This window comes from Stegodyphus dumicola, chromosome 7, assembly GCF_044657685.1.
Source record: "Stegodyphus dumicola isolate Sdum_Otavi_A_Nest chromosome 7, ASM4465768v1".
Lineage (NCBI taxonomy): Eukaryota > Metazoa > Arthropoda > Arachnida > Araneae > Eresidae > Stegodyphus > Stegodyphus dumicola.
This window is the reverse complement of record NC_140774.1, coordinates 48,177,892-48,452,443: the sequence shown is the minus strand read 5'-3', so window position 1 is coordinate 48,452,443 and position 274,552 is coordinate 48,177,892. Positions and strand designations below refer to the sequence as shown.

The following is a 274,552-nucleotide window of genomic DNA, read 5'->3' as shown; positions in this document are numbered from 1 at the left end:
CGCGCTGGAGATAAAAATGTTTTTTCTGCACAACGTTGCCATTGCTCGCTTTGAAATCCTTGAGTTTGTTAATCAAAAATTCATCAAAGTTTTAAAAAATAGGAAATCGATCATAAAACAAATTTCAAATTTCAAATTTGGTCTTCCACATGCTCATATTCGTTGGAGGATTACGTTATTCAAAATTCGATGACTCTATGTACCGTTGTTTTATCACAATACGAGAAATATACATACATTTATGCAGATTTTTCATTATTTAATTTCTTCAAATATAATGCAGGACTCTAACATTTTGTGGCAACAGTTTGAAAAGTGAACCGACATTTATGAGTCCGACGCAAAATGCCAAAACGAAACTAATAGTCCTTCGGGATTCAAATCCCTTTGGACTAAAAAAAACTCCCAGGCGCTAAATTTACCTTATTTATGACATATTTTGTTCATTTGAATAGAAAATGGAGTCATTTTTTTAATTCATACTCAAAGGGTTAAGCATCCACTATCTCTGATTGATTTAACTTTTTTTTAACCATATTATGTTACTTAATTCTTTAAGAAATTCTAAATTTAAATAAGCACTGCTTTATCTCCCGGGAGTAAATATGTTTGAGATGTTCGAATTTTAATTGGAAAGCCACAACAAAAATAAATAACTTTGATGTAAATCAGTTGTTATTGTTTGATTCCTCCAACACTCTCGCTAACCAGGGTTGTTACCCTCTTGTATAATTGAATTTTCGCAGTGGTTTAATTGGTACATTTTCATTAAATTAAATAGATGTTTTGAAGGGTTTCAAGAACCACTGCAAAACAAGTGGGACCCTCACTACAAAACACAGGTAATTAGCTCGAAATATGGCGAGTATAAACAACGCTCTCCACAACGTTTTTCTGAAGTTTTTCAATAACAAAGGCTAGGGCAAATAATTTCCTAAGACTTGCTGAACAGTCTATAACTCAGTCTGTAAGCAAAGGTGTAGGTTGGCTTGATATAAATTTAACTTTAAAACTCATACATGTCGTATAGTTGTGCAAAATATTCTTAATTGTTTTCTTAGCTGTAATTATCCAAACTCATAGACGACCTGGCAGTGAACTGCTAAAATCTAAAAGCAATCTAAAAACAAAACATTGAGCAGTCAAAGTCTTGACAGGATCTCTTTAATAACCACAGGTCACAAATACCTATCTTCCGAAGTAACTTTATAAATTCAGCTACAAATTTATTTAATTTTTAATTAAATTTTAATATTCTATAGAGATTTTTGGCTAGGCTTAGCGATAATAGAATGCTCCACCAATTGAGTACAAATTCTGATAGTCATATAACAGGCGGTACAGCAACGCAGCTGATGGTAAGTAAGTAAGTAAACTCCTTTTTGTAATGCGACTCACATTATTTGAATTCCAGCATGATAATTAATTTTTTATATATATAAACTTGATGAATAGCCTAGTAAACTCACAATTATCTTGCAACAATATTGGATATAAGAAGGATTCTTCATCATCTCGATGAGTTAGCTTAGTTCTTATCTTTAAAATATTATTTTTATCTTTAAACGTGACAAAATTAAAATAATTTACATCATGTAAATAATATCTTTGAACTAAAGGAATCAAACACATTTCAGAATTTTCAGTTTCAGAAAAAGAACGTTCCTGGTTTTTACATTTGACACGACTTCGCCGACAAATATTAATAAAACCCAAGCAAACATTTTAATTATTTTATCATAATTTAATCTTTTGCCAAATCAGTAGTCATTAATTTTATCTTTTTTCTCTCAACGTCTACTACTTCAAGTTGACTGTCAATTTCGCCTACCGGTCAGCAATCAGCAGTAATGATTAATTAAACAAAGGCGAAAGCAGCATACGCCCCTTTGCTAATATTAACAAAAACATACAATTCAGAAAACGAATCAATTGCTATGCAACAAGGCAAAGTTACATTTTTTAGTTCATGTGCATTTTTATAGCAATTTGACTATTTATTCACAAATTATCCGGTGGTAATTCACAATGCCAAGTTCTTTTTTACTTCCACAGATCTTGTATCAGTTAACATAATCTTAACAAGCCAAGGGAATCGTAAATCTTTTGTAATATTGACAAAAATAATCTCTTGGTTATTTTCATTTCACATGCCAATGGCTCTAACTTAGTACATCTCAAAGTGACATTATTTAAGTCCCAGATTATTCCTAAAACGAAGTTTCTCCGTAATGCTCGTTAACTTTTTTTTTTTTTTTTTTTTTTTCAAAACTACGCAAATTAAAACATCCTCTCGAGAGGATTAACTTTGCCTGTTCTATAAAGTGAACTTGTTCTTTAATATTAAAAACTTCAGTTATACAATTGTCGACACAGAATGAGTTTTTCAGTTTTTGAACAGTTTCATCATTTGGTGCAGGGCATTTTTCTAAACTATTAACTCCTTTAAATGAACGATCGTTTAAAGAGCATTTCCCTCTCCGACAGCTAGAAAAGGCGGGCACAATTTTTTAGTTTTATAATCTAATTTAATAACGGGCCTGTGAGGCAAATAGTGACATTCGAGTATTATTGAACGCGTACCTGAAATTGAATTGAATAAAAATTCAAAGTACACATTTAATGATACTCATTTTTCCCATTTCTAGACTAATTTTTGATAATCATATAAAAGTTTGCCATATTTTAACTTATTAATCACTATTTTACGCCTCATCCAAGTTATAAAGCATTCCTCCCACCTTCTTGGCATGCCTGCGTGGTGTGGTTGTCTGAACGCTGTGCGCGTATTCCAGAGGTCCGCGATTCGATTCCCGGCGAAGGCGTTGCTAATTTTTCATCTTGCCTGCTTCCAGAAAAAAATCCTAATGTCCGTACAAAATTAGATCTTTATTATAAGATAAATGTGCCGAATTGCATTTCCATGGCAATTCTAGCTCTTACTCCATGAGAAAGAATTTTAATTTTTTTCTTCAAAATCAGTTAAGTTTCAAAATCAGTTTAATCACTTAACATTTTGGGATGAATCAGCCATTCCTAAATTTTGAAGTTACTATAATGCGCTGAAAGGAATATTCTTCAGACAAAGTAGTCAAAATACCATTACCTGCATATGAATTCTATTTTCTAGTTACCGTCCTCCCAAATTTAGTTTTCATAGCTGTTAAACCTGAATCTAACTCAACTAAGTTCTCAGTCGGCACATTTCCCAAAGCATCAACACCAGTCAAAAAGTCAATCTCTCTTTACTCACATAAAGAATCTGTTAAATATATTTTATTTCGTTGCAAGTCCTTTAAAACTCTACAGTATATATTCATATTTGGAATATATCTTCATATTCGGAATAAATCTGCACATCTTATCCTCCGAAAGAGCTTAAAACTAGAAGCTATAACTTTCTTAACTCTTTCGCATCAAGAGACGACCAAATCTGTTTTCAACAAACATCGAAAACGCCCTTGGAATAGTTTGTCTTGGAATAGTTTTCCTTTCCCCCTTACTGCTCTTGGAGGTTTTTCTGCGGTTTCTTCCATTGTGTGCAGTTTCACCTTAGGGCCGGATTGCACCTGCGAACGTCATTGCACCTGCGAACGTCAATAGCTTTCCGTATTTCTCCTTTATTTGCTTCAAAAGAATGATTGACATGTCTTTTAACAACTCGCGAAACCAATGAGCCATACACTAACGTGGAGGGGAAAGAACTAGGTAGAAAATAAACGAGGCGTTGGGGCGGTTTGCCGTTGCCTGAATGAACGGGCGTTACGGGCGACTTCGATGCGAAAGAGTTAAACACTGATTTCGATAGAAAATATTTTATCCTCCTTCGGCTTTGTTTCAACCCCATCAAACAGCGCGTGTATTACGTTTTCTTCCCTAAGTGGAGGAACATTCAATAACGTCTTAATTTTTTCGTTTATGTAACTATTTTGACTAGCCGAATGATACAAAACGCGAATCTTTCATTCTTGACCTTGAGCCCGAATGACTACTCAAAGAGTTTGCAGGTAGACAGTTTGGCTTCTACTGCAATTTAAGAGAGAATTCTGTGTTGTGCGTACTTCTTTTTTTCCTTGTTTAGGACACATAATATCAAAATGAGAATTGTTGCACTGCGAAAAGTTCAATTGACATTACAAAGTATACTTAAATGTCCTGCTTTTTAAGATATAAAAAACATGCACCTTTCTTTAATCACAGCTGTTTTTTATCATTATTCATTCATTATCATTTAATTCACAATTTCTTTATCATTTAAGTTTATTTTCTTGCTATAAAACGTTTTTTACTGCGTGGAACTTATCCTAAAAAATACAATTTAGTCGCTTACGATTTAAATTGCATTTATATTGTAATTCTATTTACTTATTAAAATTTGTATTGTTATCAAAGCTTATCAATGCAGAGGTCGTCGCAAGTTCAATTCGCCTCCTTTTTTTTTAAAGGAACAGAACTCTTCTTTTTAAAGTTAAGGGAAGAACCAAACCTAGTTCTTGCTAATGACACAGTTAGTTCGTCTTGAATTTCTTGGAGAAGAAAATTCACCAGCTGTTCGAAAGTACGGGAACTCTTAGAATCACTTGAGAAGTAATTTCTCCTTTCTTCTCGCGTGAGCAGAACTGTTTCTTGAATGCAGCTTTCTACTTATGGAATTAGAAAATCCCCAAACTTTTCTCGAGTTTTTTAAACTGTCTAACACTCTCAGTTTAGATTCTATCTCGTCATATAAAGCTTCCAAATCGGCCTTGGTTCGTCCAATCATGGCGTTCTTTACAGCGTCAGGGTGTTCATGCTTACAATTCAATGCTTCACGACAGTAAATTTGGACAAGAAAAATCGTTCTTTCACTGGTTCAACGACCTTTGGATAGTTCTCCACTGTTGCTGGAAAGATCTGAATGTGTGGAAATTATTTTGATTAATTGATAGATGGCGCTAGCGTTGCATGTGAACACGACGCGGCGTGCCTTCTGAATTTCTATAGACGCTCCACCGGCAGTTCGATAGATGGATGTTTGATGCTTCTCACACTATTTTATTAGGAACACTTCGGTTCCTATTTAAAAGATTTCGATTTTCGATTATGAAAGAATATAGATTTGTTTGTCAACTGAACCACCATGTTTGATTAATGATCTGTAAATAATGTACGTATTAAAGGTTACATTTTAAAGTGATTGATGTCGATTTATAGATCTTAGAATATTTTGAAACAACTGGTGCATAAGGCCGTAAAGAATTGGATTTAGCACATTGCAAGTGTGCGAAGTCAGCAAAAGATAAGACTAAATTTTCTAATTTGTAGAGTAACTACGGCGGAAGAGTCTGTTGCTAAATTAAAATCGAAAAGAAAAGTTATCAGGACCACCGTGTCCAAGATTCTAAAAAAAAAAATCGAATCGGAATTGAATAAAGAAGAAATTGATTCAAGTACATTAGAAGAAAATTAGACCAATTAATCACGAAATCGAAAACTCTGAGTGAATTAGATGCACAGATCGTGACTTGAAATCAGAGGCCGAAGAGTTTGAAACAGAAATTCTATCTTGTATCGAATACATAGAGAAAATTCAGTTATGGCAATTCAGAGCAAATAAAAAATTGAAAGAATTAAATAAAGTAACAAATTCGGATAATAAAAACTTTCTTAACGAAACTAATTCTAAAATCGAAAGCAATAAATGTACGCGTCTGCCAAAATTCATCATCGCTAAATTCTATGGAGATTATACCCAGTGGACAAGTTTTTGGAACTCTTTCAAGGTAGCAATCCACGATAATGAATCTTTAACAAAGATCGAAAAATTTAATTATTTAAAATCGTAGTTATGCGGCAACGCTGCAAACGCGACAGAAGGTTTTTGCATTTCGGAACCAAATTACGATGAAGTTGTCGAAATACTTAAAAACAGTTTTGGCCAGGAAACATATAATTATAAACTCACATATGCAAAAACTCCTGAATCTTACCCCAGTAACCAAATCCAGTGACACTGTAAAACTTCGCAAACTTTGTGACACTATAGAAACTCAAATACGCAGCTTGAAATCATTAGAAGTAACACCGGATAAATACAGTTATATCTTGATTCCAGCCATAATGAAAACTCTGCCGTCTGATATAACTTTAGAATTCAATCGTAAAACGGATTCGTCATCCTTTTTTAATGTTGACGAATTATTGCAATTTGTTCGTTCAGAACTGGAAAGTGGCGAGAGAAGCCATCTTTTGCTCTCCACTCATAAATCAGAAAACACTTTCTGTGTTTATAAAGAGAAGGAAGGGAAGGGGAGTATCGCCCATTCCACTTACCAGCTCTTGGCGCCGGTTAAAAAAAAAAAAAAACTACTAATTGGTGACTGTTTTGTAATACATTCAAACATGTTACTGAAGACTGTGAATCACTGACAGTTGATGAGAAGAGAAATTTATTACGTAAACATGCCAAATGTTACCTTTGTCTGAAATCAAACCACCGCGTAAAGCAATGTCGAAGCGATCTCGTCTGCTCCAAGTGCAAAGGTCGACATAACCGTTCAATATGCTTTCGCGCTGAGAAAGAACTAAATGAAAAAAATAAAAGTATAGAAGATTCGCATGTTCTTTCAGCGTTCTCACGCAGCAATATTAAAACTATTTCACTTAAAACGTGTTGCGATAACACTTCGAACGAATACGCAGTCGGTTTTAATTAGAGCTCTACTGGATTCAGGTAGTATGCGTTCCTTCCTAAGCAAAGAAATCGCGGATAAATGGAAGTTTCCTGTTATTCGAACAGAGACTCTTTCGGTATTTACGTTTGGAAATAAAACACCCATTAGAAAAACATTTGACGTTGTTAAGATAAAATTACAGAACAAGGAAACACCGAATTTGAAAATCGAAATTCAAGCTCTCGTGACTGAACAAATTTCAAGTTCTGATTTACCACCTCCTAATCTTGATAGACACATTTTAGGCAAACAGAAGGTTTACAACTCGCAGATTCTTGGGATTGCAAAGAAAAAATTACTCTTTTGATAGGAGCTGATCATTATTATGATGTGGTAACTGGGAAACTTAAGCGTTTAAACAAACATTTAGTAGCTGCTGAAACGTTATTCGGTTGGTCTCTGCTAGGTTACACCAAAGGTACAACGTATAATACCACAGCCTTTAATATCGTAGTTGAGGAAGATATAATATCTGATCAGATAAAGAAATTTTGGGAGCTTGAAAGTTTAGGTATAAAACCTGAAAATGAATCATCCGACCCATTAGACAATACCATAATGGAAAAAGTCGAATCGGAAATTTTATAGAAAAATTCTCGTTACAAGGTTAGGCTGCCATGGAAGTCTGATAGACAATATGAGTTACATGACAATAAAGCGATTGCGCTGAAACGATTTGAGAAACTTGTAAAGCGATTTCAGAATAACCCTGAACTCTTTTATTCGTACCAAACAGTTCTACAAGATTATTTAGAACAAAACAGCATTGAACCAGTTCCAGACACTGTTGGTAGTGAATCTCAAATCACATTTTATTTGCCTCACAGAGAAATCGTTCGTAGTGATCGAACTACTAGTAAACTACGTATCGTATTCGAAGCGTCTTCACATGGACCTGGTGAAATCTCGTTAAATGACTGCTTGCATATTGGTCCAAATTTGTATCCTGACATTTTTGAACTTCTGTTGGCCTTCAGGCTTCATCCTGTAGCATTTACAAGGGACTTAAAGCAGGCTTTTCTTCAGATAGAAGTAGATGAGAAGGACAGAGATGTAACGCGTTTTCTGTTTACTAAAAACAAATTCGATGATCCACAAAATTTTATAACTTATCGGTTCACACGTGTGTTAGTTGGCGTAAATAGCAGTCCGTTTTTACTAGCTGCAACCATTAAACACCATTTGAAACAATATGAGAAAACCTACCCTGCCACTTGCGAATTTTTAAATGATCACATTTATGTAGATGACATCATTGGAGGACACCAAAACGTTGAACTTGCTTTCAATACCAGTTTAGAATGCGTCAGCATTTTTAGAGATTATGATTCTACATAAATGGCACACCAATTCTCAAGAACTGCGTGAATTATGGATTAAAGAAGGTATTGAATCCGAGGAATCTAGTCATGTTTCGGAAGCTAGAAATCCTCCATTGAAAGTGTTAGGAGTCGCTTGGGACAACCAAAGTGACATAATTTACTTTGATGTAAAAAATTTGATAAAATTTCTATCAAAACAAGTTAATACTAAACGTTTTCTCCTACAAGCAATAGGACGAATTTTTGATCCTGTAGGTCTATTATCACCGTTTGTACTTAGAGTCAAAATCATATTGCAGCAAATTTGGACACTTGCTTTAGATTGGGATGATGAACTACCAGAAAATTTATGTTCTGTATGGAAAACATGGTGCAAAGAAGTTTCCAATTTGGACGAAATCGGTATTCCACGATATTATTTTTCTGCAATCGGTAATAGTGATGTGGAAAGGATTGAACTGCACTGTTTTTCTGACGCTAGCAAAAAGGCGTATGGTACAGTAGCGTATCTGCGTATAATTTCTAGCAATGGACAAATATTTACGGTTTTTGTTGCTTCAAAGACTGGAGTAGCGCCTTTAAAATCGCTCACCTTACCTAGGTTTGAACTAATGGGAGCTCTTTTGTCAGCCAAATTAGGCACTAGCATCTCTAAAGTTTTGAAGTTACAACTTTCTTCTTTTTTTTGGACTGATTCGAAAATCCCACTTTTCTGGATAAAAGACTGCACAAAGAAATTTAAGCTTTTCGTTAAAAATCGTATTCAGGAAATACAAAATTTAACATCCCTAGAAAATTGGCATTATTGCCCCGGTAAATGTAATCCCGCTGATTTGGCTTCGAGAGGAGCTAAACTTCATGAGTTGAAAAACAATCCTGTCTGGTTTCAAGGACCAAAATGGCTTAGAATGTCATTTGAATTGTGGCCTCGACAGAATGAAGAGAAACCTGTCACTGAAGAAGAATTAGAATACCTCAAGAATATTAATGATATTTATGAATTTGTTTGCATGGCAGTTGAAGAAAGGGTAATAGACATCTCAAAATATAGTAATTTAAGAAAATTATTGAGAATAACTGGTTGGATAAAGAGATTCATCAGTAAAATTAGGAAAACAAACCATGTGACAGGTCCATTAACGACTGAAGAAATAGTAGATGCCGAAAATTATTGGATTCGATCTGAACAAAAACGTTTTTATCCGAAAGAAATTGAGTCTCTGAAGAAAGCGAATAAAGTCGAAAAGAAATCAGCTTTGTATCTTTTAAACCCATTTTTAGACCAGAACGGGATACTGAGAGCAGGTGGAAGATTAGAACATTCTAGTTTGTCACATGATGAAAAACATCCGGCAATTCTTTCAAGAGACTCCTGGCTAACGAATTTGATAGTAGAAAGTGCACATGTTAAAATGGTGCATGGAGGAGTAGCAACGGCCTTAGCTGAAATTCCAAATCGCTTTTGGATTCCAAAAGGACGTCAATTTATCAAGAAAATAATAAGCAAGTGTCTTATTTGTAAAAGATATTCATTGAAATCTGCTGACCAGACCACTTCTCAACTTCCAGAGGACAGAATCAATGAGACACCACCATTCTACGTGTCTGGCATCGATTTTGCTGGACCGATTTACGTAAAAAACATCGAAGGAAGTCAAAAAGCCTATGTAACATTATTTACATGCGCTATCACTAGAGCCATACATCTGGAACTTGTACCAAATCTCTCTACAGATTCTTTCTTGATGGCATTCAAAGGATTCACATCTAGGAGAGGCAATTGTCGAGTAATTTATTCGGAGAACGCGAAAACTTTTAAAAAGGAAAAAAAGGAACTCGAATATTTCTCTAAACTATTGTCGAATGAGAAATTCCAAGGTTTTCTGTCGAATGAAAGAATCAGTTGGAAGTTTATAATAGAACGAGGGGCTTGGTGGGGAGGCTTCTACGAGAGATTAGTAAAATCAGTGAAAGAGTGCTTAAGAAAAATTCTCGGTAAAGCTTTACTAACGTTTGAAGAATTGTCAACGGTTTTAGCACAAGTGGAAGCTGTTTTGAATTCTCGTCCTTTGACATATGTGTACAGTGACCACGTTGCCACTGAAGCCAGACAATTTTTTGATTTTTGGAAACAAAGATTCTACATTACCTATCAACTTTAATTCCATTGTTAAAGATTTCTCTACCAAGTCCTCTCTGACTAAAAGAAAGATTTACCAAGATTTATTGGTTAGGCAATTGTGGACTAAATGGAAAAAACAATATTTGATGGATCTTCGAACAGCTCATCAATTAAAAAATCCTAACGTTTATGATGATCTAAAAGTTGATGATCTTGTATTAATTGAAGGCAACAACAAGTGCTAAGTTTTGTGGAATTGTGGTAGAGTGATAAACGTTTTTCGTGGTCGTGATAACAAAGTTCGTTCTTGTGAACTAAAAACTGCTGATGGAACAATAATAAAACGACCAGTTCAATTATTATATCCTTTAGAACTTTAAAAACATTTTTATCGTTTAATAATATGAATATGATTGAATATGTTTTTTATGCAATTGTTTATTTTGCTAATTTAGTTTCATATGATTAGATTAAAAATAGTTTAGATTTACTGAAGTAGTGTCAAATTACATTTGATGATAACATACCTTTTTTAGAATTTAGTATAGTGATTATAATTTGAATATATTTTCTATTCATTTAATATACTTAGCAATTGTTTTATAATTATATATTAAAATATTTATTGATATAAATTTGATTGTTGTTAGATTAATGTGAACTCTTGACAGAGTTCAGGTGGGGAGTGTGTGGAAATTATTTTGATTAATTGATAGATGGCGCTAGCGTTGCGTGTGAACGCGACGCGGCGTGCCTTCTGAATTTCTATAGACGCTCCACCGGCAGTTCGATAGATGGATGTTTGATGCTTCTCACACTATTTTATTAGGAACACTTCGTTTCCTATTTAAAAGATTTCGATTTTCGATTATGAAAGAATATAGATTTGTTTGTCAACTGAACCACCATGTTTGATTAATGATCTGTAAATATTGTACATATTAAAGGTTACATTTTAAAGTGATTGATGTCGATTTATAGATCTTAGAATATTTTGAAACAGAATGACACCGTCAGCTTTTGATTTTGGCTCCACAGACTGCACTAGATACTACATCTTATCTCCATGGATCTTCTGAAATAGATTCCAGAAGGATAAGTAATGCTCTGAGTCACCTGAAACAAATTCAGATCAGTTTCCAGTAATTTAAATTTTCTTTTTTTTTATGTCTAACTGAAGTTTTTTGCAGCCACTTTTCCAGTTTAGCGCAAGTTTCTATATGCTTACCTCTACATGTTTCAGCTTCTTCAAATTCATCGGTGTGTAGTTTCTAACCAGCTTCAGTTTTCAGCAAACTTTCAGCAGTTACTAACTAAAAACCTTCAACTCTCTGGAACTTATCAATAAGTTGCAGCTTTAAAAATCGAGAGCAATGACGTTCTCAGGTCCTTCTGTTGTGCCTTTAACGCAGTCATATCCGTCTCCAGTGAATAATTCAAACTTCCAAAGTTCTAGATTTAAGAATACCCATCTCATCGAGGGTACCACGTTTTTATGTTGTGAACGAAAAATCGAAACTTAATTCATGGGTTCGCATCTACCCGATGCAGCGTGTTTTGGAAAGTCAAGGAAGAAAAAAGTCTTTCGAAAAACATGAAAACACTTTATTTATTGAAGCACATGAAACACACAGAAAGACAGACACAACAAAAACGTTCTTTCGTGTTCCAAACTAAAGATTAACTTTGATTTTCGTACATTCTCAAAAGCTGACGTCACTCTACCCCAGCTTCGATTCACTTCAGTTTGCAACAGAAAGGTATAATTAATGTTTCACACCATTAGTGAGGGAAATTATGATGAAGATTCATTTTTAGATTATGTGTCAATTTACTAGATTATTGAGAAATCATGTGTAAAAGCTGACTATTACAAAAAGCATTAGAAGAGCTGCAGAAAACGACGGTTGAAAGTAACATATGCGAACATTTAATCAACTTTAGAAAAGCTCCTCAAATTCTAAGAAAAACTCTTGAACTAAAAAGGGCTAATAAAAAAAAACTATCAGCAGTTCTATGAAATTGAGAATACAATTGAAAAGTCTTGATGAAAAATACGAAACAAACATGCCTAGAACAAAGATTTCATCAAGTACATAATTATAAAAGTATTTTTATAAATAAATTTAAAATATTCAGAAATGTAATAGTTTAAGTTTAGCATTACTTTTAATTATTATTTTAGGATTCATTGTAAGTTATTATTTTTTGGAGATATTTTCATAAGAGCATAAAGGGAAAATACCTTTTACCAAATGCGAACAAATCATTCCAGTATTGCTTTAGATTTCAGTCAGTTGCATTTGCATTACAACATATCGAAATAAAAAAACATATTTAAAAACAACTTAATTTTTACTTTGAATGAAATCCAAAAATCTCTCTATGTTCTTGCCTTTCAATCAAATTAGGCTTTTTCGGTCAATTCGGAATGATACACAACTTTAATCACAATCAGCTGTTTTTAAAAGCGAGTGAAGAAAGAAACCAGCAGGTACAGGACACCAGAATGTCACCATTGGTCGTACAGATACAGTTCTGCCGACTAGCTGTTAAACTCCGGCCCAGTGTTGATAAAGAGCAGCCTGGTAGGAAAGTCTTCCATCTCTCTTCTCCTGCCACTAAACCGCTCGAGAAAAAATTCAGTTTCGTATGTGAGTGCTTCATGCCATACAGACTCTATGCGCTTAAAAACAACCGTGCCTTCAGCGGGATTCGAACACAAAACCATAGATACAGCAATCAATAGGGGGAAAATCACCGACAGAACAAAATAATTGATAAAGAAAGTTTACAAATATAGCGAATCCTCACATACAGACCCTTTCCCTAGAATCCTAAAATTTCAAATTCAATATAATAAAGGTACTAGAGAAAAACACCAGAAATCAGTAAAGAGGCTATTTAAGCACATTAAACGAACACAAAATGTATGTTTAATGTATATCTTCGACTATGGAAAATTAAATGCTACTTGAAATGCGAGCTGGTGTGTCATTGGCGCTATGCACAACGAATTCGTGGGATAATTTAACAAATTAAAAGATAATTCTGAAATGGATTAAGCACATTTTAATTCACAATAGTAAAGAAAAACGTTTAGAATTAGAAACATCAAGCAGCAAACTTTTCATTGTTAGCTATTCTTGTTGCCATTCTAGACAGACTAAACTTCGTGACAACAAAGATAATATTATACATAGAGAGAGCTGCTACAGGTGTACTACTGAAGATGAAAAATTATTTGGAGGTTATTTTGCTAAATTAGGTAAAATTTCATAAACTGGAAATGCAAAATACAAAAGATAGTTGCTCTGTCTATAACGGAAGGTCAGCTTTTTGCTTTCTGCGAATATGTATGTGAAATAAAAAGGTACACTGCGGGGGGGGGGATGGAGCAGTTCTATATCTCCCGTTCTACTGGGCAGATCGACAAAATTCAAATTGCGTTTTTTATGTCTCAAAAGCCCGACTTCTAAACGATATATATTAGATTTATATATAGCATTGTTGTAACATAGGTATTTTGACAAACAATCAGACTTTTTCTGAAATAACATACTAATTTTTTTTCCATATTTCGTTTCTAGGACTCAAATTATGCCTAGATATTAAATTTTGAAAAATTTGGTGCGAAATTTAGGGAGAAATTCAAACATTTATCTTGGCGAAAGTTTTTTAGTTTGGCCAAGAATAATTCACTTGGCTAACTTCTTAATATACGGTAACCAATTTTCCTTTCCCTTCCATTATGCCGGAGCAGAAAAAAAGACTCCTCGTTCCTGCCTTTTTACAATGTGTACGAGTGGGAAAAAAGTCGCATCGTTTCTACTTCCAAATAATTTTAGCAAAGTGTTTAAACCACCACATCTGATTTTTTACCGCTTTCAACAAATATGCCAAATTTCAAAACTCGCCAATATATAAATTCACGTATATCTTCGGAAATGTTGAATAAAAAATTGTAATTTTTTGCAGGTACGCTTAGAAATACGTCTACATTAATATGATGGTAAAATTTTTATAGATTATAATTCAAAACGGTTTTTGAAAAATTTGTAAAAATTATTTAAAAATATAAATTTAAAAATAAATCATATTTTTTTTTTTTTTTTAATGAACCTGAATTTCGAAATGTGAAAAGAAGGACCAAATAAGCTTAATAAAAAGAGAGATTAATATATATATACCAAACTCAATTAACATTGAGGAGCTAAAATAGCTAATTTTAGTAGCTATTTTAGCTCCTCAGTAATTTTAGTAGTTTAGTAAAATAGCTTTTGAGAGCTAATTTTTTAAAAACTGCTCCCGCAATTTGGATGTCAATCTTTTTCATCCAGCGAGTAACCTCCTGGAACTGAAGTTCGGTTTGAACGAACAATTTCAAATAAGGTCCAGTGAGCTTGCTTTGAATATTGGGGATAATCTCACGCAAAAAATTCAATTGCGTCTTCCACTGCTTGTTAGATTTTACGTGTATCGCCGGAATAGATGGTTACTGCGGAGGGAGGAGGGACGCTTCTCACATGGTGGCTATTAGAACTTGTTTCTCATCTGTTTACCTCTTGGTTGATAGGAGAAACCGAAACTGAAGAGGGAGAATTCTGCTCATTGTCTGCATGTAACAAAGACTCTTTGATAGCCTCATACTTGTTCTTACAATGGGTGACCTTTGACATTTTACTGTTGTTAGGAGCAGGGTTCATCTTTGACCTTTGCATGGCTGCCATATTGGATGCATTTGTGATATCAGTACATAGATTTACATTTTTAGATTTTTTAACATTAGAATTAGGATCTGAATCATTATCAGAGTCAATATCAATTAAATTGCCTTGCTTTCTAGAAGAAGATGTAATAAAGCCTTCTGCATCAATATTTTGCCCCTTGCGTTTTTTCGCAGAAGGCTTTCCTACGGAAATTGATTGCTTAACTCGCGAAGACGAGCGCTACTTTTAGCTACGCGATGACGCGCGTCGGGCTTCGTAGGCCCGAAGCGTTTTTCTCAACAAAACAAAAATAAAATTGCTTGTGTAATTGAAGAACAACATCTAAATAATAAAAACAGAGTGTATAAAATATAAAAATATACATTTAATTTAATAAGTCTAATAAAATTGTATTTTAAGACTGAAATTATTTATCATTAACAACAAAAATTAAACTGATTTCTTTCTGAGCGCAAATGAAATTTATTACTAATTTATGCAATATTAAATTTTTACAGCAATAATTTCCAAATAAAAGTTTCATTTCACTTTTTTTTTTTTTTTTTTCAAAATAATCGTGCTGTGTTTACCGCAAATATTTTTCTCGCACATAGCGCAGCAAATTTGTGATTGTCGGTCCGTTACGCCAAGACTGTAAACTTTTTTGCAATTTTCAATGAACTTTTCAAAGGCATATCTTATCGGAGCCAGTTTATTTATTTCCCTTCTAGAAAAGCGATCTCTTATATCATCAAATCTCAAACATCTCATTATAAATAAAAAAAACTTTGTTAGACATCGTTCGATGAAAAATGTCAAGCATTGTTCCGTCAGTCACCCCAAAGGTCGAGAACATTTACGTGAGAAGCCTTGTGGTGTCCTCCAAAATAAAGAAGACCGATAAATGTTCTGTTTTCTGTGTAATATTTGTGGGTCGAGCATCTCTCTATCTTCCAAATTTGACGGCAGTGGATTCGATATAAATTTTTGCACAATCTACTAGAATTTTTTCATCCATAAGTAGTTGCCAAGAATTCATAGGGGAGGACACAAATTTTGTTTCACAAACATTTCCGAGCAATTTTCTCACAATGTTGTGAGCAAGAGTTCTCACAGCAATTTTTTATATTCCATTTTTGTCACATTATATTTGCCAAGATAACAATTCGCTGACGGACACAAAATTACTTAATTCATTACTAGATTCATCGCTTGAGTATAATGCCTCTTCAGAATTCGATTGGTGATCACTAAACTGTTCTTCACCAACTATTTCTTTGTCCTCTTCATTAATTGTATCTTTATCGGTCGACACTTCGGTTAATAGTTTCTGTAGTCTTTTCATTCCGTCGTCATAACTCAAATAGCAAGACATTTTTGCAAATGCCTTATCTCTTTCACATTTTTCACAATTTTAAACGACAATGCGAGCGCGCGCCTCGGGCCTGGGAAGCCCGGTTACTCAGTTTCTGAGAAAAGATGAAGAGTTAAATTCCGGAAATGCTTGTGAATGACAAGTACATGACCTTAAACGCAACTACTGAGAAGGTCGAAAAATTTCACCAATAGGAGAAATTTTTGTATTACGTTTTTGTAACGACCGGGCCTCGCAGGCTCGACGCGCGTTCTCGTGGGTTAATTCGTTTTAAACGAATTGCTTCTTTTTCTTTTAAATCAGTTTCTTTAGCTATACGTTCATTTTCAATCGTTTTTAAGAAATAGTGCCTTGTCGGTTGCAGGTGGAAAATTTGTACATCCAAGCAATTAGCTGGTTGTAGCTGGCGGCATCTAGAGGCGTCGATACCCGCTTAATGAAGACCTTCTGCCGTTGAATCGCCTGGAACAGTTGTTTTAGATCGTAGAACTTGATAATCGATGTTAATCTCTCATCAGATTGCGCAGGGGGTCGTTCATTCACAATATCCTGATTGCTTACATCCTCATTATTCGATGTATCCATAATATTGTCACAAATTACGTTAAGTTCCGTCGAATTTGGCTGAGTTGGCGGGAGCACGTGAAACGTGCGACCTTCCTCCTCGGCTTCCATGCTGAGAAAAAAAGAGAGGACTTTCCGCTCGCCGCATATTTAGAATGCCACCATGTCGCACCGATCATGGAGGTAAAAAAAAAAGATGAAGTAGCCCTGAAGAGCCGTTCCCAGTGGGGTTCATCTGAGGCAACTAACGTAGCCGACCCATCTCCAAAACTAGTTTTTTTTTTTTTTTTTTTTTTTCCTCAGAGGGCAGCAAGTTGAAAAATCTGAACCGTAGGCATAGCGGAGCTAGTCGACATATGGAATTGAGTCCGTTAGCTCAGAAAAACCCCAGTGGGAACGGCCCTTACACGGTTTTCCCCATACACTGCTTTGAAGCACTGGCGATCCCTTCGTAGTGACCAAAACATTGCGTCATTTACCATTAAGGTTCAATGGGTTTTGACACGATCCAATGTAAATATTTTGTAATTACGTCCTAAATATACATATAAATGCATATATTTTCTTTTCTACAATATTTCAGAGTTCTAAGTATATGAAAAGAATACATTTTTAAACAACAATTCATTCTGAACGGAATTAAATGCTATAATTTTCACAGAACAGTTTGCTGAGAACGGTTTAATTGGAATAAAATATTTTCACAAGTATTCCTTAATTACATTAGAAAAAAATTGTAAAGTAAATCGATTTTATTCGGTTAAGGATTACAAAAATTAAGATCAAAGTTTATTGCATTATTAATATTAAAATTATGCATTATTTCTTTTCTATTTATAGAGCTTCTTCCTAAAATACTTTCTCAAATATGACATGATTTTTTTAGCTTCTGAGGCATCTTAATCGAATAATCTAAGTCAATTTATAATTAATGCTCTCTTCGGTCCATTTCAAATTAAAGCACCTTTTATTTTAATAGCGAAATACGCTAAATAGTACTTAACTTTCTCTCAATATTTCTGAAAGTAATTTTAAAAACGGATTTATTTTTTAATATTAATTTGAAACTTGTAACTGAGTTATAAAACGCAAGGGGAATAATTCTTTTAATTATCAGATTTTTTTAGCTTTAATTTCAACAATACATATTCTAAAACTCTTCTTTATTACTTTCTTAAGTACGCATCTTAATTTGCTTTACAATACCTTTAACAGATTGGTTTCCAGTACGAACAATCAATAAGAGGACCATTCATAATCGGACCTCCTTTGGCAGGATACACAAATCACCTCTGTCGATTTTCAAACACTTAATAAGCTGTCTTGATGATGTGGCACGTTCATGTGGTCACATCATCTTGACCGCACTTGGTACTTCCGCCGAATTCCCAAATGTATCCATCCGTCTTCTGTTCCATACATTTGTGTAAAACTGTACATAATTTTACACAAATGTATGGTTACAAATCAAGGAAAAGTTAACTTATTGGTATATCTGTGTGTATATTTATTAATTTGGAAGAGGATTGCAGCATTTGGTGGTAATTTTATTATTTAATTAACCCAAATAAGAAAACAATATAAACCCGAAGTGATTATTTTTAAGTTATATAAAAATAAAATGATAAGTTTAAAAGGAGCAACTATAAACCCTCTCCTCTAAAAAGTTTTAAAAAGTGCATGTCACAATAATATGTGGATGGAAAAAAAAAATATATTTTATTTAAAACATTTTGGCGTCTGAAACATAAAATAAAAGTAGTGAATACTCTATCAAGAGTATCGAAAGACGTGTACAATTTTAAAGGTACCGTAAGGTAGTTTTCATTCTTTAAGCATAACATTTTCGCTAAAATCTATATTTTTTTAGTTCAAAAGCTTAGAATTTTATAAAACAAATTCATGATCAAAATCGCTGTTGTTAGTTATCAAAAAATAACCAAGATGTGATTTTTACATAAATGTCACTAAGCTACTATACAAATTGCCATCATCCATCACACAATGAATGTTTCTTTTATGAGGAAAGGTCCCGTTTTCCGATTTGTATGGAACTGTCGTGTGTCAAATTACTATCGAAGGGCTGTCAAGGAAGCTTCTGTAAACAAAAAACACCCCATCTGGAGACCGAAGCTTCGTAGCAGTGCTTCACTCTTAGTGCCGAGCTGGCCACTCCTTCCTTTCTTATCTCCATAACACCGACATTATACGTTTACTAACATCTATGTCTTCTCGGGATAAGCTTCCCTAACCACTATACCGTCTGGCCGACATATTAGCGTTTAATCAGTAGAACATCATATTGGATTTTTGGATTATTCAGTAATGGCAAAGCACACGAGGGCTATCTGCCTAAAGGGAGGGATGCCTTTCGTGGAGGACTTTCTAAGGGAAACTGGCTCGTATACACGTTACACATGGGGAAAACCACGAAAACGCCCATGCAGCCAGCCCGTTCACGGGATTCGAACCTCAGACCGAACTACCAGCGTTCAGCGTCTTTACTGCTCGGCCGCTGGTGGGCGAACATCATATTGAAACACTTATTTCTGAAGGCATTAATTTATTTAAGAGTATATTTCACGTTATATTAGAATTCATCTTTGACGTATTAATGAATCAAAACTCTATTTATGTTACGAACTTAATCTTTCATTCACCGTACTAAAGAAAAAAACGGCTACTTATTCTAATTCTCTGTAATATTAACTTTAAAATTTAGAATGAGGAGAATTATAATTTTTTAATAAAATTAGCAAAACTACAAGCAGTTACGAAGAAATTCGTTGAATTAAACTCGTCTATAAAAATTAAACAGATGCTACTAAAATACTGGAAATAACTTGTGATTCTGATCCAGGTATTCTCTTATTCCATTGTCTTTTTACAACCATTGCTATTTCATCTTCTACTGAAGCTGAGGAAACTGGCTGACTGAAGCCAACTGAAAATAAAAAATATCCCATTAGAAACCTGTTCCAATCAAGAATAAAAATAAAAATTTCAATCAATTTGTCTCTTCTGCAGGCAAAAGTGCATCTAAATATCGTTAAGTTTTCCTAATGATTAGCAGTATAGAATTTGAGGAAGCTTTCTTAATGTTGGTTTATTTTATACAAAATTAGATTTCAGTAAATATACCGCACTTTCGATAAATTACGTTGCGCTTCTGTGGGTATTTAATATCAATATATACCTTTCTAATATTAATATATTATAATGAGTATTTAATAAAATAATTTTATTGAAAAGCTCCTCTGGATATTTAATTTCAATTTTTCCGATAAAATCAACATGAATCTGCTGACTTAGAAATACATAAGCGCAAAAATGTATTTGTTAATATTCTTCAAAAAAGAGTTAAATTTCAAAAAATAGCTAGATCTGGAGACTTTAGATTCTGATAATGCAATTTCACGAGTCTCGTAGCTGACCAATTCATGCAATGACAGTATAGAATAAAAAATGAATAGACAAAAAGAAAAAATGTATATTTTGGATCTTAATACACAGTAAGTAAAATGAAAGGTTAAATATAACTATGAAAGTTTAATTTTGAAAAATGTGGCCAGAATGCAAGAAACTTGCTCTAGTTGTCTTAGACTGCAATCATGTTTCCGTAATTCAAATAGTATGCACTTCATGCAATAATAAATACGCTAACTATGGATTGCATGTAGAGACCAGACGAGGTGCGATGAAAAAAAAATATTAAAACAGCAGTTCTTTTGCGGCACCTGCATTCATCGAACTGAATCTGAATACAAGTTTCATAATTGCAAATAAATGAAGCTTGTTTAGAAACGCAAATTCAACAGGATTTTCGAACAACACGGAAGTACTTTATAAGCATGCATACTAGAAATATTTTCACATGTAGAATGGTGATGATAATTATTCCGCGTAATAGCCTATTATTTGAGGCGCTGTTATGAAAAAATGCATTACGTGTGAACGTACGTAGGCTGACCTCACGCATACTTTGTAACATGAGTGCATTATAAAATAACTAACTGCGTCGCGGTTTTCGATACAAATGAATGACCCGCTTTTGCGCCGTGTAGCAGTCAAACGGTTAAAACAGTCTCCAAAACAATATTCCAAATATTTTAACTCTACTCTAATTTTTCCTTCTCTGTTAAGTATTTGTTGTTGTATGAGAAGTCTTCCAAGCTGCAAATCAATGGAAAAGCATCTAAGACTTAAAAATGAGTATTTTAATACTGTACTAGAACAGAGCAGTTCGAGTAATGACAGCATTCGAGAATGTCATCAATGATTTCACGAACAGAAAAGCAAGCAAAATAGCACTTTTAAAATGCTGTCTTATTTCAAAAATTAGTCCAGAGCTTTCATTTATTTTTCTACATGTCATTTTGACCTTTAATTTTTTTGTGTGCAGTTAGAAGAGTGCCAAATGCTCTAGCTATGCCACTGTTTGCTTTCATACCTTAAGTCTCTTTTTAAATTCTCTTTACTACACTCATGTTATTTCTTGAATTTTCTCTGTTCTCATTTGTAAACCTTTAACCAGCTTTTTCTTTTTTTCATTGGTGTGTTGATACTATTATTTTTTGAGGAAGCGCCTATTTTTATTTTATCTACAGTCAATTTTAACTTGCAGCTTCCTTTTCAAATGAGTAGAATCAACAGCATCTCCCTTTCTATACATAAATTTAAAATTCAAGTAAGTGCTAATAGTGTAGTCATTGAAAAGCAAGAAAATGTTTCATAAAACTAAATTACAAAACTTCAAATATCTTTGCTCAATTAGATGTACATAGGGAATTGAGACTATATAAATTCCACAATACAATTGAATTCAAGCTATTTTCCAAAATTCTACCAAATCTCACCAGAGTTTGCCAACGCAGATCAAAAGCTCCACGTCTAATAATTGTTTTCTGCTTAACTATAAAATAGCATTAATTGTTTATTAATACTGCAGCTAATATTAATTGACATCGCTCTTTTGGACGCATAGAATCAATTATACTTTTGGCAAAAGCAGTCTGGAGTTCAAGGCTGGCAGACTTTCCTATTCAGCAAAAATTACAACAGTGAACAAACCATAATTACTTATTAATAAATAAAGATTTCTTTCAATTAAACTGTTTTATTCTGTATAATTGTTTCATAAAGGAAAATTAAATAATGCAACTTATTTTTTTTAATTTTTATTTCTTTACAAAAACTCCTACAAAACATACAAAATACAAAACACATACATATGAATATTTTTTTAATTTACAATGGGAATATTTACACAGTATTATGACTGAGTAATTTACAAATAAAATAATTCATTTTAAATTGTACAATACTTTTAAATATACAGAATAAAAGTGGCTTATAGTTCTTATATCACTTTTCTCTCAAAAGAAGAATATTTATACAATAGCCAGAAGAGAATTGAGTAATTACAGTATTAATTATAATCGAATCCTTTAGAATGAAAGAAAGTGGCACATAAGCATAACACAATGGCTCCAGATGAAAGGAAATGTATGTAACATTGGCCTAACAGACATCACATATTGTTTTGAGACAAGCATATTAAATATTGATGTAAATGGTATAAGATGTTTAAAAAGGTCAAAGAATTAAATATATTTTTAATGTTTTAATTTATGTTTCCACTTTTAAGATAAGCTTTAAGAACCATAACTTTGATTACATAAAAAAATCTGAAAAATTAAAATTTTTTATAATGTCCAACAGAAAGAAAAGTTTAAATATTTTGTCGGACCTACAATCCAGTCATTCAAGAACTTATTTATATAATATTTCAATACATTTCAATTGAAAATGCATTAGGCTTTGAAAGCTGTGTATAATACTCCCTACATGTTCTTTAAAATGATTACTATAGCAAATACAAGTTTATTAAAAATTATTATTATAGTAAACTTGTATTGCAGTTAAATCATTAAATACAGTAAAACTAAAAACTCGTATAATTAAACAAAATTAATATGATTGAAAGGTTTTAGAAAACACAGTCATCAAAAACTTTAAATATTGACAAAATACAATTTCAGAAAGAATTCTGTATGAAAATTTTGGATTATGATTTAATATTTAAAAGCAATTAAAAGTTCTGAACTATTAATTTTAAAATACTTTAAAATCAATATGCAAAAATATTTGCACAGATTTTATAAAAACCAAGCTATCGAAAGAAATTTTTTTTTTCTTCTTTCAAGTTAAGATGAAACAATAAGATGCACACTTAGTCTTTCAATGGCAATATGTTAAAGCATTATGCAAATACCAACAACACCAGCACATTTCCAAATGACAACTATTTGGTTTACTCAATGCCAGATATTGATACACAGTTTGGAGATAAGGATTTTTTGGATGGCTTACTATTTCCAGAATACTTTAAAAGCTATCTTTTTAAATTTTTATAAAAACCAGGTTTAAAAAATTTAATACGATTTGGCACCGGTGAATTTTAACATTACCAATACATAACTAATGCTGCATCTTCACTAGGTAATTTCCTAATGATGCATTATACACCATCAGTATCAAATACTGTTAAAATTCAAATCAAATTTATTATCACAGATTTCACAGGAGCTATTTGACATCAACTATAAATGGCAAATAAGCTTTACAAGTGCAGATGAAAAAGTACAGTTGAAAAAAAAAAAAAAAAAAAAAACTATTACTGCTTTACAATCTCAATAAAACAATTTTCCAAAAATGATTCCAAAAAATAACAACTATTTTGGAGCTGAACATTTTAGGTGCTTGCAAAAGTCTTGCGATGCAGTAAGTGAAAAGATACTGCTAAAAATTTGTCATAATACTGATTTTTTCCACTTTTGAACAATGCAGAAATGGAATCTTCATAGCGTGTTGTTCCATTATAATGATGTTGGTACTTTTATAATGACAAAATTGTGGACACTCTTATGCACTGGCCCCTTACAAATACCTGATATTCTCTGCATAATTATCACAGTTTGTGTCTGCAACAGTACTTTTTGGTTCAAACAAGTAACTAAGTAAACTAAATGTTCAAACAAGTGTCTAGAGTAAACTAAATGTTGAAACAAGTGTCATATGTTCAAACAAACATATACGACAGCATAAATCCAAGATTGGTTAGGTTTAATTTTTTACCTATAATAAAATAAGATGAGATTATTGCTAAAGATCCATAGATATCAAGCTTGTCAGTAAGTATATTACTTACAGGCTTATTCTTATTTCACCAGCCTTTTTCTGCTCATCACAACATCGTATGATTTATTCATAGGATGTTGTGACGAGCAGAAGAAGGCTGGTGAAATAAGAATAAGCCTGTCACAGATACAAAACAGACCAAGTATGAAAATTATGATGGAAATACATGTTTGTAAGAGATCAAAGCATAACAATGTTTACCTTAACAGCACCAATATCACTATAAAGCACCACTAAAAAGATATCCCATTTTGGGGTTGTTCAAAAAATTCAAAAGTAACAAAATGAGAATTAACGAGAAATTGTATTTAATACATAAAATTATTTAAAACAGTGAATTGCAAGAAATTTCTAATTCACATGCAGCTCACACAGTGAAGAGTTGTTAAACTATTCATTAAATCAATATATTTAAAAAAATATGATGAACTTTAGCAAGCATCTAATAAAATGTTGTCAGGAACATAACATGCAGTTTTAGCTCTAAGTTTGTCAAATCATTAAGATAAGCATGGAATGTGAAGATGTGGATCAAGAAGATGCAGTAAACCCTGAACTGCCTCCCTTTCCCTAGTAGAAATTAAAGAGAGTCTTTTTTGTACTTCCAAATCATCTTCATGTTTTGCATTCTGCTTCACTTTTTTTGGCATCCTTGAATCATTTTCATTTGTTTCAATCCTCTGACGCTTAAGATTTTGAAGAGCTTGTCGTCTGTTTTCCTTGTATCTGAGAAAAGATTAAAAAATTTCATAAATTTGTTAAATAAGAGAAAGGAATTAAGAATTTCACTAATTTCAACTAAGAATTCCCAAGAATATTTATTATATTTAATGCATGATTTAGAATAGGTAGGCTGAGACATCAGCTCTTAAATGCAGCTCATATTATAAAAAATACTAATTTGTTATTGTGTTAAGACAAATGCATGTCACAATTAATTTGAATTTAATTGGGGGGATATCACCCATATGGACTGACCAGCATTCTCACCAGACTTGAATCCAGTAGAGCACGTGTGGGACATGCTTGACCAACGAGTTGCAGCACGTCAACCTCCTCCTACATGTCTACCGGAACTTCGGAGAGCATTGCCTTTTTGAGTGGTGTAATATCCCCCAAGATAAGATTGATAATTTGATACTCAGCATGCCTAGGCGTTGTACGGACTGTATTGCGTCGTCTGGGAGACATACAATGTATTAACAATCATTGCAACCATGTAATATTGGTTTTTTGTAAAAAAAGTTTTTTTTTTTTTTTTTTTTTTTTTTAATTTGGTCTAGGGAGAAAAACCTCTATTTTTTTAATAATATCGAACATATAGCATCTCTTTTTGCTCTTTACCTTTTCTTTAATAAATAAGCTTTACAAATAAGTCAAATTTGTTTTGCTTCTAACTCTTCCTTTGCCTGATTTTGCATTATCCTTAATTTATGGACATGAGTGTAGTTACGATAAAATTTTATGGAAGATTACAAACATTTTTGTATTTCTTTTACTTTACACTCATTTTATTTACATGTTATCCCCCCACACACACTTTGGCATTTTTCGTTTCATACTATTTCAGATTTCTAAAAGTAATGCATAAACAATTATCGAAACTTAAAATTAATATTCTACCTGAAATGTGTTTTATTATTTAACAAACTGTATAATTCAGCCTGGAAAGATTTATTTGCAAGATAAAAAATGTTAACACTGTTTTCAAAGTACTAATAGATAATATTTATGATCATCAAAAGTAGGCATTTATGCAAAACAAAATACAAAAAATTTTCTTATTATTGTTACTGGGTTAGAATTACTATCAACAGGCATAGTTTCAGAGAGAAACTTATGTTAAGAAAATATACATAACTTGAAAGCAATTAACAATAATGCAAAAAAACTATCAAATTAAAAACTCACTTATTCAACCACTGCATCTGTTCTTTAGTCAGTTCTGCAGCATTTGGACCCTCTAGTCCTTTGCCATCTCGAATTAAAGGACTTCTTGGATGTCCACGACAGAATCTGCTGGAGTGTTTGTAACGAGTTCCGCATCCTATAAAAGGTAAGTGTGAAACATATATAACAGGTGTAGAAAGCAATGTGCAGCATTCATTATCCAAATTAGCATGGAACTATCAAGTTCAGATAATTGGACAGACAATGCAAAATTTATGTCATTTAAAAGGAAGTCACAAGAATAATATTAAAAATCATGTCTATGATTGATATCATTGGTATTCAAGGTATATATTTTGAGATATCACCATGACATTAACACGCCTGCAGCATCTGTAAAAATATAGAAAACATTTCAATGAACTATGAGCATCTTTGGAACAAAACACTAAGTGAAAGCAGTTAAATGTTAAGGTTTTTGCTGGTTAGCCAACATTAAGCGTGCCTCTTGGATTATTGCCAAATTGTTGTTCCATTTATGATAACCTGAGCAGTTGAATGTTATGAAAACCCTATTATAACATGATTGGTTATATGATTGTGGTGAATTTGACTGATGGGAAAATATTTGTAAGGAATATTGACATTCTGCAGTGGATGCCAGTTAGGAAGTACGCTGCGTATTAATGGCTGCCAGAGGTAAATTGGGTGTTTGGTGGTATAGAACGAAAGAGCAGAAGTTGTTTTAAGTGTTTGAGGACAGAAGAAAAGAAACTTTGTTGGATGTACTTCAATGGAATAATAAGTGTCCTGTTTGTAAGAAGGAAATGCATATGGTCGAACGCATTTCCTTCTTACAAACAGCTTGTACAGATGACTCTGAATGGGTTTGCCACAAGAAAGATTCAAATGCCCATCATATAAAGCATTCCATTAGAAAGGGACTATGGTCTGAGGAAAGTTTTTGGATGCTGTTAAGGAATTTTTAGTGCCACAGACTGAAGACACAGAAATTTCTAAATAAGGTAAGTGAATATTTCCTTTGTATAGTGTGTAGATGCGATAAGATGCATTTCCTTTTATATGCTATTTCACTGTTTGATTTAAAATGCAATTTATCGAAATTATATATTTTTTGTTTGATTCTAGTGTAGAATTGGGTGCTCCTTCTATTTTTAAGGGAAAACAGATCGATGTGTACATAGACAGTCAGTGTGCAATGCTGAGTTTGTGCAATTCTTCAATAGATCGATATGTACAAGGACACCAAGTTTGTGCAATTCTTTGACTTGTTACTTTGGTTTTGCATAGCAGCCATCTTGAAACTGTACCTTGCTGGTCAATCATCAAAGATCGCCAATTTTCTCCCAACACGCACCCTTTAGTATATTTTTACCTTTTTGTTTAATAAAGTAGCAAAACCAATACAGATTTATCATTACATGAGCATTCAATGCAGTGACAAGTGCCAGTCATAGATAAGTATATGAATAGACAAAGATAAATTTCTTAACATGGAGGATTCTCCTTCTTTGGATGTCACTTAAAACAGCACTGGTCCAACTGTCACAGAAGACAGCACTGCTGCCATGCAGAATGTGATACAGAATTAAATGTACCACAACTAATACAACAATATTACTATTGAGCACTAATTGGATCTGGCTATTACATCCTGCGTGATAAGAAGAAGTTCTATTTGATAGTGAAGCTTTTATGCAACATGCCATGGCTGCAGATATAGCCTTCCGAGTTGAATGGAAGTTCTATAATTATAATGAGGTTCAGTCAGAGGTGCATAGATAGCAATACACTGATCAAAAATATTTTTTCCTGCTACATCCATATACTTACAACTGCAGCATTAAGAGCAATGAACTGGACAGAGCCCATGCTGAACTTAAATCTATTAATCAATGCTATTTCATTGTTTGTTATAAATTTTCATAAAAGTTAATACGTTCACGATACAGTACAAAGCCCTTAATCCGGACGTCCATAATCCGGAATGATCTATAATCAGAACCTCAAAGCTACAAACTTTATGTGCATGTGTAAACGCATTATGCAGTTATGCATGCGCATTTAATGCGTGCATCCGCTACTCATGCACGTAAAGAGAAGAGATACTTTTTATAGAAGAGAGATGTTTTAAAGGAATATACTAAATTTATTACATATTAAGTGTTTCCATCGTTAAATTAAGAACTTTTAATGAACAATACTGATTTCGATCAACCAGGTGCCTTCTCAAGATCACATGACTTCTCCTCTGACTGCCTCTACGCCAGCCTAGCACAAGACGAAGAACACCTTTCATTCTTATTTTACATACTCATGAACTCGCATTTTGAACTTTTGCCTCGTGCGACGATGTGCTAGAAGTACACCTTTGATTTCTTTTAAAACCAAGCAAATGTTTAAATGGTTATAATTTTCAGGATACTGGTTAGAACTCTTTGTAGTTAATGCCAGCTGTAAAGATAAGATCGAAGATCCATAGAAGAGAGAATTAAAAACTAAACAACTTACATTAAAAGAAATGTTTAATAAAGTAAACAAATATTAAGCTTTTTTTTTTTATAAATTTTGATACCCTTTAGATCATAATTCCTTTTTATTTCATAAATTACAGTTTCATATTTTTAATTATATAATTTCTGCATGGCATCTTACCAGATTTAAATTGATGATCTATAATCCAGAAAGTCCCGACGAATCTGGATTATGGACTTTGTACTGTATAATACGACATTTTTACCTCATCAAAAAGAATTTATTTCACACAGTATTATATACATATCAAGTGCAGCCATAAGTACATTTGAATTAGATAGTTATTATGCTGAACAATGATACTGCATTTTCCCATTTTTTCCAATATCTTGGAAACGGAAAAATTCTGTTTTACACTGTGCATTAAATGACATTTTTAAAAACCTGGGTCTTAATTATCAGTAAAAAATTATTATCCCCCCCCCCCAGTTTGCTTGCTGGCTTTCGTTCCAAAGAAATTCTTTTATGTGCAGCTAAAAGAAATTTCCTTTTTGCATGATTGTAATTTCACTTCAGAGTTGTTACTAAACACTCACAGATGTTTAGCTTACAGCATCATATCCCAATAATGTAGCACACATCATGTAAAGTTGGTAACATACCTACATATGTGATATATAATAGAGAAATCTTTCTAGAAATGCATTCTCCCAGAACTAATTTGAAATCAAATTTCTAGCAACAATATTTTATGATGGCGTAAAAGTTCTCACTGTTTCACCAATTCTGTTTTTAATTCTGCTGATCAACTAATACAAGCTTATATATATATATTTTTAACTTTCTTGTACTTACTTTTATGTAAATGTCACCTATTAAGATACAAGTTCATTAAGATACAAGTTTATGAAAATAAAGACTAAAGTAATTATACAAATTTAGCTAATAAATGCATTTAAATATATTTCTTTGTGACAGATCCAAAAATTCATGCTGGTCAGAGGATTAACTATGCAGAATTCTTTGAAAAGTTTCATTTGACAGGATGTTAGCAGAAATTTTCTTTGGTCTCGCAACAGTTTAACTAGAAAACGAGTCAAAGGGCAAATGTATCATGACATATGAAGACTGAGAAAATGAAAACTGAATTATTTTAGTAATACCACTTTTTACTTAAAGGAACTGAACATATCTTTTTCCTCAGTTACACTACAGCCTATCACAGGGCAAAGCCATCTCGACAAGCTTCTCAAACAGATCTGATTAATCACTACAGTCCACCAACGATTGATTTTTAGAGTCCCGAGAATTGCCTCCACACAGTCTATCCATCTTTCCTTGATACCTTCTACATTTCTTTACCTTCTACATTTGCAAAGGTCAACTTTTTAAGAGGGTTCAAGTGGTCACATCTAAAAATATGTTCAAGCCACCTGATACAATAAGATCTGACAATATTAGGTTGTTTGTTTCTTCTATATATTTCATGGTTAAACAAAATTCTCCATCTCTTATTTTCTCTAATTAGGACATATTTTCTGCAGTTCCCCCCCCAAAAAAATTAGAAGACTTCCTTTATCCATTTTTGTTAATGGTCAGCACTCACTATCATACAACATGATAGGGCAACATGAGTTTTATAAAGATTTATTTTTGTCTTGAAGTTTAATTTAGACACTGAAAAATTTGTTAAAACCATGATAACATCTATTAGCTCTAAATAATCTATTGTCAATTTCAAGTTTAATATTATACGCAAACTGAGAAATGGCCTCAAAAGTATAAGACTCTATTTGAAATTCAAAAATCTCCACAACCGCCTGTTTACTTCTGTCAATAATGTTAATGTCAACTGAACATATCACTATGTCTAAAAGCAAATAATCAAGGATATTTAAAAAACTGGCAGCATTCAAAATTAAACTTTAATTACAAGAATCTCAGTTTTACAGTATCAGTGTAATTTAATATTGTTATAAAATGTCCAGCCGCCATAAGACAGCTTCCCCTCAAAGCAGGTTAAAGGATTGCCAGAAAATGAAAGGGAAGGCGGGATTGCCACATTTGGGAAGAAATTGCCAATTTGGTGACAAAATTGGCGATATGCCATACACAGATTTAGACATGGAGAACTTTCTGGAACGATTCTTCCCAGTTTAGCTCAGAATGTTCTCGAACACTAGCCCAAAGCTATATAAACCATGCTGGTATGTGGTGTCTCGTCTAGCGAGTCCTTTGCGAGTCAGAATGCCTACTCAAGTCAAAGAGTCTCATTGTCAGTCAGTGAGCGAGTGTCTCATAATCTAGTGCCGAGCTGGTCGTCGAGTGCATCGAGAGAGCCTTAGTGTATCGCGAGTTAGTGCATTGTCGAGTTTTAAAGTGAGTTGAGCTCCGAGAATTATTGAACCAAGTCGGGAGCTGTACTCTAGTGTATCGTCAAGTGTAGCACAAGTTGTAGAGTTCCGAGAATGAACACGCAGAATCGGGAGCTGTACTCTAGTGTATCGTCAAGTGTAGCACAAGTTGTAGAGTTCCGAGAATGAACACGCAGAATCGGGAGCTGTACTCTGGTGCTTTGCCGTAAAGCTGTCTTCACCGTTATAGCTTGATAGTCAGAAGGCTGGGTCGCCGATTGTTTCAGCGTGTTTATAGTAGTTTTCAACGACTGTAAATGTGATTTTGGAACAGTCTTGAATAATACTGGCTAATAAATTGTATTTTGATACTTCATCAAGTATTGTCACTATTCACTCCAAATCCACAAACCTGTACGTAAAGAAAAACGTAACAATACTAACACAGAACTGGTTATAATTAAATCTTTCTCATTTAAATTTTCTCCAACAACCAAATTGTTTAAAAACTTAATTATGCTAGAGTGTCTTTCCTATAATAATATACATCTTTCGCTCTTATTTTTTTCTGATTTATTTTGATTTATATTTGACCTGAAAATCTGAGTGTTCAAATAATAAAAGCATTATTTCATAACTAAAAGATATCCAGTTTTAAGATTTACTTTAATAATTACACCTGCATTTTATTCCAAATATAACAGTCTGCACTTACCTGGATATGTACAGACAAATGGCATGTCATTAGCATGCGTTCGCAAGTGTGACTTCAGCTGTCCACTTTGAGTAAAAATCTTGTTACACTCCGGATAATCACAGGCATAAGGTTTCTCACCTGCAATAATTTTTTTTTAATAGTAGACATTTAAATTTTCAAATATCAAATTTAAAAACATAAATGAATTTCCATTTTAAATTAACATTAACAATGAGATAGCATTATTACAAAGCTTTTATTTGACCGATCATACCAAAAGATTACGTATTAATAGCACTTTTGTGCTAAACAGATTCAACCAAAATTTACACATGGCTGGCCAAAACTGATCTTCTGTCATCAAATAAGTTGCTAAAAAATTTATAAACAATGTTTGCCGATTTCACCTCACGTAAAGATTTCCAGTTCCGATTTCGGATCCGGTGTTAAAATCACTGTTGCTATAAAATTTCAACAGCTTTTCTTTATTGTTCCGTATATCATGCATAGTCCCTGTGGCAATTCCATACGATTCTGCTATAAACCGAGCAGTAGCACCTGCCTCCATCTTTAGCAGAATTTCCACTTTTTTCATTACTGTCAATGCAACGTGGCTTACGTTTTCCAACATTGCAAGCAGTAAAATCACGAGTGCGTTTCTTATCTGTCATTGTATTAAAAAGGGCTGAAATTTAAAATATACTTAATATATCCACAAAATATCTGGATTGGAAAAACTGTATTTAACCACCAATACGAAAAAATAAGTATGCTATAGTGTGTGTATGATTATGGCAAAGCCTCGAGGGCTATCTGCCTAAGGGAAGGGATGCCTTCATGAAGGACTTTCTAAGGGAAACTGGCTCGTATACACATTGCACATAGGGGAAAAGTATGCTATAGAATTTCAAGTTATAGACCTAGCAAATTCTAGACCAAGTCCAAAATCATGCCTGCAACTAGCTTTGATACAAAAAGATCTGTTTATGCAGGAGAGTTACTGAAGAAATACAAAGACATATTTGAAGGATTAAAGGGAGAATATAAAAATCCAGTTAAGAGGTAACACCTGCAATTCATCCTCCAAGGAAAATGCCCATAGCTATATGAGAAAGTGAAGAAAGAGCTATAAAGAATGGAATATTTAAATTAAATTGAGAAAGTAAGAGAACTAAATGAATGGGTAAATTCAATTACCACTATTCTCAACCTAACAAAATATGTTTAAAAGCTACAGATTTAAAGAAATAAAACAAAAAATTTACGTAAAGTGACACAATCATACGTTAACTATAGATGAAGTTGTTATTAGAATGTCCAAAGCAAAAATATTTTCTGTTTTAGATGCTAATAGTGCTTTGGCAAATAAAGCTTGGTGAAAAAAAGCAATAACTTGTGTATATTCAGTGCATCTTTTAGTAGAGAGAAATTTTAATGATTACCATTCATACATATTTTGATATGAGGATCTAGTGAAAAGGAACATAACCTGGGACAAAGAATATCCCAGACAGCATAAAAAAATAATCTTAAGTTCAATAAGGAATAATGTAAGATAAAAGTTAAAATTATGAAATAAAAAGGATATGAATTAAGTGAAGAAGGGTTAAGGCTTAATCTAGCTAAAGTGGAAGTAGTTGATAAAATGCCACAATCCCAAGATAAGTCTTCTCTAGAAAGAATTTTAATGATTAAATTTTACCCAAATTTATTTCTAAATTAACTGCTACCAGAACACTATACGTATGATACACTTCAATTTCCGTCCATGGACCCACTCTACCAAATAAGATAGAGCGATATGTTACCATCGCCTAACCATATCATATTTGACACACTGAAATGAAACATTTTATTTAACATTTCAGATGAGCATGAATACTAACAGAATACCATGAAATTTAATTAAATGGAATGTGTTGATTACTAATCACACTGTTATAAGTATTATTTACTATTTTATTCTATGAATATAAAACAAGTACGCTTACAGTGCCCACTGCAAGTTTGAAAATGTGAAACATTTCCAAGTAGTACACTATAGTACAGGTGGCTTAAAATTTTATATTTTTGGAACTTTGAATGGTAACTGAACAAGAAATTAAGTCTATCTATGAAATTAAATAAGAAGTATTAAAAAAAATTAAACAGCTTAAAAAACTTGCACTGAAAGAAATGTTCTCTACTGTAGAATTGGGTGCTCCTTCAATTAGAGAATTTTTTTTTTTTTTAATTTTGGCAATGAAACCTCATTTCTGGTTACTATGGTAGTTTTAACTCTGTTTTAGCTTCCTGATTTTTTTAAAATGAAAATAGATGTGTACATGGATAAATTTAAGACAGTGCGCAATGCCTAGTTGTGCAATTCTGGCATGTTTTTTTAACCCTTAGCCTGTCGAGTGATTTTCTGCGGATTCCTTTAAAACTGTCGCTAGTTTTAGACCGAACTTCCCGTAAAACGTTGCGAAGATAACCCTAAACCTCTGAAAATTGTCAAGCAGTTCTTTTGTTATTTCCCATCCCTCCCAGAATTTTACTTCAATGATTCCGCTAAGTGAGATTGATTACACTAGATATTGTTCGGTAGATGTGAACTCTCAAGAGAATTGCAAAAGGCTAGACTCTCCGTGATGACTGTCTTAAGGGTCAGGGTACAGCTGCGAAACTTAAAGTTTCCTTCCCTTAAACAATCTTATCTCTACATATCTTCTCTACATATAATAAAAGAAAGAGTCTGTCTGTGTGTGTGCCTTTCGTTCGCGCTGCGCGTAAGCTAATAGACCCACGGCTATGAAATTTGGTACATAGGTACATCTACACAAGAGCCAGTGCACTTCGAAACGATTTTTTCGAAATTCGAATTCGAATTTTTTTTATTTCATGTTTTGTGACGAAATCGTGTCATTTTGAAACATAATGGGCTATAGGAAAGCGAGATTTTACTCTACACACTCCATTTTTACATCGTCATGAAACGTAGGCACTTAGCTATTTTACGAACTTAAAATAAATTTCGTGTTTCAATAAATCGATTAAACACAAATTTATTTAACAAAGGGAGCTTAACACTTTTTCAATGGGATTTTTTCTAAAAAAGTTTATTTTTAAAAATGTACAGTTTATTTTTCTTTGATTTTTGGACACGTTAAACTTTCATCCTTGCGAATGCTTTTACAAAAAGAATTTTGGAAAAATGATAATATTTTGTATTTTTAAAAGATTTTTTAAATGAAGCTTCCGAGTACACTTCTCACATCTCACATCTTTAAAAATGTGATTTTGGCAACAATTTTCCTGTCTTATTGTTGTTGATACATTTTTGATGAAATCGCATCATTTTGAATAGTTTCATTCTTTTAGAAATATGGGTTTGGCAACAATTTTTCATCGTATTTCTTATGTCACTGTTTTTAAGAGATTGGTATATTTCATTTTCATTTTTATATAAATATAATATATTTTTATTGATTTTTTTTGATAAAGTTGTTCTGTGGAGTAAAATTCTGCACGGAATTTTATGTTTTTTGAGTTGCTTTCACGTTATTTTTTGCTTATTTCCCTGTTTATAAGATATTGAAAAGTTTTGCATGATTTTTAGTTCTATGGAAAGTTGGTTAATTTTTTAATTAGGAAAATTAATATTTGTATTAGGAGATATAGCTTATTTCATTGTAATTTTTTCCCTTGAAAACATAAGACAAAATATCATTAATTATACTTTGATTTCAGAATTTTTTGTTTTTTGCATTCCTTTATTTTATTTATTGCTCATTTCACTGTTTTTAAGATATTGAAAAGTTTTGACTGATTTTTTTAGGAAATAAAGTTCTTAACCTCCTTTATACCATTTGAGTTCTTAAGATTTTGCAAATGGAATTTGGTTAATTTATTTATTAGGATAATTAATATTTGTATTAAGGGATATTGCTTATTTCATTGTAATTTTGTTATACGTAATAACTTTTTTATGAAGTTGTTCTGCAGTAGTGCCTACGCAGTTTTTAAATTTAACGTTTGGAGTTCCCTTCAGCCATTTTTCCGGTACATTTAAAAGCCAGACGAAGGCTCGCAGCGAAGCTGCTAGTTTTCAAATAAATTGGTTTTAAAATTTACCCGGTTATATTTTAAATTATTACGCATTTTTAACAACCTAAGTAACCTAAATCTGTATGTCACTGATTATCACCGGAATTTCAATGCAACCTGATTAAACTGCTATCACTAAAATTATATTCTGACAAATATCTGGTGCAACTTTCATTCCTTCTGAGATATTGCTGAAACATTTCGTATTATTTCCGATTTTCTGTATTTTTGTCATTAATTAAAAATCTTTAAAACCTTGAGCATTTTCCTATATTCTTCAACTGCATGCAACTAATAATTATTTTAAATAATTTCATTTTTCCTTAATTATTACGTAGTTTTAAGAGAGTAATAAGCAAAACATTTTGGTGTTTTTTAAGGGTGATAATATTAATATTAAATTTGCATTTTACTTTTTCATATACATTCAAGATATTCAGAAAAGGAATTATAACTTGAAACTGTTTTCAGTGTATCATAAATTTATTGATTCAAAATAAAAATTCTTGCTTTCCTGTCCAAGAAACACTAGTAAATTTTATCTGAAATAGGAAAGATGAGACATATTAATAACAAACAAAGCAATTAATTTGGAAGTCAAAGAACAAAAATCAGCGTTATATTTTCAAATTTTCACAGGACTAAATTCGATGGTTTTACCGAACCATCATCTTCAGCTGCAAAAGCGCAAATGAACGAGATAAGATATAATGAAAATTAGATTGTGAAAATTTGAAAATATAACGCTGATTTTTGTTGTTTGACTTCCAATTTAATGTTTGTTCGGCTTGTTATTGTATCTTAATTAAACAAAGCAATGTTGTTACTTATTAGCTTACAATATAATTTATTCCATATGGTATTTTTGTAAAGAAAGAGTGTTGCTGTACATTCGGTAAAGTAAAAATAAGCATTTCATTTAATAATTTTAAAAGTTATTAATTATTTAATAATTAATCATAAGAATATGAATAATTAAATATTTTTTCGGAGATATATTTTCTGGCGATATTTTTTTTCTAAGGATCCCAGCATACATTTTTGAAGCATTATGCTCTAAATAAATGTCTTGTTTGAACATAGCATTTATTGTTGACAAATCTCCAACCAAAGGAAATACCTTACTAGGGAGGATATTCAAACAAAAATTTTTATTAGAATAAATATTTTCGTTATTTTAATACTACTAATAATATACAAACATTATATTATTTAAGTTCTAAATAATATTAATAATATTATTTAAGTTCACTATAGTTGAGTGAATAAGATTGCTGGATGTTGGTAGTTTGTTGTTGGCAACCGAACAGTTTAGCTGCTTGTGGTCTTTATGATTTTCCCGATGCGTAATGTGAATTCAAGCTAATTTTATTTAGAAAATTGCCCACGAAGGTGTTCTCTTAAAGCAGATAACCCATGACTTCTTAAAAACTGTAAAATATAATTTGTGGATATTTTCCGTTATACGATAACACGAAGAAAATGATTTCCTATATGAAACACATGATCAGCACTGTTCTTGCCCGCCGTTTAATTAAATGTATCCATTTTATTCCTTACAATTAATTTTCCTTTTTCAAAGAAAGTTTGATTTCAGTAAAATGTACTATTTACAACGTGTCATTTTATTTTGCTCTATGCAAATATTCAAATTCAGATAGATATTGCGTAAGTTCAGAAAGCCAACTAGTCTCCAAGCGGTAAGATAGCTGAGCACTGGTAAATTCTAGCGGCTGCACGGGAGGCTTAGGGGTTTTTCATAAGTACAATTGATTGTGAATTAACAGTTTGTTTCCCACAAAAAAAAAAATCTACCCTGAAGACTTCCTTTCCCTTAGACAAATAGGTCCTGTGTGCTTTATCATAATCCAAAATCTTAAGCGTATAAATATTTTATCATAGCCGATGATGACGATAAAATATTTTCTATCTGATGTGTCAAGTTAGCATAATTGTATATTTCCAACGAAAATTGTTTGGCTCATGTTACCCTATAATGAAAAAAAGATTTAAATCGGTTTTTAACTTAAACAGTATTTTCAGTATTAATTATATCACGAATTTTATCAATAGTATTCTTAGTATTAATTGCAGGCATGTATTCAAGAATATAATATACACAAAGCTGTGTCTAATGATTACGGCTAATTTTTATATGAAATTTTATAGTATAAAAATTTAGGTCAGCCATATTTGAAAGAGTACTTGTGTATTATAAGAAAAGAGAGAGAGAAATTTAAGAATCAAAAAATTTACCACGAAGTAATATAAAAATGCAATAGAATACAAAAGAGTACAATACTATTTCATGTTTTGTGGATATACTTGAAGACAGAAACATGTTTCAGCTGTATTCGTTCATCAGAGAAAAACTTTTCATATGAAGCTATTTTTTTCAAATCTTTCACTATACAAGTAATACAAAAGCAGTATAGGAATTTCTTTTCTTAATACCCAACCAAAGATGTCAAACCATCTTTAGAAAATATATGTCCTATATATTTCACTTCATTCAGCCCAAATTTACATTTATTTAAATTAAATTTAACATTCTTTTCTATGGCTCTGTCCAACAACTTCTTTAATCTTGAATCATGTTCTTTTTTATCTTTACCCCAAACTAATAAGTCATCTATATATATTTGAACTCCTTCTAAATCACTAAAAATTTCAGAAAAACTTCTGTGGAAAACTTCTGGTGATGAACTCAGTCCATATGGCAACCTCAAAAAACAATATCTACCAAACGGAGTGTTAAATGTAGTAAATTCACAACTTGAATCTGACAGTTTAATTTGCCAAAATGCTTTGTTTGCATCTAAAATACTAAAGACCTTTGCATTTGTCATTTGAGATGAAATTTCTTCAAAGGTTGGTATGTGATAATGTTTTCTCAGTATATTTTGGTTAAGGTGCTGAGGATCTAAACACACTCTTAAATTTCCATCCTTTTTCCTTACTACCACTAATGAATTCACGAATTCTGTTGGTTGGTTAACTTTCTTTATAATACCATCTTTTTCCATTCTTGCTAATTCCTTTTTTAATGGATTTAATAAGCTAAGTGGAATTTTCCTACAGGGTTCTATTTTACCAACAGCTCCTGGTTTAAATTTAATATGATATGTATATCCAGTTAAATTCCCAGTACCTTTAAACAAATCTTGATATCCTTTTAAAAGTTCTGGTAACTTTTCATTAGAATCAGGATTTACTGTACAAATCCTTTGTATTAGGTTTAATTTTTGCAATGTAGGTAAACCTAAAATAGCTGGAACAGTTTTATCACATGCTACAACTTGAAATTCTATTTCATCCTTGTCCCCTTTCCATGTTTCACATAATAATTTACATTTTCCAACTACATCAATTGTAGACCATTGTAATTATTTAAAGTGACTTTTGATTTAGTCAAACATTTCTCTCCTAAATTTAACTGTTTAAATTTAGGCAATGGTAGCACATTACACTGAGCTCCAGTATCCAACTTAACAAATAAATATTTAGATATGTTTACTTTTAGTTTTTCAAACCATTCGGTTTTATTTTTAGAAAATGGATTTATATCTTCTACTGACCCTAAAATATATTCATTACCATTATCATGTAACTCATGCTCTAAATTATTCTGTACAACATTAACATTTTTAAAAGTGCACATTTTAGAAAAGTGATTTTTCTTTTTACAGTACAAGCAAATCTTATTACAAGCAGGACAGTTGTATAACTTATGAAAAGTTCCACATTTTCTACATGGTTTTGGATTATTGTACTTATTTCCTTGATAGTTTGAAGAAGATTTAGTACTTTGTTGCTTTTGTTTTACATGAAAGTCTTTCTTACAAGGCTGACTTTTTTCCTCTGAAGGTCGAAATTTATTACGTTTGATAGCTTCTATTTTATTTTCTTCAGTTAAAGTTTTCAGCTGAAGTTCTGCTAATTCAGAAGCTTTACACATTTTAATACATTTCTCCAATGTTAACTGATCTATCTTTGATCTATCTTAATAATCTATCTTTGAGATTTTTATTTAGAATTCCACTTACTATTCTATCCCTTATTAAATTATCTTTTAATTCTGCAAATCCACAGTTGCTACTTAATTTCTTTAAATCAGTTAAGAAATCATCAAACGATTCACCTACATGTTGTGTTCGACAGAAAAATATATGTCTATCAACACTTTCGTTTGCCTTCGGTATGCAAAAATTTTCGAAAGCTTCAATTACTTTGTCAACATCCTTCTTATCTTCTTCACTTATTAAAAGTATTAAATTTTTTAAGTGCTTCTTCACCAATTATATGCAATAAAATATCTACTTTAATTTCAGGTGATTTAGTAATACCACCAGACGCTAAGGTATAAATTTGGAATTTTTGTTTCCATTTCTTCCAATTTTCGCTTAAATTTCCTTCGAAACTTAGATTACTTGGTGGCTTTAATCCATCCATATTTAATTTAGGACTTTAAATAGTTTATATATACGTATTTTTAGCCACTTCCAATAAAAATAAACAACTCGATTTCACAGTAAACAACTTCCCATGATGATTTTGTTTAGAACATCTTTACCCAGGCTGCATGGTTCTTCAAAAAAGATTTTCTTTTTTAATCTACCTACCAGCTGTGCCATGTGTTGTATTTTATATGTGTTGGGTACGTGCTCAGTGATGATTACAAGATGTACACAAACATCATTTATTCTACATTACTCATCTGCTATTCTATATTACAGTTATGGTTAAAGAAAATAATAGATACAGTTACAGTTACATATATAACAGCGTCCTCCGTTACAATTCTTATTTTTTCTTTTTTCTACTAAAATTCGGCAATGTACTATAACAACGTCGAATCCTGTTTGACTTTCATTTGTATAAAGTACCACAAGGCAAATAGTTGTAAAACGATTTATCTTCTTTCGCAAACTTTTAGTCAGCACACAGATAATACATACCTGCTGTCTGACAAAGATACTTCACTCTAAGGACTTTTTCCTAAAGTGCTTTTTTCAAAGAGACTTCACACCCTATTAAGACCTTTGTGTCAACCGACAGCAGCCTGCAGAAAGGTAGGGGAAGGAAGACCAGATCGCGTCATCTAAACACGTCTTAAGCAATCTTCGCGAAATTCGGGCTTCATGTATACACGTCTTAAGCATTTTTCGTGCGATTTGAAATTTGTGTAAAGACGTCTTAAGCATTTTTAAAGAAATTCCAAAAACGTTTAAACACGTCTTAAGCAGTTAAAGTGTTAAGTGAAAACAGATCGATGGACACAGAGTTTGTGCAATTCTTTGACTTTTTAACTTTGGTTTTGTGTAGCGGCCATCTTGAAATTATGCCTTCCTGGCGCTGATCTTGGGTCAATAAAGAATTGCCAAAAAAATAAGGGGCACCGGTTGATCTTTACATTATGGTAACTTGGCGTTTTTTTGGCGAAAATTTGGCGACCAACTCTCCTACAGCAACCCTCTATTTTTTTTTTCCCGCCGCCATTTTGTCTTCACGAAGTAAAGACATGTTTCTTTTCTTTTTATCTACTGAACACTTCTTCCAACAATCTACTAGCCGAATTACACTTATGCTAGAAATTTTATCTAACAAAACTGCTTAATCATGACAAATATTCACTGCAAAATTGGGAAAAAGTGCACAATACCATACTCCTTACGCATTTTTCAAAATAACACATACACATAAACCATGTACACGCCGACTTATTTTTACTTAAAAAAACATCCCAGAATTGCACAAAAATGGCATTGCGCACACTCTTCACTATATCCATGTACACTGCTTTTTTCTCATAAATTACAAAAATTTCACAAAAATACATGACAATTTTCTCAATCTTTAAACCCTGTAAAAAGAACATATATGAAATTACCTGATCGCGAAAAAGTATTTACCCTTTCCAAATATGAACATTTCCACATATAAAATAAATAAAATATCCAAAAACTTTTACCTCTAAATCATCTATTACCGTTATACACATCACCAACGAATTCATACCGCAACCATTACAAATACTTAGTGTCAGATATTTAAATTATTTCAATGCACGTTTACTTCAACTAAAACATATACCAAATTCCTACAAACATAAAATTCACAAAATAACTATAATTTAATTAAAATATAATTAAATTCAAAAACACTACTTAAAATATAAATGAGCACATACATTAAATTAATACATACATAAATACCCATTTCGAATTCACTTTAGTTACGGCCATGGGATCCAAAAATTCACGAACACTGTTTCACACAACACAGAATAAAGCCAAATACAAAATTTCCAGATTTTTTCCCGATTTCCCCCCTTTTCTGATTAAAGAACCGTAATTCGTCCATTAATATTACATGACATATCCCATGATCTCTCATTTCCCTCACACAAAATAATGCGTAATCGGAACTGAGTACTGCTCACATTATTAACAAAGTCCCAGGTAGTAACCTTTATCGCCTCCAAAATGTCGCCAAACTACCAGTTACCATATTGTAAAGATCAACCGGGGCACCCAATTGTAAACTTTTACCGAAATGTTTAATAAAATAAATAAATTTCTACTTTTCATCTTAACAGAGTTCAAATGAAATAAAATCCAGAACCATCATTACAATTCCAGATCTCAAACTGTAAACTGTATTGGGTTTTGTTTCAGTAAATACAGAAAATAGTTTTATTATTTAATTCCTTCTATTCTTTAGCAGAAAACCCTAAGTACATGCATGTAAACAAAAAAAAAAAAAAAGTATTACTGACCTACTATAAATAGTTCAGAGATAAAAAAATTTTAAATATTTATAGTTATTTATATCTGAAATTTATAAAAATTAGGTCACTTATAAAATAATTTTTTTTTAAAAATCTGCCACATTAATTCACATTCCCTCTTTTTTACTATTTATACCTTATATTGAAAGAAAAAATTAGGCAGTATACATCTTTTCTGAGGGAAAAAAAATTTGGCTAATCTTTGGAATATGGTAACAGGTAGTTTGGCAACATTTTGGTAAGGCAATAATGGTTACTAGCTAGGACTTTAGCAGTGTACATGGATAAAGTCAAGAGTGTGCGTAATGCCATTTTTGCGCAATTCTGGGACGTTTTTTTAAGTGAAAATCGGTCGACGTGTACATGGATGATACCGTGTATGTGCAATTCTTAAAAACGCGGCAAGCAGTGGGCGATTCTGCACTTTCTTCCAATTTCGCACCTAATCTTCGTCATGATTTTTTTTGTTCCATAAAAGTTCTAGCATAAGCGTAATTCGGCTAGCAGATTGTTGGAAAAAATAATGTTGAGTAAAAAAAAAAAAACGCCTTTCACTTCATGAAAATAAATTGGCATCCAAGAAAAAAACTAGCAGGTTGCTGTAGCAGGGTTGGTCGCCAAATGTTTGCGAAAAAAATCGCCAAGTTACCATAATCCAAAGATTAACCAAAAATTTAATTCTACAATTATTGAGAAACTTTTAATGTTGATATAAATTAGGCAGCACTGGAAAACAATCATTATGTTAATTAATAATATCAGAAAAATGGCTTCCAATCATTTTCATACAAAAAAATAATTGGTCATACTGAAAGGTATTGTGAAGAAAATTAGGATTACTATCTTAATTTTAAAATACAATAAGTTGGATATTAGCTTGTATCTAGAAATTTTAAGATAGATAAGAGATGTCATTCTTTGTAAAATTAGTTTACTATACAGACTAATGGGTATTGAGAAAAGCCAACATTACAGGTATTATGGTAATTTGTTCCCCTTTCCATTTTCCACTAAATTTTTTTAATACTTTTCATCCAGAAATGTAATTTTTCTTTAATTTCTGCAATTATGTTTATTGCAGAAACGTCGAAAGGTTTTTCCTCCCTTTTTTCAAAATTTACTAAGAAAGGATTAAGGTTTAAAACTAGGCAAGCCTGCAACCTTATTTTGGTGTAGATTTTAAATTTTGTTCATTAGTTTAAATACAACTATCGATTTCGAGGATGATGAGATATAGGTTCCTCTTCTTTAGAAGGAAAAAGATTCAGAACTGAAAATACTTGATCACAGAGTACACTTTGAATAATAGAAGTTTAGTATTATTACATCTGCAACAACATGCGAAATGCAGAAACAAATTTTCAAGTTTATCCTTGAATCTTGAGCAAGGTCTTAGTCAGCCAATGTAAACGTTCCATAATTAAAATATATATGGATTTATCAATGGCCACTGATGATGATATTTCAGACAAATGATTTTGTTTTCTTTGGTAAACCATCACTGCAGCATTTTTTCTTCACAGATTATAGGGAGTCAAGTATCCAACAATCTTGATTTCAATGTTTTATTCTACATTTATATTTAAATAGAAGGTATTTGTTCATTAGCTGAGCACAAAATGTTGTGATAGTCAAGTGTAAAAAATATGACACATTCCCAAATACTGTGCTCTTTTTAAATCACATAAAAATGCTATATTTGGCCAGCAGTTGGTTTCTGAGATCAATAAAATTGCATTAGTGGAAGATTTCCAAGTTTTCAAACAAGTTTTCTAACTGTAACTGAAATGTAAAATTTCAAAATCTGATTTACCCATGTAATTCATGCAGTCTATTACAATTTGACATGTTCCATTTTAATAACTTCTGATCTTGTGCCAATAGTAAATGATGCAAATACAAACCATTTGTGTCAGGCTAATGAACAAGTACAAATATATAAAAGCCAAAAATTTATTAATAAAACTTATATATTATTATTAATACTATTAAACTTATTATTAAATTATAAAAATTGAGAGCACTTGCATTTCTGAGGAAGATAAATTAGTTATAAAATACAAAAATAAAAAAATTCTGTGACAATAAATCAATATTTAAGAATATACTTGACTGCCTATTATATTTCATAATTTTCCTTTTCAGTTCATTTATTACATAACACGAGACCATATTACATAAAATTATTTCCTGTACTATTATATAATATGAACTTTCTGTAGTTTTATTACATACAAATTTCATGCACAACAAAATGCATAAGCAGATAAAAATCACATGCTAACACTATTTCGCCGAGTACCACGTGCGTGTTTTTAATTTACAAAAGCCATAATTACAACATTTAATAAAACTTATTTATTCTCTAAAACGCAATTTAATTAAACATAAAACATCCATCACTTGAATTTAAAGATACAGCAGCCATGTAATAGTTTTAATATTTAAATAAACATTGTTTTCCAAGCCATGTGGCTTTAATCCTCGACCCTTTAATTCTTATCAGCCTAATTACAGCTTTAAACGTTGCAAAAATACCAGGTGCATATTGTATAAAAATATCGTTACTATGTAAATTGCACTATGTAATATGCACTTTCTGAAGTATATTGTATAAAAATTTCATGCACAACAAAATGCACAAGCATATAAGAATCACATGCTAACACTATTTCGTCAAGCACCACGTGCGTCTTTTTAATCCTTATAAACCATTTTAATAAACATTTTGGATTCCAAGCCATGTGAATTTAACCCTCGACTCTTTAAGCTTTATTTGCTGCAATCACGGCTTTAAACATAAACTAATCTGCTACAATTACGGCTTTAAACATCACATAACACTTTTCTAAACATCAACACCAATGGTATTATTTCAAACTACTGACATTATGTGAACTCATTCACAAAAAAACTATAATGTTGCTTTAATACTATTATCTACACAACAAGAAAATTACATTGCGCAAATTAAATGACACCAGCTCTTAAGAATCAAAATGGAGAACTTACCAGTATGAGTTCGCATGTGCGCAGATAATGACTTTGTTCTAGGGAATACTCGTTGACAAATACTGCATTTTATGTTGCTTTGGGATGCAGCACCTTCCTCCATCAAAGAAGTTATAATTTCTGATCTGGGTCTTCCTCGACGAACACTATAATTAGAGTTTTTACATTTACGATTCCCTGAATATTCAAGCTCACTTCCACTGGCGCTACGACTTGAAAAAGAGCTTTGCTGGCTGTTTTCACTAAAAATATCTTTATCAGCTTCACTCGATTGCTCTTCAGCTACTAAACGCGATTCATCATTATTAAAACGAGGGTTATTTGAAAGTTCAGGTTCACTTTCACTGCAAGTCGAAAAATTGTTTTGGTTATTTCTGCTAGATATGACATTATCCGATTCACTTGAGAGTTCATCTGTTTTTAAATACGATTCATCTATATCAGGAATCATGATAACAGACCAATCTAAAAACATTTAAGTCCTTTGAGTCTTTAAAACACGTTGTGTTCACTTTCCAACAGACACAAAAACCTTGTGTTCACCTTCCAACAGCTACAAAAACCTCTCGTGTTCACTTTCCAATAGACACTAAAACCTCGTGCTCACTTTCCGCCAAATAGGATTTCGCGCTTTTAAACGACCGTCATGCACAGGGCGGTGACGTCACATAAAAAATAAGGCAAATAAGATCAATAAAGAGGAAATAAATATTCTCAAAACATAAATTATAGGTAAATAAATATTTAAAAAAAATTATCTGCTTCATGAAATACTAAAATTGAAGTAAATTTTATATTTAGAATGTTTTATAGAAAGGCGGCTTTTCTTCTGTACACAAAGCGCATGCGCGGCAGGAAACTTTTTCTTGAAATATGTGGTTCAATGTGCGACTGTAGCGTCATCTACTAACAGTTCAAAGTAGTTCACGTAGCGTCATCTACTAACATACTACTATTCAGTTCAAAGTTTTGCAGTTAAAGGGCAATAGGAATATTATCTTTGCAATAAAAACTAATTTATTTTAAAAAGATCAAACTATAGTTTTTTTAACTTCTGTATTAAAACAATGCAAAATTTTCTCAACTACGCAATAATAATTTGCAGTATTATTAAGATTCTGTGCAGGCCACTTAATACAGGGCGTTAAAATTTCCCCCTTTGCAAGCATTTTAATATGCATTTTAATTTATGTTAATTATATTGTTCGATAAAGTATTAAATATAAAGCAAAGATCTATGTCAATATGAAATGAGTTTATTGCTTTTAAATAGCTCAGATTATAAACAACTAGCCGCTTGAGCATCCAGCCTAAAATAGTCATTATAAAATATATATATGTATATAATGATTTTAATTAGGCCAGCTAGTACAATTTCATAAAAATACTTAAGGACTTTAATGCTAACTAAGCGTACTGCTTTGTATTTAATACACTTTTGGTGTTTGTCCCTATGGTTTGAAGTTTGCCACTGATTTTTAACCTACCTTTGTAAGCCATTCAGTTCAAATTTTGTACACGCACAATTTGTGGATGAAAATGCAATGTGATGAAATGTTGTCTTACAAATTTAACACAGAATTTTTTTAAATTTAATGTTATGCGATTTTTCGCGCATATAATTGTTTAACGAACATACTAAAATCTCATAAATTTACTGTTTGCACTATCGGATAGAACGGGGGTAGGAAACTTTTAAATAAAATTTGTACCAGAATTTTAATATCATTTTTGATTTTTTGTTGAATTTTCAAAAATCGAATATTTTTTCCCTACTGTTTGGAGTTTATGATTTTAAAATTTCAACATCTAAAAATGTATCGGTTGAAAAGTTTTGAACTTTAAAAGGATTAAAACACAAATTCTTCGTCCTCTTTAAAAACAAGGATAATAAAGAAAAATATTGATATTCTCTCAATAGGTGATCTACTTTACTTAACTATGCAGTTACGTTATGAGTCGATAGGTGGCGCCACTAAACTTGTTGTTTTTCACATATTTTTCTCTTCTGTCATTTTGTTCAAATTTACATTTTTCATTATTTCATATTCATAATTTTTTACTTTTTGCGAAACATTTATTTCTTTTTCTGTGCTTTATGCGACGTATAAGAAAATTTTTAGTGTGGGAATAAAAGGGTCATTTTTTTTTCTTTTTAATTAGGTTAGCTGGTTTAAGTATTTCAATGAATTACTCGATATTAATGTAATTAAAAGTGACCGTATACAGATTATATCAAGAATTTCGCACATAAAGTGAATGAAACAGATAAGAATTAAGACAATACACACCCGATTTTGTACTGCTATATTTAGTTGTTTCAAAACCTATTTACAAACAATGTGTTGTAAGCAGAGTATTAAAAAGAGAGAGACAGACAATGAAGAGATAAATTAAAATTTCAGGGAGATAAATTAAAATTTAAGAGAGTTAAATTAAACAGAGTTTACCGCTTAATATAACAGTTACTTCGTTTGTTTCTTATTTTAACTTTGTAATGTAAAAGTGGAAAAAAAAATCTATTTGAAAGTAAATTGATAACAAAGATTCGAAAACACCATTTTAAAAACTCTTCTCAAATTTAACGGAAAAACTGTGTATGAAAGAAACGATAAGCAGAAACATTACTTTTACAAACAAAATAGTCCGAAAAAGAGGTGGCGTCATCTAGTATAAAACTTATTAAATGACTAACGAAATTAGGCAGATCGGCACTTGAGACAATACGGCAGAGTATTGTTTAATTGATTATATTATCTCCTAAGTTTAATAAATAAATTAAATAAAATAAATAAAATAAAATAAAATAAAATAAATTAAATAAAATAAATAAAATAAAATAAAATAAAATAAAATAAAATAAAATAAATTATTATTAACTAACTTTGCAGCAATTGCGCAAGTAATAATAACTTGTATTCGCACTAAATGGATTTAAGTTCATACAACATTTGATATATATATATATATATATATATATATATATACATATGCTTTAGTATCAAAGAAAATGCCATTTTCCCTTCTTCATTACTGGGAAACATATAGTTTCAAGGTTGTGATGTTATTGCGTCGTAATGAACTTTAACTCTGAATTCTATTTTTAATTTTTAGCCCAAAAGACGCGGTTAGGCTTGAAATGGGATTTTGCGTTGATTGGTTAAATATTAACGCCCTTAAAGAAATTAAATAATGAAGAATCTGCATGTATGAAAAAAAAAGTCGTACCTGGCGCCATTACATAGACCTATCCTCACAACGGAGCTCTTAATCGCCCTGTTCTTGAGGTAAGTGCAGACTGTCAACACTCTTGTTCCCAGCAGACTTCTTGACCAGCTCCTTTCTTCAGCCCATAATGGCTTCTTCCTTTTCTTTAGCGAATATTCTTTCTTATTTTATTCAAATTTATTAACGACGATGTGGAGATAATTACATTTAATTGCAAAGGCACTACGTAATCAAAATGCCTTGGTTCTTGGTCCTAGACCTACGACGACTTAGCGACGTACCTAGCGACTATTGTAAAAAAAAAACGACTGTACCAAAAGCCATCAAATTTTGAACAACACCATCCGAACATGTGCACGTGGAAGCCCGAATTTGTTTTATTATTTATTTGAGAGATTTATTATTTGGAAAACTAATGAATTTTTGATTAACAAAGTCAACGATCTGAAAGCGAGCAGTGACAACACTGTTCAAATCTCAAAAGCACGAGACTGTTATCATCCAGAAAAATATCAGATATTTCTTCGCCTTTCAGTTTAAATTAACAAACTCGGTTTTACGTAAGCAATGAGTTGCCTAGACAGATATAAAATACTTTTATTTCCCATACGCTAGCGTGTTGCTATTCAGTAAAACATAAGAAACTTTAAAATTTAATCTAGATTAAAAACAATAAACACTCTTCTTAAAAATGTTTTCCACTTTTTAATGTGATTGATTTAAATAAACATGTATCAAAATCATGAGATCTCTAATTCGAAATATCGAAATATTCAGTATGTTATGAAATTGGACTCATTAAAATCATTACATATTCTATTTTACTTCCTTGTACGAAGTAAAGGAAGTATTGTAATCGCAAAAAATTTCGGTTACTTTACTTCAACACAAATATCTATTCTGACCGTTCCCAAAACCATTTGGATGGTTTTTTTTTTTTTTTTTTTTTTTTTTTTTTTTAATGTAACGGCTGTACGCACAGAAAGAATAAATGGCTGTTCTTTCCGAAACGGACTTTAAAATGGATTCTTTCGTGACGTTTGTACTTACGTATATATATATATGATTACTTGCATTTAATTTAATTACTTGCTTTTAATTTATTTCTTTTGCAATTGAAATTTTGTTATTCATGATTTAATTCAAGTCCCCGTTAAACATTTTTAACAATTTAAGTTCAAGTTACTTCAAAACATCTTTCGAAATAGAACTTACTAAGCATGGATTCACTCTTTTCAAATAATTCTACTATAATTAATCTTAGGAGATAGTATAATCAATATTATTTAGTAAATAAATTGTTATTAACTTACTTTGCACCAATTGCGCAAGTAGTAGAACAACTCGATTTCGCACTAAGTGAATTTAAGATCATACATTTTATGACGAAACACGAATTGAATGACGAAATGACGAAACACGAATTGAATGACGAAATGACGAAACACGAATTGAATGATTGGAGAGTTAGGTTTGGAGGCAACTTCCCCTTGATAAGTCTGTCTCCTGCCTACTCTACGATCATTCACATATGCATTTTTTAAAAAAATTGTTTAATTTAATTTTAATTTATTAAATTAGTAGATTTATTTTCACGGATAGATTTTGCACTCGACTTGCTTATGCTTCTGAATTTAAATGATATTGTAGATTAGTTCGAGAATTAAATCTTTTACAGTCAAAAGTCGTTAATTCGGACACCCATAATCCGGAATGATCTATAATCCGTACCTCAAAGCTAAAATCTTTCTGCGCATGCGCCGCGTTGACGCATGCTCATAGGCGTTTTACGCGTCCGCGCAAGACATTTACGACTGCGCATATGTGTCTGCGCAAGTGCAGAATACGTTTTCGCGTCGGACGGCATAAGCTAAAATTATCTAATTATCTATTTCAGTTAATGTTGATGATTGCGTTGTTCCTTAATCTTCGAATTGGATCCGGCTTATTATTTTTTGCAGACTGTAAGAGCAATTTTCTAAAAGTAAGCTTGAACTTTCGATTATGTCAAATAGAATTTCCGATGCTGGAGCTCCCAAAGGATCTAGAAAACGAAAGTATGATTCGATGTCCATCAAACAAAAAACGAATTGCTACAAAAAATGGATAAAGGTATATCCTTTGTTTATCTAACCGTTCCGAAATCTGTTTATCAATTTCACGCTGCTCTGCGTGGGGGGGGGGACGTCGCGGCGCGCAATGAACTGGAAGTTGATCTGTCACCACTATCGTTATCTTCAGGGCAGATGTTTTTATTTTATTCGGCTTATAATTCCTTATTAAATGTAGTATTTAATCTCGATGTACTACGTCTTTGATATGATTTAAATCAAATTCCTCGTCATTATAAATATCACGAATACAAATCAAATAGTTTTCTGGTTGCAATTTTCTAATTTCGGCTATGCGTAAGGTACGCATGCGCGCATTGAAAGAAATGTTTAATAAAGTAAACAAATAAATATTAAGCTTCTTTTTTTGTAAATTTTGATACCCTTTAGATCATAATTGCTCATTATTTTATATATTACGGTTTCATATATTTATTTTATAATTTCTGCATGCCATCTTGCCAGATTTAGACTGATGATCTATAATCCGGAAAAATCGATAATCCGGAATCGCCGAAGTCCCGACGAGTCCGAATTAAAGACTTTTGACTGTACATGTTTGCATATTTTTAAATTATTTTAAATTATTTTTTTAAATTTAAATTTGCTTTTTTACTTTTTTACTTTTATGCGTATTTGTTAAGAAATTTCATTACTTGCAGCAATGGCGCAAAGAATATTTAATTAAATATGTATTTAAATTTAATTTTTTTAATTAAACTCAATTTATTCTTATGAAACAACATTTTATATATATATATAAATGTATATGTATACATGTACGTATATATCTCGCATAACTCAAAAACCATTAGCCGTAGAGAGTTGAAATTTTCTATATAGGACTGCTATAAAATCTAGTTGTGCACCTCCTGGCAGCTGGCAAAATCAAACATATATAACATACCTCTTTACTCGGATTCAATGTCCTTAACCGGCCTTTATTTTCGGAATCATTGGTCGTAGTCACATACTTCCGATAACACTAGTGTTTTAAATGACAAATATATTCATGTTCAGATAATGTCACATTTTTAGAAAAAATATATTTTCCAGAAATAACGAAATCTAACATTTAATGAGCTCTCCCGTTTCCTATACTTATATTTGGGAAAGTTTTATACATTATGAAAAAAAAATAAATTTAGTTATATACGTTATAATAGCTTATATACGTTATGAAAAAATAGTTACATATGCTATGAAAAAATAGTTACATACGTTATGAAAAAATAAAATGATAAGAAGTTTGACTCTCTTACGACAAAAATTGACTGGATATTTAATTTTAAAAAGTTTGAAGTTTTTATGTCATTTTCAACTTGCCTTGAAGAATCGGTTAATTGAGTTAGAATAGTTCGAGAAAATAAGTTTAAATGAAGTGCAGCAAAGAATGTGTATAATTTAACAGGCCGTACAAGGAAGTCATGAAGTAGTTTTTGATGTAATAATATAGCTAATCGAAAATATGTAGGGCAACCTCTAACACTCTCTCAGGAATTCTAGAGACATGCTGTTATTAAATATATTGTCATTTTGCTGTTTAACTGACTTTTATGTGGCATAAGTGCGAAGAACGGGATATTAATAAATAAAGTGGAAGTCTACTGTTATCGGGACCGGACTCAAAAATGTATGCGTGTATTCATGTATATATGAATGCATGTGTTCATATGTACATAGGTGCATATGAACACATGTATGTATATGTACATAGGTACATCTGTGTCTGTATATACACACATACTTATGTAAACACGTTCATACATACATACATACATACATACATTTCTGAATCCGGTCTCGATAACAGAAAAGTACTAATAAAGTTAATGTTAAAAAGACAAAAAAGAAATTTTTGTTAGCCATCTTATTAATAAAACTGAATATTGATACGGTAAACTGAGAAAAGACTGAAAAAACAGAAAAATGTATGCCGACACTTAACACTGCACCGAGAATTCTTAACATATCCTCGTATACAGCTTCAAAACATTTTGTGATTTTGTTGTTATGCGGCATAATTGTGGAGAAAACGAGGCTTAATAATAAAACTAGAAAGACAGAAATAAAGGGGGGTTAGCAGGAGGGATTGCAAAAACACACTGGTAGACAGCGGGTACAGCGAGAGCATAAAAAAACCTCAACAAAACCTTCTAAAAGATCCTTAAAATTTGAAAACTTCCATAATATTTTTTTTTTTTTTTTTATTTTGAAAGTTTATTTTATTATTCATTCTTTTTTAAATTTTTATTTAAATAATGTTTTTTTAAATTTTATTTTAAAAGGTGTTAAGTTAGAATATAGCGCCACCTATTGGATAGGGAGAGAAACTCTCACTTGGCCATCTGGATTCGGCTAAGCAACATGCCAGAGCATGTATTAGATCTGAATAATTAATTACTGTAAATAAATTAGTTAGTTCTTTTGCTATACAGTCCTCTCCTTAGTCAAAAAAGTTGGTCCATACCACCATAAATCATTATGAAGATCTTTAGTTTCAGCTCCACGTGATATCAAATCAGCTGGATTATTGTGAGTGCTAACATGGTACCACTCATGAACAGCAGTCATGCTTCGAATAACAGATACTCTATTAGCAACAAATGTCTTTAGTTGATAAGGTTCCTTCTTAATCCATGCTAACACTATTGACGAATCAGTGAAGTAATAAACCTTGACTATAGGCAGCTGAATGGCCTCTAGTATTCTTTTCATTAGTTTTACCAACAGAACTGCACCACAAAGTTCCAAACGAGGAATGGTAATTGACTTCAGAGGTGACACACGAGACTTGCTGCACAGAAGTCTTGATGAACATTCATTTGAAGATGGCAAACATTTCACATAAATTGCAGCACCATAGGCTTTCTGACTAGCATCACAGAATCCTATAATTTCTATTTGTTGTAATCCATTGGTTAGAACAAATCTGGGGATGCGATAATCGTTGACTAATTTGAGACTATGCAGAAATTCCTTCCATTCTTCAAAGTAATTTTTAGGAAAAGGTGTATTCCAATTTAATTTTAAAAGCCAAAGGTTTTGTAGAAATATTTTAGCTTTTGTCGTAACAGGTCCAATTAAACCTAACGGATCAAAGAGGCGACCTATCGTTGATAAGACATCTCTTTTCGTGCCTATTTCTTCAAAGTCAGGTATCTTTAAATCGTAAGAAAAACAGTCTGTAGATGTATTCCATGACATTCCTAAGGCCTTTGTAATCTGAGGCTTATCCGTAACTTGAAAAGAGTAATCCTGAGTTGCACTTTCTTTATTCTTCAATAGTTCTGGATTATTTGAACACCATTTGTGTAACTGCATTCCACCACGTTCTAGAAGACAGGTTAACTGTGTCTGCAACTCCTTGGCTTCTTGCATTGTATTAGCTCCAGTAATAATGTCGTCGACGTAACAGTCCTTCAGTATGGCTCTTGAGGCAAGAGGAAAGTCTGTCGCTTCATCCATTGCTAACTGCTTTAGGACCCTTGTTGCAAGGAATGGTGCACTTGCTGTTCCGTATGTTACAGTCCTTAGACGGTAAGTCTGCACAGGACTACCAACTGATTCCTTCCACAAGATCAACTGCAGGTTTCGTTGAGATGGTTCAATAAGTATTTGTCTGTACATCTTCTGAACATCAGCTCCTAATACATAGTTGTACTTTCGAAATCTAATAATAATAGAAAATAAATCTTCTTGAGGTATTCGCCCTTTCATTAATATTGAGTTCAGTGACTTTCCATTGCTAGTAGCCGCGGATGCATTAAACACAACGCGAAGCTTGGTAGAGGCTTTCTCTAGCCGATAAACTCCATGATGACTAAGGTAATTGCAAGTCGATGTTTCAATTTCTTGAACTTCTTCCATGTGATTTAGATCCTTATATTCTTTAATAAAATTCTTATATAATGTTTTCATCTTCGAATCGCTTTCTAGTCGATTCCACACTTGATGCAATCTTTTCTCAGCCAGCGTTTTCGATTGTCCTAATTCTACACCTTCCCTTATGTGTAACTGAACTACGTATCTTCCATCATTTTGTCTATAGTGAGTATGCTTGAAATGTTCTTCACAGTATTTTTCTTCTTCACTCAAAGCATCCTCGATATTTTCAATGGATTCAACTTCCCAAAATCTTTGCAAAATTTCTTCAACTCTTTCTTCACTATTTAGAACTAAACCACAATAATTTACTTCTGAGTCACTCTTGCATGCACCAGACGCGATATATCCAAAAACTGTTTCTTGGAATATCAACGGTTGATTTTCTAATTGAAATTTTCCTTGTTTTAAAATCTCAAAGAACAATTCGGCCCCTAATAACATATCTATTTTGTTAAGTGTTTCAAATTGCGGATCCGCCAATTCAATATCAATGGACATCTAAACACCTTGATGGAGTTACATTGGTTATTTTAGAAATAACCAAGCAATTAACTGATCTTACATATGTTAAATCCTTATTCGAAATCTGTACATCTAGTTGATAATTAATATTTATAACGTTCTCATTAATTCCGGATACAGATGTAAAAATTCTTTCCTTCTTTAAATTTAACAAATTAGCAACTCCTTCACACAAGAAACAACTCATGCTGCCGTTATCAAGTATTGCGCGAACTTAGATTCTTTTCCTTCGGAATTGCAAATATATATTATTGCAGTCGCCAATAACACGTTTTTTCTGCGGGTCAAAAGACAACTTGATTGATTTTTATTAGAGACATCTGCGTTCTTGTTTATAATTTCGTCATTCGTTGCTTCCGTTTTTGTTTTGTCTAACTGATGTTGAATGGCGCCATTTCTGAGCAGGCGATGTATTAATGAATGGTGTTTTTTATGGCATTCCGAACATCTGAACTTAGAATTGCATTTTGCGATTAAATGCTTGTTACTGAGACAGTTTAGACACAATTTATGGGTTTTAACTATTTCATATCTTTAATTTGGATTTAATTTAAAAAATGAATCACATTTATGCAGTGGGTGATTATTATTTTTGCATATAACACAAATCGAAACACTATCGGTTTTAACCATCAGAGCCTTTGATTTCGAATTTTTTTCTAACGGATATTTCATTTTATTAATACTACGGTTAATGTTATCCAATAACTGACATCTTTTCTCTAAAAACGAAATTAATTCATCAAACGTAGGAACTTCCGTAGCATTAATGCTTAGTTCAAATTGTTTGCGCGTTTCGAAATCTAGTTTCTGAAGTACGATATTTAATAACAGAATATCCGATAAATTATTTTTCTCATATTTTAAAACATTCAAAGCCCTAACGTTTTTAGTAACATTATCTATTACATATCTTATTCCTTTAGACGATTCGAATGTTAAAGTACGTAAATCCATTATTGACTTTATATGCGTCTCAATTAATATTCTTTTATTTTCATACCTATCTTGAAGAGCTTTAAATAGAGAACTAAAAGTATCATAAACAGTTTCAAGATTTTTTGCTTCATCAGTTAATGCAGCCTTTAAATAGTAGAGTTTCTGAACTTCTGTTAATTGCGTGTTATTCGCTATGATGTTTTCGAATTGGATCTTAAAATTATTCCATTCGGTATATTTACCAGAAAACTTAGGAATTGGTAATTCTGGCAAACGTATTTGTACTTTAGGATCAAATTTACTACAATCATTTTCATTTTCAGAATGTGCTATAGATGATAGAATTTCCATAATTCTTACCTCTAGAACTTCCGTTCTTTCTTCCATTTCGGCGATTTCTTCATCGATGTCTGTGATATCCTTTTCATCAACGCTTTCGAAATATCTAATCCTCAAGTTTCTAATATCCATTTGAGTGCTTTGTAGCAATCTATACTTTATTTGAATTTCATTCTTATTCGAACTATCATCATATTCCTTCATGTGGAATACGTCAAAGAACTCGAACTTAAGGATAATGACTTAGTTAATCTAAATGTGAACTCTAATTATCTTGTTTTAGATCATATTCTTAACATTAGTAATAACTATATTCGTATTATTCGTGTGTTAAGCTTTGTTTGTAGATTTATAGCCAATTGTAAGGGAAAAAATTTAATAGGTTCTCTAACTGTTAAGGAATTGGATGACGCTGAGAAAATCATGATCAGGTATGTACAGTTACAAAATTTTAGCAAGGATATTCTATCTTTAAAAAATAAGAATTGTGTTTCTTCTAAAAGTAAGTTAAAATTTTTATGTCCATTTCTAGATAATGATTCTCTTCTGAGAGTAGGAGGCAGACTTGCCAATAGTAATCTTAATTACAACCAAAAGTTTCCTTATGTAATGCCAAAAGATCATGTATTTACTAGATTAATTTTTCAGTATTACCATGTTAAATATTTACATCTTGGTGCTCAAGCACTATTGCATCAGGTTCGTAGTAAATTTTGGGTTATTAATGGTCGAGATATAGCTCAAAAGGTTGTACATGAATGTGTAACATGTTTTAAGGTTAAACCAATTGTATGTGAACAACTTATGGGAAATTTACCTGGTGAGAGACTTAATCCAGATTTTGTATTTAATACTTGTGGACTCGACTTTTCTGGTCCATTCCTCATTAAGTATAAAAATCAGAGAAAGGGTAATTATGCAAAAGTGTACGTTGCTATATTCATATGTTTAGCTACTAAAGCAGTACATTTAGAGGTAGTAACTGAGTTAACCACAGATTCATTACTTGCTACTATTAAAAGATTTATTGCTAGACGTGGAAAATGTAATACTATAATGTCGGATAACGGTACTAATATGGTTGGTGCAAAATCAGAAATGAAAAAATTGCATAGTTTAGTCCTTAAATCTAATTCTGATATAGCAGATTTCTTAACATCTGAAGGTATAAATTGGAAACTAATTCCACCTAGAGCACCAAATTTCGGTGGTTTATGGGAAGCAGGTATTAAGTCATTTAAATACCATCTTCAGCGTACAATCAGCAGTTATAAATTAACTTTAGAAGAATTTTGGACTGTTGTCACACAGATTGAAGGTATTCTCAATTCTCGTCCAATTTTACCCTTATCAACAGATGCAAATGACTTTGAAGCCTTAACGCCGGGTCATTTCTTAATTGGACGTTCCATTACTTCATATCCTGAACCAGATTTGTCTCATCTTACAGATAATAGAGTGTCTAAATGGCAAGTTATTACCAAGTTCATTCAAGTTATTTGGAAACGTTGGCAAACTGATTATTTAAATCATCTACAACAACGCACCAAATGGTTTATTAATAAAGAAAATTTAAAGGCAGGTATGTTAGTTGTGTTAAAGGAAGATAATCTTCCGCCATTTAAATGGTCTTTAGCAAGAATTCTAGAAGTTTTACCTGGTAAAGATAATAAGGCCAGAGTTGTTAAAGTGAAAACATCAAATGGTGTGTATATTCGATGTATTAGTAAAATTTGTTTATTACCTATCCAGGATAATAATGCTTAGTATTATGTTCTTATTGAAAATTGTGCTTTACATTAAAATGGAATTGTTTAAAGAATAAGTTCGATTGTAGCATAGTGAATGTTTATGTTCTTAAAATGTTACATTATTTTATATTGTATTCATGATGAAAGATTATCTATTAGCTTTCATATTGTATTGTAGAATTAGTTGTTCTTGATTTGTTAAATTGTATGTTTGTTTGTAATTTACATGTTGAAATTTGTAATTTCAACGGGCGACGGCATGTTAAGTTAGAATATAGCGCCACCTATTGGATAGGGAGAGAAACTCTCACTTGGCCATCTGGATTCGGCTAAGCAACATGCCAGAGCATGTATTAGATCTGAATAGTTAATTACTGTAAATAAATTAGTTAGTTCTTTTGCTATACAGTCCACTTATTAGTTTAGAATCATAGTACAAAAGGGTTTATGTATATATAAGCTTATTTTTTAATCAATACACGTATCAAGAATAGAATAAATGTTCTGCATTATTTTAGTGTTTCACTTCTTAAAGGGATTCTGGAGAACATTTGCTAGTGAATCACTTAGCTGAAGCTATCTTCCATCCCTCTGATTTGGGGATTTTGACAAGTCCTGTATTTCTGAAGGAAACAGAGCACATTATTTTTTTCATTCTTCATCGTCTTTTCATCCTTGTTGATTTGATGTCATCTTCAAAGACCTAAAATTACTTTCTTGAATACTTACGAAAATACGGTATGTAAGTTTCATTACCGGTTATAATTTTATAAATAATGCGGTGTCCACCATCAATAAATAATTTTAGGTCTTCTTTGCACATTCTGACACTCTCCATGTTTTAGTGTTTTGTTAATTTATGGTAGAATGAACAAAAAGTAATTTTTTCATATGCAGTTATTTATGAATAATTATTGTTGTTGTTGTTGAGACTTATCCCACTTGTTTGAAAGTAACATCAGAAGAAGCTCACGAAATTCATCGCAGCAAGAAGTGCAAGATTGCCCTCTTTGTAATTAAGAAATTCGAAAATTATTTCTTCTTTTCCAAAATATTTTTCTGTGGTAACAAATGGTTAAAATGTTTTTGTGTTAAAATTGATGCCCCAACGTTTTTATAATGTCTAAAAGAAAAATGAAAGAGTAATGTATATTGCATAAAGAAACTCAAAAGCACAAAAAACGTTCGTGCGCCAAGATATATATTGGCGTCGGGGGCATTGGAATTTCACTTTAGCTACTTGTACCTGGCCCCAAAATCTAATTCAGTTAGTGCTTTCTCTTTTAGGTACTGTGTCGAAGGAATTAGTTCTGTTTCCGCGTTTTTTCAAAAATCTTCCTATTCTCGCGAAATTAGAGAGTACAGCCAACACCTCCTAACAGAAGGTCTGTTAGGAGGTGTTGGTGCAGCCCCCTCCGACGGCTCCTCAGGAGATATCATGAAGAGTTATTAAGAACTGGGCAGTTTCTTTGGGAATAAGTTAGTCTTCATTAGATTGAAGGCGTATCTTAGTTTGAGCTCCTATCGAAGTCTTTAGTTTCATACTGTTTGTAATTCTGTTACAATATTAGCTGCTATTTTTCGCATCATATGTTAATCAATACGGATGTTTTAGACATTATTAAAACGAAAAGAAAAGAAAAAAAAAAAAAAAACTTTAGCCCTTTATAAAAGTTATCAATATCGAATTCGGAACAAATATAAAGAAAATGTAGTTTATTGGATTTTCGTAAATGAAAAGCTGCAAAGGCGCAATTGAGACCAAAGCAGAAGTCGTTTTAAAAGAAAGAACATCATTTTAGAACTTTGTTTTAGAACAAATATTTATTCTGAAAGATTTTATTATAACTCACCTTTATGCAGAATTTTATAAGAATGTTATTTTTTACTTTAGAAAGCGATCTTTTAGTTCATTGTCAAAATCATCGCATAGTTTGAACATCTCTCGCTCTCCTTTTAAATACATTATTAGCTTCATTCATGCAAAGATCTGAGATCGTAAATATTTTTCGATTATTTCTTTTAAAAACTTTTTTTTTAGTCTCAACATTTTTTGCTTTCCTATGTAAGGAGGCCCACCAGCGGCTGAGCGGTAAAGACGCTGAACACTGGTAGTTCGGTCCGAGGTTCGAATCCTGCGAACGGGCTGGCTGCATGGGCGTTTTCGTGGTTTTCCCATATGTAACGTGTATACGAGCCAGTTTCCCTTAGAAAGTCCTCCACGAAAGGCATCCCTCCCCTTAGGCAGATAGCCCTAGTGTGCTTTGCCATAATTAAATACACACCACCTATGTAAGGATCTTAAGTTTTACTAACGTTTATTTTATTTTAAATCTTTACTATCACTTCTTATTTTCTACTTCCGGCCAGAATTATAAGCGTGAAGGTTTTTATGCAAAGTTTGTCTGGCGAACGCCAAGTATTTAAGTGTGGCCTTTTTGCCAAGCGAAAGAGAGGAAGCAGTGAGTTCGAAGCAGGCCGCTTACCTTAGAAGTTACGCAGTTGCTATTTGCCTTCCAGGCCAGAGGTTTTAATCCTCTTAATAAATTAAACGTATTGTAGTGTTCACAGTCTCTGTGCTACATACGCTTCCTGTTATTATAAGGCCAATCTTCCACGTGTGTTATTCTAAAGTTAAATTAGAGTTTAGTTTTATTTTGATATCTTTTACGTTAGACCCCGAGTGGAGGGTCATTGTATTCCGAAGTACGGAAGTCATTGTATATAAAGAAAAATAAAGGGTTTTGTATACCCTTTGTCTGTATCCTGTCTACTTACTACAATTAGTGAACATAGCTTTAGTAAGCTCTCTGTTCTTAGTCAGGTCCTTGTATGTTTCCGAAGAAGGTTAGAAGAAACATTGAACCTGATAGTGGCGCCCAACGTAGAAGAATAACCATGGCCGAATTTCAAGAAGAACCTGTGCTGCCTGCAGAAACGGCTCAGAATCCAGAAATGCCAGCTGCCGCCCTGGATGGATTTGTGTACATCGTCCAGACCATGCGCGCTTCGATGAAACCAGAAGCAACGTTTAATGGAAACTCACCGGTAACCAGTTTTTTGGAAACATTGGATGACCACTTCATGCTCTACCCCGTGCACGAGTTTCAAAAAGTTACCTTAGCTACCAGCGCTTTGAGGGGCCAAGCGCTTAACTGGTTCAAATGTATCGACAGAAGTCTCTTGGGTCAAGCAGGAAGTCCCACCTATACTTACGAAAATTTCAAGACTGCCCTACTAAAAGCCTTCCCTGTTGTAAGGGATCGTGCGAAATTAGAAACGGAACTTTTTAGCATATATCAACAAAGAATCGAAAACCTGTCGAGCTTTATTTTAAGAAAAATTCACGTTTTCAAGCTCTTGTATGGAAACCGTCCGGATCCTGAAATAATTCAAGTGATTTTGCCGAGGTTACTACCCCAAGTGCAAGACTTTATTGAATTAAGAAATCCCACTACACTGGAAAAGTTATTTGAGCTAGAAATCCAGTTTGAAAGTAGAAGAACGGCGGACGTCGAAAGAAGACGCCAATATCAACAGCGAAACCAATTTGGTACGCCAAGACTACAACAAACTCAAGCATACGGCTACGGAGAAAAAGCGAATCAGTGGGCAAGGAAACCCGAGCATTCAAAAACAGCCGGCGAACGTCGACAGTTCAATAGCAACCCAGGAAAAAAGTCTCAAGGCCAGGGAAAAAGAAGGAAAGCACGGAAAGGAAAAATAATTTAAACTAAAACGGATTTCTGCTGACGAGAGGGTGCGGAAATCCGAAGGCCACGAAAACCCCTCTTCCTACAAGTTAAATACAGTAATAGTGAAAAATTTAACTCTTCCGAAGATTGAAGTCTTGGTAAATAATATCCCGGCCACCGCACTCCTGGATACCGGCGCGCAGTGTTCCTGTGTGGCAGAAGTTTTTTTTTAGAAAGTATTTTCGCAAATACCGCATATATAATGCGGATAATACGACAGTATTAGCGGCGCAAGGAAAAGAATGTAAGTGCGTAGGTAAAGTACCTTTATATATCCGTATCAAGGACGAACAAGTAAAGGTGATGTTTTTTATAGTAAAGAATTTGCAAGCACATTTAATCCTAGGAATAGACTTTCTTTCAGACGCACAAGCTACACTGGATTTTAATGAAGCGTCCCTTAGGCTGACAATGAAACCAGTGCGTGTAGAAAAGGTTGAACCGCCAAGGTTAAATCTTGACCACCTGCCTAATGACGAGCAAGATAGAATCCGACAAGTGGTAAGTGAATTTGCTTCCTTATTTAGTGATATTCCAGGATTTACTCAGGTTACTAACCATAGTATTGACACCGGAGGTGCATTGCCGGTTCGTCAAAAACCATACCGGTATGATAAGAATAAGGAAAAAATTATAGAATGGCATATTACCGATATGCTACGTAAAAAGATCATAACGCCCATCTCAAGTAGTTATGCTAGCCCGGTGGTTTTATGTAAGAAAAATAATGATTATCCTTTGGAGCATCCAAAAAGGTGGAGATTCGCTATTGATTACCGTAAATTAAATTCCATAACGAAATATCCGGTATATCCGTTACCGATCATAGAAGAAATTTTAAGGAACATAAAATCAACCAAATTTATGACGACTTTAGACTTAACGAATGGTTATTTTCAAATAGGGGTCAGGCCTGAGGACGTGCCTAAGACTGCTTTTATAACCAAGTCTGGCACTTATGCATTTTTGCGTATGCCGTTTGGCCTTTCTGGGGCCCCAGCAACATTTCAGCGATGCATGGACATTGTGTTAAGACTTGGAAAGTCCACATTTATCTATTTAGACGATATCATTATTACTAGTGATAATCTCGACCAACATATACAGGATTTAAGACAGGTGTTTTCTTTATTAAATGAGGCCGGTCTAAAAGTTAATGTCGAAAAGTGCAAATTTGCAGCCCCTGAATTAAAATATTTAGGTTACAAAATATCGCAAAAAGGGATCGAGACAGATGAATCAAAAATAATCGCTGTACAAAAGTATCCGACTCCAAACACGGCAAAGAAGCTCTCTTCTTTTCTAGGACTTTGTTCATATTATAGGTCCTTTATAAAAGATTTTGCGGCTATCGCTGAGCCATTGTTAAAATTAAAAAGGAAAAAGGCAAGATTCTCGTGGACGGCCGAAGCCAATAGTGCTTTCGAAAAATTAAAACAAGCATTAACGCAAACCCCTGTGTTGAAATTTCCTGAAAAGGATGAAAATTTAGAAATTTCAGGGGATGCTTCGGATTATGCGGTAGGAGCGGTACTTTCGCAAAATCAGCAGCCCGTGGCATTTTTTAGCCGAACTTTAAATCAAACACAAAGAAACTATTCCGCGACCGAGAGAGAGGCACTTGCAGTTCTGTTAGCAGTGCAAAAGTTCCGAGTCTATTTTGGAAAGGCGCCGATAACAGTATATTCTGATCATGCGGCGGTAACTAGATTGTACTCAGGGAAAAATTTATCCCCAAGGTTAATAAGATGGGCACTCAAGCTGCAAGAATATAATCTGGTAATCAAGCATACCCCCGGAAAGGAAAATATCGTAGCAGATGCCCTATCACGAATTAAATTAGACGAACAGGGTAATACCGTAAAAGTTGCAATGCTTACAGCGTGTACAATAAATTCCCGAGAAACTGTAATAACCGAACTGGGTAAGGATCCTGAGTTTGGAAGTATTTATGAGTATTTGAAGGATCCTGAAAATTTTAGCCACCAAGATATTGTGGCGATAAGAAATAGGGCGGCCCATTACGAACTAATAGATGGTCTATTATTCTACACAAAAACTACGAATTCCAACAACGAATTTCGACCTGTTATCCCAGCTAGTCTTAGATTAAATATCCTGCAAGAGCTCCATGACAGCCCTTTAGCTTCTCATGCTGGTATTCGAAAAACTATCCAACGCGTACGCGAGGCAGTCTACTTTCCTGAACTACAAAAGTTAACAAGGGCGTATGTCCAGTCCTGCCCAACATGTCAAGCCGTTAATTATATTAATTTCCGCCCGGCCGGGTTTCTAAATAGTATTAAATCCGAGTTTCCAAATGAAATAATTGGCATCGATTTATTGGGCCCTTTCCCAAAAAGTCAGTTAAATAAAAGTCGCTATCTCATTGTTATGGTTGATCATTTTAGTAAATGGACCGAAATTGTTCCCTTAAAACGAGCCTCCGCGAAATTAGTTACTGATTCTATTTTAAATAAATATATTTTAAAATACGGGGCGCCCCTAAAAGTTATATCGGATAATGGTCCTCAATTTGTAAGTAATATATTTGAAGACATGTGCCAAAAACTGGGCATACGTCATTTAAAAATGGTCCCGTATCGGCCGCAATCAAATATAGCGGAACGGGTCAACAGAAATATAGTGAAAATTATCCGTAGTTATGTTAAAAATTTTCATAAAAGCTGGGATAACTATGTCAATGAATTTGCTTTCGCCCTTAGGACCGCAAAACATGATACAACGGGAAAAACTCCTGCTGAGTTATTTCTAGGCAGAAAGATTATAACACCGTTAGATAAACTATTTTATGTGCAACAAAGAGCCCCAGAATTTAAAATGGGTGATATAGAAAAACTAATAAAAGAAGCAAAAAAGAATACGGAAGTAGCACAAAGAAAACAGAAATTATATTATGACTTGAAACGACGGGGAGTAACTTATAAAGTAGGGGATGAAGTTTTAAAAATTAAGCATTCACTTTCTTCAGCACCAGAAGATAAAACTGCCAAATTTTTTCCACGATTTGAAGGACCATATGTTATAGAAAAAATAACTCACGCTGTTGTAGTGTTAAAGGCCAGAAATGGTGAAACCTGTTCCGCAAATATTGATCAAATTAAGCCCTACTTCGATCGTAATAAAATGCAAATCTTTTGCAGGATCCGGCACGGCAGACACCGCAGGTACAAGTTCCAGAGGTGGGAAAACGACAAGTACAAGGGCAAGCCAATGAGAGACAGAAGCAAGTGAAAAGAAAATTGCCCCGCGGAAAAATTGAAGGTAAAAAGAAAAAGAAGCCGTTCCACCGTCCAGAAAACAGAGTTCACAAACACCCCCAGAATGAAGAAGGGAGAAGGACGACGTATGTGAAGAGGACCAGGAGAAATGACGGCAACTATAACCCGGCTTTAAAACGGAAGATCGACTCATCCGACAGAACTCTCCGCAGCAAAAGTCGCCGAACTGCGGAAGGGCCATCAGCGGCGGAGGAAAAAGTACAAGAAAAATTTGAACGGCCAACAACGATGTCCAAGCAGGATCACGACAGAAGTTTCCCGGTTCCGCCAAGACCAGCTGCCTTCAAACGGCCAAGACCACAAGCAGAGGGGAAAAGGAAGGTGTTCAAGGGTGGCCGTACTGGTGAAAAACGGAAGCTTCCAGAGGAAAGCACTGAAGGGCGAGCCCGTACAAGAAGGAGGATAAACCAGGCTACGGTCTGCAGTACCTTTAAAGACTGGGCCCAGAAAAGGATGTCCGAATATTACAAAGATAAGTAAAATTTTATGTTACTTTGCAAACTTAAGTTAATCTTTCATTCTTACTGCAAGTGGCAGATTTCAAGAAGTTTTACCTCATGCGAGGTCTACCTTTATCGCCAAAAGGGCGAGAAATGAGTTGTGACCGATTTTCGTATTATGTTTTTAAATTACTCGTGCGTAAAACTAAAGTTGATGTATAATAGCGTTGTGTAAAGACTTAAATATTGTAAAAAGTTATTGTATAAATTTTATTTAAAACATTCTAGCAAGAAAGAAGTTTTAATCTGAAAGACTTTTTGAAATGTAGTATTATTTCAATGTAGAAAGAATTGGCACTTGCTTTGAAAAGAATAGAAGTTAACAATGTACTACTAATGTATGTTTTCAAATGTGTAAAATTAACGGCATGTTGATATGTTCTTATATACATGTGAACTGTTATTTTAAATGTTAAGAAATACCGTGATATGGTAAAAGTGAAAGTAATGTTAAAAATTTGTTATTCGTGTGACTGTAAAGATTAAATCATGGCGAATATGTGGTAAAGGTTGAATGATGTAGTTAGGCTCTCTGACGCTACACTTTAGAGTTAGCCACTTTTAGAATAGTACCTCAGGGTTTAGAGTTGAAAGTAGGGTGTGTTAAGAGGTCTCGTTATGTTGAATTTTAACACGTTAGTGTTTTGATTGTAGGAGGAAGTGTGGCACACGTAGACAGAAACACATTCGTGTTTTGTGTTCTTTAACAACACATGTCAGAGAGCACGGGGAGAGATAATTAAAATAGTCATGAATGAAATAAGAATGTTAAGAGAAGTATATTCTATATGTTATTTGCAATGTCATTGTGTAACATTTCATTAAACTAGTTTTCCTTCCAGATCTCTGGAAGGAACCAGAATTGAATAAAGCTCCTGTTTAGATGCAGTACAGATGAAAAAAAAAAAAAAAGATTGTTGTAGATCCTGGGAGCTGCTATTGTAACAAATTTCTTTCTTTTAAATTTTCTAGTTTCTAACGAAGTTATGATTGTAAAAGGTTGGCCTCGCGTTATATTCTAGAGCTAAAAGTTTTCAACAAGGTCGTTTTAGACCTCAGTTTCAAACTAATTAACTCTGGCGGGAAGTATGTAAGGATCTTAAGTTTTACTAACGTTTATTTTATTTTAAATCTTTACTATCACTTCTTATTTTCTACTTCCGGCCAGAATTATAAGCGTGAAGGTTTTTATGCAAAGTTTGTCTGGCGAACGCCAAGTATTTAAGTGTGGCCTTTTTGCCAAGCGAAAGAGAGGAAGCAGTGAGTTCGAAGCAGGCCGCTTACCTTAGAAGTTACGCAGTTGCTATTTGCATTCCAGGCCAGAGGTTTTAATCCTCTTAATAAATTAAACGTATTGTAGTGTTCACAGTCTCTGTGCTACATACGCTTCCTGTTATTATAAGGCCAATCTTCCACGTGTGTTATTCTAAAGTTAAATTAGAGTTTAGTTTTATTTTGATATCTTTTACGTTAGACCCCGAGTGGAGGGTCATTGTATTCCGAAGTACGGAAGTCATTGTATATAAAGAAAAATAAAGGGTTTTGTATACCCTTCGTCTGTATCCTGTCTACTTACTACAATTAGTGAACATAGCTTTAGTAAGCTCTCTGTTCTTAGTCAGGTCCTTGTATGTTTCCGAAGAAGGTTAGAAGAAACATTGAACCTGATACCTACATTTCGGGAGAGGCCAAGGTCCACTCGGCCCTCTCACTATATAACTCCTTTGGGAAGAGAGTATGAAGATTGATGATTTTGCGGAAACAGGAAGACACCGTGTCAAAGTATGTTCCTGTTTCTTTTACTGTCTAAATAGGTAAGCCTGATGATATTTAGGACTGATGATGATTCTATGTAAGTTATTCTTTTCAATACTTCAATTTTTAATGTCTGTGAAGATTGTTACTTTAATTGGTGTTCTACTTAAGTTAAGCAGAATTCTCATGATTTCGTAGTTATTTTGACTTGATGATTCTTTGATTAAAATTGCGCTAAACAGAGGAAACGTACTCGATACGCCTTACGTGCTAATGCACAATACAACAGTTCATTATGAGACTGAGTAAGTTAATAAGTTTGAGAAAATTCTCTTGTAGAAATGCTTCTAAATATTGAAATTCTAGAATTGAAATGTTTTAATGTTGTAAGATACCAGGGGCATAAAATATTAAAACTTGTTGTTGAAAATGTTAAAGAAGGATATTAACTAAATCATAATTTAACATGTATAAATATCTAATAAACATTTTTTATCGACATACATACGACTTTTGAAATATATATTTAAAACTAAACGTATCGAATAAATACGCAAATCAATGAATGAACACTAACCTGAAAAATAAATTTGCATTGTACATACCCTTATTTCTTTGACATATTTTATACTTGAGCGTATAATTTTTAAGACAGTATATAAAGGTATCTTATAAAAATAAACTTTGAATAATTTAAACCGAGGGCAAATTAAGTTCAGAACCCAAATTATGTGCTGTAAATTGCATAAGTTTAGTGGCTATATTTATTAAATTCTAAACATAATCTAAGCTAATTCAAATATCATACTGAATAAGGAACTGGCACATGAATTCACAAATGCTATTGTAAAAAAACAAAATAGATTTTTGTAGTTGCAGATTTTTTTGTCACAATTCGCTTTTTCAGAATCAAAAATATTTTTATTTATTTATTTTACATTATGAAGATGTATTGGAAGCACTTCCGCAGAGATCCCGGTAAATGTAAATATCGCCAACTTTAGCGATAATAGTTCAAACCTGGTAACCCAGCGGATTTATCCTATTCGCTTGTTTGAAATCTGCAACCATTCCTCTTGTGTTCATTTTGTTGGATTATTACTGTCGTTGTTCGCATTTGCAGATTTATATTATTCTTCTCTTATTTATTAATTTTTCTGAATTTTTTAACAACGAATAGAGATATTTTCGTAGCTAGATGCTGGTTCTCGATTCGGGATGAAAGGAAGAAAATACGACGGGAGGGGTGAATGCTAATTTGTAACACGGCTGTTCACGTTGTGTTCTTAATTATTAACAGCTCTAAGAACCATGAGGTTTCCAACCTCTAAAATAATTTGTTTCCGTAGGCCGCAAAAATGTGCATGTGCATTTTAAATAATTAAGTAATGCTTTTATTTTTATTAGTTATTGTCATCTAAAATTATGAGAATAAATCAATTTTGATGGCGTAAAATTTTAACAAGATAATATATTGTTAATGCTTTTCTAACAATAACCTTTCAGAGGATGGCAGGTGTGACATAAATAAATGATTAAATTGAAATAAAAAATATGGATTATCTAAGATGACAATAGTTTGATGCATCACCATGGTCATCAAAGTTAGCAAACCACTGCTGGTGTAAGGAATATATTGTTTTCTGTGTTAACTGGAATTTAAGACAATTTTTTTTCGTTTATCACGTTTAACCGTTTAATTTCAGTATATTAATACTAATTTATATTTTTAAAGGAATTTTTATTTCCGTTATAAATGCTTATATATTGTCTTATGCTTAATATATTCTTTTCTGTGCTAACTTGAATTTAATACAAATTTATTTTCGTATATCACATTTAACCGGTAAGCTTTACATCTACATGTAAAAAAAAAAAAAATGCAAAAATTACATGTCATAAAAATTTTAAAAAAAAATGTCTACATGTAGACCATATGCTTAATATATTGTTTTGTCTGCTAACTTGAATTTACATGCACTAAAAATCACGTTTACAAAATATCACGTGTACGGCTCGGCTCATCGTCGATGAACCGCGAGCTTGACGAGTAAAAGTGCAACGGCGCCAACGGGTTCTTTCCCAAAGCGCCAACGGGTTCTCTGCGGATGAAAACCCGATGTATTATATATATACATATAATATTTTACACTAAGATATATGCATTTATATATATATATATGCATATATCTTAGTGCATATAATATATACAAATATAAATATATATAATATATACAAATATAAATATATATAATATATACAAATATAAATATATATAATATATACAAATATTATGAGATGAATGTTTAAAGATATATATATATATCAGATAATACGTAATACAAAATATATTTTTCTTTCCAAAAGTAACCAGGTATTTGCATCTAAAATTTAGTCTAGTTACGTAATTTGGATCAGTTCTGTTTAATAAAAAATATTTCGGGTTTTCATCCGCAGAGAACCCGTTGGCGCTTCGGGAGCGAACCCGTTGGCGCCGTTCCATTTTTACTCGCCAAGCTCGCGTTTTATCGACGATGAGGCGAGCCGTAAACGTGATTTTTAGTGCATGTAAATTCTAGTTAGCAGACTAAACAATATATTAAGCATATGGTAGTAAAAATTCACAGATAATAAGCATGTAGATGTAAAACTAACAGGTTAAACGTGATATACGGAAATAAATTGGTGTTAAATTTAAACAGAAATTAATTATTAAATTATTAACTTTTGTTATGAATTATGCTGATTATGATACTTCTCATTTTAACCTATGCCATTTGACATAAAATCAACCTGCTACTTACTAAACCCTAAACCGCTAGCCTGACCAAGTATGTGACATTATGAGACATAAAAAAAAGTTACATAAAGTTAGTAAAATGTAAATGTCACTTCTTTCAAATATGCCCAACTATTATAAGAGTAAAATATTTAATGCTACTTGATCAATTACTTAAAGTTTATTTCATTTTCAAATTTATTAATAATCATGTTAATTCATGTTTAGTAATAATACATACTACTTATGGATCTATTTTATTTTTAGGATGGTATTACAAATGTGAAATGCAGGCATCGCTAATATTTTTAATTGAATTTATTCAGTTCGCATTTACTCATAGGTCCTGAATTTTTTTTCATTAATGGTCCTTAATTTCTGTGTGCAGAAATGTGTCTTCCTCTGAAAGGTTATTGTAAGAAAAGCATTAACAATATATTGTTACAATTTTACGCCATAAAAATTGATTTATTATCATAATTTCAGTTGACAATAAACAATAATAAAAATAAAAGCATTACTTAATTATTTAAAATGCACATTTTTGCAGAGTACGAAAACGAATTATTTGAGCGTTTCGAAACCTCATGGTTCTGCGTGCGTACAGCTGTTAATAATTAAGAACACAACGTGAAGAGCCGTGTTACAAATTAGCATTCACCCCTCCCGCTTTATTTTCTTCCTTTCATCCCGAACCGAGAACCGGGATCTACGAAAATATTTCTATCTATTCGTTGTTAAAAAATTAAGAAAAAAGTAATAAATAAAAGAATAATAGAAATCTGCAAATGGGAAGAACCACAGTGATAACGGAACAAAATGGACGCAAGATGAATGGTTGCAACAAGCGGATAGGTTGAATCCGCTGGGTTACCAGATTTTAACTATTATCGCCAAATTTGGCAATGTTTACATTCACCGGGTTCTCTCCGGAAGTGCTTCCAATATTTCTTTCAACAGATATGCTGGATACACCATTTTTTCCGCAGCTAAGCTTTGCTTGAAGAAAAATTTTAAGTATTCCTTACAATGGTTAGGCTAAAAAAATAGCGCACCTAAGATAACAAAACAAAAGATAGCTCGATTTATATTCAGTTAAAGAAATAATTTTTTGATATTACGAAATTATTTTTTCTTTTCCGCGTTATGTCACAGTTTTCGTCGACTGAATTTAGTCTTCTTTTTTGTGCTTTCGAATATTTTTTATTAACTAATTTTTGATTTAAAGTCCTTAATCGTATGAAAGTTCGAATTCTAGCAAAGGACTTAAGTTTTCATCTGTGTCGGAAAACTGCTGTTTAAGGGTTTTGACAAAGTCCTTTATAATATTTTCTCCCTTTCTTGAAGTGGAACCGTTGAAAATTAAAAATTGTTCTTCCATTTTATGGACCTGCGTTTTCCACTCTTCAGAGGGTTGAATTAGTCCTCCATGAGACAGATGTTGTATCCACGACGAAATACAATTTGGATCTTCTTTCAGTTTATACGCAGTAAAATGGGCAGAACATATCCTAGAAGAGTTTGCATTCCATTTATCTTCTCGACGGCAAAGATTTATCCACTTCCTTCTTAATGTAGGATCACTTGGAAATTTATGATAAACTATGCGCTCAGATTAAATTTTTAGTTTTTTCTAAACTGTTGTTGCAAAGAGCAACGGCACATCGCATTCCAGGCATCTAGTAAAATTGAACAAAAGAAAGAATTTCAGAATCGTTTTTCTGCACTGTAAGCATTCCATAATATAATATAAAAATATGCAGTAAATATTTTAACCTTTTGATATAGAAAACTATGTTATATTACATTAATATGTATATATGTAACTTTTTAAACATTTTTTAAATACTTTTTTATAAACTTTTTAAAATTCTTTTTTGCATTTAAAGAATTATTTGAAATTTATTAATTACGAATTTCACCTTTTGGTCTTTGTGAAAAGTAAATTTCTTACTTTGTCTTTACTGATAATTTTTTAACAACTAATGCGCGGAAATACTAGACATGTTTATATTTTGCTTTTTTTTAAAAAAAAATTGTAATTTCACATATATACACATTTTTGTAATCTTTATTCTGTAATTTAAGCTGTTTTGGCACAAATAGATATACAAAATTCGTCTATAAACAAGCTCTGAACTTAAGCTTGTTATTTTACAATTAGTACTGAAGACAAAATATTTGATAGTATAAAACAGAAGTGAATATTACGTAACATTAAAATAAAACAAAAGTACTGAAATTTTACTAACCTTGAAGAAAATGTTCTCACTGACAGAGGACTTCACAGGAGTTCAGCATTCGAAAGCAATGACTTGGCGTTTCCCTTTTCAGCTTTGTATATCACGTAGGCCTCGTCTGGTCGCCCTGTGACGTCATACGTTGAGACTTGACGCATGCGCTCTATGCCTCAGTTTCCGAATGCGCGAACCTTTTCACTGTAAGGACCTTGGGGCGCACTGTGAAACCAGCACGCGTCTAGGACATTGAAACTTATTGATATTGTAGGGGGGAAAAAACTTACATTTTCCGTGCGCATTTCCAATAAATGGCGAAATTTGCGAATAAAAAAAAATGTAAGAATTGCATTATCTGAAAATTTGTTCCATGATTTTACAAATTAAATCGTCAGAAAAATTAAAAAATAAACATTTATACAATTTTTCTATAGCAGTGAAAACATAAGAACCTACATAATAAGGAAGTTCGAATAAATGGATAAAATACTCAAAAAAGTAAGGATAAAAAAATCATGTTTGTTTTTTTTAATTGTGTTTTTTTTAATGTTAAATTATTCCCCCCCCCCACTGTTCAAAGCATATTTTATCTTTTTGGTACATGCATAGACCTACATTGCACGTTTCACACATGCATCTTGTTCTACGAGGTTTCTCCCTTGTGCTACAAAATATAAACTGCCTGGATCTGCATTTTACTGATATATGTCCAGCGTTATTTAGTCTCTTTTCCTCTGGTACATGAAATTTGTGGTTTTTTATGTTCATTGGAGAGGGGGCTTGGTTTTCTTGGATTTGGTACGGATCTTTCGTTTCCCATTCCTATTTATTTTATTCGTATTTCGTCCCAAAATATTTATAAAATATTTTAAATTTAAATAAAACTTTACGCGGTTTCTATTTTTAACTGTAGCAAAGTATAATTACATTATATTCAAACCACACGAAAGAATTTATAATATCACAATGCTAGCATGGGAAGTAAGCGTGTTGAGGACAGAGAAAAATCTCTTGAAAAGAAAGGCTTTTACAGTGGGCAGGTGCATGTATTGTTTAGTAATAAAATAACTCTGGGTTTCAGAGCCTCTTATTTATTAATTCAGAAGTCAGACAACAAAAATCAGCGTTATATTTTCAAAATTTTCGCAGGACTAGTTTCGATGGTTTTACCGAACCACCATCCTCAAAAAAAAAAAAAAAAAAAAAAAAAAAAAAAAAAAAAAAAACCCTCTTATTTATATTCGGGTAAAAATAGCATTCCTATTTGAAAAGTAGCAAACATCATTGTGAACAGCAGTGGTTTCGAGGCGCAACCACTTAGCCTCTAGAGAATATTGAGCATTGTGATACAATGCTCTTCCCAGGGCTTAATTTCTAAGATGAGAAGTGCCGGAGCCCTATGGAAGACCGTCAGCAAAGAGGAACAAGAGTAAATAAATAAAATGACTTTTAAACTCATTAATAATTTAAAAATTAAATAGTTAATTATTATCAAATTAATAGCTGTTTAATTAATGTTTATAAATTGTTATTTAATGAAAAATTATTAGATAATTAATTATAATTTAATTGATAATTATTAGATAATTATTACTTATTTAAATAAAGATTGAAGTAATTAAATACTTAAAACTAAATAAAATGTAAAGAGATAAATTGAAATTTAATACGCGATTTTTAATATAATTATACTATAAAAATAAATTTTCGAGATAAAATTTCTACTGAAATTGTTATTCAATTACATAAAAGAAATGCCGCAGCCTTCTTATTCAGGGCTCATTTGCGTTTCGGCTAGAATTATGATTTATTACAAAAATTAAGAAGCACCGGAGCCGAAATCCGGTGGGCTCTGGCCCAATTTAAGCTCTGATCGTAGGGGGGAGGGAGTTCTTTTATCATCATAAAATTAAATATACTTTAAGTATATTTAATTTTATGATGATAAAAGTAATGATAATAAGTATAGCTGATGAAATATATATGATTGATATATTATGACATATATGATGAATATATATATGATGAATATATTATGATGATAAGTATAGCTGATGAAAATTCCGTGGCGGAACAGAATGAGGGTATTAGTGGTTGGAAACAAACAATGAGGGAAATCTTGGTGAGAAAGAACGTTCTCTTTGACCGCGGCTCTCTGCTGATATAATTATAGCCGTCAAGCAGACAAGTGTAAAATGAGTCCGGAATTTGACTCCTAAGGATGAATGTGAAGTTGCTGGTTCCGCATGCCCCATTAGTGGGTACTGTGGGAAGACGATCTGTAGAACGTGCTTGAGCTGTTTATCTCAGTATTTCACTCTTATTGTACTCGCTGTCAGTTAACGAACATTTAAGAACACAAATTTTCCTTCCTGCGAGGATAACTAACAAGCATCGATAACAATACACTATATGCGATGGCATGGCGAGAAATTTACGCGTTAAACAAACTCTCCGAAATTTATTGCCTTTCTTAGAGGGAAAGGTTTCCACGTGTGAGTGAGGGGACTTTACTTGAACGTCTCATGTCTCATGTTAGTATTTCTAGGGTAATAGAGTATTGCCAGGTCTGCTTATTGTTAAACTAAAACGTTAGGAATTCTAAATATTTTCCCTTTAAATTGTGATTCAGTTTTATAAAAAAAGAATTACCGGAGCTCATCTTATTTAGGGCTCCGGTGCGCTCCGGCTAAAATTGTAATTTATCTTTAAAATTGAGAAGCACCGGAGCCGCGCTCCGCCACAATTTAAGCACTGGCTCTTCCGCGGCTCTCAACCTTTTGACTAACTCGTACCATCTAAACAAAACTGAAAAACCTTTAGTACCACCACTACAAAGTACTACTACCTCCACCAGTCTTGAACAAAGCTCAGATCGCATAAATTTACGACTGTGAGAGAAAAAACTCAATCAAGGTTGGGGTTCTAATTTTTAAATTTAATAATTAAAAATATCTTGCTTCTTCCGTACCACCTATTTTTCTCTTGCGTAATTCTCAACCGGTGGTACGCGTACCACCGGTTGAGAACCCCTGCTCTAGTGGCTCAGTGCTCACGCCCTGAAACCACAAAGCAAATGCTAATATACATAGGTTCTTTTTTAATATTTGCAGCTTAATTATTGCTATTTTTTATTGTTTATGATAGAAATCATGATGTACGATGAATAACTTTTGAAATTTAAAGTTGTTTATATTAATAAAAAAGAAGTTATTTTGTCTCCTTGAAAACGAATTTTAAAAGGCATCCGATTTGAGAAACTAAGGCCTAAAAAATGTACGATTCTGCAGTCATTTTGTGTTATTTAGAGGTAAAAGATCAGTAATCAATTGGTTTTCACTCAAAAATTTCGAAAAGAAGAGGAAAAAACAAGTTCGAAAATTGATGGTTTCAGGGTGGTACCACGCGCGTCAAAGGGTTAAAAGAATAACTGCAACGAATAATTGTGTATTCTAAAAGAATCATGTTATCTAGAGAAGTTAACCGATGAAAATTATTCAGCCTGAAAATTTAAAATAGAACAACTTCTATTAAAAGAAGGTGTACATGCTTTTGTCGAAGAATATGTATTGACTTTCTTTGCTTTTGTATTCCAAGAAAAGCCGGAAACTGTTTCTGATATTTGGTTGAAAAACGACCGTAAAGCTAAAGCTTTAATATACCTAAACATTTCAGGTTCGCAAATTTTCCACGTTTTTCATTGTAAATCTGCAAAAGAAGTATGGCAACAATTAAAATGTTGTGATGAGGTCGCATAGAGGACCTGTCTAGGATGAATGATTTCAAAATTCAATAGTTTCAGTCCTTAGGTGAAATATTGACTAGCGTCTACATCCCAAAACGGCAGCCAATGAGAGAGGCGATTCTGTTATTTTCATCGGGGAGTAGGGGAGTTAGAATGGTTTTCTGAGAAATGCAACGGCAGTGGACTATATGTTCGCTTACATTTGGAAGTTCAAAAAATTGTTATTGCCTTAGTTTCTACGGTTACTTGCAGGGAAATATTAGGCAGCTTTTTCGGTTTGCGGGCAAATAGACAATTTACCTTTATAATCCGCGTTTTTCTATTTAAACTTCAGAAGATTTAAGATGAAGCGAATATATTTAACACAATGGAACACAATCTTAAGACTTGTAAATCTTTTAAAAGACAACAGCAAATTTTTAAACATTACTGTAAAAAATATCTTCTCTTCTAATTATAATAAATAATGAGATAACGCATGAATGAATTGTTAATTATATGATAACTATGCATTTATAAAATGTTTTTAATAAGGAACTATAATATTTTTAATTATCGATGTATTGTTTTTAAGATTTACAAGTCTTAAGCTTGCGTTCTGTTGTGTTAAATATATTCACTTCATATTAAATCTTCTGAAGTTTAAACAGATAAACGTTGATTTATAAAGGTAAATTATCTATTTGCCCTCTATCAGCAAACCAAAAAAAACTACCTAATATTTTCCTGAAAGTAACCGCAGAAACTAAGGCAATCCACCTTTGCAATTTTCTGAACTTCCTAATGTAAGCAAACATCGTGCACTGCCGTTGGCGTTCCTCAGAAAACCATTCTAACTTCCCTACTCCCCGATGAAAATAATAGAATCGCCTCTCTCATAGGCTGCCGTTTTGGGATGTAGACGCTAGTGAAATATTGTGCAATGAGGTGCCTTTGTTAATGATTCCGGTTGCAGCCTTGAAGGTCACTCCAATGGACAAAGAGATAAAAGAAGTCTATTTGTCACGGTCAGGAGATGGACACCTTTGTTGTACAAGTGAAGGAATCTTACCCCTCTGGGAGTTCAGAGCAAGTAAACACAATGAGATATAAAATGTGGTTTAGTGAATTTAGCGAAAGATCCGTACCATGAAAAATATCTACTACATCTCACTTATTCACCCAAGCCTGGGCTACTCCCCGAAAATTAGACAGACAAAAATTAAACGTTCTTTCAAAACAAAATGTTACGTAGCACCCTGGTTCGTGCGAAATTCTCAAATTCACAAAGACCTGGATATCAACCCAATTCACGACCAAATCCTAATTTCTGCACACATATTCTTCAGTTACTATACAAGAAAGATGAAATTTTCAAAGTTAGGACTTTATTTTTCATCGATTAGATGAATTCTTCGTTTTACTACTTATTTAACCAAGATTTTTACTTTTACTTTTTATTTTTACTATTTCGTATCGTGTGTTTTAAAATCAAAGTTCGTGGTCAACACCAAGTGCTTACTCTCACTTCATTGGCCCTAGTGAGCCACATGACCCCATTTTCGCCTTTTACAGTTTCCTATTTATTTAATGATTATATCGCAAGTTAGAAGATTTTCAAGTGTTTCAAAAGACATAGCACTCTTTAATTCACAGATAGATGTTGCTTTTACTATGTTCGAATTTATTTCCCAAAACTACAAAAAACTTCATTTTTCGAACTCCGACTCCTCGACCCATCTTAATGACGGACGCTGATCACGTGTTTCTGCTTTTCCAGACTCACCCAGAAGCTTAGACTTTCATTTCGCCTCTCGCCGCCATTGATATAGTTACCCATGATATGCAATTTAGCAAAACTTATTTTATGAGTTCTCTCATTTAATGATCTCGCCTTCAGGCGCGGTGTAATACACCTCTTAAATTTTTAACTTTAACTCCTTCCCATCCAATCCGCCCGACACGGCCCTACATTGAAACAACCAGAACCGCCCAAAAACGGCCGAGATTGTAATCTTCTTTTCTTCCCTCCCTTAAGGTATGCAGTAGCAGGTGCACTTTCCCCAAATGCATTGTATCAGTTTACTGCAGACAGCTTGTTCTAAGAGGGTTTTTTTTATCTTTTGGTTGATCGTGACATTTCATTGTTGATTCTTTTGTGGTACAGTGTGCTTTTAAGCTTTAAACAGCAATAAAAGACCAGTTTAAAAATTTAAGGATTATATTTATTTTTAAACAATTTATTCCTTCCTATATAAATAACGGAAATAAACAAAATCTCAGTCGTGATCATAACAAAGCCGGAAATGCTTGTTGATCTGACCTTCAGAATAGTTTTATAAAGAAAGGGGTCAAAGGCTAATGGAATCTTTGTTAGAAAGTACAAAGGATGTCACTGGAAATCTTCACACCTATTTTCTGCGTTAATGGACGGGAAGGGGAGGAAATTGCTGTGAAACTCAGGACTTAGAAGAGAAGGGCTAGCTCATAGAGCTTTTCCCCCTGAAGCAGAAAGTGAGAAGTGACGACGTAGCCATGATGACACTGAGCGCGCCAATATAATTCACAGCCTGGAAATTAGCGTTTTTGAACCAGCGTTTAAAATGAGCTGTGTATGAAAGATAGCTATAATTTGGAAGAGGCAGTGTTACAGCTTTATGCATTTTAGACTGAACCATTAAAAAATTTAATAATGCTTACTCAATTTTAAAATAATAGATAAAATGTGCTACTCTTTTAACATAAAGTTCCGTGGTTTTTTTTTATTTTTATTTCCTGGTTTTTTTATTTAATGCAAGTTTATTTCTAATCATTTCTTTATTTGCATGATAACTGAGAGAATTTTTATACTGCTTCTAAGATAACTATAATAGCAGCTATTTAAATTTACTCAAAAAACAACTTTACCTTAACATAGGTTTAAACATATATGACATATATGACAACATTTCTGCTATCCTACGTTTGATTTTTTGCCTAATTGTAAATTTTACATTGTTATAATTCTCTTCCGATTCAATATAATAGATATTTTTTAAATAATTTTGTAATTTATCCTTGTATATATATATTACAATTAAATAAATGTATATAAGATTGTTACCTTAATTTTGACAAAATAGCTTTATTCAGAGTACCTAAAACATTTTAATTTTTCAAAAGCGTGAGTAAAGGAAGCAGATCTTTTTATGCCAATTACTTTGCTGTTTTATACTATTATATTTTATCTAGAATGCTAATTTAGCACAAAATCTAATCAATAATTAGTTACAAAGGATAGAATAAGAATAACTTTAACAAGTACTTAACAAAATTAGTTTGTTAAATAGTTGTTATTCTTGTTGGTACTATTTTGGTACTATTCATAATACCGAAGATATTATCGATTAACTCGTAGAAGTCAGATGCTTTCTGATTTCCTGTGGGGTAGAGTATACCTTTTGCGGTACTTTTTGAAAATAATGTTTTCTCTGGAGCGACTTTTGGTCTCTCGTTTCCCTTGACCATTAAATAATTTGGTTTTAGTTTGTGACACAATTTGATTTCTTCTCAATCTCTATTTAAAACCTCTTTAATAATATCAAAATTTAAAACAGTTACATCTTCTAAAACAAATCCTCTATCTAAAACGCGGTTTCTCAGTAATTTGAGGCAGAGCGCGAAATGAGACCTCTGATTAAAACAAACTGCACATTTTGAAAAGAACCACCTTAGTCCAGTTTAGAGTCATAGCAGAGTTTTCAATCTATATGCATTTCGTCGAAACTGAGAACGCATATTTTTTCTACAGAATACAAATTTTCGCCTCTTTCCTTCTTTAGAGTAAGAACATTACTTTGAATTCTTGGACTACACTAAAATTTAGAAAACACTAAAAAGTAAAATAAACACAATTTCTTTAATTTGGTAATACTAGGTAAAGGTATTCCAATTTTTTTCTTAATTTTTTTCTTTCCAAAAATCATAGTTTTAAGATGACAGAGCTCTTATGACGATGCAACGTGAAATATTTTCACTAGTCCACCTGATTTTTTTCTTCTTTTTCAGTAATGCATTAATCTGCGTCTTTATAAAAATAGGCTTTAGACATTTTTCCAAATTCTCCGATTTGTGCTCCCCCCCCCTAAATTTCGCTATTTGAGATTTTAATTTGATACCAATTTCTGTCTAGATGTCGTCCACTTTCTTTGTCGCTGAACAAACATTCTAAAATTTTTCTTTTCTCTATTTTTCAATACTTTAATACAATTTAATACAATTTTCTAAGGATATTATTTTGTTCTTCAAATTATCAATGCATTCTTGTTTATCCTTAAACATTCAGGATGATCTACATTTTCAGGCTATCCAAACAAGCGATTTTTCATATCATCTTCATAAACACTGCATAGAAAATGTTCGCTGCAGATTTTTCCGCTCTTCATATTAATAAATCTTCTCTTTGAAATTTGTGTATCCATTCTTTCGTCAAAAACAAACTCTCATTTGGATCCTTTGGTCCCATGAAATAAAATATCTCATCCTTTCATACTTCTGTAAGTGCTACGGCACGTTACTGCAGCGCTAAAAGCCATATAACCCAAAAAGCCATAAACGCAAAAAGCCATAAACGATAGTTTACAATACAGAATTTAAAATAAAAACTGACTAAAATTACATATATATATAAATTATTTTAAATATATACATTATTAGAAAACAGATATATATATTATTAAAATTAATTTGGGATATGTAACCTCTAGAAAATCGTCTCGCAGCTCAATGAAACTACTGTTTTAAACGCGGGAAATCAGGACAGGTGGCATCCCTTCCCCTGAATATGCTTTTAGTTCGGGCGCCACTGTAAAGAAATTAGGTAATTTTTGGAAAGCAGGAGTGATGAAAAATATGCAACGCCTTTGCCGGGAATCGAACCCCGGACCTCTCAATTACGCGCTGAGCGTGCAGACCACCACACCACGAAGGCGGGAGAAATACCTTATAATGTAATGAAATTTATAAGTATTAAAAATTTTAATACAGCTAAATTAAAACTGTATATAAAATTAACTGCGATAATTCGATTCTTCGGTTATCGCCGTTTCAATTATGCAATTTTAATGTAATAACAAAATTACAAAATATTTTTGCCGGTTTTTCAGCCGCCTTCTAAAAAAGGAGTATATGATATGACGTGATTTTCTTCACTGCTTAGTTGTTCGATATATTGCTCATTAGCTGTTCATTTATCTGATGTCTCACTATATATGTTAATAAATTAAGCAAAACTTTATGTATAATGCAACTTAATATTTCCCTATAGCAGTTCTGTTACAGATCGGACATACGTACATGTTATTTGTCTCATCGGTATATCATATACCTGGGAGTCTAAATTCCCTTTTCTCATTATTTAAAATCTGATAAAATTATTACCTTTAAGCTGAGGTAATCTGGAATACCTTCTCACGCAAGGAAATTTCCCTTAAATTGTGCATTTTACATCCATTCGGTCGTCTTTTTTTAAGTCCAAAAGTGCAGGTTGGCTCTGAAGGACTATTAATTTCGTTTTGGCATTTTGCAAAGAGGCTGAATCACTTTTGAAATCGTTGCCACCATGTATTATCGCCCTGTTTTATATTTAAAGAAATTAAATAATGAAGAATCTCAATAAATGTACGTATGTTTCTCGCATTGTGATAAAACAACAGTACCTTAGAGCCACCCAAATTTGAATAACATAATTTTTCATAGAATATGGGCACGTAGAAGCCCTAATTTGAATTTGAAATTAATTTTATTATCGATTTCAGATTTTGTAACCCTTCAACGAATTTTTGATTAAAAAAACGAAACGATTTCAAAGCGAGCAATAGCAACACACTGTACGGGGAAAAAAAATTATCTCCAGCGCGAGGCTCTGTATCGGAAATTCTAAAGATATGTAATTTGAGATATGGTTGTTGAACTGAATTTTATAGTTTGAGTACGTACAACATAATATTTAATAAATAAAGGTGAACACAAACCGTTAACAAAGGTAAATAAATAAAAGTAAACACAAAACGTTTAAAAAAAAAAAAAGAAAAGAAACGCCCTTTTGGACGTAATTTAAAATCTGAAACTTTTCAGATTTTTTTTTTTCTGCGCATTGATTTCTTTTAATTGTAAATAATATGTAAAAATTTTTAAAAATTAAATAAAAATATGTTAAGACTGTCATTTATTTTTTATCGATTAAAGGAAGGCCATAAAGAATTATCATTTTGTAATAATCATATATATATTAAATGTTGAGGCTTACGCAGAGGAAATATTTCGAGTGTTCTTTCGAATTTCATCTGCGACAACAAAGTTTAATCATTTTCAAAGCAACATTGTTTTTGTTTTTTGCTCTTTCTTTCACGTACACATAGGTTCAGTATTTACCATTTATTTTTTTCAGTTACCTTCATATATATTATGTAGTAAAATCGTGTTTGTAATCTTACCCACGAAACAAAATCTGATAAAGTGATAGTAGTGGGAAAATTAAAAGACTTCTACTATCATTTATATTACATACATCTGTCTTTATTTTAAATACTGAAGGACTGAGTATTAAGTATGGTTTTTATGCAGAAAACTAAAAGATTATGGAAATTATGGCACTAGCGTCTGAAATTTTGAACACACATGACCTCTAGCAACTGATTTGGCTTTGCTGATAAACAGATGTGCAAGAATACATCTCTTTAAAAGCCGTCTTCTACAATAAATTAGAGGTATTTGAACTAATTTGTAAAGTTTTTATGAAACATATTATTAGGATAGCAAAGCATTTGGCTTCCGATTTGTAGAGTTGTAACGAAAAACAGTAGTATCATACATTTCAAAGCCTTGTTTTTGAAACAAAATAAAAAGGTTCGTCGAATTAGGTCGTATAGCAGTTTATTTCAATGATTAAATATTACAGCTGAGCGTAGCGCAGGACTAAAGAACACAGTATAATAACTGAACTAAACCTTTCTTTTTTTCTTCGTTTACCAACATTATGTTAAGTATGTAATTCACTTGTAGTGCATGCTATGTAATTGGGTTAAGAAGAATTTCAGGGCTCTGATTTTTCATTTTCTTATTTTTATTGAAGAATTCGATGACGCGGATATTGTAATTTCACACTGTTGTTCAACATGCTAAAAGGAGTGATTAACGATAACATTGTCCTGGTGGTGAATGGAGAAATTTCTATCCTTTTGATTTAATTAAATTAATTCGAAGGTGAGCATATTTTAGTATACTAATGGTATGTGAAAAACCTAACAATTTTTATACAAGAACCTGGGAAGCTGATTTAAACTATTTTTGGTAACTCATTTGCAACTTCTACGCACACTGCCCTGTCCATCTCACCTTTGTTTATATTTTTTCCTGAAAAGTGCACAAAAGTAAAGAGCGTCGATTCTACTTCTCTCATTTGTACATTATTTTACCTTCGAATTAAAAACTTTTACATTACAGACAATTAGATCAGGTTACTCCTTTAAAATTCAACTCCAATAAACTCATTTTAAAGGTTACTCCTTTAAAATTCAACTCATTCATGCAACTCCAATAAACAGAAAAAAATTGAAAATCGTAACAAAATGCCCCCCATTTGTTTCCGAAAAAGTGTTTTGAATATAGCAGAGACAAATCTAATAATTACATAGCGTAGAAAAATATTTACCTTAACACAGAAAAAATTCAAGGGTCATTTATTTGTATGTGAATATTTATGTTAAAATAACAACAATGATTTAAAACTATTAAATCCTTGTTAGTTCATTTGAAATATTTCTTCTGTTCACAAGTCCTTTTACGTTTTCAGAAATGATATAAATTATGGTCTGATCTAAAGACAGTTTAAAACGTCATACCCGATTTTATTCAAATTAACTTAATCACAACGCAGAATGCTACAAACGTTAATACGTAAATGTTTAAGAAACTATCGATGGATTTGTGAATATACGGCTTGTTTTTTAAAGAAAAAAAGAATTCGTTTCTAAAAAATACACTAGCACTGTGTATTGCTTGCTGCCTTGGATTCGTGATTAATTTATTTTCAATTTTCGGTTTTATCTATATCGATAATTTAGAAAATTGTTTAGCTTCCTTACTAATCAATAAATGCAATCTAATTATCTAAAATACTAATTTATTTTAATATGTTATATTTAACATACTGATTATGGATATTCACAAAATATATTTTGCAACATATAAGATTGTGTAAATACATGCTTAAAAATTTAGTATATATCTATGCTACTTTACACATAAAAACATGTCAAAGATTGAATCTTTAACTTGGTTAGCCCCTTCTTAAACAAAATCTGACACTTCGCTCTGAATTAATCAAAGGCTAATTAGAAAATATATGTCTTTTTCAATATACTTTTATGTCGATTCGTTTTTCTATTCATTGTTGACTGAATAGTTGACTAAATGGCTTCAGTATTTAAAAAAATAAAATCTAGAGCCCATATGAAAAGGTTATGATTATTTTCTCATAAGTAACCTAAGTAAGTTCTCTTTAGAACGCCCTCTTTGAAAGAAGTCCCTCTCATAATCTTAATGTGTTATTCCGTAATTTACGAATCTAATCCAACCCAACTGATTTGGGAACTTACCTCAAATTTTTACAGCATCCTTCATTAATTTATCCTTTTAGCTTACCTCGAGATTTGAGCAACTTTCTGCATCTAACATATATGTAAGTAATGCTTCTAGCCCTAATTGCTATTTGTATGAGCCTCCTCTTCAGTTCAAGGTTTGTTACGATATCAAACTTGTTAATAAAGAATAACATTAAAGCTTTAAAAAAACTCAGCTTATTAATTTAGTTGCCTTTTTTCATTGATTTAGAAATGCATTTTCAAGAAAATGCAAGCGAAGAAATAATACGCTAATATTTGTTATTTAACAAAACCTCAAAATCATAATTCAAAGAATGTTTACGAATGTGCAAAACAATCGTTACTTAGGCTGCTACCTTTCCTTTTAAGTTCCAACAAATGAAAAAAAAATTCTGAAGCATTTTAGTAGCAGTCAAATATAGTAGTTCTGGCTTCTAATTAGTATAAAATTCCCTTCATGCAGATTTTTCGGATTACAATTCGTTAAATACGTGTTAAATGTAAAAAATACCGCGAAATACTTAATGTAGCCATTCCGCTTTACCAAGAATAGAGCTCTGACACGATGCAGTTATTATTTCTCTTTGAGTCACTAAAAATATTAAGTATCATACATAGGCAGATTTTGCTTAATATAATGAAAAGTTTTCTTATGTTTCATTAGATTAGTATTTACAATTGTAAATATGGTGAAATGACTTTCAATTAAAATGAAAATGCAAAGCATTTCTAAAATATAATGCAAAAATTAATTTAATATTTTTATAACATAAATATCAAAGACAAAGAATGAAATATTTTTAATGATGACACTAAAAATAAATTTAAAATGAAGTAAAAAATTATACAGGGAACAAAAATACACTTCAGCAAAATCTAAGGCAAACTAAGTACATTCAATGAGTACAATGATATGAAATATATTGTGAATTAAAAATAAAATGGGAAAATAAATAGTTATTCTTTAACTAGCAAAAGCATAAGTTCTTACTGTTGTACGTAGCTTTGACTCATATTTCTTGAAAATTTAACGCTTGACAATATTCTACAATAATATTTAAATTTACGATATAATTAATACATACATTCAAAATTAAAATATTTTACACTCAGATTTGATACTTAATGACAGGGTTTCACCACCAATTAAAAGTTCTTTTCACTGAATTCGCATACATCTAACCAAAATTTTTTTAAAGATTTTCTAAAAAGACAAAGTTCTTTATCTAAATATCTGAGTTATGGTAATGAAAATGATAAGATGAATTTAAAATATAATAGCATTTTCACTTTAAAAGTAAAAGTAATAAAGAAACATACCATAATTTAAAAGTCCTGAACAGTGTGATATGTTTTAAAACATGGGTGAACACATAGTCCTACATTACATTCTTCGCACCAGTATCTGGTTTCGCGTCTAATTCTTTTTCCTTTATCATTTCTTTGTTTATTGCACACAACACATCTACGAGAAGGATTGTTTCGAGTAGCACCAGTATGAGGAATAACAGAAGGAAAATGTCTTCCAGTTAAACGTACGATGCTACCATATTGTGATGCGTCATTTGGGTGCGATAACTGTGTTAAATGCTCTTCAATTAATTTCTCTATCAGTCTCGGTCTAAATTCAAGATGCCTGTTAAGGCCTCCACACTTCCTATAAATGACGAAAGCATTCCATACGGCTTGATCTAAGAGATGCCGAAAAATCTTTTTATAATACTTTCGTTATTGGTTTCTTATGACTGGATAATACGCTAGACGCTGGTCAGCTTTATCCACTCCTCCCATCTTTTTATTGTAGTCAATTATAGCAGTAGGTTTTCGTATGAGTTTATCATTTTTCGAAAGAGTTTCGAAATCTGTACCATGGTAGGTACTTAAAACTGAAATGGGTTTTTTGTCTTGCCATTTCAGAACGCATATTTTGCCTTTCTGAAAGGCCATAATTTCGCCCTTCTTCAATCTTTCTGATTTCAGTTCTTGAGGAAGACCTTTCCTATTTGCACGCAAAGTGCCACATATATCTGTTTTTCCCGCGATAAGTAATTCCGAAAGTTCAAGTGAAGTATAAAAGTTGTCTAGCTATAGCCTTTGTTTAGTAAATCATGTATCAGCGTCATTGCGCTTTTCGTTGCAACTCCAAATTGTTCGTATCGCAGATCAAATTTAGTACCTTTACCGGTATAAAGTACGAAATTCCAAATATATCCACTTGACGATTCGCATAATTGGAATATTTTAATTCCGAATCTAGCTGTTTTAGTCGCTATATATTGTTTCCAAGCTAGGCGGCCTTTATAACCCAGCAGAGATTCATCTATAGCTATATCTCTGTCAGGGATATATGCGTTTTTGAATTTTTGTCGCAGCCTTTCAGAAAAGGTATAAATTTTTTTCAGTTTAGGCTGAAGATGTACACTTTTGTCGAAAGTTTCGTTATTTTCAAAATGTAAGAACTTCATAAGGAGACTGTATCGCCTCTCTGTCATTATTTCGCCTATAGATGGAGTGCTTATTATTGGTCTTTGAGTCAAAAACCATTTCTCCACTGGCTTCTGCATAATTCCTTGCAATAACAGCAATGCAAAAAACACTTTTATTTCACTTGGATTTGTTTCAGTCCATGCGCGTGTTCTTGCTCGTGGACTTAATATAGTTGCGGCCAAATACTGGGAGGCATATCTATTAGTTTCTTCAACTACAATGTTTACAACTTCGTCATCGATAAAGAGAAGGAGGAATTGTAAAGGATCGTTCGCATCCTTTATGGTCATTTTTAAACCTGGGCAAGCGCTAAATGGAAATTTAGGAGGAACAGGTTGAGTTTTAGAAGTGTCTATCTTGCACCAATCCCGCACTTTGCTTAATTGTTCTTCATCTGAATCACTTTCAGTTTCAGATGAAGATAAAAACTCGCTTTCTGAGCTATATAATAAACTTTCTTCTTCAGATTCACTAGCCATATATAAGGAATGATCTTTTTTTTTTTTTTTTCTTTTTTTGTGCCCTTGTAAGGTAAATTGACAGCACGTCTAGATGAATAAGTTTGAAGATTCATGATTGTGATCCAAGCCTCATCAGTGGTTGATACACCTCTGAATACTGGCAGTTCGACCTGTTTTGGGTTCGATCACAAGCGAACTGACCGGCTGCATGTTTGGTTCTTGTGGTTTTCCCCCTGTATAATATGCTAGTTTCTCTCAGAATGTCCTCCACGAAGGCATCCTTCCTCATAGGCAGGTAGCCCTCGCAGCTTTGCGTTATTTAAATAACTGAATCGATCATGATTTTGATCCTTCCAAGGACGTTTTGAGTTTACATGTTTCATGGCTTTATTATTATTAATGAATTCCACTCAGGATGTTATCCAAAAATATATTAACAACTCAGATTATTCGAGAATTTTTTTTTTCTATCCGAATACCCAGTAAAACACCTTTGTTATGCATCAGTTTCCACTGAGGGATGGTAACTGAAAGAAATATGATTATTTTCTAAAGCTTAAATGTGAGCTTTAGTATGGAAAAAGAAAGATACTAGGATGCTGAAACAATGAAATTTTTATTAATTACATAAGAATAAACTGGCGGTTCTAGCTTCATTAATCGTTCACATTATGCTATTTGTAATTATTCAACTTAGAGTGAATCACTTAGTTTTAAAAAAACAAGTGATTTATGCATTTACAATTACCAGACAAGGCATTTTTTAAAGCATAAAGATAATTAAAGGTATTTTAAAAATTGAGTTTGTAATCAAGCTTCGCTATCTAGGAATAAGATATAGCGCTGCAGTTAAGTTATATTCTTTTTTTAAAAAATATTTCTTTTGTTCACCTATTAAAAATAACAATCCGCAGCGTGTGTTTTTGAAAATATCCCTAAATGCAACATAAATACAAGGCAGATTTCTTTAGGGAATCCTTTACGAAGACATTTTACCACTTAGGTGGAAAACGTTTTGCTAAATTAAACTCTAAATTTAAAAAGGCGATTTTATGAGAAAACAGAAGGACTCTACATTGGACTAATAATTAGCAAGTTGCTCATCAGGGAGAAATAATGGCAATCTTGGATAAAATAAAAATCAGAACGATATTATTGCAAATTCTTCAATAAAGCATCTAACATACTGCAAATTAAAAATTTAAAAAAACGTTCTTTATTTTGTGAGTTTATTTGTGAAACTATGTGAGAAATAACCTCATTTTATCTTGTAATATTGGAAAATGTTTTCAGCTGTCATTATCTATCACAAATTAAATACTTTGAAATTGGATTCATTTTAAGCTGTTTAAAATATTATTTGTGTTCGTGCTTAGGGTGAAGAAATGTTTGTATGCTGTGTTCATTCATAAGTATAGGTATTTCGCCAGGATTTTGATTTTGCATTTCCCAGTCTTTATCAAATAGCATAAAATTAGCATTTCATGGAAAAAAAAAAAAAAAAAAAGTTTATCTTTAATTTAAACAGCAAAGGGATTAGAATTTTTGTTACTTTGCAAAAAGTACTTAGTAAAAAGATGGATTTCGAATTTGAAATGTTTTTGCTATTTGGTTAGTAAATTAATATAATGTAGTATACTACTTAGTTAACTATGTTTTTTATTGGGAACCATTTAAGGACACATTATAACGGTGGAAATTACTTTTGTTCTTTTTGAAGTTCCTCTGTACATTATAAAATTAACCAATTGATCAAAATTTGCATTATACAATAAAATAAGTACTGTAACACAACAACAACGATAAATAGCCTTCTTATATAACAGCCCCAATTAAAATTGCTAACTAACTAAAAACAACGAACGTGGAGACATTTCTATTATGTAGTAAAGTAAGCTTTAAAATATTTTGGAAGAACTGGTCATAAATTATGTGAAAGAAAGTGAATCCAATTTTCATTTAAAAAAAATTTCTTATAATGTGTCAGCTTATTTTAAGCCATTTTATCTAGTAATAACAACATGATATTGTTTCAGATTAAAAATAATGAATGCAATATCATCCATATTTCGAAATGGGCATATTTAGTTATGCTGTTATAACTATTAATAACTGTTGATGAAATATTTCCACAGCAACATAATTTTGATCTGCTATGCAAGTTTATTTATGCATTTATTTTTTTAATAAATATTGAATCGCCGAATGTAAAAGAAAGCATTAATAAAATCTTTAAATGCCTGTCTTTGAGTCTGAGTTCGAACACAGCATATTTATCATCATCATCATCATCCTCATCATCGATACTGCCGGCATATTGCTGTTTTTACGCAATGTTTCCGGCTCATGACACATAGGCCCAAAGGGCGCATGACGGTAGAAAGCAATGACGATTGAAAGGAGGCGTCAGTAGTACGAAGAGGGGGTGACAGCATGACATCACAAGTCCAGTGAAACACACAGACGAAGCTCAGAACCAGGAGAGGCAAAGAAAGGGTGAAAATCAGACTTGTTCTGTTGTTCATGATAGGTACATGTCATAATAAAGTTATACAAATAAGCTGAAACAAATACAATTTATTAGAATAATAAAATACATGCAAATAAAATGAAAAGAGTATGAAATAAAATACGGCAAAAAAGTCTATATACATATATACAGCGACGTTGCACTCGTGATAAAGTTATGTAGGGAAGTTCGAATCTCGAGCGGTGAAGGCCGCAAGCGGTCGAATACGTGCGTCTTCTTCAAAAATCTGGTAATCGAATACTTTGAAGTGTTTCATATGAGAACAATTTTTTTCTTTTTCAAAGAATTTTCTGTTAGCTTTATGAAGGAACTCTTCAACTCTGTCTATACGTAGGCCTCTATGTAAGGTCTCATTTGAAACATAAAAGTGTGCATTAGTAATAGTTTGTTTTGCGTAATTTGGAGTTTTTTCATGTCACTTTGAGTGTAGGTCGCCCAGGCAGGTGATGCGTAGCAGAAAATTGGTCTGATAAATGCTGTATAGATGTGTCTTTTCCTTTTGAGATCAAGTCTAGAGTTTTTACCTATTAGTGGGAGGAGATTTTTGATAGTATAGGAGGTCTTCCATTTAATACTGTGAATATGGTCTTTCCAGGTAAATCTGTGATTCAAAACTACTCCAAGATAAGTAGCCTTTTTAACAAGTGGCACTTCTTCATTAAAAATATTAATTTTTCTGTCCAAAGGGATTCTGGAATGTTTTTTACCGATGATTATCAATTGGGATTTTTGTCCGTTAATCGCAATTCTCCATTTAGCGCACCATTCCTCTATGGCTGGAATTTTTTCTTGAAGTTTTATCAGTGCATGTTCTTGACTATGTGACTTCACGGCAAGGGCGGTGTCATCTGCATAACATCCGAGGTAAGTATTGAGATCGGCACTATTGGGTAGATCATAAACATAAAAGAGATACAAAATTGGGCCAAGAATAGATCCTTGAGCTACCCCGGCTTTCAGATATTTGGTCTCAGAGTGTTCATATCCAAAGTTTACAAAGAATTTGCGGTTCCGTATGAAAGAGTTGATAAGTAAGATGAGGTCTCTACTGAAATCAAGTGTGATGAGCTTGAAAATGAGCCCCTCATGCCAGACGCGGTCGAAAGCTTTCGCCACGTCTAGCATGAGTAAGGCTACACTTTGATGCCTAAATAAAGCGGATCCAATGAATTCACACAGACGAACAAGTTGTTTTGTCGTTGAGAGATTTTTACGGAAACCAAATTGTTCCATTTGGAGTTTATTCATATGCGGCTCAATTCTTTTATAGATGACCCGTTCGAAAATTTTATTTAGTCCTGGGAGTAGACTTATCGGACGGTATCCTTCCGGTTTGGTGACATCTTTTCCTGGCTTTGGTAGAAGAATGACTTTGGCCTTTTTCCATTTTTCGGGAAAGTAGTTATTTTCCAGGCAGGCATTGAGAATGCTGACATATCGTGTGACAGTATTAAGTGGCATATTTTTAATTGCAACATTAGTAATTTCATCATAGCCAGGTGCTTTCCGGTTTTTCAGGTTTCTGATGATGTTTCTAGCCTCGGTCGGGGATGTATATTCAGTGCGATTTTTGGCCCCTGGTCCATCAAGCCAGTCTTTGATAAATTGTTGAGTGTAAGATGAGAAAAGAGGGTCACAAGGGTCTTGATTCGGTAAAAATTGTTGTTCCAAGTGCTCTGCCATAATGGCGGCTTTTTCCTTGTAAGTAAGTGCAATTCTGTTATTACTATAAATTGGTTTATTGCAATGGGGCTTGCGCCTAAGGTTTTTTGCGAAAGACCAGAAATCATTTCCAGATGCATTAAAACTCTCAATTTTATTATTCCAGACCTCATCCCGATGTTTCCGAATCTTGCAACTGATTATATTATTAAGTCTGTGAAGTTCCTTCTTGACCCCTGGATCCCAAGAGATATGCCACCTCTTTCTCAAACGGTTTCTCTGTTTAATCATATCTCTGATTTCTCTGGGTAAACGGAAATTGTCTTTATCAATAGGGATTTTTTTGGTAGCAGTGTTGTATGCACTGAGGATACTATTGTTGAGAATTTCGATCGCATTATCAATGTCCTCTTTGAGTGAGCTAATAATTGGAGGGTTTTCTAACAGTTGTGTGTAATAATGCTGCCAGTCAGTGATGTTTTTAAACTTGTTTTCTTCGCATTTGTTAGTGCCCAAAATAGCGATAACCGGCACGTGGTCGGAGGTTAATTCAACTTTAACATCCAAATACATTGGAATGTCAGTATTTGTGAGCACAATGTCTAAAATATCTCCACTTCTAGGGTTATCTGGGAGGTACGTATAAACTGAAGGTGCGTAGAAATAAATAGGATAGTTATTGATGAACTCGATTAGGACTTCGCCATTATTGTTGGTTCTTCGACAGCCCCATTCAGTATGTTTTGAGTTCAGATCTCCAGCCAGGATGATTTGTTTATTATTTGGGAGAAGTTCAGCTAATTTGTCAATATCCAATACATTGTTCGGTGGATTATATATTCCAATAAAATAGACAACTCCATAAAATGGGAGTAAAACTGAGGCAGTAACTGCTTCATATCCGTTATCACGATCTTCGCTGATGAGGCAAGATTGCAGGGTGTTTTTCACAAAAATCGCGGCCCCACCACCTCTATGGCTTAGTCTGTCACATCTATAACATCTATAGTTTGCGATGTTCAAATTGTAGCAGGGAGTCGCAAACGTTTCTGTGATGAGTGCAACGTCAATATCATACACAAGTAAAAAGTTTATAAAGTTCCGTAATTTTATTCTGGACGCTATGTGCGTTCCAGGTCATGAACTGAATAGGGGCCCGACTATTTCTGTATTGACCCATAATCTAAAGTCTGTGTTTTAGCAGTTTCAGGATTGGTTTGAATAGTCTGATTTGTTTGTTGTGTTAATTGTAAGAAGCCAGCGCTTTTAATGATTTTTACTAGCTCTGCTAGATTAGCAAAAAACTGTTTTTGCTTCATTGATAGTTTCCGAATACAGTCCTGATGATATGGCTTGTGCATAACTTTTCCCTTCTATAATACGGTTTGAGAATGTTTTGTTTTTAACAGTGTTACTTGTGCTATTATTGTTCTTGGGATACTTTTCACAACCCTTAAAACTGGATGTGTGAGGTCCCCCGCAGTTCGCACAGACTAGAGGCTTATCAGGATTTTTTCTGTCAGGGCATTCTTTAATAGAATGGCCTCCGCCACATCGGACACATTTCGGAGCATAATTGCATCCGGCTTGGGTGTGATTGAAGCCCTGACAGCGAAAACACTGTATGGGCCCCTGTCTGCCTTTATACTCCACTACTTTGATTTTCATATCGCAGAGTTTGTATTCATTATAGATTCGTTTCGAATCGTCAGTTTTTGGTAGCGTAACAAGAAATAATGGAAGTGGAATGACTTCCCCCCCCTCGTCGTCGTGACATTTGTTTAATTTCAATAACTTTGTAATTCAATTCCTCTAATTCAGTTTTAATTTCCTCTATATCAGAAGTAGTAGTGAGTCCGTTTATGACCACTTTTAAGTTTTTATCTTGAGGCAGTATGTAGGAGTGGTGCTCAACTTTGAGCTCTTTGAGTACTTTAACCATGCCTCTATAACTTTCAGCATCTCCAGCAATGACCTTTATGCCATCATTCCTCAGATTTTGTCCAATAAATGAGAATTTTTTGGTGTGAAATATTTTCTTGATATTTCCCCAAGTCATGACATTTTCCTTAAGAATTAGTGGTGGGAGTTTTCTTTGCGTATTAGACTCTGAATTTTGTGTAATACTTTCAGTGCGGTCATTATTTGTTATCCTGATTTACTGTTTCGCTAACGTTAGTATCCATATTATTATCAGTTTCGTTATCTTGATTATGTTCTACCTGTGTTTGCACACTATTAATCGGTGTATGATCATTCATGCTATTACTAGCTTGATTAACTGTAATGATCGGTGAGATTATTTGTGTGTGCGTACTGAGTTTCACTTTTTTAGCAATTGGTTTGTGAATTTTTGTTCTCACGGTCTGGTCGCCTCTGCGGCGTTTAATTGGTTCCTCATCTGAGCTTGTGTCTTGATAGAGTGCTTTTTCCTCAGTACTGTTGATTGGATCATCATGAAGTGTTATAGGACTTCTGGCCCTGCTATTTTCATCTAAGTTTTTAGCGGTGTTAGGTGTAGGTGTTTTATCAATGACACTATTATTTTGTTCTTTCAAAGCATTTACAATCTCAAGTGAGCTAAGCAGAAAATTGTAAAATGTGTTTTCAATATCTGATAATTTTCCATCATTTTTGTCTCTGATTTTATACAACTCCTTAATCTGATTTGTGTAAATTTCCACGAGCCTCTCCATGGTCCGCTACGCAGAAATAAACGCAAAAAATCCAAAATCCAGCGCCCATAAAATGGAATCCTGCACCCCGGGATGGAGCCTGGCCCGATAGCCTTCTCCACAGACGGATGTGCAGGCGAAGAACACACGAGGCCCCTGATAATCACCTGAAGCGAGAGCTTGGGGGTAACTACGTGTGTTATCCGATCCAAAATCAAACGCGCAAAAATTAAATTATCCGATTAAATATTCAAACGCGCAAATAGTCTTAATGATAAGCAATATGGCATGTAAAAGTCGTAAAACCAGCAATCAGGCAATTTTGGCAAGACACGTGGTAGTGAAAATCGAAATTTAGCGAAATAATCCTAAAATAAAATAATCAAATAAAATAGTGAAAGCATATAAGCGTTCACAAGAAATACTAACCGCAAAATAGCATTGAAAAATGCTGATGCAATCAGATTCGTACGAGCACGTGGTCTCACAGTGAAACCACACGAGACGGGTGTACTTGCTAACCGGATCTGAGAGGCAGGCACAATCTCCGACGGTGAACCTTCATCCACCAAATCCCCGCTCCGAATGCTAGGATCCTGCTAGCCGTGCAAGACGCTTTGTTAGAAGGAAACAACTGATTGAAAGCATGTGTTCAAATATCACATCTGTCATTTATCTGTCGAAGAAAAGGTAGGACTTTTGTATGAGTATGTTTCAAAGCTTGTTTTTCCGTTCCCTAAGTACCCCCAGGGGTGTAATTAGTCTTTTAAGACAAATCTGAACTCCTGCAGTAATTCCGAAACGTGAAGAGAATATACTTACGATGACATTACTGAATGATCTGAAAGCCATCTGCTATTCTGAACTATTTTGTACTTTCTTTAAAAATGCAGAAGGTTATAAGTACAGGTTTTTTGCGCATCTACAGTTATTGTTTTCTAATTACTGTCATGTAACATAAATGCAAAAGCATTTAATATTTATTTAGTCTTTCACATAATATGTCAAAACAAATTTCTCTTAAGTCATCTGTTTATGGCTGAAGTTGCTATGTGTATTTCTTATGCTATGGAAGTTAAAAATACAGCAATCAATAAAAAATATAAAAATTCTGCACATGTGAAAATAAAATTATGGTAAAATGCTTGAACACCATCTCCAAAACAAGAGACTAAATTTTAAAAAAATCATGTTTGAGCTAAAATATTAATGTCTTGCAAAATCTTTTCTAACATACGTGACAATTTTCTATAAAGGGACAAGCTTTTTTTTTAGATCTAGAGTACTTTTTTTTTTTTTACTTCTTACTAAACAATCATAGATCCTTTCCCAGATTTTACTAATCAAGTCTTGCTGTCCTAAGATGTAATACTTTGATAAAGAAATTCTAAAAAGGTTAGCTTTTTTTATTTCAGTAATTCTAAATACTTTTAAAAATTCGGACTACTACAAATTTTATTAAAACTCATACTATGATTCAAAAAGGTGCTTCAGACCGAAGTTTTTAAATTAAAAAGAAACTGTATTTGATATGGTAATGAAGTTAAAATATCATTGCACCTGCTTAGACAATATTCAATCTAAGAATGCTACTATTTTAGAGAATTCTATGCATTTCAAATAAAAAATAGCACAAATAATTATTATATATTCAGATTATACACGACTACTGCGTCATTCGCCAACAACATACTCGTATATTCAAAAAACAATAGAAATTTTTAAAAAAATACGTCCAAAAGGAATGCTACCTTTATTTATTAAATATCATGTTCTTTGCACTTACACCATAAAATTCAGTTCAATAGCAATGTCGATAATTAATTTTAAAATGAGCATATATTTAAAGTTTCCGGTACACAATTCCGCGCGCTGGAGATAAAAAGTTTCCACCCCCGTAGAGTGTTGCTATTGCTTGCTTTGAAATCTTTGAGACTGTTACTCAAACATTCGTTAAAGTTTCACGAAATATGAAATAGATAAAACAAATTCCAAATTTCAAATTTGGTCTTCCACATGCCCATATTCGTAGGAGGATTACGTCATTCAAACTTAGATGGCCTTTTTTTTATCACAATGCGAGAAATACACATACATTTACGCAGATTTTCATTATTTAATTACTTCAAACGTAATGCGGTACTAATAACATTTGGTGGCAACAGTCTGAAAAGTGATTCGCCGTTTCTAGTGATTCAACGCAAAATCGCAAAAACGAAAACTGTATTAGTATTTAAAACAATAGTCCGTCCCTTTGGACTAAAAAATAAAAATATGAAAGGTTTCAGATTTTAAACTACGTCCAAAGGAGCATTTTTAACGTTTTGTGTGTTACCTCATTAAATATCATGTTCTACATACTCAAACCATAAAGTTCAGTTCAACAGCAACATCTCAAAATTATTTAAAAATAACAGTATCTTAGAGTCTCTCGCGCTGGAGATAAAAATAGGATTTTTTTTCGTACGGTGTTGACATTACTCGCTTTGAAATCATATAGTTTTTTAATCAAAAATTCGTTGAAGTGTTATAAAATATGAAATCGATAATAAAACAAATTTCAAATTCAAATTAGGGCTTCCACATGCCCATATTGTATGGAAGATTACGTTATTTAAATTTTGATAGCTCTAGGTACCGTTGTTTTATCACAATGCAAGAAACATGCGTACATTCATGCAGATTCTTGAAGATTTAATTTCTTTAAGTATAATACAGAGCGATAATATTTAGTGGCAACAATTTGAAAAGTGATTCGCCGTTTATAGTTTTCAATGAAAAATGCCAAAGCGAAATTAAAAGTCTTTCAGGGCAAATTGCCCCTTTGAACTAAAAATAAAGTAAGTAAATATAAAAAAATAAATTTTCGTGCTTCTTTTCTTAATAGTATTTCGTTTTATTTATTTACTGCGGTTTTTTTAACTGAAATTTGTTACTTTTAGAAAGGTTGCGGGTTATATTTCGGATATTCAGTTGTTAGGCTGTAGGTTGGTTATTTTAATAATTTATATAGCAAAATACAGAAATTTTAACACACCTTTGCCTTTCTACTTGTAGTTATTTTGCGTTGAACAATGTAATTACAATTATGTAAGAAAATCAAACTCATTGAATTTTTTTCTAATAAAAATCGCATTGAAATCAATGTACATAAAAAGATTTCGAATATTTGAAATGAATTTGAACAGAACTTCATCAAACGAGTATAAGCCACGCATATTGTTCCAAAATGAATAAATAATTCGCCATTATTATTTTTACTATCAAATTAGATTATGCTTCATAAACCCGTTCAAAATACGCTTATTATAAATTACTGTTGATGGCTAATTTTTATTTGAATCATTGCTTAATTATGTTATTCTTTACATGTAATTATATATAATTCATATTAAATGCAGTATTAAATTAAATGCAGTAATTAAATGTGCTATTCGTTTCGCTCGAATAATTAAAACTTATAACTTGTCGGTTTTAATTATGTATCTATATATCCATAAGTAAATTTGTTTAAATATTTCCTAATGCTATTTTTTAATTGAATTCACGAGCATTTCGCATATTTCTGAACATTCAATTTAAAAACTAAAGGATATTTTATGAAAATGCTATCTGTTTAAAGAGAGTATTGAAAAAAACATGCTTACATGCTACTTTTTTATTTCGCGAAGAATGTCCACGTTTGTTTGTTGTTTATAAACCACTACATGCTCAAGCGTTTTCTTGGCGATTAAACACAGCGGTCTAAAACGAAAAAGAGCAATGCTCACTTTGCCTCCTACTGAGAACTGTCATTTAGAGATCTCCAGGGTTCCAGAAATAAGGGGGGCAGGAGACATCTGCCCCCTTCTTTCTGGAACCCTGGAGATCATGCACGACTGAGGCGTTTGCTTTTAGTTTCTTTGCTTTTCTTTCTACATTCCGATGCTCTTTGCCCATAGATATGGTAGAAGTTGCATCTGTAGTTAATTGGATACTGTCTTCGGTTTGCAGACTTATCTGTTTTCGGTTTAGGAACCGGTCGTTGAGTATACTTCCGATCTTTTGAATAGAACGCATGTTGAGGTTCAGAAAACGATGAATCTTTATCTTTGCGAGCGTTAGCTTCTTCAAACAGTTTAATTTTCAGCATTTCTGGAGAAGGCAGTTCATCACGAGATTCGATGGCTATTCAAAAGCTTTCATAAGAGTCCGGTATGCTATATAAAAGCAATATTGTAAGCAAATCATCCGCAATGTTTATTTCCATTTCTTTCAGTTTGTCCACAAGAATGAAAAAATCATTTAGATGATCATTCATTTGTTTAGAATCACTCATTTTTGTAAAAATCAATTTTTTTAGAATTGTGGCCTTTCTAACTGGTCCCTTCGATTCGTAAATAGAATGCAATTTACTCCACAGTTCGTGAGATGTTACACAATTCTTTACTGGTGGAAGTTCACTGGGTAAGATGGATAGGATTATATCCGCTCGTGCTTTTTTGTCAGTAGTTTTCCGTTTAGCAAATTCTTCATCACCAGGTTCTGGTTTCGGAATTTTCCCAGTTGCGTAGTCCCAATGATCATTTTTTGCTTCCATTTGCAAGTTCAACGTATCAAAGTTGTCCTTGTTTAGCTTTTCAACTGATCCTGTATTAGTCGTCATCATTTTCATTTCAGTCGACGCAGCTTGGCTTGCCGAAAGAATTTAACAATGGTAGTTGGACTGCACAGTTAAGCGCTATCTGGGCCCATAATCTATTAAGAATAAAATGACGTCTTCTATATACATCACAAATATTTATTAAAACTATGAAGACGTTTAACAGCAGAGTAGAAACATGATATTACACAGCACTTAGCACTTCTCGCTTACATGCAATACTCACCATTGACTTTGGCTAACTACGTATTAAAGTATTACGCAGCAGAGAACTTGCTTATCGCATGCTCTAGGGGAATCAACGGCGGTTGCCAACAAATATAATGAATGCACAGAAAAAGAAAAGCTTGCACATGCCGAAAATGAAAAAGATTAAAAAGAAAAGAAATAATACGTGATTTTAATATTAATAACACTATAAATTTTGATTTTAAGTTTGGTAATTGTTAATAGAATAAAATCGAATTACCTTAAAATTTCAGTACTCTTCTATTATTGGGACCGGATTCAGGAATGTATGCACGTGTGTACTATGTATGAGCGTATATATGTTGTAGAGTCATTAGGGTTTTTTTTATGCTGGAGACTCGAACTTGGAACTCTCGAATAGGGGCCGAGTGTGCTACCGTTACACCATGAAGGCACACAGAAAGGAGACAGAAAATACCTTATATACCCCCCTTTTAAAGGACGACTGGGGATAGATACCTTTTCATACCTATCTGACCGAAAATGAAAAACCCTTGCGTGTAATTCTGAAGAATCTCTCCGATAAAGCAACTGAATCAGGGATCTTTGAAGATCTTACAAGAAGGAAATTCCCTGTGACTAAGGTCAAACAATTCTGTAGGAGCAAAAAATATGACTCTGAAAAACTGCCAATCTGGCTCATAGAACTGAAGAGAAACGATGAGGGTCATGCAATTCACCAACTAAACTGCATGTTTAGTATGTTTAGTATAAATGTTTGAACTGAAAAATACAGCTCGAGAAAACGGTCGAAACAGTGTTTCAGATGCCAGGAGTGGGGGCACTCCCAGCATCTATGTACTAATGTAGTTAGATGCTGTAAATGTGGAAAAGATAATCGTAGCAATACTTGCCCTCGGAATAAAGATGAAACACCCACCTGTATGTTCTGTGGAAAAAATCACGTGTGCAGCTATCGCGGATGCGAAGCATACAAGAAGAAATTTGAACGTAAAACGGCCCGAATTCGGACCTGAGACTCGGAGCGTGAAGGTGCGTAGTTCCCCTCGCTCTGTGCTACGTTCTGATTGCATTTCTGTTCAGTACTAGTGTAAACGCTTAGAAAGTTTTACATAGGTCTTCAGTGACCGAGCTGTTGCAAAACGGCCTTAGTGCATTTGTACTGATTTAATTTTATTTTTCGCGACTTTGATAATTTACAAGTGTGAACAAAGATGGCTTTTCTGCTGCAAATGTTTAAAGAATTCGCCAGGCTTGGAGAACTCAAGAAAACTTCTACCCTAAACAACGATGAAGCGCTTACGCTAAAGTTCCTGACCAAGATTATGTTCTTTCTGATGGATGATGGGACTGACTTTCAATCACTGTGCCCAGTCTTCAATCTTCAGGATTTCCCGAAGCTGCATTCAGATGAACAAGGACCGGAAGATATGGAGTTTCAACAACTCAAAAATAAAAGGCCATGCAGCCCCATCACCTGCGATACGGAACCTAAAGCCGAATTTCAGAACAACATATATTCTGTCCTCCACGACGAAAATCACGAACCGGAAGCTGAATCCTCTTCAGTGATTCCTCAACCTAATAAAAAGCAGAAGAAAAAACAAATCAAACATAAACTTTCTGAATCGGCTAAAGAGGTAATTTCATTTGGAGTGCAAGCCAAGTGTAATTTACAGGAAAGCATTCCTGCTCCCAAGCCCGTCACGACGGAGAACGCCACGACCGCGCCGGCCAATCAGGAGAGCCCCAGCGAAGTCACCGTTCAACCGACCAATACAGAAGCTTCACAAGAAGACGTTACAGATGGATTCCAATATCCGCAACGTAAAGCTAAAATCCCGCCGATTACGGTGAAAGATGCTGATATCACTTGGAAGCAGCTAATTAAGCCGTTAGACGACCATAAATGCCAGGATTATAATGCAAGCATGAAGGGAGATTATCAGTTTGACATAAAAGTCTCGACGATTGATTCCCACAGACAAATTACTGCTCTCTTCAACAGGAAAGGAATAAAATACTACACGCATGTCTTACCAGAAGAGAAAAAGATTAAAGTGGTAGTAAGAAGCATGCCTTCCTACACTCCGCCGATTGATGTAGGAGAACTCTTACTGAACTTGGATATCAAGTTGAAAACGTGATACAACTCACACGACGCAGAGGCCCAGACATAGGTAAAATGCCCTTGTACTTGGTCTTTCTCCATCGTAACGACAAAAGCAGGACAATTCATCAGCTTGAATATTTAATGCGCCTCAGAGTAAGTGTTGAGACATACAAAGGAAGAAGAGGCCCTACGCAGTGCTATCGCCGCCAGGGTTTTTATCATGCACAAAGTACATGCAAACTGCCGCCTCGCTGTGTGAAATGCGATGCCGACCATGAATCCAGGGAATGCACAAAACCCAGAGACGCATGCCCCATTTACGCAAATTGTGGGCTAGATCACGTCGCAAGCTATAGAGCCTGCAGTGCCTTTCCTAAATCTAAGCCGCAAAATAACAAACTTTACAGCGGGTTATAACTAACAGCTCTCAGATGCAAAGTTCCAGAAATTACGCTGAAATTTCGGAACTTAATCAAAAACTCACGGAAGCCAAAGAAGTGATTACTAAGCTCACAGCTGCTCTAAATATGCTTAAGGACTTACAACCAACTAAATTGGTTGAAAATGTAGTCAGGCCCCAATCCAGCCAAAAATGAATAATTTTTCTTGCAACTCGTATACACCGGTCAAAATCATGCTGTGGAATGCACAAAATTTAACAACGAAACTTCATTAATTTGTCAGAAGAGAGGATGTGGATATATGTTTAATCACGGAAACTCATGCTATTCAGAGTAAAAATCTTCGTATGGCAAACTTTATGTTCTTTAGATGCGATAGATGGCGCCACCGAGGCGGTGGCGTTATCATTTACGTGAAAAGGTCGTATGAGGCCTGTTTGATTAAAACAGACAAATCTAAGGTGTTTGAAATTGTGGAGGTTCAAGTAAAGCTTCCCAGGCTTGGAAAAATTAACTTTTGTGCAATACATAACCCTCCAGACAATCAATTGACGTATAATATCCTTGATGAATTGCTTCTCAGCCAAGAACCGTGTATAATCGGGGGTGATTGGAATTCGAAACATGTGGACTGGGGCTGTCACAGTACAAACAGAAATGGCAAGGTAATTCATAACTATGTGTATAATCAACCAGTTTATTTATTTATCCCTGAAGAAGCCACTTACTGCCCAAGCATCTCAGGCCGGCGTCACGATATTCTGGACTTTTTCCTCTCAACGGATAACATCCCTATTTCAGTTGAGGTGCTTACTGATCTTCCATCAGATCACGTTCCTGTTATAGCTAGAATAGGTGGAGCTCCCAAGACAAATCCAACTCCAAAGAAAATAGTGGATTGGAACCTATTTCACAATATCACTAGTACATCGAAATTCAGTTTAGGCACTCTTAAGACTAAACCAGGCATTGACGCTGCAGTAAACATTTTTACCTATAAACTTCAGGAATTCCTACAAAATGCAACTACAGAAATGGCAAACAATTATCTGGACGGCACACTTCCTGCACGTATCCGAGCGGTTATTACTCAACGGAACAGACTTCGCAAACAGTACAGTAAGGATTGGAATCTGGCTATTAAGACGGACATAAATAGACTCACAAGGCAGATTAAAGCTCTCATCAGCGAGCACCAAAACGAAGTATGGAGTTAAAAAATAGATAACTTAAATCTGAATGACGGTTCATTCTAGAACTTCGCTCGGAACCTGAAAAGAGTCTATCACCATTCTCAGCCAATCAAAACAACACACGGTTTTGCATATACCGACCAGGAAAATGCGGACACTTTCGCAAAGCATCTAAGCCAGCAGTTCACACCGAATGTAATTCCGAATAATAGTGACTCTAATATTGACAACTTTGTTCAAGAATGGCTTGAGATTAGCACACCGAACAACACGATTAGACTCACTACTCCTTTAGAAATAAAAGATATCGTCAAGCACACCAACTCAAAAAAGGCGCCTGGAAGTGATAAAATTAAGAACCTGCTCCACTGTCTAATTACCAAGCTGACTAGCATCTACAATGCTTGTTTGACGCATTCGTATTTTCCAACCCGGTGGAAGCATGCAAGCATTTTTCTGATACAAAAACTAGGCAAGCCTCCCGATGAACCGACCAGTTACAGACCAATTAGCCTCTTGTCAACACTGGGAAAAAAAAATTCTTGACAGAATCATTCACAATAGAATTAAACCTTTCCTCGATATGCTGGCGGATGAACAACATGGCTTTCGAAGACGACTATCCACTTCTCATCAGTTAGTCAGAATCACTGAATATATTGGAGCGGCTTTACATAACAAAAATAATGCAGCTATCCTCATGCTAGACGTGGCAAAAGCATTTGACCGCGTCTGGCATAGAGGACCAATTTTTAAGCTCATCAATCTGAATTTTCCTCGGGAAATTATTCTCATTCTCAGCTCATTTTTTAACTCCCGAACTTTTTCAGTGCGGCAAGGAGATTCCAGTTCAAACCCACAAGGAAGTATCGTTGGACCAATATTTTATATTTTGTACGTAAATGACTTCCCAAAATTCAGTCAAGACCCTAATATTATGTTAGCATGCTACGCGGATGACACCGCCATCATCGCGAAGTCCAGACGACCAAACCACGCCTTGGAAAAGATTCAGCAGATTATTCCTAATATTGAAGCGTGGTGTCAAAGAAAATTCAGATCAACCCGGAGAAGGCAAAAGTTTTAGTTATCAGAAAATTCAAGACCACAGACCCCCTCACCTGTAATGTTACGCTCTTCGGGAAAACAGTCCCTACTGTAAGTAGGGCAGAATACCTAGGAGTCATTTTAAATCGATCGTTTACCTAAATGCACACATAAACAGTGTGTGTGGAAAAGCTTTACCCACTACTTTCTAAGGACTCTAGATTAAACCTTGCACGCAAAAGAAGGCTTTACATTGCAGCTGTCAGGCCTGTTATCACATATGCCTCCCCGGCCTGGGCAAGTGCTAAGGCAAGTTAAATACACCGGCTGCAAGTTCTGCAAAATAAGATCCTGAGAACCATCACGAATGCCCCATACTATATTAGAAATGAAGATTTACATTGCGACCTTCATATTGATTATATCAAAGACTACTTACCCAAGATAAATGAAAACTTTTTCAGGAAAGCAAAGACCAACAGTACAGCTAACTTTGAGTATATTCTGAACTACGAAATCCTCCCGGACGATTTGCTCATCCGACCTTATGCTGAACACTCAATTAGGCAAGCCAATAATTAAGTGTTACTCATCAGTACTCCGTGTGCATCTTCCCACATCATCTCTTCTGACAATGATTCCAATATAGATTTCGACCAATCACAGTGAAGTGCCAACAGGCTACGAGCATCTTACGGACTTTGGAGTAATTACTTTGGACTTGTTCTTGGTTAGACCAGTATTGCAAATAGCTCGCATCAGCTCCTGAGCCCAGGCGAAAAATTGCGCCGTAATCCCCTTTTCTCCTTGTTATTTCTTCCCTCAGAGAAAACTCAATCAGGAATTTTCTAATACCAGGCTCCGCATGGAGCTCCTTGCATGACTGGGAAGTATTGCTCCGGCAATAGGAACCCAGTACAATACAGTATATCGCAATCGCAGTAAATCGGCCCCAAGTGTGCCGAAGAAATTTACCGCCACGAAAGATGACTTCCCACAATTCGTGAAAACCACTGAAGAAAGCAACCCTCCACCCCAGAAGGGCCTGTACAGTGAGAAACTTTAAAAGAAATTACGACAGTTCCCAGTAGACACAGATGAGGCCATTAACTGGCTCTCAGACAAGAAAATTCAAGAGTTCTTATCATTAACGATCTCGATCATTTTTGCAATCATAAAGGCGAAATCTATCGCGGATAAGCTATCCTCTGGATTCAAAGCTGTAATGTATCTAATGAAGATAGCTGCCAAAAGGCTTTTTAAAGACTTAGCAACCAACGAAATGCAGAAATTCAATCTCCACTTTATTTTTCTAAAAGTTTGTTTCATCCGTTCTACTCGCCAGGTTATCTGGTTTCCAAGCAGCATAGGACTGAGGATTAGGGAACCCAATCGCCAGGATACACTTTTCAAGCATTTTTAAAGTAATTACAAAACTTGGCTAGATTCTTTCTGAACTGATATGCACTTTCTGCTGCATTTATTACAGTTTATAAACTTTCAAATGAATTATTAATTACCTTGTATGGGACCAAATAAAAGCTACTTTTTTCCTCTCCAGTAAATTGTCATAAAAATGCATGAGTGCCCTTTACATGAAGCTATTTTTATTCGGACAGATATGGTATTTTAGTTTAATTCTTAAATGAATTAAACATTTCAAAGAACTTTAACCTTCAATTAATAAACTTGTTTTTCCTTTGAGATTCCACAATGTCTTTTAAATAACTAAAATATGGCAGATTATTTTGAGATGTTTTACAGAATTTTAATATTAAATCTGATAAGCAATTATGCCAACATATATTTCTTATTTAGTGTATTTACAACTTTTGCAAATTCTGCATTTCACAATGCCATTCGATTCAGTCAAAAAATATTTCTAATTCTTAGGACAGCAAATACACATTTTAAATTTGCTAGGAATTTCTATACTGAAAATGCTCTTAAATTTTAAAAGCAGACTGACACACATTTTAGAAAGAAGACTATTAAACATTTAATCGGATTTAACAGTTCCTCATCTTATTTATTAGTAAATGTATTACTTTTATAAATAACTGAAATCTAAATTTTTAAGTAATTAAAATTTACATTATACATATATATATGTAAAAGATAAAATAAGAAAGACAAATATGAATCTGGAAATTTAAATTAATATGTAAAATATAAAATAGGAAAGACAAATTCGCATAATATAGCCCTTTAAATTTAAATATATTCCCTTTTCAGTCATTCGTACTGCACGATTTTTTGCATCATATAATGCAAAAGCTCTTGCCCAATCGCTGCTCAGGATTGAAACAAAAAATCCAAGGCTTTAAATATTGCCAGTTACTTACTACACACCACTTTTTTTCTTGTTGCACCCTGCCTAACCCATATTACTGCTCTACAGTATTTCTACTGTTTGAGATTTACCTGTGAATATAAAATTATGGGATGCAGATTGCCCCTCCCCCAATTGTGCTACGTGATTTCTACAGAATGTGATTCTAAAGAACTGTTCAGGTTCAGAAATGAAATCTGTTTATTTGTCAATATAGTTGTGCTGTGTAAAAATTCCAGTCATCTATGCAGCAGTTTTTTCGGCCATGATGAAAAAGTGACCTGGTGCCTTCCTTAGTCAAGCTGTTACCTAGTATCAAGTTATCCAGAACAAAGTAAAAAACAATGCTTTATTTAAAACTCTTTTAACATTTGGCACAATAAAATATTTATATAGCAACATAACATTTGCAACATATATTAAAATTTTTTGAAATAAAAAAGTAGCCATAAAAAACATCAGAAAACAAACAGTGCACTATGGAGGTACCAAGCCACACATACATTTCATTATTATAATCAACATTAAGGATTGCATTAACAAGATAGCTTTATCATTGAATCCAATGCCTATCATTCCACTCTAAATTATCCTCTTCATCAGAATGCACAAAATTTGCTTCTTCACTAGAAGGTACTGCTGTTCCACTAGGAAAAATATTTGGTTCCTGTAAAAATAAACTTAATGAAATTTCTATTTAATAATATACTTTCTCAGAATTTTGCTACTGACCTTTCTGAAGCCATAGAATTAAAGACACTATCAGTATACTTTATAAAAAATAGCATTATTATAACAAATATATAATATTATATTGTAATAATAAAAATATAAAGCAGTTATTTTCATAATGAATAAAGAATACAATTAAAAAAATGAAAAAAATAACAATTAAATGCATTTATTGTTCAATTTATAAATTTAATTATTCTTCCAATATTTTAAATATATATATGAAAGATAAAAATATGTAAATAGCCTTTTAAATTCCTTAAGTTGGTGGTACAACTGTCGTACCAACATCTTTCTTTCCCTTCTTAGAGAAATTTCCCATCTTTTATTGTTTTAGCTGACAAAAAGATCTGTAAGTGTTCCACAATAGTTATTCACGGTAACCGAGCTCTGTGTACTGTTTTCTTGTTACTATCATCTTTTACTTCTGCTGATTGTAAAATTGCATTTCACATCATTTCAAAAGCCTCAGACAGGGCGAAAAGCACTAGGCTTGGGTTTCTTGTGACAGAAATTTGTTTCTTTCAAGACAATGGAAGGTGATTTGAAAATAAATGTTTTATTGTTACTACAATAAAATGAAAAATTAAATAATCCTGCCCCTAAAAATCTAGTGAAACAAATGATAGAATTCTCATTTGTCTATATATGTGATGTTTCATAATAGTTTTTAGGAATATTTCATATTAATAGCAACTCTTTGTAAAAGGAGCTCCACTGATGTGAAAGCTGATAAAAATAATGCATACATATTACCAAAGAAGGTCACTGCAGCATATAAATAAGGTTAAATATACATATAGAAATTATTAGACTGATTAGTAATATAGTAATGTTACATATGAATAAAATATAATCATATCACTATGAAATAAGCAAAAAATATATTTCTAGCAGCTGGTTTTCTCCATCATAAAAGAAACATGCCAACCCAAATGAGAATACATTATTTCCAAAATCTTACTTTACTCTGATACTATTTGGCCATCCTTTCTGCCATACATTAAATCATGCAAGGAAAGTGGTAATCACATGAACAATGTTATATAGTTGAGACTGAAATTCAGCAGGATTACAGCAGATTTTTCACCTCTTTTAAATTTATCAATTCAAAATTATAAAGAAAGTTATTGCACGCAGTAGCAAAACATGTTCCGTTTTGTAACACCGTTTTTACAATGATGTAGATTCAATTCCAGAATTTCACTTTTTAAGCCAATATAGCTTCCTGTATTCCTAAATAATAATGTTATTGATATGACTTGAAATTCAAATTCAGTATATTTATCTAAATTCACAGAACTGAAAGCAGATCTCACAGCAAGTACACAAAACATTACATGTATAAATTATCAATAAAAGTTTATTACAAACATATAAACAATGCTGATTAAATTATACAAAAAATGGAATTATTTAATTGAGTAATATAATAATACTATATATAAATAAAATCAAATAAGTTCAAAAATTAATTTCTTCCATTTCCTCCAGCTGGTTTATTCTGCAGTTATGGTTACAATACATACTGCAGAAGGATTTATCCACGTAATATGATTCTTGCATAACACCAATGACATAAACACTTACATAATGCTTCCGTCAATACTTTTGGCAGTCAATAAGTTGGAAATGAAATTTAAAATTAACCCATAAAGATAAATTAAAACTAAACGATTCTGCACCAAACTCATTTTAGACACATCACATTCCCTCTCACACATACACTCACAATCTCTGCTTCCAATACACTTGCTACTTATTATTCTTTCATCCATCACAATTGTTATAAAAACACAGAAAGAGCACAAATGTGCAGGGGTGCAGATTATTACACTGTATAATTCATACTAACAACATGCTTCTCAAGAATAAAATGTGCTGAACTGGAAACAACTATCAATATTTTTAATGCACCAAGCTTCATCAATGTATGTATCATGTTCTCTACTGCATTAACAATTTCTCTTTCTCACACACACGCAACCATAGAGTAGTTATAAATTAGATTGAATACTGTAATTATAACCTTCCAAAGTATTACAAAAATTCAATAAAAAAGGTGAGAACTAGGAAGAACAATTTTTAGAACTAAAGTAAAAAGTCACAGCTAAATGGCCAAATCATTAGAACAGTCAGAATGAAAACTTTTTGCTTTTGTCAGGGGTATGGACAAAAATGATTCAATTTCCCATTTTAATTAAATGTCAGCCAAATCAACATTTCTGATCTATGCAATTTTTAAACCATGAAAGCAAGTTCTAAACAATTGCATAGAATGCAGGTCTACATCAGTCCCTATGCAGTCTGAACAATTAAAATAAATTGATAAAGCACTTTCTTCAAAAAGTGATACATAAGTAGACTTTAAATACGATGCAAAACTGACAAAATATCCAAGTACAAAAGTCAAATAAATACGTCAAAATGGACAATCGAGAAAGGCTTAAACAACTTTTTGCAATGTGGAGTATCAATAAACTCTGAATATATAGTTGAAAAACACCAAATAATGACAGAAAGGTGGCATGGCATGTATATCATGCAGTACTAATAAGATCATAGCTAATTACTTTTAAGTCGCTACACAAAAAATTGGAAGAAAGGGTTAAATTTACTGCTACTGTAGTCCAGGTTGAAATGCAAGCACAAGGTAAAATATAAAAAAATGGGGATAGTCAATTGGTGCAATGGAGAGAGGAGTGGAAATTAGCGAATCAGAAAGAAGCTTTTAAACAAGGGGATGTAGGTAAAATAAAAATGAGGGAGACAATGTTACTTACATCCGTGATATCTTTAATTCACACTTGCCTCCTGGAGAGTGCTAAATGAGTAACAGCTATGGCTAAGGTGGCTTAGAGTAAAGGAAACAGAGCAAAGAGCTTTTGTTTTTCTATTTTGCAGTGGAATGCTAGAGGATTATCTTGCGCTAAGTTTTCAGAGATTAAGAGGGTAGTCGTTGAGGAGAACATCGATGTTTCGGTGATTCAAGAAGCGAATATTGCAGAAGATAAAATAAAGTATTGTAATATGGAAAATTTTACTATGCATGGACATTTCAAAAGCAGACAGACTGCAATGGTATTTTAGTGGCAGTGTGAAATAAACTGACATCAATGTTTGAGGTGTTCAAAACAATAAACAATCATGACCCTTGGAAATTTTGGGAGTAGATGTTTGGAATGAGAATTCTCCTTTTAAAATTTTTGGAATATATAGTCCACCAAACAACAAAAACTTAAATTTAGACACTTTAATACCTCATCGAAATACTATAATTGTAGGCGATTTTAATGCTGCTTCTCCTAACTGGGGATACTCCTACCTAAACCAAGATGGGCAAATTATAGATGGTAATGCAATGTTAGTTATATACGATAAAGATGACCCTAACACATTCATCCACTAATCAAGCAGTTCTAGTAACCCTGATTTAACCATAGTTTCAGCGAACCTAACTGACTATTGCAAGAAAACAGTAATTGGGGACCCAGGAAATGGTCATCGAATGGTAAAAACAACAATTACTACCAACTAAAAACAGATAAGAAATAACGCAAGAATTATGTGGAACTTCATAAAGGTCAATTGGAAGGCCTTCACAGAAGACATGGAACATCAAATAAACACTCTTCCAAATGATGCTTCACCTCTACACGCAGAATCAGCTTTTACCTTAGCCCTCCAAAAGTGTGCCGAAAAAGAACATCTCGAGAAGAAACAGGCCCAACTACCAACAATTTTAGAACACTGACCTACAAAAGCAAAGAGAAATTAGAGAGCAAGCAAGAAAGGAAGCTGAAAGAGTGGCAGGAAAAACCAGTGGTGTAGCGAGGGGGGGGGCAAGGGGGTGTATGATGCCCCGGGCGCCGCTCGCAGAGGGGCGCCAAATGGTCTCCAAACAAGATTTTCATCATATCACTGTGTTTTTTTCGGGAGAAAGGGGGCGCCAAAATGATAAATATTTGCCCCGGGCGCCAGTTATGCTCGCTACACCATTGGGAAAAACTTTAAAAAAAAAAAATGCAAACAAGATGTAATCAAATGGCAAAAGCAATGTACTGTAATGAAAAGCAAAGTTTTAAAGCCAAAAGGCAATCCTGGAATAAGCTTTTTAATGAATTAGATTACAGAACTGATGGAAATAAGACTTGCCAAATAATGAATACAATGAATAATACGAAGAACTAATCACCCCATCAAAAAAGGAAGCAAAGATGTCAACAATCCAAGACAGATTGCTAAAATATTCAATAACTTCTATCTATCACTCAGTAAAGAGCAAAAGAGGCAGGAAAGAGAAATGCCAAAAACACGAAGGAAGTACTAAATCAAGGATAGGGAACTTAGACAAACTTTTTACAGATGATTTCTCAATGGAAGAATTGAATAAGGCTATCAAAGACATTCAAAACGGTAAACAACCAGGACCAGATAATATTTTCCCAGAATTCATGACACATTTGGAGCAATCTGCAAGAAATTTCCATTTAATGATTTAAAATTAGTTCAGGAATGCAAAACTCAATCTCCCAGAAAACTAGCTGAAGGCAAAGACCATTTCAATTCTAAAGTCAAGAAAACCACCTGAAGATACAGAATCGTACAGACCAATCTCACTAGCTTCCATTATAGTCAAGACGTTTGAAAGAATGATAACAGCAAGACTGAGGTTTTACCTGGAGTCAAACGATATTCTGGCAGAAGAACAGACTGGTTTCAGAAAAGCACATCAACTACTAATTCTATTTTGAAGTTGGTTCACAAAATTAAAACCGGTTTCAATTTGGGGAGAAGCTCTGTGGCTTTGATGATTTTCTTCTCCATATTGTGTGAAAATATGGAGAAGGAGACTCCCGAACAAACTTCATGTTTATGGAATTGGCAGAAAAATGTACAACTGGTACAAAAAGTTTTTATCCCAAAGATGGGCAAAGACCAGATGATACGAGCAGGAATCAAATTTTAAATTAAGTAAATTAGATCTAAAAATTAAAATTATGGTGAGCTGTCGATTTGAGTCTCTCTGTCTCAAATCGACTGAAATAACTGTCTCAAAGAGCAGTTAGCAGCTGCACCCTCTTTAACATTTATATAAACGATTTGGTAACCAAGTTAAAGTTAACCAAGTAAAGTAAAGGCATTCATGTCTGTATGTTTGCAGACAATGTTGTTATTTGGACAGAAGCAGAAAATTCCAGAAAATATGAAGACCAAAAGGAAAAAACTTGAAATTATAATGAGTAATGCACTTGAAGTCCTGCAGACCTGGTACAAAGAGGACCTAGTTATATGATTATAAATAAAAACAAAACAGTTTACCAGTTCTTCTTTCTGAGACACATGGCTTTGAATTAAAAATAGACAATATACTAATACAACTACGCCTAGATATGTGATAGAAGTGCTACTCTTCAAAAAAGCACTAATACCACATATCTAGGCGTAGTTCTGGACAACAAATTAAACTTTACTAATCATGTGAATACTGTTATAGAAAAAGTACAGAAAAGAGTCTCAATTTTGAAAAGACTAGCCGGTACCAAATGGGGCAACTCACAGACTTCCCTAAATAAAACTTACAACACTTATATTAACCTATTTTCAAATACGTAAGTGAAGTGTTAATCTCCACTACACAAGGAAAGATTGACGCTTTGGAAAGAGCTCAAAGTAAAACTCTTTGAATTATCGCAAGAGCATGAAAACTACCCCGATTACAGCTATGCAAAGCTATACTTCCAACCCACCAATTGCTACTGAAATCAAGAAACAAACAGTTGGTACACTCATTAAAATGAAAGCCTCACATAGAATACATTGGATGAATGAATGCAAACCAAGTACAGTCGATTCCGGTTAATCGGAGCACATCGGGAAGTGATTGTTTCGGTCCTAATAACCGGCTGGTCCGATTACACGAACATGTCCTATGTTGTGAGACGGGACGTGCTATATGTAGCAAACAGTAAATGTACTGTCTGTCTACGGTAAGAACACCTCCCGCCATGGTGTCTGGCGGGTGGCGGTCGCTATAGCAACAGGGCTAGTATATTTCAAATAGGGACGAACCAAGGGTTGCTTTATTGTTATTTTGTTTTTGGCGACTGTTGGCTGAAGGGAAAAGAGTTTATCATTCGTCTTCTTGGTTTCATTCCAGATGCACGCATCTTTTCTTAAGCCTTATATTATTACTATTAGCTATTTTTATTCTCGTTGTTATATCTTTTGTACTAGTATTTGTTCAAATTTGCTTCTATTTAGCTTGATTTTCGTAGTGCTTTGTTAATCGCCAATTTTTTAAAATGCCCTTCGAGTTTAAGAAATGTCAACCTTTAAAGTCACAGGCACGTCAAATAGTGTACAATGTCGCAGAATTTTGCGCTTCTGAAGCTTCGGCGAACTCTTTAGTAGTTCCTCTTCCTCAAGTTTTGAAGAGAACATCGCAAGCTACTGGAGTATCGGAGTATACAATTAAAAAAATTAAACGCGAAGTATCAACAATGGGGGAAGATCAACTTCTAAATACGCCTGGAAAGAAACGTAAAAGCCCTGCTAATCATAAGTGCGAAATTGACGATTTTGACAAATGCGTTATACAGCAGACTATACAAGACTTTTACATCAAAGAAAAGAAAGTGCCATCTGTGCGGAAATTATTGCCTGTCTTGAGGCAAAAAATAGACTTCCCGTGGCAAAAAGACTCATTGTGCAAAGTTTGGCGTTCGATGAATTTTCGCTGCAAGAAATGTGTTAACAAAAGAAAAATTCTTATCGAAAGACCTCACATTGTATTTTGGAGGAACAATTATTTACGCGAAATGAGGAAACTCAGAGCAAGTGGACGCTACATAGTTTACATTGATGAAACATGGATTGACAGCAATTTAACTTTTAAGAAATGTTGGCAGCATGATACGGTTTTGGGTGCACAGATAAATGTCAGTTCCAAAAATAGACTGATTGTTGTCCATGCTGGCTCTTCCGCAGGATTTATTCCAGGTGCCCAACTTATATATAAAGCATCAGCTCAAAGCAGGGATTACCATGGGCAAATGAACTATGGAAATTTTGAAAAATGGGTGTAGGAAAAGCTTCTTCCAAATTTACGACCTCAAAGTGTGGTATGCATGGATAATGCCCCGTATCACACAAAAATTGAAGATCCGACACCCCCGAAATATGCTACAAAGCAAACAATGGTAAATTGGCTGATGAAGAAGACGATATGCTGCGATCCTAATATGCGAAAAGCGGAACTGTTCAGCTTAATAGAATGCAATCGTCCTAAAAAAGTAATATATAAAATTGACAACATCATAAAGGAAAATGTTGTACGTCTCCCTCCTTACCACTGTGATCTAAACTAAGGGAAAGGAATGTGACTGGGGACTTAAGCTTGGAAAATTTGAAAAATTTAACACAAAAAGCTTTGGATGAAGTCACTTCTCAAGAATGGCAGGCGCACTGCAACACGTAGAAAAACTTGAAAATTATTATTGGGACAAGGACGAACTTTTAGAAGAGATAGTGGATGGATTAATAATTCATACTGGCAGCAGCGATTCTGATTCTGATTCAGAAGAAACGGAGTCTTGCGACAGTGACTCAGATGACTTTTCAGATGTTATACCTCTATAAAAAGTCCTCCACGAAGGCATTCCTCTTCTTCATCTGATAGCTTTGTCAAGTTGTAAGGATATTTCTAGGTTCAATATTTTCTTTGCCACTATGTAAATGAAAGATTACCAAAAGTGGGCAACAATGAGCCTTCGGCAGAGGCGAACCCCCCCCCCTGTGGATAATAAAGAACACTGAATGGTTGTTTCATTTCCCATTACTGTGTTCTTGGGGACCCACAAGCCATGGTATAATTTGCTTAAAAAATAATTTTTAATCTTTAATTGAAATTAAATAAGTTTTGTTTTATTATGAAAATATTAATACAAAATTATATTAATGCAACAATGCTCACTGCAGTTATAAAAGCCAAATTTTGTATAATTATATAAATTTTGTATAATTTTAAATATAAAATAGGTAACTGAATAATTTAAGAGACCTTAATTTTGTTCTGATTTTAACATTTTATTATGTTACAAGCTATTACAGTGTCTATAAAAACAGCATGATGCATAAATGAGCGCTGGTAATTAAGAGGCCCAGCAGCGGCCGATCGGTAAAGTCACTGAACACTTGTAGTTTGGTCTGAGGTTTGAATCCCGTGAACGGGCTGGCTGCATGGGTGTTTTCCCCATGTGTAACGTGTATACGAGGCAGTTTTCCTTAGCAAGCCCTTCACGAATGCATCCCTCCTCTTAGGCATTTAACCCTGGAGGCTTTTCGTAATCATATAAACCAACCCAAACCACTGGTAATTAAGTAAAAACAGTTTTGATTTTAATTTACCTTCGCTTCCTTTCGTCATTCAACTGACCAGCTTTTGGTTTAGTTTGAAGGTATGGGAAAAGAAGAAATGTTCGCAAAAAGTATTTATTGAGAGCATTTTTCTTCAAAAATAAGCACGGATTTTTAAATGCATTTCCCTACAAGTTATTTTGATATATTTTTACTCGTACATCTAGAAAGATGGCAAATTCAGCGACTTGCACCTCACTCGGCAAAATCAAAGACCGTTCCTTAACTGCAAAAAATTTATTTACGCCATCATTTTTCATTTTCGGAAATTTAATGTCGGGGTCGACGCAAAGGGTCAATAAGCATTTTACTTGAAACTAAAACAAAATGTGAATATCGCCAAATCATCTTTAAATATGCCAAGGTGGCAGACTGAGAAGTAAATCTTCAAGACACCCCTACGAAAAATGGGTCACGGCTCGTTTCTATGCCAACAGACAGCCGCAGACAAACTGGGGAGAGCTGTTCTTAACGTAGACAGACAGTACACTGCTCAAAAAAAAAAAAAAAAAAAAAAAAAAAAAAAAAAAAAGGGACAGTGCTATATCTCCCATTCTATTTGGCCGATTGACAAAATTCAAACTGCGCTTTTCATGTCTTGAAAGCGCAACTTAGGATATATATTAGATTTATATATAGCACTATTCTAACATAGGTATTTTGACACAAAATTGGACTTTTTCTGTAATAACATACCAATTTTTTTTCCATATTTTGATTCTAGGACTCAAATTATGCCAGAATACCAAGTTTTGTAAAAATCGTACGGCTAGTTTTTAAAATATTAGCTCTCAAAATTTTAGCTCCTCAATGTTAATTGAATTTGGCAAATATTTATTAATATCTCTTCTTTTATTAAACTTTTTTGATTTTTTCTCTCACATTTTGAAATTTAGGTTCACTCCAAATAAAATTTACCCATTTTTTTGTGTTTTATTTTTTAAATTTCTATTTTTAAATAATTTTTATGAATTTTTCGAAAAAAATTTTGAATTATAACCTATAAAATTTTTATCATCATCTTAAAGTATGTGTATTTTTAAGCATATTTGCAAAAAATTAGACTTTTTTATTCAGAATTTTCTAAGATATACACGAATTTACATATTTTCGCGTTTTGAAATTTGGCATCTTTTTTTTGAGCGATAATAATGCCAAATGTGGTCTATGTATTTTTGTTACAGTGAATTGCCACAGCTATTTTTAACCTTAAATTTCAAGTAAAATTTTACGGAGAATTAATTATATAACATTTTTTCCCTCAATGATGCGTAATAAATATTTATTAATAATATATGAAAAGCTATTTTTTTTAAATTATAGATGATATTATTCAAATTTTTAACTATTTTTTTAAATTTCTCTCTATCTTTAAAAAAAAATAAAAAATAAATAAGAGTAAATTTTTACCTTCGGCGTTTTAAAAGTTTGACAATTTGGTTCAAGTCCCAGCTTTAAAAATATATACATAAATATAATCTTTTATATTAATCCTCTTAGAAAGAATGTTTTAAGAAGCTAATTTTTCTCTCGCGTTATAGAATGTATATAAAAACATGATCTTTAATATGATTTAGATTGTTTCAGCCGATATAAGAATCGGGTCACTCGGTGGTAGAGAATAAACCCTGCTGGACTGTTTTATTTCTTTGTCATTTAGCAAAAATCTTTTAATTAAAATATTATCCTTTGGACTTCACTTTAAACTTTATTTATAGTTAAAATGACTAGAAAATGAAAAGCTGTCTTCAGCTGAAACGCAATTCATGTAATTGATATTTTAAAAAATTGACAATAATGCAAAATTTATGGAAGTCTAGCTATCGAAAAATCTTAATTTTCTTGTGTGTGCACTGAAAATAACTGTAGAAGGAAAGAAGAAAATTAGGGAGAAAAGTAAGCAAAAATTTGCAGGGAAATTTGGCTGTCAGACATACCAAGATGTTTAAAAAGTTGGACGCTTTTGAATATACTTTCAGGATACTTCAAAGAATTTAGGTGTTCAAAGAGAAAACACTTGGACGTGTACACCAGCAAATACCATCAATTGAGCTTGTGGTTAACAGAAAAGACAAAAACGATATCATTGCAGATTAAAGTGAAAAGCGACTGGTTTTAGACTATATGGTTGTATAAATTTAAATTACGTTATAGAACATCATATCGTATCATAAATGGAGAATCCCATGATTTTCTCATTCGAATTATTTGAAGATTCAGGAGTTTATCCAGTGATGTATGTGGATGTCACCTAAAGATGTTTTTTATTTCCTCCTGATGAAACAGAGGCCGAGCGATAAAGTCGCTGAACGCTGGTAGTTCCGTCCGAGGTCCGAATCCAGCAAACGGGCTGGCTGCATGGGCATTTTTGTGGTTTTCCCCACGTGTAACGTGTATGTGAGCCAGTTTCCCTTAGAAAGTCCTCCACGAAGGCATCCCTCTCATTAGGCAGATAGCCCTAGTGTGCTTTTTCATAATTAAATAAACCAAAACCTCTTGATGAAACCAGTCTTTCCTTTTATCTCATACCTTCAAAATGTTTAGCCTCTAATGACTGAAAAAGGCTCTGACCAAATATTGATGAAATGGATTGAATTGAATTATTAAGTTATGTCAGCTATCTGCCTAAAAGGAAGGATGCCTTTGTGAAGAACTTTCTAAGGGAAACTGGCGCGTATACACGTTACACATCGGGAAAACCACGAAAACACCCATGCAACCAGCCCGTTCACGGGATTCGAACCTCGGACCGAACTATCAGTGATCAGCGTCTTTACCGCTCAGCCGTTTGTGGGCCTTTATGAAATGGAAGGCGATAACTTTATTTAAAATGATTGTCAGAAATACCAAAATGTTTCGAAAAGTTGGATACTTTTTAATATACTTTCAGAATGCTTAAAGAAAAAGAGAAGAAAAATAAATTTTTTCGTAAAATTTAGTATTTGTATTTTTTTTTTTTTTAATCTTTTCAATCTTATGATATTTGATTCTTGCGATTTCAAAAATAAAATATTTGACTAAAATATGAATAACATTTTAAAAAACCAAATGTAGGATAAAATTGTGTAAAGCAATGGGCACAATGATAAAACTGTTTAAAGCAGTGTATGCAAGTCATCCTAAGTTAAAATGTCGGTTATACATCTCTCTTATTTATATATATCTTTTCTGAACGGAACATTGAAAGGCATGTAAAACTGTGCTTTACTGTATTTTGTCTTTTAATATAGTATGCAGTTTTCAAACTCATCGTAGTCTGGGTTACAAAGTATTCTTCCGAAAGAAACGCAGTTCAAATAAATAAAATCAAATTCTGGAAAATTGATATTAATAAATATATTTAAAATGCTCAGTTCGAAGGAATAAATATAAAATTTTAAAACAATTATCTGAAGAGACAATGCAACACAAACAATTAAAATAAAAGTATAAAAATTTAAAAACGACCTAAAATAATAACTATGAAGAAAAATATATATAAAGAAAACTATTTGAAAAAAAAAAAATAAACGCTGCACCTTTATTTACGCAGTTCGAATAGGTAAATAGAAATTTTTAAAACAGTTATTCGAAATAAAAAAACGTGCAACTTAAACAATTAAAATGAAATTCGAAAAAGAAAAAATTACTTAAAGTAATAAGTTATAATTAAAAATATAATATAAAGAATATTATTTGGAAAAAAGGAACGATGGTGACTTTTTTTCCTCTCACGGGAAAGGAAACTAGGTTGCCATATATTAAGAAGTTCGCCAAGTAAAGTATTTTTGGCGCAAACTGACAAAAAAGTGCCAACATAAATTTGTGAATTTCTCCGTAAATTTCGCTCCAAATTTTACAAAATTTCATATTTAGGCGTAATTTGAGTCGTAGAATCGAAATATGTAAAAAAATTGGTATGTTATTTCAGAAAAAGTCCGATTTTGTGTCAAAATACCTATGTTAGAATAGTGCTATATATAAATCTAATATATATCCTAAGTCGCGCTTTCGAGACATGAAGAACGCAATTTGAATTTTGTCAATTGGCCCAGTAGATCGGGAGATATAGGACTGTCCCATTTTTTTTTTTTTTTTTGAGCAGTGTACATGTAAATCATGTACTAAAATTTAATTAAGAACTTTATGGTGCGGTACACACGTATAGCGAACATACATGTACACTGCTCAAAAAAAAAAAAAAAAAAAAAAAAAAAAAGGGGGGGACAGTCCTATATCTCCCGATCTACTGGGCCGATTGACAAAATTCAAATTGCGTTCTTCATGTCTCGAAACCGCGACTTAGGATATATATTAGATTTATATATAGCACTATTCTAACATAGGTATTTTGACACCAAATCGGACTTACCTCGATTGGTGTCAAAATACCTATGTTACTCGAAATAACATACCAATTTTTTTACATATTTCGATTCTACGACTCAAATTACGCCTAAATATGAAATTTTGTAAAATTTGGAGCGAAATTTACAGAGAAATTCACAAATTTATGTTGGCACATTTTTGTCAGTTTGCGCCAAGAATACTTTACTTGACAAACTTCTTAATATATGGCAACCTAGTTTCCTTTCCCGTGAGAGGAAAAAAAGTCACCATCGTTCCTTTTTTCCAAATAATATTCTTTATATTATATTTTTAATTATAACTTATTACTTTAAGTAATTTTTTCTTTTTCGAATTTCATTTTAATTGTTTAAGTTGCACGTTTTTTTATTTCGAATAACTGTTTTAAAAATTTCTATTTACCTATTCGAACTGCGTAAATAAAGGTGCAGCGTTTATTTTTTTTTTTTCAAATAGTTTTCTTTATATATATTTTTCTTCATAGTTATTATTTTAGGTCGTTTTTAAATTTTTATACTTTTATTTTAATTGTTTGTGTTGCATTGTCTCTTCAGATAATTGTTTTAAAATTTTATATTTATTCCTTCGAACTGAGCATTTTAAATATATTTATTAATATCAATTTTCCAGAATTTGATTTTATTTATTTGAACTGCGTTTCTTTCGGAAGAATACTTTGTAACCCAGACTACGATGAGTTTGAAAACTGCATACTATATTAAAAGACAAAATACAGTAAAGCACAGTTTTACATGCCTTTCAATGTTCCGTTCAGAAAAGATATATATAAATAAGAGAGATGTATAACCGACATTTTAACTTAGGATGACTTGCATACACTGCTTTAAACAGTTTTATCATTGTGCCCATTGCTTTACACAATTTTATCCTACATTTGGTTTTTTAAAATGTTATTCATATTTTAGTCAAATATTTTATTTTTGAAATCGCAAGAATCAAATATCATAAGATTGAAAAGATTAAAAAAAAAAAAAATACAAATACTAAATTTTACGAAAAAATTTATTTTTCTTCTCTTTTTCTTTAAGCATTCTGAAAGTATATTAAAAAGTATCCAACTTTTCGAAACATTTTGGTATTTCTGACAATCATTTTAAATAAAGTTATCGCCTTCCATTTCATAAAGGCCCACAAACGGCTGAGCGGTAAAGACGCTGATCACTGATAGTTCGGTCCGAGGTTCGAATCCCGCGAACGGGCTGGTTGCATGGGTGTTTTCGTGGTTTTCCCGATGTGTAACGTGTATACGCGCCAGTTTCCCTTAGAAAGTCCTCCACGAAGGCATCCCTCCCTTTAGGCAGATAGCCCTCGTGTGCTTTGCTATAATTAAATAATCCAATCCAATCCTTAATTAAATATAATTGATTTGTAACTTCTACTAGAACTGACGGTAAGAATTGAAGTGCAAATAAATAATATCGTGTGCAATCTTGATTAATATAAAATTAAAAATATTTGAACAGAAAAGTATTTGCATTCAGACAGAAAGTTTTTTGAAATATTTGCAATTACTTTATAAGAAGGATTTATTAATAACCGTTATAAATATATATTATATTACTGATGATTAGGATTCAGTTCTTGACAATTACATTCTAAATTAGAATTTTAAGGATATAATGAAAATACGCTACGCACAAAAATACATTTTAGGATAAAAAAAATGAGTTGATTTTTTATGTTTTAAAACTTCTTAAATTCATTTAATAAACATCGTATCCTCGTTATTAATTGAATCCAGAATGTTGGGTGTCGTTTATATAATTATTCTTACTTTTCCACAGCATCTGCTGACTTATCCAGCCATTAAGTAGCTGCAGATCATTTCTGCATAGCCATTGAACTTCCATTAATTGAGTCTCTAGAGAGTTGCATGTTTATATCATAATTTGACTTTTATAAAAATGATTATTCTAAATCTTATGTTTTTATAAAAATATACTGTGCTTTAAAAATATGGATGCTAGTATCAGCCTCTCTTTCAGCCACTTCAAAAGCAACAGTTTGTTTAGAAATAAGTTATGCAGTTAATGTCATAAAATTCAAATAAACATCAAACGAAAATTCTCAGTTTTAGACAATTGGATTTAAACGAAGTGAGGTAGCAGACGATAAAACGCCGAAGGTAAAAATTTACTCTTATTTATTTATTTATTTTTTTTTAAAGATAGAGAGAAATTTAAAAAAATAGTTAAAAATTTGAATAATATCATCTATAATTTAAAAAAAATAGCTTTTCATATATTATTAATAAATATTTATTATGCATCATTGAGGGAAAAAATGTTATATAATTAATTCTCCGTAAAATTTTACTTGAAATTTAAGGTTAAAAATAGCTGTGGCAATTCACTGTAACAAAAATACATAGACCACATTTGGCATTATTATTGCTCAAAAAAAAGATGCCAAATTTCAAAACGCGAAAATATGTAAATTCGTGTATATCTTAGAAAATTCTGAATAAAAAAGTCTAATTTTTTGCAAATATGCTTAAAAATACACATACTTTAAGATGATGATAAAAATTTTATAGGTTATAATTCAAAATTTTTTTCGAAAAATTTATAAAAATTATTTAAAAATAGAAATTAAAAGAATAAAACACAAAAAATGGGTCAATTTTATTTGGAATGAACCTAAATTTCGAAATGTGAGAGAAAAAATTAAAAAAGGTTAATAAAAAAAGAGATATTAATAAACATTTGCGAAATTCAATTAACATTGAGGAGCTAAAATTTTGAGAGCTTATATTTTAAAAACTAGCCGTACGATTTTTACAAAACTTGTTATTCTGGTATAATTTGAGTCGTAGAATCGAAATATGGAAAAAAATTGGTATGTTATTTCAGAAAAAGTCCGATTTTAGGTCAAAATACCTATGTTAGAGTAGCGCTATATATATATATAATATATATCCTAAGTCGCGCATTCGAGACATGAAAAACGCAGTTTGAATTTTGTCAATCGGCCCAGTAGAATGGGAGATATAGCACTGTCCCATTTTTTTTTTTTTTTGAGCAGTGTACAAACAAGAACTACAGTCAAAAGTTTTTCATTAAGAAAACCAATTTAGAATCAAATTCTAAGAAACGATCTCCACGATACTCAGCATGTGAAGCACAATAAAAACAAGTTCTTGCCAAGTTCCAGTCAACATTTGAAGAACTTATCCAATGTGATCTGATGCATTCTCTTAACGGATTACATGTGAATGAAATCACCACAAACATCTAACACAGCAATGGGACTGCCTTCATTTCCCTCCTGCATGAAATACCGATGCAAAGTTTCAATGCACTTCCTCGCATCCTGAGTTGTCACTTGCACCAACTTATTAGCAGCATCATCATCATCACTTTCTTGGTCTTCCAGTGCTGTCGTGTGTTTTGCTACAACTCGAGCAACAACTGCAGCGTCGTAATCTTCATTTTCATCGTAGCATTGAAGCTCATTGTGAATGGATAAAAATTCTTTGGAATTTTGTACCTGTTGAAGTTCCACATATAAACCATCCATTTTCACTTTCAATGAGCATGCCCACATCCATCTTCAAAAGCAAAAAGCCTCAGTGAGAAAAACAGTTCTGAATTGTCTCACTGCTCCCTTTTCGCCAGCTGTCGGCCACAAATGTAACTGCTTGTAAGATGTTGACCTTTGCACTGACTTCGCTGGCTTTTGACGATGAGGTCAGCAAACTTTCTTCAATTGCCTCAAGAATGTAATTAACCAACCTTGCACGATTAAGGGTCTTCAAATTTTTTTATGATGCAAATGTCCATTGGCTGGACTAAAGCTGTGGTCCCGGGTGGTAGAAATTCCACTTGGACGTTCTTTAAGTAATCTAAATGAGGATGTGCTGCACATTTGTCAAGAAGAAGCAGCACTTTTCTCGACTGGCATTGTAGCTCTCTGTCTCAATCTTTCAGCCATTCTTTAAAAAGTTCAGAGGTCATCCATGCATTTCTGTTCGTATGAAACACAACTGGTAAACTCTCCATCCTAAGTCCTTTAAAGCAGCGAGGCTTAGTGCTTTTTCCTATAACCAACAGCTTTCCTCTTGTCCGTTCCTGACATGTTTGAGCAGCACAAGACAGTTACGTGATCCATCACTTTTTTGGAGCCACAGAGTGCAACATGTTTGTAACTTAACGAGCCGTCTGGTGTAGCAATATAATACAGCCCAGTCTCATCAGCATTGTAGATGTCATCTGCTGAAAAATTTTCAAGAAGCTCAGGCAGTTTTGTTGATTTCCATTCTTCAGCATTTGCAATATCAGTACTTTCTTGAAGTTTATGTCATGTCTAGATTTCCATCGAGACAACCAACTGTCCATAGTTTTAAAGTCATCGTGGTAGCGAGTTCTTCTGCCTTGCATTTTAACATTGGGCCGCTTACTAGCACATCGTCCAGTAACAAAGGCAAACCATTCATTAAGGGCCTCATCGACATCTGGGTCCTTGTCTTCGCGCTTCCGTTTTTTCTTCCTCGTCCTTCATATCATGCCCATCCTTCTTCCAGCTCCTTCTCTTGTTTTATCAAGCGCAAAATTGTAGTCTTTGCCAATCTCGTTATTTCCACCAACTAGTGTTTTGTGGTTGTTACTTGATCTTATCTAGGAAACCAATTTTTCAGCTGACGCCAAGTCCTGTCATGGCATTTTGGCAGGGGAGACAAAACACGCACACGTTCACTGACTAAAGTGGTCTGAAGAAACTTTGGTGTTTCGGATTCAAGATGTTAAGGTCAAGACGGAGATAAAATGCTTGTCATTCAAAGCTTTGGCACTAAAATCATCCTAAAAGGTAATGAAATGATAGATTTCTTGTGTAAACTTTAATCATGATTGACAGGTAGGAATTCCTTTCAGGTGGAGCCAAACATTCTACTGTTCATTCTTCGAAACTCGGAGGCGCATGTCAAAGAAAGGCCAAAGAAAATGGTGTTATATCTGAGTTTCGACACCAAGGTTAAATAGCTTTACTTCAAGGTACCATGTTATATCTGAAATTCCTATATGTTAAATGTTAAATAGGAAACTACTTGCCGTGAAAGGTTTCTACTTCCTCTTAGGGAGGAACTAAACTCTTAAGAATTTGCCAACTAACAAGCTTTTAGTGATCGTACAGTGAAACGTGTACAGCATTTTTGCGTTGTGAAAAAAATGCATCCCGGGACCGCGCCGTGAGAGGATCGAAAACATAAGAAAAACATGTACAAGATATAAAGGAAAAGTTCATATTAAATATATAAAGAAAACATACTGTAATAGGTTTCCAGATTAAATATCAGTTTATTCAATTACATCACAATAAGAAAAATCTTAACCTCATCTGAGAGTCTAAGGAGAAGTCATCAATTTGTCATTTACCTTTTTTTTTTTCATTTAAATTCATAAAAAAACTTAAGGTTTGTCTGGTAATTTAAAAAAAGGAAAGGGAAACAATTTAAGGCCTGAGAGTTAAATTTTAGATTCGACGTTGTTTTTACTGCTAAGGACGTTTTTGAAAAACTTGCCTAAAGTTCAAACACACCAAAAAAAATAAAACTTATCTTGAGTGGACATCTTGAAGTGGAGGACTCGTATCCTAACAAGCGTTGACGTCGGCCGGGCTCATCTTTACACTGGTTCTAAAAATGTCGACGCCACTTCCCACTGTAGAACAGAAACAGGAGCACTGCTGCCCAGGACGGCTATCCGCTTGGTCCTGAAAGTCCTAAGTCAACACGCAGGTAACTCGTTCAAATTTCGCCTCTTTACCAGCACGCCGCAAGGAAGAGCGTTTTCAGCTTCAGGCCAGAAACATTTTTTCTAGGCAATTACGGCTCGCCTGTTCTTACTCATCCCAAGAGCAAGCTTCACGAGTAACGTCCCAAGTAAGTTCCACCCGCCAGTCAGTAAGAGAGAGAATCCAACTCGAATTTCCTTCAAGCCAGTTTTCAAGAGCAACGTCCACAAGTCCAGCAAGCCCGAAAGTCAGCGAGTCCAAGAGTGAGCGAGTCAAAGAGTGCATCCAACTCGAATTTCCTTCGTCTCCTTCACAAACGCGGGCTCCCACTATGGCTTCACTTATCGCCCCCTTAATTATGGCAAAATTTTCGTTTTCAACCCCTGAATGCGGAAATAAGGGTGATCGCGCATGCGCGCCTTTCTTCACTTAGCCAACAACCGGACCCTCAATCGCCAAAAACCTGAATGACTTACACTGAAAGACAAGTAGGAACCTTTGACCTTTCTGTCACGTACTTTCCTCTCTTAAGGTCAACTAACAATGAAAATTCTTTCTCGAACATTCTAAAGGACAAAGCGCGCGAAATCATGACTTGGCAAAAAATTGCCTCCCTTTCCCTGCTTCTTTCACAATGAATCAAAGTTTGTACAAGATTTACAAATAGAGGAAAATAAATAATACTCTTTTAAACTAAATAATATTCCCAGAAGCATCTGTTTTTCCCCAAAATTAAAGCCTTAAAATAAATAATTCATAATCAAATAAAAATTAAGATTTCCATAAATCATAAAATCATTCCCATAGTTTTTATAACGCTATCAGACAAATTTTCTACACAACATTTCCTTTCCCCTAAGGAATTAAATTTTGGTTTACCAAAATTTAGAAGACAGACACTTCTTGAAATACCATGACTCATACCGTGCAATAAGGCTAAAGGATAACATAATGTAACAATATTTCACACGACTCCTTGGTAGAGTGACGTTACTGACACATTAAATTTCAAGTCCAAAATGTGCAAGTAAAACAACAAGATTAATCAAAGTAATTACTAATTAAAATACTCAAGGAAGATCATCAAAAATAATTAATCAAAAACATCAATTAAATCACTTAATTAATTACCTAGAAATATTCAGAACACATACAAAAATAAAAATAAAAATAAGGCGTTAATCACAAACAAAATATGTCTAAGATCAATCAATAATGACAAAAAGAATTTCTCTTTTTTTTTCTTTCTTTTTTTTTTTTTTCTCAGTTCATTACATCACACTAGTGTTGCAGTCTCTGTGTGGCCACATTCCTGAATGTTTATTTATCTATTCATTCCTTTTCAGTCCATTAATGTAAACAATTTCACCTGAGGTCGAGCACATTCTACTATTGTGACAATTTCTGCTGAGCACAATCATGGAGTACATTAAATGAGTACGGAGTTGTCAATGCAAGCGAGGGAAAACCCTGTAGTTAGAAATCATTGTGTTAGCAACTCCCCCCTGCAGCCTTCAACGCGAGAAACTGAAAGCAACAACCCCGGAAAGTAAGAACTCAGCACCACAATAGTCCTTAGTAGAGGAACTTGACCTTAAAAGAAACCAGATTTCACCCTCCTACGTCTCACCTTCGACCAAGGAAGAACAATCACTCTTTCAAAGTTGAAGAAGACTTTATCTTTCAATTTTTCCCTTACGATAGATAAGCCACTGAATGTGTTTGGATACTCACACCCGAAGAAAGAAATAATCTAATCCAATTGTTCACACCAAAAAAAAATGAAATAAATAAAAATAAGATAATTAACGCGCCGCAGATACATAAAATACATTCCTGAGAAAATAACACACTAATAATTCAAACAATTCCAGATAAAATATGTCACATGAACGTATTCAAATAAGGAGTAAAGACCCCTAAGTACTACGAAATTGAATAACTTCCAAGATTGAATCCCAAACAGTCACGTCTAAGAACAGAAGCGGCCTGATCAGGGCCCAGCATCAGAAAAGAAAAGAATGTTACAACACAAGGAACCTCGGAACCAGCCGGAAATACCCCACACAAAAAATCAGAAAGAAAGAAAACGTGATTGTCCAAAAATTCAATCCAATCAAAATCAATTCCGAAAATAGCATCCAGAATACGCTGTGCAAATACCAATTAGAATTTTATCCAAAACACACAAAAATAATACTAATACAACCCAAGGCATATACAAAATAACGTTTGGCCAAACTGAAAAAGTCAAACTATATACAAAAAAAAAAAAAAATCTATATGTATATATTTCGCTAAAGTCTGATTTACTGAGTCCAAAAATAAATGTTTGCAAAGCCCTACATTAGTAAGCAACAAAACCCTGCGAATCCCTACGTCTCAGGTTATAAGGAATATCAGCACATTGATTATGAATTCTCTCTGGAGCATCAGAGTTGCACGCCTGCAATGAAGGAAAGTTTATACGTTCAGGTACCTTTGTCAATCTATCCACATGTACTACCTGCGACTGCTGTGGGCTCGTAACTGACTCAATTTTAAAATTCACTTTGGTGACCTGTTCGACCACTCTAAATGGACCCTTATTAAACTTCGCAAATTTCTTAGTCAATCCAGGCCGCAACACAGGAGTATAAAGATACACCATATCCCCTATTTTAATATTTTTTGAAAAAACAACCTTGTCTCTAATCTTTTCCTGTCTTTCAGCCGCTTCCGTTAAGTTTTTATTTACTAAAGAGAAAACCCTGCGGAGTCTTAAAATTAAATCCCTTGAATAAGTGTCTGTGTCACGATAAGTCTTAAAGTCTGTTTGTGTCAACAAATCAATAGGTAAATTTAAATCTCTTCCATAAAGAAAAAATGCTGGGCAGTCCAGTAATGCGCCATGCCGTCCAGTTCTGTGCGCTAAAAGTGCGAAAGGCAAATGTCTGTCCCAATCGTCCTGCGTCTCACTGACAAGGTGGCTGAGAGAATTTATTAGAGTAGCATTTAAGCGTTCAACGACTCCGTCAGACTGCGGTGGTAACTGGTGGTGGTGGTGTGCTTAGTGATGCCTAATTTCTGATATACAGTCAAAAGTCGTTAATTCGGACACCCATAATCCGGAATGATCTATAATCCGGACCTCAAAGCTACAAACTTTCTGCGCATGCGTCGCGTTGACGCATGCGCGTAAGACCTTTACTGCTGCTAATTTGCGTGTGCGCGTGCGCAAAATACGTTTACGAATGCGCGTTTAATGTATAACGGACGGGATAAGCTAAGCTAAAATTATCTAATTATCTATTTCAGTTAATGTTGCAGATTGTGTTGTTCCTTAATCTTCGAATTGGATCCGGATTATTATTTTTTGCAGACTGTTAGAGCAATTTTATAAAAGTAAGCTTGAACTTTCGATTATGTCAAATAGAATTTCCGATATATATTTACTAATATGTAAAGGATATACAAAGCGAAAGTATCTTTCGGAGTCCATTAAACAAAAAGTGGAATTGCTGCAAAAAATGGATAAAGTTTATCTAAACTTTGTTTATCTTTAACACTGCGGCGGGGAGCATTGAATTGGAAGTTGATCTGTCAACACTATCCTTATCTTAAGGGCAGATGTTTTTATTTTATTTGGCTTATAATTGCTTACTCAATGTAGTATTTCATCTCGTCTTTGATATGATTTAAATCAAATGCCTCGTCATTATAATTCGCTTCCGATAGCGAAGAAAGTGACAGAGGTTATTGAAAACGAAAAAATTTCGATTGACAAATTAGTCGGTATTCTCGACACAGCAATTATATCACTTGAACAGTGGAACTTTGTAACTGAACAAGAAATTATGTCTGTTTATAGAATTAAAGAGAATGTATTATAACATAAAAAACGAAGCAACTTAAACAACTTACATTGAAAGAAATGTTTAATAAAGTAAACAAATAAATATTAAGCTTTTTTTTTTGTAAATTTTGATACCCTTTAAAACATAATTGTTCTTTATTTCGTAAATTACGGTTTCATATTTTTAATTTTATAATTTCTGCATGCCATTTTACCAGATTTAAACTGATGATCTATAATCCGGAAAAATCGATAATCCGGAATCGCCGAAGTCCCGACGAGTCCGTATTAACGACTTTTGACTGTACTTCTTTTATTGCATGTGAAATAAAATTTGAGCCCCTGTCAGTAACTACGTGTAAAGGCACACCGTGAGCCGAAATAAAAAGTTCCAGTTTTTCTATGATAGATTCAGAAGTAAAGTCTTTCAAAGGATAAGCCTCGGGCCACCTCGTAAAATATTCAGTGATAACTAAGATGTATTTATTTCCCTGTAAAGTAATGGGTAAGGGACCAACAATGTCCATGGCTATTCTTTCTATCGGACAGGAAGCCACAGGCATTCTCAGAAGAGGAGCCTTGTGAGAAGGCCGGTAACCTCTCCTTCCGATACAGGAATGACAAGATTTTACATAATTATGAATGTCCCTATACATGCCTTTCCAATAAAAGGATTTTTGAATACGTTGCAGTGTGCGATGGAACCCGGAATGCGCCGCCACCGGCGAATCGTGGTGCTCTTGCAGAATACGTGAAACTAAAGATCGTGGAACAACCAACCTGTGCAGTTTTTGCCAACGGGTACGTTGCTTAGCATATTCACAATATAAAATGCCATTACGCATAAAAAATTTCAAAAAACGAGGACTAGGAGTCAAATTTTTTTTATATCTGAAATAATCTGCTTACAATACATATCTGAACCCTGCTCTTCTTTGAACGTCTGTAATAAGTCTGGACTGACAGAATTTTGAACAAGGTGCGTTACATTTACTGCTCTAGACAAGAAATCAGCTGTTACGTTCAATTTCCCTGGTTTATGTATTATTGTATAGTCAAATTGGGACAAGCCCATAATCCACCTAGCTATCCGAGAAGTGGGATCCTTCAATTTTAGTACGTGGGACAGCGACGCTTGATCTGAATAAATTGTGAACCTTTTCCCTAAAAGGTACTGGCGAAAAAACGCAGTTGCCCAAACTACTGCTAAAACTTCCCTTTCAACTGTACTGTATCTGGTCTCCGGATCTTTTAACTTCCGGCTTGCGTAACAAATTGGATGCAAGAACCCAGTATCATCCTTCTGACAAAGAACAGCTCCTAAGGCTAAATTGGAAGCGTCCGTACAAAGCGAAAACGGTTTGGAAAAATTGGGTAGAGTTAAAATAGGTTCCTTTAAAAGTTCATTTTTAAGAGTGTCAAAGGAATTTTGAGCTTCATTGGTCCATTTAAATACAACTTTGTCTTTTGTTAGCTGTGTAAGAGGAAGAGCCTTCTGTGCGAAATTAGGTATAAATCTTCTATAAAACCCTACAAGCCCGAGAAACCTTCTAACTTCTTTTCTATTCCGAGGAGGAACAAATGCTTGTACAACTTTTAAATTTCTGTCATCTGGTTGTAAGATACCTTTTGATACCTTAAATCCTAGATAAGTTATTTGGCTTTTGAGAAAATGACACTTGGACGGTTTCAACTTAAGATTATGATTTCTGAGTCTGTCAAAAACTATTTTAAGCTTTTCAAGGTGTTCGTCAAAAGTACTCGAAGCTATCACAATGTCATCTATGTATATGCCTATTTTTAACGGGGACAGATTGGCTAAGACAACAGACATGAGCCTTTGAAAGGAACTGGGTGCATTGCGCATTCCGAAAGGTGTCCGAAGCCATTCGTAATGCCTGGAAGGGGTCGAAAAACCACTTTTAAATGTGTCATCCGGGTGGATCTTCATTTGGAAAAATCCCGAAGTTAAGTCCAACATTGAAAACAAATTCGCATTACCCAATTGTTCCACAAGCTCGAGCATATTAGGAAGAGGAAATGAATCTTCAACAGTTTTTTCATTAAGTTTCCAAAAATCCATCACTAATCTATACGTATTATCAGCTTTCTTTACAAAAAGAACCGGCGCACTATATGGACTATCGCTTTCTTGAATAATATTGGAATCCAATAATTCTGTTATTTGCCTATCTAATTCCTCGCGAAGATGAAAAGGCACTTTGTATGGCTTTTGTCGAACCGGAATACTATCCTTAAGGTTAATATTGTGTAGAATTGTATCGCACCCCGTTAGCTGAGTTACAGAAGAAGCGAAAATGTCATTGTAATGGCTTAAAAGCTTAGTCAGGTGCTGCTGCTGATCCGGTGACAAGTGAGAAAGGTCAAATTCTCCCCCCCCACGACTCAAAATCCTCTCCTTTCTCCATGGTCATTGTGTTATTCACGCAAGCAGTTTCTATTGAAGACACAGTAACAGGAAGAATAGATGCTAACTTAGTTCTTTTGTTAATATGAATAGTCTGTGGAGTAAAATTTGCTATCTTAACGTTAAAAGTCTTAGAATCATTATTTAAATTAACTGATCTTGCCACAGAGAATTTACTATGAGAGTTTTTATCAATCGGCTCTAATAGGACTGTGTCATGCGAATCATTAAACGTAGGAGCAATTACCTTTACTATATTCTCAGAAAACGGCAAAAGTTTATGTTTACGAACTGCATAGCAATAATCCAAGCAATCTATCGGTCTCGGAAAGAGACAATTTGAACTGTCACACCAACGTAAAGCAAAATTTTGCCCAAGTAATTGTTTAGTGCTAAAATCCAGCATGAGTGCATTATCAAGTAAAAACTGTGTTCCTAAAATGGCACCATAGTGCAAAGAAAAATCCTTGTCCTTAATGAGAAAATCAACAGGAAAAATCCTGCCTTGCAATACTACGGGAAGTGAAACTTTTCGTGTGATTAGAACATTCTGATTAGAAATTCCTTTTAAATAAAGTTTACAAGGAGAAAATGAAACTTTATCCCCTAACCCTGCAATAATTTTTTCCTCTATAATATTAACCGTTGCCCCCGAATCTATCAAAAATTTAATTTCTGTCTGTAATATAGAACCCTCTACTATTGGTAATGAAGATTCTCCTGTAGTGACTACAAAGACGGATGGCACCTCCAAAAGGGCATTCGAGGAAGAAATGGAAGCGTGTTTCTCCCCACCCTTTTCTAGTTTAAATTAAATGTCTGAGCTTCATGATTCAATTTGCTACCAGTTGCACCTCGATCCTGAGATGCTTCCGCCAAATGTTCGGGTGCCATATGAGAATTAAGTGTATTCGCCGTTCCTGCCTCTCTTTGTCGAAATCTGTGATCTGATCTACCCTGCTCGTTATTAGACCTGCCATTTACATAACAATTTCTGCTTATGTGTCCTACCCGGTTACAACGGAAACATCTAGGCTGTAAGGATCTCGACCGAGGATTATGCACCATCAAAGATTGCATTTGGTTCTGCAAAGTATTCATCATCTGTGTCAACTGGGTTAAGTTCTGTTGTTGCAATCGAATAGCCTCTACAAGCTCTACATTATCACCCGAAACACAAAGAGTGTCCTTGGAATTTACCGTACCCGTAGTATGGACCGCCTTAACTTCCGCTGACTGAAAATCTGCCTCAGCATGGTTTTTTATCCACATCTCTTCCTCCAAAACTGCGTGGTTTTTCGCTGCTACAAATGATTTATGATTATGGGGCAAAAGCAGACGTCTAAGGTGCAAATGCAATCCTTCTAGAAAAACAGATAATAGCAATTCCTCTCTCTGAGTCTCTGCTGCCGGATCGCCCATCCTTTCTACTGGCACTGTTTTATAAGATAAAGCCTCGATACGCACAGCGAATTGTCTGACTGACTCCCGCGGCTTTTGAAATGCCTGTATAAGGGAGCGAATATGGGAATGTAGACTTTGAACTGTTGTAAACCTGTCCTTCAAGGCACCTACCAGGTAGGAAAAACCAGCTTCGCTCCTCAAACGTGGATTATTTCTAACAAATTCCGCGGCTTCCCCCCCCCAAGTTTAACCCGAATTACCGTAAGTTTATCTGACGCCGTCCATCCTACATGTGATGCTATCAGTTCGAGTCTATCTAAAAAATCAGCTAGGCTAATGCTATTTTCTCCTCCCGTAAAAATAGGAACTGACTCCAGTGGGTCCAAGCCAAAAACTGAAGTACTCTTTACGCCCGGGGCTGTCTCTTCCAACATCTCTACTGATGGGTCAGGCTGTCTAGTAGAACGGCGCGTTTTCTTCGACATATCGCCCTCTAATAGTTTTGAATCATTCAAAAAGTTTCCAAATTGTCAAGCTAATTTAATCAGCTGCCAGTTACGCACAAAACTTAAAAGAACCTCCACTCATTGACAACTCCGGTACTTTTACAGAAAACATAAGTATCGATCATTACATCTAAAACATACTGAGTATTTCGAAAGCCTCAAAATTTGAAATTCACAAGCCTTCTTAAAACCTAATACTTTTGTACTAGTAAGCAACCCAACATGCACAGTATGAAATCATTGAATCACACGTACTAAAACACTATCTTTTTGGTTAATATTATACCAAAACAGTTTAACTAATCTTAAATTCAAGTCTTAAATTAAATTAGAGAATTAATATCCTGCAGTAACCAGTAAGCAAACATAATTCAAATCAAAACCTTAATTAGTCCTTACACATAAAATTTAACACTTTCATAAAACAGTAAGTTATACAAAGTAAATAAATTCAAAAAATAAGTTACTGATTCGATCCTTCACTAAGCAGAGGTCACGGCACCAATGTTATATCTGAGTTTCGACACCAAGGTTAAATAGCTTTACTTCAAGGTACCATGTTATATGTGAAATTCCTATATGTTAAATGTTAAATAGGAAACTACTTGCCGTGAAAGGTTTCTACTTACTCTTAGGGAGGAACTAAACTCTTAAGAATTTGCCAACTAACAAGCTTTTAGTGATCGTACAGTGAAACGTGTACAGCATTTTTGCGTTGTGAAAAAAATGCATTCCGGGACCACGCTGTGAGAGGATCGAAAACATAAGAAAAACATGTACAAGATATAAAGGAAAAGTTCATATTAAATATATAAAGAAAACATACTGTATTAGGTTTCCAGATTAAATATCAGTTTATTCAATTACATCACAATAAGAAAAATCTTAACCTCATCTGAGAGTCTAAGGAGAAGTCTTCAATTTGTCATTTACCTTTTTTTTTCATTTAAATTCATAAAAAAACTTAAGGTTTGTCTGGTAATTTAAAAAAAGGAAAGGGAAACAATTTAAGGCCTGAGAGTTAAATTTTAGATTCGACGTTGTTTTTACTGCTAAGGACGTTTTTGAAAAACTTGCCTAAAGTTCAAACACACCAAAAAAAAAATAAAACTTATCTTGAGTGGACATCTTGAAGTGGAGGACTCGTATCCTAACAAGCGTTGACGTCGGCCGGGCTCATCTTTACACTGGTTCTAAAAATGTCGACGCCACTTCCCACTGTAGAACAGAAACAGGAGCACTGCTGCCTAGGACGGCTATCCGCTTGGTCCTGAAAGTCCTAAGTCAACACGCAGGTAACTCGTTCAAATTTCGCCTCTTTACCAGCACGCCGCAAGGAAGAGCGTTTTCAGCTTCAGGCCAGAAACGTTTTTTCTAGGCAATTACGGCTCGCCTGTTCTTACTCATCCCAAGAGCAAGCTTCACGAGTAACGTCCCAAGTAAGTTCCACCCGCCAGTCAGTAAGAGAGAGAATCCAACTCGAATTTCCTTCAAGCCAGTTTTCAAGAGCAACGTCCACAAGTCCAGCAAGCCCGAAAGTCAGCGAGTCCAAGAGTGACCGAGTCAAAGAGTGCATCCAACTCGAATTTCCTTCGTCTCCTTCACAAACGCGGGCTCCCACTATGGCTTCACTTATCGCCCCCTTAATTATGGCAAAATTTTCGTTTTCAACCCCTGAATGCGGAAATAAGGGTGATCGCGCATGCGCGCCTTTCTTCACTTAGCCAACAACCGGACCCTCAATCGCCAAAAACCTGAATGACTTACATTGAAAGACAAGTAGCAACCTTTGACCTTTCTGTCACGTACTTTCCTCTCTTAAGGTCAACTAACAATGAAAATTCTTTCTCGAACATTCTAAAGGACAAAGCGCGCGAAATCATGACTTGGCAAAAAATTGCCTCCCTTTCCCTGCTTCTTTCACAATGAATCAAAGTTTGTACAAGATTTACAAATAGAGGAAAATAAATAATACTCTTTTAAACTAAATAATATTCCCAGAAGCATCTGTTTTTCCCCAAAATTAAAGCCTTAAAATAAATAATTCATAATCAAATAAAAATTAAGATTTCCATAAATCATAAAATCATTCCCATAGTTTTTATAACGCTATCAGACAAATTTTCTACACAACAATGGTGCGCGTATTCACCTCCCATCGGTTTTGCTTTTGTCACACACTTAAAGGAATTCCTGACCTTTGATAAAGCATTTTTCTGGGAAGCCGGAACTACAGATCCTCCCATATGTTGCAGACCACCTATACATCCGCTGTATGCGACCGACTTGTGGCTTCTGTTTCTTATTCGCTCTCACATTTTTTGTCCGATTAAATGGAATTTTGGTCCAAATAAGCCAATAATATTAGGCTTATGTACATAGGATTTGTTTCAGTTCTTTAGGATTTGGTCCGAAAAAGCGGCTGGTCCGATTATCTGGTGGACCCAAACGTCTTTCCCTAGAGGCTTGTGAGGAATTATTTCAAGAAATAGATGAAACAAACCAATGAATTGTAACAAGGTCATGGTTAATCCCCTTGAATATACTGATATCAAATACCAGCTAGATATATGACTTGGAAAAGAAAAACATTCCTGATGCAATATTAAAATCAAACACATTATGTATGTTATATGAACAATACCCTGAACCTAAATGGACTAGAGCATACACTAATGGCTCTAAAATACAAGACAACACTGGGGCTGGTGTATACAGTAAACGTTTTCCCCAATGTACTCCCGTGGGTCACTTCATGTCGAATTTTGATGCAGAGATCCTTGTAGTCTCTCATTGGCTCTGGAAAATCTCAAGATAAAGATCAATTGTTTCTCTAAAGCAGTTATTCTAGTTAATTTCAAAGCAGTCATCCAGGCTGTAGTTATAAATCATGACACAAATACTCAGATTATCTCAGAAATAAGACAGACCTTGAACTTTCTTTATAAACACAACAAAACAATCGTTTTTCAATGGATCCCTTCATATGTAGGTATTGATGGTAATGAAAAGGCAGACTCACTGGCCAAGAGAGGAACACTTGCACTACAAGACAGCAAACCACATCATCTAGAGTCACTTAAAAAGCTATTTTTTCAGAAATTAATGGCTACTCTTAAATCTGACCAGGCAAGCAAAAGCAACAGACAAATCCTGGGCTAACATTCAAGAAGCATGGAAAAAGTTTGGTCAAAAACTCCGTAATGAGACTAAGGCAAACTTCAGACTGCAAACAGGTCACGATTGCATGGCACATCATCTTAATAAAATTGGCATCCTTCCATCTAGTATATGCCAAATTTGCAATTCGGGCATCATGAATGAAGAGCATCTCCTTATACGCACAGAACTAGATAAAGAATCTCAGAAACATGGTGAGATAAGTAAACTATATTGGAATGCCAGAGCATTCATGAACTCCTTGTAAAGACTAAATCTCTTATGTTCCTTTCCTTATTGTTTAAATTTTTAACTTTTTACTTTTGTTCCCATGTTCATTTATTCTTATTCTTTCTTTATAAATGTTTTTTTTATTATTTATCATTGTTCATGTGTGATATTTGAGCTGTTTAATATGTTTGCATTGATATTTCCAATAAAGCCATATTTAACAACAAAACAAAAAAATAAAAATGGTGTAAGATTTTAAATTAAAAATTGCAGTAATTAATAATTTAAATTTTCTGGTAGCAGTAAAATAAGCAGGAAAAAGAGAAAAGTTGAATTAAAAAACCCTCTCATAGGAAACAAAAGAACAAGCGGGTCAAGTTCCTCGATTTTGAACTGAAGCTAACTGAAAATGCTTCTAATTTTCTGAAACATATTATTACTGGTGATGAGTCTTAGGTGTTCGAGCATAAGAGCACCCACAGCCATAGCCAGGAGTAGCACACTTCCACATTCCTGCCATAGCCAGGAATAGCACACTTCAAACTCCCCAAAACCAAGAAAGAAGGAGCAAATTAACTATCAAAAGCATGCTAATTTGCTTTTTTGATGGCCAGAGAGTCATCTACAAACAGTTTATGCTTCCAGGTCAAATCATGATCCAAAACTTTTACTAAGCTGAAGGACTTTGGAAACAGATCATGCATGTGAGACCAAAGACTAACTGGGTGCACACACCTTATCACACTGCTTTTCAATTAATGAACTTTTAGTACATAAAATGATTCCTGTGGCTACTTAGTCCGCTCATTCCCGACTTGACGCTACGTGATTTTTTTTCTATTCCGAAGATGGAAAACCCACTTCAAAAGACATCATTTTAGGACTCTAACAAATATCAAAATTCTCATAACCAACTGAAGGTAATTTCATTTTCCAAGTTCTAGCACTGCTATTGTCTTCAATGCTGTGTGGTCTTTCCAAGGACATTACTTTGAAAGAGATGTGAAATTTTAATTTTAATTGAACAAAAATCATAAAAAAAAAATAATCCCGCTATTATACTTACACATCTTGTACATTAGATTAACTCAGAATTTTCTCCAACTCGTGTAGTTTACATGTAAGAGATTGATGAATAATACTGACAGAGGCAAAATTTTGGTCTTTCACCTCAGTGCACTGGACACAATTTTGAAATATGTCTTATTAAAAATTCCTTCAATTTCTATCATTTTAAGAAAACCTTATTTTACTCATAATTTTCTTTGAAAAGGAAGTCTATTTAGTTTTTGGCATTTTTTCCTGATATACTGAGGAAAATCTCTTATTATTTTTAAATATGATTTAATACATCTAATGATTTTATATAAAAATTTAAAGCATGGACTAATGCCACCTTTTAATTTAACTAAAGAAATTTTATAACTTTTACTGAAAAGGAACTGAATTAATGGAACAAACAACCTTTATAAGTTTCACCAAGATTTTTTAGACAAATACTTTAGAAACAAGTTAGTACTTTGAATTGGGAGGTAAGTATTCAGTAGAGTTCTCATTAAATTTTGCTTCATTTTATTTATTTTAAGGAATTTTAGTGATATTGTTGAACAATTTTTGCCCCTTTAAATAGGAATAGGAAATCAGCAAATCTCACTAAAGCAATTAGAATAATGTTCCAGCAAAGCATACAAAAGTTATCTCCTAATAAAAGGAGATAGAACACCTTTCAAAGCTAAACAGGCTAAACATATAAAAACACATTCAGTACATGAAACAAATTAGGTCTTGCTCTCAGATTCTAAGTGTACTTTTTATCCAGAGATATAAACTTCAGTTAGCATGTGACATTTCAAGGGGTTCAATTATAGTCAAAATGTTCAGGATGCCAAATAATATTCTCCTCAACAAATCAACAAATGGCATCCTGAAACAAAATTTCTTTTACTTTCACATCATTGATTGGAGATGCCAAGGGCATATATTTCTATTGTAAATTAGAAAAAGCAAAAGACAAGATGCAGCCAGCCCACCAAACTAAAGAAATAGAAGCCAGAAAAATTACTAATTTTTGAAAACATAGATCTGAACAGTCTGTTAAGCTTCACTGATTTCTTATATGTATGTTCCTCCAATGTATTTTATAAAATCTGCTCAATTACTAGATTTCTGTAGGACATTAGAAATTCACAACAGAAATTGCCTTTTCTTTTAACACACATAAAAAAGTATTTAATATTTACCATTGTATTATATATCTCATTTTCTTGCAATGCTGGATCACGTGGATCCAGGACATAATAGTCATTTGGATAATCAGGCTCATTGGACCACGATTCATTATCATATCCAAATTCAGTGTCAATTTGAGGATCTGAAAAAGATAACTTTGCTAAAAGAGCAGTGAAATTGTGCTTATACTTCAAAACCTGCAAGAAAAAAAGAAAGCTGCATATTTTAAATGTTCAAGACAGATTAATAGAAATTGCTAAATTATGACTTAAAAAGTTATGCTTTTAACTTTTTCCGAGAGAAAACTTCCACTACTTCAGATTACACTCCTTTCCACTGGTGCTTTCTGGCCCTACAGTTCCCATGATCTGGCCATCTGCCACAAGGGCAGCAGTATTCATGATATAAAATCTGTTTACAATTGGTGTGTTTTGGCTTAACAATCCTATATTCCACATTTAGCTGTAACATTTGTCAACAACAAAAATTCACCCTATAGAATAGCAATCACACATAACATAATATGAACTTCTTTGTTACTGAATCAAAAAGTATGATTTAACCAACTTGGCTCAAAAGTTTCAAGCCTTTAAATTTTTGTTAAGACTACACATGGTGTTTCCAAATTCAACTGACAAATTCAGAGGGATGATAGTAGACATCAAAAGGATGAAAATTACGATGAAACATGGGGTCACAAAGCCCATTTAGTGGGTGTAAATGACAAAAATAGATGTTAAGAGAATAATCAGCCTGACAAACAGATAAATGTGAGGATCAGAAGCACTGCAGTCGAGAAGAAGAAACCTTTTGTATGCAAATTCCTATATGCATGGGAAAAATAAAAGCAGCAAGCAAGTATTTATTAGTGAGCATTGCAGAATTCACGGGTGTTACATTTCATTCAGAAACAATATGTCAGATTATAAGAATGAGGAATATGTGGCTAAATATCTGATTTATGGAAGAGTAGATGACAATGAATGCCTAGGGCAGAGGATGTACAAAAAGCGATATCTGAGCAGGCACTGTCGCCACCATACTGCCTTCACGGGCATTGATCAATGGCTGTGGGAAATGGGATCCTTCCAAATAATCTAACAGGCCAAGAATGCAGTGTTCATACATCTGAAATACACTGGTGTAAGAAATTAAGAGAATTTTCATATTTGATTTACGATCTCTAGAACTAATGGACAGATTTTAATAAAATTTGGTGTGAACATAGGTTGATATAATACAAACAAAATAAACATTCAACAGTTATAGAAATACACTGGTGTAAGAAATTAAGAGAATTTTCATATTTGATCTACGATCTCCAGAACTTCCTTCCAAATAATCAGACAGGGCAAGAATGCAGTGTTCATACATCTGAAATACACTGGTTTACGAAATTAAGAGAATTTTCATATTTGATCTACAATTTTCAGAACTAATGGACAGATTTTAATAAAATTTGGTGTAAACATAGGTTGATATAATACAAACAAAACAAACAGTTATAATAGACACACATGTTCGTGTGTAACACTCACTGGAGTCTGAAGGTCTGAAACAGCGGTTGCAGAAGACACAAAAGAAATGGGTTAATAGGGAGTATGGTCCTTTCTTACAGCCATACAGTCCTCACGGCGTGATGTCATACTGGAAATAAGGCAGTTTATCAGTGCCTGTGGCAATTAGTCCCACTCATTCGGCAATGCTGTTTTCATTTCCTGGATGGTTCTTGGAGGGGTTTGCAAGTTGCAGTTGCCCTCCCCAGAGTGTTCCAGATATGCTCTATATGGTTGAGGTCTGGAGACTTAGCTGGCCAATTCATCTAGCGAATATCCTCACTCTTGAGAAATTCGTCGACCAGAAGAGCTCTATGTGGCCGCGTTATCTTCCTGTAAGATGAACTCGGGGCCCACTGCACCCTAAAAAAGGCGAACATAGGGCTCCAAGACCACATCCCTATACCTCACATCAGTCTCAGCGCCTCTGTCAAAGACGTGGAGAGGTGTGTGGCCATCCAACATGATGCTTGTCCAGACCATTACACCCCCACCACCATAATTGTTGATTTTGCGGACATTGAAAGTACGGCGCGAATCAGTGTTTAGGCTAAAATGAGACTCGCTGGTGAACAGAACGGTCGCCCATTGCTCCATACTCGAATCACTATGCTGCCTGCACCATGCTAATCAGACTCTTCTGTTCATAGACGTGAGCGGGATGCAAACAGCCGGTCTTCTGGCAAACATCCCTCTCTCATTCAGTCTTTTGGAAACAGTCACCTTTGTTACACAGGCTCCTGTGGCTGCATACAGGTCCCAAGAGAGCTGAGAAACTGTAGCCCCTCTGTTACGCCTTGCTAATATAAAAATAATCCAATATTCTGGAATTGTTTCTATAGGTTACACACAACGCTGGGCGTTAAATTAAACTCTCTGTATATCTGGACTTGCAATTGGCCTGCCTCTAGCCTCCACATAATTCACCACCTCATTCCATCTAAATGTTGGTGGTTACTCATTTTTACTGATCCGATGTGAATTTAACTGATTGCTGCAAGATAACACCAAGAAATTCGCTGAGGTGTGCTAGCCAACGCAATTCATTTTATCCTCTATGCGCTTATAAAGCCTGTTTATCTGTTGGCTCCGCCTACACACATAAGTGTGCTTACATATTTGCCGTACAAGATTTGCATTTTTATATAGAAGCAGTGGTTTTTCCTTCAGTTCAGTTATTTTCACGCAATTCGATAAAATATGCAAATTCTCTTAATTTATTTCACCAATAAAGAAAAGAGTATTACAACAATCTGCCGTTTCCCTGTTGGCCAGTACACGATCGGTTGCAGCTGAACTGGCTGTTCATCATAAAATGGTGTGAAAGGCTCTATGCGCAGAAAAAATGCACTCCTTCCACATGCAGATGGTTCAACTCCTAGGCAATGCCGACTATTCCCTTCAGGTAGAATTAGTACGCTGGATGCATAATGTCAGACAGAATGATTCACAGTTTCTTGCCACTATTTTATTCTCAAATGAAGTTTGCTTTATGAGAGAAAGCATGGTCAGCATAAACAACAATGCGTGCACATATGTGGTCATCCGAAAATCTCCACAGCACTGTCTCACAGAAAGAGAAACACAAGTTCGGTATTAACATCTAAGCAGGGATTCTCGAAGATCATCTGTTGGGACTCCACCTTCTGCCCGAAAGCCTCAATGGAACAACAACATGTCTTCCTGGATTCAATGTAGGGAATACTGGCCACTGTGCGGTAAAACATATTGTTTATACATGATGGTGTACCAGCACATTTTGCGATTTCAGTGCATAACCACTTCGATGATACATAACTCCAGAGGTGGATTGGATGCAGCGAACTTACTGCTTGCCTCCATTTTCCCTAGGGGGTCCTCAATCCCTTGGATTTCTTCTTCTGAGGTCACCTGAAATCAGTTGTATATCAGATGCCTGTAGATACTGTGGAGAATCTGACAGAACAGATCGTCATCTCTTCAATGGACATAGCCAGCACACCAGGGGATGTTTAAATGTGTCCTGTATTCCTTAGCCCGTCAGTGTCGGCTATGCAGTGACCACTGCAGCTGCAACTTCGAACAATTCATATGAAACTATCTTGTCATCTCCTTTTTGACATTGAACTGCGATACACTGTAATCCTGATTTGTCAAATACATTTTTCTACTTATTATTGGGCCTTTTGTTTCATTCAAAGTCACACCCTTCATAACTAATTTTGCAATTTTCTCCCACTAAATGTGTTTGGCGACACCATGTTATGTTCTAGGGCGAGTTTTCAAACACACTACTATTACCCCTCTGAACTCAGTCGAATTGGGGAAACAGCCTGTATAAGATAGAAGAAAACCAATCAATCACACTAAAATACATAGTGTTATTTCTTACTTCCATGAAACACTATTTTTTTATATCCAAGTTAGGATTAGAAAATGAGCAACATTTCACAGAAAAACATGAAATCGCAGAGAAGGATGCAAGATTTTTTACGCTTTAGTGTTATAAATTTGGAACTACGAATATTAATTACTACGTATTAATGCTTTGCTATGATAAAAGTGCATTTTTTTTCATTATAACTGGTCAAAAGCTTAGAATTTGTAAATAAAGAATGCTTGTTACAGCTTCAAATTTATCAAAAGATTTGAAGGAAATCAAGTACAGTATAAGTCCAGAAATGTGCAAAGCTTGGGAACAGAGGTTGTGCGGATTTTAGGATTTTGCGGATTTCAGCACAGAAAATATAATATTCAAAGTGCAAAATAAATAAGGCGTATTAGATATCTTTAATTAAATTATTATATACATTAATACAATAATTAATTATATGCATTAAATTATTATTACATACATAAACTGATTATATTATATTGTTCATTTAAATTAGGCTCCTCTATTTTTAAATCAGCATGAATCTGCTTTTCCTTTTCTCTCAGGAGTAGACCTGAAATAGGTATCCCATCACTCTGCATTAGCCTGAACCACTCGCACAAGACAGCATCGAGGTTTGCCGATTTCGCCTCATGTAAAGATTTCTGGTTTTGGATTCCAGTGTTAAAATCACTGTTGCTATAAAATTTCAACAGCTTTTCTTTATTGTTCCGTATATCATACACAGTCCCTGTGGCAATTCCATACGATTCTGTCATAAACCGAGCAGTAGGACCTGCCTTCATCTTTAGCAGAATTTCCACTTTTTTCATTACCGTCAATGCAACATGTTTACGTTTTCCAACGTTGCAAGCAGTAAAATCACGAGTGCATTTCTTACCTGTCATTGTACTAAAAAGGGTTGAAATTTAAAATATACTTAATATATCCACAAAATATCTGGATTGGGGGAAAAAAAAAAAAAAAAAAAAAAAAGACATTATTAAACAATCTTGTGAAATAACAAAGCTCAGAAAGTACAACAAGGTGAAGTGTAAACTTGAAAGAAGAATTGAGTTAATCATCTGCTTTTTTACCTCGATGCAGATTGGAGGGGGAAAAAAACTCTTATCACGATGTCAATGATTTGGTATTTTCATTATGACTCATTATTATTCAGTAATTATGACGTTATTATCCAGTAAGTGTTTTTTCTTTGATATTTCTCACTCCATGTTGCGGTTTCCGGAACCTATAAACTAAATGTTTATATTTTGAGAGGCAACGCAAATTTCAGGTCGGCGGATTTTCGGTATTAGACTGTAGTTTTTTCATGGCTGGCTTCAAACTCAATTAGTCTCAAATGCCTACAGCCTTAGCAAGTGTGAATTTAGTTAGGATACTTATGACATTTACAACTGTGATGTTTGAGCCACAGAATGAACATTCCTCGGTGAACAAGAGCAGAAAAGGACAATGAAAATTAGCAAGTGCAAAAATAATATCATAATATCATAAATCATTATCTATGCTTGAAATTTTGAATTGCTAGAAAAGTTAGATAAAGGAATGTTTCTAAAGACTATTGAGACTATGAGTACTATTGAGTAAGATCATCAACTGTGTACAACTTAAAAAAAAAAAAAATAAATAATTTCTAAATTTTTGGCTAAGGTTAAAGTTGTAGAAAACTTAGAAAGATATCAAGAGTTTAGAATTAGATCAAATTTATAAAGGTATTTTAAATTCTGATGGAACGAGTATTCTTCAGGAAAAGTAAGCTAAATTTAAAGGTTATATACATAGGAACAGAGGTCTCAAAATGAGATGATTTCTGTTCTTTCCCATTTCATACAGTGTGACAATATTAGATATCAGATTTAAAACTTACAATTTATACTAAATTTAAATATTATTTTGTAACATTTGTTTGGTGAGTATTTCACTTCACATTAAAAGTGTGTGGTAAACAAAGAAAAATAACTTTTTGAATCTCTTTCCGTACAAAAAAAATCCAGAATTTTATTCACAAGAACATGCAGATATTTTATCTAATATATATTGTTCTGGAATAATGCCATATCAAAAGCGAGAAGGTTTGCAGGTTAAAAAAACTATATCTTCTCATTAATAATAAAATTAAAAGATATTGGGAACAATTTGATAACTGAATTACTCTTAAAAACAGTGAGATGAATAGTTGTTAAAGCAACTTATTCATGTTTAAAATTATTTTTAACCTGTTCTAGGTTGCAAAACTAAAGACATTGCATCATAACTTTAGAAGAGAAAAAGGCCTTGAAGTTTCTGGATTTCTTTATGAGTTAAATAAAGTTTTTTTAAATATACCATAATTTTTAATTGAAGTTTAAACTTCAATCAGTAACGTGAACATCAAAACCCCATATACCATACATTTAAATAGTGAATGCATTAACATTCGTTTGTTATAAAAATTCATGCAATTTAAGTTTTTTTTTTTTTTTTTTTTTTTTTTTTTTTTTTTTTTTTTTAAAGGAAAGTAGAAATGCTTAAGGACAGATGTATATCAAATATTAGCTGTTAAAAACTTAGTACTCAAACCAACCATACTGAGTTACATGATTGTGATTCATGACATCTTGTTTCCAGCAGTTGCATGAAGTTATCAAATGGAACAAGTAGCTCCATTCTTTACATGTTCTAATGTACACTGTGAAAAAAAAAAAAAAAAAAAAAAAAAAGGCAGTTTTATATTTCCCGTTCTACTGGTCCAATTGACGATATTCAAATTGTGTTTTTCATACCTAGAAAGTGCAACTTAAAGTATGTGTTAGATTTATATATAGCATTGTCATAATATAGGTATTTTAACAAAACATCAGACTTTTTCTGAAATGGCATGCAATTTTTTTTTCCATATTTCGATTCTACGACTCAAATTATGCCAAACAGCTAACTTTTGTAAAAATCGCAGGAGTAAAAATTGGCTCTCAAAATTTTATCTTCTCAATGTTAAAAAAAATTGGTATATATTTGTTAATATCCCTTCTTTTATTAAACTTATTTTATTCTTCTCTTCACATTTCAAAATTTAGGTTCATTTCAAATAAAATTCGCCCATTTTTTATGATTTATTTTTAAAATTTGCACTTTTAAATAATTTTTATAAATTTTTCAAAACAAATTTGAATTATAACCTATAAAATTTTTAACATAATCTTAAAGAAGATGTATTTCTAGGCACACCTGCAAATAATTAGAGTTTCTTATTCAAATTTTCTAAGATATACATGAATTTACATAGGCACACTTTAAAATTTGGAATATTTGTTATAAGCTATAACTTTTTTCCCACTTGTCTGCAATGAAAAAAAAAAAAAAAAAAAAAAAAAAAAAAAGGAAAATAGGTGCTATAAATTAAGATGTTCACCAAGTGAATTATTCTCAGTGGCAAGTTAAGTTTTTGAATTTCCCCATAAATTTCGCATCAAATTTTACAAAATTTAGTATTTAGGAATAATATTAGGTCGTAGAACTGAAATATAGAAAAAATTTGGCATGTCATTAAAGAAAACTCCTATTTTGTGTCAAAATACCCATATCAATGCTGTATAGAAATCTAATATATATATTAAGTTGCGCTTTCAAGACATGAGAAACGCAATTTGAATTTCGTCAATCCGCCCAGTAGAACAGAAGCTATAGAACTTTTCTTTCTTTCTCTCTCTCTCTCTCTTTTTTTTTTTTTTTAGTGTACAAATTTAATCAAGGGATCACCAATTGCCATAATTACTCAAAAAATTAATCTTATGAATGGAGAAGATACTAGTGTTTCTAGAATAGTTCAAAAATGGTCTGATTAATTCTGAGATGGAAATTTTCATATCAATACCTCTCTGTCTTCCAATTATCCATAACATTTTAAAGAGATTTTCTAAACAAACTGATCTATACAGATCACTAACTTGGACGTTCCCAATGAAGAGTTATTCACAGTACAATGCAGTGTTGATTGTTTGACTCTCCAGTTAGCCTTTTAAAGTGAATAATGTCTTTCAAGTCTATTGGACACAAAGTATCATATTATGTGAATAAAAGTGTGTAGTTTAAACTCAACCACTTCTACATAAGCTGGAAACTGGCATAGAATTTTTATCTTCTGCCAGAGAAAATTCATGGCAACAGGTGTGTAAGGAACCACAGAGGGCAGTACTTATATGTTTATTATTCTTAGTAAGACTGTGCGGCATCCAAGAACCTAATTTCTGGGTCTTTTGCATATGTTATGGCTGTCATATAAGTATGGCTGAATCATTGCTCATTTCCTCAGACAGTTTGCTACAGGTTTGACAAGGATTTGAATTTGTCAAATAGTCCTTGCAGAACAGATGTCTAAAATGGAATTTCTTACATACATGATGCTTCATATTTCAGAACCTAGTTATATTTTGAGATACAGTTGTTTATCTGAATTACAATTACAATTTAAAAAAAAGTGCTGAAATTAGTTTGAATTGGAAAAGAGTACATAGCATACTTCCAATATAACTTGAGCATCTCCGAAGATAATCATTTTCACCATCTTCACACCCTAAAAGATATTGAATGTTAATTAATATAATGAAACAGTTTAGGATACTTAAAAATATGGCTAAATTATTTTAAAAATAAGCACAAACAAGCTTTGTAAACTTATGATAAATTTATATTCTCATACAGGTTCATTCCAAAATCCATAAAAAAGAACCATGAAGCTGAAAATATGAAAATTTGAAACATAAAGCTGAAAACAAATATTCGAAAATATCTGCATTTTTCAGTAATTCAGAAACACATATATAAACATAAAAAACTATCCTGATATCCAGTCTATCATAAATATGAAAAAGAAAGAAGATAGACAGTAATCTCTGTAACAAATAGGAAACATTACATTAGTAGCAAATTATAATTTCACTTTCATGTTTTAAGAAAAATCTAAATACCAAAATAAGGCATTTTGCTATGCAGTAATTTCAGAATCTAGTCGAAGCTTCTTCTTCTTTATTTTTTTAAGCCATATAATTTTTTAGGATCTTAAATCAAAAACTTTAAATCAATATACTGCTTGTAGTAGTTAGTTCATAATACTTCCATATCAGGCACACATCTTTGTACATTTTGATAATACCGGATATTAGTACCATAGACATATATCAGCACATTACAAGAGCTTGTATAATTTTTTTTTTTTTTTTTATGCAATAGCAAAGACTAAAACACTCTATTTACTGTACATTACTGTCCTGTGTGGTACGAGATCTCTTTTACTCACTAGATGGCAGCACTAACCGACAACATTTTTAGCCTTACAAATTTCATTTTCACATTCAAAAACACATACTTGGCATTTTTACTTCCGATTGAAACAATATAATATTCTGTTCAATGAAGTACAGGAAGTAAAACTGCAAAAAATTTCAGATTTCAGATTTAAACAGAAATATCCATTTTGACTATATTTCTTGCATAAGTCTGTACATATGGACAGAATAAAGGATTCTTCATTCCAAAACAGATTGTACAATGCATTGAAAATGGATTTTTTTGTGAAGTCTGTACATACTCTTGCATAACTCAGAAAAGATTAGCCGTAGAACATTGAAATTTTGTATATGGGACTACTGTAGCATCTAGGTATGCACCTCCTTTTTTTTTATACCAATCGGTTGTACAAAAAGTATATTATATATATATAACATACATCCTCTTATTTGGCTTAAAAGTCCTTACTTGGCCTTCATGTTTTGCAACTGTTTTTCACGTACTTCTAATTAATGAATTGTTTCAAATGATGTAAATATTCACATTTTGACGACTTCAAATTAAAAGAAAAAAGTTCAAATCACATAAAATACGACTAAAATTAAAAAAAGTATTAGAAGGTTTTTAGATTTTATATTACATCCAAAGGGGCTTTTATTTAATGTTTTGTGTGTTACCTTTATTTTTTAACTATCATGTTCTTCGCATTTAAACCATAAAATTCAATTCAACAGCAATATCAGAAAATAATTTAAAAAGAACATATCTTTAGAATTTTCGATACACAGTCTCGCACACTGGAGATAAAAATGCATTTTTTTTTTAATACAGTGTTGCCACTGCTTTCTTTGAAATCATTGAGTTTGTTAATAAAAAATCTGTTAAAGTTTTACAAAATATGAAATAGATAATAAAACAAATTCCAAATTAGGGCTTGAAGATGCCCATATTCAGGTGGAGGATCATGTTATTCAAAATTTGAGGCTTTAGGCATCATTGTTTTTTCACAATGTGAGAAAGATACATACATTCATGCAGCTTCATTATTTAATTTTCCTTTTATTTTTTTCATTATTTATTTTCTTTAACATGGCAATAATATTTGGTGGCAAAAATTTGAAAAGTGATACAGCCTTTTAAAGTTTTCAACACAAAATGTCAAAACGAAATTAACAGCCTTTCTGGGCTGATGCCCTTTGGGCTAATTAACTTCAAATTTTAAAAAATTAATTTTGGAAAATAATGAAATCTAGCTTTTAATATATTTTCCCGGTTCCTATATTTATATTTGAGAAACTCTCATATTTTTTATGAAACAATAAAAGCACAAGAAGTCTGATTCCCATATGACAAATATTCAGCAAGATATTTAATTTCAAAGCTTGCAATTTATGATGTGATTTTCAGTTTGCCTAGAGGAATCAGTTAATTAAGTTAGAATAATTCGAGGAAAGAAGTTTAAGTGAATTACAACAAAAAATGTGTACAATTTAACAGATGTAAGTTTCTAAAAATTTATTTCTGATCTTTTCCAGACTCTTTGTAAACTTTCATCTAAAATAAAATTTGGTTTTCATCTCTAGAATCTGACTTTTGAAAACAGTCATCATCAGAACAATGTTCTGAAACCTTCATTAGTTCTCACATGTCTTCTTTAAGTGAATGCAACTGATTTATATTTTGACAGAAAAGAAATTTGTGGATTGTAATAGAAATCTGTAAATAAACAATGTTTTTTTCTTCCTAATTATTTTGAAAAAGGCGCAAAAAAAAAAAAAAAAAAAAAACTTTGAAATCCTGCACTTAAAGCAGGGAATACTTTTCTTACTTCCCCCCAAAAGCTATCACTTATAAATAAATGAAATATAGAGAGAAATAAATTAGTTACATAATATTCAGTCTACATATATTTGGACAGGAAATGTGCTCAAACAAATTCATTGCATGAAATTGAATTTTCTCATACTCTGGTAGAGTGCAGCTAAAAGTTATCTGCTGTAGGAGTGTTTAATAATCAGCTTTCCATCTAGACTTTACTTATTCAGTACTAAATCCAAAAAATTACCTTTCAAATTCAAGATCTAAATACCTAAAAAAAATTGTTTTTCAAGAACAGAAGACTGAAAGTAAGAGTGATTAAAATTATACTTTAGTTGCTAATTCCAAGACCTTCTGCTGACAGGACCATGAATAATCTAATTATGGTTGGAATATGAGATTCTGATAATCTTTTACCATATCGTTAATTCTGCAACGGAATTCTCAGAACAACAGATTTTTAAATGTCTGTACCCTGCAGGCCATGAATAATCTAATTATGGATGCAACATGAGATTCTGATCATCTCTTTCCTTATCATTAATTCTGCAACAGAATTTTCAGAACAACATATTTTTAAATGTCCGCACAACAAACACTACAAGCAAAAGCATCCACATTCATCAGGATTATACTCTAACAGTAAAAGATTGTAGAATGACTGTGAAAGTCAATTAACAGACAACTGATAAATTTTAACACTTGCACAAACTTCTAAAAGTTTTTATCTTGTAAAAATTGCTTGAAAGTTTTAAAATTAAATGAATAACATTAAACACGATAGAAATTTCAGGTCTTAAAAACTGAGTTGAACATATGGTCTTAGCAGCATATCTCAAGAACTTAGAAGATAGAGTAACTGCAGATCTATTGCAAAATTAAGAAATAGCATATAACTGACAAAGACATTTTAAAAAATTTGTTAGAAGATGTCATTATGAGGATATCTCTGAGATAAATAAAAAGTGAATGTTGGTTAATATTTACATAAAGTATTTTTGTGAGATCAGATTAGTGATACACAGGACATTGTTCTCCAATTCAACTGAAGAAGTTGCTGAAATTTTCCAGGATGCCCTCAGGATAGATGTTAACAGTATTTAGATCTTTTGTATTTTCTGGGAATTCTTCATTTCAGCTAATATTTTTTTATTCTTCTGGCTCCCATACTAACTTCTTAATCCTCTCATATTCTTCATTATCTATCAAATTTATTAATATCTGAAGTAAATATTCCTATCAAAAGATAGTTAGATATCAACTCATATTAGTAATACTATAAAATTCAGTATTCTTTAATGAATAAAACAGAAAGTAATATGCATCTACCAACAAAATATTTCAGTAGATAATAATCAACTTTGAGTATTGTCTCCAATTTCTGACTCTGTTTACTTCATGTTTTCATCCTCCAACTAATGGCTTTTACAATCCATTTTTCATAGTAAGTAATGATAGTGAAATTAAAAGAAGTAATGTTAAAATGCCGTAAAAAAGAAATCAGAATAATTTTAAGAACAGTATTCATGGTTAAGGTCTCTTTCTTGGTGTTCACAGTTTTTTTTAAATTAATCTATAAATGTAAGTTAAGCATTGCTGATAAGTCTGCACTGAAAAATGTAAATGGAAGAAGACCAATGCAAATGCATCTTCAAATTTGCTTATATTAACTGTGGCTATATTATTGAAAAAAAATAGTAATTTCTTCATTTTTATGATGTTCTTGCCAAAATCTCCCCTATTTTAATAATAGAACAATTGTCATCTTATTGCTGATGAACTAAATAGCACTTCTCAGAAATTTAGAACGTTATCTTAAAATGCAGTCGAAGAAAAGAAGATAAGAGACTAGCATAAAAAATACATTGCAATGAAATAATTCATATAATTATGTATTATTTTGATGTAACTTACCTAAATTTAGTTCTTTAACAAGCGATGACATGGCATTTGTAACAGAATCAGCTGCAAGCAATAGATCATTTTGAAGACTTCTTGAACTGGCAGCCTGACCAAATGCAAGACGTACATCTCCCCCTAAGCCATAAAGATGATCAATATATGGATAACTACCACCCCCAGGTGTTGCTGGTGCACTCATTGAAGACAAAGGATAGAATGGAGCAGATCTCCGCATGGACGAAAATGGTGAACTGTTTGGAGAAGACATAGGCGAATGATCCTAAAATACAAATATCGAGAAAAGATTATATGCTTTGAAACAAAACAGGAGTTTAAGAATTATACAGACCATATCATGTCACAGAACTTTCAATATCATTCTTAAATTAATTACTATCTTATGAAATAACTTAAAACATTCCTACTTAAAAAATACATACTATTTTCTGAGGAACAAATACATTGGACATTCTGATAGTTTTACTTATGCATATTGTAAATGTAAGGCAGTTTCTCTCAGTTCTTCACAAAGAGTTCCCTCCCATGTATTTTGCTCAAACAAATAACTTACCTTAATAATCTAATCAAATAAAAATTTTACATATTTACATTATAAAAATAATTTCATTTCTAATACACTGGTAATTTTTAATAGCATTCTAATTAAACAAACACATTAAGCAAATACATAATTTTAAGAAGACTCTCCTATCATTTAGCATGACAGTGTAAAATTAAAACGTGCAGCTCTCTCTCTTTCTTGCAGCAACCTGTGTGAGCAGCTGTTCATTGATGGTCGCTTACCACTCACTTGTGCTTTTGATATTTTTATCAATGGCTAGTTCATGGTGACATCTATCTGTGGCTAGTTCTGGTAGTGAGCAGAAGTGTGATGCAAATGTCCCGCTGACACTGGGAACAAAGTTTCTGTCGAGGCAAGAACCTAAGTCTATGTCATGGGAGTGAAATGCCTTACCATCTCAAAAAAGAGCTCCTATTGTGACGACTTCAAGAACTCCACCTCATTCAAATTTGTAAATGTCTGAATGGCTCTCACCAATGCTGTACATCTCTCTCTCCCACCAGCACTGTTTATGTGATATGAGACTTTTTGTCATGATTTGAGCCCATGTGTTGCAGGCAGAGTTGCGAGCCCATTGCGCTGTTCTATTCCATGCATGGGCAAGACTAGTTACGTCTGTTGAATACTAGTACAATGAGATCCCGTGGATGGTGAGAGTCACATAGTTTATCGACTTCCCAGCTGGGCAGATGGAGGAGGTATATGTTCTTGCCACATTCAAGGTCTACCACTGTAACAGCCTGCAGGAGGGTTATTGATTTATGGTCACTCTCTGTTCTGTGCTTTTGGTGTTTTTACACAGTGGCTAACTCATGGCAACATCCATGGGCATTGGACAGAAGTGCAATGGAAGTATCTTGCTGCCCTTGAAAAGATTCTGTTGAGACTGTGTCATGTGAGTGAAATGCTTTACCCCTATTAAAAAAGTGCTTCTGTTGTGACAGCTTCAAGAAGTCCAACTCATACAAATTTGTGAATGTTTCAGTGGCTTTCGTGGATGCCATATTCTCATAAACAAATGACAGGAATGACAAGTTTAAAATTAGTTAAATTTACTTTCATATTTTCAACTTCTATCAAATTTTCTAAGCTTTACATTCCTCAATCAGTTTTTAACTGCTAACTTGATCACAAAAATACCTTAACTTAGTAGAAATTATATAAGAGTTAATCCTTGCAATTCATCAGATATAGTACAAAGTCTGAAATCCAGACTCGTCAGGACTTCAGTGATTCCGGATTTGGGATTTTTTCCGAATAATAGATTATCAATTTAAATCTGGTAAGATGGCATGCACAAATTATACAATCAAAAATATGAAATCATAATTTATGAAATAAAGAACAATTATGTTCTAAAGGGTATCAAAATTTACAAAAAAAAAGCTTCATATTTATTTGTTTGCTTTATTAAACGTTTCTTCCAATGCAAGTTGTTTAAGTTGCTTCCATAAAAAATTCAAAAAGTTTATTTTTCTTATGTCATGTATGTTTATTTTTCTTATTACAGTTGGCTTTCCAAAGCCATACTCCTTGCATAATTTATGACAGACATGCATTTATCCATTTTTTGCAGCAATTCCACTTTTTGTTTAATGGACATTGAAACATGATTTCGCTTTGTAGATCCTTTGGCAGCTCCAGAACTGGAAACTCTTTTCGATATAATCGAAAGTTCAAGCTTAATTTTTATAAAATTCCTATAATAATAACAGTCTGCAAAAAATAATAAGCTGGATCAAATTAGAAAATTAAGGAGCAGTGTAGTCTGTAACATTAACTGAAATGCCTTAGAATCAGTTAAGATAATTTTAGCCTAGCTTAATAGCATCTGTTATAAATTATTGGCTATGTATCACAAGATTTGCGATGAAAGCCAAGTTGTTCCGCTAAATTTTATCTTGCTCTTATTGTGTACTGAATTAAGCCTGAATTGTATTAGTTATTTACTATACCTATGTTTATTTCTTGCACATGCTTAAAACTAATCTGAGTCCTGAATAAATAAACTCCCACATATACCGTATATACCAGCGTATAAGTCGAGATATTTTGGACAAAAAAAAGACTTCAAAGTGGGGGGATCGACTTATACGCGGGGCCATAAAAAATTAAAAGAATCGGAAGTTCAAAAATTTTTTTATATAATGCAGTTGTTTTTTTTCCCGCACTCAAATTGGACGACTTATCAAATAAGTCACTTACTTGAAGTAATTTCATGACTTAAATTATGTGATGAACTAATCACAGAGTTTCATACTTTAACTAGAGTAAGTTTCGATTAAACCAAAGAATTTTCGGCCCCTGAACAACCGATCAATATCGAGCAATAAAAAAGTTTCACCAACATGCCAAGAAAAGAGAAATGCAGATAGTTTTTACATACGTATAAGTCTTTATAATAGTTATTGTTCATTCATGAAATACTTTTGTTAACAGGCGTACACGTCAAAATTAAAAAAAAATAGCCCACGCAATAACTGAACAGTTTTGAATATTTCTTTTAACTTTTAAAAAGGGAAAATGCAGATAGATTTTACGTATGTGAATCTTTTCCGGAATAAATTCTAGAAGGTTACTATATACGATCATTTTTCCACAATTATCCTGCGTTTTAGATATGTTGGGGATGCTTTTGCTATGTTCTATTCTACTATGAGTTCTATGAAATGTTTGGCAAATCTGACCATGAATCGGACTTTGAAGGATTTTGATTTTGTTTATTTACCAAGGTATTTTTTATTGTATATTTACTTTTTTTCCTCATATGATTTTGAATAAATGTAGTACTTAAAAAAAATTTTCCGACGTTTCTCGATCGATTTCGGAAGTGGGGGATCGACTTATACGTGGGTTTTTTATTTTCTACGAATTTTTTATGTTGAAGTGATGGGGTCGACTTATATGCGGGTATATATGGTACTTAAGGTTTTATCTAAGGCCAGCACTACATACCGCCTGATGCAGTCTCTAAATTCTGCTTCAAAGCGCCTTCCTAAGTTCTAAATTTTATCCGGACCCAAATTATTAATCTCACTAATTTATGCTTACATGATTGTTTTTTCATAATGATGTATTTTATTTAGTGCCTAAGTGAAACTAAGAATCAAAATTTTTAAGTGAAAATCTCCACATGTTTTATTATGGAAAGAAAAATCAAATGCGCATGCGTAAAGCATACCAAAAAAAAAGGTTTGTGGCTTTGAGGTCTGGATTTTAGATCATTCCAGATAATGGACGTCTGGATTTCGGACTTTGTACTGTATTTTATTTTATGTGAGTCAGAATATTTTACTCTTGAAGAACAAATAAATGTAAAATACACAGAATATTATACACTAGTGAAAGATATTCACTCCTTTCTGTTTAAATGGAATCATATTTTCATTTCACTTTAATTTTTGCTCAGGAGCAACACAGATAACAATTCTGCAAAACTTTTTGAACTTCTTTCCCGATATGTGAATTACATACATTGCACATATTATTATGTGAACTATTCGTGGACTATGCTGTCTCCATGGAGTTATCTATCTACTATATTAGTTTTATATTTTTACCAGCTTTCATATCATCATAGTAGTTTAATGAATAAAATAGTGTAGTTTATACTTTTGTCTCATACTCTAGTAATTAATTATGACCTCCCCCATATATATATATATATATATAATATTTAAAATAATTATAAATATTATATTTAATAATTAAATCTTTTAATCTTATAATTTTTTAATCTTAAATAAATAAATAAATACACTGCTCGACATTGAAAATGCAACACCAAGAAGGAGTGGTCAGAAAGTGATGAAATTTGGAAGAAAGACAGAGACAGCAAACAGCAATAAGTGACCTTTATTTCAAAATGATAGTCAGAATACAGAACGAGAACGGCATCGGCTCAGTAGGATGTAGGGCCACCATGGACAGCGATGCACGAAGAAACACGTCTAGGCATAGAGTCAATACGAGTGTGGATGGTGTCCTGACGGATGGCTCTCCATTCCCTTTCAACCATTTGCCACAGTTCGTCTTCTGAATGAGGCAGGGGCAGAGTCTGCAAATGGCGTCCAATAACATCCCACACATGTTCGATTGGTGACAGGTCAGAAGAGTACGGTGGCATGGAAGCATCTGTATATCTTGCAGAGCATGTTGGCAGATGCGAGCACTGTGTGGTCGGTTGTTATCCTGCTGAAAAATTGCATTAGGCAGCCCCTGAAGGTAGGGGATTGCCACCAGTCGCAGTACATTATCCAAGTATCTTTGGGCCATCATAGTGTCCTGAATACGAACTAGAGGTGACCTGGAATCTTAGGCAATAGTGCCCCAAACCATTATGTCACATTGTCGCATGGTGGGGCGTTCCGCAGTTACTGCCGGATTAGATCTGTTTCCACGTAAACTCCACATACATCTGCGGCAACTGTCATTGGATAAACAGAAGCGTGACTCGTCTGCGAACATAACATTTCACCATTTTGTCATCCACATCTCTCCAGTCCGGCACCATTCTAAACGTTGGCATCGATGCTGTGGGGTCAATGGCAGTTTTCTTAACAGATGCCGTGAGTGCAGGCCACGTTCAACCAATTGACGGGAAATTGTTCTGGTCGACATGGGAACATCCACAGTATCTTGCACATGCTGCAGAATCATGGTACAAGTGACTTGCGGGATCGCCACAGCTTGTTGGCGCATGCGTCGATCCACGCGTGCTGACGTTACTCTGGCTGCACCTGCACCCCTCCTTTTCCCCACATTTCTTTGTTCCAACCATGTCCGCCATAGCCGATGCACCGTGCTCGCATCCATGTGGGTATTAGCTGCAATTTGACTTATGGACCAACCCGCCCTTCTCAGCCCGATCACCATACCGCTCGCAAAATCGTCTACCTGCTGGAAATGCCTTCGTTGATGGCGGCCTGGCATTCTCTCCTAATACACATATCCTCCAGGACAAAAACCAACTTTCTTCGATAATTTTTCTGGCAGAAATAGTGACACGAATATTGCCCATTCTGCACGTTCCTTCCCTTATATCTTACTTCATGTGCATCGGAGAGCTGCGCATTTCACATTATTTGCATAACTCAGTGACGTGTGTCTACTCTAAAATTTGGATAAATTTCTGACCACTCCTTCTTCATGTTGCATTTTCAATGTCAAGCAGTGTATATATATGAATTACAAAGAAATTGCAACAATTTGATCTTAGTATAACACCTGAAACAGTTTGAAGCTAAGCAGTTAAGAACAGGACTACTCTGTATGGTTCTGCTTTGTACGAAAGCTCAATTCAGTGCCTTTCAGACACAATCAAGGCTGATAAGTGAGCTTAAGTTCTCATTTGAATTAAGATGACACAGGCTCATAAAAATGCCATCCGGGAAAGTGGTTAGTGACTCTGACTAACGTACCGACGGGCCTGGGAGAAAGCATGTATGTAAATTGTCTGTCCCTTTATAGGAGGCAACAGTGGCCCACCTATTAGGTGCCTCCATAATGAAGTGACCACTGCTTCCAGTTTTAATAGTGGCCAATGCCTATAATGGCTAGTGCCTGCCATTGGAGGGAGGATGTCTTACAAAAGTTAAAACAACCTTTTCATTGAACTCTTTAAATTAAAAGAAGACACCTCTTGTGCTATAGAATAACTCCACTACTTGCGAATATTTAAAGTAACAACATTGAAATTTTAATTTAAGTAACATAGTTGAAGATTTCACAAAGTGATCTATTTAAGCTGGCTAAAGCAATATGGTGCACTTTAAAAGTCAGCTAGCAAAATGGCTGAAGCTGGAATAAACTTTAACAGTGCTGCAAATAATACATAACTATAAGGGAGGCTGCCAGACTAACTTTAAAACATTCACACTCTTGGCTTAAAAAATACTCAATAAAAAACTTGTATTTTGGTGAGGACTACAAAAAGAAGACATAATAATAAAGTTTGAAATCATAATAATTGAATAATTAACATAAAATCCTACTACTAGCTTAAGAATTAGTCCCTCAGAAATTAAAGCTCCAGAATACAAAATCTGATGTTCAAAATGAGGTGTACAAAATGGCAAAGCCAAATCATACAGAAATAGTTTGCTATAATATTATTTCATGGTAAACTAATGCCATATACAGAGGTTGTTCAGACATTTTTTAGAAAATTCTGCTTTGCTGTAAAAAAAATCATCTGCTTAAAAATTTCTTTTTTTTAACTGCAACTATATTTTTGAAAGTATAAATTATCGTCTGCTACTTGACAGTTTTGTTTTCATGCAAAATAACACTATTAATGAAGTAATGGATAGAAGGCTACGTTTAAGCTCTTTCTGAAGAAAATTATTCATATCTAGTTATTCAAAAATGCTGTGAAAGCCATAGTTTTTCTATATCTAAAGCAATGATAGGTAATATGGTCAACAAAAAAGGTTTGGCTTATGGTGGAAAAATTGTTTCAAATTCATATCCAAGGAAAAACAGAATATTTCAAATAGTGAAGAGGTAAGATCATTAATGGTAAAAGAAAATCTGCCAAGTCAAAAGAGAGTAGCAAAATTATTACAGTGCTCAGTATGAAATGTAAACAAAGTGATTAATGCTGATTTGAATTTTAAGAAGACGAAAAGACATATGTGCATCGTCTTTCTCCATGCACCGAATACAGAATTCCTTATGAGAAACATTTTACCAGGCAAAAATGGAAAAATGTTGTCATGATAGATGAATCTTAGGTGTATTTAAATGACTGCAATAAAAAAGAGATCCATTTATAATTATAATCCATCACAGGAGGGGAAAAAATCTTAAAACATGGTTCAAAGAATCTAAACAAAGTTTTTTAAAGGGATTTATGATTGTTGCTGGTTTTCCATATAACAGCAAATTAAAAATAAGGAGAGTGGGGAAAAATGTTAAGATCCACTCAACATATTATCAGGAACATATTTTATATCCAATTTTCAAACAGGTCCTTCTCTTTACTCACAGTGCCATCAATCAGCAGAATTGCATCAAAAATCTCCTGATGTAAAATATTTTTGCAAATACAATGAAAATTATCTAAAAAATGTGCAAACAGCCTCTGTAGAGCACTTATTTAACATAGGGGGAAAAACAATATTATCGAAGACAGGGTTGTACATTTACTTTACTCTGCATACAAGGATTGCAACACATATTTTCTTCAATTGGCAATACTTTTTTTTTGCCAGGACTTGAAATCCACATATCAAGAACAATAACACTTAAAACAGTTTCCTCTCAGATCGTTGAAAGAATAAAAATACTGACTTTCATAAAAGTGAATGATGAAATCACCATTCAGAAACACACCACCAATAATATATTTAAACTACTAAAACTACACGTGGAAGATTTAAAACAAATTCACGTTGTGAAAATGAGTTTACAAAACTAATAATTCTTCCAGAAATAAGCAGCGCAGCAACACAAGTTAAATACAAAAATACAGATTAACCACAATACACATAAATTAAATACAATAAACAAATTAAATTTAAAAAATTAAATAAAAACTTTTTTTTTTTTTTTTTTTTTTTTTGTCAAGATCACTGACTTTCATAAAAGTGAATGATGAAATCACCATTCAGAAACACACCACCAATAATATATTTAAACTACTAAAACTACACGTGGAAGATTTAAAACAAATTCACGTTGTGAAAATGAGTTTACAAAACTAATAATTCTTCCAGAAATAAGCAGCGCAGCAACACAAGTTAAATACAAAAATACAGATTAACCACAATACACATAAATTAAATACAATAAACAAATTAAATTTAAAAAATTAAATAAAAACATTTTTTTTTTTTTTTTTTTTTGTCAAGATCACTACACCCAAATATATATAATAACTACATTTTTCTTTCTTGATATATAATAATAAGGGAATTTTTAATGCCTAATAATTCTTAATAAGGTAAGTATACTAATTTGTGATCCAAAATAAAATAAAAATTCAACCATGAATGAATGCTGGGTTCTTAAGAAAAAAAAAAAAAAATTCTAAAGAGATTGGTACATTGATGAAAACAAACCCACTGTGTTATTCATCTAGAAATATATTACTTTAGAAGTTATTAGAAGAAAGAACAGTACAGCAGCACAGCCAATTCGCATTATAATAACTTCCTTAGAACTAGGGACAAAATAAACAAATAACATAAAATTAATGTTCCTTATACTTATGCAAGCGGATTTTATGTTTATTATGTCCATCATATTTCTTTCAAGCGCGAGGTGCCTTGTAATTCAGTATAAAAATGAAATATCTTTAGAAATAGAGAGGGTGCTGTCTTTAGAAATACACCATGTTTAAAAAAAAATATACATATTACAAAGCGTTTTTTTTGTCACTGCGCCTCGACTCTGCTATTCGCGAAATGAATACATAGTCTAGTTTATAGTAATAGCAACTAGACGTCAGTTGTCTTCTGTTTTGCGTGGTAACCGCCACATGTTTAAAATGGCTACTCTGTAGTAGAAATCATTTTATGTTTTTGAGTTTGCGAAGTGCAGTTCCATGATTACAGTGCAAAGTCATTTCAAGTTTAGGTACCAAAGTGATCCTCCAAATGGGTGGAACATTCATAGATGGTATCGACAGTTTGTAAATACAGGATGTGTATGTAAAGGAAAGCGACCTGGCCGCCATCGAGTTCCCGACGAAAATGTTCCACGAATTCAAACTGCTCCCCAACGTAGTCCTTCAAAATCAGCTAGTCGTGCCAGTTGGGAGTTACAACTGCCTTATAACAACAAGTTGGCGTGTTTTGAGATGTTGGTTGGTTATGAAACCTTACAAGTTATATTTGTTACAGGCTCTGCATCCTGATGACAAACACAAACATTTTGTAACAAGATTATAGATGTTATTAACAATGATAACACATTCGCGCAAAGCATTGAGTTCAGTGCTGAAGCGACTTATCATGTTAGTGGGCATGTAAACAAACACAATGTTCAAATTTGGGGCCTACAGAACCCACATGCAGCCATTGAACATTAAAGAGATTCACCCAAAATTAATGTTTTTTGTGCGATATCCCAATCATCTGTTTATGGTCCATTCTTCTTTGATGGAAACACGGTTAACGGTCAGCAGTATCTCGCTATGTTACAAAACTGTTGTTTCCGAGGCTGCACAAAGACAACTTCATTTTTCAACAAGATGGAGCACCCCTTCACTGGTGTTGCCAAACACGTGATTATCTGAATCAAGCTCTACCGAACCGTTGGATTGGTCATCAAGGAACTGGTGACTTGGCATGTCTCAGCTGGCCTTCACGGTCACCAGATTTGACACCCTGTGACTTCTTCCTGTGGGTTTTCATTAAAGACAACATTTATGTGCCACCACTCCCACAGAACCTGGAAGAGGTGAAGAACTGGATCTGCACTGTCATAACATCAATGACGACGGACATGCTTGCCCAAGTATGGGAGAAATTTGAGTATTGATGTCATATTGTTCGTGTCCATGATGGAAGACATATTGAACATCTGTAATCTGATCTTGAGAGGTTCGTACATATGTGTGTAAAGTTTCATAATCGTATGTCATACAGTTTAATAAATATATGCATTCGAAATGCGTGTATTCTTTTTGAAACATGCTGTACATATTATCAGTCAGACTGAGGTATGCCAATGTTCACCGGTGTTTTAGCTTACTAGTCATGGTCAGTCAAATGATGGAAAGAAGAGATTCTAACAGCTTAGAGGGAGGTCTTGTTAAATGCAAGTACTTTACACCCTATCAAAGACTAGTCAGTAACTATCTCCTTGTTATGTAACTATTTGCTAAGGATTTTTTTTTTTTTTTTTTTTTTTTTTTTTTTTTTAGTAAGCAGGTGTGTAACAAAAGTTCATGACAGACACTTCCTTCAGGTTTATATGTATTTTCAGTTTCAGGCAAATCATAATGGTTAAGAATCTACTTAAGAACTATTTCTCTGCTAGAAAATAATTTAATGTTGATGTATACTTTCCAATCCATACTAAGTGGTTGGAGGATGCAAGCTACAATTTCCAAAGCATAACTTATAATACGTTGGACTGCAGCTTATGAATCTGTCAAGAGGCAAACTTTTGTTCTGATCTTTCAAAGATTTTTGGAGTGCCAGATTAACTGTGTATATTTCTCCATCAAAATTATTTAAGGAAAAAAATCAGAAGTTCTTAAGTTTGAAATATTCAAGGAAAATAATTGCAGTAGATTTTTTAGTAATATCTTTTGCAGAGGTATTGGTATAGATGTGCATTTAGTTATCATAAGGCTATCTTTTATGAGTTAGGAGAAGATGGTCAAGTTTGACAATTGCCTATTTCATCAAGCCAAGTTAGATATTTGGCCTGAAATATATATTCCTATGCTCAGAAATATTCAGTGATTCCCTATGCTTGCATAACTCAGACAAGAAAGTAAACTGAGTTTACAGTCTTAAATTGCTTGGTTAAGCCAAAAATTTCCTTGTACAGTCAAAAGTCGTTAATTCGGACACCCATAATCCGGAATGATCTATAATCCGGACCTCAAAGCTAAAAACTTTCTGCGCATGCGCCGCGTTGGCACATGCGCAAAGGCGTTTTACACGTGCGCGTAAGACCTTGACTACTGCGCATATGCGTGTGCGCAAGTGCAGAATACGTTTTCGCCTGCACGTTTAATGTATAACGGACGGTGTAAGCTAAAATTATCTATTTTGGTTAATGTTAATGATTGCATTGTTCCTTAATGTTCGAATTGGATCCCGCTTATTATTTTTTGCAGACTGTGAGAGCAATTTTATAAAAGTAAACTTGAACTTTCGATTATGTCAAATAGAATTTCCGATGCTGGAACTTCCAAAGGATCTACAAAATGAAAGTATGGTTCGATGTCCAACAAACAAAAAGGAGTTGCTGCAAAAAATGGATAAACACATGAAGAATGTGACAGAGAGGTTAGTAAAAACGAAAAAATTTTGATTGACAAGTTAGTCGGTATTCTCGGCACATCAATTAACGGGACTTGAACAGGGGAACTTTGTAACTGAACAAGAAATTATGTCTGTTTATAGAATTAAAGAGAAAGTGTTATCACATAAAACGAAGCAACTTAAAGAACTTACATTGAAAGAAATGTTAATAAAGTAAACAAATAAATATTAAGCTTTTTTTTTTTTGTAAATTTTGATACCCTTTAGATCATAATTGTTCTTTATTTCATAAATTATGGTTTCATATTTTTAATTTTAGAATTTCTGCATGCCATCTTACGAGATTTAAACTGATGATCTATAACCCGGAAAAATCGATAATCCGGAATCGCCGAAGTCCCGACGAGTCCGGATTAACGACTTTTGACTGTATAACAATTTTTCTCCAATAGACAAGGGTGCATAAAGTCAGTGATTGCTAAAAAACTCAACAACAGTGTGTAACTTCATAGCAAACACAGGGTTCGTACACATTTCCTTACATGAAAATTAAGGACTTTTAAGGACCATCAAAGAAAAAATTAAGGACTTTTAAGGACCATCAAAGAAAAAATTAAGGACCTATCAGCAAACAAAAAAATGAATAGAATAAAGCAATTATCCATACAACCGACTTCATGCTTGTAATTTCACTTTAAGAAACTAACAGAAGTGTGTATTATGCACTATTATTAAATTCAATTTAATACTTACCATAAAACAATTTTGAAAATTAAACTAACTCCCTACAAGTTATGAAGTAGATAATATTAAATTAGGAACATAATTTCTTGAAAAACATGTATAAGTGTATTTTACACTAATAACAGTCACTATTTTAGAGATTTACATGATTATTATTTAACTTATTTGATATTTATTTAAACACGGTCAACTACTATTATAATCACAATGTAAGAATATTTTGCAGATTAAAATAACTGATTTGTAAACATACAATTTATTTCCTTGGTTTTTTGAAAGATACTAGATTTATAAACTGTACAATAAAATTTTATAATTTCAATTTTATAATTTATACAAAACATTTGTGCTTTTTTTAAATCTGAAATCTTTTCAGCTATTTTAACATCTAATTTATTTATGTCTATTTCCTTTTCTTTAACTATTCTTCTAAGTTCATTTGCTTTGATAAACAAATCAATGTTCCTGCTGGTCTCAGCTACATCTGCTAAAGCATCTACTTCTTCATTAATATCTTTAATGTCCCTTTGAAGAAATTTTTTCTTCTGCTTCATATAATCAATTTCTTCCTCAATAATATTTCTTTTCCTCTTTGAATTTTCAGATTTAGTTAAAGATTTTTGTTCTTCTAAATAACAAACTCCACTTCTTGCAGTAGCTGCTGCTGATCTCATTTCTTTATTAATTTCGATATTAAGAACACCTCCAGAAAATTTTATGTAATCAAATACTGTGCGTTGAAAAATGTATGATGAGTCACTTAAATTTTCAATTTCAATTGCTTTATTTACAGAGAAGCCCCTTTCCACAGAGGCCTGTTCATGTGACAAGATAAGAATACTTGTCACAGTGAATACTTGAATAGTGAAAATATACATTTTTTACTATATATATATATATATAGATATAATTTATTTCCTAAACAATATTGATTAATTGATTATATTATCTCTTAAGTTTAATTAAAGTAGAATTATTTTAAAAGAGTGAATCCACACTGGTAAGTTATATTTTGAAAGATGTGTATATATATATATATATACAGTACAAAGTCCGAGATCCGGACATCCACTATCTGGAATGATCTAAAATCCGGACCTCAAAGCCACCACCAACCAATTTTTTAGGGCTTTTTTGAAGGGAAGGGGTATGCTTTACGCACGCGCATTAGATTTTTTCCTCATCATAAAAAAACATGCCGGAAATCCCGATTCTTAATCTCAGTTTGGCGCTAAATAAAATATCTCATTATTGAAGAAATAATTATTTTAGCATAAATTTGTGTGATTAGTAACTTGACTCCATAGCTGCGTATCTGCTTGGCATAATCTCAAACCGAAACATTTGTTAATTTTACACCAACTAATATTTTATATCCTTGATGCCGAAATCGCGAATCATTATTTATTGTATTTTGCTTTCATCACCACATGTTTATCAACGGATGACAACTTGAGTGATGAATCATGCAGCGACGCCAAATAATAGAGTATTATCCGATTACAGATTTAAGTTTAATGCGCTAAAATGTTGACAAGGGGATATTTAGCAGAAATTTCTTTCCTTATGCTAAAAATAGATTTTGTTAATGATACTCATAGGACAAACGATTATATTTAGTGCTATTTGAATTAAGAATAACTGATTTGTTATTCACATAAAGCCAGAACCAACGCCAGAGCTCGCATGGCCACACCAGGCGGCAGAATTTAGCGAAGTTAAACAGAAGTTTTTCATTGCGATGACAATGCCCAATCATCAATCAATTAATGGAGGGCGAAATCTGTAGTACGGTTCTAAATCCAGAAAATACAGCTATCGATAGTGAAGAAAGTAATAGAGAGGTTACTGAATGAGAAAAAATTTTGATTGACAAGTTATTCGGAATTCTCGACACAGCAATTACAGGAATTGAACAATGGAACTTAATAACTGAACAAGAAATTATATGTCTATAGTATTAGTCTAAAGTATTAGCAGAGAAAACAAATCAAACAACTCACATTGAAAGAAATGTTTAATAAAGTAAACATATAAATATTAAGCTCTTTTCTTTTGTAAATTTTGATACCCTTTAAATCATAAATGCTTCATTATTTCATAAATCACGATTTCATATTTTCAATTTTATAATTTCTACGTGCCATCTTAGTAGATTTAAAATGATCTAATATCCAGAAAAATCTCAAATCTGGGATTGCCGAAGTCCCGACGAGTCCAGACCTCGGACTTTGTAGTGTATAAATATAAATATATATATATATATAATACAGAATGTATATTTTCAGTTAAACTTCTACTCAATAACTTTAGTAATTCATGAAAGTTAATTTTGCATCTAGTTAATTCAGGAAAATTAGTTTCAATTAGTTGTTTTCAGTTTTAAAAATATAAAAAATTTTTTAATTAGTTAGTTATTTTCAACTAATAATTGTATCGCCATTAGCAAAAATTATGCATTACTATCAACAACATAGGTTTAAACCAAATACTTAATTCTCTACTGAAGCTTCAAAACGTATTTCCGAACTTCACTTTTTCTCGGCTAGTGTTACCGAATTTGCCCTTGGCGACCTAAAATCGAAATGGAGCCAACAGATTTCCCGCGAAATCGATAACAGACCCTCTGCAGAAATAAACTCATAATCCCAATATCGCACACATATAGTATGTGCAAAAGAGAATAAACTCCGTAGAAGGTGATAAAAAATTAATTTAGGGCTTAATTGAAACAAACACAGAAATTAAGCTAAGCCAAACCGTGTAAAAACAAATTGAAATGATAAAACGAAACTTAATTTTCATGTGAATTTTCAGCGCTGACTCTCCCATTCTAGAAATTTCAATTTGTTTCAGACAAAGACCACATTTAAGGATTGCCATCCATCAATATCCAGTCTTTGTAGTCAATAAACTCGGACTTTCAATAAACTGTGGCTTGATGAAGCCACAGTTTATTGAAAATGCACTTTCCGGGCATCTCGTTCCTATTGGCGTCAGAAGGGTTGTGGCCTTCCAGGTTGGAATTGCTCTAATTTTGGCAAATATTTTCAGAATCCCCCCCCCTTTATTTTTTTCTCGAGCACCTTCATCATCACTTTCGCCTCTTAAAGAATTTCCGGCTTCACGCTTTCGTCACAATCTGCCTAAATTTATGGATAACACCTGTTTTGAAAGATTGGATGAATAGCCAATCAGACACCGATACTTTCGTTCGGTAGCTAATTGTTTTTTTTATCGTTTGCAACGCAAATCCGCCAACAGATTGGTTAAAAGCCGTGTAATTTTAATTCCATATTCATGAGAAATCGTAATTCACACTTAGAATGGCAATCATTAGAAATGATAAGAAATGTCAAATAAGCAAAATTAAGGACCGTTTATTCATTTTGGCCAAAATTAAGGACTTTTAAGGACCAAAAATCATTTTTGAAAAAATTAAGGACTTTTAAGGACCGTACGAACCCTGCAAACATCAGTCAGAGACTGCAGCGCCAGTAATAAAATAAAGTTCTATTTTGAGCAACATTAGGTTGGGTTGTTTACATTTAAATATGACAACGCATATGAGGCTAGTTGTGTCAAGTTCGATTAAGACAAAACAACTCAAGGACTATCTGCCTATGGGGAGGTAAGCCTTCATGGAAGACTTTTTAAGCGAATCTGGCTTGTATGCATGCTACACATGGGAAACACCATGAAAACCAATCATGCAGCCAGTCCATTTCCCAAGACTCGATCCCACATTGAACTACCAATGTTCAATGACTTTAATACTTAGCTGCTGGTGGCCAGCTGTTTTAAGGAGAGATGCCTTTGTAGAGGACTTTCTAAGGCAAACTATCTCATATTCACGTTACACATGGGAAAAACCATGAGACCTAACCATGCAGCAGCCAGTTTGCCTGGAATCTAACCAAAGTTGAACTACGATATTCAGCAATCTTAATCATTGAACAATATCAAGTTTTGATAATAGGTTTTTCTCACACAGTGATAAAAAATCTGGCACCATAACCAAAGACTGGATGTACAAAGAAAGGAGTTTTATAATTAGAACTTCTTGTGAACTCCCCTATGCATTTCAGCACTCTTCAATAGAGTTAGACTACTTGAAATCTATCCAGTTATTTTAGAAACCTAGTTATGCTCATTATATGGAATGTTACTTAAAAATCAACAAAAAAATTTATTTGTTCCATTAACATAAGCAAAATGATTATTCCAAGAGTATCAATTAAAATTAAAATGCCTTAAAATACTTTTATCTATCTAGTGCCTTACTTGATTTTCTATTCTTGGTTTTCATACAATAAAATTATTAAAACAAAAAGGAATGTGAATATGTTTAATAAAAACTAATCCTATCTCACTTTTCCCCCTCTTCTTTTTTTGGGGGGGGTCAAAGCATCTTGACATCCATTAAAAAATGTGGACAGTCAAAATTCATACATAACGATACAATAAATTTACCAAGAGTTATACAAGAGACTGGCTATGGATTAGGCACTGTTAATGCTAATTTAATAGTGATAAATACCATTCAGCTATCATACAAGTTTAAATTTATTACTATTAATCAAAGAAAATATATCTTTTGCACAGCAATGTAAAGAAATAATTCAAGAAGTATGAGAACGAAATTTACGATCACTTTTGGTATTAAAATTGTAACTTACAAAAACTCAGCAAATCAAACATTACTTTTAGCATTCTCATTAACACATCCAATTGTAACATGAGGTCTCGACGACTTTCCTGCAAACCAGACAGATGACGTTCCAGATCTGCTTTCCTCATACGAAGTGCTCTCAGTTCAGCAAGAAGAGTCGGATTTCTTTCAGAATTCAATGCTTCTTCTTCTTGCTCTTGTTGCTTGCGTAAATGTACAATTTCACGCATTATCTCTCTACAATTTTAATAATAATTTCAAATGCTGTTAGTTATTATCATAAATTAATAGAATTTACAATAAACACATTCATAACCAACATAATGAAGAACTACTGTATTCACTGATGCCAATGGTAAACTATGAGAGCAGTATAGCTAACATGCAGCTGCTTGGCTAATTCTTTCTTTTAGCAAACATTATCTCATAAACTCCAGTGCTAAACTTAATTTCACCTATTTTAAAATCTCAAAGGGGTGTTATTATTTCCATTTAGCAATTTCTGTCACCTAACGATAAAAATCAGAAGTTGTAGCTCACTCATGATGAAGATTATTCATTCATCATCCATTTTAAAGAAGTTGATCATTGGCATAATGAAGCAAATCATTCAATGAATAAAAATCAATAATAAATAAAAATTCATTTCAACTGAATATTTTCCAATATACATAATTTTATACCACAGGTATCATAAAAAATACATTTCTAATATTCATAATATAGTGCTAGCATAATTTCTGATTCTGCTTTTCAACTAAATTCAAAACAAAACTTAAACAGTGGAACTTACATGGAGATACGAGCACCTCTATATAAGAGAAATTCGAGATATGAGGAAAGTATGAGCGAAAAATTCATCTCTAAATACAAGTACTGACTCAAGTAACGAGCAATGAGCCAGGCTGTTGGTATGCGTGGTGCCATTTGCCAGTCCGGTTCGACTTGGGGAATCTCCCCGTCCGATCACTCAGTGCTTTTTTTTTTAAATCTATGTGTTTGTGCGCTTGTGAGTTAATTGTTTTTTTTACATTTAACATGAAAATAATTATTTCACAACACCTCCCAAGAAAACTGTTGCTTCAGGTAGTGATGCAAATTACAATAAGGAAGTCATGGCCATTGAAATTAAGAAAGAAATCATAGATAAACATAAGTGTGATGTAAGAGTGATAGAATTGACGAAGACTTATAGCCTTTCAACATGGACGATCTGCGCTAATCTGAAGAAGCAGGAAGAAATTAAGAAACATGATGTAGCCAAAGGAGTTACCGTTACTTCCAAGCACTATCCAAAACTCCTGAAGATGCTAGGAAGCTGTTGTTGGTGTGGATTAACGAGAAGCAGTTAAAAGGTCTGTGTCAGAAGCTATGATAAAGGTAAACTATGATTATATTACTTACCAATGTTATTTATTAGAAAAATTGATTTTTATGTTCATATATTTGGGGCTGCAGAACAGATTAACTAGATTTCTATTAATTTCAATGGGGAAGTTGTTTCTAAATATGAGAAATTTGCTATACAAGCTCAGTGCTAGGACGAATTAAACTCATATGTCGAGGTTCAAATGTATATATTTATCTTTCTTTTTAATTTTATTCAAACAGTCAACTAATTTTTCAAATGGCACTGTGTTCCTAAATATTTTGATATATTCTTATAGATACCATTTTATGGTTCAAAAAGAATGCAGTAACAAACACTGACGATCAAGAAACTAAAATTCTATTCTTGGATCTCAATTTTCTTTAAAAGCTTGAGATTTAGTTTTATTAATTGGGAAGCGTAGCAATCGTTTTGATTTATATAATAATTGAATACCCTACAAGGTGTTAAAATTGTGATTTGAAATTTTCAAAATGCAATTCTTTCCCCTTTCTTCATGTGGACAACGCACAATTCTCAAAGATTACGGTACCTTAATAGTTTTTAGATAATATCTGCTTCATGTTAACACTTTGCACTAACAGCAAATAAATCATACAACAGTCATAGATGAGACCTGTTGTTTTCCAAACCAATTTCTAACCATTAAGAATAAGTCACTTCCACATATTTTTTTCTTTAGTTTGTATAATTTATCAGTACACAGAACTCTGAAAGTTATATTTAAAAAACAGCTACTACAAGCCAGTTTTACACGATTATAATTCAGATAAACAGAATTCATATTTTAATTCATATTATAATAGAATCATAATTTCATCTTGGCATATTTTTTGACAATTTGTTTATGAAGGTATAGGAAAATTACATATTTCATTTCTGTGGTTACAGCCCTCTTTTAATAATGTCATGAGTGCAGCTAATAATTTAATAATACTAAAAATGAAGACTTGCATTTATTGGTTTTAAATCACTTTGTATCCCATAATAGACTGCTTAAATATGAAAATCACCGAATTTTCGATTAAATCCGAAACAAAAATATGTTTCACTTCTCTGAGTGGTAATACACTGTATTTAAACGTTAATCAAAATGCCCTTAAATTTGCACAAAATATGAAATAAATATTTTAAAAAAATTTGAAACTGGAAACTATGACTGCAAATATTCGGATAGTTACCACCGTTTTTCCACAGTACGAAGAACACACATACAGATTCTTTATTATTTAATAATATAGACAGAACAACAAATACACTATGTATCTACAAAGTACTAAGACTAAATTCATAATGAATCATGACTAGATGAGAACAACTTCACACTCTTTAATTTTCTACATATATTTCTTGTAATGCTATACATCTCTTATTACATTCATTCAGCATCTTAATGCCTTCACAGAAATCAACTACTAGAAATGCACTTTCATTCCTTCACTGCCCTTTCCAAAAAATTTGAAAAGATATCAGGTGTCTTTGAAGGCCAAACTTTCTTCTAGGAACTGGAATTCCAATCTGGCAAGTAAGGGAATGATTAAAAAGAGATGGACATTCCTTTACACAAACTGAATGAAGAAAATATTGTTTGTCTTTGAATCCATGACAGTACATATCAACTGAACGAAAACACATACAAAATTTCATTAAAATGTAATTTAGAAAATTACTGCTGTTCTATATGTAATAGAAGACAAACCAGTCTTATTATTCTATATGTAATAGAAGGTAAATCAGTCAAATAATCTTTCCATAAGCTATTTCCTAATGCAACACCTGAAGAATGCATTTCAATAAATGAATAAAATTTTCATTCATTTATTGAAATGAATACAGCGTTTCTGTAATATGCGTATTAAATTAAAAGAAAATATTATTAAAATAAAAAGAAATATTATATTCTCTGATTCTTTACATAATAATTCATTTATATTTCAGTCTGCATATGAATATATTTCTAAATTCTAACAAACAAGATTGTTATTTTTTTAATATATGTACTTCTTTTTTGAAGAAATAAAATAGCTTTTATTCAAAACAGAGGTAAGAGGAATTGCAATCAGCAAGACAAGAGAATTACAAATTGTTTCAAAATTACCTGTTTTTCGCCTCTAATTTAGCAATTAATTCTCTTTGTCGTGCAGTATCAGACGGTAGATTCAATTCAGAAGAATATCTACCCTTAAAGAACAAGTCCAAATGAGATGAGTGTATTAATCAGAAAGGTTTTAGTTTTATAATACAGCAAATATCATTAATGAGATGCAAAATAAGTCATGATAAACATATAACAAGGTCATCCTAATTTAAATGTAAAATGAAACCAGAATGGTAACACATCTAGCCAATACATCAATATGTAAAGATATTACAATGGCATGTTCATTATCTGCCCGTCTGGGGACCATTCTCACGAAAGATAAGAGAACAGATGGATAATAGAAGCTCTCCCACCACCATTACCAGCAGTTATGCACAGCAGATAACGAAAATCATTTATAACATAGTATACCTTGCATACTATGAATAAAAATCAAGATCAGGATTCACAATTATCACACTATAGTTCTTTAGTTTACTTATTATTATATACAATAAAAATACACTTTAACATTAATTCTAAAATAGTTTCCAGCCAAAGCATGATAAATAAACTATAACTTCTGTCTTCCTGCAGTGCTTTAATTTTCAATTCAATTTAAAATAAAACAAGGTCCGTCTTTTTTACACTACTGAAGCAGCTAAAAGTGTGCATAAATACTAATGAAGTACAACACCCTACTGGCACATACATTCAAAAAAAGGGGAGAACAGTTCTGTATCTCCCGTTCTACTCGGCCCATTAATTCAACTTGCATTTTTTATGTCACGAAAGCATGACTTAAGATATATTAGATTTCTATACAATATTGTTCTAGCCCACATATTTTGACACAAAACTGGACATCTTCTGCAATGGCATGCCAATTTTTTCCCATCTTTTAGTTCTAGGACTCAAATTATCACTAAAAACCAATTTTTGTAAAAAATCTGGTGTAAAATTTTATTAGTAATTTGGAAATTTACCTTAATATATATATATATATTTTACTTTGTGCCATGATTGGTTCACTTGGAGAACTTCTCGGTTTATGGCAACCTATTTTAAGCCACTTAGTTGTATCTTTGAAGGAGACTGCTTTTCATTTTCAAGACATTTTAACTGCGAATTAAGCTTAAACATAGTTTAGTTAAATGCTTACCAAATAATAGTGGAATAAAGCATCTCTCAAATTTTTTGGTTAACAGAATTCTGCATTTATCCTGTCCTAGTGATCTGATATTCATTTTGGGTGCAAGTATTTTTGATGGCCAATAAATGCCATATTAAAAAACATATGTTTTTAACTGTTTGACTGCTCCATGGCGCAAAAGCGCTGTGTTCATTTGTCTCGAAAATCATTGCGCTGCGAGTTTCAGCGTGTCTTTGTTGCTCCGTGGGTGTGAATGTATGTAGTTTGACCTCACGTGTGCTTTGCAACACAAGTGCATTCTAAAATAACTAACTGCATTGCAGTTTTCGAGACAAATGAATGCAGAGCTTTTGCACCACGTAGCAGTCAAACGGTTAAATTATTTGTAATAATATGAGAAAAATCTAGCTATTTAAAACAATCTTTGTAAGAGGATTAATATAAAATTTATATTTGATATATTTTTACTAAAAGATGAGGTACGACCAATTACATCAAACTTATAAACTTAATTTACATTATTAAATACTTAGTTAGCACTACGATAAACGTATATTGCGCATACGATTTTTGCTTTTATGGAATAATCAATCCAAATATGATCAAGTTTCAATAAGCCAAAATTGAAGGAACACAATTATCAAAAAATAAGTATTAAAACTTTGAATCAGTATTAGTTTCGAATAGTATGTTTCAAAATTTGCTTTGTCTTACCTTGCAGTTTCTAGTTCTGACAATCACTCTGACTAATTGAAGTTCAAATAAACAAAGTTTTAATGTATATCAACAGTATAGCAATTAAGTAATCAGGCTGCATTCAAAAAATAGAAATGTTGCAGAATCTACACTGACAGAAATTCCTGTCTTAAAACAAACCTGACAGCCCACCAATGGCTGAACAGTTAAAGCCACTGAATACTGGTAGTTTGGTCCGGGATTGTGTTCTGGCAAACGGGCTAGCTGCATGGCCGCATTCATGACTTTCTACGTGTGTAATATAAATATGAGCCAGTTTTCTTTAAAAAGGCTTCCAAAGGACATCCCTATCTTGTTGTGCAATGCTTACTAGTAGAGCACATAATAATAATGGAGAAAAAATACAAACACAACAAGTAACTAAAGGGAAAGTTAGAAGAGGTCTGTTTTTTGCACAGCTCTAAGAGTAGAATGCTGCATTCCTTTTACCTCTTCCAAGATAGGAAAAACTTTCTTATGAAAGGACACTTGAGTTTTATGAAGCAAAATAATCGCAAGAAATAAATCTAGAATACACACAGGATGACAGTGTACACATACTTATTTTCAACACAGAGGTTCTACAAAGTGATTATTCAGCTGTGAGACGATGGATTATTGTGCAATACAATGGTTTCCTAATGAATAACATGATTAACAATTGTCTGCTTAATTCTCAGCTATTTAAGTTAGATATTTACAAACAAACAATCATTTAAAGTTGCAACATTTAAAACTGCAGCATTTTATGAATAGCATTTAAACATTTAAAACAACAAAACATTTAAAATTGCAGCACTGTTTTAACACCAGAGCTTGTAAGATAAACCTTATGCCACTTAATCTAAACACCTCATTAATCTTACCATGTGAATAATACAGGGAAAAAGTTATTCCATCTTTAGCTTAGATTTCAAGAACAGTAACTGAATGCAATAATATAAAATGTAACTGAACATTCATTTGCATTACAGCTTGGTAGTTTAAAAATTAATGCATTAACAAAACTCTGCTGTTTGTGGCTGAGATATACTCAAACCTGTTTTTTGTAGGGTGGATAGGGACCACATTAAAAAAAATTGCACAAAATTTCATGAGTAGCTATAAAAAATGGAGTTGTTTAAAGTTGACTTTTTTTCAGTTACCATGTAGTTAGTGATTAGCTTTTGAGACGACTGTTCTTTCACTAGACACTCGTATATGTCTCAGTAGCCAGATATACAAGATTGAAGCTCCCTTTTTTTTATTGATAACTTTGTAAATTATGTTTCAATTTAACTGAAATTTTCATACACATAAATGAAAAAAAAACCTGCAAAAAACAGATTTGAGTATATAATATTTTAAATATTTGCAAGTCGAATAATAAATTAAGAGTCTGTAGGGTTGTTACTACAACTGGACACTAGAGTTATCATCAAGCAGATCCTTTTAGACAGATAGCAAGTTATCACTACTTTTTGAGGAACTCATAAAATACGGAAGAAAGTTCAAATAATATTTATACTTTTACTCTTGGTTAAAGTTCAAACTCTAAAAAAACTCTAACAAAGGCACAACTTGTGCTATGGACAAAATTTTTACAAGTTGTGGATATTTTAAATTAAGATTACAGACAATTAAATTTGGATAGCCATAATATAATCTAAGACTACACATTAAATAAAATAAGTTGGCTAATATATTTTTACTGTTGCATATTTAAAGCATTGGTTAGTGAGAATGCTAAAGCCAAAATATAATTTTTAAGCAAAGCAGATCTAATAACTAGCTCTTAATTCAAGTAGCTCCACTAATGGATGAAAGATTTTAAAGACTACTGAGAGTTTGTCCCAGAAACCAACTCAATCAAACGAGCTGGCTGCATGGTTTTTGTGATTTTCCACATGTACAATGTAAATACGAGGAACTTTTCCTTAGGAAAGTCCTCAATGAAGGTATTCCTATCCTTAGGCAGATAGTCTCCATGTGCTTTATTATATTTAGATAACCAGCCAATCTGAGTAATTTTTAAACTAAGAAAATCAGAAACTCAAAGCCTATTGCAATTATCCAGTTGGGAGGATTTTGATAGATACAGTGCAAATGGTTGAATTGGCAATGTCACTCACTTAATTTGTACTTTTCGGCAGAGTTGCTGGAAAGATTAGAAGTTTAGGTGTTAGAATTCTGATTGATATAAAATTAGCAATAAGTCAAAGCAGAAGAACTTTTTTAATTTTTGAAATTATTTTATATGAAGAATTTTAATAAGTTCTAATATAACAGAAATACACCTGAAATAATAATATGAAAATAAATGCAACAATAATAATCATTTATTATATTACTAATGATTAGAATTCAGGTCTTGACAAATTACAGTTTGGCCTTTAAAAATGTGTTTATTCTAAATCCCATCTTCCCATAAAATATATTTTGTTTTGAAAAAAGGGTAATTTGATGATAGTTAGGATCCCTTTCAAATATAAACAACAGTTTGTTTAGGAAATTTATTATGCAGTAAAGACCAAAAAAATGGCTTTTGCTATAAAACATCTCCAAAATCACTTTTATTTATTGCCTTTACTACACACAAAGAAAAAGGTAAAAACCTTTTATTCTAGTAAATTTTCCAAAATTAAATATTTCTGTACAGAAGACAGCATGTTTTATTTATTTTTTGATGTACATGGAAGTATTGAATATATATATATATATATATATATATATATGATGCATAATTATGAAATCTGCAAAAAAATTCACTGCATATAAAATGAAATTAGTAAAATAGCAGATGATAAAATGGCAAAGGTAAATTTTACTCATATGAAAGCCCCCCCCCCAAAAAAATTTCCTTTAAACTTTTCATTAATGTCTTTTATAAATTTAAAAAATAGCATTAAACATTATTAATAAAAATGAAAATAAAGAATTTCCTCATTAATTATCCTCAGTAAAAGTTTATTTGAAAATTTTAGGTTTAAAATAACTATTGCAATTCACAGAAGGTTATATCAAAGTGGTGCATTATAACCACATATGGCATTATTATCACTTGTAACAAATAAGCCAAATTTCAAAATATACCAATATATACATTTATGTACATCTTCAGAAATTTTGAATACAGAACACTAAATTTTTGCAGGTACACCTAGAAATACATCTACTTTAAGGTGACAGTAAGACACTTTAAGGTAACAGACATTTTAGCGATTATAATTCAATGTTTCAAAAAATGTATAAAAATTATTTAAAAGTAATTTTAAAAAATAAATCATAAAAAATGTGCAAATTTTATTTTAAATTTAACCTAAATTTTGAAAGAAGTAATCAAGTAAATTTAATAAAAAAAGAGATATTAATAAACACATAATAAAATCAAGTAACACTGAGGGGCTAAAATTCTGAGATCTAATTTTTTCAGCGATTTGTAAAAAATTTGGCACTTTAGCATAGTTAGAGGTGTAGGATATAAATATGGAAAAAAACCAATATATCATTTCAGAAAAGCCCAATTTTGTGGCAAAATATCTGTGTTAGAACAATGCATATCTTAAGCTTACTTAAGAACAATGCATATCTAAATACATATCTTAAGTTACACTTTCTAGACATGAAAAATACAACTTGAATTTCATCCATCAGTCCAATACAATATATAAAACTATCCCAACTTTTTTCCTTTTTGGTTGAGTGTACATGTCATTTTAAATATATAATATCCATGACTGCAGCATAATCCAACTGGAAGCATAATTTTTAAACAGAAAAATCCTTCTGCTTAGTTTTATTAGGCACTACAATACAACATTCTTTTTGAAAGATTTCCCATACTTTTAAGTGAGCTTTCCCTTTGTGTGATGTTATCACAGTCCTTTTGTGAAAATGGCGTGACCCCCTACATAGCAAATTAACTATCAAACATTTTTTTTTTTTTCAATTTCGCTGCACTCAAGGATTTTGGAAAACACAAAACAATAGGTGTTTTTCCCAGCTAACATACCACATTTAACCCCTACAGCTGTGCTACGTTTTGACGCCAGAGGGCAGTTACAAGTCTTTCTCGTGGGAAAGGGTGAAGTGCTTAAATTAAAATTTTAGCTAAACAGAGACGAATGAGAGACTCAAGTGGAGCAAACAAAGAATAAAAGAAACCAATATAGTTGTATTCAGTCCTAGCACAGGGTTAGTAAACTTCCCATGCCCCCATGAACATAATATTGAATCCTAAACAACTTGTAAATTAATCCTAAACGAATAATTACATAATAAACTATTATAAGCTAAAGAAATTCTGTCATCTCACAAAGTATAGTAGGAGAGGCCTGGTGCAGCCATCCATTGGCAAGGTATCCTCAGTATGGGTGTCGGTATATACTATACTGGTATTTTTCTACACCAAAAGTTATCTTTTGTTAATGTAGAAAAATTAGCATTTTTTAGGAGGTTAAAAAAATTGACAAACATCCGGTTTATTTTATATACTGGCGCTCTTCAAAGGTTTAAGAGAATATGACAATAAATTCACCTCATTTAACTAAGCTAAAAACAGAAATGCGCGATTTGGTTTAAAACAAGCAGTTAAATGTTAGGAAAAAAGATCTTTATTGTAATTTACACAAAAAAAAAAAAAAAAAAAGGAGAGAGAGAGAGAGAGAAAATCATGCTACCAACAAAGATTAACAAAAATTATTTAAAAAAGGCATGAATGATAGGTTAGCATTATAAGCATCCTATCATTTACTAAAAAAATTCAAAATACATATTATCTGAAGTGGCAACATAAATAAAGCTGTTTATTAATAAAAATGTGAAATAATTTTTTTAAAAAGTGATAATATATTTAGAAGTTTCTTTTAAAGAAACAAGCAGTTTTTGCTCAATTTCCATATATAAAATTTTAAGCTTTTCTTTCTTTCTTTTTTTTCTTTTTTTTTTTTTTTTTTAAGCGCAGAAAATTTGTCTTAGTTTAAAGTCATCCTTACACAAAAAGTCATAATTTTTGTAAGAAATTTAATTAGATTACATCATTATAAACTTAACTGAGGATGTGACATGAAAATAGAGTACTAGAAGTCATGAAAGTTATTGAGATGATCAAAAAGTAATGAAAGATTTGGTTTGCTAAAATTCAGATACACTAAAATGATTATGATACAACATTTTTAAAGTTTATTATTATCTCCATTCCATGTTCTTCCCCCCTCCCAAGCCTCTGAATTAACATTTTAGCTTTGTTGTGCACAAGTGAAGTCATGCGATAATTACGAGTTTTGATATGAGAGAGAGAGGTGGAAGATGATGTACTGAAGATGCTGATATATTCAAATCCATGTAAAATAAGCAAAGATTTATTGGAAAAACTTCACTGTGCACAGCAAGCAGCAGCATATCACTTGAAACCAATAAGAAAAAAACTTTCTTGCTCTAGTTTTGGGTTCCATATCAATTCAAAACTAAAAAACCTTAGTAACAAGTATTCATTTACACTTTTCATAAGAAATGAAGTGGAAGCTTTTCATAAGATATATTACACTCGGAATTAGGGAAAGGAAGCTACTGATTACATCTATCAAAAAGAATTTTTTTTCCCTTCAGCATACAATGTGTTATGGAAGGTACAGTTTTTCTTGAACTGTTAGTAAATAATCATACCATTAAAGCAGATATTTAATGTTATTATATAAATAAGATGAAATGAACTTTAAAGGTTAAGCAACCTGCACTGATCAGCAAAATTAGTGGGATTCTTCAGCAGGACAGCGCTAAAATACATTCTGCAACAATAATTAAAGTTTATAACGGGAAATTATCATTCGTTCTGTTACAAGTCCAAATATTCCCACCCTCCAATTACTAGAAGTCAAGATCAAAGCACACTTTCATGTTGATAAGGACTGTCACAGTCAACAGAAGGTATGGCCGTATACCAATACAAAGGAAAGACAAAACTGCATAATTACTAGAATTAGTCATTTATTTCAAAGGCCTGGTGAGCATTGATGGTACTTTCCTAATAAAAGGTACATCATAAACTAACTAATATTCTCTGTACAAACAAAAAAGTGCCTTCTAATGCCATTAAGCCTTATCATTTGGAGATTTTCTCAACACTCTCCACCTGATAATTCTGCAAAAATTATCACTATTTCATCATACAAAAAGAGATGAATTCAAATGTAAGAAAACAACTTACATATCAAGTACAATTACCTGATGTAAGCATAAACAGAAGAAGAAAAACTCTACAAAACTGACAAAAGAATTCAAAATAAAGAATTCAAAAGTTACTAAATAAGCGAATATTAAATTGAATTACAAACACTAAATTATAAGCAATAACTCAACTAATTAACTAAAAGTTTTATAAGTAAACATGAAATACAAGATTATTAAATAAAATTTGTTAACTCAGGTCTCTTAATGTCCCTTCTTTTAGTTTTTCACACACATGATAGTACAAGACCATCATGTCCTTTCAAAATTTGAATTATTCCACCTAAATCCAACAAGAACATAGATTTGGCTGGTTTTTTTTTTCTGCTTTTAACTTCTGTTTCTAGAATATTACTTATTTTTAAGTACATTCAAAACTTTCAATCCAATCTTCCAATCTTTATATGATTCAATTTTTTTTGTGATCTCTAGAATAATATCTTGTAGTGTTACAAATTTCACATATATTTAAATAACTTTAGTGAAATAATATGTAAAATTGTAGTGGCTCTTGTATAATGTAATATGAAAAGTGTTGAGAGTGTGAAGCTTCATCAGAAAAATAAGGTTACAGGGGCAAGTCCATTTAACAACGAGGCATATGGTTATCTTTCCAAATTGGAAGCTGGTGGTGGTTTTGGCAACTAATTCCCCCCCTGTTAATTTCACAATAAATTGGCTCAAAATCACCAAAAGTGGCTTCTATTTGGAGTCATTTTGGTCTCTAAGTGTAACTGGTCCCTGGTCCCGAGTAACTGTAACTCTGTATGCTTTCCTGCAATTTCGAGAAATTGAAGGTACTGGACCTTTCTCAGCAGATGGGGGTAAACAATATACGGCAGGTGAAAGCATCAGCTCTCAATTTTTAGTTCAGAGCGGACTTCGAGAAAATGAGAGATATTCATGCGAGCTTCGGTTTTTAAATGCACTTTGCACTGCATTGTGTTTAATGTTCTTAGTATTTTCAAGTTGTAACTACTGAGTGTGCTGTAATATAGAGAAGAAATTTATGAGTACTTTTTTGAAAAGTTCCAAGAACTGTAAAGTGCTTCTTTTGGAAAAATAACTTTTCTTAGGCTATCATCAGTTCTGTGTGCATTCAATCCATTACACATCATGTGCATGTAACAGTATTAATTAAATCAGTATAGGACATAGCAGATATCCGTATTTTTTTTTATTTATGCTTAAGCTATTAAATTTCAAATTTCTGTTTGATATGTGTCTAACAATTCCCTAAGCAGAGAGACATCTGTTGATTTCCTAACAGGTGTTAAATTCACCAACTTATTTAAATGAGAATTGATGACTAAAGTCTCTTTCTGTAAACTTTCTTTTAAAGTTTCTATTGCTGCTCCGTAATTTTTGTTTGTCAGCGTAATTCCTTTAATTGCATTTGTGGCTACTCCTATTTAATATGATTTATGTATTTAAATTTATTTACATTAGATAAATCTTCAGTGTATCAAAGATTCAAAATGGTTCTACAATCTTTGAAAGTCAGCAGAATTGCAATCAGATCTTATTGTTAATGAATGAGTTTAATTTAACAAATTATTTTTCTAATTTTAACAGACTATAAGGTTGTTGTTGTGTTCTTTGTGTTTGCATTTATTAATACTAGCTTTCAACTTACATATGTAATTAATAAATTTTATCATGATACTCATCACAATGAATAATTTCAGTTTTGATTTTTTTAACATCCATAATCTGACTTTGAATTTAAGAATCTATTTCTTTTAAGTGTTTAAAATTTACTTGTTCTGAAAGTTCTTCTAACTCCTCTTTTCTGTTTCGTAAGATTTTAGTTTCAATTTTAGAAATAAATTTTATTGTAAGATATCTAAGTGTAGTTCATTCAGCATTCACTATTTCTATTTCGAAATCAATTTTTAACAAATTCTTTAATAACCTGATATCTTTGCTTAAGTAAGTGTTTCTTCTGATTTTAAATACATTAAGATAAGGAATGAGAAGTAATTTGGAATACAAAGTCCATTCTATTCCTTAATAATAAAGAATAGTTAAGTTTACCTTTCTGCAAATTAAGACTAAATCTTATTCTTACCCACTTATTCCAAACTGTAGTGCATAACTTGTTAAAAAAAAGGATAACTTCCATTTTGCATGCCACTATGCATGAAACATTGTTGAAGACAGTAACCCCATTTCAAATGGTTTGCATAACTTTGAGATGACAGCAGAACAAGTTTTCTTTATTCTCTGCATAGGTCACCAAAAATATGCGAGTATTTGACAAAAGATAAAACTACATAGTTACAAAAATAAAGCATTTATTTCAAACGGGCCCCGTGAGCATCAGTGGTATTTCCCTTATCAAAACCCCATCATGAAGTAACTAATATTCTTTGTACACAGAAGAGAAACACCCTCTACTGGTGTTACAACTTCATTTGGAGATTTTCTCAACAGGCCATGAACAACTCTTTTGTAATAAAACCAAAAGATTTCAAAAAAGAGATTGAAAAGTTGCCTGAAAGATTAACAATTAAATTAATGCATCAGTACTTCCCCCCACCCGATTTGAGGTTGTCAGTTTTGCATTATTTGCCAACCAATCTAATATTTTACATAAGCAATACTTATAGTTATTTCATTTCACAAATATAAATTAATATTCATACGAAATGTTTGAAAACTTCTTAAGAAGATGATAAACATAATTCAAACAAGATTAAATTATCAGACACTTTAATTGGTTGCAATAAAAATATACATATGTATATTAAATTAACTTAATGATAATTAATTGACCGTAAATTTAAGGCAGATGGTATTATTTAATTATTAATATGCATATTCACTTCACATTTTAAAATTATTATGCAGTTACGTTTACTTATCCAGACGGGATACAGAATTTAGTGCAGCTGAATGTTTAGTTTTAAATGTGATGTAACGCAAAAGGATAGTTTTGTCCAAAAATTGTTTTTGAACAGAAAAACAATGCACGAAAGAAATGTAACACAAATATTTTGATGATAAAAATATAAAATTTTACCCTTCTGCTTGCATTTATATTTCTACTGTAATGAGTCATCAATCTGCTGTCATCATCTTGGGGATAAAAACTGCTTTGAGACCTACATACAAAATAAAGTTACAATGCATACACAGAAGATCAACAAATCTAAGCATTAATTTTTATTTACATTTATATTTTTATTGTTTTGAAAGAATAATAATGAAAAATCAAAATTGATGCTTATATGACAATAGACAATAAACCTGAGCCTGGTTTGAAATGCCAGAAAATGCATGGATGTTTGTGTGTGTTTGATTATGGCAAAGCCTTGAGGACTATCTGCCTAAGGAGAGGGATGCCTTCATGGAGGACTTTCTAAGGGAAACTGGCTCGTATACACTTTACACATGGGGAAAACCATGAAAACACCCATGCAGCCAGCCCATTTGCAGTATTCGAACCTCGAACCAAACTACCAGTATTTAGCGACTTTACCGCTAGGCTGCTGGTGGGCCCATGGATGTTTGAAACTAGTATTTAGTGTCTTTGTGACATGGGGACACTTAAATACTGCTGAGCTGGAAATCTTCTCTAAACATTTGTAGAAGAGAGAAGAAAAAAAAGGTGGGCACCTTCAAATCAAACCATCAAGAGATTCTCCTTCAAAAATGTATGGAGCTTGGCATTTTTTTTTTTTTTTTTTTCATTACCTATGAGATGACCAAGGCCTAAGGCAAACCCTTGCCTCTTAGATAAAATACAATTAATTATCTGAAATTACTGTCAGACAAGTGAGACAAGTCAATAACATCTCAAAATATTTCTAATTCAGCTACTATTGTTGTTGTTGTTGTTGTTGTCTTGTCCATAGTACACGGAACAATGGTTGCCAGAACCTACTTAAAAGAGAGGTTGGACCAGTGGTGACTCATAATAAGCACTGTGGAACTGCAGCACCCCCAATTTCCACTTATTATTATTTTTAATATTTAATATAGTGTGCCCTTTAGTCTTTAATTCTTTCTTTATACTTTTACAGTACATAATCCTTAAGCTTTATGTCAGTAGCCATCCCACACTTTGTCAAAAAGGTACGAAAGTCTTTGGAACTGCACGCTTCACAGTTCAAGCGATGTGGTGTTTGGCTGTTCCAGCATGCGCACACAGAAAGCAGCACGTGAGCCAGGCAGAGAGAAGAACACTGTCGCTCTTGCAGCGCCGAAATTCTGGCATGTTGTTCGAAAAGCGATTTCTTTTTACTCCGCGCGTGTGGTATTCCTCCACAAGGTGGAACTTCATCATATGGACCATAAACAGAGTTCATGAAAATTTTCAACCTTTTAAAAAATTGCCTTAGTGAAATTCGATCAATATCAAATGCAGAACAACAACAAATGAAGCAACTGTTCCTATTGCAAAAGCAATAGGAATTTTAAAATATCTAAATGATGATAATTTCAAGTTTTAGTTAGAGCTTTTTTATCAGATGCCTCATGTTGAAATAATATACAATCAAATGCAATTCAGAGAAATTAGTGTGTTTAAAGTTAACGAATATATAACAAATTCAAAAACTGCTATCTTAGAATTAAGAAACAAAGTACTGTGAGAATTTTCCAAAGACACTGATGGCAGAAGAATAGAAGAAGGAAATACGTGACTTTATACTATGTATTGATATAATGCAGAGATATTCTTCCACTAAACACTTAGCAGCTTCTAAATTGTTAAACAAGAAATGCTTCGCTAGTTTTAGGAATGAACATTCTACAGAATTAATAGTACTGACTAAAACTGAACTAAAAGTATTCTATTGTAGGTCTGATATCCATAAATACTACTAATTAAATGAGCTACTGAAATTTATCATCGAAAATAATCTAGACGATGTTCTTAGTGGAATTACGAAACTGATAAAATTCTCTTGAGAGTTCCCATGACTACATCAGAGGCAGAACGCTGCTTTTCAACATTGAAAAGAGTGAAAACTGTTCTAAGAAGTACTAGAATTTGGAAAGACTAAATGCACTTGCATTGCTTTCAATAAAGAAAAATTTCCTCAGTTGTCATCCAGAGATCAAGGAGAAAATTATTGATTGTTTTGCACAAAGTAAAACAAGAAGAATGGATTTCATTTTTAAATGAATAGATAAAGAGAGAACTGTAAAAATTTTGGTTAAAGTAATTAAGAAATGCTTAATTTTTTATTGTAAGATTTCCTGATGTTTCAAAATAAATTTTCTTTTTATACATGTTTGTTTCCTTTCAGACAATTTTAAAACAAAGGTTAAATGTTTTTGGAACAGCACCCCCACTAATTTTAACCACGAGCCGCCACTGGGTCAGACTTCTATTTTCCACCTCCAATTTTGAGGAAGAGCACCCAGATTGGGACGCGGGATCGAAATTCAACATGGTTACAGATATATGAAAATTTAGAAGTGTATAAATGGATAAAGAAGATGATGACTGGTGTCACCGGTAAAATTAACTCTGCCTGATTTTCAGACAACACTGCAGCCTTGGAATATGAGAAATGACTGTTGCCAGAAAATGAAGAAAACATATCAAAATCAAGAAGATGGCATTAATATTGATTGTTCTTTTTGATCATCTGTTCTCCCCCCTGAAAATTATTCATGAGATAACAAACTATGCTGCCATTAAAAATATATTTATGTCACAACTCCACATATGTGGGTGCATAACAGATGGCAACTCATTTTTGTCTTCAAATTAAACAGCCATTTTTCTGATTAGCGTTGTTTTTGTTGCATTTTAGATTTTTTGGGTGTGTGTGTGTGTGTGTAAGGAACTGTAATAAGATGGCGAACTTCACCATCTCATTGCAATTCATCTCCTTGCACTTTCATCACAAACTCTGCCAGCTGATGAAAAAGAAAGTGTTGCTTTTCTTCAGAAATATGGCCTTTTCTGCAACAACAGAGAATGCAAAATTTCACATTCCATGTTATATTTCTTAAACGATTAAATTTTATAGTCCAAAATTTTTGCCCACAACCAAATTTGAGAAAACTCTGGTATTTTATTGTTTTTTTATGGATATGTCTTGCATTTTAAATTTTGTTAATTAGTTGCTGTTTTATATAATTCTTAATGCACTACTACTTTTGAAAATGGTTGTTTGTCCTTCGTATCTCAGCTTGGTGAAAAATTAATTGCCAGTGTCTGGGATGGGGTATGGAAAACTGCAAAGTACTAACATTAGACATTAGTGATGGATCAGACCATTACATAATTCATGATAAGGTCTGAAAAGTGTGTGCGTAAGCACTTGACACCTGAAATGAAAGACAAACTGTTGCTTCCGTATCAGTAGCAGGCTGATAATGATGCATTTCTGTATAGTATCATCAGTGAAGATAAAATCTGGGTACACTTTTGAAGACAATAAAAGAATTTCAGAATGACAATGAGATTTAGTCAGCAGGTGCATGAGTAGCAATACCTCAATTCAAAAGATTTTTTTCCAGTATCCAAACACTTGCAAATGCTGAGTAAGTGTAATAGTTGTTATAATAGTAATAACAAGTTGAGGACTTTGTTGAACTATGATAATATAATTAAGTATTTGTCATAAATGCTCTCCGATCGCCCACCAAATAGTCTGATCTTATGTTGAATGCAATAATATTTATCAAAAGAAGCTTCATGAGACATGGTGATACAAAACCATTAGAAACAAAAATTATAAAAAGGAAAAACTAATGCTTGTGAATACAACATAAAGTATGAAATACAAAATGTATTAATGTACTTTACTAAAATATGTCATTAAAATATGTTTAAAGAAAAACATAAATAGTAAATCACACTGCTAAAATAAAATATAAAATGCAAGCACTTCACACAGTTAAATAGAATCAACAACTTGGGGGGGGGAACTTACATTTTAAGTGAACTTTGATTGGCATCTAAAATACTAGTAGAATCATGATGAGCATTTGATGAAGGCTGCCTGAAATTATATTAAAAAGCTTTTAAGAAAACTGAAAAATGACAGTTAAAGCAAAAATAACACTACATTGTTTGTAATAAAATATACATGGGGTAGTAGGGTACCCTGCAGTATATCATTTAAATTACACTAGTGTTAATTTTGTAAATAAATTATTCCATTAGCAAAAATAGGAAGCTCAGCGATGATACTTTAGCTTAACTTGCCAACACCTGAAGATTTAGATATCATTAAAATCTTCAGATAACAATACAGATACATTTGAATTTAAAAAAAAAAAAAAAAAAAAAAAAAAAAAAAGACCACACACTTCCTGAAGTAATGATGAAGAGAAGAAATAATAAAAGAGAAGAGAAATTGTATTTTATCTAACTTGTAATTAAAAATAAAATAAAGCCATAATTATAAAGAAATTAATATTATGAATATTATCAGGAAACATAATATCATGAAGACTTGACTACTTCTTTTAAGAATTTCTGCATACACTTATATATATTTTACCTTTGATAAAAATGCCTATCATTCAACTTAAATTTCATTTAAACAAATCATTTCTAACTGATAATTTTAAAATAAGAAATCAATTTGAAAAGACAAAGAGTTTTATCATGTTGATGTTAAAACATGATTCTGAAAAGGCAAAAACATTAACTAATTTTTTAGTTTAATGATTTAATTTACATTTACTATCTTAACTTAAATGTTTCAACATGGTATTTAATTGATTTATTTATACTAAGAGGATTATTTATTCCTGCCATACCGGTGGACCTAGATTTGAATTTTAGTGAAAACATGGATGTTTATAGTCATTTATTCCCTCCTGTGTAAGTATATCAGTCACTGACTGAGGTGCACCTTGGTCAGTGTTCTTGGTGCATATGACATACAGGTTCAATCATTCCCAATGAATGTTTAATGAACAAATGTACAGCTACTAGAAAACAAATAAGTAATTCATACTATACCGTTAAGCTATTTATTAGCAATACAATATATGCTAAATTTTGAAACCATATTCAAATATTTAACTGATTATAAAATCTTTTAATTCAAAATTGAAACTATACTTAAATTCTTAAAGCTAATTTTAAGTGAAAAGACACAATGTATTTTGAAAGCTATACAATGTGATATCCCTTCTTTGGGATCAAATTATTCTGTTAAGTAATCCCCAAAAGACTCTTATTATTTGATCATTAATGTTCAAGTTGGCATTAATTCTATTAAAATTAGCTAAGAAATAAATTTAAAGCTGTAAAAAAATGAAAAACAGTTGGCATTTAAAGCAGTTCAAAAGTTTTTTTGGGGGGCGGAGGGGAGAGCTTTTGAAGAAGAAGGACCAGTATCTAATCACGTTCCAAATAGATAGAATTTTATTCAAAATCTACACCAAACTAAAGTTACTTTATTTATTTATTTTTCCTAATTTTTAGTTTTACTTTGGTATGTTTCTCTTTGAATTAGATTAAAAGGTAGTCCTGAAATATACAAAATTTATTAGACATAAAATTAAAATTTATACATTAACTCTTAATGAAGCAATAGATACACCAGACACAATTGCATCTGATGTCACCTTTTTTTATACACCTTTATAACTTTTATTTTTCATTAGTTTTAACACATAACATTTCTGAATTCTGCTTTCTACTGAGTTAAAAAATTAGATGATGATTTCCTGATTTTCTAAAAAGCTAAGAACAAAATTTGCTCTTACTGTCATACAAAAACAATTCTACATAGACAGAAAAAATTTTAAAAAAAATAGATTAATCTCTTTAAATTTCACTAATTAATTTTAAAGAATTCACAACACTTAATTTCTAACATAGTTAAACTGATAATGTAAATATTCCTGCCAGGGCTGTGGAGTCAGAGTCATGAAGTCGGAATCAGAGTCAGGTAGATTTTTGGGTAAAAGGAATTGGAGTTGGAGTCGCTAAAAAACACATCGACTACAACTCCTGTTTTTATTGAACAGTTTAAATTTGAAACAAAATTAAAGTGAATTGAAAAAAAAAATTAATGACAAACTGAGTTAGTATTTTTATTTATGGACTATATACATTAATAAATAGTTATATTTTTTATTGACATATTAGTAAACAAATATAAGGGTGCAAGATGGACGTGATATTTGACATTATTAATTAAACTGATTCATTTAGTTACTAATCTCATTGGTAAATTGAGGTAAGCAGCGAGAACTCCCAAAATTGATGGCATTCTTAGGAAGCTAGCAGGAAAAGGAGCAATGCAATGGAGAAGTACATATTTGATGATATAGTGGTTGTTAGGATTAAGAAATTTTTCAGAAGATGTAAATAACTCTAATATTTCACTAACAGAAAACTGTGGAATGAGCTTGCTGAATTGGAAACTCTTCTTTCTATACCACATATAGACACCAAAAAGCTACAATCTGAAGAATTAACAAGAGGCAAGACTGGAAGAATGTGATGTTATTGCAGAAGGAATCAATTTTTCAATGAAGAAAAGAGAAATTAGTTCGCTAGACAATAAGATTGTGCTAGATTCAATATATGTACATCCAAATCGCCGAATTTTGTTGGATGAAAAACAAATTAAAAAGGCAAAGAAAGCCATCTATGAACTTTTGTTAAGAATGAAATTATTATCAGAACAACTGGAGTATTCAAATCAGGACAGTCAAACTGCAGATATTGTAATAGAGTCTTTACCATCGTCTTCCACTGATGAATTAGATTTTGAAAAATATTTGGATAATACAGCCAAAAGTCTTTAATCCGGACTTCGGCGATTCCGGATTATAGATCATCAGTTTAAATCTGAAATCAAGATGGCATGCAGAAATTATAAAATTAAAAATATGAAACCGTAATTTATGAAATAAAGAGCAATTATGATCTAAAGAGTATCAAAGTTTACAAAAAAAAGCTTAATATTTATTTGTTTACTTTATTAAACATTTCTTTCAACATGCGCATGCGTAAAGCTTACATTACGCATAGTCGAAATTAGAAAATTGCAACCAGAAAACTATTTGATGTGTATTCGTGATATTTATAATGACGAGGAATTTAATTTAAATTATATCAAAGACGGAGCACATCGAGATGAAATACTACATTTAGTAAAGAATTCTAAGCTGAATAAAATAAAATCATCTGCCTTGAAGATAAGGATAGTGCTGACAGATCAACTTCCAGTTCATTGCACGCAGCAACGACCCCCCCCCCCCCGCAAAGCAGCGTGAAATTGATAAAACAAATTTCGGAATGGTTAGAGAAACAAAGGATATGCCTTTATCCATTTTTTGCGGCAATTCCACTTTTTGTTTGATGGACATCGAAACATGCTTTTGCTTTGTAGATCCTTTGGCAGTTCCAGAATCGGAAATTCTTTTTAACATAATATAATCGAAAGTTCAAGCTTACTTTTATAAAATGAAACAAGATTTATACACAGCCTTTGAAGAAATAGATAAATATGATTCCTCTTGCAAGACACCTCTTTTACAACTTATAAAAATCTATCCTGAAAAGTTAAAAGAAGTAGAGCCCTTACAGTAACAGCTCTTTTTCTTACTCAAGTCAGTGTGGAAAGACTCTTTTCAGATCTGAAGTTTATCAAATCGGATCTATGGTCTTCTAACAAAGAAGATCTTGCCGAAGTTTTACTATTTCTTAGAAATTACTAATGCCAGTTTTTCCATTTCATAATAAATGCTAATTAATATAAAACATTTGCTATGCATCAGTTTTTTTCTGTTGCATCTATTACTTCTTTTATATTAAAAAATAAGCTGTACCCATGTGTATATGTTCACATATATATTAAGAAGTTGGAGTCGAAGTTAGAGTCAGATTCGGAGTCATTAAAATTCCAGGAGTCGGAGTCAGTCATTTTACCTACCGACTCCACAGCCCTGATTCCTACTAAAATTCTCACAATAATTTCACATTCACAACAATCAAACTATATTTTTCTTTTCTGTTACAAGAAAGCAATTGCATTTATCAGTCTCCCTACTCTTCAGTTTGATATAACAAAACTATACAGTTTCTTTGAATCAAAATGCACATGTAATTTATTGCAATAAAGCATCCAAGGGTTATCCAATTCAGAAAAGTGCAAATGTAGAGGAATTTTTAAGGAGAACTGACTTGTATTTATGTAAATTGGAGTATTATAAAAGTACATCAATGCATTACTAAGTGTAATCTAACTAGCTGCATTTAAGTGCGAATCATTCACATCCAATGATGTATACACATTGTTTCCTTATAAATTATTTAATGACTATCATAATTAAGAGCAAAAACAAACTATTTTAAAGTTTTAAAGAAACTACTTAACATTAGCAATGGCTTGTGCTAAAATTAAAATTGGAAAAGATGCATTAACAAATACAAAAATAATACAATAAATTCAGCACTATTAATTTTTGCTAAAGAAGGATATGTCATGACTTAAGATATAGATAATTAAGCTTCCTCTTCAGAAATTTTATGCATTAAAATGCTTATTTCATAATAATGACAATTTCTTTGATTATTTCTGATTTGAAACTATGTAATGCATCCTTTAGAATTAAGTACGTTAAAAACATATTTAATTTTCTGTTCTTCATTAAAACATTTTACTCACATTCCTTGAGGTTCACTACCATAATTCCGGATTATATCCTCATGAAAATGGGAATCAGTATTAGAAGGCTTGTCTGGAACACAAAGAATAGACTTCTTCAGTGAATGGCCTAACTGCTTACTTGGTGTTTTCTAAAAATATGAGATTTTTATAACAATTTTACTCAAAACTGTACACACTCATGTCACAAACGATTTCGACTTAAATACTTTAATGAGCAAACTGGGAAATACACTAAAAATCAGGTACTATTTTAATAAAAATGGTATATAACATAAAGTTAAAAAATCCAGACATCTAGTATCTGGAATGATTTAAAATCTGGATCGCAAGCCACTTTTTTGGAGGGAGGTATGCTTAAAGTTTTTTTTTTTTTTTTTTTTTTTTTTTTTTTGTATGGTTATTCCAATGTCAAAAATGCTTTTTTTTTTAAAAAAAAATAATTTTGAGATAAATTGCTCATCTAACTTCTACAGCTCATCGCTATAATTGCTTCAAGATTCGCATGCCATTACTGCTATTTAAAAAATTCATCAGGTACTTTTAGGACTGTTTTAGTAAATTTTTAGGACTCTCATGATATGCTATGCAAATATAAAGATATGCACACCATCTTACGTTGCTAAACACAGGGTAGGGATTTGTTCCAGGAACCTGACTGTGTCACTTCGTCACTTAAGATATAAGTTTTTTGTATGCTTTATGCATATGCATTTGATACTTTTTCATAATAAAATATGTGGAAATTGGTCATTCTTAATTTTACTTTGGTAGTAAATAAAATACCACCATATTGAAGAAACAATAATTTAATAGATAAACTGTGAGATTAATAATTTAATTCTCTAACTGCCTTTTCTTTCTAGCAAACATCTCAAACCAAAATAGTCTACATAAAAAAGTCTACATCTGTGATGCAAACCTGGCAAATCATTATTTATTATTTTTTGCTTTTATCACTGCATGGTAAACAATACATGGCGAAATGACTTATGCAGCAATCTTGAAACTTTTTTTTCTTTTTTTTTCTAAACACTAGTAATTCAATATCAAAGAGCATGATGATATTTACATTACGCTTGGGGATGATTCCAGACTTTCACTAACTAAGTGACTTGTCTAACAAAATGTTGGCAAGGAGAAATTTAATAGAAATTTCTTTCCATATGCAAAAAAACAGATTTTATAAATATAGGCTAAAAGATTACATTTTTTCCTTTTTGAAATAATAATAACTGATTTGTTGTTCCGATGAGACTTAATTAGTATGTGTGAGAATTTATTTATCTGGGACTTAGTTAAGTATATTATAAGGTATTTCCTCCCTCCTTTCTGCATGCCTTCGTGGTGTAATGGTATGGTAACACAGCGCATATTCGAGAGCTCCAGGTTCGAGTCCTAGTGAGGGCATTGCTCATTTTCCACATTTTCAGCATCAAAATAACCTGATGACTCTACAGTGCATGAACTAAAAGGTACGAGGGCAATCCCCAAAAAAAGGTCTCCTATATTTTTAGACACACAAAGAACCGTTTATTTTCTATAATTGCTACATCACTTTAAAGATTGAAGAATGCTTATTTTTCAACATAATCGCCATTTCAGTCGATGCATTTTTGTAGATGCTGTGGCAGTTTCACAATGCCCATGTCATACCAGCTTGCTGCCATGCCCTTCAGAAAGCACTGAACCTCATCTTTCACCTCATCATCGGAGCAGAACCGCCATCCAGACAAATGTTCTTTCAACTTAGGGAACAGGTGGAAATCGCTGGGTGCCAAGTCCGGACTATAGGGTGGGTGTGTGATGATGTTCCAACCACAATTTTGCAGGAGATCGACGGTTTGACGGGCAACGTGAGGAAGGGCGTTGTCGTGGAGAATGCTTACATCCTTGCTCAACATCCCTCTTCTCCAGTTCTGAATTGCCCTTCTGAGTTTCTTCAGTGTTTCACAGTATCTGTCAGTGTTGACTTTTGTCCCAGGAGGCAGAAAGTTGACCAACAGTACTCGTACCCCCTTCCTGTCCCAAAACACAGATGCCATGACTTTACCGGCAGATTGCGTTTGCTTGAATTTTCGTGGCTTGGGCGAAGAGGGATGCCGCTACTCGTGTGACCGTTGTTTTGTCTCAGGTGTAAAGTGCAATGCCCAGGTTTCGTCACCCATGACAATCGAGTCCAAGAAGTTGTTCCTTTTGTCTAAATAGCGGTGAAGAAATTCACGGGAAGAATCAACCCGTTGTCGTTTGTGGTCTTCTGTCAGCATACACAGCACCCATCTTGCACACACCTTTTGATATTGCAACTTTTCCGTTAAAATCCTGTGGATGGTGCTTCTGGAGACCTCAGGAACCAAATTGCAGAGAGCATCCAGAGTGATCCTCTGATCTTTACGCATGAGTTCCTCAACTTTCGCGATTGTCTTGTCGGCAATTGATGGCCTCCCGCTCCTTTCTTCGTTACGAATTTCAGTACGACCAGCTGTAAACTCTCTAAACCACTTGCGAACGTTTTTGACATCCATGCACGACTGTCCATACACTTCCGTCAATAGGCGGTGAATTTCAACCAGTTTAACGCCTTTTGCGTTCAAAAATCGAATAACTGTGTGCACTTCACACTTGGCGGTAACGTTTATCGGGAGCTCCATTTCGAATGGCTGCCAAGCCAAGACTGAGCATCCGAGCGAAGCGCCTGCATGCTTATGTGGTAGCGGAGAAGGCACCACTCACAACAGTGTTGCCACAACCGTATTAAAACTTTCTCTACGTCCCAAAAAATAGGAGACCTTTTTTTTGGGATTGCCCTCGTAGTAAATGATGATTCTTCACCACTAGGATCTGGCAATTGGGTCCCCTAATCCTCAGTTGCCCTTTAAAAGGGGGTATATATAAAGTATTTTCTCCATGCCTTTGTGGTGTAACAGTAGCACACTTGGCATTTATTCGAGAGGTTCAAGTTCATGTCCTGGAGAGGGCATTGCTCATTTTTCACTTCTCCAGCATCAAAAACCCCTAACGACTCTACAACATGCAGGAAACAGACAAAAGTATAATAAAATAAAAAATGTAATTTTGAACCAGTTCTCTCAGCATGCAACAAAAGCAAGAGAAAACGTAGCGAACAACACATCTCTAGCTGCCAATCTAAATTACCAATAGTGTATAGCAGATGTTAACTAAGCTTTATGTTAACATCTGAGGCTTTTGAATATCACAAACAAAAGGTGAAATTTTCTTGTTAATGAAATTTGCGAAGAAATGTGGAGAAGTACTAATAAGTAAAGATTATATAACAGAAGTTTTTGTTTTTCATTGTGATGACAATGCTCTAATCATGAATAAACTGATGGACAATGAACTCTATAGTATAGTTCTAAATTCAGAAAATATGTCTACTGATAGTGCAGGTGATGCAGAGGCTGCTAAGACCAAAAACATTCTGGCTGACAATTTAGTGTGAATTCTCAACATGGCAATTACAAAACTTGTACAGTGAAACTTTGTAGCTGAACAAGAAATTATGTCTATCTATAGAATTAAAGTATTAGCATAAAAATGAAGTACCTTAAACAAATTACAATGAAAGAAATGTTTAATAAAGCTGACAAATAAATAAAAGCTTTTTTTTTTTTTTTTGTTATTGTTTGTTTTCTTTTTTGTAAATTTCGATTCGTTTAAGGTCATAAATGTTTCATTATTTCATGAAACATTATTTTATAATATCTACATATCATCTTACTAGATTTAAGCTGATGATCTAATATCCAGAATGGCCAAATACTCAATGAATCTGGATCTTGGACTTTGTACCGTAATACACATATTATAAGTGGATCTATAAAGTTTTAGGGATCTAAGTTCAATAAAGCAGATGCACTATAATTTACCCCAGTTCAACTTGATTCCATTAAAATATCACATATTTATAGAAAGAAATTTGAATGTAATTATTTGTTTAATTTTATGTTGTAATACCAACAATTACAAATTTAGTGACTGATCAGAGCAAAGCAAGAACATTTTCTTTGCACACCTTAGTGACCTAGTATACTTTCTGTTTCCTGAACTTAGAAAATGGGGAACTTTTAACCCTTTTTTGGGTGTAACTAATCTCACAGACTCACCACAAAGAAATTTATAGATATTCAATGTCAGATTTAAATATCATAACTTATTACTGCAGTATCTTCCCCTATACCCTAAACTGTCACAAACTGCATTTTGTGATTTATTACAATTAAGCCATATTTCCTGATAACTTTATAAAATCTCAGAGATTTGCAGTCCCTGTTTTGATATCTTCAATATTTTTTCAAAAGACATTTATTTGTATGGTGCTACCTTTTCAGACTTCAAGAAATAAACTGTAAATATAATTTTATTATTGAAACTTATTATTCGGATTTTATTTTACATTAAATCTGACCGATTCATTGCATCTGTTTAGGTAATATTTTTTCTTGTATGTTTTAACCTTAATGGCTTTTTAAAATGGCTTGACATCAAAGAATTTATTCCAAATGGTTCTAAAAATGTTGAGAAAATTCCAAAATATGTTGATGGAGTCTGATAATGAAAAAATGAACTCGGATTTAAAGATGAAAGTGATTTAGGTACTAAAGATCAACTTGAAAGCTAGGACAAAAATTCTCACAATGAGCAAGAAAGTTCTTTAAAAGGTAATCAAGAAAGTAATAATGAGGAAATAGATAAATATCTTACAGGCACAGATAATTCATCCAAACTGAAAAAAAAAAACCACAAAATATTTTAGTATATTGACCAGATATCATGAGATCTACAAAACAAGCTATAACTAATATCAAATGTTAAGACACAATAACACGCCGAACAAATACTAATTCAGAAGTCAAACAACAAAAATCAGCGTTATATTTACAAAACTTTCACAAGACTAGTTTCGATGGTTTTACCGAACCACCATCCTAAGCTGCAAAACCGCAAATGAACAAGATAGGAAATAATGATTAGATAAGATAAGAAAGCCTAACCAAAAACTAAGCAATTGGCGCCATCTGTTGGTGAAACCAGAACTCAAACATAATTTCTTTAAATGCCGAAGGCAAATTTGGATTGGAATTAAGATCGTTAACTAAAACAGAAAGATTTTTATGAATGTGAAATGCCTCTAGAAAATCCAGTTCACCAATGGAAGATATTTTGTGAATAATTTTGGCAGCGGAAAAATTGAAAGTGTAATTTTCGGACCTACAACGTTGGGCCACAGAAGACTTCTGTGTTTCCTTTTTTCTAACATATGCCTCATGTTCCTTAACACGAAATTTTAAGGCTCTCTTAGTTTGGCCAATGTAAATTAAACCACGCTGGCAAGGAATCCTGTAAATACCCCAGAAATTCATATCCGGAATGGGGTCCTTGAGTATGGAACTCGGAATTTTATTAATTTTATTAATGGAGAATAAACAACTCGAAAGTTAAATTTCTGCAAAATATGTGCAACTTTATAGCTAATTGATGAAAAGAAGGGAATGACAACAGAATTTTTATAATCTCCTAAAACAAGAGTGTGCCTTTTAGTGTGTTGAGATGAGAATTTTTTAACTGCTTGATTAATAATGTTGGGTGAAAAGCCCCTGTCAATAGCTATTGCTTTTAAATAATTTAGTTCTTCATCAAGGGCTAGTTTGGAGGAGCAAACTTGAAGAGCATGGAAAACATAGGAATAAAATGAAGCTAACTTTTGTTTAGTCGGATGACATGATTTAAAGTGTGGTGGAAGGCAAACAGATGAAGGTTTACGGTAAACCGTAGTACTGAAGTTGGATGTGTTACGTGTGACCAGAATGTCGAAAAACGGAAGAGAATTGCAAGTCTCAAGTTCAAAAGTGAACTGAATAGCAGGATCAATAGAATTCATTGTTGAAAGAACTTTATTTAAATCATCTTTATTACCTTCAAACAGAGTAAAAGTATCGTCTACATAGCGGAACCATGCCTGGAAGTTTAAAGTTTCAAACAATTTTGATTCATAATAATGCATGTAGATATCAGCCAGGATGGGACTGAGGAGGCTTTCCACGGCTAATCCCTCAGTTTGCTTGTAATATTTATTTTGGAAAACAAAATGTGTTTGTTTCAAACAGAGTTGAGTGAGAGAAATTAGCTCATCAATTTCGATGCAAGAGAAATGAAGTTCGCGAAGTCTGATTTCTAGACATCTTAATGCACCCTCCACTGGGACATTGGTAAATAATGATTTTACCTCAAAAGAAACCATAAGTAAATTACTAGGAGAAATGTTTTTAACCTTTTTTACAAACTCTATTGAATTTTTTTATGGTGTAAATGTTATTATCTAATAGAGTTGAAAATCTAGAAACTAAATATTTAGCTAATGGATATGAGGCAGTACCTAATTTTGATACAATAGGGCAGAAAGGAATACCATTTTTATGAATTTTGGGAAAAGCATATAATCTGGCACAATTTGTGACAGATGGGATAAGCGAATGTTTTAAGTTGCCTGAAATGATTTGCGAAGATTTGATCGCAGCTTTTATTAGTAAAAATAATTTATTTATAGGATTCCTTGCCAGTGTGGTTTAATTTACATTGGTCAAACTAAAAGAGCCTTAAAATTTCGCGTCAAGGAACATGAGGCATATGTTAGAAAAAAGGAAACACAGAAGTCTTCTGTTGCTCAACATTGTTGGTCCGAAAACCACACTTTTAATTTTTCTGCTGCCAAAATTATTCAAAAAACATCTTCCATTGGAGAACTGGATTTTCTAGAGGCATTTCACATTCATAAAAATCTTTCTGTTTTAGTTAACGATCCTAATTCCAATCCAAATTTGCCTTCGGCTTTAAAGAAATTATGTTTGAGTTCTGGTTTCACCAACAGATGGCACCACTTGCTTATTCTTGTCCAGGCTTTCTTATCTTATCTAATCATTATTTCCTATCTTGTTCATTTGCGGTTTTGCAGCTGAGGATGGTGGTTCGGTAAAACCATCAAAACCAGTCCTGTGAAAGTTTTGTAAATATAACGCTGATTTTTGTTGTTTGACTTCTGAATTAGTAATATCGAATGTTTGGAACTGTTTCATAAATACGAAAATATTGGACAACATTTTGTTTAGTACAGAAAAATGCATACAGTAAAAATTTGCTCACAAATATTCTCATGAAAGAAATGAAAATGTATAGATCTTTTCAAATGAAAGTATTAACAGGGCTGATATATCTGGCAGATATACTACAGTACAAAGTCCGTAATCAAGATGTCCATTATCCGGAATGATCTATAATCCAGACCTCAAAGCCACAAACATTTTTTTTTTTTTTTTGGTATGCTTTACGCATGCACGTGATAGTGAAGAAAGTGACAGAGAGGTTAGTGAAAATGAAAAAATTTCGATTGACAAGTTAGTCGGTATTCTCGACACAGCAATTACAGGACTTGAACAGTGGAACTTTGTAACTCTACAGGAAATTATGTCTGTTTATAGAATTAAAGAGAAAGTATTAGCACAAAAAACGAAGCAACTTAAACAACTTACATTGAAAGAAATGTTTAATAAAGCAAATAAATAATTTTTTTTTTTTGTAAATTTTGATATCCTTTAGATCATAATTGCTCTTCATTTCATAAATTACGGTTTCATATTTTTAATTGTATAATTTCTGCATGCCATCTTACCCAGATTTATATCGATGATCTATAATCCGGAAAAAACCCCAATCCGGAATCACGGTAGTCCCGACAAGTCCGGATTACAGACTTGCAGTAATAGGCAAAACTTAGAACTGTGAAGAAATAACAGGCACTGAAATGTTCTAGTTATTAATGAACTTAGGTTTATTCTTCATTGCACCCATTTTTATGATTTACAAATATAAGAAAAATAAAGAAAACTTACAAACATAAATACTTGTGAAATATTTATGTTTTTCTAGAAAATTGTAAAAAATACTATTCACCAGGATCAAATGCCAAAACTTATAAGATTCTATTTGGTTTTAGATAGAGTTGTTCATTTACAGGGCCATCAGGATATGCGCCACCCAGAAAGGCATTCCAACAGATGATACTCTGATAGTAATCAACCACATGAATTTTTATTAATAATTATGCATTTATAAACAAATTTTCAGAAAATAATTAAAACGGTAAAAAAAAAATGTGATTAAAGAAAGAGACATGAAAAAGAGATGAGGAAGTAGTCAGCAAAATAGAGATGATACCACAGAAAAATACAGATGCTCTCATCTCTAAACAGAGATGCTAGAAAGCGTAGCACTGGCCCTATGTTTCAATATTTCTTTGTTTAAATCGGGCCCACTAGCAGCCAAGCGATAAAGTTGCTGAACATTGGTAGTTCGTTCCGACTAATCTCACAGGGTTCAAATCCAACGTATAGGCTAGCTGCATGGACATTTTCATGGTTTTTCCATTGTGTAACTTGTGAGCCAGTTTCCCTTAGACAGTCCTTAATGAAGGCATCCCTCCTCCTAGGCAGATAACCCTCAAGGCTTTGCCATAATCACATGAAACCACACATGATCCTTGTTTAAATGACTATTATAGTCCTTTCATTAGAATCATAAAGTTGAATCAATATGACAGCCCTGTGCTAAGATATTATGCCATTAAATTCCAGGTCTATTTATTAATTTGTGTAGTCTAAGAACTTAATACAGTTTTCAATGCCTTATCATGGTCATTCTTTTTATTTCCTTTTTACTCTACTTTTGTCTTTACATCTTTTGTGGGCTTCCACTATTCTCTTTTCTTCTCTTACTCTTTCACTAGATGCCTTAAATATTATAAAATCCTACAGTCTTTATCGCTTTTATTTTTTTTTACCATCTGCACTTCTCCTGTTTCCTTCCTTTATATTTTCAAAATTTTGAATACCAGATGTAACTTCAGAGGCTAAATATTTTTGCTTCAGGCAGACTATTCCTATTTTATGATAGCATGCAGTATTAAATTCATTTCATGCCAAGCTTAGCAGTGAGATTTACTGCAGTTTCTTCCAAAAAGTCAAATGTAATCCACTTTTTTCCTAGGAAAGCTGGAGAAATTTCTATGCATTCATAGACAGACCGCAACAGAGGTAATTCACAAGGGTATATCGAGAGCTCAGTAAACTGTTAATAGAAGTTATGAAGAATGGAACATGCATATATTAAGATGGATTTTGGTTAAGTGGTGTTCTATTGTAATTCCTGACATATGGTTTACACATAAAGAGTGATTAAATTCAAGTTATTTATGAAGCTATTTATTTATGAATATCATACACAGTAATATAAAACATAATAATTAATTTTAACTTAAGCTAATGTGATTAAACTTCTGACAGAAAGTTTTGAAAAACTGGACAATCATTCATCAAAAAAACAATTAGCAGATTATTCTAAATATCAAACTTCCTGGAAAAACAATCCAGGTAGCAGTACAGTGGTACCTCAGTATATGTCCATTTTGAAATACATTCAAAATGGTATATGTCCTGTCTGGACATGAAAATTTTTGTTTGGTAAACGACGGTAAAGTTCGATGAGTAACAAAAGTGTGCACTACCCTTGTTTTCTCTTTTCAGACAATGCTATGACTGCCCATGAGCATCAGCATGCCTGTTGCTACTATTCAATAAACAATTTAAGCTAAAACTTTTGATTTTTAAATGATTTTGTGTTTTTTGGAGCAAATATTTTGTAAATTTATTAACAACAACTTTCATGAATAGCTAATGAGAAGCAACAAACAATGAAGAAAACTGTTAAGAGGAAGAAAATTGCACCATGGAGGCGAAAAAGAGATTGTTGAAGAGTATGAAGATGGCACACATATTTGGGACTTGGATATTGCATACTGTATGCCAAGTATGATGGTGTCTATTACTGTGAAAAACAAAGACTATTAAATTGTCTTAAGTTGCAAAGACGGCGAAATAATTGCCGAACAAAGACCAGAAATGTTAGTTCCTGGATCTGGAACAGATTAATGGCACATACTGAGGAACCACTGTACTATTATGCAACTAAAGTTACCTTCAATTATAAATTACTCAATAAAAAATTCCAATCTAATCTTAATCTATAACTGAAAATAGCCTTGTGTGAAATTTACTGTGGTCTAAATAGTCTTATTATCTCCAAAGTTAATAGTTATTAAGTCATCATGAAAAAGAAATGCTAGCACTGATAGAGTTGCAAGGTTTGTCTCATACAGTACAAAGTCTTTAATCCAGACGTCCATAATCGAGAATGATCTATAATCCGGACCTCAAAGCTACAAACTTTCTGCGCATGCGTAAACGCATTATGCGAAATGCATTATGCATTTACGCATGCATAATACCTTTACACATGTGCATATGCATTTATGCATGTGCATAATACGTTTATGGATGCACATTTAATGTATAACGGACGGTATAAGCTAGGTTAAAATTATCTATTTCAGTTAATGTTTCAGATTGCATTGTTCCTTAATCTTCTAATTGGATCCGGCTTATTATTTTTTGCAGACTGTTAGAGCAATTTTATAAAAAGTAAGCTTGAACTTTCGATTGTGTCAAAAAAAGTTTCCGATTCTGGAGCTGCTAAAGAATCTACAAAGAGAAAGCTTGTTTCGATGTCCATCACACAAAAAGTGGAATTGCTGAAAAAAATGGATAAAGGCATATTCTTTGTTTCTCTAACCATTCCGAAATCTGTTAATCAATTTTACGCTGCTCTGCGGGGGGGGGGGGGGGGACGTCGCGGCGCGCAATGAACTGGAAGTTGATCTGTCAGCACTATCCCCATCTTCAGGCCAGATGTTTTTATTTTATTTGGCTTATAATTCCTTACTAAATGCAGTATTTCATCTCGATGTACTCCGTCTTTGATATGATTTAAATCAAATTCCTCATCATTATAAATATCATGAATACACATCAAATAGTTTTCTGGTAGCAATTTTCTAATTTTGACTATGCGTAATGTATGCTTTACACATGCGCACATTGAAAGAAATGTTTAATAAAGTAAACAAATAAATATTAAGCTTTTTTTTTTTTTTTTTTTTGTATATTTGGATACCTTTTACATCATAATTGCTCTTTATTTCATAAATTACTGTTTCATATTTTTAATTTTATAATTTATGCGTGCCATATTACCAGATTTAAATTGACGATCTATAACCCGGAAAAAACCCTAATCCGGAATCGCCGAAGTCCCGACGAGTCTGGATTAAAGACTTTGTACTGTATTGCTCAATGATTCTTGTGCTCTAAAATTAAAACCACTGTTAAATCAACTATATTTTCCCTATAATTTAAAAAAGCTTCTAACTGTTCCTATATCTATGTTTGCTGTTTTTTCCCCCTCCAACCAAATTTCTGAAAGCTGTCATTTTATTTCACTGCACTGTTCCCAGTTTAAGAACTTTTCATTTATATCTTTAACTACATATTAATTTTTTGTTACCTCACCAAAAAGTTAAGAGATTCTTTTAATCTAATTTTAATATACATTTAATTATTTTAATGTTGAATGAGACGTCAAATACCCAAGGGAAAGCAAATTTGAAGACCAGCTGTGAGATATTTACAATGAATTTTGCAAAACAATAAACAACATTTTTAATAGAACAGTGTAACATGAAGCACAAAATTTGTCTGTAAAAAATTTTAGAATTTATTTCCTATATGATAATTCGTCACTACTCTTAACAGAATAAATCTTATCAGTCAACAATTTCAAGATAAAAATATGAACTTTTTCCTCAGAATAGAGATCAAATTCTAATCACCGCAATATGCTTAAAATTGAGAAGAAAAAAACTTAGTAGATGTAGATTTGAATTTTTGAATCTAATCTGCATTGAAATCTGATGAAGGCAAAAGACACATCATCAGTACGAATATCCCAACTAATCAATGCAAATACCTGAAGCCAAATCTAGAATTATATATTTTATAAGTTTTTGATACTGTAAGGACATCCTTAAATGAACATTTTGAACTACTAAAATTTCATAATGGTAATTTTAATTTCCTATACAATTTATCAAAAATTAATAAAGATCTGGCAAAAAACTCTGAAAATCCAGAGATGCTTTTAAAGATATTAAAAAAATTAATTTAAAACTTAAAATTTGCTGGCATTTTGCAATTAATTACATCTAGTGGCTTATCTTTTTTTAACTTGTCCATTTCATTAAGAATATTACTTAGTTTGCTTGTTCGTGTTGCAAATGGTGAAATATCATTTTCCACGCTAAAATCAATCAAGCCTTATTTAAGTATGATAAAGTTGGGGGAAAAAATTATTAAACTTAAGTTGAAAATTATGGATGTACGGAATCAGACATAAAAGAAATAATTTTTATTTTCATTCATCTACAACACAGAAAATATAAAAATTCAGGTTAAAAAAAATAATTTATTGCTTAGTTAATTTTTATACATAAATGTTTAATTTTTCTCCTATATTTATGATTCAAATATAATTTTATTGCTTAAAATATGGTTTGTTGTTTTCTATCATTGACGGAAAATTGAAAATGAAAAAAAAAAAAAAAAGCGGATCTTTAAGGGTGCTTTATTTTAATTCACAGGTGGGTGGCAAACACCCTAGTGCTCTATTCATTTAGGCAATATATCCTTTTGTAATCGAAAAAATATGGAACTAAATTTTTTTCTCTGGTAGATGCACAAGCTTGGTAAAAGTATAACTTGGAAATATAGCCTAAATCACAACTTGAAAGGAGAAAATTAGCCTATCAGTCAGTGTTGCTGAAAGATTCTTTGAATCTATTTAAACTTTTTTATATTCATAGAATGTTTGAGCTGAATGCAACTTATCCACCAGCGAATGCACACACTATATGGGAATGTAACTGAGAGCCACTGTCTTATGATGGCCCCCAAGTTTATTACACATACACACTATGTACTCCATGTCATCAGTGTCAGGTTTAGATATATAGCAAGCTAAGTTTCTCTAGACTAAACATTTATCATATATAAACACATAATACTTGGCAAATGTAATTAAAAATGTGTTTATACGGCAAGCCACAATATCATCAAAAATTATAAATACTGCAACCTAAGTATGCATGTAACACATGTGTGTTTGGGTACACACAGATTTGCGCTTTTGAAATTCGTTGGTAATTTTTTGCATAAATATTTCTTTTTTGATTGAATACATTTGTTTCTGTCTAGCAAATGAAATGACAACAGAACTATGTCTCTTTTTTTCATTATGTGGGAGTGCATGTTTACGTTTAAATGTTCTTGGCGATGCACAATTCTTTGTTTTTTTTAGTAAAATAAGGAAAACATGGGCAGAATAACAGCACAAAAACTTCAGACAAGGGATCACATATGGTGTGCAATGGCAACATTGTGCTTGTTGCGATATTTTTGCAATCTTCCTACATTTTTTCCACAAAAGCAAATTGCTAGGTACATGGGTTGTTCGGTTTAATGTAACACCCTAAAGTCTCAATGCCTTCTTGTGACAGAAGCAAAATTTAGTTCAGTGAGTAGCTGAAGTGGTTATGCAGCAGACCTATGGTGCATTTGCTTGTCCCACCTTGTCTGTACTGATACAACACTTAACCTTGTAATTCTGTACATTATGTAAATAATTAAAAATGTTGTGGGGCCTAGCTTAGTTAATAGTATTTCAAACCAGCACCATCATTTCTTGTACTACCAAATGAAATTGGTCCACTCACGCAGTTACTTTTGTTAATTAATGAGTTTGTCTTAGTATAAAATGGACACTATATTTACATTAAATCTAAAGAAACCAGAATCGAGACAGACATAGACATAGAAACAAGAATCGATGAGCTAGAGTTATGTTTCAATAAAATGTTAATTGATAATGTTGTTAGAGTTATAAGGTTTAAGTTATAAGGTATTTCTCCCACCTTCTTCATGATCCTTTGTGGTGTAGTGGTCTGCACTCTCAGCGCATAGTTGAGAGGTCCGCGGTTTGATTCCTGGCGAAGGCGTTGCTAATTTTTCATCTTGCCTGCTTCCAAAAAACACCTAATGTCTCTTCAGTGGCGCCCGAACTAAAAGGGTGTTAGATGATGATTATCCTCACCCAGAATTTGGTGATTGGGTCTCCTAAAAACCCCAGTCACCCTTTAAAAGGAGAAATATATAAGGTATTTCTCCCACTTTCTTAACGAGCCTTCATGCTGTAGTGGTCTGCACGCTCAGCGCGTAACTGAGAGGTCCGCGGTTCAATTCCCGGCAAAGGCGTTGCTAATTTTCCATCTTGCCTGCTTCCAAAAATACCTAATGTCTCTACAGAGTTAATAAAATTGATATCACAAACAATAGTTATAAAATAAAGTTACCAGATTTATTTAATGAAAGAAAGAGTGGAACATGTTTAAAATTGAATTAAACAATGTTGTTGCCTCAATTACTCAATTAACAGATGCACAAAAACTGCAAAAGAAAATTATTACTAACTCAGGAAAATAATTTTGAATCATTATTTACAGCTATAAAAAATCGCTAAAAAAACTAGAAAATTCTTGTTAATATTTGCATTAAAACTATCTTGGGATTTGAAAAAATTATTCATGAGTCATCAAAAGAATTAAGATGTCAAGAAGATGCTGTGAATAAAACATCAGAGCTTTAAATAATTTGGGTTTGGAACGAAACAAATTCTCTGATATTTTAATTACTCTTATCTCGAAAAAACAGACAAGGAAACTCGAAAACAATTCGAATTATCTGTGAACAACTCAGATGTTCCTAACTTCAATAACATTCTTAGAAAAAAGAAGTAAACTTTGGAAAGTATCCAATAATAATAATAATAATAATAATAAAATCAAAACAAATGAAAGAAATGAAAACAAACTTCCTCATTCATTCAAATAATTCAAAAAGAAATTGTGTAACATATACTAATTCACCCTATTCTTTTTTAAACGTAGTAAATTCTTGATAAGAATTTTGATGAAAAGTTTACAGTTATGCGAAATAACTTATGTCTGAACTGTTTGGAAAAAAAGGCACAGTGCCTCACAATGTAGATCAAATTATTTTTGTAATATTTGACATTCAAATCATCATACATTGCTTCATAAGGATGAGTCATCACTTTTAAATTCTGTTTTGAATAACTTCCTGCAGATGACTGAGCAGACAAATGTCAGAAGGGGTATTTTTTCTGGTACTTAAGGGAAAGACAATGAGCCTTTCTAATTTTTATTAGCTACAAATATAAATGTAATGTTACTATCTGCAATGGCTATGATAAAACTTCAAAGAGGGACATTTATCAAAAAAAGGCTCTCCTTGGCAGTTGCTCACAATTAACTGTGTGACACATTAATTAATGGGTCGATTCCTTTTGTGAAAGAATTAGGATTTAGAAAAGCAAATGTTTTCGCTCTGATTTCAGGACTAAATGGAACTGATATTACTTTAAACTAAAAACTGAGGATTTCAATTGCTAATAAGAAAAAATGTTTCTTTAGAGAACTTGATATGTTTATTGTTCCAAAAATCACAGAAATGATGCCCCTAACCCCCATACCTATTGAAAATATTGAGATCCACAAGGGCATTTCCTTAGCTGATTACTGATTCAATACATTTGAGAAAACTTATTTATTACTGAATGCAGAATGTTTCTTTGACTTCTTAAAATCAGGTCCAGTTCACAGTGCATCAAAAGTCTTATTGCTTCCAGAAACAGCTTTTGGATTCATAGTTAGTGCTGTTGTGCCTAATTAAAAATAGTATGGGTGAGCACAATATTTCAAACACACACTTCTACCAATAGATCAGATACTGGGTGATCTGCCTACAGAATGAGAGACAGCTGAATCAACCTTGAACAAATGTGGGCTTGATTTTTACATCTGTTTCTTATTAAGAAAAAAAAATCAAAGAAAGAGAGTTCTCTAAAAAATGTAAGTTGCAGTGTTTATGTGCCTTGTTACATAAGCATTTCTCCAAGAAACATCTTGGACTTCACCTTCAGAAGCACTATTACCCTAAAGAAATTTTTCATGAGAGGGGGAAAAGATCCACCATATTTAACAATAAAGCTACAAACTTCTGTGAAGCTCAAAATAAACTAAACAAGCTGTTTAACCACTTGCTCTACGACTAAACTTCACGGTTGCGGTCTCGTGCGCTACAATATAACAAGCGGTAAAGTGCCTCATTTACGCTGCTCCGCATCTGCAAGTGCAATCCAGAGCTGTAACTTGAGAAATAAACAATCTCGTTGTTAGGCGACAAATGCACCATGTTATTTTCATTTTTGCAATAAATGCCTATCGATGTGGTGTTCACGTTGCTCGAAGTACCAAAATAAGGGTTAAAAACCTATCTGTTGTCAGAGGGCATTGAGTGGAAATTTATATCCTCAAGGGTGGGGATACCACCTTTTGGTGGGATTTGGAAGGCAAAGGTTAAATCCTTCAAAATCAAAATAAATTTTAAAAAGCTGATGTGTGAACCACGACTTCCTTGTACGGAATATTAAATTATACGCATTTTTTCTTGCATTTCATTTAAACTTCATTGGAAAGAATTAAATCTACTTCGTTGATAGTGCATAAAACACAATAGAATAAATGCACTCTTTAAAATTCACTATATTTGTTTACCATAGCGACACTCTGGCACTAGGTTCACATAATAGTGGTTACAATTCATTCGTATTTGTAACTCAGAATGCACAATATTTATATCATTTGAAGAATTATCTAATCGTTGCCACATGTTCTATTCAAATACTATAATAAATCTAAAATGATATATAAAAGAAATTAAGCAAACAAAACAAAAAAGAAACGGTTTTTGACAGACAATTCAGTATTTCTCATTCAATTAATTCAGTTCTCACTTTTTCAACAAGGCAAAAATGCATAAAAACTCAAAATATCTATATTAAAACTTACGAAGTAAATCTTAAAAATTTATTTTCTCGAATAAATTCCAGAATGGATTAAGCATGATTTAATTCGCAATAATAAAAGAAGGCATCATCTTTGTTGTTGCAAAGCTTAGTTTCTCTAGATTGGCAACAAATTCCCTATTCTGTTAAAAATGTAAACAAACATGTCAGCCATGACAAAATTAATTAGGCTTAGCCGCACTTAAACAACTTTTAAACTGTTGATAACTATAAATATTGCATGCAGATTTGCTAAAGGCATAAAAACCTTAACCAAAATATAAGAACAACATAATTTGATCATTTTTTTAAAGCAAAAAATGAACAATTTACAAACATATAAGAGTAAAGAAACAAAGATTACTGAGCCGGGTAAGAGAGTGGTGTTTGAGTAATACCAGCTACAACTCAACTCTGTTTAAGTTTTATGTTTTAAAAAACAAGCTCTATCGTTTCTGTAAGAATAACTGCTTCTAAATTTTTGTAAATATCTGCAATTTTTCATATTAAATCTGTAGTTTTTTTAAGTGTTTAAGTGTTTTTTCATATTAAATCTGTAGTTATTTTCGAATCCTTTAAAATACTGGCGTCCGTGCAGCATGACTATGGATAATTTAAAACGGGAAAGAACACAATTAAGGCGATATTTCACAACTTCTTTGAAAGAAGTGTTCTAAAAGATGAAGCAGTAAGTAAGATTGATTTGATATCTATATTGAATGATAAAGCTGACAGATTATTTCAGTTAGATGAAAAAGTTAAAGTAAAATGGCTAGAAATGGAAAATTTGAATGAAAATGAATTTTCTTATGATATGGATTTAACGGAAAGCTATCGAAATCAGTGGGTTGCTATGAAAACAAAAGTTGATTTAATGTTATCAACTACTGAAAGAAAAGGCGATATTTCCAGTGTAGTAAGTGAAATTTCCGTCTTTCTAAGTTAAAACTGAAACGTTTTGATGGTAATATTAAAAACTGGCTAGGATTCTAGGGACAATTTAAAACGATTCATGATGATGATAGCATTGATGCAGATGATAAATTTCAGTATCTTTTACAAGCAACTGAAGAAGGTTCATCGGCTAGAGATTTAGTTGCAAGTTTTCCACCATTTGGCGAAAACTATTATAATGCTGAATCTCGTTTTGCGAACAGCTGAAATCTCGTTTTGCTAAAGATGAACTATTAATTCAAATTTATGTTCGTGAACTTTTAAATCTAGTTTTAAAGCAAGCGAAAAGTGGCGAAATTTTAACTTTGCGGATTCTTTATGATAAATTGGAGACTCAGCTGCGAGCATTAGAGACTTAGGGGTAACGTCTGAAAAATATGAAGCAATGTTATATACTTTAGTAGAACCAGCTCTGCCAGAAGTTCTTATCAAGGAGAGGGAACGCACACATAACCGTGTAGAAAATAAAGACAAGACGAACATCTTAGGAAATTTATTAGAATTTCTTCGTTTGGAAGTTGAGAGTGAAGAGCGGTTACAACTTGCTCGATCAGGGTTTGCGAATGATCAATTTGAAAAATTGAAAACGAAAGAAAAAATTCCCCCTGCAGCTTGTATTGTATCTAACGAAAAGCAAAGAGCTGAGAAAAATGGCAAACATTGTATATTTTGTAATAAGTCATTTCATAATACCTCAGAATGTTTTAAGGCTGCCAAGATGTCATTGGAGGCAAAAAGGGGAGCTTGTTTCATCTATTTGAAACCAAGACACAATTCTAAGATCTGCAAAGCTTATTTAAAGTGTTATTATATGCAAGAAAAAACACCATAGCATTATGTGTCCAAATATAAATCAATCAAAACAAGACAAACAATCTGAATTGGATGCACAGGTTCTTTTGTCACCAAAAAACTCTCCAACGTTATTGTTAACTGTATTGGTGAAAATCATCAATGGTGACAAGTCCGGATTCCTTCGTGGATTATTTGATACTGGTGTTCAGAGATCTTTCATACGAAAAGATATTGCGGAGAAACTAGGATTGAAACCTGTAGATCAAGAAATGACGAGTTATGGACTTTTGGGGGGGGGGCAGTGAAACTAAACAAAAGTCCCATAATGTCTACAATATTACATTACAAAGCTCGTATGTACATTACAAAGCCTGTACAGTTTTAGACGAAAAGAAGATATGTGGTGCGATTCCACGTGTAGAGGATCCTGATATTTATCCAATTTTGAAAAAGAAAAATATACGCTTAAGTGATACAGGATAATATGTGCCTGAAATAGTTTTATTAATAGGAGCAGATTATCTTGGCGCATTATTGACTGGGAGAATTCAGCTCATTGATAATAATTTGGTAGCTATTAAAACAGAACTTGGATGGATGCTTCAAAGTAAACAAAGAAACTACTCAAAATCTTTGGAGAGTATTGTATATGCTAATAATTTAGATTTGACGGAATTAAGGAGCCTAGATGTCATCGGTATAAGATGTCGTGCAGAAGTAAAGTCAAGGCAGGTAACGGATGAAGAAACGGTAGATTTTTTCCGTAAAACTATTAAAAGAAATGAAGACAAAAGATATGAATTATGTTTGCCATGGAAGAGTGGACTTCCAGAATTAGAAACGAATAAAGAATTAGCCACTAAACGGTTAATGTCAACTATCAAAAATCTCATACGATCTGGACATTTAAGAGAATACAATGATGTGTTTAATGAGTGGGTTCGGGATGGAATTATTGAAATTGTAGATAAAGACGAGAAAAAGGGACACTATTTACCACATCATCCTGTGATAAAAACTGGTGTAAAAACAACAAAAATTCGTCCGGTTTTTCATGCATCGGCGAAAGATTCCAAAGGAAATTCCTTGAATAATTGTTTAGAAAAGGGGCCAAATTTATTAGAATTGGTACCCAAATTGATAATGCAGTTTCGGAAAAATGCAATTGGCGTAACATCAGACATCAAAAAAGCATTTTTGAATCAGTTTGAATCCAGAGGATAGGGAGTATTTTAAATTTCTGTGGTGGAAGGATTTATCAAGACGAGAAGAAAAAAATCACTCTCCGACATTATAGAGTGGTATTTGATGCTTCTCCTAGTCCATTTTTACTAGTAGCAACTATAGCTTACCATCTAGAGAACACTCCGGATGAAAAGAAGCACACAGCTTGTTAATTCAAAGCATCTTTTTATGTGGACAACTGTATTACGAGTTTAGAAACTAAAGAAAAGGCAGAAAAATTTATTTCTGAAGCTGAGGAGCTGATGTCTTCAGCACAATTCAAACTACGAGGCTGGGTTACTTTTGAAAAAATCGTAGAAGAGACACATGACAAATTCATTTCAATTCTAGGTCTCTCTTGGGACACTGAAACCGATGAACTTTTTTGTGGCAGTATGGTTGAAATTCCAGAAAAGGGGTTTACTAAAAGAGTTGTGTTATCGGCTGCCCAAAGATTATTTGACCCTATTGGGATAATAATGTTCCGTTTCATTGATACCAAAAGTATTGCGTCAAAACATTTGGAAGAGGAAAATTAATTGGAACGACGTACTTCCAATATATATATCAAATAGATTTTTAGCTTGGGTCAAGGAACTATCTTTACTGAAAGAATGTAAGATCCCACGGAGACTCATCTCAGGCCCATTTGAAGACTGCCGAATAAGTCTACATTGTTTCTGTGATGCCAGTGAAGTTTCCTATGCTGCTTGTATTTTCTTACATTCTGAATTTAATGAGAAGATTTCAGTCAAGTTAGTAACGAGTAAGTCAAGCGTGGCACCTACTAAAGAGATTACAATTCCTAGATTAGAACTCTTGGGAGCTTTGATCTTATCAAGATTATATGGTCGAGTCATAGACTGACTGGAATTGAAAGACAATACAGTGTATTTTTGGACTGATTCAACTGTTGCTTTAACTTGGATCAAAAGAGAGAGTTCTTGGAATACGTTTGTAGGAAACTGAGTCACAGAAATAAGAAAGAATACATACCCGAATGACTGGCATTTTGTGCCAGGGCATATGAACCCAGCAGATTTGCCTTCAAGAGGTTGTGATGCTAAGAATTTATTGAAAAACAAATGGTGGGAAGGTCCACAATGGTTATGGAAGTCACAAGAATTTTGGCCATTAAGTGAAAAACAAGTCATTGATGAAAATTTGGTTAGATCAGAAGAGAGAAAAATGATAATCAATAATGTGAAGCATGGAACTTCACAGACAATTTACTTTATTTCTCGAAATATATGAAGATTCTTAGAATGCTTGTCTGGATACTTCATTTCATTAAAAACTGATAACGAAAAGAAAAACTTAAGAAAACTGAGTTGACTTATGAAGAAGTTCAATGAGCAGAACATTGTTTGCTAAAATTAATTTAGCAGGAAAGTTTTGCCGGAAGAAAAATGAAAATCTTGAAGAACATGCAAACACTCAGAGACAAAAATAATATTGTTCGACTCAGAACAAAGCTTCTCTTGGGAGATGAAGAGGAAAATTTCAAGTGCCCCATATTGTTGCCCAGAAGCCATGAGATTATTCATCGACTGGTAAGGCAAAAGCATTGTGAACTACAGCATGCAAGACTTCGAACTCTGATTGCCAATTTAAGAGAAGATTACTGGATTATTTTGATCAATAGATTAGCGAAACAAGTTAGCTCTAATTGTATTTCATATAAAAGATTCAAAGCCAAACCTACAGAACCACCTTTTGCACCTCTTCCTAGGAACAGAATAAAGGCTGCTGCAGTTTTTGAAGTTTCAGGAATTGATCTCGCAGGCCCTTTGTATTTGCGTTCTGGCGAAAAGACATGAGTTGTACTTTTTATCTGTGCCATTTATAGAGCTGTCCATCTTGAATTAGTCAATTCCCTGTCTACAGAAGTTTTTATTATGGCTTTAAGAAGATTCTTTGCTTGAAGAGGTAGAGTAAATATAATCTACACTGACAACGGTACAAACTTCATTGGTTCAAGCAATGCTCTAAGAAATTTAGATTGGGAGAAGATCATGTCGTTTTCCACTATCAAGAAAATCAAATGGAATTTTAACCCTCCAACAGCCGCCTGGTGGGGAGGATGGTGGGAGCGCATGGTTAGAATGTTGAAAGAGATGCTAAGAAGAATTTTGGGAAGGAAAAGTCTTGATTCTGAAGAGTTGGAAACTACAACAAACTCTAGGCCTCTTATATATATTCAAGACAATTCGGAAGGTCTGAAGCCATTAACTTCTGCTTGTTTCTTACAAAGTATTCCTAGCAGTGTAACAACTGATTTAGATGAAATCGACAGTGAAAGCCTAAATATAAGATTGCGTTTTGTACAAAAATTAAGGCAGGATTTAAGAATGAGATTTCGGAATGATTATTTAGCAATGTTGATTCATACAGGTAAGAGCCGGGAAGAATCTTTAAGAGTTGAAGAGGTCATTCTTTTAGAAACTGATGGCAAGTGTATCAACTGGCCTTTAGGAATCGTCATTAAAGTCTTTTCTAGAGCAGATGGGCACTCAAGAGTTGCCAGAGTGAAAACAGCTGATGGAGAGAAGTTAAGACCATTCCAAAGACTTTATCCGTTAGAAATCAACAGTTCAGAAAAGTTACCATTCATTGCCCAAGATGCTCGAAGGGATGAAAGTGCTCTACGAATATGCCTCTATGCCCTGCAGGTAATGAGTCAGATTCCAATGAAGATGATGATTCATCACCCAAAATTCCAGATTTTGTTACTAGAGCTGGTCGACGTGTTAAAATTCCCAATAGACTTGATTTATAACTTTTGTTGCATGAAAGGTGCGATGTTGTTTGAGTAATACCAGCTACAACTCAACTCTGTTTAAGTTTTATGTTTTAAAAAACAAGCTCTATTGTTTCTTAACATGAAATATTTAAGAGAATAACTGCTTCTAAATTTTTTTAAATATCTGCAATTAAAGTGTTTTTCATATTAAATCATAGTTACTTTTAAATCCTTTAAAAAGTGGATATATATATATATATATATATATATATACATATATTTAAAGAAAAGAGAACAAACTAAAAAATAGTTGTCTTGAACTAAAAAGCATCAGCTTTGTATAAAAACTTTATTGATGTTCTAAAACATGAAATATTTAAGAGAAAAATTGCCTGCAGCGCAGTGCGGCTAAGAACGCTATTCTACTGAAACATAAACATGAACAACTGCTGCCATTCACATAAACTCAATAGTAAAACAAAAGCAGGTTGCCAATAACAAGATTATTGTAAATCATAAGATAAAATTAAACAGTGAGAAAATAAATAATGAAAGAAAGAAATGCAAATATTAAATATACATCCAACATTAACTCCCACCCTTGCCATTGCATTAACAATAGATCATTTTTGATGCAATGGCAATGGTAAAAGTTTTAGTATCGGTCTTTCAAAATGACCATTAACAGTTTTTACAGTAACAACTCTAGCGCTGCCATCTTTTCCAGGATGGATTTCAACAATGCGACCTAAAGGCCAAACACCAGGAGGCATGTTGTCCTCCTTAATTAATACAATATCACCTACAGACAAATTTGGAAGTTCTTCTTTCCATTTGTATCTTTGTTGCACGGAATTTAAATACTCCTTATAACTCTTCCAAAAGCCTTGTTTCATTTGCTGTAATAATTCCCATCATTTTAATAAAGTGGGTTTGGGAATATTAGAAAAATCCTGTTCTGGGATGCTAGTAATAACATCCCCAGTTAAAAAATGTGATGAAGTCAAAGCATCTAAATTAGCTACATCAATTTAGATGCTTTGACTGAACTAAAAGTTTAAACTAAAAAAAAATTACCTTTGTGGTCAAGAACTTTGCGCATTGAGCTGCAAAATTTAGAAAACAAGTTAAAAGAAAATTCTTAGTGCATATGCTAAAAAGTAGCTTTTTTGTTTTTGTATTTTTGCTCAAGTCTTATGCCACACTTTTATTCTATTGTTTAAAGTATGCGTTACTTTGATCAGTATATTACTTACAATTAGTTTTGAATTTTATTTGTAAATATTCTAGTTTTAATATTGTTTATTTAATGTTTACACTTTTCATTGCACTTTATTTTACTTATGTTAAAATTGTCACCAGAACCACAGTATCTAAGCTACTTTTTAGCATAAGCACTAAGAATTTTCTTTTAACTTATATACATATATTTATATATTTTTGGTGCAGCCGATTACAACCAAAATATGAGGTGCACATCTACATGTTATAGCAGTCCTGTATACAAAATTTCAACATTCTGAGGCTACTCGTTTTTGAGTTATGCGAGATACATACGGACACCATGAAAAATTCTTTTCAGATTTCATTTTAAATCAGTTTTATAATTTTTTTTGGGGGGGGAAGTCTTTTATTCTGTCCTTATATACAGATGTCACGCAAAAACATTGTTAAATTGCATTCGATATGGTCAAAATAGATATTTTTGTTGAAATATGATGCCTGAAACTTCTCACGATTACAATACTTCCTTTTTACTTCGTACAAGGAAGTAAAAAAAAAAAAAAATGTTGGAAATTCAAAATTAACTATTGAAGAATTTTAACTTTAATAACGCTAATAGCGCAAATATTAAGCTCTAGACCAATTTCACTCCTCTCTTCAGATGGAAGGAATATTTATGCTTTAACCCCTGTACATTTTTCTAAATGGCTGCTCTATTAACAACCTCTATAGAACAACAATTTATAAATAAGAGCTAAACAGATTTCTCATGAGACAAGTAACACCAGGGTTCCTAGATAAAAGACCTTACCCCTAATTGAACAAAAACCTGTACTTTCCTAATCAATACTACATTAAAAAAGAATACTAAATGCATAACCTTTTTATAAAACTTGACTGACAAAAGTAATTATATTTTTTGCAGAATCGAATACTTGGTAGATAAATTAGAATTTGTTAGACATGAGAAAAATTCAAGAATAGACTTTCAATAGGCAGAAGAAAGTTGCTTGAGCGGGTGATTTACAATTCTGAGAAACAACATATAACAAAAAATAAACAAGTACATGTCCCTCATTGCAAGATAAGAATATTACTACTACTTATAATACAAAAGCATAGAACATTACTTAAACAGATTATTCCAGATGGGAAAGAGTCACCAAAATGATTCAAAATATTTGGAAAAGGTGGCAATGGGATTATTTATTACAGCTTCATGAGCAAACGAAATGACACTTTAAAAAGGAAAACATTAAATCTGAAACTATGATGTTTGTGAAGGAAGACAACTTGTGTATCTGTACTGGTTAGGTAGAGTTGAAGAAGTTGTACCCCAGTTGGATGAAAGCATTACGATAGTTAATGCACTGGGTCTCTTTAAAAGGCCTCTCACAAAATCAATAAATTGCCCATAGAAAACAAAAAATAAAAGTAAAATTTTCACATTATGGATGGACATTATCCATTTATTCAATTAATTTTAGTAAAGTGTAATATTTTGCATGTGTAACATTGTTATTACTATATGCTAATGAATTTAATTATAACTGAAATAATTTGTGCTAAATTGTATCGCATGCGGTATGTGTATATTTGAATTGAATTGTAAATTTATACAGAATTATTCAAACCTGTTCCAATGGAAACTGAAATGTTTGGTTTAATGTAGTACCCTCTAGGTTCTATGCCCTCTTGTGAGCAAAGCCAAATTTAGTTCAGTTAGTAGTTGAAGTAGTTATGCAGCGGACCTATCATGCATTCCCTTGTCCCACCTTGTCAGTGCTAACAGAGCACTTAAATTTGCAATGGTGTATGTACATTATGTAAATAATTAAATATGTTGTTTGCCCTAGCTTAGTTAGTATTATTTCAAATCAGCACCTTCATCTCTCATATTCACACCAACACAGGGTTGGGGGGACAGGACAAAAAAAAAAGGATTTATCTAAAAAGTTTAGTGTTTTTACCTTTATAATGAATGTAAAAAAATAAGTGGCTCTGAATACATCAATAAAATAGACATCAAAATATGCAAACACATGTTTCTCTCCAAAGCCACCTACAAGTTAGCGAACCCTCTACAAAGTAGCCAATCAAATCACAGTCTTACAGTGTGAGTGTGGAAAATCAGTAAATACCCCATAAATTAAAAAATTCCTTTTCTTTTGGATTTAACTAGATAATATCACATAGCACTACTTCACGCTTTTATGTAATTTAAATATATAATTTCATGAAAATGTACAAGAAAGGTTATCCACATTAATGAATATGACTTGTACAAAATACATTTCAAATATATGGGAGGAGGGAAATGAGAAGGAAGACTTACATAACTAGTATATTCTTTCATTTCATGCTGGTTTGTATGATTACCAGATACACGGCAGCGCCAAAAACAGTCTTGGCATAATTGATAATTGTAACACCTTTGACATTTATAGCGAAAACCTACAAATGACTCTTTGTTACAGCCTTCACATTGCACCATATGGAGAACTGAAAAGAACAATAATAATAAATAAAAAACTTTAATCAAGAAAATCATTATTTTCATGAAAAACATAGTATAGAAGAGGTATATGGTTAGAAAGTTAATCATAATTGAAATCAAAACAATTTTTAGCCAATTGTGCCAAAATTTTAGTGTCCAAATTTTTTTATAGATCAACACAAACATCATATATATGTGTAATTTTATTATTAATATGATTGAATGTTGCTTTATACGTTAATTTCTTCCTTTTTCTTTATATTTCATGTCTAATTATTTCATTTAACAGACTCATTAATTTTTGCAAATCAGACAGGTAGCTCCTAAATTTTTTATACAACTGTCCATTTCAATAAACAAGTAGGCTACCTTGGTGGCCTCATAAAAGCATCTCAGTATTAAACCCACAAGGGTATTAAAATGACTGATACAACATAGAAATTATTAAAGAAATATAATAAAAAGTGATTCACTCTCTACATAAAAAGACTTTTCTTGCAGTTAAATATTTTATTTTGCAGTTTCTGAAACCTCCAATATATACGTATACATATTACTTTTCTTTTTTTAGTGAATGCATTTTATTGAATAAGTTAAAATCATAGATTGTTTCATAATTTTTCTTAGTGTCAGCCATCCTTCAGATGTGCTTTCTGAGGTTATGAAAAACTAATCTCACAAAATGTATTCTTTAAACTGTTATATATAGGGTGTACATTAATTAATGGTCACAACTTTAAGGAATAGTGTAACAGGACAAAAGTAATGCATGGCAGAATGTGAAATGTGAATGTTGAAAAACATTATGAAGAACATCGGAAGCAAAAAGTCATTTTAATCAAGAATAATGTTTGATATTTATAAGATCTGTTCAAATGTATGACCATCAACTATAATGGAGGTATCACATTGATTACAAAGTGACTATCATATTATGATGTTACTCTTTAAAGTTATGACATCCATTCTGTTATACTTTCTATGTATGTGTATATATATATATAATTGCAAAACAATTTCTTTGAAAACAAAACACAAACATGCCTAGTATTTTTGTGCATTAAGCTGCAGAAAAATTATCATTAAAGACATAAAGTAAGAAATTTAGAACTAATATTTCACAATGACTAGAAGTTGAATTTCATTATAAATAAATTTCAAATAATCGTATAAATGCAACAAAGAATTTAAAAATGCTAAAAACAAAACATTTCAGATATTTGACTCGATCACTAGAAACTACACATTTTACTTCAATTATGACATAATTTACTGGCAGCATCAACTGAATTTTATTACTTATAAAGTTTGAAACAGTATCCTTCAAGGATAATACGAGGGCTATCCAGAAAGTAGATTACGTTTTGGAATAAAAAAATAAACAAAGTATAGGAAACAAATTTTATTATATACAGATGAAAGCCACACTCAAATACTACTTTTCTACATAGTCACCATACAAATTAAGGCATTTATCGTAGCGATGTACGAGCTTGGAAATTCCTTCGTCGAAAAATTCGGCCGCCTGCGCCTTCAACCACTTCGTTACCTCTTCTTGCAGCTGTGCGTCGTCATGAAAACGCTGCATAGCCAGCCACTTCTTCATTGCTGGGAATAGGTGGAAGTCGCTCGGTGCCAGGTCGGGACTGTACGGCGGATGAGGAAACAACTCCCACTTAAAAGATTCAAGAACTTTACGAGTGACATTTGCCGTGTGGGGCCGGGCGTTGTCGTGAATCAACAAGATCTTAGAGCTCAACATTCCTCTGCGCTTGTTTTGAATTGCTCTTCTGAGTTTTTGGAGAGTTTGGCAATACCTTTGAGAGTTTATTGTAGTGCCTCTTTCCAGGAAGTCCACCAAAATTACACCTTTTCTGTCCCAAAAAACAGTCGCCATCATCTTCCTTGCCGACATTGTTTGCATGCATTTCTTGGGTTTTTGGGGAGAACTTGTGTGCCCCCACTGCATTGATTGCAATTTCGTTTCACAGTTCACATGTTTCACCCATGTTTCGTCACCAGTAACGATGCGATCGAGTAAAGAGTCACCATCCTTATGGTAAGCGTCCAAAAAGTTCAACGCTGCAGCCATTCGCTGATTTTTGTGGTCCTCTGTCAAGATTTTTGGAATCCATCTTGCACAAAACTTGTGGTAACCAAGCTTTTCGCTGATGATTTCGTGCAACAAACTTCGCGAAATTTGTGGAAAACTCAAAGAAAGTTCCGTTATTGTGAAATTTCGATTTTCACGGACTTTAGCATCGACTTTTTCGAGAAGTTCGGCGGTCACTATGCTGGGTCTCCCACTTCGATCTTCGTCGTGAACATTGGTTCGGCCATTTTGAAATCTTATGACCCACTGACGCACTCCACCTTCAGTGATAATGTTGTCCCCATACACTTCACGAAGCTGCCGATAGATTTCTATCGGTTTACAGTTTTTTGCAGTCAGAAACCTTATTACTGAGCGCACCTCGCGGGATTTTCAATTAACGCAGACATTTCAAACCGTCACAGTATCTGAACGGAGCACAGCACGAACCTCTCACTAGCACGGCTAGATGCAGACTGAGCTGCGCAACGCTCTGACCCCAAGATGGCCGCGCTAGCCCCGCCCCTAGCGGACACAGACGGAAACGTAATCTACTTCCTGGATGGCCCTCGTATTAAGAAAATTTGGCAGCATTCTCATAATATTTTGATTTATACATCTAGCTCGTGAGTCATTGCTTGATTCTTTATCAATCAGTCTCATTACCTAATGACTTTTCATTTAGTCTTTAACGTTTTGCCTTTTCTTATTTTATGCCTTTGCTTTATGTTTCTGATGCTCTGTTATAATGTAATTTAAGACCTCTTCTTCTTTGATTACACTGAAATGCTATTACCTTGCCGATTAGCCTCTTTCAATTTTGTTTGAGAACTTTTTTTTTAATTTTGATTTTGCTTAAATTTCTAAATTTACTATATAAATATAGCATCAAATTTACTATATAAGATATCATTTTCTATCAGAAGAAAGATCTCAATGTTATGAAAACCCAAAATTGCATTTTTAGGATTCAAGGCATTACACCAAATATTAAAAATGCGAGATTTTTGCTGAACTTAGTGACAATGGAATGCATGGAGGGGAGGAGAACCTCATCTTGATTCCAGTTACTTTTTTATGAAGATTTGAAACTAATTTTAAGGTATTTCTCCCACTTTCCTAGCGTGCCTTCGTGGTGTAGTGGTTCTGTACGTTGGGTCGGTATTCCAGAGGTCCGTGGTTCGATTCCCCGAAGGTGGTTGCTAATTTTTCATCTCTCCAGCCTCCAAAAAAATCCTAATGTCTCTACAGTGGCGCCCGAACTAAAAGGGTTGTGGATGATGACTCTCCACACACAGGATTTGACGACTGGGTCCCCTAAAAATCCCAGATGCCCTTTAAAAAGGGGAGTATATAAAGTATTTTTCCCACTTTCCTACCATGCCTTCATGATGTAGTGGTTTTGCATGCTAGGCTGGTATTCCAGATGTCCATGGTTCAATTCCTGGCGAAGGCAGTTGCTAATTTTTCATATCTCCAGCCTCCAAAAAAATCCTAATGTCTCTACAGTTTGATAAAAAGTAAACTTCTTAAACTGACAGTGACCAAACATAACATACTTATAAATCATTCATATCAAACTCGGCAGCAACTTTTAGTATTATATTTTCAAAACAGGGATACTCATTTAACTATAATTTTCAATTTAATGACAAACTACTTTCTTCTGCTGGAGTAAGATATGTTTCACAATCCTAGACTCCACTATTTTACCGCTGACAGTAGATCGGAAAAACAAATCTTGTCTCGGCAGCCTAGCTTCTTAACAATTTTTTCAGATTTCCTTTGTTTCCGCAACTGTTGCAGTTAAAACCTCTTCATTTGCCTTTTTATTTTTATATTTTTTATTTTATTTATTAAAATTTTTATTTTATTTATTTTTGTTGTTGTTACTGTTGCTACTATATTTTAAATTTTCCTTACATTTTATATTGTGTCATAACTTACATACTACACTGTGCATCTCTCATAAAGTTTCTTAATCAGGCCACATGTTGCCCGCTCTGTAGACGGCACTTTGCCATTTCTTCAATACGCAGGGTGTTTGAAACCTGCCTTAGTCAGCATGGTCTCCACATCTCTTTCAAAAGGAAAATGTTTGGTAATTTGGTTGCACAGAGACTGGAATGATAACATCAGTAAGTATAACAAGACTCTGACTAAATTTGCATGGACTGCAATAACCTATAAATAATCTGTTTGACTCCATGCTCAGCTGCATAACAGCTGCCATTTTCACCTGAGGTAGATGCTCAGGTCGCTGGTTCTTTACCTGTTCTGTAACTCAACTGAAATTTTTATCATTTCATCCTTTCATTATAACATGTTTGTAAAATAAATATGATCTTCCTTTATGGCACAGCAGTTTTAATGGCCAGCAAAATATGATTGCATGGCTTTTCAGTTATTTAAATTTTTGCAATTTTTTAACTAAAACTTTTTAATAGTAAATTCATCTTGGAGATATCCAAGTGTAATCTAAATTTTCAGGGTTTTTCCCACCTTTTGTATGTGTGTGTGTATTCATGATGACAACACTGTATTCAAAACACAAATACTGAAGCCAGCTCATAACAACTGAGAACTAATTAGTATGCTTTCAGCAGCTAAAAATTCTTTCAAACAATAAAGATGATTAAATACATAAAAACTTCAACAACTGTACTAATATACCTAACTGCTTACATAAATTACATTTTTTCACAATTTTATGGTTTGCATTCAAATACCAAATGCTTTTTTTCTTCTGATTTTACATTTATATAAAATGTGGAGTTAAAAATAACAAGAAATAATATAGTCATAAGAGCTGTTATAATCTACACCATATACTTACAAAAAAATTTTAAATACAGATTTAGTTAATTTCAATACAGATTTAGTTAATTTCAATTAAACTGTGCACTCTACATTCAGAAGAAATTGATGCACAATTAGTCATACCATTTTCAACACTGGCCATACGGTGAATCAACGGAAACCACATAAGACATTGAGGGCCAGGATCAGATAGAAGCACATCTAAGAAATCATTCACATTGATAGTAGATTGCTATGAAAGATTTTTAAAGTATTGATAAATTATGACACATTTCAAATGTTATATTAGAAAACAAATTTTTAAAAGTGGGTTTTTATCAACAGCATATATTTAACACAATTTGTTAATTCACTGCTAGGGACCATTTTATTATCACCTTTTCATATAAGCATGTTTCTATGTTAATGCAACACAAATGTTAGACACTTATAACATGAATGTTGAATATATTTCTTTCCCTATGAATTAGCAGCCTAATTAACAGGAAAACTGACAGCATAACTTTACAACTTCTACTGCTAATAATGGATTTTTTGTTTGCAAAACAAATTCAGTACAGTCAAAAGTCGTTAATTCGGACACCCATAATCCGGAATGATCTATAATCCGGACATAAAAACTAAAAACTTTCTGCGCATGCGCCGCGTTGACGCATGCTCATAGGTGTTTTACGCATGCGCGCAAGACATTTACGACTGCGCATATGCGTCTGCGCAAGCGCAGAATACGTTTTCGCGTGCGCGTTTAATGTATAACGGACGGTATAAGCTAAAATGATCTAATTATCTATTTCAGTTAATGCTGATGATTGAGCTGTTCCTTAATCTTCGAATTGGATCTGGCTTATTATTTTGTGCACTGTAAGAGCAATTTTATAAAAGTAAGCTTGAACTTTCGATTATGTCAAATAGAATTTCCGATGCTGGAGCTCCCAAAGGATCTAGAAAACGAAAGTATGTTTCGATGTCCATCAAACAAAAAACGAATTGCTACAAAAAATGGATAAAGGTATATCCTTTGCTTATCTAACCGTTCCGAAATCTGTTTATCAATTTCACGCTGCTCTGCGCGGGGGGGGGGGGCGCAATGAACTGGAAGTTGATCTGTCAGCACTATCGTTATCTTCAGGGCAGATCTTTTTATTTTATTCGGCTTATAATTCCTTACTAAATGTAGTATTTAATCTCGATGTACTCCGTCTTTGATATGATTTAAATCAAATTCCTCGTCATTATAAATATCACGAATACAAATCAAATAGTTTTCTGGTTGCAATTTTCTAATTTCGGCTATGCGTAAGGTAGGCATGCGCGCGTTGAAAGAAATGTTTAATAAAGTAAACAAATAAATATTAAGCTTCTTTTTTTGTAAATTTTGATACCCTTTAGATCATAATTGCTCATTATTTTATAAATTACGGTTTCATATTTTTAATTTTACAATTTCTGCATGCCATCTTACCAGATTTAAACTGATGATCTATAATCCGGAATCGCCGAAGTCCCGACGAGTCTGGATTAAAGACTTTTGACTGTATTTCTTTTACTTTCAACAAGCCACTGATTATAAAATGCATTCCTTAAATTCTTCAACAGGAACTTCCCCCACTTCAACAGGAAGTAGTTAGAAGCAGTTAGTGTTTGTTGTTCTGCTTGGGCTAGGTAAAATGTAGCTTGTTATTAATTTATTGATTTGCTTTTGATTTATTTATCAATTTGAACTATACATGTGAATAATACAGTACCGCATGCATGTAGCTCTTAACTCTCTGTTGTCTAGTGATCCTGATTTAATGACCATTACTCTAGTCTATTACTTTAAAATATGAACTCCAAAGTTATTTTCCATCACCCAATTTAATTCATAACCATGCAAGAAACAGCTACGAAATAAAAGGTCGAGTTGCTTAATTTTTTTCTCTCACTTCATTTTCATTTAGCGTATTTCACTTCATGAAAAGCTCACAGCTGACGGTTCACTTGAACTAAAATCTCATATGAGGTGGAGAGAATAAATGCTGCGCAATGATGATAACATGAGTTGTGATCGCAAATGGGGGGGAAGGTGGCTGGCAATGGTCTTGAAGTGCTTATTTTAAAAAACAGGCTATAGTTATTTTGACAAGTTATCATATGCATAAAAGTAAAAATATTATCAAATAATATAAGTTACCAGGGTTCGTACACATTTCTTCACACGAAAGTACTTTTAAGGACCATTAATGAAAAAAATTAAGGACCTATGAGCAAATGGGAACTGAATACATTCAATTAAAAATATTATTCTATGGCTGAATTTCACTTTTGTAATACCATCCTAAAAATAAAATAGATTCCTAAGTACAGTCAAAAGTTGTTAATTCGGACACCCATAATCCGGAATGATCTATAATACGGACCTCAAAGCTACAAATTTTCTGCGCATGCGCATAGGCGTTCAAGCTTGCACGTAAGACCTTTACGGCTGCGAATATGCGTGTGCGCATGCACATAATACGTTTACGATTGCGTGTTTAATGTATAATGGACAGTATAAGCTAAGCTAAAATGATCTAATTTAGTTAATGTTGCAGATTGCGTTGTTCCTTAATCTTCGAATTGGATCCGGCTTATTATTTTTTGCAGACTGTTAGAGCAATTTTATAAAAGTAAGCTTGAACTTTCGATTATGTCAAATAGAATTTCCAATATATATTTACTAACATGTAAAGGATCTAAAAAGCGAAAGTATGTTTCGAAGTCCATTAAACAGAAAAGGGAATTGCTGCAAAAAATGGATAAAGGCATGTCCTTTGATTATCTAATCATTCCGAAATATGCTTATCAATTTCACGCTGCTCTGCGGGGGGAGGGAAATGACGGGGCGCGCACTGAATTGGAAATTGATCTGTCAGCACTATCCTTATCTTCAGGGCAGATGTTTTTATTTTATTTGGCTTATAATTCCTTACTAATGTAGTATTTTATCTGGATGTACTCCATCTTTGATATGATTTAAATCAAGTTCCTCGTCATTATAATTCGCTTCCGATAGTGAAGAAAGTGACACAGAGTTATTGAAAACGAAAAAATTTCGATTGACAAATCAGTCGGTATTCTCGACACAGCAATTATAGGACTTGAACAGTGGAACTTTGTAACTAAACAAGAAATTATGTCTGTTTAATAGAATTAAAGAGAAAGTATTATCACATGAAACGAAGCAACTTAAACAACTTACATTGAAAGAAATGTTTAATTAAGTAAACAAATAAATATTAAGCTTTTTCTTTTTGTAAATTTTGATACCCTTTAGATCATAATTGTTCTTTATTTCATAAATTACGGTTCCATATTTTTAATTTTATAATTTCTTTATGCCATCTTACCAGATTTAAACTGATGATCAATAATCCGGAAAAATCGATAATCCGGAATCGCCGAAGTCCCAACGAGTCCGGATTAACGACTTTTGACTGTAGTATGCATTACTACTAAACATGAATTAATTAACATAATTATTAATAAGTCTGAGAATAAAATAAACTTCATGCAGTTTATCAAGTAACATTAAATATTTTACACTTATAATAGGTTGTAGTTACTTCCAGACTTTGAAAGAAGATAAGTGAAATTTACGTTTTACAAATAGTTAGCTTTATGTTGATTTTTTTATGTCTCATTTTGTCACATACTTGATCAGTCTAGAGCAGAGGTTCTCAACCAGTGGTACACAAGAAAAAATAGGTGGTACACAAAGAAGCAAAGTATTTTTAACTTTTTATTCCAAATTTAAAATCCCAACATCCTGATTGAGTTTCTTCTCTAACACTCGTAAATTTACGCGATCTGAGCTTTGTTCAAGATTGGTGGTGGTAGTAGTACTTTGTAGTGGTGGTATTAAAGGTTTTCAATTTTTGTTTAGATGGTACACGTTAGTCAAAAGGTTGAGAACTGTTGGTCTTAAGGTTTAGTAAATAGCATGTAGATTTTGTGTCAAACAGCATAGGTTAAAATGAGAAGTAAGATCATAATCAGCATGATTCATAACAAAAGACTGAATGTTATCACCGCTGCTGCTTATCGAGAGAGAGACCTGCTGATTAGAACAAACTTGAAAGGCCTGATGTAGGCAAGGTTAGCAAGTGTTGAAAGTTAGTCAGGCTCTGTTTGATGCAGTTAATGTCATAGCTTTGTGCAGAATTCAAGGAGTTGTAACCCAGTTAGTATACATTCAGGTTCCAATAAGCCATTCAAGCACCAGAGGTGATAAGTTGTTTTGTATTGTTTTAAGTCTCACTATATGCAAAGAATAAGTTTTACTTGAATTTATATGTTTTTGTGTTTTATCTTGTGACCACAGTGAGTATTAATGACAGGCAATAACTCGCTTTAATATGTAGAGATAACTTTTAAGGGTAAGCAGTTAGTTATAAGTAATTAAATTAGGTAAATAGGTAACTCTAGTTATTATGGATTACTATAAAATTTTATTTCTTAACAATATTTGTTAAAAAAGCCCTATTAAAATCAAAATCTAATTAAATTTCACAGTTTAAAATACATGTAATTTATGACACTGATTCTTAAATGATATTAGAATAATTACACATTAAAAGCTACAAAACATTTAGTTTTGGAACAACAACACTCAACAAAATATTTATCCTTCATTTTAATTTGAAGCCTTCTCAAACATTTTGCCTAGTTTATATTGATTTCCTTCTCTTTAAGCATCTTTCTTTTTCTAACAATAATTAGAGATTTGCCTCAATATGCAAACCAATACTCTCACTAGTTTCTGCATGCTTTATCTCCTAACTTGTCCACAACCACTCCACAATGTACCTATGAGGGTTTACTTGATCTGGTAATAGTTAAATAGTCCAAAACCCCCAACAGATGTGAAGCAAATTATCACTATGTCTGGAAGTAACTACAATATCAAACAAATAAGCCTCTTATTTAAAAAGAACTTAGAACAAACATAAAGGCATGTTCTGATGCTATATTACCATTAACATAAGTCAATCACGGTGACATAATTAAACAAGAACAGTCAAATTCAAACTAAAAATGTGGACTAGTGGTCAAAGATTATACAATTTAATTTAATCTGGCTCAGGAACCCTATCATATGAGGGAACAGAAATGGAAAATTATAGTAAAGGCTGAAATCATAAACAATTGGGTAATTTACATAATAATAACTGTACATGTCTTTGAAGAATAATTTTCTTTATGTATTCAGTTTCTTTCTTCAGCATGTTTCCTTTTTATTTTAGAATTTTTGGATTTAATTAAAGATTTCTGTTTTTCTAAAAAACACTAAATGCATTTAGAATGTGTAGAAAAAGTGACTAATTAAATTCTTTTAGTAATATGAAATATATATGGTAAAGGCCAGTTACAGAGCTGGTGAGGCAGAATTTTTAGAGTTTAGTGACACCCAAACAGCAAAATCTAGAAATGGCAAAACTTTTAGAATTTAAAGCAAGCACTGGAAGCAGAATTTAGAAAGGTACTATGTAGTCGAATTTAGGATCCACAGAGATTCATCAGGTGGGAAATGCCTAGTGCCAGCTTTGTGTCGATGCATTAAGACATTGTAGATTAATCTTTTAAATTGTAAATTTTCAATTTCTTTATTAATAAAAAATCTCCTTCTATAATGTCTGGTCATGTGATAAGATTAGAAGCAGTTTTGATATTTTCCATACTTGTGTCTAGTGAGAAGTAGAGAAAATAAAGGGAAGACAAACATGCTAGGAAAAAGATTCTAGTATCAGAAGTAAAACATTCAAATATTATGTTTTCATTGTTCTTCCAGACATTCTCCAAAAGGTAAGAAATTCATCGCAAACTTTCTGTAAAATACATACATTACATGTTGATAACATGGAGACATTTTTCATTTTGTCACATATTTCTCGAATCTTCTAGAACCATGGGTCTATAAATCTTGCCTTCAAATCCTTCTAAATTTTCCAAGCTGCAATGCCAAAAATACTAAAGAAAAATTACCCCAACCAATTCTGTAACAGCAAAAAGTCAGAAATATTTTGGGAAAAAAAGGAGAGAAAAGTGTAAAATTAATTTTATAGAGAAAACTGATGTATATTCTGAGAATTTTGAATATTCCGAGACAATTACACAGGAAAAACGCTTACTATAAAAAAATTAAAAAAGAGACTTTTTAATTACTTACATAGCTAATTTTGCTTTTGCTAAAAGCTGTTTCGTAAATTATGCTCCACGTAAATTAAATCTGAAAAATAAACAGCATTATACCTTGTTTATTTTTCAGATTCAAACTATTGTATAAGTTTTCCAAAATGAAACTTTATAATATGACAAAATAAAAATGTTTTTTTAATGTTATTTTTTAAATATAATTCCAATATATTACCATTATTTTAATGAAATTTATCAATGTTATGATGTTTTAAAAAAAATCGTCGAAAAATTCTCAGATTTTGGAATTAAAAATTTTCTTTAGAAACTGATCTTAAAATCGCCAAAATGTTGACAAGTCGCCAAATTTAGAACCGTTTAATAAAAGAATTCACGTCCCCAAAAGCAAAAATTGTTTAAGAGCTCTTTATTATGAAAAATGAATTTCGAAATGCTTATGTTTCACTTCTTGCTTAGAAACTCGAGTAAATATTAGAAATAGAAACAAATTATAACCCATGAACCCATTCAAAAGATAACCATATACGTCAGTGAATCGCCAAAAACATTTCTCCAAAATGCTAATTCACACTCAAAATGGCAGTTGTAAAAACAAACAGAAATTTCAGATGATTAAAATTAAGGACCTTCTACTGATTTTTGCCAAAATTGAGTACTTTTAAGGACCAAAAATTGATTCCAAAAAATTTAAGGACTTTTAAGGACTCTTAAGGATTGTACGTAACCTGGTTACTGATAACACAACATATGGCTGAATGTAAAAAATAATATACCATAAAAATATTTTTCTGTGTGCAACAAAATTTACAAGTCAACTACATTTCAAAATTCACAAGTAATTCAGTATGATTGATCAACACAAATAGATGCCTGGAATATTTGTAACACGTTCATTGCTAGGGTACGTACACCACACATCAGAAATCATTTTAATCCAAAAAAGAGCTGCAGATAAGTCGACTTTTCTTCCTAAATTATATTTCTTAGCACCTACTATGTTGATATTTCTGCATTAGCATAAGTTCTTGCTATGCTGAAATTTCTGCATTATTTTCTTCACATAAATCATTATCTCAATATTCAGAATCATCTGTGTAAAGGACATACTGTTCCTCACCTGAAGAATTGAATTTACTAATATATTCATCTGATAAACAGCCTTTCGAATATTTTGCAAGTTCTTTATTTGTACTCACGTCTTATTCATTTAGGATAAGAAAGGCTCAGTAAATTATCATTTATGTTGCTCATACTGTGGGAAAATTTTGAAAAAAATTTACATGAAAAATGCAAAAACAAAAAAAGTCAAATTTACGACATTTACTACCATGCCGATACACAACTACACACATTTTAAGACACAATGCCAATATTATTAATTTATATCTCACCATGCACTGGCACGTGATTGATTATTAGATGATACCACCACATCACGTGTCAACAAATGACTGGCAGCAAATGTTTAGATCAAACAATTTCTATTTATCCCTAGATGATACTTAAACTGACAGCAAATAATGGATCGCATACAACCTTACTTCAGCTAAGACTTAGTAATCGCCCGATCATCTGAGCAAAACCAAGATTCACCTAAATTTCAACTTCAATAGATAAATTAATGTAATGGTAGCAAAGAAGAAATGAGACAGCCTGCAAGTTAAAACTCACTGGCTAAGAAACTAAAGTAACTCTCACACAAACTGTTGAAAAGCCACTAAATTAATATTGATATGTATAATAGTTTGCCTTGCATTGATTGGCAAACAGCCAGTAAGCATTAACAAAAAAAAAATAAGACATACTTTATATAGTATATATATATATAGAGAGAGAGAGAGAGAGCCTTGTTGTTCTTCACTACTCCACGAGTCATTGCTTAGGGACAAAAAGTGCTCTATTTTTTCAATGGATTAAATAAATGCAATGATGTCAAGTCCTTCTTTGAACTTCTTTGCAGAGTAGAGTAAACCACAGTCAGTTACTATATTTTTTTTAATTATTATTATTGAGGGTAAAATCTGATATATTTTCTTTTTAGTTAATTTGCTAGAAGAAATGACAGCAAATTCTTTCAATATTAAACAACAAAGTAAATATCATTAACAGACTGAAAAAAAAAAGGTGAAACCACGCATAAGCTAACAATCTGGATAAGTATGAAAAAGGAATATAAACTATTTCAGAGATAAAATTTATATTTTCAAGCAATGTTCTTGAAAGTAGAAATAATTAATTGAGGAAGCAAAAAATGAAAAGACTATGTTTAGTTAGTTGACTATGTTTTATATATTTTTTAAGATATTTTGAAGGGCATAAATTATAAATATGCTCTGAATAAAAATGTTTATGATTATTATTATCAAACACATAAGCTTTGTTCAAATAAAAAAAAAGAAAAAAGGAAAATATCTGGAATTACTCTTATATACGCCCTCGCTTGCCGAGAAACACCAAGGTGCCCAATTACTATCTAAATATTTGACTACATTTCGAACTTTTAAGCCTAAAATGTCTAAAAAAACATGGTTCTTGCATATGCAAAAACCATGTTTTGAACACACAATTTAAGCTAAAAATCCGAAACAAAAACAAAAAATTTACATAGCAAAAACGTAAAGTTTCTAGCCAAAAATATTTGACAAGAATCCATGTACACAGCAATATGTTTTAACTTAAAAAAAACATCTATGAATTGCACAATCTAGGCAGCGAAGGAATCTATGAACTACGCACACCTCACTTTAATAAATTAACATAACAACAATAAATTTCAAAAAATACCATGTACAGAGCATTCTGTTTAAAGTTAAAAAAACATCTATGAATTTCACAATCTAGGCATTGCGCTCAAATCAGCAAAATAACTAAAATAAATTACAAAAAATTCAAAAAAAAAAAAACAACAATAACAACAGAAATTCATAGTAAAAAAACAATGAACATAGCATTCTACAAAATAAAAACAATAAAATAAAATGCACTTACCATAATGAATGCTTCTTCAGACAGCAGAACATAGCTTCAACATGCCACCACATACTTGCTATGGTATTTATATGACAGTCAGACTCGATATCCACGAAACTGATACTATGGTTCACAAATAAATATTCAAAACCTTCCTTTCCTAAATCCTTGTAGTATTTAGGATTTTGCTTTGCACACAATCTAAAATACGTGACTGAAATCTTGCCACCATGTCTTTCATTGCAACATATGCCATTTCAAAACACGCATGACACAAACTAATGAGTAAATAAAACCACTGCAGCAAAAGAGTAAGCTTCAACATCAAAAGGGTTGCCAAACATCGTCCCCAAAACCATCGCACAACATGCAATCGTGCCAAAAACCAGCACAGAACACATACCGGCACAGTTGCCAACCTTAGGGCATATATAAGAGTAGAGCCAAATATCTTATCTTCATTAAACTAAATACATCTCTTACCTACAGATTAAAAAAAAATTACCCAGACTTTTTTTTTTAAATCCAAATAATTGAAAATGTGCAGAATATGTACCAGTTTAACTGAATATTCAGAAATTTACTGTAACATTAAGCTAACTTACCACGTATAATGGTGGATGATCTTTCAAGCCCTCATGCTAAGTACTAAATCAGTTCTCATATCACTGGCAAATGCATATTCTATTAAAGCTTGTATATTCATTATATAGTTCATATTGTGTTTATTACTTGTATTTGCAAACTTCTGGGATAGATTAAATTGAAAGCAATGCAAAAAGGAAAAAAAAAAACTGTAAAATTCAAATGCAATAGGAGAAAACTATAAGAGCAATTTAAAAACCTTACGGCTAAACTAAATCATAAAATAAAAAGATGCACTAGTAACTCAGGAAATAAAAATTACATAAACAGATTCTGCTACTGTCTCTCTTTTATGTACTTTTTACACCACTAATGTATTACAGTACAAAGTTTGGACAGCCAGACAAGTTAAGAGTAATGTATATCTATTAATAATTTAAGATTTAATCAATAAGATAGCCACTGACATATAATAGTTAATTCAACAATTTTTTTAAGTATAAAAAATTAATTAATGAAGATATTACCATTATACGTATACATATTTTAAAATCTCAAGATATTCCAATGATATTTATTACACAAAATCAAGTGTTACTTATGAAATAAAATATCATAGAATAACCTTTTATGCACTAATAATTTAAATGATCAATCTAAAAACAGATAAACCAAAAAAGAAAAAAGAACATTTAAAAAATTGCATGTTTTAAAGTCAAGAATCTGAATGAACAACACTCACAACATGTTTTTCACTTTATTTCTGAGTTCATCAACTTAAAAACCTTGCAGAATACGTTGCTTCTTGAAGAAGACAGATCTATGGCAAATTTACTCAAAATGAATTACATTTTTATTAAATAGCAACACTCTCAGACTGAATTTATAAAGTTGTCATGGATCATTTTATCTATTAATTTCAGGCAAACTGAATATTTTGTTGTTTGTTTCCTTTCTAAATTTATTACATAAAAATAAATACAGAAAAGAATGATAAGTAATAATAGTATAAAAATAATCCCATTTTAAATGAGCCCACTGGTGGCAAAGTTGCTCCCTGAACACTGGTAGTTCGGTACGGAGTTCAAATCTTGGCAAATGGTTGGGCTGAATGGGCATTTTCATGGTTTTCCCCATGTGTAATGTGCATACGAGCCAGTACCCCTTAGAGTTTTCGTCCACAAAAGCATCTCTTCCCTTAGGCAGATAGCCCTTGAGTGGCTTTGCCATAACTAATAAACCAAACCATTTTACATTTTGAATTACTTTGAGATTGCAATAAAGTAGAGCTTTCACAGATGAACTGTCTGCTTTAAAAAGCCAAAATCCAAATGAATAACCATCTTATGCACACCTCTTTTCACTGCAGTATTACATAAGTTTGCTTTTAACTTTTTAGAATGAATTTCCAGATATATGAGAACTGTAATTACCAATAAACCCTTGCTCTAAAAGTGGCCTTAAAATCAAAGAAGACACTGAAATCACTACAAGGCCATGTTGCAATAATGAAACTCTTTTTCAATCTCCCAGCAACCCTCTATCAAACCATGGAATCAGGATGTTAACTTTCTTTTACTTATCATGTTAGCGCTATATATGCCATTTAATCTCCAGGATGGGATGAAAAAAAAAAAAAAAAAAACGTATACAAAAATTATCCATAAAAATCTACCTTCACAACTGTAATATCAATGCAAGTTTTTTTACTACAATCAATTCTTACCCAAATTGAAATTCTGGCTGATTTTAGAGATAATCTATGCTTCTAACTGAAAACATTAATTTGTATTGTATACATATTTTAACTTACTGGCAATACTATATACATAAAAGGAAAAGAAAGAAAAATTTTCACTTGCTATTTAAACTCCAAAAGCTATTTTTTTTTTTTTTTTTTTTTAACATCTTAAATAAACATACATGCATTTACATCTATCTAATTTCCCAATATACTAGAATTCCTAAAACATTTGAAATAAAACTTTTTATTCAATAAAATTTTGTAAAAACTTCCAGTATAACTCTTTACAAACAGAAGGCATTAAAAAAAAAGGCTCTAACAGCATATTAACTAAAATTTAATGCATACAATTTTTTAACCAAAAAAAAAAAAATAACAACAACAACAAAGCAAGATAACTAAAAGAGAAAAAAATAATACAATCAAATTAAGAATGAGGATCAGTACTCACATCAAGAAGCAACCACAAAAACATGCTAGGAGAAGAATCATCCTAACTGCAACTGTCACACTTATTAGAAAATATAGAGCATAAATTAGCAAAAGTCTGGCTATCGTTATCATACAGTAAAACATGTGAAAACATAAAATAACAACAATAATAAGAAGAGGATGATGAATCTGATATACCTTAGTTATTTTATTCTGCAAAATAAATAAATAAATGATGCATAACTACAGCAGCTTCAAGCTTGAATACATATAAATTTTTGTCAAAGTAAACTTACCCCATCAAAAATAGTGCGAGGTAAACTATCAGTAAAAAAGAATGATGGAGATTCATATACTGAGCATGGTAATCCCATAGCTTCTTTCAAAAAATCTACAAATTTGCTGAATACAAGATTACCGCTGACATCCGAGATCAGTGAAAAGATATCTAGAACAAGAAATTGCAAATGATTTTACAGGTAATTTTACAGATTCATAATATGATATCTCTAGATTAATGAGACCACCGCTTTCATTGTAAATACATAAAATTTTTAAACAGTTCCTAATTAATCAATTTGAAATATCAGGTAACCTAGAAAGTTGAGCTACTTCTTGATGTTCCTTGAAAAGCGAATATGCTTATGCATTTAAAATTATGCAAAAATATCATCCTTAATTTAGCATAGATTTTAAATAACATATTGTGCACTTTGAGGGAAATTAAACACATGTTCCTCTTTTTCAGAAGCAAATAACAAAAATTTTCATAGATAGCACTAAATTCTAGTACACTTTGTAAAAATGGTTTTTTTTTTTTTTTTTTTTTGCTATTTTGCACAATTTACCTTACTCCTGAAAAACAAAGACATCACAACTGTAATTAAAAGAGTTTTGTTCAAAATCTACATCAAATCAAATTAAGTTAACTTCTTTTGACTAATTTAAAATTTTACTTTGATATGTTTCTTTTCCATATGATGCTTATGAACACACATGCATAGGTCAAATACGCATACATGGAACAATTCACAGATGAACTTTACAAGACTGATATTTTTGGAGTTCATTTAAAGTTTGGTTATATAGAAGATAACTTCAGTTATGTCTATGAACAGTATCATTATTTGAATATGTTTGTTGTAGAAATTCAAATTCAGCCCAGATACTTTGAAGCATGTTGCGAAATAACCATCACATTTGGAAATAATGGAAAAAAGTTATAATGACTAAGTGTGTTTAATTACCTAATTAACTACTCCTATTCTTAGAGTTTACCTTTATGCTTTATCAAGTTTACAATTTTGCTAAATTTTGACAGACGACGCATGATACAATACAAAATAGAAGTGCTACCTTTAAACTTTATTTCCTCATTGCTGATGAGTTTAACTTAAAATAATATAATAAAAAATTAGTCTTTTTCACACAGCACCTTGCTGGAATTTAGTTTAATAACTGGATTACTTCCAAATAAACCTATGTGAAGTTCCAACACTAAATGTTCAGACAAACAAAGCTTAACTAATACAGTACAAAGTCCACGATCTGGACCCGTCGGGACTTCGGCGATTCCGGATTTGGGATTTTTCTGGACATTAGATCGTTAGTTTAAAACTAGTAAGATGGCATGTAGAAATTATAAAATTAAAAATATGAAATCAGGATTTATGAAATAATGAAGCATTTATGATCTAAAAGGTAAAAAAATATACAAAAAAAAAAAAAAAAAAAAAAGCTTGATATTTATTTGTGTATTTTATTAAACATTTCTTTCAATGCAAGTTAAGTCTCTTTTTTGTGCTAATATTTTCTCTTTCATTCTGTAGACAGACATAATTTCTTATTCAATTCCAAAGCAATCTTTTGGATCTAGAACCATACAACAGATTTTGCCATCTGTTAATTGATTGATGATTGGGGCATTCTCATCGCAATGAAAATTTTCTGTTATATCATCTTCATTTATTATCGGTTCTCCACATTACTTTACAAAATCCATTAATTGGAAAATTTCACCTTTGGTTTGTGATATCCAAAAACCTTCACATTTGTGGCTATCATATTCATCATCCTCCCATGAAATATGGTAGCTCGCCATAAATTATGCCAAACACTTTTTTTAAAGTAACTAGAAACACATCCTCCCATGATCTTGCGGTTCTCCACAAAGCAGATTTCATGCAAAAATATTTCAAATATTCTTGCCTATATTTAAGAAATTTAACATGGCTTTTAAAAATTCTACTTTAAATTTGCTCAAAATCAGCACATGCACTATTCTGATATCCATAGGCTGAATGACGGGCATACAATTTGGAGGAAAGAATAATACAGATACATTATCTTTCATTAAAACGGGCACTAATCTGATATCCGACTCAGCGGGCGCCCAATTCCGATATCCATAGACTGAATAATGGATATCCAGTTTGGAGGAAAGAATAATACTGATACGTTACCGTTCACTTCAATTCTTAATTACCCTGTACTATAATGATTTTTAAATTTGGTTAACCAACCTGTTAAATATGTGCAATCAGTTTTTAAGGTCATTTATCAGTGAAATATTTTAGCTTGACAAAAACCCGTCAATGGCACGCCCTCGCTGCGATGCTGTTTGAACCATTCAGTCATCACTTTGTCATAATCTTCAATTTTAGCATAACAAATAAGTTTTCTGTTATTCACCACAAGTGGGACGTGGAATCCACAAAAAATTCAGAAAGTTCCTTTTTCTGTTTTCTTACATCATAAAAAGTAGAATTTCCATATACATCGAAACACGCTTTTGGAAACTTATTTTAACATAATCAAAAGTTCAAGCTTTCATTTTCATAAAATATCTGTAATAAAAACAGCCTGCAAAATTAAAAAGCTGGATCAAATTAGAAAGTTAAGGAACAGCACATACTGCTTGCTATATTGACTTAAATTCCTTGGGAATCCAATGTATAATTTTAGCCCAGTTTAATAGCATTCACTATACATTACTGGCTATGTTCCATGAGATTGGCAAAGAAAGACAAGTTGTCCCACTAAATTTTATCTTGCTTCTATCTCATATTGAGACAATTAAGCTTGAATTGAATTAGTTTAGTTATTTATTATACTTACGTCTACTTCTTGCACATGTTTAAGGCTTATCCAAGTCCTGAATATATAAATTCCCACATATACTTAAGGATATCGAAAGCTGGTATTAGATATCTTACCACCTGATGCAGTCTCTGCGAATCCTCAATTCTGTACCAAGTACCTCCCTAAGTTTTAAGTTTTACTGCTGCTAAATTTTGGATTCCAGCGCATTCCCTAAATTTTAAAAATTTTTTTATCCCTTAATTTTATTGCTCGGTGCTTCTCTAAATTCAAAAAATTTTGTCTTACCTTAATTCTTTCACCCTGTGTGGCCCATACGAGCTCTGGTGGCAATTCTGAGTTCATGTAAAAAACAAATCAGTTATTCTTAATTCAAATAACACTAAATGTAATCTTTTGGCCTATGAGTATCATTAACAAAATCTATTTTTAGCACACTGAAAGAGATTTTTGCTAAATTTTTCCTCGTCAACATTTCTTAGAGCATTTAACTTAAATATGTAATCTTTGCCAAGCATAATGTCAATATTGTAAATACTCTATATTATTATATTACTAATATAAAAAAATATTTTTGGTCATTGCTGCATGAGCCATTACTCGTTGATAAACATGCATGAAAGCAAAATATAATAAATAATGGATTCACCAGGTTGACGTCAGGGATATAAAATATTAGTAGGTGTAAAATCAATGATGCTTGTATGTAGAATGTATTGTCTTGAGATGTATGTCAAGCAGATATGCACCAAATTATTGATCACACAAATGTATGCTAAATTATTGTTTCTTCAATACTTAGGTGTTTATTTAGAGCCAAAGTAAAATTAAGAATCGGGACATTCCACATGTTTTATTACCAGGGGGACAAAATCAAATGCACCATAAAGCATACTGTTGCGGTTTTCTCTTCTGACACCAGTTGTTACATTATTCTCTTCCTTCACGTTCGTACGTAGATTTGGAGTGAATAACGACGACACTTGATGAAGTATCAAAACACACTTTATTTGCCAGTATTGTCGGGACAGCTCCAAAACCACTTTTACAGTCGTCGAACTGTTATAAACATGCTGACATGTTCAGCGACACTTCCTTCACACTGTCAGGCAATAACGGTGAAGACAACTTCATTGCAAAGCACCCAAGCACAGCTCCCAACTTTGATTGGTCGTTCTCGGAACTCCACATACTTTCCAGACTCTCCAAGCGATGCACCGGACGATAGACAAGAGTATAGCTCTCGACTCAGCACAGTCTAAGACAAAACTCGACGATGCACTAAAAGACTCTCTCGATGCACTCGACAACTAACTCGGCGCTAGACTTCGAGACACTCGCTCAATGGCTGACTATCAGCTCGCTAGACGAGGCACTCTAACTGACTGTGGACCAGCAGGGTTTCAGACTGCAGACCAGCTTTCGGCTTGTAATCGAGAACATTCTGGGCTAAACCGGTAAGAATTTGTTCCAGAATGTTCTCCAACCTTTCGTGGTATATCGCCAATTTTGTCGCCAAATGGGTGATTTCTCACCAAATATGGCAACCCTAAAACTGCTTTGTAAGGAAGCCATCTTACCGCACCTGTACATTTCATAACAATACAATATAAAAAAAAGAAGAAGAAGAAGATGGGGGAAGGAAAATCTGAAAGGTTTCAAATTTTAAATTATGTCCAAAGGGGCTTTTTTTAAAAACATTTTGTGTGTTACCTTTATTTATTATGTATCATGTTCTTTGCACTTAAACCATAAAATTCAGTTCAACAACAATATCACAAAATAATTTTAAATTGAGCATATCTTTAAAATTTCCTATACACAGTATCACGTGCTGGATATAAAATGTTTTTTTCTGTTCAATGTTGCCATTGCTCGCTTTGAAATCCTTGAGTTTGGTAATCAAAAATTCATTAAAGTTTCACAAAATATGAAATCGATAATAAAACAAAATCCAAATTTCAAATTTGGGCTTCCAGATGCCCATATTCACAGTAGGATTACATCATTCAAAATCCGATGGCTATAGGTACCGTTGTTTTATCACAATGCGAGAAACATACATACATTTATACAGATTCTTCATTAATTTCTTCAGATATACAGGGCAATAATATTTGGTGGCAACAGTTTGAAAATTGAAATGGACATTCAGAGTGATTCAATGCAAAATCACAAAACGAAAATTATAGTCCCTCAGGGACAAAGATCCTTTGGACTAAAATAGCTTGTTGGTGCAAGCTTGTTGGTAATCTTAGATCATTCCAGATAATGGATGTCTAGATCTCGGACTTTGTACTGTACTAACTTATAAAATAAACAAAGATAACTGAACTTGGTATTGTACATAACCCTAGCAGCAAAATCATTAAATTGGAAGCAAAAAGAGAGATGCATAATATTTATAACCGAGCCATGTTATGCTCTATGCATGGAGAAAGCTAAGTCAGATTTTACTACAGATAACAAAAACTGCAGTGTGTAGTCTAGCTCTATGCTTAAATTCCCATAAAAGGGATCATAATCTGCAGTCATGCTGGCAAAATGTCTGGAGAAATGGAAACTGTGAAAGAAGGTGTTATTCAAATACCTGTGTTGCAACATGAATATTTTTTGTCCTTTTCTGGTAGCACTGCTGATAATCAGAAAGTACCTTGCAGACCTTTCAAATCACATTTTGCATTTATTTTTGAATTAAATGAAAAGCTTTATAGCTGCTTCAAGCATTGTTTAAAGACAAGATAAATTACGGTAATAGAAAATATCATAATTAAATTCATAAAAAACTAAAATCAGTAAACATTTCAAACTTACACCTGAGTTTGTCCGTAATTTTTCCTGCGCAGATGATAGCAAGTGCAATTTTCACAGGAAAAACTCTAACCTTTCCTGTACTCTCTCTACAAAGAAACAAAAATTATGTATTAGCATAAGATCATAATAAGTACAATATTTCTTTGTATTAGGCTACACTTACAAGTAAATTTATCATTAAATTGTAATAAAATACAGAACTATATGGCTAATTAAATTTACTCTTTACTTGCTGCTCTCACAAAACAAAACAAATTATTGTCTAACGTGTGCAAAAAAGAAAAGAAAAAGAAAAAAGAAAGAAAGTTTACCATTGAAAATTTAAAACATGAAAATTATACAAATATTTTACATTTCCTTTAAGATAAAAATAATAATCATTGTTGCTTTCAAAATTAAAGCACGACTGTTGAATAAAATCAACACTAAACACAAAAGGGAGTTTCAATTTTAAAAGTTATGCCTCTTATTTCTGTATTTCTCTTTTGAACATAAAATGAATCTGCTATTTATGTTTAGGGGATGAACAAGAACATTATACACAATATCTTTTATACCTTTTTGACAGAAAACATGATTGAATAGCTTCCTTAAAGTACTAAAATCTGACAACTTAATAAAAAATATCAATCTGCAATAATTTCAAAATGATTGATGTGAAGGGAAATGAAGTACTAGTTAGTAAATAAGTAGCTATTTAAATGCAATTTGAATCTTCTAATTTTTCTTGGTGGTTAGAGTATTTCATTGGCTGTCCTGTTTATCCACTAACTAAATTAATTTCAGCAATTGAACAAATAATTAGCTTGGCCAGAACTTTACATTCTAAATCAATATTTACCATTCCTAGTAATCAGATATTTTTCCATGAGTAAATGATGAACAAGCAGAATAAGAATACTTTCATGACTGCATAGTCACATATACAGCAAAATTTTAATTAATTCAGAGCTCATTAAACCCACAGCAATCAGGAACACCAGAGATTAGTAAATATGTTCAGTAAAGAGTGCCACTTTATTTTGAGGACAGATGATCATTCAGCCTGGGTTTGAAAGTCTCCTGGTCAATGGCACAATCTCAAAATAGTTTTTTTTAGCACTTCTTACTGCATAATGATCTGGGAAGACACAATCTAGAGCTGATTCACTCTTGTAGTGGCACAAGGAATATTGGTAGCCTAGCAGCATATGGTAAAGATTCTATGGCCCCGAAAATCTCCTGGTCAATGGCACAATCCCAAAATAGTTTTTTTAGCACTTCTTACTGCATAATGATCTGGGAAGACACAATCTAGAGCTGATTCACTCTTGTAGTGGCACAAGGAATACTGGTAGCCTAGCAGCATATGGTAAAGATTCTATGGCCCCATATGCTTCCTTTCTTGGTCAGAATTTCAGATGGGATATTCCAGAGAGATAATGCCTAGCTGAATATGGTTCAGGCTGCGAAGGCCTAAGTAAGTCACGTTCAGACATTTCTAAAACCTTCTCATACTTCAGATATCTTCCTTATAGAGTATGTTCTTACTGAGAATATCTTAGATCAGTTGAAAAGTCAATCAGTATGGAGCTACAGTTTTCAGGATTTCGAATGCATCATCCAATGATCTGTAGACCTGTTTGCTACAGGGCAATAATAGATGCTGGTTGGCTCCATGCCTGACCACACTGAAGCATAAGGTGCTGCCATGTAATATTGAAGATATCTGGATTGTGAACTTAGATTTCTCAGTAACTGCCCATCTACTCTCTGCTTTGTTTTCATGATTCTTCCTATCAATTATAAATCTCTAATTAGTAAAAAATAATAGCATAAAATCGTTTTTGAGAATTCATTTTTTGAGATATGAGGCCCTTTATGACAGCCATAAGTCAATTTTTTTATATGGAATATTGTACAATTTTTGCTTGTGACCCCCAAGAAAGTTGGGGCCCTAAGCTATAGCTTGTGCAGCCTATACGTAAATCCAGCACTGTTTAGTGATATCAACTAATAACACATATTTGGCCAATAAGAAAATATGACCTAAATTATCCCAATTATCCTATTGAAATAAGATTCTAGTCAATCTAAATAACTGGACTTCTAAGTTTTTTTAAAAAGCAATGAATTTACTGATCACTTACGGATCATATGTTGCAAGCAGCCAATTCACAAGGAGGGCACTGCTGTTTTCAACATTAATTTGTTGAGATAACGGAAGTCTTTTATTCAGTTGATAATAAATTGAATGAACCAGTGTCTCGAGCCTATGAATGGTTAATTCTAAGCGAGAATCCAGAGAATTCAACCCATTTTCTCGAAATGCCTCAATGATATTCCATATGTCGAGTAAATGCACTAAAATAAAACAGGAAATAAAATCTTTACATGGTCATATCACAATCACAGATACATCAAAGTGAATACAAGCAATGTTATGAAGTGAATATAATGCCCATTATGCAAATGAGTTTACATACAGCACAAATATTTCAAAGCATTAACAAAAGAATTTATATTAGATAAAAAGGACATTAATTTAAATATATGATTAAAATACACTAAGATATCGCATGTCATATTATAAACATCTAAATGATGTTGTCATTTCATAGACAGGTTATCACTGTTACTCAATTAATTAATTTTTTCTAACAGTTTCACTAAATTCATTAATTTCACTAACAGGCATTATTTCTGCATGTACATCTTATATTTCATAAATCACTTGTCTATAAATATATCATCTGTTAACTTTTCTCGCAAAGCTTTCAAAAACAGATATAAAATTTGCACATTATGAGCAGTTTGCCATCTGTCAATTCATCTGATGATAAAAAGCTAAGAAACCAGGTGCAGGTTACTTTTATTACAAACTGAAGTTAAAAATAACACAAAGCATACTTTTTTGTATTATAACAAAATCAGGAAAACCATATTTTAGAGACCTAAATTTTGTTAGTACAGAAAAACATGCAGGTGCAATCGAATTAAAGCAAATATTCACAGTAAGACGAGGAAACTGGTGTTGCTTTTGTTTCAGTTTAAGAAGGAAAAGGTTTTCTTTTTTATTTTTTCACTTCATTTTAACATTCCCAATGCTAATCACCAAGCATATGTACGAAGGCATTTTACATCTAAGTACTTTCAACTTTTGTTGTTATTCAGGTGGACGTAAGGATTGGATAGATAAATGGAGGTAAAAATTAAAGGAGGGGCCAACCCCGCACTACGAGTGAAGCACTGCTCCCAGGCTTTGGTGTCCAGATAGGGTGTTTTTTGTTTACATCCAGAAGCTCCCTTGATAACTTTGATAGTATTTCGTCACAGGACAGTTCCATACAAATCAAAAAACGGGACACTTCCGCATAAAAGGAACATTCATTGTGTGATGAATTGCAATCTGATGACAATGAGTTTAATGTTTAAATGTGAAATGAATAGTTATTATTTATTATATTATCAGTGTATTATTAAACTGGGTGAAAACGCTAAAAGAGGTATTTAGTTCTCTGCCAAAATACATTTACTAGAAAATTTGAATTTGATAATGAATGTATCCTAAAATGTGTTTTAAGTCAAAAGTTTCAAACTTGATGGCTAAATGTAAATATAAAATTATGCTTGTTAAAAATATTTGCAATTAGGCACATAGGTCAGGTTAAGCTTTTATTAAATAGAGTAAGGCACGCAAGAGCTATCTGCCTAAAGGGACAAATGCCATCGTGGAAGAATTTCGAAAAAAAAACGGACCTTTGAGTGGGTATTAAAAATAATGTATGTAATTTTCATTCAAATTATAATTATACATATTTCTTATTTAAAACTTTCTGGTATATACTAAATTATTGTAAATTACTTTACTCGGAAAATATAGTGAACGCACAGAAATTAAAGATTTGCAACCATCGAAAATTAAAAATATGAAATATGCATGGGCATTTATGCATATGCTTGCAAAAAGCATGTACAGTACAAAGTCTAAGATCTTGACTCGTTGGGACTTTGGGGATTCCAGATTTGGGATTTTTCGGATATTAGATCATCAATTTAAATCTAGTAAGATGGCATGTAGAAATTATAAAACTAAAAATAGGAAATCAAGATTTATGAAATAATGAAGCATTTATTAAGTAAAGGGCCTCAAAGTTTACAAAAAAAAAAAAAAAAAAAAAAGGCTAGATATTTATTTGTTTACTTTCTTAAACATTCCTTTCGATGTAAGTTGTTGAAGTTCCTTCGCCTTTTTGTGCTAATACTTTCTGTTTTTCTTCTATAGACAGATATAATTTCTTTTTCAGTTACAAAGTTCCACTATTCTGTTTCGAGAATTCCGACACTCTTGCGAATCGAAATTTTTTCATTTTCATTAATGGCTCTGTTACTTTCTTCACTATCATTAGCGGTATTTTCAGGATCTAGAACCAGATCCCGAAAATATCGCTAATGATTGTGCTGTTTATTATTTGACTGATGACTGAGGTACTGTCATTGCAATGAAAAACTTCTATTATATCACCTTCATGTAATAATGATTCTTCACATTTCTTAACAATCCATTAAATGAAAAATTTCACCTTTGGTTTGTGATATCCGAAAACCTTCACATTTGCAGCTATCATATTCATCATCCTCATCATGAAATATGGTAGCTGGCCATAAATTATGCCAAACACTTTTTAAAGTGTCTGGAGACACATCCTCTCCTGTGATCTTGTGATGCTGTACACAGCAGATATTATACTGAAATATTTCAAAAATTCCTGAATAGTCCTTTCATATTCAAGAAATTTAACATAGATGTAAAAATTCTTCTTTATATTAGCATTTCAGTGCACACACTATTCTGATTATAAGCTGAATGATGGATGTACAATATGGATGAAATAATAATATGGATATGTTATCTTTCACAAAAACTTTTAAGTGAAGTATGGGACATACAGTTGATTACAATTACGTAACAGAAAAATTTTTTCTCCTTTAAATGTTCGACATCATGTTTTCTTTAGGATTATGAAAAGTTTATGCTTGTGCGTTCCTGCAGCATTTGTCCATGCTAAAATTGTTAGTCTCACTCTGGAATCTTTGACGTCAGTTTTCTCTGTATAAGTTGCCAAGGTATTTTGCGTTACATACTGCCAGAAAAGACCAATTTCATCAGTGTTGTAAATTTGTTCTGGAGATAATTTTTCACTCTTAGTGAGTTTAATAAATTAATTTGCAAATAGTTCAGCAGCTTCCGTATCAGCTGAGAGCATCAGATACCATAAGATCGGGAATGAAAGACACATTGTTCCACTAAATTTTGTCTTGCTTCTATAGCTAACTGAGACAATTCAGCTTGAATTCTACAGTCAAAAGTCATTAATTTGGACACCCATAATCCGGAATGATCTATAATCCGGACCTCAAAGCTACAAACTTTCTGCGCATGCGAGCAAGACCTTTACGGCTGCGAATATGCGTGTGCGCGTGCGCAAAATATGTTTACAAGTGCGTGTTTAATGTATAATGGACGGTATAAGCTAAGCTAAAATAATCTTATTATCTATTTCAGTTAATGTTGCAGATTGCGTTGTTCCTTAATCTTCGAATTGGATCCGGCTTATTATTTTTTGCAGACTGTTAGAGCAATTTTATAAAAGTAAGCTTGAACTTTCGATTATGTCAAATAGAATATCTGATATATATTTACTAATATGTAAAGGATCTACAAAGAGAAAGTATGTTTCGGAGTCCATTAAACAAAAAGTGGAATTGCTGCAAAAAATGGATAAAGGCATATCCTTTGTTTATCTAAACTTTGTTTATCTTTAGCGGCGCGCAATGAATTGGAAGTTGATCTGTCAGCACTATCCTTATCTTCATGGCAGATGTTTTTATTTTATTTGGCTTATAATTCCTTACTAAATGTAGTATTTCATCTCGATGTACTCCGTCTTTGATATGATTTAAATCAAATTCCCTGTCATTATAATTCGCTTCCGATTGCGAAGAAAGTGACAGAGGTTATTGAAAACAAAAAAATTTTGATTGACAAATTAGTTGGTAGACACAGCAATTATAGGACTTGAACAGTGGAACTTTGTAACTGAACAAGAAATTATATCTGTTTATAGAATTAAAGAGAATGTATTATCACATAAAAAACGAAGCAACTTAAACAACTTACATTGAAAGAAATGTTTAATAAAGTAAACAAATAAATATCAAGATTTTTTCAGTAAATTTTGATACCCTTTAGATCATAATTGTTCTTTATTTCATAAATTACGGTTTCATATTTTTAATTTTATAATTTCTGCATGCCATCTTACCAGATTTAAACTGATGATCTATAATCCGGAAAAATCGATAATCTGGAATTGCCGAAGTCCCGATTAATGACTTTTGACTGTATTAGTTTCGTTATTTATTATACTTACGTCTCTTTCCTGCACATGTTTAAGGCTTATTTGAATCCTGAATAAATAAATTCCTATATATACTTAAAGCTTATCGAGGGCTGGCGCTAAATATGTTACTGCCTGATGCAGTCTCTGAGGGTCCTAAATTATGCTATCAAGCACCTCACTAAGTTCTAAAATTTAGTCGCCCCTAAATTCTGGGTCCCAGTGCTTTCCTAAATTCAATAATTTTCAGTTTTTAGTATTTTGTTGCCCGTTGCTTCTCTAAATTCCAAAAATTTTGTCTAAATTCTGTTGCCCAGTGTGGCCATACAAGCCTGTGCCAGTTCTGTGTTTATTTGAATACAGTACAAAGTCCGTAATCCGGACGTCCATTATCCGGAATGATCTATAATCCAGACCTCAAAGCCATAAACTTACGCATGCGTGTTTAATGAGCGCGTCCACTATGCATGCATGTAAAGCGTTTGTCCATGCCCGCTTCCGATGGTGAAGAAAATGACAGAGAAGTTATTGAAAACGGAAAAATTTTGATTGACAAGTTAGTCGGTATTCTCGACACAGCAATTACAGGACTTGAACAGTGGAACTTTGTAACTCAACAGGAAATTATGTCTGTTTATAGAATTAAAGAGAAAGTATTAGCACTAATAAACGAAGCAACTTAAACAACTGAAAGAAATGTTTAATAAAGTAAACAAATAAATATTAAGTTTTTTTTTTGTAAATTTTGATACCCTTTTGATCATAATTGCTCTTTATTTCATAAATTACAGTTACATATTTTTAATTGTATAATTTCTGCATTACCAGATTTAAATTGATGATCTATAATACGGAAAATGCCCTTAATCCGGAATCGCCGAAGTCCCGACAAGTCTGAATTAAAGATTTTGTACTGTATAATAATAATAATTGATTTAATTACTGTTAATTCAAATAGCACTAACTGTAATCTTTTAGCCTATGAGTATCATTATCATTAACAAAATCTATTTTTAACATATGGTAAGCAATTTTCGATAAAATTTTTCCTCGTCAACATTTTAGCACATTTAACTTAAATCTGTCATCATCGCAATAATGTCAATCTAGCAATAATGTCAACATAAATGGTTACCATACTCTTTGCTATACTAATTTTAAAAAAATCTTTTAAGCATTGCTGCATGAGTCATTACTCAAGTTGTCATGACTGATAAACATGGGTGATGAAAGCAAAATATAATAAATTTATTTATATCCCTAATAATATCCTAATTTATATCCCTAATAAATAATAAATATATGTTATATCCCTGATGAAACATTTGTTGGTCAAAAATCAACAATGTTTTGGTTTGAGATGCATGCCAAGCAGATACGCAGCTGCGGAGTCAAATTATTGATCACACAAATTCATGCTAAAATGATTGTTTCTTCAGAAACAAGGTATATTATTTAGTGCTGAAGTTAAATTAAGAATTAGGACTTTCTGTGTGCTTTATTATGGGGGAGGGAAATGAAATGCACATGCACAAAGCATACACCAAAAAAAAAAAAAAAAAAAAAAAAAAAAATTTAAAAGAAAAAAAAAAAAAAAAAAAACTATTGTTGGTGGCTTTGAGGTCCAGATTTTAGATCATTCCGGATATGGACGTCCGGATCTCGGACTTTGTACTGTATGTGCCTTTAATAAAATATATAAATATTTATAAATATATTTGGAAATGAAGGATTTGTTCATTCATAAACTCCTGTACTGTGAAGAGATCTAGTCATTAAATATATCTAAATTTATAATGACTATAAATATTATCTAAATATATAATAATCTTAACATTTAATTGTAAACAAAAATTGAAATTATGTTGGCAAATACATTTATAAAACTGTTTAAGCAAGAATTGTTCATATTGGAAAGCAATCTGTTAAAAGGTATTGTGATAAGTATTAAAGGTTAAAAGGTATTGTAATAAGTAGTAAATCTGATAAGTATTAAGAGAATTATTCCCTTACATTTTATAATAACTCAGTTACAAGTTTGAAATATAATATTTAAAAAATCCTTTTTTTATTCCCTTTTAGAAATATTCAGAAAAAGTTAAGTACATGGAAATCAGCACCAATATTTAATGTATTTCACTATTAAAATAAAAATAGCTCTAATTTTAAATGGACCAAATAGAGCATTAATTATAAATTGACTCAGATTTTCAATTTAAAAGATGCCTCAAAAGCTAAAAAATCATGTCATATTTGAGAAAGTATTTTAGGAAAATTCTCTGTAAATAGAAAAGAAATAATGTATAATATTAATAATACAATAAACTTTAATCTTAACATTTGTAATCCTTAATGGAATAAAATCAAATTACTGTAAAACTTTTTTCTAATGTAATTAACAAAAACTTGTGAAACTATTTCATCCAAATTTCACTGTTCTGGGCAAACTAAACTCTTCTGAGAAAAGTATAGCATTTCATTCTGTTCATTATGTTAAGAATGAAATGCTATTTAAAAATGTATTCTTTTCACATACTTAGGACTCTGAAATATTGTAGTAAAAGAAAATATACATATTTATATGTATATTGATAACATAATTACAAAATATATACATCTGATTGTGTCAACCACCACTGACTTTAATGGTAAGTCAGTGAATGTTTTGGCCTCCACGAAGGGATCACCAGCGCTTCAAAGCAGCATATGGGAAAAACCGGTTAGGGACTCTCTTCTTACTTCCTACCTCCATGGATACATACGTACAATCACAATCACCTTAGCTGTCAAATTTTTTAATGTGCCAAATTCTGGCAATAATTCACATAACCATTCTTTAGGCAACCATGCTCATAAAAATTCTTCAGTCAAACTATGTCACCATTTTTGTACATACTTGAAATAGAGCTTTTTGCTCTATTCCAAGTTTCAATAATTTTTATAGACAAACTGTGATTTTTTTTTTTTTTTTTTTCTTCCTTAAACTCAATTTAATATATGCTTGTGGAATTTTACATGGAAGAAAAGAGACCAAGATAACATTTCTGCAAGAATAAAGCATTATTGTTGCAAAAAAAGTTAAACTGAAAAATGATGAGATGTGTTTGCTAGATCAGCGTTTCCCAACCTTTTTTCGCCAAGGCACACTTGTCGCGGGGAAAAAAATCACGAGGCACACCACCATTAGAAAATGTTAAAAAATTAACTCTGTGCCTATATTGACTATAATAAAGTAATTCTTTTGAATAGGAATCAAATAAGCACAAAGAAAGTATTTTACAATTACTTTATTATGAAATATTAAGTAAACAGAATAGTGAAAAATTATAAAATACTTTCAGTGCGAAACCTGGGCCTGTTTGGCTGAACACAAAGCTGATATTCTGGCTGGAATCGAAGAAAGACACACACGTAGCTCTTCGTCAACAGTTCTCAGTCTCTCTCTGTATTTGGTTTTCATAGCAATCATGCTTGAAAAGCTAATCTCACACAGATACGTAGTGGAAAAAGGGAGCAATGTCAAAATAGCTTTGTTTGCCAGAAGGGGGAACTCCTTGGCAGTATCCAACCAAAAACTGTCCAAAGGTAGATCAGCAAATCTTAGCTTGCAACCACGATTTTGTCTCAGTTCAATTAGTTCCTCCTACTCCTGTAAAGTCATTTCCTTTCCAACAACTGATGCTGAGCTATAAGGGTCCCTAACCCAGTCAAGGCATTCAGTGGAGACTGAAAAGAAATAAAATGACAACTTCTCCTCAAGAGTTTTTAAATGCTTAACTATTATCTCACACAGTGCAGCAGTGTGAACACCTTGCCATTGCATGGTGAGTGTGAACATTTCAAGATTGCCACTTTCCACGTGTTGATGCCAGAGTTGCACCTTTGAACGGAATCCATTTATTTTATCTGTACTTGTAAGCAGGTTTTCATTTCGGCCTTGCATTCGGGTGTTCAATTCATTCAGATGAGGAAATATATCTGCCAGGTATGCCAGCCTTGCACACCACTTATCACTTGCAAGCTGCTTTGCGTAATCTGACCCCTCATTTGTCAGAAACACTTTAAGTTCCTCCCGCAGCTCATACACACGAACCAAGACCTTGCCACGCGACAACCACCGGACCTCCGTATGAAACAGCAAGGTTTTATGCTTTGCTCCCATCTCCTCACACAAAGCTGCAAATATGCGACTTTTCATGGGTCGTGACTTTACAATGTTTACCATGCGCACAACATCAACCAACACATGAACTAAGGCCGATGGTAAAGTATTGGCTACGAGGGCCTCGCGGTGTAAAAAACAATGCGTAATAATCACATCTGGATTTCTTTCCTTCACTCTGCTTACAAAGCCTTTGGTGCGCCCGACCATGGCTGCAGCTCCATCGGTGCAGACACTTGTGCAGTTTTCCCACTTAAGTCCTCCTTGTTCAAGGTATTCTGATGTGACCCGAAAAATTTCTTCTCCTGTTGTTTTTTCTGGCAATACCTTGCAAAAAAAAGTTTTCTCTAATTGCATCACCATCAACAAAACGCACGTTAGCTAAGAGTTGAGCATGTCCACTGATATCAGTAAACTCGTCAAGTTGCAATGCAAATTTCTCACTGATACGGATCTTTTCCAAAACCACACTTTCGATGTCTGCAGACATGTCATTAATACGTCTGTAAATTGTGTTGTTTGAGAGAGGGACTTTGGCTATTTCCTTTGCTGCTTCAGGTCCGAGCATCTCCTCTACAATAGCTTTGCAGGCAGGAAGTATTAATGTCTCTGCCACAGTGTGCGACTTTTTTGTCTTGGCTATAAGTTCAGCAACCTGATAGCTAGCTTTAAGAGCTCTTTCATTTACCTTTGTTGTTTTTCTCATAAAAGTTGCCTGTTTCTCCATGTTGTCACGCAGGCGAACAAAATAGTCCACATTCTTGTTTTGAAGCAAAGGGTGTTTCGTTTGGAGATGGCGTTTAAGTTTGCTTGGGATGGCGTTTAAGTTAGCTAGCTTTTCACCACACACCACGCACAGTGGAGTTGGTTTGTGTTCATCTCCAGTGAAAGTAAATCCAACTGAAATATAGCTTTCGCTATATTGCCTTGCGCCAGAGAATTTAACCATCTTTGCTTTCTTTTGACCCCCACTCATACTCGGGCTCTCATCTGGCTCCAGATTTTGTTCAGAGTCCAGTTCTTTCCTTTTCAAAAACTTGTCCATCACTGCAGTATCAGTGTCTCTCTCCTCACAGCAGCCGTTGTCTCTCTGACACTGTGTGAGGCGTCTGCCTGCGTCTCATGGGGGCGGGGACACGGCGGACACTTGTCAAGATTGGCAGGGGGAGGAGTTATAGCACTGCACAGCGCCGTGACCACCTATGACACTGGCGGGGGGAGTGACGGGAGGAGTTATAGCGGGCGAACAGCACCGTGACACCCAGACCCGGCGGCACACCACGGTGCTTCAGACGGCACACTGGTGTGCCGCGGAACAGCGGTTGGGAACCGCTGTGCTAGATAGCCAATGTGCAACGCTCAAGTTGTGAGCAATGTCAAGTTTGTGCAATTCTCCAATATTTTTTTGAGTGAAAACAGATCAATGTACACATGAGAAGAAAGTGCAAAAAAATTACAGAACGCTTTTACAAAAAATGCATTTTATTTTCTCATGTATCATATAATTTATTAATACTTATTTTATAGTTAAAAATTGCATTTTAAATTCGAAATGTTTTTTGACATGTTGATGATGTTTTCCACTAAGTAATAATTATTACAATAAATATCAATAGTTTGGTAATCTTTAAAAAAAAATCATGAAAATCTCCAACTTACATTGACTATTCTAACTCATAATGAAAAGAAAATATATTATAAGTCACCATCCTATCAAATATTTTTAAGCAAATAATGTTTGTTTCATAACAATATTCCTGAAAATTATAAAATCTGCATAAAGACAATAAAAAAAATGAAAGCTTTTAAATCAATTTTTCAGTTTTAGAATCTTACTAAGAGATAAAATTTCTTCCAACACTATCAGAACATGTTTCTCTATGTCACACAGGTATTTTGCTGTCCTATAAAAGAGATTATGTGTCTTCAACAATTACCATATTTCTTACATTATTCAAATTTTTAATAACTGTATGTTTTTTCTAAAAAAAATATTTCCTAAAAATTCCTTTTTTTGCTAACTATCTAGTGTTCAACAATATGCAATGCAAAATCTCTTATTTCTTGCATTCAGGATCTAATTCAGAAGTAACCATTCTCAGATATACAGTCAACTTCTGATTTATTAAGGATGGAATACCAAGTCTAGTCTAAAAAATATTTGTTTATTGCAAAACGATAGAAAAATTAATATCACAAACATCAAAATAAACAAAATTCTTACAAGAAACACAAAAAGGAGTAAAAAAATGCATTGCATTCCGATTGTCTGCACCCTCCTCTGAAAAATTACCAACTAGTTTTCCACTAAACTAATATACGAAAAGCAACAGCCATTTTGAAAACGGCAGGGCACTAAGATTTCCATAAAGGAGCAATGAATCAAATTAATATATATATATATAATCGAAATAGAAATTGGAAAAAAAGAGGCTATGATAAAAATCCTACATTTTTTAAGAAATCCTAATATACTTTTTTTGGGGAGGGGGGTCACTGTTATTCTTCCCAGGCTTGCAATGATCCGTTTTTGCTTAAAAATACAATAGAGAACTGCACAAATTTGGCAATATGCATGCTGTTGTTCCTACTATGTACACAGTGATTTATTTTGCTTTAAACAATCAAAGAATTATGCAAAATTTAAACAATACAATTCGACTGCTTAAGAATTACAACTTCATGAAATGGAAATTCTTGCATTCACTGTTGTAAATAAAACAGCATATTTCTTTAGAAATGCAGCACTTTCTTTTTCATCAGTTAGCACAATCATATTATGATTACTCACAAGGGGAAAAAATCATATTCAACGCAAAAACAAACACTTATCAGAAAAGTGATTATTGAATTTGAATAAGAATCAATGTTAGTCTGCTACACGAGTGCACATCCAACAAGAGTGCACATCCAACAAATACATTCATTTTAGTATCACCATGGGCTGCCTACTTTGGTAATAGAGTGCACTGCCTCATGAGTACATTTTGGGGGAGGGGGGGATAATCAGAAATAAACTGAAAATGCATAGGCAACAGTAGTGACACCAAATAATGCCACAAAATTTAGAGGTTAATCTTCGGATTATGGTAACTTGACGATTTTTTTGGCGAAAATTTGGCGACCAACCCTGCTAGTTTTTTTGGGGGGACGGCATTTTGTTTTCATGAAGTAAAGGCATATTATTTTCCCCCCCTCAACATTTTTTCCCAACAATCTGCTAGCCGAATTACGCTTATGCTAGAGCTTTTATGGAACAAATGTGTTTAATCATGACAAAGATTAGGTGCGAAATTGGGAGAAAGTGCAGAATCGCCCACTGCTTGCCGCGTTTTTAAGAATTGCCCATACAACACCGTATCCATGCACACGCCGACCTATTTTCACTTAAAAAAACATCCCAGAATTGCACAAAAATGACACTGCGCACACTCGACTTTATCCATGTAACCTTTATCGCCTTACCAAAACGTCGCCAAACTACCTGTTACCATATTCCAAAGATTAGCCAATTTAGAAATTAATTTTATCTACAAATCTACAATAGTAGATACAAATTACTCCTTATACCTGAGTGCACTTAAGGACATAACCTGAGTTAATTTGTTACATGTAATGCATGCAATTTTCTTTATCTCGAGATAACTTAGACAGACTTAACTGTATCAATATTGTCGAACCCATTTACATTAGAGCAAAGATATACATTTATTGTGCATAACCGAATATATTCAAAAATAACTTGCAGGATTTTCTAGTGCACGACAGAACATTTTAGAGTAGTATAATGCCCCATGCTTCCCTATGGGCTAGAGAAACAATCTTCTTCTTCTTCTTCTTCTTCTTTTTTTTTTTTTTTTTTTTTTTTTTTTTACTACTTGAAATTATTTAAAATTTGCAGTAGACTTTATTTAAGTTACTGGTCAATAGATGGCACAACTAAACTACGAATATTGTTTAGGTTATGATAACATGCTTATATTTCTTTACACAAGTTGAGTCAACTCACAGTATTTGTATGTTCTTTAATAATATTTTATGCTGTTACTAGACATGTTCAAAATGTATATTCAACTTAACGAGTTTATATATTTTTTTAGCTTTTGGTTAAATATTTTTTGCCAAATTTGATCCATATTAGCAGAAATATTTTTGAATTATAATTAGGCACATTGGTTACTTTTTACTTACTTACAATAAAAAAATAGCAAATTTTTAGCAGATAATTAAAAAAAAAAATTACTCCTAAGTTTTTAAGTGAAACCTACTGTAACACACCAATATATAAATGTTGCTTAACTGAAATACACAGAAACATGGCACAAACAGATCCATATTTGATTCTACTGTTATAAACGCCCTAAGGTCACCAAATGTGGCGATATATGTTCTGCGCTGGTTTTTGGCATGATTGTGTGTTGTGCAATGGTTTTGAGGATGATTTTTGTATGGCAACACTTTTGACGCTAAAACTTGCTCTTTTGCTGCAATTGTTTTATTTGCTCGTTGGTTCGTCTCGGGCGTGTTTTGAAATGGCCTATGTTGCAATGTGGTGGCAAGATTTCAGTCACGTATTTTAGATTGTGTGCAAAGTAAATTTAGTATTAAAAGGTAGGATGTTGGAGTTGTTAACGAGTCTTTTGTTCACGGGTGTGTTTACGTGGATCAAAGTGTATTTTTAGAATTTCTGTGGGGGGTCAGGGCTTTTTAAAACGGAGTTTGGCGTGTCCAAAATGCGGGGCTGATATGAGAACTCAGACGAAGAAGGGTGTTTCTGATAGACTTGTGTGGGTTTGGAGTCAAATGATTGCTGGTAAAGTATGTGGCTGTCAGCGAAGTTTAAGATTTGGATCATGGTTTTCATGTAGTAAATTAACTTTGGAGGAAGTTTTAATCATTACTTTCGAAATTTTGAATTGCAGAAAGACATGTGATATAGCAAAATCTGGCCACTTTTGTTCACAGACGTTGTGTGACTGGTAATATTTCTGTCCAAAGAAGCATTCTTTATGGTAAATGCACTTTATTTTATTGTTTTTATTTTGTAGAATGTTATGTTCATTGTTTTTTTACTATGGATTTTTTGTTATTGTTGTTTTTTTGAATTGTTTGTAATTTATTTTAGTTATTTTAGTTTATTTTGTTCATTTGTGTGCAATGCCTAGATTGTGCAATTCGTAGATGTTTTTTAAGTTTAAACAGAATGCTGTGTACATGGTATTTTTTTTAATTTATTGTTGTTATGTTAATTTATTAAAGCAAGGTGTCCGTAGTTCATAGAATCCTTCGCTGTCTAGATTATGCAATTCATAGATTTTTTTTAAGTTAAAACATATCGCCGAGTACATGGATTCTTGTCAAATATTTTTGGTTAGGAACTTTATGTTTTTGCTATCTAATTTTTTTGTTTTTGTTTTGGATTTTTAGATTGTGTGCTTAAATTGTGTGTTCAAAACATGGTTTTTGCATTTACAAAAACTGTGTTTTTGGAGACATTTTAGACTTAAAGTTCAAAACGTGAACAAAAAATTTAGATAGTAATATGGCACCGTGGAGTTTCTCACCGAAAATATTTGTCGCCGAGCGAGGCCGTACATAAGAGTAGTTTTCCATATTTTTTAATGTTCTTAATGTATAAAATGAAATTTAAAATTTTAATTTATAGATCGATGCCATCTGAAAATAAAGATTAAAAGTTGTTGTTAAGTAGAAAGGCCAAACATTTTTTGTCTTCCATATTACAAAAGTGCATTAGTCATCAGCATCACAAATTTAATCACATAAACTATCATTGCTCTGAGTTCCTTCATAACATTTTACAATGAATATCATTTTATACTATTAACGAACTATGAAATAAGAAGGCAATTTGATGACTGATACATTTAAATTGATACATTGTTATTTCTTCAACATTAAAGATTCTCAAACATATTTAGTAAAATTATACAACTCTAGTTCTTGTCTATACATTTATCTACATCCAAAATAAAATAGTAATGATGATATTTTGAATTATAGCATTGTTTATTATTGATAAATTCTTACAAGACTAACTTGCAAATATGGAGAGCATATCAGAAGAAAATACCCTACACCTCTGCAAAGTAAATGGATTCAGTGCACATGTTCAGAAAAATACTATTTATCTCAGTAAAAGAAGTTTGTTTTATAATGTAAACACCACTGATCTGTTATCTGTTTATGGCATATAGATATGTTAGAAAACTAAACTGACAGTTTTATCTTCAGCTCATAGCGCACATTTAAATTTTATATTAACAGAAAGATATAAGAGGTCATCAGTGTTATTTCATATCACTGATATGTGGAAAGAAATGCATATTTAGAACATCTTGATGTCCAATATCATTTGCAGCATATTCGAGTTTCTTGGCATCAGTTTATTTCAATGAGATTTTAGTATGATTTGCCAGCATTTTTTAAGAATTTAAGCCTCAATTTTTAAGACACTTTATAAATCACTTTAGAACAGCTGATATATAACATGTGACAGTATTTTTCAAGCAGAGCTGAAAGGTTTTGAAATTTAAAACCTTACCTTAAAAAAAAAAAAAAAAAAAAAAAAAAAAAAAAAAAAAAAAATCGAACTTTTGTAGTCCTTGAGAGCAGACAAATTACCATGCTCAATAACACAGAGTTCAAACGCACAGAAAATGCATCTTATGTTGCATTATAATAATACACCTATTACAAACAGAGAAAATGTTAACTAATTAAGAAAAAGTGCATGACAGCTATTTTCCAAAAGGAAGAGATACCTTTACAGAGGACTTTCCACAGTTGCATTTCACATAGCAAAAAATACAAAAACTACGGCTGATCTTTGGAATATGGTAACAGGTAGTTTGGCGACATTTTGGTAAGGCGATAAAGGTTACTAGCTAGGACTTTAGCAGTGTACATGGATAAAGTCAAGAGTGTGCTCAATGCCATTTTTATGCAATTCTGGGATGTTTTTTTAAGTAAAAATAGGTCGACGTGTACATGGATGATACTGTGTATGTGCAATTCTTAAAAACGCGGCAAGCAGTGGGCGATTCTGCACTTTCTCCCAATTTCGCACCTAATCTTTGTCATGATTAAGCACTTTTGTTCCATAAAAGTTCTAGAATAAGCGTAGCAGATTGTTGGAAAAAAATGTTGAGGAAAAAAAAAAAAAACATGCCTTTACTTCGTAAAAACAAAATGGCGTCCAAAAAAAAAAAAAAAAAAAAAAACTAGCAGGTTGCTGTAGCAGGGTTGGTCGCCAAATTTTCGCCAAGTTACCATAATCCAAACATTAACCAAAACTACAAGTGCCCATTTGCAGAATATGAACTTTAATCAAACATTCAACAATCTTATTCATTCATGTTACACATATGTTATCGCTAAAGTGAGAAAGCTGTTAATGTGCCCATTATATAGCTAATCTGAAGATTAGCTGATTTGCTCCGTTAAAGTGCAAAAGCATCACAATTTGAAAAAAAAAAAAAAAAAAAAAAAAAAAAAACAGAATTTATGTTTTGGTTGTTTTAATTCGCACAGTGTGAGAAACTGCCTACTTGTGCAAAAAAGGTAAAAAAACGAATAGCTTTCTCTTATGTTTTCAAAACGAAAGTAATTCTATTGATGCCAAAGTAGAAAGAGCAGACAATCCACATCAGAAGGAGTCAGATGATCAAAACAGAAGTGCATTAAATTTACATGTGACTGCATTTCAAGCTAAAAATCAAAATGAAACTTTTACAGCAGCTGCAGGTACTAACAGTGGGAAAACATAATTTTATCTATCACTTTTGTATTTATTGCGACTAATGAAGAAAATTTGATTACAGAGAAGGCATTATGTTAGAGTGGAAATGTTTTTCATTTTTTAACACTGAAATAATTTAAAGTAAGTTTAACTTAAAGTGTGAAATGACAAACATTTCAGTTTGCAGTATATCAGGTATTTTAACTACAATAATAAGAAAAACAGTTGCTCTTATTTGTAACCAGGAAGAGACATATAAAAGGAAATTAGAGTTTCTGGTAATTCCAAAAATAGCAGGTTTCCAACAAAGTTTATTGATATTAGTAACCTCATGATTTGCTAGAAAGTAAATTTAGCACATCTGGAATTTTATAAACCAGATAAAGTAAACCTGTTGCTTGGCGTGGTAGTTTTCTACAATTTGTTACAAGCTGGCAAAATCTCAGTCCCTTACACAGGTTTGATATTACAAAATAGTGTATTTGGACACATAGTTATTGGAAATACAAATGATTCACATCAAAATAATCTATCATATTGTGGGTTACTTAATGATAATACAAAGAGTGAATTAAAAAGATTTTTCAAACTAGAATCATTAAGAATTAAAGATGATCCTTTTAGCATGATGAAGACAAGACTTTGGAAATATTTAATAAGATAGTTTGTTTTAAAGCTGGTTATTACAAGGTTAGTTTACCTTGAAAAAAGGACTGGAATGAATTAGTTAATAATTACAGAGTAGCAGAAAGCAGGTTAAAAACTCTTGCAAAGTGAATGAATTATGACAAAACACTGTTCTCTGTATATAGTGGAATTATTAAATGATTATCTCAAGCAAGGTATTATTGAAAAAGTGTCAGATGAAATATATATCTCTTGGTAAATCAGTTTTTTACCTACCACATCAACTGGCATTTAGAAAAACTGGTGCATCAATGAAAACTAGGATAATCTTTGATGGCAGCTCACATCAGGTGGGATAGTTATCACTGAATGATTGTCTAAGGACAGGGACTAATTTGAATCCTAACATGTTCAATCTGCTAATTAATTTCTGATTAGCTAAAATTACTATTTCAGCAGATATAGAAAAATCATTTTTGTAGATTGCTTTGGTAGAAAAGGATAAAAATTCAATGTGATTTAAATTATGTAATATTAATAATATACAGATTCAAGCATGTACATTTTGGAATTAATTCAACTCTATTCTTGCTGGCTGCAACAATTAAAGAACACATATAAAAATATCATGATAAGCAACCAGATGTATTTGAAATATTGAATTCTTGTATTTATTATTATTGTTGATGACTTTGTTACAGAACATGACAGTGCAGAGGTGGCTCTAAGCTTATAACATAAAGCTAAACAAATTATAAGTGAAGCAAACATGAACTTGAATAAGTGGATACCCAACAATCCTGAATTGATGAAAAGATGGAAGAAGTGTTCAAAATCCATCTATATAAAATCAATGACTCAAACAAGACACTTTAGATCTTAAGAATGTCTTAGGACACTAGTGAAGACAGTTTGAGCACACACACAACTAGTTTGATAGAATTTCTTTAAAATAAGCATAATATGAAATGATTCATCTGAATAACTGCAGGGAAGATATTTGACCCGTTTTGGTTAACAACTCCGTTCACTATTAGACTAAAATTCTTACAAGAACGTTGGGTTCAAAAATTGACATTGGATGGTGAACTACTTTCAGATAATCTCTCAAGAGAGGGCAAAGTGGTCATATGAGAGTCCTCATCTAAACGAGATTACAGTTCCTAGATTGATTTTGAATCGCGAATCTGACTCTAAAAATCCATGGCTTCTCAGTGCCAGTCAGAGGGTGTACAGTAAGCTTGTTTATGACTGCATAAGCAAGAGCAAATTTCTGAGAGTTTTGTTGCATTCCAAAGTCACGTTACAACCTGTGAAAAGAGTTACATTACCTTGTCTTGAGTTATTTGGAGCATTACTAGCAGCACATCTAGGTTCTCAGATGAAAAAGTTAGTTGATCAAAAGAGATCATGGATAATTGGGCAAATGCCAAAATAATGCTATGCTGAATTAAGGGTACCAGTGGAAATCTTTCAATGTCAACAGAGTTAACTAGATTAGAAAGTTAACATAGCTGAGAGACTGGTTCTATTGTCCAACAAAAGATAATCAAGCAGCTGAAGTGTGGTATTCAAACTGACCTTCTTGTGAATAGTTCCAAATGGTGACCATGCTGTGACTTTCTAACACATCCAGAGATTCCTCAACAGGGCTTATCAATTGAGCTTACTGAAGAGGTTTGTCCAAACGAACTTGAAAAGAACACTGAATTACGTAACAATTCTAACTTACATAAGCTTTAATTACAGTAACTTACAGTAGCTTTAATTACATGTAGACTAAACTTTTCTAATGATATTCTTAATTTGTTTGTTAATTATAATAAATTTATTCATATTGTAATTTTCATTTTTAGGTTTACCTTTAACTGTAAGAATCCTAAAGTAAGCAGGTATAGAATACTTTCTTTACAAGAGATAAAAAGAGCTGAAGTGTTGATTTTATTAGAGGCCCCAAAAAACTAGTTCAAAGAAGAAACAAAACAACTAAAATGAGGTAAAAGGGTTCATCCCAAAAGTAAACTAGCATTCGTGAATGTCTTTCTTGATAACATGTGATTAATTAGAATGGGTAAATGACTGCCCCATTTGGACCTACCTACTAATAGTAAACATCCTATTGTTTTACCAGGTAAGTATCATTTAACTATCATTATTTTGGGGCCTTTTCATTTAAAATACTTTCATTTAGGATCATAATCTCTGTTACATCATGCACAACAAAGGTTCTGACCACTTATTGGCAGAAACACTTATAGAAACATCACCTACAGATATGTGACATGTTTTAAGAACAAACCCATAACAGTTCAACAATTAATGGTTGAGTAAGCCGACCAAACTAGCCAATCTTTAATTGCAAGCTTAAAACATTTTTTTCTCTAAAAGGGAAAAATATTCTACAATAGTGAATGATAATTCTAAAATGTTTTTAACTAATGTAGAAATCAAAAAACTTCAAAAATTGGTTGAGTGTCCAGATGATAATTTAACAAATTTTTATACCAAAGGTACAAAGCAGAAATTTGTTTCTCCCAGGTCACCAGATTCGAGTGGAATTGGGAAACCAGGGGTTAAATCATTCAAGAGTCATTTGAAAAGATTTGTTGGTAATCAGTATTTAACTTAGCAAGAATTCTTAACTATTTTAAGAGACATTGAAGGAGTAATGAACTCAAGACCTCTCACTCCAATTTCAGCTGACTACAACAATCTTGAAACTTTGAACCCAAGTCACATTTTGGTTAGTAGACCTCTCAAACTATTGCTGAACCAGATTTATCCAACATAAATAAAATCAGACTTTCTAAATGGCATAAAAAAATGGCAATTAATAAATACACACAGAAAATATGGAAATGCATTATCTGAAAATTGTGGAAATTTTAATAATTTAAAACAATGTCACAAGTGGAAATTTTAAAAAGAAGATGTTTAGTTGGATGTAGAATGAATCTTGTAGAATGATATATATATCTTTATTATAAACACTTGTTACTAACTATTTGTTACTAAAATTTAAGTAGTCATTAATATGTAATTGCTGAACATCTTTGCTATAATGATTAAAATATTAAGTAACATAATTTGTTATTGTTAGTATTTAATTGCAGTGCCTTCATTACATTCTTTGTCATAATAGTTTTGAAATTGTTAATTTCAACAGTGGAAGTGTTATGAAATATGACAGAAAAATACTGTCACCAGGCTGTCTCAGACAGATGAGAACATTTAGGAGCGACGCATGCACGTTAATTGTAAGCGTCACTGAATCATCTGTGAAAACTATATTTTTTTATTTGTTTAATTTTTGTTATACCATTTTAGTTTTAATATGGTACTTGCACTGAAGATGAGGCAACAATTTGATAACTCATTATATGATATTTATTCTTGTGCATTCTTTTTCTATAATGTAACTGAGAAGTTGCATACATTTCTAAAGTAGTGCTCGAGTGTCACTACAGTAAAATAAACATAGTAAATTTCAAAGAGTGATTACATTTACTCCATAATGTGTTTACATGTATATTTATCGACTGAGCTGAACTAGTACAAGTGAAAAGATGGGAAAATAAATGGAGGATAAACATGTTAAGAAAAAGACGTCTAGAATAAGAAGTAAAAAATTTAAATAATTATAATTTCATTATTCTTTCAAAAATTCTCCAAAAAATTAGAAACTCATTACAAACTTCCCATAAAATATATCTATTACATGTTAGTGCCGCAAAGACATTTTTCCTTTTGTCACATTTTTCTGGAATCTTAGGTCTTGTTTAATCTAGTCTAGTATTCAGATCTTTCTAAACCTTCCAAGATGCACTGTCCAAAATCCAAAAGAAAAATTATCCTACCTATTCTATAACAGCAAAAAACCAAAAGGTTTTGAAAAAAAATTCAAAGAAGGAAAATGTAAAATGAATTTTATACCAAAAACTGATACACATTCTGAGACAATTAAAATGAGAAAACTCTTACCATGAAAAAATATAAAAGAAAACATTTTAAGTAATTACAATAGCTATTTAGCCTTTGCTAAGAAGTGTTTCGGAAATTGCGTTTTACAGCATTTATTATCTTGCTCACTTTTCAGATTCAAAATATTCTAATAATAGGTCACCAAAATCGAAAGTAATGTCACTTTATAATATGATAGAGAAAAATAATAATGAATTATTGAAATGTTTTTTCTTAAATATAACTTATTTAATTATATATTACTTATATTATCATTATTTTAATGAAATTTATCAATGTTATAATATTTTTTAAAAATCATCAAAAATTCATAAATCTCTAAAATTTTGCATAGAAGTTGATCTGAAAATCACCAAAATGTTGATAAGTCTGCAAATTTAGTGCTGTTTGATGAAAGAATTCATATCCCCCAAAAGAGAAAAGTTGTTTCTGATGTAATGTTCTATGAACTCTTCATTTGCAAAAAAGAAATAATTTGAAATGTTTATGTTTAACTTTTTGCCCAGATTATTGCACTGTTTAAATTAGAAGTAGGAACGAATTCAAAATCATAACCCTTGAAATATATATTTAGCAATGAATTGCAAAAAATATTCCTGCAAAATGTTAATTCACACTCAAAATAGCAGTTGTAGAAAATACAGAAATTTCAGATGATTAAACTTAAGCACTTTCAGCTGATTTTGGCCGAAATTAAGGACTTTTAAGGGCCAAAATTTGTTTCAAAAAAACCTAAGGACCCTTATGGATTGTAAGAACCCTGTTAATTGATTTTGGCAAATACAAAGGCTGTGTATATTAGAAAGAATGTTTAAAGGATTTCCTATAGGAAACGGGCTCATATTAAGGTTATGCATGAGTAAAGTACACATAGTAGGGCCATTTAGCAGAAATCAGTTCTGTGATAAACTACCAGAATTTGAACATATTATGCTTTTGGCCACTGATCAGCCATCACAATACAGATGATTTGATGTAAAAGAACCAATCTAGCATGAAGAAAAATTTGAATGAGCTGAAGATAATCAAAATTTCACAGAGACTGATTAGCTGTATTACAGTTCTCTAAAAGTACAAAGGCACTAAAAAAAGTAATTTTACATACTTTTGCACTACTTGGGAAAAGGGTGAAAACAAAAAATACAACTTTTTATGCTAAAAAATAAAACACAACATACTATTTGTCTTCTTTTGGATAAAACGCAGTTTCGATGCCGTTCGATATGTAGCAAACTTAATAACATCATAATTTTGGGCCTCTGCAAAAATAATTACGGCATGAATTAAAAATTAATACAAAAAGTATCTAAGATTGAAGAACATATATAATGAGAAAACTAGCACAATTTTTCTGCAAATACAAGTGACAAAATAAATTCATTAATAAATAATTAAAGGTTAAAAAGTTTAATTTATCTATGTTTTATACATGCATTTAATTTTAGATAAAAATCAAAAATCTTTTCTGCCAAAACACCAAAATATATGACTAGCAAACTTAATTTTTAAACAGAGAAATCTCCCAAGAAATTAAGAATCTTGCATATACTTAAACAAATACTTCCTTCTTACTATGGCACTTCTGTTTCTTAAATGGTACCAAGATTATTGTAATGTTAATTTTAATTAAGAAAAATTGATACTTTTCTGTTTTGCCTGTGCAAATTTCGCCAAGCAGACTTTATTGGCGACAACATACAGTATACACATAAAAAATTTTAACAAATGTTAGTTCTAAGAATCTTTTATTTTACTTGCATTAACATTTTAATATTGTTTAAAATTTTGTAAAAAGCCAATAAATAAAGACAATAAACTAGTAAAAAGACATTAATTTAAGAATTTACTATGCTTTCAAGGTTCAACATCCTGATTCAGCAGTTCATATCACGTAACCCCAAGTGATCTCATCTCACGTAAACTATGTTACAAAAATCTAATTCTCTCAGTAATTATCTACATTAGTTTCAAGTTAAATCTTAATTTGGAATACAAGTATAAATGCAAGAATTATTTCAATTCGTATGAATAGCTTACTCAGAAATTATGTAAAATCGCAGTGCTTTACTTCGCTAATGTATTCTCACTAGAACTGACGAGTTTAAACCCTGACTTTGACTTCGCGTGGGCCTTAAGGCATAAAATTGAACTCTATGATAAAAATTATATGTAATTGTATGCCAATATTGAAAGAAACGATCAATCTGATAAGAAATGGTTGCTACTTGTTTTAAAAATGAGGCGTAAAAGGTTGCCAGCAAGGATATTCCGTTTGGCATCAGTTGTACCATTATTGGCGACTTTATCGCCTGCGCCGGCACTACGGAAAAGTACCAAAAAATTTAATTAAGAAAAATTTAAAGACTTACATAACAAATATGTTTTCTCATACAACTGCTTGGTAAAAGTATAGTTTAGGGTACCCCTTGGCAAAACTTGGCAATTTTTGGCGGTACATGGATACCGATTTTGTGCAATTCTTTAGCTTGTTATTTTAGCTTGCGAAGCGGTGATTTTTGCACCAAAAATCGCCGCTACACAAAGCCAAAATAACAAGACAAACAATTGCACAAACTCAGTATCCATGTACACATCGACTTATTTTCACTTAACCCCTCCCCCCCCGAATTGCACAAAAATGGCATTGCGCACTCTTTTAACTTTATCCATGTACACGTCGACCTATTTTCACTTAAAAAAAAATTCCAGAATTGCACAAACTTGCATTGCGCACTCCCTTTACTTTGTCCATGTACACACCGATATATTTTCACTTAAAAAGTCAAAGGAGCACCAAAGTCTACAATATAGGCAAACAAAAAATACATAATCTCAATAAAATACATTTTAAACCAAACAATAAAATAACATAAAAAACGAAAAACATGTAATACATTTAAGCACTACCAAAAGCAAATACAGTCAAAAGTCGTTAATTTGGACACCCATAATCCAGAATGATCTATAATCCGGACCTCAACGCTACAAACTTCCTGCGCATGCGTCGCGTTGGCACATGCGCGTAAGACCTTTATGGCTGCGAATATGCTGGTGCGCATGCGCAAAATACGTTTATGAGTGCATGTTTTATGTATAATGGACGGTATAAGCTAAGCTAAAATTATCTAATTATCTATTCCAGTTAATGTTGCAGATTGCGTTGTTCCTTAATCTTCGAATTGGATCCGGCTTATTATTTTTTGCAGACTGTTAGAGCAATTTTATAAAAGTAAGCTTGAACTTTCGATTATGTTAAATAGAATTTCTGATATATATTTATTAATATGTAAAGGATCTACAAAGCGAAAGTATGTTTCGAAGTTCATTAAACAAAAAGTGGAATTGCTGCAACAAATGGATAAAGGCATATCCTTTGTTTATCTAAACTTTAACGTTTGTTTATCTAAACTTTGTTTATCTTTAATGCCGCTGCGGGCAATGAATTGGAAGTTGATCTGTCAGCACTATCCTTATCTTCATGGCAGATTTTTTTTTTTTTTTTTAATTTGGCTTATAATTCCTTACTAAATATATTATTTCATCTCAATGTACTCTGCCTTTGATATGATTTAAATCAAATTCCTCGTCAGTATAATTCGCTTCCGATAGCGAAGAAAGCAACAGAGGTTATTGAAAACGAAAAAATTTCGATTGACAAATTAGTCGGTAGACACAGCAATTATAGGACCTGAACAGCGGAACTTTGTAACTGAACAAGAAATAATGTCTGTTTACAGAATTGAAGAGAATGTATTATCACATAAAAAACGAAGCAACTTAAACAACTTACATTGAAAGAAATGTTTAATAAAGTAAACAAATAAATATTAAGCTTTTTTTTGTAAATTTTGATACTCTTTAGATCATAATTGTTCTTTATTTCATAAATTACGGTTTCATATTTTTAATTTTATAATTTCTGCATGCCATCTTACCAGATTTAAACTGATGATCTATAATCCGGAAAAATCGATAATCCAGAATCGCCGAAGTCCCGACGAGTCCGGATTAACGACTTTTGACTGTATTCTCTTACCATGATTTTCGAGTTCACTTTGTACACCCAGAGCCATGTAAAAACCAAAATATCAATTATACTCAAATGACTTTTTTCAAACCAGGTACTCTTTCTGATCGAACGCTTCACATAGTGACCATCTTAAGCCTTTCTTCCTACAAACCCATTCAAATTCAACTAAACGGTTTTAACACACAGCTCAAAAACGCTTACAAAACATCCCATGATTCAAAATTTGCCAGAATCATGCACCCGATTACATCACAATAGGGTTTCCATAACATTCAACTACTCAGGCTACCATAAATGAAACAACAACTTGGCGATAAATCAAACAACAACTTCGCCATAATACAAGAGATACCTTAAAGTCTACTCTACTCCAACTGCTTTTAACCTATTGAGCGCCATGACCAGCTTTATCTGCTCATCAGATTTTTTTGTCATTTGGTATATATTAGCTTATAATTTAAGATATTTTGCTTAAATAATTCATTTAAGATAATTTAATAATTAATTACAATATTATTATTTATAAATAACAGTAAAATGACTATTAAAATAATTAATTTAAGATATTTTGCTTTCATTTTCTTTAATATAACATCTTAATAAATGCAAGTTTATGAAAATAGAGACTATGATAAGTAAATATACAAATTTAGCTAATTAAGGCTGAGATTCAAAAACCCATGCCACTCTGAAGTATCACAAACTCAGAAGCATTAATATAGTATCAAAACCATTTTCTCATCCCATGAACTTCTACCATGTAACTCCTAAACTTAACCTTTAAATCTATTACCCCTGTTGTTAAGGTACTGTGCCAAATACTTGCTCAAAGCTTTTTCATGATGGACAGACTATGGTTAGAGCTGCCATCTTCTATTTTGCTTATTTTTACATTCTAGTATTTTTGGATATGTATCCTTCAGTCATCTTCACTTATGTTCTACAATTAATTTTTAAGTATTTGAAACAATTCTGCCTTTATTTCAGATTATTCAACAGCAATTGATTAGGTTAATTTGCGATATTAATTTATATCCCAACCTTTTATAACAAAGTAATTTTTGTAATAATATTTATAATTTTCTTTCCTTTAATTAAAATCATTTTTAGTACCATAAGTGTTCTTTGCTACTTAAATATTTTTATCTAAGTACCAAGAAATTTTTAATATAGGTTTGACATTCCCCATTCAACTTTTGGAGATTATATGCTGCATATTTCAAATATGATGGAGTATTGTAGTGTTAACAACATATATTCGCATACTTGAAGGGTGTAACTATACAATATTATTATTCATAAATAACAGTAAAATGACTATTAAAATTATTTTATTTGTGTAAAATATATATTTCATGAACCACGAGTATTACCATATTTAAATATATAACAAAACATTACTAAAGAACATACTAGCTTATTTGCGATGTACAGCCTGAAAGATTTTAGAAACTGCTTAGATGCAGAAAGAATATATAGAGAGATAGCTCTGGACACAGTAAAATATATGTACTTGATAAAAATGCATTTAACTTTTGTTAACATCAAATGAATTTGTAATAAAAACAATGTTATATAATTTGTCATGCAACAAAAAAAAAAAAAAAAAAACTATCACAGAAAAAATGCATCTTGTTATTTTGAAATAAATACATTTTGAAAAAAAAAAAAAACTTTTCTGAAGAAATACAGCTGTTTGGCATATGGCAGATTAGAGGGAGGGGGGAAATTATGGGTCTTATTTAACCCTTTGAGGTTCAGTGAATTTTTTTTAATAACTTTACATATAGATAACTAGCCCCTAATACAATGTTATTTCATGCAAAAAAAAAAAAAAAAAAAAAAAAACAGGTAAACCTTTAAGGTAATTCATGACATGGTGGGATACCGCTTGTCCCACCCCGCACCTAAAGCAGTAAAATAGCATCTTTGCCACAGTGTAAATTCTCCTAACATGCTTATCTAAAGTACTAGTTTTAGCAACCAAACGAAAATGAAAGATATAAAAAACGTTTTTGAATAATTATCTAGAAAACATTGATCATATTCGCAAAATAAAAAATTACATAATTTCTAAAAAAAATCACTCTCTGTATGAATTTTTAGATATTTTTTAATGAGTTCATAATAGATTTGAAACAGAGAAGATTTTCACTCCAGTACTTTATTTCCTACAGCTTTGAAAAGAAAGATATTTAGAAGGCCCATCATAATTTATATTTCACCTCTGTTTCCTCTGCTTAGGATATTTTTCTATGGTGAATCACACTTACGTATCCATTCAGTATTCAATGACATTTCGCGTTACAGAGTTATATTTTAATTTCTTTCGGAAAAAATACTAAGTATTTTTCCAAGTTTTAACAATTATTGCAATTTATTAAAAAATATAAATTATCATTATCAAGATATAAAACAAACATACTTGAATTTAAAAATATTTGAATGGTGCTGCCATCTAGTAGCAGCAACTCCTACATAGGTGGTGGGACGTACTTGGTCCTGCCTTTTAATTTCAACCATTCTTAATTAATATATATGAATTCAAATAATAATTTTTTTAGAAAAGCAAACTCATTCATTCTAACACCAAACGTTGTTGTTCAGATGATTTAAATTGCATTAGAAATAAATAAAAAAAACTGCTTCAAAATTAGACCTGCAAAGAATTTTTATTTTGGCATCCCACCACCCATCAAAGAGTTAAAAAAGATACGGTTTTTAAACAGTTGTTGAGTTTTACAAGAAGTATGGTATTTATTATTATTAAAAAAGTATACTTTTGTAAGAATCTGTATAAAAGTTAGTTAATTAAGAAAGAGTTTGTTTCCGTTGATTGCCTGTTTGCATACCACTCAAAAATAAGATGCTTGAATATTTGTATGGGCAAATGAGTGTAATACATGACCTGATATCATTTTAATTTAACTAATCATAATTTAAAAAAGGCAAATTTAAGCTTTGAATCAAAACCTGAACCTAAGATTGCTGATCAAAAGGAATGAAGTAAGGATCTAGATAAAGAGGACAAAATAAAAATTTTTAAGGGAAGGTAAAGTAGAAAAAACTCAACAAATTATTTCATACTTACTCATTTCAGCCATAAGATAATGATATTCAGTTCGGGAATCACCTTTCCTTTCACAAGGGTAACTTTGATCCATGACTATATAAAAAAATAAAAAAAAAATTACCCTGAAAATAATTTCAAAATTTCATTCACACTACATAAATTTTAAATACAAAATATAGTTTTAAAATAAAACTATCAGCCTAATATTAAACTGAAATAAGTTCCCATAAAAAAAAAAAAAAAAAAAGCTCCTAATCACACAAAGATAATGAAGACATTGTTGACTAGCAATTTTGAGCCAAACACAGTGGAGTTTACACAGTGAAAGGATTTCCAGCATTCTTTTATGTACAGTTTTCCTCTTGGAAGTTAGAAGCCTATAATTTATTTTAATTCATTTAGATGTGAAAAATAAATGATTAAATTTCTAAATAAACTGCTTGATGAGAAAAAATTCCTTTTGATTGTCATCACATGGTAAATTACACCATGAACTATTCTCGACAACATGGAATTCCACTTCTAGAAAAGTGTAGTAAAAATAGCCAATGTTAAACGTTATGAAACAGGATGAACAATGTCAATGTTATGATTAAATCACTAAAATTAAATTGCACTTATTATTAATTCTTCTTCTTAAAATGATTTGTAATTATATTATTTGTAAATATTTTCATATTTCTCTTTTTTATCTTTTTAATACAGTACAACTTCACAAACACTAAAATTAAGCATACAGAAAATTAACATAGTTCTTTTCAATATACTTAAATCACACTTTTTTTTTTTTTTTTTTTTTTTTTGTAAACTATGCTTTTAGGAGAGATCTTTTCCAGCATTCAGAAAATTATTCAATATTTTTGTGTTTCTGTTACAGATGATTTTGGTACAAATGCAAAGATTTAAATTTATATCTGCTTTGATATCTCACATGCATTTCAAGACTAAATAGACGGTGAGATCTAAGACTTAAACTAAAAGATATGAAATTTTTTTTAAAAAAGAAGGACTGGGATAGATTTAATTATTATTTCTACCATTCTATTATTTTTTATTCATTCTTACATAGATTTTTAATTTAAGAGCATTTCTACACTATACATAGTTAATGCACCAACGTTTTTACTGACAAACTCCAGGATTGTACTTACACAAAATCAGTTCACATGACGAAGTTATGAAAAAGTAACAAATACACAAATAAAAAATTGCCTGAAACGCATTTAAAGAATTTCTTTTAGGACTTTGAGCAGCTCTTATGAAAAATGACATAAAATAATTTAAGTATGCAACTATATTTATATAATTATATATAATACTACTTTTAAGTACATATTTATGCAAATCTACATAATGCTATTTTTTATTTATGTATTTATACATTTTTTTTTATATAATTATACATAACACTATTTTGTATACATATACTTTTATGGTTTCATATATTTCCCCAATTTGGTTTACAAAATTTTTGTAGAAACAAATTCTCAAGTTCAATTTTGGTAAATATGAGAAGTTGATTCAATAATCGTTTAGTTTACGCGAAGAATAATGATAACTTTTAAATTTTCATAAATAATAAGTAACAAGGAGAAAATTTATAGCAATGTAAAGAGAGGGAATACAATATTTGAAAATACACTGATAAGTATTTTAAGGAAATAACTAACTATATCTCACTTTTTATACACACAACACAAAATTTCTAAAGAATTTTGTAATATCACAAAAATGACTAATTTTGCAAAACTACTGATATGAAATTCATAAAGGACATAATTCTGTGGCAATATCAACTGAAAATAATAAATTTTATTTTTATTTACATTCCTGAGTAAAATTTTACATAATATTATTGCATATATATATACTCTTTTATACAAATTCGGCTCTTAACTACAGCGGCTTCCAAGGCAGATGTTAATTCCGCATTTCTCTACTTTGTCTGTCCAGTTCTCTCAAAACATTGATGGATTCATTCAGCTTTATTATTGGTTACAAAGAATGTTGCATTAAAGGCTTATTGACGCAAGGTCCGTAGAAAGAACAGGTTAGCTCACTTGGAGTAAACAAACGAAAAGCCAGCGACTCGTTCGGCTGTGACGTCACTGACGTTCGCTGTAGCATCTCCTAATAGTAGTTTCGTATTTCCTTTTGAAATATGTTCTGTTTTTCATCGGAAAAGTAAAAATTCTAATATTTGGAGTTGAAATTTAACTACCTAAAATATTGTTTACTGTATAGAATAAGTTTTAATTACGAAAAGTTCCCTCAGTAATTTATTGTTTCACCAAAAACCTTCCAAACTTCCTTACATAATTTGCTATTCAAGATTCAGCTGTTTATACCGTTACTCATTTTAGCTTCAACAGACTGAAAACCTACATTTCACAAGAACTGGAAAATATGTAGTGTAGTCAGAGCTTAAATTGTGCCGGCTCCGGTACTTTTCAGTTCATGGGATAAATGATAATTCTAGCCGGAGCGCATCGGAGCCCTATATAAGAAGGCTCCGGCACTTCTTTTATGTAATTAACGGAACTACAAATTCAGTAGAAATTTAATCTCAAAAATTTTATTTTTAGCAGCAATAAAATTATATTAAAAATCGCTTATTAACTGTTAATTTACCTCTTTACATTTTATTGAATTATTTTAATAAATAATAATCAATCATTAATTAATGGTTAGATAATAATTAATAAATATTAATTGCTAATATTAATTAAATAATTATTTATTAATTTGATAATAATTAAATTTTTTTTTTTTTTTTTTTTTTTTTTTTCAGATGAACTTGCATGAG

General features: G+C 32.6%; 2 protein-coding genes across 5 annotated transcripts; both read right to left on the bottom strand.

The window, feature by feature from the left end:
- Positions 1 to 21,966: 21,966 nt before the first annotated feature.
- LOC118195472 (zinc finger protein 367-like) lies at positions 21,967 to 45,948 on the bottom strand. The gene is made up of 4 exons (XM_035366795.2): positions 45,331 to 45,948; positions 31,461 to 31,580; positions 25,917 to 26,052; positions 21,967 to 24,731 (listed from the first exon to the last, which is right to left on the bottom strand). The coding sequence occupies exons 1-4, from the start codon at positions 45,803 to 45,805 to the stop codon at positions 24,506 to 24,508; spliced, it is 957 nt and encodes a 318-aa protein (XP_035222686.1). The 5' UTR covers positions 45,806 to 45,948; the 3' UTR covers positions 21,967 to 24,505.
- Positions 45,949 to 106,885: 60,937 nt separating this feature from the next.
- On the bottom strand, positions 106,886 to 273,909 carry LOC118198084 (dystrobrevin alpha-like). 4 transcript variants are annotated; one of them, XM_085820167.1, is made up of 17 exons: positions 273,618 to 273,909; positions 271,765 to 271,839; positions 265,822 to 265,902; positions 243,864 to 244,077; positions 241,735 to 241,820; positions 236,118 to 236,269; positions 224,040 to 224,148; positions 218,843 to 219,009; positions 192,624 to 192,754; positions 187,917 to 187,985; positions 184,043 to 184,124; positions 172,944 to 173,026; positions 169,488 to 169,692; positions 152,523 to 152,790; positions 148,024 to 148,077; positions 139,607 to 139,737; positions 106,886 to 107,222 (listed from the first exon to the last, which is right to left on the bottom strand). In XM_085820167.1, the coding sequence occupies exons 2-17, from the start codon at positions 271,835 to 271,837 to the stop codon at positions 107,109 to 107,111; spliced, it is 2,019 nt and encodes a 672-aa protein (XP_085676293.1). In that variant the 5' UTR covers positions 271,838 to 271,839; positions 273,618 to 273,909; the 3' UTR covers positions 106,886 to 107,108. The 4 variants fall into 4 exon arrangements, with proteins under 4 accessions (XP_085676293.1, XP_085676292.1, XP_085676294.1 ...); XM_085820166.1 differs by lacking the exon at positions 273,618 to 273,909 and adding an exon at positions 273,427 to 273,608; XM_085820168.1 differs by lacking the exons at positions 139,607 to 139,737; positions 273,618 to 273,909 and adding an exon at positions 273,427 to 273,608.
- Between the last annotated feature and the right edge of the window lie 643 nt (positions 273,910 to 274,552).

Excerpts from the sequence above, each read along its gene's own strand:
- LOC118195472 (XM_035366795.2), bottom strand. The coding sequence starts at position 45,805 with ATGTTTTTAGATTGGTCTGTTATCATGATTCCTGATATAGATGAATCG. Across the intron at positions 26,053-31,460 it reads ATTTGTCTGTACATATCCAG|GATGCGGAACTCGTTACAAA; the intron begins GTAAGTGCAGAC and ends TACCTTTTATAG. Across the intron at positions 24,732-25,916 it reads CAGATGCAGTGGTTGAATAA|ATACAAGGAAAACAGACGAC; the intron begins GTGAGTTTTTAA and ends ATCTTTTCTCAG.
- LOC118198084 (XM_085820167.1), bottom strand. The coding sequence starts at position 271,837 with ATGGATCAAAGTTACCCTTGTGAAAGGAAAGGTGATTCCCGAACTGAA. Across the intron at positions 187,986-192,623 it reads GGTAGTGAACCTCAAGGAAT|GCAGCCTTCATCAAATGCTC; the intron begins GTGAGTAAAATG and ends ATATAATTTCAG. Across the intron at positions 148,078-152,522 it reads TGTTAAAGAACTAAATTTAG|GGTGTGAAGATGGTGAAAAT; the intron begins GTAAGTTACATC and ends AATATCTTTTAG.